The sequence below is a fragment of the Plectropomus leopardus genome, chromosome 9 (genome assembly GCF_008729295.1).
Source record: "Plectropomus leopardus isolate mb chromosome 9, YSFRI_Pleo_2.0, whole genome shotgun sequence".
In the NCBI taxonomy this organism is placed as follows: Eukaryota; Metazoa; Chordata; class Actinopteri; order Perciformes; family Serranidae; genus Plectropomus; species Plectropomus leopardus.
In genome coordinates this window covers 16,165,059-16,437,513 of record NC_056471.1, presented here as the reverse complement: position 1 = coordinate 16,437,513, position 272,455 = coordinate 16,165,059, and the positions used below count along the sequence as shown (strand labels likewise).

Below are 272,455 nucleotides of genomic sequence, written 5' to 3'. Positions count from 1 at the left end.
TAGCAAAGTATGTTGCAAAAATGGCCAAAAACACCAAAATATAGCATGTTGAAAAAGTGACCGAAAAAGCAAGGCTATAGTATGGCAAAAAAGTTAAAATATGACATGTCTCAAAAACAGCTGAAAACACCTCAGAACAGCATAAAAAAGTGCATTTAGAGACACGCTATAGCAAAGTATGTTGCAAAAAAACCATCAAAAACACCAAAATATAGCATGTTGAAAAAGTGACAGAAAAAGCAAGGCTATAGTATGGCAAAAATTGGCAAAATATGACATGTCTCAAAAACAGCTGAAAACACTTCAAAACAGCATAAAATAGCATGCCAAGACACGCCATAGCAAAGTATGTTGCAAAAACGGCCAAAAACACCAAAATAATACAACATGTTGAAAAAAATGACCGAAAAAGCAAGGCTATAGTATGGCAAAAAAGTTAAAATATGACATTTTTCAAAAATAGCTGAAAACACTTCAAAACAGCATAAAATAGCGTGCCAAGACACGCCATAGCAAAGTATGTTGCAACAACCATCAAAAAACCAAAATATAGCATGTTGAAAAAACGACCGAAAAAGCAAGGCTATAGTATGGCAAAAAAGTTGAAATATGACATTTTTCAAAAACAGCTGAAAACACCTCAAAACAGCATAAAAAGAGCATGTAGAGACACGCCATAGCAAAGTATGTTGCAAAAACATCAAAAACACCAAAATATAGCATGTTGAAAAAGTGACCGAAAAAGCAAGGCTATAGTATGGCAAAAAGGTTAAAAATATGACATGTCTCAAAAACAGCTGAAAACACTTCAAAACAGCATAAAATAGCGTGCCAAGACACGCCATAGCAAAGTATGTTGCAAAAACGGCCAAAAACACGATAATATAGCATGTTGAAAAAATGACCGAAAAAGCAAGGCTATAGTATGGCAAAAAATTTAAAATATGACATTTTTCAAAAATAGCTGAAAAGACTTCAAAACAGCATAAAATAGTGTGCCAAGACACGCCATAGCAAAGTATATTGCAAAAATGGCCAAAAACACCAAAATATATAGCATGTTGAAAAGTGACCGAAAAAGCAAGGCTATAGTATGGCAAAAAGGTTAAAATATGACATGTCTCAAAAATAGCTGAAAACACTTCAAAACAGCATAAAATAGCGTGCCAAGACACGCCATAGCAAAGTATGTTGCAAAAATGGCCAAAAACACCAAAATATAGCATGTTGAAAAAGTGACCGAAAAAGCAAGGCTATAGTATGGCAAAAAAGTTAAAAATATGACATGTCTCAAAAACAGCTGAAAACACCTCAAACAGCATAAAAAGGCATTTAGAGACACGCCATAGCAAAGTATGTTGCAAAAACCATCAAAAACACCAAAATATAGCATGTTGAAAAAGTGACCGAAAAAGCAAGGCTATAGTATGGCAAAAATTGGCAAAATATGACATGTCTCAAAAACAGCTGAAAACACTTCAAAACAGCATAAAATAGCGTGCCAAGACACGCCATAGCAAAGTATATTGCAAAAATGGCCAAAAACACCAAAATATAGCATGTTGAAAAAGTGACCGAAAAAGCAAGGCTATAGTATGGCAAAAAGGTTAAAATATGACATGTCTCAAAAATAGCTGAAAACACTTCAAAACAGCATAAAATAGTGTGCCAAGACACGCCATAGCAAAGTATGTTGCAAAAATGGCCAAAAACACCAAAATATAGCATGTTGAAAAAGTGACCGAAAAAGCAAGGCTATAGTATGGCAAAAAAGTTAAAATATGACATGTTCTCAAAAACAGCTGAAAACACCTCAAACAGCATAAAAAGGCATGCCAGAGACACGCTATAGCAAAGTATGTTGCAAAAAAAACCATCAAAAAACACCAAAATATAGCATGTTGAAAAAATGACAAAAAAGCAAGGCTATAGTATGGCAAAAATTGGCAAAATATGACATGTCTCAAAAACAGCTGAAAACACTCAAAACAGCATAAAAATGCATTTAGAGACACGCCATAGCAAAGTACGTTGCAAAAAATGGCCAAAAACACCAAAATATAGCATGTTGAAAAAGTGACCGAAAAAAAGCAAGGCTATAGTATGGCAAAAAGGTTAAAATATGACATGTCTCAAAAACAGCTGAAAACACTTCAAAACAGCATAAAATAGCGTGCCAAGACACGCCATAGCAAAGTATGTTGCAAAAATGGCCAAAAACCAAAATATAGCATGTTGAAAAAGTGACCGAAAAAGCAAGGCTATAGTATGGCAAAAAAGTTAAAATATGACATGTCTCAAAAACAGCTGAAAAACACCTCAAAACAGCATAAAAAGCATTTAGAGACACGCCATAGCAAAGTATGTTGCAAAAACCATCAAAAACACCAAAATATAGCATGTTGAAAAAGTGACAGAAAAAGCAAGGCTATAGTATGGCAAAAAAGTGGCAAAATATGACATGTCTCAAAAACAGCTGAAAACACCTCAAAACAGCATAAAATAGCGTGCCAAGACACGCCATAGCAAAGTATGTTGCAAAAAATCCAAAAACACCAAAATATAGCATGTTGAAAAAATGACCGAAAAAGCAAGGCTATAGTATGGCAAAAAAGTTAAAATATGACATTTCTCAAAAACAGCTGAAAACACTCAAAACAGCATAAAATAGCGTGCCAAGACACGCCATAGCAAAGTATGTTGCAAAAACGGCCAAAAACACCAAAATATAGCATGTTGAAAAAATGACCGAAAAAGCAAGGCTATAGTATGGCAAAAAAGTTAAAATATGACATTTCTCAAAAACAGCTGAAAACACTTCAAAACAGCATAAAATAGCGTGCCAAGACACGCCATAGCAAAGTACGTTGCAAAAACGGCCAAAAACACGAAATATAGCATGTTGAAAAAATGACTGAAAAAGCAAGGCTATAGTATGGCAAAAAAGTTAAAATATGACATTTTTCAAAAACATAGCTGAAAAGACCTTCAAAACAGCATAAAATAGTGTGCCAAGACACACCACAGCGAAGTACTTTGCAAAAATGGCCAAAAACACCAAAATATAGCATGTTGAAAAAAAACCGAAAAAGCAAGGCTATAGTATGGCAAAAAAGTTAAAATATGACATTTCTCAAAAACAGCTGAAAACACTTCAAAAACAGCATAAAATAGCGTGCCAAGACACGCCATAGCAAAGTATGTTGCAAAAACCATCCAAAAACACCAAAATATAGCATGTTGAAAAAAATGACCGAAAAAGCAAGGCTATAGTATGGCAAAAATTGGCAAAATATGACATGTCTCAAAAACAGCTGAAAACACCTCAAAACAGCATAAAAATGCATGCCAAGACACGCCATAGCAAAGTATGTTGCAAAAACGGCCAAAAACACCAAAATATAGCATGTTGAAAAAGTGACAGAAAAAGCAAGGCTATAGTATGGCAAAAAAGTTAAAATATGACATTTTTCAAAAACAGCTGAAAACACTTCAAAACAGCATAAAATAGCATGCCAGAGACACGCCATAGCAAAGTATGTTGCAAAAACCATCCAAAAACACCAAAATATAGCATGTTGAAAAAATGACAAAAAAGCAAGGCTATAGTATGGCAAAAAAAAATTCAAAATATGACATTTCTCAAAAACAGCTGAAAACACTTCAAAACAGCATAAAATAGCATGCCAAGACACGTCATAGCAAAGTATGTTGCAAAAACCGCCAAAAAAACAAAATATAGCATGTTGAAAAAGTGACCGAAAAAGCAAGGCTATAGTATGGCAAAAAAGTGGCAAAATATGACATGTCTCAAAAATAGCTGAAAACACTTCAAAACAGCATAAAATAGTGCATGCCAAGACACGCCATAGCAAAGTATGTTGCAAAAATGGCCAAAAAAACACCAAAAATATAGCATGTTGAAAAAGTGACCGAAAAAGCAAGGCTATAGTATGGCAAAAAATTGGCAAATATTACATGTCTTAAAAACAGCTGAAAACACCTCAAAACAGCTTAAAATAGAGTGCAGACCATAGCATATAAAAGTATGTTGCAAAAACGGCCCAAAAAAACCAAAATATAGCATGTTGAAAAAGTGACCGAAAAAGCAAGGCTATAGTATGGCAAAAAATTGGCAAAATATGACATGTCTCAAAAACAGCTGAAAACACCTTCAAAACAGCATAAAATACAGTGCCAAGACACGATATAACAAAGTATTTTGCAAAAATGGGCCAAAAAACCAAAAATATAGCATGTTGAAAAAATATGACTGAAAAAGCAAGGCTATAGTATGGCAAAAAAGTTAAAATATGACATGTCTCAAAAACAGCTGAAAACACTTCAAAACAGCATAAAAATGCATTTAGAGACACGCCATAGCAAAGTATGTTGCAAAAATGGCCAAAAACCGGATAATACAACATGTTGAAAAAATGAACGAAAAAGCAAGGGTTATAGTATGGCAAAAAAGTTTAAATATGACATGTCTCAAAAATAGCTCAAAACACTTCAAAACAGCATAAAATTACCTGTAGAGACACGCCATAGCAAAGTATGTTGCAAAAACCATCAAAAACACCAAAATATAGCATGTTGAAAAAGTGACCGAAAAAGCAAGGCTATAGTATGGCAAAAAAGTTTAAATATGACATGTCTTAAAAACTGCTGAAAACACCTCAAAAGAGCTTAAAATACCATGCCAAGACACGACATAACAAAGTATGTGGCAAAAACGGCCCAAAAAAACAAAATATAGCTTGTTGAAAAAACGACCGAAAAAGCAAGGCTATAGCATGGCAAAAATTGGCAAAATATGACATGTCCCATAAACAGATGAAAACAGTTGAAAACTGCATAAAATAGCGTGCAGAGACACGCCGTAGCATAGGATGTCATCCTTTATAACCATTTTTCAACATGCTATTCTGGGGCATTTTTCGGCATGCAGCACAATGATATTTATCAATAATAATAATGTAATTAATAATTTTAACCCAAATTATGAGCAAATATGATTCCAAAACATTTATTAAAAAAGGAAAGCAAAACATAACAAAACACACAATATATCCTAACTGCTAATATAAACAAGTATAACGTACAAGTGTGGATGTGTAAATGGTTGTGTGTGTGTGTGTGAGAGAGAGAGAGAGAGAGAGAGAGAGAGGGGGACAAAGATAAGGTGTGTGTTGGTGTTAACACACCAAGAGGCAGAGGTGAATTGACCTACAACAGAAGTACAAATACAATGCCAAATCCAAAATGGCCTCCATGCGGGGGAGGTCTTAGCTGTTTATGTTAGACAAAGGAACAAAGAAAAGGCGGGAACTTTAAGTTCCTTCTCTGTGTGTTTCTTTGGAGAACTAATTTGTGAGTGTATGCTTGGATCTAATATACATAAAAGGTGCCTGTTTTGTTTAGTTGAATGCAAGACCCTGTCTGAATGAGGCATGAACAAACTCAATTCCAAACTAACTGATAACCTAATTACAAACAGATCACAACAATTACTCCTTCAATTGCAATACATGATACATACGATATAATGAAAGCCAAAGTAAACTGTCTTGCTCAGCCTGTACTTATGTCTTAACGCTATGCCAACATGTAACTTGCCAAGAGATCTTTGGATTGCTGGCTGAAGAAAAGGGGGTTCTGGTTCAGTCCTTGTGCAGTTCTAAGGATCCAGGAGGACGCTGGACAGTCCTGGTGTCCTTAGAGAGACAGCAGTTCAGTGCGATCTCAGTTCTGCTCTCCTTGTTTCTTGGTAAGTTAGTTGTGTGACACGTGTCCAATGTCAAGTGTCAAAATGAACAAATCATATGTGGAGTTCCAAAGTGGACCATTTTCCGACATGCTATACTATGATCACCTTCAACATAGAAAACCCAGACTTTTTCGGACCCTTTTACGACATGCTATGCTATGTCAACGAAAACATTGATTTTTTTTTTTACAGTTTTTTTTAATATGCTATACTATGGTGTTTTTCGACATGTTTTTCAACATCGAAAATGGAAACATTTTCACACCATTTTTCAGCATGCTTTACTCTGATGTTTTTCAACATCGAAAACGTTGAGTTTTTTGGATCATTTTTGGAAATGTTAGAAATCATATTATAGTAAGTGGTCCAAAAACTCATAAAGACATAATAGTGTAGTATGTCGTCTAGCATTTTGATTAAAACTTCATAGCATAGTATGTCATCCAAAATTTAATCAAAATGTAATCATAGTATGTTGTCCAAAATGTCATAGAATAGTAAGTTGTCCAAAATTGCTCCAGTCCTTTTAACTGTCATATTCCTGATGGGAAATTTCAGCACAGGTGTGCTCAATCACCTGTGGGGGGATGTTGCACCTGTTAAGACCAGTGAAACACAAAACAGAGGTCTGAATTTAGCCACAAAATGTCTGTGTGCATGTGCATGTCTGTGCTTTACTCCCTATTAAAATATCAGCTCTTAAAATACACACTCGTTTGTGACTGCGGCGGTGCGGATGGATTACAGCATCTCTTCACTTATGTCCATTGCGTAAATATGCCTCACTAACTTAAAACACTTAAATATTACCACAAGCAAAAAATTCCTGCCATTTAAATCCATGCTCTACTTTATAACTCTGGTGGTTGTGTAAGTAACTAAATTGAATTCAAATATCTACTTAAACTGAAGTCAACAGGCATTATGAGCAGGTTTTATACAATACTGAATACTTTAATCAGTGAAGTGTAGGGCTACTATTATGTTTAACATGTAAATGTAAATAAAGTACACAGTAAGTAAGTAGTATACTGTTGAGTTGCATGTTTTGCCAACTTATTTACATCATTTCAGGGCACACTGAGTTAGAATAGCAACATAATTTAATACTTCTCTTGTCTAAACATCAAAATAAATCTCTAGCTGTGTGGGGCCAGGTGTATTGCTCAGGATTTAAGGAAGCACAGTGTCAAGTATTAAGTTTTTTGCATGAGCAGTTTTGAGAAAGCTAAAAGCAGCAATATCACAGGTCAAGCACTGCACTAGTTGTAAAAATGTCAAGTAATAATGGCTATAGAAGCATTTATGGTGACTTTTTTTATGCTTACTGTAATGTGGCAGAACAATAACACTATATATTCTGGTGTTAGATTTAGATACCACTGGCTTGATTTAAGTAAACATTTGGCAGAAAACAACAAAATATTTTTTGCCAACACTTTTTTGCATTTATATTGGTGTTTATGTGCTCAAAACAGAGGGAATGATCTGACCATCCTTGGAAAGACCACCACTGGAGCGGGGCAGGGGTCGGGTCTGAGCTGAGGGCTTCCACTGTCTGTTGTTGAAGCTGGCACTGAAACCTGTTCGACTGTGCTGAGGCGGGAAGAAGTTAGGGAAGTGAACGGGAGGCAGGACGAGCACCACAGGCTTCAGCACCTCCTGATGAGCTCTGCGGGGACGGACAACCGGGGTTAGCGGGGTGGCAGGAGGAGGAGCGGGATGTAGAGTGGTGGTGGAAATTGTGGTGTTGGACACAGGGGTGGTGCTTTTCTTGGGTGTGCTGTTTTCTGGTTTGGGGGAAGAAAAGGAGCTGGACGCAGTGTTCTTTGTGGCCTGCAGGCGTAGAGCTTTGGCTTTTCCTGAAGGACAAACACAAGGAGATGAAGGTCGGAGCGAGAGAACTGGAGTTTTGGACTAAAGCACAGAAAGCATTGGGAAAAGGGAATGAGGAATAGCATTACAAGCATCTCTTTAACCAACTGAATATACTAGATACAACTGACTTAAGATATAGGACTCAGATAGCAAAAACTAAATAAATAAACTTTGCTTGAACGTTTGCTTAAGATGTAGGACTGACATAATCATGCCCACCTTGTGACATCTGCCGTCTGTTAGTAAATTCCTGATGTCCACACAAAGTAGTGCTGTTGCTGGCCTTGGTCTCTTGGTTTTTTGCCTGAATACTGACAGAGAGGTGGGGCTGAGAGGCACGAGCATGGGTCGTTTTTGTCGCCCTGTTGGTGGGTCCATGCTGCTCTTTCCTGGTTGGTTGGTTGGAGCCGATCTTGTCCAGTATTCCTTTTGCATTTGCCCTGATAATCACTTCATGTGGTGCCTCCACTGGCTTGGGCTGTTGAGAAATAACAAAGAAATAGCTATTATTTTCTAAGACTTGACCAAATAATTTTTAGGAGGACAATGTGAATGAAACATGTTATTAAGTAAAACATACAACAAGCTCAACAGCTCGCTGCATGTCATCCCCTCTCTCTCCCTCTTTCAGGCTATCGATCTTCTGTCCTATCTAATAAAGGTAAATGCCAAAATAAATAAATAAATGATCTAAAAATCCAGGACGGGTGCTGCCATCTTGCAGTGGTGAAGTCATTCAGAGCTGAAGTCTGCACAGTAGCGATATCCGTGGTGGGGCAGATCCCGTTAAAACACCCGTCCAACCAGTTGCGAGCAGCTCTACTGAATGCTAGCGCAAGGATTGGCTGTCACAGCTGTCAATCATGGTGGAAAAATCCCCATTTTGTATAATATAATAACTCCTTTAAAACCAAACTTATCATAAAAACAAACACTTGAACAAACATCAGGGTGATGAGAACTACCTTCAGTGGCAGAAACCATCTTTGGGAAAAATGTATTTGGCATGTACTTTGAGGTTTTGGTTTGGCCTATGTCCCATTCACAAACATGGAGGGGTGGGCTTTATGACCTATACTGCAGACAGACACCAGGGGGCGATCGAGATTGAATAACCTCACTTTGGGGGAGCTATCGTGTTGTCCATCCTATATACAGTCTAGGGTCCAGAGCAATACACTTGCAATGGCATAGTTTTGTCCTCTACCAAGGTGAGATCTATGCTACTTTTGGGTACAAAAGCTCTCACAAACATTTTTTGGGTCTCAATGAAGTCAAAGCCATTTTATTTTCAAGAAAACAAAGGCATTCGTCCAAAAAGTTACATTGCTGATGCTTGAAATGTTTGAGTTTCCTACAGTGTAACATCTCCAGTCTCTCTTTCTTTATCTCTTCTTGAATGTACTATAGCGAGCCAACGAAAGTAAGCTCTAACCATTGTAATAGGTAGGCTAATAGCTACCCTGATGTCATCCATTGGTTTGTGGACTGCCATTTTGGAGGAGCGAGGGGTGGATCTAACTCACAGACTGCAGTGACCAACAGCAACAACTCGCAGACAGCCTGTCACTGAAGAGGCCCCACCATTGAATATACCTAACTGAATAAAAACAGTTCTAAAGGAATTCTTCCCCCTGTACAGTTGTCATGAATGTTGAAATTGCCAACAAAGACCAAAGCCATTTTTTGAAAAAGGCTGTCAAAATGTTTATTTCTGCTGTAAAGCTGGTGGTTTTAACATGGTGTTCTCAGGGGATTTACTCTGTTTTGGAGCCAGCTTCAAGTGGCCAATCGATTAACTGTTTTTGGCACTTCCACATTTGTTCTATTTTGACGCCTTGCAGGTGGCCGCTTATTCACGATCCCAGTTTTCCTATTGCTGAGGCGTCACGTCTTTATGCCTATATCCACTCTTGTCTTTTTAAAAGCTCAGTTTGGCAGCTTATAACAACTTAGCTCTGGTTTCTTTAACCTGTTGGTTGTGCATCCCACCATACAACAGCTTTTAGGGACTGTGTCCACAAAGCATTTTTTCCGAGTGCCGGCATCTTTTTTTCTGTTGTTCCTCCTGAAGAGAGAGCATATGCTGCCATATGCAGCCACCTAAAGAAAAAGTGCATTGTCCAGCGTCTATCTCCAAAGTGCTTTGGCTTTTTTGTGCAGCCACTCCGAGCACTTCTAGTTGAACGTCTAGTTTAACTTTTCAGACAGGCGCTGGGTTCGTCAGTGCTGCTCCTTTAGCTAATAGGCTATCTGTCCCGAGCTGTATCAAATGTCAGTCAGAAACTGTCACAGCAAAGACAGAAAAGCTCATTTGTGGGAGCAGCACACTGAATGTTGCAGGTGAGTGTTGTGCTTTTATAACCCGACCATCGTGAGCTTGTTGTTAGCTGTGTAGTACCCCACTGTTAACATAGCGTTTATTAGCTACTAAACTAACATTGATGTCAAGATATTGTTGTGGCAGACACAAACACCATGTGTGGTGCGTCATTAAAAATGCAAAACAATGTGTATTTTTCTGTTGTTTGCTAGCTGATGGAAGTGACATGGAGGCACCTTCACACAATACAAAGTCAACAGAGAACAGTGACTTTTGTTCTCCTCCAGTTTGGGCAGGATGTAATTGCGCTTCGTCTCGGTACAGACGGAGACTCCTTCCATTTTAGTTAGATACTAAAAAGACATTCAAAAATACAGAAATAATGATGTAGGTGCTCTACATCATAGTAATATTGGTAAAGGTAAAGCAGAGAGGGGAGGGAGAGCCACCATGTCCTTGCTGCTGGCTGCAGGGTCACCTGCTGTCTCAGCAGCGGCCCACACAGCAGCCTACTACTCTCCTCTACACCTGAATTATTCACAAGAACAGTGTATACTAGGGGGACAAGCAGCCTGTGTGGGTTTATGTGTGTATTTTGTTTTTAAGGGCTTGCTTGTCCATTAATGCAAATGCATATTTGTGTTTGTACAAACTGTTCATAATTCTTTGAGGCTTGTGTACACATATACTGTAAAACATACAAGTGCATGTGCATGTACTTATTTATGCTGACCCACTCTGTGAACACAGGTAAACATGACTCAAAAGCTCCGCTGTAATGCAGTCTTTGGTGGACGCGATGAACTTCATTGATGCTAACTCATACAGACAGGGGGCGCTGAATTATTCAACAGACACTCTCCCCTGCCTCCCTTTCTTCCCCCTCACCCCTGTAAATCTCACTTCCTCTCCATCTCCACTAACCAACTATGCCATACTCTGTAAATCTCTCATTTCCTTCTTGACTCTGCCAAACTCAGCTGCCACAATGTACCCCGGAGCTGAACCCATTCTGTTTCAATACTTACGTTCAAAGTCACTAAGTCCAATATATATTGGCCACTACACTTAGATTTATGAAACTCACCCTAAACATTGAAGAAAACAAGTCAAAGTAAAAACAGTCAGGTTCTGAATCCTCCATTAATATTGTCCAAGTTTATCCATCACAGGTCAGGGACTGTTAGAAGATAGTCCACCTTTGATATGCTCTGCTTTCTCGGAAAATTAGGCCAGAAACACATTACTTGACTGTCTTTATTGTCCCCAGCTGTTTCTGTATGGAGGGCTCATAAAGAATGTTACTGGGCGGCGCTACGGCAGGGGAAACAGACAGCATTCAAACACTTATATAATTGCTATTTTTATGGCGCTTTTCAGAGTGCCACAATAACTTTTGATTAGCTGAGTTTATTGGAGGTAGAGAGAAAAAAAATCCTGTTTGAGGCACCATTACAGCACTTTGATTATCTTTTCATTCCTATCTGCGGAGGTATAAAACATGATGGATGGCCAGAAAGGAACAGACACCACAGTGCAAGAGCGCTCTGTCACACCCAGTGGGAGTTAAATGGCTTAATAACCCTGCGCTGGCATCATAAGCATAAGAGCAGATTTCATAATATGAGGGAGTATGTCGTAAACGTGGCCATGTTGTGGATTATGAGGATGTGGGGAAGCCTGGCCACATAGACACGATGAGACTTGCTGATGCGCAGTTACTAATCCACTGCAACACACTGCACCATCAGCTAGTTAGACCTGGGTTTCCCTCCTGTAACAATTTCAACAGCCACCAACAAAATAATAAAGAGGTGTAGGAGGGAGGAAGGGAGGGAGGGAGAAAAAGAGAGAGAGAAAAAGACAGAGAGTGTCTGATGATTGCATTGTGAGAAGATGATGAATTTTGGCTGAAATAGGGAAACAGAAAGAGAGACTTTATGAATCTATAAAAGCCATTGACTAGACAACACAATAGAGTGAGAGACAGAGTGCTTCCCAATTATTAGATCCTTTCAGACAGCTACACTAAACACAAATCCCTTCTACAGTGTCTAATTTCCAAGTGTAACTCATAAACACCTTCATATTCACAAAAAAACTGGACTCCTACTTTTCCTCCTTACGTTTTCTTGGTTGGGTAATGAAATCCAACTTTTGTTCTAACTGCAGGCTCTCACTCCTCCCATCCTTTAATCTCATCCTGACATACCTGATTTCTGTTTCTAAAGCTTTTTTTCCCTCATTTCAGCATTCATTCACACTCATCTTGCCACCTTCTTCTCCTTCATCTCACGCTTCCCTTGTGGTTGTAGATTAGACTCAGACATGACGTCTGTGACCCGCAATTCTCATTTCTTTGAGCAACTTGACTTCTTTTCTATTTCCTGTCTTTCGGGTTTGACCAAGTACCTGCAACAGCAGCCTGTGATGCTCACTTTCACCTGATCTCAACTTAAGTGGCCTGGTACTGAGCTTAATTTCCCCTCTGTGCCCTAAAGAAACAAAAAAAATTAAAAGGGCTCTGTCTCTACACCTAAGAAAAATTTGCTTCAGTTTCCCAGTAGATGATTAGTTTTTGATACCTGGCGGGCAGCACAGCATTCCTGCTTCATCCGAATTCCTGTGCTGGTCTTAAGGCTTACCAATAAAACCTCTATCACTGTGTTGTGTCTGCATCTGTGTGTATCATAAGGGCTTTTCAGGACACAGAAAAAAACACTGAACAAACTGTCACTAAAACATAAAAAAGCTCACCAAATAAGACCATCATACTGGGAAAGGTCAGGTCCAGGGCAAGTGGCAGCCATTGGGGCTGAAATTGAAACCAACACGCAAGTGCCAAAAACTGCAGCTAGTTGAGGCTGGCTCCAGATGCGAGTCGATCCCCAAGATAAAATGCCAAACTTACAGCAGAAATAAACAATTTTACAGCCTGGTACCAAAATAATTTTGCTTTATATAGCTAATTTCAACATTCATGACAACGGTACGGGGGTGAACTTTTCTATAAATCACTCAGTTACATTTTAGTAAGGCTTAAAGTTATGTGCGGCCACTTTGAGTGACAGGCTGTCTGACGATAGTGTCCTCAGATTGTCAGTCAGATCAACCCCTTGCTCTCCCAAAGTGCTAGTCTATCACCCAAATATTAACACTTCTGGCACCAAAAAACAGATGGCAATGGCCAAAATGCCAAACTCGAGGCTTCAAAAGAAGAGGCCACAAACCATTGGGTGATATCACGCTAGTTACGTCCCTTATTTTTACAGTCTATGGTTCAGGCCAATGTTGGATTTTTTTCATTGAAGACCAGAATGCTTGCAAGGGCTGGTTGCTTAATTACCTAAATTTGGCCCTGCGTTTTTCCTTGGCTACATTACTTGAAACATAGCAGCTGTAGTGTTTGAAGGAGCCTCAATAGATTCTGTTCAAGAAGTAAAATGATCACATAGACCATTAAAACCTTGAGGGGAAAAAAGTATTGACTTTACGTTTTAAGTGATAAGTTACATCTTTTACGATCCTTACTCATTACAGGTTTTTTGGAGGCAGCACTATGAGTTCGATAAAAAAAACTGAACCTTTAAAAAATGGTAAATTTGCTTTGACATTGAGTCATGGCAGCTGGGCTGCATTCTTACATCACGCTTCCTTCCCTGTGGTCACTTCTATACTTAATAAAATATGAATATGCTACATTGACTCTTGACTTCCTGTGGTGGATTATTTCAGTGTCAAGATAAATAACACAGTGGATATCGGTGATACAGATGCCATCTACTGAATGTTAACCACTGCTTTGCCTGGTGAGGTGTCTTTGTAAGCGATGTTTACCTCTCTGCTGAGAACAGCCAGAAAGCAGCCATTGTTCTGTTCTGAAGGCTCCAACATGAAGAAGGGGTCTGTTTCCTCTGGACCCTCAGCATGGTCAGGAATGCTGAACGGGAATGGACTAAGCCTAGATGAAACACACATACACAAAAATACAGTATAAAAAACTGCAAAAGACAGTATGCACAAAATACACAGAGGCATCTGTGACAAGTCAATACAATACATAAGTAAAAACAATACATAAGTAAATGCAGTGAGTCCACTAGTTACATAAGTAAAGCCAGTTATTTATACAAATAACATTGCTTGTGTTTAATTTATGCTGGCCTGAGGCATTGCTAGCACACCAGGCCAGCCTACTGCAGGGAGGAGTCGGTCTTCGTACACCCAGATCTACAGGAAGGATAAACTTCAACAAGTCTTAAGTTCTTAAAACCACACAAATACAGACACACATACACACATACACACACACACACACACACACACACACACACAAGAAGAACTGTTCAAAAAATATAAAGAATGTCAATAAGAAGGAAATTTTTTTTTCTGTCCTTTTCACAGCATTTAGAGACATAAAATGACACCCTTGATTATATTTTCTCCTTCAGTTTCTGCCTGAGGTGTGCTGAGACTCTGACAGAAGCCTGTCTGAACAGAAACAGGCAAACAGCTCAGCAGGCTGACAGACAGCGAGGCAAACAATGACAATGACAGAGACAGAGTGCACGGGAGCACTGAGGTACAGAGACCTAAGGCTGACCTGAAGTTTGCTTGTTTCGGTTCCCCCTCCTGCTCTGAGCAGGCGTTGGCTTGCTCCAGGGCCCTGCTCACCACCTCCTCATTTTCCTCTTGGTATGATGAACAGGTAGAATACACCACTGCCAAAACCTTAGGGACTATATAAAAACAGTTTGCATTTTATCAACCTTCTGTAGGCAGATAATACTTAACTTCTGTATGTTGCAACTATACTGCACTTTAAATGTAAATAAATGTGTGACAGATAATACCAAGACATTAAAATAAAGCTGCTTTATTGACACAAGCCCACAATCATAAACAACAAACTAATTTCATGTTCAATTAAAGCAGGAAGACAGACACGCACATTCAGTCGGAAAGTTTCTCGTCTAATTTTATGACAATTAAATTTGATTATTCGAAATGAGCCATCCTCCTCATCAAGCACTCCCTTTGAAGGAACGGGTTCTTGAATATTAATTCCTTGGTACTGTTTGTGTATATACATGGCTCATTTTATTCAACTGCTGCTGGCTTGTAGATTTGTGAAGCTATCGGCCATTTGTTTCTCTTCATTTGAGCTTTGATTTCTTTCTTGCTCGCTAATTATAGCCAGACAGAAACAATTAACGCAAAGCTGATAACAAATAAAACCTGCTCAGATGTGGCAAATCAGCTCCAAACAAACGTGAAATATTGCTTCTAAAGAAGGGGAACTGAGTCAAAAAGACGAGAGGCATGAGGGAGAAGCATTTTTTTATTCAGATGTTCTGTTTTACAACACACCCACCTCACAGCTGGGACATTATGGCCTACGGAGGTGTGTTTGTAAATGTCTGTGTGAGCATCTGTCTATGCGTGTGCCTATGCAGAGTCACTGAAATGAGACCATCGATTCAAGCAAACCAGAGCACTCGATACACACCCACCATTAATTAACAGTCCTATTAGAAAGTATCTACACTGGCAAAAACGCAGCAGAGGGCTGATCGATAGCAGTGTGATTAGAGGAGCTGGTTTTCATCGCTCCTAACAGAAAGACTCAAACTGTTCGATGACCCAGACAACACTGCAAGAAGACCACTGAACAATACAAGATGGACTGAGGCTAATGAGGGACACTCCTGGACGCAGATTAACGTTCTAGATGGAATAAAATGCAACATAACAGAATACGACTGAGCAGGAAATCCCTGACTGCAGAACAGAACTGCAGCACCTGCACAGAATACAATAAACTGTAAAGTAGGTCCCTCTGTCAAATTCAGTTCCACAGAATGAATGTAATACAAAGCAGAATTACAAATCACTTGTTTAAAATACGTATGTGAGGAATGCTGCAGAAGACTGTTTCTGACCACAGCAGAGCAACATTAACATTTCTAATTAAGCCTCAGATGATCTCCCAGGGATACCACAGGCTTCAGTCTAATGGCACACGAGATTAGATAATTAGGAAGTATAAGCTTCTTTCTGTCAGAGAGGTGAGAGAGGCTCGAGTCAGAGCTCATATGCTGTGTGTGTGTGTGTGTGTGTGTGTGTGTGTGTGTGTGTCTGAGTATGTGTGTGCATGTCGACATGAGAGCAGGTGGTTTAACACTCACACTTCAAGGCGTGATCAATATCCTTCCTCTGCTGGGCTACTAGAGCTTCCAGTTTGCTCTGGGCTATGGAGCCCTGGGATAAGTCTTGCAGCAGTTCTGTGTCTGTGAGAGGGAGCAGGATCTGTGCTTTATTAGCTGATCTGTTTACAAATGTGCTGTGCATTAGTATGGGTTATATTTAAGCGACTCTTATTGAAATTACATCCCCTTAGGTATATGGAAGGGCTTGCTTTGACAGGGTTGTTAAAGATGTGCAGCCTATAAGAGTATTGTGGACAGACCATCAAAAACAAATCTCTAAAACTAAATAAAACATAGCAATAAAATGCATCGAAACTGTTATCCACTGTAATGCTCTTCATCTTTTGTATAAACACAAAAAATAGTAATCAAATAATGGGGACCTCTATGAAACAGTTGTTTAATGGGTTCTGTTTAAGATTTGTGGATGAAGTCACTGCTTTTTACCTTTAAATCTTTGTAAATCTGTTTGCTTTAAACTAACAATAACACTGTTACAGCAGAAATGTTACAAACATGTAAAAAATAGTAAAATAGAGAGCTATGCAGGTGTAGGAATTAGAAAAAAATATATTCACAGAATATGAGTAGTGTCATGCAGTATAAAATCATGAAGTTGTAAGTACACTGTTCACACAGCATCCTACGCAACAGTATGCATCTGCATAGTTTCAGTGTGAACATAACTGGGTGTAATGTAGACTCAGCTAAAACATGTATTTCTGAAATCCACACTTTATGGCTCTGCTGTTATGCATAAATTACGATGTACCTCCATTCTCTTGCAGTATAAATTCGACCAGGTTGCTGACTGCAGACACAGAACACTTGGGGGTCAACAGGATAACACGCACCCTCTGAAGTCGCTTATCGGCGCCATCCAAAGACTGGAAGACCTCTGGTATCAGCTTCACATCTGAGCAGAACGCACATAGATGAAAATGATACATACACATAGAGTTAAATAATAATCATAACCACACATTTACAGTCTATTCACAATGTCCCACTATATTTCTTGGCAGAAATGAAACCTGCCTGAAGGCGTCTTTCGCAATTATAAACTGTCAGCTTTGGTACATGGCTTAATTGTTTCCCTAATGACTATCGCAGTGGCAGCCACTGTCAGCATATCATATTTACATTACAATCTCAGCAGACATTATAAGAGCCAGAGACTGTGCTGACAACCATTTTTTCAACCTATTGTTACTCTAGTTGTTGGTTAAAAAAAACAATCCACTTTACCATAATATATATATTTTTAAAGAGCATTTTTGCTATTAAAAAAAAAAGAGCAGTTGGTTTGAATAAATAGTAGATCAGTGTGACGAGACCAAAATGTGCTAATCAAGTAATTATATGATTGATGGCTAAAAAATAAAGGGAATCATGACTGACAGCTGTGTGGGAATCCTTCGGTGTGCTCACGATCGGATGGATGTATCAGCAGGGTCTCAGAACTGTGCAGGCTGGTTGCAAATGACATCATCACCTTAAGATGACAGCGGCCATTTGCACATCATTTTGCCTTCATTGTTGTCAAGTAGGAGCAAGTGGAGATGCGTTGTCTATCTTTATATACAGTCATTGGCTTATATCTCTTTCTGTCTATCTCTTCTTTTGTCTACAAAGGCACAAACAGATACTGCACTCATGGTCACATCCATTTCATGCTTACTCTTGCAGCCCATGGCAGTGACAGCCTGCTGCAGTTCTTCCCTCTGTGTGTTTGTGTGATCACTGACACAAACGTAGACAGTGTGCTGGTGATTGCCGCTGTTGGCTTTATGTTTCTCTGCGATTAGGGAGGCAGTGTGGGAGACAGTGAGGCCAGAGAAGCAGCCTGCCATAAGAACATCTCCTCCCTCTGGTAGCAGGGCGCACACTGCGTTTGGGCCCAGGCAGCAAGATTTATCCTGCAGATGTAGTCAGTGAAAGCATTAGTTTGATAAAGAGACCAACAGACTGAATATGAGACGTCTAGATTCCAGTTTTCATCAGCAGCAGCACTGTTGAGATGCAAACTCAGATAAGAAAAAGTGGCTGGTAAAGTAGCACTGTATCATAGTGGTAAATAGAATTGAGCTGGGAACAGATGAGAGAGGAGAGCGAGTATGGAGCAGCTGTTGAAAAGCAGGTATGGAGGCAAGAGGAGGAGAGAAAGCAAAGGAGGAATACACAGAAAGAGTGGGAGTAACAGTGCAATCAGATTACAACAAAGATGTCCTTCAATCAATAGGATCCCCTCTGGAAATAGTGCTGAACGTATCCCTGTGGTACGACTGGGCTGGCTTGAGTTTCTGTATTTAATATCCAGATCGCAGGGAAAGACAATCCAGGGTGGAGAAGAACAAGGACATTTGAAAGGAGAGAAAAACAGAGGAGAAAAGTGTGATGAAGACTCGTAAAATGGAGAGAGCGAGAGGTGATTAATTAGGCAGTGGTGTTGAATATTTGATTGGATTTGGCTGCAAAATGTGATTTAATTGTGTTGTGGTGCTGTGTGCTGCTTACAGTTTGTATGGCAGCTTGACTTTAATGGAGTGGAAATTAAATGACTGAACCGCTCTTCCCCTCCCAGACTGGAAGGTTCTTTATGGCTAAAAATGAAGTATGACCCAACCAGAGGAACGGATGTGAAATATTTGTATCTGGGAAAACTAATCTTAGTTGGCATAAGGGATCTCAGTCTTATAATCAATTTGAGCAAGTCCATTACCAAAGTGAAATCATAAATATCAGAGGAGATTGATGGGGCTGAGAAGATTTTCACAGCCATATTAAACCACATTCTGCAGGGGCGAGGCTGCTCTCATCAGAAACCTCGTCTCTCTCTGAAGCTTGTACCTGGATGATGAGTTTGTGGTCGCTAAGCAGCTTGGTGGTGTAGAGCTGAGCTTTCAGCTGAGCGGGGAACACCACTACATCCCCACAGTGGGAATCCTGGCAGAAGGTCTGGCCCTCCAGCTGCCCAATCGATTTCACTTGTGAGAAGCCCACACTCTTCAGCACACTTAGGACCTCATCAAGACTAGAGGAGAGGAGAGAGGAGAGCAGATTAGTGGAAGCCCAGAATGGGGGATGAGGGGAGAAGGGAAGAGGTGGTGGAAGAAAAAAAAAACTGTCATCATAGATAATAATGATGTGTAGAACTGCTATGAGGCCTTTTAAAAGACTTTAGTAGTAAAATGTGCTGTAAAAGCCATTAACACACACACAGACACACAAGCACACACCACTAGTCCCAACAGGTGACCTTTACAGTCCTAGAGCTTGCTGAGGGTTGTTGCTGATTGAATCTGTCCACAGCAGCAGGATTTACACCTAACTGAATCAGCCTGTCGGGGCGCCTGCAAGAACACACATTAGCGCACACGCACACACACACACACTCATATAGTCCAGTGGTTTAATTGGATGTCAGCTGGGTACCTAGCCCATAAAACATTGGGCAGCACCCCAAGTTAAAGGTCTGTGTGTAGGTATAGGTGTGCACACACTCTATATATGCTTACAGTGCGTTCCTCAGTTTATGTTCAGGTGTGCAGGTGTTCGTCCTCTGCTTCTGAGTTGGTGAGTGAGTGGTGTGAGTTTTTGTGTGTGCTCAGCTTACCTGCTCCTTTGTGTGTTGACCCATGCGTAAAGTGGAAGGCTGCTTGATCTCTCCTGCTTCGTCTTCACACTCTCCGGCAAGATACACTCAATGGACAAGAGATCATGTTTGATCCTGCAGCGGGCCAGAGAGGCCGCCAGCTTGGTTTTGAACCTACGTAGAACACATACAATTTTTTTTTCTTCTGTATTCTCAATTTTTATTCCCTTTTATAAATCCACAAGGAGTTCTAGTTCTTTCTTTTTTTCCCCCCTTTGTATACTTTTTTTTCATTCCTGACCTCAGAAGGTAGTTTTCCACATCTCTAACTTCCTGCACGATCTCGTCCACCCCCTGGCGTTCCCATGGGAGGAACTTTCTGTCCTGGAAGTCATAGAGCATGACCGCGACAAGGCTCATCTGATCATCTGGCTAGAGCATGAGAACAGAAAGTACAGTTAATTGGTGACTTCTGTTTTAGTTAGAGAACAAAGAAAACTGAGGAACAAGGAAAGAGGCTGCCTGCCTAATAGACAAATTTCTAATTTTTGATAACATGCCTGAGACACAAGCTTTTAATTAGGGAATGGTTATGCTTCAAAGGTCTGCTGCATGAGGTACATATCTGAAATGTACATGTGCATAAAACCAAGACACAAAACACGACATGGGGTAAAAGTGGGCTTATGATTGCTCTATTTTGGTTATCGAATGAGGGATACAGTTCAGTGGCACTATTTATTTGAGCTCATCCAGTGTGTGTGTGTATTAAAAAACTGGATACACACACACTCTCGCTCTCACACACACACACACACACACACACACACACACACACACAGTAGCTAAAGGATGTCCTGCCATGACCCTGCTGCCACTTAATTAAACATAGGTGGAAGCCCGAGTTATACCTCTCCTCCTCTAAAATTATCTATCCATTTGGCTCTCTACTCTCTCTCTTTTTCCCCATGTCTATGTCCCCCTCTCTCACTCTCTTTCTCCACCTTTCTGTCCCTGAGGGTGGGAGGGCACCAGTCACATTAGTGGCAGATGGTGTTCCACAGCAGCAACAGCTTGCAACATCCTCACTAGTGGGCTAATGGGCCGAGAAGCTAGAACGCTGCAAGGGTTTATTCTGCAGCTAAGGAATTAGCTAGTGCTTATTATTCATTCCAGAGACTTCTAATTTCACTTTTAGAAAGGTCAGTTCCAGAGACAGGTTGTGGCACTCCACTTTCCTCTCTCCACCGACTCCTCTCTCTCCCTCAAGTTCCACTTGTCCTTTACCAAGGTTAAACCCTTGGGTGTGGGAAAATTCCCAGTCATTAAGATGCCTGGCAACAGCGTCCCATGGAGGGAAACAGGCCTTCAGTAAACATGCCTGCTGTGTTAAGTCACCTAAAATGCAGGTCTATGACATGAGAAATTGACCTCATTTCACTATATTTAGAACTAATGTTTAATTTTATCACTTGTTTTTAAAAAAAGGTCTTGAAAATAATATTTATGCTAATGCTTAGCTGCCAAATGCTAGATGTTAAATTCACTTCATTATTATGAGACAGTTGAGTTTCATAAAAAAGGCAACTGCAAAACATAACATGTTACAGCTACTTTATTACAATGTTAACAAGAAATTTCTAGATGTAACTTAGGCTTCATTTGGCCCATTTGACGTTGAGCTTGTTCAATGTGCCTGTGCTCCTAACATGCTTAACTCATATCTACAATGTCATTCATTTCTATCCTCAGAAGAATTTCTCTTTATTTTCACTCTCCACTGTGATAAAATGTGCCTGAGGCTCTTTAAATATGTAAGTCCACCTATAACATCATTTTTATTCTCTTTTTTTTCCCACCAATACTGTCATGCACTCCCCTTTTTCCAGCCCACCTATTCCCTCTCGCCCTCCTCTTTCTCCTCTCTCTATCAAGGTTGAACTTTATAGATGCCAGCAGTGTAAAAGGAGGTAGCAGTGAGCTCTAAAGACTGTCTCATTGTGTCTGGGCTTTATTGTCTCGCTAGAGGGATGCAGAGTAACGACCTGCCACTTTCACATAGGGAGACCCATTCATTTCACCCAGGGCCATATTTCACAAGGCTACAGTGTGAGTGTTTGCGTGGGGGTGGGGGGTGCTTTGCAAGCACACATTCATGTGTGTTTAATGTGTCTGTATATGTTTGTGCCGTCTCTGAAGCAGACATTAGTCGTCTAAAATCTGTACGCTCAGTGACAGCTTAGTTTTCAGTTAACACATTCACCACCTCTTGTTTTCATGCCTTTTCGTCTCTATCAGCTTCGTGCACACAGACTAGTTCTGTGCATCATCATCCAGACTGTTAGAGAAGCAGCTCGAGCAGCCCTCTTCTTTCCCAAGCTTCTTTTATGTGGAGTGTTAAAAGTAGGGCAAAAGTACATGCCAATCTCCTCCAGAGGATACCTCTTCATTTAAGTAGCAGAGCATTCATCTACTGTCTAACAGCCGCAGGTACACGGCTGTGCTGCGAATCGTTCTTTTACAACTGTGCAGCCTTAGTATCACTAATAACATTCTGCACACTGGTTCTAGGACATATGTAGGAGAGACCCTGTGGAGAAGACACCCCAACACCACATCATCCAAACACACTATCCCCTAGGTTGGTATGGCATTTTGATTTTATCACTAATTAATGGGGAGTTTTGCTTGAGAAAAGTAATAAAGGAAAAGACACAGCCAGGTACATTCTGCCTCATTTACCTTTTAGATGTGTTACTCCAAAGGGAGCAATTGTCATTGATTAGGGAAGGGAATAAGAAAGACACAAGGCGCTTTGTGAGCTGATGAAAGGAGAGTATCAGTGTAACACATCAATATTACTGGTACTGATTAGAGGTCTGGAGAACAGAACAAAGAGTGTTTGGAGAATGAACAGCAGGACATGAATACTGGAGAGTAAAGGCACTGCCAAAGGATAGTGAGCAAAAGTGTTTCAGAAAACAGTGCAAGGTAAGGTAAACAAAGCTATAAAGAAATTAATAGCCTGGTAAACCTCGAACTTTGTCCCAGCTAGTCTAAAAAAATAAGTAAAAAGATTTTCAGCAGCAAATTGAAAGTAAAAGATGCGTCTCTCTGTCACATCATTCCAGAACAAACAAGGATTAAACATCTTAAACTAATGTTGTATTAACCCTTTGAAACCTGAGCAAATCGACTTGATTTCTTTTAAAAAATATAGAAGGAAGGCAATAAGCAACTTATAAAGAAATGACCCAAAAGTTAAAATTGAATGAATTAGAAAAAAGTTACAAGAAAATTACCTAACACATTCGAAAAAAAAAGAACAACAAAAGGCAAGTAAAAAACGTAAGTAAATGAGTAATAAGGAATAAAAAATTAAAAATATTATATATTCCTTAACAATTTTTGTATTTATTATTTTAATATTCACAAACAGAATTTCCAGGATATTTTTCTAATCTCTCTCTCTCTCTCTCTCTCTCTCTCTCTCTCTCTCTTTCTCTCTTTCTCGAAGGTGTCTGAATGCAGCACAAGAATAACTGATGTCCATCTAGGTTTTAAAGGGTTAAAATACTGCTCCTATAGAGCACACTTACCATTGGCTGAGTGAGGTAAAAGCAGCTGTCAATCATAATGTCCTCCAGCAGCTCTTGATCTTTGCAGAAACATACAGATGTAAAACAAGGTTAGGCAGAAGGATGGAAACGTTCTAATGGGATTTCCATTTAGAATTATGTGTCTGAGTAGTAACGATGCATATAAGTGCCATCTTTTACATCAACGTCTAATTATCCCTCGAAACCAGTCCTGACTCTTTCATTTGAAGCATGAGATAGAGACACGAGGAATTACTCCTATCCATTAACTGGTAAGATGTATGCTATGCAGGACAAATCCATATTTAATGATGAGAAGAAGTCTCAAAAAAAAGGGGAAAGAGATTAAGATAGAGCAAAAGAGGCTCCTAGAGGCACCCCTAATGATTGTGATTTAATTTGAAAGGATAATTCAATTAGATGGTGGGTTTAATTTCCCGTGATTAAACGCTTATTTGATGCTTAATTAGAGTTAATCTGATTCTTCATCTGCCTCATTTCTTTCGTTTATTGTGTCTGTGGTGAGTGGGTGTGTGTGTAAGCGCAGGACTAATGACATTGATGACATATGATGTAATAAACAGGCTACATCTAAACATGATCTTTGAAACCAAATATGGCAGCCGCTCATGTGTTACAAACAAGACACTATGCTTTTATGACTTGTTATCTACTTTATCTTATTAAACATAAGTTATGGCGTCGTGGTGACTTTAAGGACAGATATGATTGTCCTTTTCTTACACTTTTGTATTATACACATACAGAATAGATTTTAAAACATCTGAAACGTCTTCAGGTAAGAATTTCTTCAGTGTTCATTGTTGAGGTGAGCAATATTATCTCAACTGATTTCTTCTTCTCTATAACAAATGGACTCTGTGATTTAAAGCAGTTAAAACACTGGATAAAGCAGTTTTACGTAACAAATTTGTCTTTCTCTGCATGTTGGAGACAGGTCGCTAGCCTCGCACCTGTTAATGTGTGCTCACCTTTTTTCTCTGATAACCTAACATCTAGACATTCAAGAGGTTTTTATCATGAGCTACATTAAATACTGAAGTCTTTTCTTCTCCAAAACAAGTGGATTCTGTGATTCAAACCAATCAAAGCACGTAATTAAGAAGTTTTACATTTTAAAAAAATCTGTGTTCTGACGGTCTCATCATGGAGGGGCAGCGAACTACAGTGGCTGACGCATAAACGCAAAAATATGAACGGCCATACCTAGAGACAGTGTTAGGTTTGTCTGTTCTGGTCTGCTGTAAAAACATAGCAGTGCAACATGGTGATCTCCACAGCTCATTCAAAGTATCAAAAATAACTGTTCTTGGCTTCAGGTGATTATACACTAAAAAAGACATACTTACAATTTTATATTCCATGTCTACCAGTATGTCCCTATAAATCCTACACACTGGGCCTTACGTTTTGGGACATTTTCTTTTCTTTCTAGGCTATACAGTTAACCTTTGCTTGACCTATTTTATCAAATCTGGACAGTAGTCTCAAAAAGATAACTATGAACTGTAAAGAGGGTAAGCTGCCTATCAAATATCTATGCATGTTTTTTAGAGTTTTTTTCATCTCCATGCCCTGGCTGTCATATCATAAAGGCAGCAACTGTCTCTTAAGCCTACAGAATGCTTTCTCTCTGAAATCCACATAAAAACACACAGAGACTAGCCCTCCCATCCCCATCTGTGAACAGTGGGCTCTCCTCTTCTGTAGGAGGGAGATGGAGAGGCAGCAACACTATCCAGTTTATCGTGTCAGGATTAAGTAAGAGCTGCTTCCAAAGCTGCTCTGCAGGTACAGTGTTTGCTCATTACACATTGGAAATGGGCAAAAGGATCAGTCCTCTAACGTGGACGTCTTTCTAGGCAGATCGGAAAAATCCTCTTTATGTTACTGTAGAGGGGTAAATAAAAGGTGGAAATAAGGTGCAGAATATTAGTATGCTCATGCAGTATGTCTATGCGTGGTTTCCGCCTTGGTTAATTCTTATTCTTGACATACACACCTCTAAAGCTGCAAATAGGAGGTAAGCCCAGCCCGTCCGCTGAGACACCATGGAAACCACAGACACTGCTGTTAACTTATCCCAGCATCTCAAATCATGCCAAACTGTACTCTGGGTCTCAGCCAAATGCACGCTGGGTAGATAGCATGCAGGGCAGGACAAACACACACATCTGCATGCAGATATACTGTATCCATATACACACACAAACAGCCGGGTGCACAAATATATATCTATGAGCTTATCTTTAATTGAGGAAACAAATGCATATCATCAGCAGTGGTCTAATTTATAGCAGGTATGGGTCAATGAGGTTTACAATAGCGGCCATTACTGCAGAAGGCCTTAAAGATAAGCCCTGAAGAGATAACCACTCAGTGCACACAGAGCAGCACAGACCCCAGAGGGAGCCATGATGGTTGGGTCTGTAGAGGTCATAGTCTTCTGCATGCTATAAATCACACACAGCAGGTTGAGTAAAACACAGAGAAAATCCAGCTATTAATCACTTACAGTAGACATCTTTACACAGCAGACACAGTGCCAGGGTTTCTCAAATCACAACTCCTGACTCTGGAAGTTGACATAAAAAAAATGATTAAAATCAGCCTAACGAGAAATTAATTCTACACCAGCAGGAGGCGCTAGTCATTGAATGACTCATGTTGTGGTTGTGTGTTTTGCGGCTTTGATCCAGGTATTACACAATGAGCAGTGACTGATGGTGACTGTGGTCAAACAAATCCTTAGTGAAAGAGCGACACCTGAATGCAGGCTCCTCTTCTCTTCAGTTAGGACTTTGTTTCGCAATGTTCCACATCAGTGCACCCGATTGCACATTAATCTAACAGAGGAACAGGGGGAAAAAAAGCATGTGCCATAAGTTATACAGTCACCTTTGGACATAATGGCAAATCTATCTTACATTATGAGCCTGTATAATTTCATATTTGCTGCAGCATATAGCTGTTCTGATTGTGGTCAAGGACAAAAAAAAGTCCTTCTCTCCTATGCTTTAAATCCAGCCGAACACAAAGTGGTCCAAAGAACCTTTCTAGTTGCACACAGAGAATACAGCAGCCACAGTCATCTGACAAGGGCGTCTGGCTGCCCAGCTGGACAGTATGGACAATGAGGCAGAAATACTCAGAGGAGTAGCCAGTGGAAAGAAAGAGGGAAGAGGGGGGGGGGGGGGGTCTTATGGCCAGCAACAAGGTCAACTACTTTTACCAGTAAAAATTCACACACAAAAAACTGTACACAACTTCATCTGCACATACCTTAGGCACTGAGAACACAACAAGAAATAAAACCTTGACAACATAAAATGCCTCTAGGTCAGTGATCAACCAGGCAGTCACTCATATGAAAAAAGTCTTTTTAAAGAGATGGGAGAGGTCAAAGAAATAGAAAAGCCCTGAAGGTATTAAAAAAAGAGTGAGAGAATGAAGTGAAGCAGGAGAGGTGGAGAGGGGAAGGCGAAAACTGCTCGACTGCTAATATTTGTCATTTGGCTGACTTTAGCTCGTCTTTGTCTATGAAATGTCAAATCCACACCAGGGTAAACATCAGCGCCAACTCCCACTCCATATTTTAGTATTGACTGACAATCACAGCAACAGACAAGCCCGTGTCCTGGGTCCCTGATGCGGAGCTTATTGAGCCACTTTTTTGTTTTAAGCAGATAAGAGTTATAATCACACAATCAATACCAGAGCTCATTGGCATTTTGCTCTGCGTGTTTTTTTTCTGCTGCTGAAGCATTTCTTCTTTAGGTTAACAACTGACCTCAGCTCAATTTCGGATCAGTCATTCCAAGGCAGTGCACGAATGATGTGTCTTGTGTGGATGTGTATGTGTGTGTGTGTGTCTGCCAGCATGGGTGTGTGTCACTAGCAAATCAATTTCTACACCAAAAGTCAGGCTGTTCGTGGGAGGAGGAAGAGGAGAGATTAACATTGCCTCCTAGGCTGTGTCATTTCATCTGCACCCAATTCCACCACACAGCCAGCCAGAGTGGATCTAACATGTGACCAAAATATGTATTTGACTGAGGCAAGTCGACAATCATGTCTCCATAATCAGAATAAAGTTTCATTATTGATCAACACCAAGTGGCTCTTCTTGTGCAACAATGATGCACTGCCATTCTAATGGACTAAGAAAACGGTAGCAACATTTATTTAACTTCAGAAACAGGAAAACCCTTACCTCTGTTTTCTATTATACCTTACCAAGATTGGGAATAATGTCAAAAGTACGGGAATAAATCCCATAACCCTGTAAACAAGCCAGTGAATTTGTAGCTCCTCCTTTGTTTAAGGTATTGCTATTGTAGTACCCTACAAACTGTAACTCTAAAAATGAACTAATTTTAGAAATGTCAAACATGGGAGATGGGACCTGCAGAGAATAAGTGTACTTACACAGTACTGATAAGACAGAGAATATTTGTCTTTGAAATAAGATCTGAACAAAAAGGGGATTAAATTTAACAAGAAAGGCCCCATACTGTAATTGTTCTAAGCTCAAGCAGGCTATTTTTCCCTATAAGTAGAGCTCAAGCTCTTGAGCAAATGTTTTTACATGCCTACAGTAAAAGCACATTCCTCACCCTGGCTAGTGCACACAGGAATCTTCTCACAGAGAGAAGAAAAGGGTGACAGATGAAAACAATGTCCTGGCAATAAGATCTTTAAGTTCTCCCGTGTTATTATCCCAAGCAATCTGGGCAATTTCACCTGGTAATGTAAAGTGCTATGACCTACAGCTGTAAAAATGAATATAAGTAACAGCAACGAGGCTCGGGCTTGTGATGACAAATATTTTGAGGTGATCTGCAATAACTGAGGAACTTGTAGTCCTAAGGCTTATGCAAGTTCAGGGGCCAGATAGTGAGAGGGGAAAAAAACATTCATGGCTACGAGGGTGTTCCTGATACCTGACCTCTCCATCCACTGAGAACGCATTTAATCGATTCCAGGCAGCTTCCCGCACTGACAGTCGGCTCACCTCCCCTCCCTTATCACCATGGTGATTACATACCCCTGTGACTACGGCCACCCAGACCCCACCCTAGTCCAAGATAACAGATTATGGGCCGGATTGATTTGTAGCATCAGACAGAATTCCCCCTGGTCATTCAAGCATTTTTTTTCTCTTCTACTTGCCCTTCATCAATCTATCTATATCCAATTCTCTCTGTCAATTAGCTTCCCCTGGGCTATTCATTCTCATTTCAAACAGTACTTTGTTTGCCTGGAATCAAATAGGTTTTACTCGTAATCTGATGTACCTAAAATCAATCAGAATAGTGCTTGCTGAATACCTTTTACTGATGCCCTCACTCCAAAGTCGCCCAAAACTCAATACACAAGTGTATAAAAGTGCGGATGTGTCCATACACACAAAGATGACAGAATAAGGAAAGACAGGAGGTAAAAGCAAAAACAGCAAAGGTTCTTCAACACCTTCACCTTACCTGTCACTTGCATACTCACATTTAAGCGTATTGAAGGCCAGTTCATAAGCTGTACGTTGCATCTCCTCATCTTTGACTTCAGGCAATGAGAGCCCTCTTTCTTTGCCATAATTCACCAACCGGTGGGCCACAGGTTTCTCCAGGTGGTTATTCTGGAAGATGACTGATGCCAGCAGGTAGACTCTGTCTGGAAAGCCTAGCTGATCTTGGCTGCTGGTCTGGAGCGCTGGAGCAACAGAGGGAACGTCACCTTCGGCTGGCTTATCCAGAGATGTCAGGTCCTTGTTGTTGGCAGTCTTGGAGGCAGCTGTTTTTGTCTTGCATGTGGAGGATCGATTGGGACGCCCGCCAATGTTTTTATTTTTCACCATCTTCTCAAAAATGTGTTTCTTCTTTGACACCTGAAAACACACCATGAAATCCTTGGTTACTTAAATAATGCACAAACCACTCATACACAAGATTATTACTTATTAAATGTCAAGTCATAAGTCATACTGTACTACATGTTAACCATGGTGTTTAAATTAAAACTAGTAGTATATTTGCAAGTGATTATAATTATATCATCTGTGGTAAATATTTTGACCTATAGGTTAGTTTGTTATTAAATCAAGCCTAGCTAAAATACAACAGTTTACATGTAATGTTAACTTACTAATGCACACAGTTAATGATGATAAATGAAACTCTGATTCAGCTCTGTAAAGTGTAATGTTAACTAACGATAACACCACAGTCGACTTAGTTAAAGTTATCTTGACGTTTGGTGAGCTAACCCAGCTAACCACAGCGGTGCTGTAAGCAGGCTGGGCTTACTGTCCGTTAGCAGCAATAAACGAGGAAATACTTCGGTGTAATTCACGTTACCTTATGAGAAAAATGTCCTCTTTTCTCCCCCAAAAATACTGTTTTCGTGTCCGGGACTCTTGATGTTAACAGCGCAGGATGGTAGTTTAACGGTACAACCGTTGGTCCTTCTGTTAACCTTGAGCAAACTTTTACTGCCAATAAATCCGCCTCTATAAATCTGGGTCCGTTATAAGGCGACGGGCGTCTCCGCGGATGTTGACTGTAACCCTTCTGCTCCTACACTTGAGTAGCCTATCCTTATTTATAAAAATGATTTTAAGTCTTTAGGTATACAGGGTCGGATTTGCACTTAAAAACAAACTTTATGAACGTCCGTCAACATTGTGGAGCACTTTGGATTAGCGTGCGTCCGTCACCATGGCAACAACAAAGCGAGGGTCGCGTTGTTCACGGATCAAGAATTAATCTCTTTAACGCTGGATGTCCTCTGTCCATGTCTGTGGGCTTATTAAAGTTTTACAGAGAATTAAATCAAGTGATAGTTAATGACATGGCAGCTGCTGTTTCAAAATTAGGGTCCATGAAGGAAGTTTTATCCAAACACAGGGGCAAACATATAGGTTGGCGTTAAGGGCCCTGTGCACAGGAGGGCCCCTCTGCTTGACTCTGCACAACAGTTACTCCATCTTAGCTCTTGCTTGTCTATAGGAGGGTTTCCAGTGCATTAAATCTGCGCAAAATTTAAGTGATACTTTCTTTCTGGGAGGTGATAGCCCACTATTTCATGGTGGAATTGTGGATTCAAAACTTTCTGATGATCCTCTCAACTTTGAAGCGTTATGTGATGCAAACTCTTAACACCTGCTGCATCATGCCCGAAGGAGCCAGTTCCTACCAACAAATGCATGGCCATAGCATCATGTGACCTATAAAGGCGAAAAAAGTGTTAAATTGACATATTTCCATTATAGGTATTTTATATTTGCAATTTCAATTTGCGCAATTTGAAGGTTGATGGAACACCACCTAATGTAAAACTCAAATTAACATGCATTAGGGAACGTAGCCTACTTTACTTTTCAGAATAGAGGGTTGGGTGTAGTATGACTTAGTTGTTGTTTTTTTTGTTTTGTAAAAATAATAATAATAATTTAAAGTTATAATGTGTGGGATTTAGTGGCATCTAGCAGCTGAGGTCACAGTTTGCAACCAACTAAAGTGTTTCCCATGAGCCAAGTGTCTAGTAGAACTACGAGGAGGCCCCTGCAAAAATGCAAATGGCCCTATTCGGATCCAGTGTTTGGTTTGTCCATTCTGGGCTACTGTAGAAACAACATGGTGTACTCTGTGAAAGAGGAACAAATCCATATGTTGATCTTTGTGCATCATCCATTTATACTAAATCAATATCTGTTTGTATGTTACTAAAGAAAAATGTGCGCAGTTCCCATAAAAATGGCAGGAGAAAACAAAAAAGTAACTAATTATCTGTATCAGTCAAACAACACATTTGACAAATCCACATTTCCTCTTCTAAATTCATATATTACAAGTCTAAGTGGTTCATATACTATTTATCAGTTTAAAATGCAAAAACTTAATCCACAAAAACATTGTGAGGTTAAGTATAAAATAGCAGAAAATGGGAACATTCATGACAAGTGCCTCAAAATTGTGCTTAAGAGCAGTAATTAAGTAAAAGTACTTGGTCTTTTTCCACCACTGGTTAGTCTTTGGTGAATACACTGCCTAGCCTATCATCACAGTAATTTCCCATTCTGTTTCCAAATCTAAAGGGTGTTAGATAATGCTTCTGCACATAAAATTTTGTAAAGTACTTGGTAATTTCCCCAGCAGTCTTTTCTTCAGTGCCTGAGCTGCTACGCCTGTCCAAATTACATGGTTCACACTTTTCCCGGTCTCCCATGGTGATTACTGCCTGCTGTGGCCCCTGCGGCTCACTGAGTACTAATGGAAAGCAATGCTTCCCTCGGACAGAAAATGTAAGATATTCTCGCTTACATCAAAGGCATCAAGTTTCAGCACGACAATCACTTTAGAGAGGTGGATTTTAAAAAAAAACAATGATTTCTCTGCCCATTTGATTCTGCTCAACAGAGCCCACGCTGCAGAGATTCAACACAACTATTAACAGGCGTGCTGCCTGCTGCCCCAGCATTTTTTTACTCACTAACTTATTTTCATTTATGGCTTTCAGATTTAATTATGGAATTGCTGTGAGTAAGACGTATAGTCTGTTGCCATGCAATAACATGAATGACTTCTAAAAAAATCTTTTTTTTAAATCCCCTAGTGATTGAAGTAGTGACATCTTGTGAGTAGATGATGAAAAAACAGTGAGATTAATTCTGAGGTACAGACTTTGTGCATTCATGTTGCCAAATGCAGCTCCAAAGAGTAAACTCTGGGGCATCCACCAGCTGCTATGTGGAAAATGAGCACCCTCTACTGTACGATTGAGGTATTTTGGGGGGGAAAAAAATCTGTAAAAAAATAACTGTTTACAGCAAAAATCCTGTTTTTTTCAGTATTATCCCCTATCTACTGCAGTGGGTCATTTAGCAGGTATATAAATAGAGAGGGAGGAAAATCTATAGCGATACATCATAATTAGAAATGCAACACAGGTCTTGTAAATAATAATAATAATAATAGTAATAAATTATTAAAAATTAAATTAACACATTTTCATCTCAAATCTAGTGAAGAAAAGTATAAACTTGCATAAATATCTAACATATAAAAGTACCTTAAAATACAACTAACATTAAAAAAAAGATTTATGTAGGAATACAGTTATTTACAGTGAGTTAGGTTACTCTACATTTTGTCAACAGGTAAGTGCAAGTTTAAGGTAAAAAGACAGCGTTCAGTGGTAGGTTTGAAGATTTGTAACATCAAAAATGTTGTCCTCTCTCACTCTGACAAAAACAAATTTTAAGATGGATAAATTATATCAACGATATTTTTGTAAGACCTAACAAATTCAGATTTAAGACTATTTATGACTTTTACGGAATTATATTATTAAAATTAATTTCAGACACTTTTAAGGACCTGTAGTCACCCTAAGAATGTAGTTTACTTTCTACATCTGGTATCAGCATTATCAAGTTTCCTTTCCTTCCTTATTGTTCTTTATTCTTTCCTATTCCTTTCACCTTGCACACACACATTGACTTGACTTTCAAAGTTCAAGGTATGGGGCTTTTGGAAGAGGGGGGTTAGAGTGTGCTCGTTGTGTTACATAATTGATGCTCCATATTACCTTACATCCTCACGGCCCTGGCTGTGCTACAAACAAAGCTTGCTCATTAACTATTCACCGCATGATTTTGAACAGAGAAATGATTCTGCGGATCTGGTGCGTGTGCTGCAGACGCTGTGTCTCTCAGCCCCAGGCGTCTGATTTCACAGTAGTGAATAAGACATGTTCTGTCTGCACTTGTCATATTTCAAAAGACCACCTTAAATTAATTCAGTGGTCAGATGATGAAGTGCCTGTATATCAAAACCATGATTGACGGGATAGTAATAAGATGAACATTAATAACATGCGATCAATAGAGCTGATAAGGATTGTATACTGTAGGAAGCAATGTAGCTAAATTGAATGCAGAGTGGCAGCAGCAGAAAATAAATATTTTAAAGGTCCCATATTATTCTCTTTTTTCAGGTTCATGGGTTTGGGTTTTTGCTATAACGGGTTTACATGTTTTAATGTTAAAATTTATACCTGCTTCACCCTTTGTCTAAAATACTCTGTTTAAGCCCTCGTATCTTTAAGACCCCCTCTTGAAAAATACCAGTCTGCTCTGATTAGTTCGTGTTTCCAAGTCCTCCACATCTGCACTCTCTGCATCTTGGCACTGTCACTGCAGTCTAGCCTGTTTTGTTTTTTTTAGATGAAGACCAAAAATGTAAGGATGCAATGCATAGGACACTAAATTATGTGTGTAATTAATCATAGGTTCTAACATTTTGTATATGTTCAAGGAAACATGCATGTGCTGTATGCAGGCAGCCCAAAACACTGAAGGCAAATTAAAATGTGTTTATTTTCAAATCACTGTAATCCATAATGTTCTTATTAACATGGATGGTTTAGATTTTTTTCAGGTGGGTTGTACCATAGTCATGGCATTACATACAATAGATGGCAATCAGCATATTCTTTTTTCTTTAGGTAGCTAAAGTATGTTTTTCTGCTGCACCCATACAAAGCAGCACACCGCTCCAAACTGCAATCTTAAGTACTTTGTGTTGCAGTCAAGACCACACTAACTGAGACCAAGACTTGACCGAGACCAGCATGTTCCAAGAAAGAAGATCAAGAAGAAGATCAAGCCTTTAAGGGGCCAAGACTGAGTCAAAAGCAATTGATTTCTATGAAGGCTTGAAGCCGTAATCAGTGACAAAAAAGCAAACTACAAATGAAATGTGATTGGCTGGATGTGAAGAAGAAATTTTTGGATCCAACAACAGTAATTATGTTAACAAATAAATCCATTGTGGTCTCAACCGGTCTTGATTAAAAATCCAGAGTCCGCTATGTCTGAGACCGAGACAAGACCGAGTCAAGATGCGTCCAAATCCGAGATGAGACTGTCTCCATATGAAGACCAATCTTGAGTACTACATCACTAGTAGTAATACACTGACTATGGATGAGAACCTCATTCAGCCCCACTTAAAAAAATCCAAACTATCCCTTTAATAAAGAAAAATCCACAAAGTCCGTAAATCTTAACATACATGTTTGTTTAAATAAAAACTAAAAAAAAAACTAAAAAGTCCCTTTGACTTTTTTATTTGACCAAAAAGATTTCACTGACTCAAATATAAAAAAAAAAATAGTAGTACTATCATGGCTTCTTTCCAATGATGAGGATGCTCATGAGGAAGACCATGATGAAAAAGATCCACATGAAAAATCTGTCCATCACCTTTGCGATCTTCTTCCATTCTGCTCCTTTGGCGCACGTGGCCCTCTGCTCTCGGAAACAGTTGGCGATATATTCAACATTGCGCACCAGCTTGGTGTCTACACCGGGGAAGCCACTAGCATGGCTGCAGAACACACAGGGGCCGAAGGTAACAGTGGGGCCATGAAGCAGAGGCTTTTTGTCTTCGGGGCAGCAGGGAAGCTTCTGGTCTACAGGGTAACAGGGAACTTTCTGATCTTCTTTACAGCAGTCACCTGTTGGGATTTTCCCATTCGAGCTTTCATATTTTCCAGGAGCAAAGCTGGAGAAGTGGCTCCTCTCATCCCTGGTGATGTGGTGCTGGGCTTTCACTCTCGGATGGTGCTGCGGTTTGGGGGTCTGAGGTCGGGAGTATTTGCGACCCTGCCACTCCTGCCGGCTACTGCTGCTGGCTGGTTTACCATTTGCATGAATATGGGAAGTGAGGTGCTGGTTATGGCTGTCATCCTGGGGGAAGTGAGAGGATGAGGAAGAGGAGGAGGCAGAGGCACAGTTCTCACCCACCTCATAAACAAAGAAAATCTTGGACATGTAGTCAATGATGAGGACTTTTGCCCAGTGGGGGACTGGTTTGGCCTCTGCACCACAGAAGTGGATGTTCATGATGAAGATGGTGAGAGATGTGGAGGCTGTGACCATGGTCATAGTAGCAATATAGTACTTCCCTGTGTGACAAATGGAAACAAAAAACAGACGGGAGGGGAGTTCGCTCTTAGAACCAAAATAAAAAATAGGGATGTCTTTAATATTTGTTATAATTTGAATCCATTTGTCTTTTGCTTTTTGTAGAAATTTCACTCAAATTCCTAACCAGTGAAATCATTCTAAAGATGCTATACATATTGGTTTTATATTAACAATCTCATTCTAGATCACAGTTTCTTTCTCTTTGACAGCACCTAGGGCAATAAGAAGGTGTGTTTTTGGATCTCACTTTTACTCGTTTCTGAAGTGTCATCATCTGTAGTCATTGCTCTTTTCCTTGTTTGTTTTGCCATAGCAACCATCTACTCACAAAGCAAGCAGACAACGGGGGGAAAAAACTGTAAACAACAGTAATGTAACAGTAACGGTAGTAACAGTAATTTGACTAATTTCAAAACGAGACTCCTTTGCAAGGTGTGGTCACAATAACAAACAGACCAGTGAAAGGTATGGAGAAATGTTTGATTTCGCTGTAGGGTCTCTTCCATGCGGTTATCAGACATCTACAATAACAATTTGAGCTCATCAGTCGCAAAAAAAAGCTCTGTTCATAAACGCAAAACTGACGGTGCAACAATCGCCCATAGGGACCATATTGCAGCCCTGTTTTTTATATTTTCTTTTTCATTTTTTTTTTATTTGTTTTGTTTGGTTTTTTTTACTAATTTAGGGTAATTTTCTTGTTCTCTTGACTTATTTCTTGCACTCACCTATAAGGGGCACACTCTCGGATGGAGGCATACTCTCAGCCACCATCAGCTGGAACACAGTGAGAGCCAGAAGAACGGTCACTCCGAGAGAAACCTTCTCCCCTGAGTCTGCAGGCAGGTAGAAACCAAGAGGAGCCAAGAAGGAGATGAGGAAGCAGGGGAGGAGGAGGTTGAAGATGTAAAAGGAGGAGCGGCGCTGCAGGAGCACCGTATAGGTGATGTCGGGGTACGGGTCAGAGCAACAGCCGTACATGATGACGTTCTTGGTGGCCGGCATCCCGTGGCACTCCCACTCCACATTTTCCACAAAGTCTGACAGGTCACCGCTGTCCATTCCCATAATGATGTCTACCTGAAATTAGAGTGATGGATAAGTCAGTGTAGAGGGGACACACAATCAGCTCCAACCACTGACATTTTACAAAAAAAAGACAATTTCAGCAAATGCATATAGACACTTATGTATGACCACAGAAAGAACATCTCTGAACAAAGAGACTCATAAGCAAGAGTATATGTGTGTCTGATCGCTTTCTCAAGCCGGCCGGTCTCAGTTACCACCTCGTCTCGACCTGAGTGAGTCTTGTATCATTTAACAAAGTCAACTAGCCTGTTAAATTTAGGTGATACAGATCATCAATATCCTGGTGGATTGTGAGTGCGCACTGGTCACATGTATACAGGTTTTTCTACACACCTGGTTGCCATTGTAGGTCCAGGAACCAAAAGTCAGGTTACATTCCTGGCTGTCAAAGGGGAAGTAGGAGACGTCGACCACACAGGAGCTCTTGGTGATGGCAGGAGCATCCCAGGTTATCTCTCCATTGTAGCGCAGCCTCACGTTGGTGTCCATTGGCCCTGAGAAGTCATCGTCAGCTCTGGAAGAGGAGGAAAAGCTGTTTGTGTAAAGACACCTGATTACAAGCTGTGCCAGTGAAACAAACTGGCATTCACTTCCAGTCTCCAAAGTGGGCATGGTCGTCTCTCCCCTGCATTTCTCCACCTCATTTAGAAAGTGTAGTAAATGTTGTGTGGATGGATTAAATATGATTCAAAACAAAACAACACTATATACAGTGCAAAGTTAATGTTTGTTTCTCATTTTGATGCTCATTTTTATCTGCTACCTTAATATCTGATATCAACGGATTCCTAACTGGGGGTGTGCCAGCTGCCATCTACTGCAGGTATACTCTTACTGAGGTTAAGTTCCTCCTACAACCACACTTCAGAAAATCCAATGATCCTTGTAACCTTTTACAATGAGGGTTTTACAAAAAACAGCAATGTTGTGTGTGTGTGACGTACTCGCGTACTTGTTATAGAGGACGAGGTCGGGCCTCCACACAAGGCTGCTGGGGATGTGAATCACCTCCAGTCCGTCATACTCCTCTTTATCCCACTTCAAGTAAGCATCATGCCACGTCTGCCTGATCCACAAGTAGGCAATCAGCACCTGGTTCCTCTCATCCTTTACTCACACACACACACACACACACACACACACACACACACACACAATGGTTATAATCTAACAGCAGCTTAAAGTAAGATCCTCTTGGTCTCCGTCTCATTTCTCTGTTGCTCATCAACTCTCTGAGCATTACGAGGGGCTCAGAGGATCACAACAGCTGAAATTCAGACTCGTCTGTCAATATCAGGTGGATGAGCAGTCGTTTTCTGGCGTGGGTGGGTGGGGTTGGTTAAGGTATTGATGCCAGTGCCTCATTGAAGTGAACCAATGAAAACATGACCGCTCGGGGTAACAGTACACTCACACACACACACACACACACACACACACACACTTATTCGAAGTCTACCCTCTCACTGCGTTCTTCTCAAACATGACAACGTGATGTTACATTCAAACGGAGAGCCCTCTCTCTAAGCACACACACCCAAACACACGTGCACAACACAAGTGCTTATTCACTGCGGGCTGACACAGCACTGAACCTGAACAGGAACCCGAGCCAGCTGAGTAACAGTAAGCCCAGGCTCTACAGTAGGAGGTCTGTCTGTCATTCATACACATCCAAATCTACAAACTCAACTTCTGGTGACGCTGAGTGAATGTAAATTCAACATCTTCATGTTCTAGGCCTCGGTTCACTGTGTATATGGTTTCAGTATTTATTTGATCTCTCTCTAAAACATCATCAAAGGTTATGGCTGGGTAGTTTTACTCTTAGCAGAGGGGCAGTGTAAGTAATTGATGGTACAAGAAATGTTGACTTTTTTTGTTATGGCGCTGTAATGAGGGATGAGCTCATGGTAATTACTGAAAACCATCACATACTGTATTAGGCATCTATGTCTAGAGCTTTAATAGAAACTTTTTGTGTATGACAGATTCAACTGCAGAATTTGATATTTTTCAGGCCAAAATATCAACACAGTCCTGTTGTCTGGTTTAGTTTAGTAATGTTGTACCGTAATGTACAATACACATTATTTAATGAGCACTTAAGAATTTAAATATGAGGAACATGCCGATGTGTGAATACACACCATGTCTTTGATCTGAGAGAGGGTGATCTGAAGGGTGACGTTGAGGGCTCTGTCGGTGTCCTCGACAGGCCGCAGAGCGCTGGAATAGTTCTCCATCAAATCATTCAGAAGCTTGTGGGCAAAGTGACCCTGAGCCGAGTGAGCCACTGCAGAGAGACACATGTGGTCATCAGTCATTTTCAAGATTTTGGCAAATCAACCTTAGTGCTTTTTAATGTAGTTTCTTGTAGCAGACCAATGAAGACCATGATAGACTTACTTAGCTTAAACTGAATTTTCCTAGACATTCTAGTTGTGCCTTTCAGTTCATCTAAAAAAAGTAAGCATTAAATGCTCTACAATGCCCTTTCTTCAAAAACTTCAACATCACTACTTTTTACTACTCTTATTACCCACAAAGCAAAGTGCACTTAACACCATTAAACCTCAGCATCACATTATTTAACGCTTTGAAACCTGGATCAACATCAGCTTTCTTGTGCTGGGTTCAGATGACTTTCGTAAGCAAACTTGAGTAAACTAATTTGCTTTCTTTCAAAAACACAGCAGACAAAAGGGAATCAGCAATTTGGCATGAAATATCCTGCAAAGTCATTTTCCTTGTAACTTTTTACTTATTTCTTTTTGTTTGTTGTTAAGTTGCTCGTTGCCCTCGTTCTATGTCAGAAATCGAGCCAATTTTCTCAGCTTTTAAAGGGATAACCAAAGGAAAAGCATTTATGTGCACACGTTAAAAACAGCACATCTTAAACTCATTAACAGCAGCCCAGACATCATTTTTTCCACATGCAACAGCATCTGACTCACCTTCTGGAAGCAGCATCGCCAGGCAGATTATTGGAATCATCTTGAGCATTTATTAACACCTCCAGGAAGAAATTAAAGGTAACTGCAACCAGCAATCTAACCTTTGGTTTCATCCCCTAACAGACCTACATGCTGCCCGTTCAACCCCAGTTGAACTCAGTTGCAGATAGCAGGGCGCCACTTCATCTGGCCGTCCTCACAGAGAAGCTCTTACTGCTTGGCAGGGGAGGCAGCATGTCTGCTGACTGAGACACGGAATAAAACTCGGGCTATCACATAACAGCAGCAGACTGAGAGAAACAGGATGCTCACGAATCATCGCCTCACCACACACTGGGCTATTCAGCTGTCAATCAAACGCCTGCAGCCAGGTGAGCTGCTGGCGTACTCCTACAACTCACTGCCAACACCAGGAAGGCAAGAAGGAGAAAAGACAAGGAAATCAATCACTCAGTTATACATACATTACTGTGGCTAGGTCTTTAGAGGTATACAAATATTATATACATTAAAAATAGCAATAAAACATGTCACGGTTGTTTTTAAGTAATACTTCTCGATGGCAGATTTTCAGCCAAGTTGAGGCACTTTCTGCAAGTCATATTTGCATTAAAAGTTGCAAATAAAAAAAAATTTTTTTTTTAAGTTGTACTATTTGAATCATCTTTTTTGTTGAGGATACCGATACCCCAAAGAATCATTTTAATATTAATTACTCATCCTACATTACGCTAAAGTAGGAAAGAAAAGTTTGTCCCAAAATGATTTTTGGATCCAGGAACTTGTGACTTTCTGACATTGACTCACAAGACAGGCAGATGGTTCATAATCAGTTACTGGAACTTGAAATTATTCTAATAAAAACATTTTTTTGCTCAGCCAGTATTTATAGATTTGCAAGGGCTAGGCACTTCAGAGATGTGATCAATATTTAATAAATAATAATACATATTTTTGTGGCCTTTATGCTATGTGGGCTTCTTGCAGAAAGATGGGGGTCACAGAGTCCATGGCAGGGTAGGGGTGGGTTCCGCTGTGATGAAGTCACGTCAATGAAGCCTTTAACATTTTAATAATTCAACAAGTTAATTTATTTGGCGTGCATTTTAATAGCACAGAGAGTGATTATCTCAGTGCCAGGAAGAAGTGTGTTTTTGGTTTTGTGTATTCAACCCTATGTAGTACAGTTGTCCTCTCTGCTCTGGGATGCTTGGAGGAGTTCCAGATGGCTAGAGAGATATGCCAACTTCTAGTGGAAGGACACAAAATGAGCTTTTGTCACTCGGGGCGCCTGTGAAACCTGAGGCTAGTTTGCTGAGCAGCAGGTGCAGCCCTGTACAGTCAAATCCACCGTAATATTGTCACTGAGGTGCTTTGGTGGATCTACACTACATACTACTGTTGATTAGGGGACATAAACACATCAATGTGAGCTTTTCCTCCTGTTCGGTGCCAGTATGCAGGCTAAAATGTAGCATTCAGATTACCGCCAGGGATTCTTGGAGAGGTTCAGCATGGACACAACACGCCACCAGGCAGGCCATCTGTTATTGTGCTCGTTCTCACTAGAAGCAAGGTGATCTGAACATTATGATAAGAGCCTGTGTCACATCCTTGTTGATGCTCTAAATGCACAGAAAAATGTGCTTGCTCAACCACTGTATGCAACAGCAGCGCAGGAAATACTGTACAGGTCCAAAAGCTACTGTACAAAAAAAGGCAAATCTGCATAAGCAATTCACCAGTTCTTCTGCGCGCATTTTCTTCTTCTAAATTGGCTTGCTTGCTCCATTTTCACTAGCAATGCAATTCCCTGTGGGTTTAATTTCTGTTGTTTTTTGTAGATTTAGTGTACCATCCTAGTTTTTATTCAAATGCATGCACAGCCAAATAAGCTTATTAACAAGTTAGATTCTAAACATCAACAAGCATGAACTGTTTTATTTGTCAATATAAGGATTAGGATTAAATTTATAAGAATCTTCAACTATTTTTCTGAATATGACAATTTGACATTTTACATTTTTCGATTAAGATGTGTAGGATATGTCGGTATTATTCGGGTTTAATATCATTATTTGAGCATGTATACAGTGCACTCAGAATATACTCCTGAATTGGGATTTTTACAAAAGGTTGCGATACCCAGCCTCTTGCCTGTTTACAGTTAGCTCTGTACATTTGTTGTGGATATGTTGGACACAAACCATCTCACCAACAGTTTGCAAGGCTGTATAGTAGAGATGCAGACCAGCTTTTAAACATTAAAAGCAGCAACAATAAGGAACTTAATATCAACAGGTATTTGGATATGGACAAATGAAACAATACTGTTCTTTTCACAAAAGTGGCTGAAGAAATGAAAGCGGGAGGGACGAGTTCGTACTACCAATCAAGTCAGACTCCAGTACGAAATTTTGAAAAATCCTATTTTGATGCATAGAAGCAAAACGACAAGCAGCTGCAGCTGTTTGACTTTTCCATATTTTAATGTGACAAACTACATGTTAGGGCACGTTACTGGCTGCATGTACTCTGAACTATTAGTAAAATATCCATTTTCATTAGCCATGTAAAGGCTGAGTAGGAATATTGTCTTTATTGGGAATATGGGCTTGTTGTGTTTCCGCTGAGGAAAAATGAATCCAGTTAAGTATACAGCGCACCAAAGAGACGTCACGGAAAGGTGTGGATTAATTTACACAGACTTTATTATCTTTATTTACAGATGAATCATTTTAGACATATTTATCTGTTGGCGCAGTTAAGATGATGCAATATTTTTCAAACTCGTTTTGAACTATTTCCATCCAGACTTGTGACAGGTTGTGTTACCGCTGAACTTTTTTATTTTATTTTATTTGTTTGTTTGTTCTGTTTTCTTTCAGTTTAAAAACAAGAATCCAAGTGTATTCCTGCAGGAGGCCAAAACCAAATAAAAGTTTTAAAAAATGTGGGGGAAAGGGACAGGTGAAGTAAGCCATGTTGAAAACAGTTGTGGGGGATGGAAGCTGGGTTTTGCTGCAGGAGCTTTGGATTTGTAAGACAGCTGAAGTTGGGAGAAAACGTTGCATGGAAATGAGTATGGCTACTGTGTGAACACCTCTGTGACACTTAAAGAGCTGGCCTCCAGAACAGGAAATAAGCCTTGTCGTTCTCTGGGTCTGTTTAGTGTCTGTTACCTGGTGCACCATTTTTACTGTCCCACAATTTAATTTAATGTCCAAATTTCAGGTTTCTGCACTTTATAGTGCCCACAAAAGCTCCTGGTGATGGTACAAGATATTCAAAACATTTAAAATTTTAAATTACTACTGATTTAGTAGCCTTTGTCACTTTAAAGTACCCCAAATTACTTAGTGTTTATTGTGTAAGGATCAATGAAGTGGAGGTAAGATAAGACATATTACAAATGAGATAACAATTTTAAGTGTTTTAAGGCTCAATCCCTATTTAGAGGACCAGCCCACAAGTGTGTAAAAAACAAGACCAGGTCCAAAAGAGCCTCCTTGAATGGCTTGACTCACTCCTACAAAGGTTTTCACGAATGAAGGTAAATGCACTGCATAGGCAAGGATAAGCCGCTGACAGCCGCTTCTTTGTCACAGCCAAAAAAGCTGGGAGAGTGGCGGGCGTGGGCGGGGTCTTAAGTCTGGCATTTGCTTCAAAAGGGCCGAAGATGTGGTTGAATTTCTGATTGTAGCGCTGAGTGGAATGTTGAATGAACTTAAAGAAACCAGAGATAAGAGCTCATAGAGCGACTGATTGGAGTGTGGTACAGCAGAGGTGATGAGCGGAGAGGATAGAGGATAGAGGATGAGGAGGAGGAGGAGGAGGAGAGGGGGGAGCGTGGAGGTGAGGAGTCCACTGAGAAACAGAGGGTGCAACAGGGGAAGAGATGCCTTGAGACAGCAGGAATTCAGGGGAGAGAGGGTGTGTATGTGTGAGGAGTAAGGGGGGAGGGATAGGGTTCAAGAGGAAGATGAAGAGGGTGTCAAGATTCAGTTACTGAGCAGTAGCTCTGTCGCTGTCTCCACATCCCAGGATTTCGACGACAACGCCACTATTACTGCATTCTAGGGAGAAAAACAAAGCACATTCAAAAACAGTATTTTATTCTGCAGCAGAATTCAGCAGTGCAAAGCACAGTAGGGGAGGACAAAAAGTTGAGAAATACTTACTTTTTCAAAGCCCATGGCACAGAGTTTGTCTATTTTGCGTGTGTACTCCGGACTGGAGACAGGAGCACCTGCATAGACATGAGACCAGAGCCTCGCTGTCTGTTTGAACATCTCTGGGTTCTGCTTGTACTGTGTGATGAACAAACGTGAAAAACAACAAAAGTTTGTTTGAAAGGGGTTCAGTATACCATCGTCAACAACCGTAACATGGTGCTTTTCTTCTTTGTTTCGCTCCGCAAGCACATATGGAAGAGAAGTGCACTTATGATCGAGTGTATGTGTGGCTACACAAAAGATTGTACTTTTTTTTTTTTTACTCTCTGCAAAATGTTGGTTGCTGATGAGACAGTCAGAGCCAAAGAAACAAGTACAGCTACAGTTTCTGCCCAGTGGTGCCCAGCAGTCTGTTTCTATGCTGTGTTTGCATTTCTAAAATCAAATGCAGGTGTAGCTTTTCTATCCTCATGAAATATTAGCATTTAAACTACTTTTAAATAAAAATAAGAGACTAAGACTTTTTTCGATCAGTCTGTGATCGGATCATTCAGAGCGGATCAGATCAATGGATTACAGGTGCTGTTTCCATGGGAACGTGGCCAATTTCATCATAAGTAGGCTGGAAAACAACAAACACTAAAACTATATGAATTACCGTTACATTTCACTTTCAAGGGGCCTGGTGATCTGTTGCTCTGTCTGTGCCCAGAGCACACTCTGTCATGGGAGAGAAACTCAAAATCTAAATATGGCAGCACATGCTGATAATGTGGTGGTGCACCACAAATAAATGCATGTGTGGGAAACCCCGCAATTTAGTGCAACACTGTCCAAACCTCTTGAACAGCCTCAGATTTCTACTCCATATTGGACCTCTGACAAATTGCAAACTGTGCTGAAAACAGAAGCTGGCTGGAGATGTACATAATAAAAAACATCTTACACTAAATCTTATCTAACCTCATTTCATTCCTTCATGTGTTTCACTGGGATGTGGGCTGCTAAGCAATAGATTAGTGTTACTACAGTGCATGACACAAGGATTAGTGATTGCACTGTACGTAGGTGTTGTAATGTGTTCAGTAAAAGGAGGTGAAGGGCAAACAGCTCACTGCCTACACATGATATTTCACAACAGGTTCATTTTACAAGCACTGTACTGAATATTACTGAACATGTCACAACTGTAACAACAAACGACCGGTGAGCAGCACAGAAAGAAGCATGATGCATCCATCCTTAAAAGGTAATTTGAGGTAACAATCCAGAGTCATCCGCAGGTGACCTCGAAATGAAAACCTGAACAGACCAATCTACTCGACTTTTAACATCAAAGTTGCAAGCAAGACCAACATTTCCTCTGCGGCAAGTTTTGGTGGAATCTAATAATTTATCTTATTAAAGTCAAGATCGTATGATTTCTCCAGTGACATTCTGTCAACATGAGAGAGGGGGTGCAAAACAAAATAGATTCAGCAGCTTTTCCATATTTACCTGCTACAGTATGGTGTCCCAAGGCCATCATAGTTAAGGTTTTGAAATGTGTAACATTTAGTACACAGCTGTCAAGTACACATCTGTGTGCCCGGTAGATGATGGGATTTGTTCAACAGTCGTTTGGTAAAAAATACAGTTCTCGTCCTGATTTTTTGAAATTCAGGATACATAACAGCCTAAACTTTAGCAACCTCTGTGTCTGAAAGTTAAGTTGAAAAAATAAGCAAGTGATACTCGGGTCAGCAATTTGATGTCCACCTGGTTCAAGGAAACCAGGTGGACAGTAGGATTTTGACACATCCTACTGACAGAGGCAGATGTGTGAGGTGCATGTCGTGATCAATGTCCTGGATTAGAAGCTTACCTTGCCCAAATCTTTCCCTGTCAATCCTTCCTGTATGTCTTCACTTCCTATTGTCAATTTAAGGCAAAAAATGTCATATTTGAAAGAAAAAAATTGGAGAGGATCTTTCTGTTATAAACGCCAGTCTTAACCAGCAGTGTGGGGCTACAACTAATATGAAAATACTAAAAAATCAAAATCACATTCTGCCCTTGGTGACATTATCAAGTGCCTTATTTTAACCGACTGACTACTTAAGACCCAATGTTTAATATACTGTCATATAAGACAAAAAATAGGAGTAAAATCTCACATTTGGGGATCTGGAACTATTACATTTTTCAAATGCCTTAAACACAGTAAAATTGATGCTAATTAATTTTCTGATGACAGATCTACAGCAGTCTATCAACAAGCCCCATCCACTAGTAAGTAGTATGTCTCTGCAGGTGCCACTGTAGGGCTAAATGAAACTGACACAACTATCAAATATCACTATAATTGTGACAATTTTTTTTAAAGGAATTCACTGTTCAATTTACACTGCTAGAACTCCTACAGATTAATATAGAGGTCCCTAACCATACCAGGATTATATAATGACAGGCTCTGTAAATGCTAAGGTTATGAGAGTTATTTTCACTTAAACACTGTCATAATAATGTGAGAACTCTCCGTGTAATTGAAGCTTTTCCAAGCAGAAAGCATTTGAGATACATCACAATACTACAATAATCAAATACCTGCACAATATCTGGTGTCAGATGGAGGGGAGCACAATATTATATGCATATGTTGCTCTGCCTAAAAAATTAGAAATACAATATCAGTTTCAAACAAAAGTCAAAACATAGATACACCAGCACACCCACCTGATTGGCTACCACTGCATCTTGAGGATCATCTGGTTCTGCAGCTGCCAGTAAGGCTTGTAGTGACAAAAGGACTGTCCTCAGTGTCATAGCTGCTGCCCTGAAAGAACATACAGGACACTGCTTAGTGCAACACAAAAACAATGTCAGCTTTTCTCGTGGACTTTAACAGACGTGTTTACATAAAAGTTTCTGTTCCTGCATAGGAGCACTGGGGATATATTTTCAATACTAAACTAATCTCTATAAACTGATATCTGCATTTGTATGCAGAATCTGTGGGCAACAAGACAATGTTTTGGTTTTGTAAGCAGTCTGGTCTCTGTTCATAGTCCATGTAGTATTGACCATTTTATGTCTAAGTAGGCTTTGATTGCAAGCAAATAAACAGTCTGTGTGGAGAGCAAAATAAGCAGAATGGGCCAAAATGCAATCTCTGAACCCATCAGCTTTTGTCTGATGATGATTTAGATTTTCTTTGATTTATTAGCTGGCTACTCGTGAAAAAATCAAGTCGCAGAAGTTGTCTCTCACTTCCATCTCGATTCATGCATCTCAAATTGCTAATTGAACTGTAAACAATGATGGGCGAACGGGAGAGGAAGTCCCTGCACAAATATCCGTTATCCCGATATCTGCTGGATACATCGGAGCCCCCAAAATATTGGCCTTTGCCCCCAGAGGCTAAATAGTCATCAGACCAACAACCAATGGGTTTTGAGTTTAATACTCAATGTGATAGTGGACTGGCTAGTTTAAACATCTTTGATCTAAAATGTGCCTCGACACTTATTGGGATAAATATAACAACTAATGCCTTTCATGTCATCATGTTCGACCTCTATTTAACCTTGTTGTAGCTATTTTTTATACTGTACCAATGTATAAAATGTAGGAGTATAGATCAGTGCATATTGGGGCTATTTGCACAGTTTTAAAAATGAAATTACTGCCAAAAAGATTGTCTAGTCATCAAATTGTTGACAGAGGTGGATATTAGAACAGTAACTGGAACAGCGTTGCCTTCAAAGGCTTTACGTACAATATCTCTGCAAACAAAAATAACATATACAAAGAGGGTCCTAGCCCTTAGATCGGTTTAGCATTGCCACTGCAGACAGAACTCTTACATATGGGTGGGGCTGTTGTCACTTGTCAGCAGCACTCGCTGTATTTCCGAGGTCACCGGTTATACAGAGTGAAGTCTGCGCCCTGTTTATTGTCCATAGAACGGGGCTGCGGGCTGCAGTGAGACTCTCTTAATGGAATATTTAAAAATAGCAGGTTTGTGCAGTGACTCCTCTTCAGGCAAGTGCGGGGGTTTAGTCTTTCCAAAGCACGCAGGAACAACGCTCCGACAAGTTTTTTTTCTCCAAATGAGGATTAGAATACATGCAGTTCACATAATCCAGCCGCAATTAATATACCTTTATTAAACACTTAAAGATCCATTCATTACTAAAAGTGTGTCATCCAGGAAGGACAAAAAAACAAACGGAGTGGTCTAAGTTGTCTTATTGAAATTTAAGGTGTTCTGATGCATTCACGTTGTCATGTCATGCAATGAGTAAAGGAGGTAAATGTTTCACGTTAAAAGTTGCTGGCAGTCCGCCCAATGAATTAAATCTTTTTTGTCTTAGTCTACAGCTGCTGCTAGAGGCTGCGAAACATCCTCTTATTTTATAGTTATAGTTTACTAATGTTTGAAAAACTTGTCACAGTATGAACATTGGTTAAAGCAGCTAGCTGTGTTGATGAGTGTTTCTTCTCTGCTGTCCAATGAACAGACTGCAGCGTTTCAAGATACACCTGTCAGTAGCTGATCTGTGTGCTAGGTACCCCAGACAGAGAAGCGACAAAAATGGGGACAGTTCCAAAGGTACTGAAGTTACCATCCACATATTTTCACTTTTCAAAAAATGCATACCGAGCTAAAACAAACAGAACCAACCTGCTGGTAGAAATACCCCATTAGATATGGCCATGGCTTTGGTCAGGAAGACACTGTCTTACAAGACTAGGAAAGTATTTCATGATGGATATGTGATAGATAAAGAATGACAGGAATGCTAGCACACATTCACTCACCACTGGTCTTTGAGAATGTCCAGACATATTGCACCTGTGACCGAGCTGATGTTGGGATGCCAGATCTTTGTGATAAACCGCACCTGAGATATTACATGAAAAGGGGACGGAGCAAATCATCTGCACATTAGCACACTTAATGAAACATTTCTGAGGCCAATGTCCTCAAGGAAAGGGATGGTTATCAGTACCAGTAAGAGTGATGAATCCCTACCTTGGGTGGATTGAATGGATACGTCTCTGGAATTTTAATTTCTAGTTGATATCTACCCCCTGGAAGAAATTAGACAATTATTCACAAGTCATGGCAGGGCTTTTTCAAGCAAGCACTGTTAAGGTTTAGTTTATGTTATTAAGGATTAAAAGGACTCTTGAAATAGTTAGTTGACGGATGTCAGTGACGCCCAATATCACATAATGAACTTGTGCCATCATACACACAGGTTAGCAGTGAGTTTAAATTAGCCCCTCACCTTCATATGGTGTGTCTGGTGGCCCAGCTATTTCCCCTTTAAGTTCTGTGAAGTTCTCATCCACCAGATCCACCTTTATCTGGTTTTTGCTCGTCTGAAAGAGTGAAAAGGCAAAGAGGCGATATGACTACAGCAGACAGGCAGGCTGCAAAGTGTTAAGCTAGCTCGCTGTCAAACTCAAACCTGCCTATGCAGCAGAAGTTGACACCCCCCCAGCAGCATTAGCCAAAGTTGACCTCAACTTGTTGCACACATCTGACGGATCTACATATAATACGTGTAACGTAAGTTGATAACAATCTCTGCAGATACAGGGGGGACATATGTGAAAGCAAACCTTTAGTAGTACACGCGGAGCACACCAATCTTTCTTTGCTAACACGGCTGCATGGTTACCATAGAAGGCATGGTAAGCTAGCCAGTTAGCAATATGAACTCACTTAATTGAGATAATGTTCTAATAGCCTGATAATCTGCTTGCTAACAACAGTAATACCTTTGGCTTTAACTTCACAACAGTGGCACATTAACAGCTAGCTCCATTAGCTATTTATGAAGCCGGATGCACTGCCGTGTCTGAAGCTAAAGCTAGCAGCCTGGTGATTACAAAGCTGACAGCCAGCGACGCGTCACTCACATTCAGCCTCCCAGTCAAAGAATAAACACGGAAAGCAGCAATATTCAGAGGCAAATGTGACAACCAACCTCTTCACTTTTCAGCACCTCCTTAAATTCCCGTTTTATCCTCTGAACTGCGATGTTGGCCATGGTTCCCCCGTGTTCCCGTCCGGTTGGGGCCTCGCCGCCGTCCGACCTGACTAACGGTAGCAGCTAGCTTGTTCAGCCTACAGTAGCGCTGCACTTTTTGGATACACCCTCAAAAATAACGGCTGGAACGTTGTTCGCCGCGAGCACCGTTAGTCCCGGTTACCAAGGTGATGTTATAAATGGTTAAAATGGCTCAGCATGCGTCTATCATCTCAAATGTGTAACAACACAATGGTTGGTGGTACTGAAAACATTTTAATACCAAACTGCATGCAGTCTGGAGGAGAGAGGGTCATGTGATCAGTATTGCCATCCTGAACGCCCTCTCCCATTGGTCGACACGTTAATGATGAATAGTGTATTATTATTATTATTATTATTATTATTAAAGGCTATAAAAACCACATGATGTCCAAAGGGGTGGTATAGCCTATGTATGAAAAAACAAACAAACTGGTAAACAGGGCTTCATACACTGACTTGTAGATTATATTTAGGGACTGTACTTTATATGAGATGGATGATGGATGATGGATCCGAGAAGAATACTGTGTGTTAATTGTAGTCTGACTGTTTATTTGTGTGGCTGTGTGGCCTGGGTCTCTCGGTTGTCCAAGGTAAATTTCTCCTAAGGGAGACAATAAAGGCTAATCTTAATCTTAATCTTAATTTTATTTATTAGAGTTATGGAGTGGCTGGATTGTGGCCTAGTTTTTTGTTTGTTTGTTTTTGTTTGTTTTTTATGTCATGACCCTCCTGGGAGTCACGGATATGAGCCACAAATATTTTTCTTTGAGCCTCCCTTAGTGACTGGGGGAAAATGCATGATCCCCCCCCTTCACCATAAATAACCATATTTGATGTGGGTTTGGAGATTTTTAAAGAAAACATGCATTTCAAACCTATTTTGGGATTGTGAGGGTATTAAATGCTACTACAAATCAGAAAAGGAAACTTCCTCCCCTGTGCTTTAAAGTTTTGCACCACCCCCTCCACTCTCATAAATATCGAACAGTCCCCCCCCAGATTAGGTTTAATCATTATGATGTGATTTGTTTTGTTTTTTGTTTTTCTGTTTTGGTTGTTTTTACATCATAACGTTCGCGAGAACTAAAATATTTTCCTTTAGCCTCCCAGAATGACTGGGGAAAAATGCATGACCCTTCTTCCACCATAAATAACCATAACTGATGCAATTTTGGAGATTTTAAATAAAAAATGCCTTTCAAACCCACTTGCAGGTTTCGGGGTTCTGAGGGTATTTAAAATAAATAAAAACTACAACCATTTGAAGTTGAATGTCCCTCCCCTAAGTTAAAATAAAATAAAATAAAACAACAATAACTCTCTCCCTAGTGCTTAAAAAATATCTGAAGTGCCTCTGCCGTTTTTTACCATGATTCCCCTCTCACAGTTCCTAAAGTTTGCATCACATGATGTGAATAAAAAGTCATTTGCTTTTCATCACTGCGACATTTTTTCATCTGATGATACCACTTAACTCCGTCTGTCTCACATATGCAAGTCACACAAATCAATGTTTTCAAAGAAAGATAAGGACAAATATGAGTTGAAAGAAAATCCTTCACTCTTAAGTGAGAGTAAAATCCTTAGACAGGTATGAATGAAGAACAATTAAAGACATATAGAGGATAGGCTGCTGATTAAAAGTGATGGAGATGCAATCACCCAGATGTGTTACATCCTTGGACTAATATAAGGTGAACCCCACCAACAATCATGTCAATCTGTGAAATGCAAAATCATATCAATTGTCCACAGGCATTGCAAAACACTGACATGCAAGCGTTCACTGTACAGAAGTGTTACACAGTGTTTCATCAGAGCTACAAACGAAGACACTAGGGGGAGTCATTGTCCCGTGCACATTCACACAGTGTGTTCAACAGTAAACATCTTGTCTGGTGTTTGAATTGTGAGGACCCCCAGGGTGTCATTTCTGTGCAGTTAATTCACATGTCAGTGTGATTTCTTGCAGGCCTGTGCTCTTCAGGGCAAGAGGGAACACCTAAAAGTGCTCAGGTTATTTAAGTCCATGTGCAGCTGGTAGCTCACTCGCTGGCTGAACTTCCACTCTGCTGCTTTTCCTCGTTGGTGTGGTTGTGTTTCCTCAGCTTTTTTTTATTGGTTTTGCTCTTATACACCGTGTCTCCATTTTTGCTGCAGGAAAATGCAGCAGCGAAGTGGAAGTTCAGCCAGAAAGTGAGCTACCAGCTGCACATGGGCTTAAATAACCTGAGCCCTCTCAGGCTGCCTTAACCAGCATCTGCCTGCAGAGAGAGCACACAGACAGGTGAATGAACAACACAGAGATGACACCCTAGGGGTCGTCGCAGAATTAAGTGGATACCACTTATAAACAAATTTGAAAAACTTGTTCTGAGAAAGATTTGTGCAATCTACAAGTAAATCTGTAATAATCACGTAAAATACATTAAAGATGCATTTTAGTCTGATCCACCCAACATAATCCTCACCGAAAAAGAGTTAATAACAATACTAGAATGACACATTATCTCCATAATGGAGGTCATAGGTAAAGTCAAAGCATTTCTTCTCCTTTACAGTATATAATAGAGCTGACAAAATCAATTCTCAGCTTTTGTTAATAACATGCGAGTCTTTAGCATTCAGCAAATCTGTTAATCTCACTGTCGTTTTACTGTAGGAACACAGTATTTGTTGGTGCACTGATCACACAATATCACAAGCACAGGCACAAGCATTACTGGATCAAACACAATTGTAGTTATTGCTCTGCTTTGTCAATAAAGCACACACAGTTTGTCTGCGACTCATTACAGAGTTTGTCTCTACAGTTCTATTTAACAGGTGGACACAAGCAAACAGGGACTCCTTTCCTTCTTTTCCTTCTGTTCACCCCCCTGCGCCGGCCTCTTGTTTGGTTTCTCTTGGTGATAATGACAAAGACTACAAGTGCTGTTAACATTAACGCTGTTATAAGAAGGCAACCTCCAAAGACCAGCATGACTTTGTTGTTGAACATCCATGCACATACAGAGCAATGTTCGTGCAGCTCACTAGACCTGCAGGTCTGCGTGGTGTTATCCTCAGGGAAACCGCCACGAGCGATGATTTCTCTGTAGACAGCGATGGAGGCTTTGGCTTTGGATTGATGGTGGGTGGAGGTGAAGAGGCCAAACTGGGGGGCATGCTGATCTTGTAGTTTCCACATGTAGAACCCCTGCAGGTTGACTCCATCTAACTGGCGAGCTGGAGACAAATTGGATATGAATATCCCACATATACTTTATTTTACCATCATAAAAACACCCAAATATTAAGAGTAAATGCCAAGTGCATATACAGGTGAGCTGAGGGCCATTAAGGGCAAAGTATGAACACTGAAATGATTAACACTGTACTGTTTCTCTCTTCCCTCCTCTCTCTTTTTATGGTCTTGATGGTTTCTCATTAAGTCCGTTTTTATAGTGGGAAGCAATATGGTCATAAAACATGTATTGCGTGTGGATCTGTGCCTCTTTCTCAACATCCTGAGCACAACAGAGGTCCAATTCGTTCCTACTGAAAAATGATCACGCAGAACATTCATGCAGAGGAACTTAACATGCAGTGTAGGAAGAAGTATTCAGATCCTTTTGTTAAGTGAAAGTGCTAAAACCACACTGTGAAAATACTCCACTACAGTAGGCATTTCACTGCTGTAGATGTTTAAGGTTTCAGTCATTTTTACTCCTTTATACATTCTTGGGAAGTTTAATATACAGCAAAGCATTGTATTGTAAAACATAATTTGCAGCGTCACTGTCCTGTGAGAACCACATATCTCTATAAAGTCAACTTTTCATGAGATCAGCATGAGGAGGGTTTTTAAGAGTTTATTCAGCCTGAGCAACGGAAGGATTTTCTCAATCCATGAAGGAGCCTTTGTGGCACACTTCACATGATTAACAAAATGTATTATTCACATGTATCACTGCTAGACTTTTTAAAAAAGTCTCTTGGGGCCATGCTCTAAACTCAACAGGTTGTCAGCCAACTTAATTTTTGGTGTGAAAATCTTTGCTCAGAACCTGCTTCAAACGTTTACTAACTTCTCTTAGGAGATTGATCTGACACTTCAGCCTTCATGTTATCAGAAAAAAAAATCATTTTACTTGTTGTCAGGTGACAAGAAAAGCATGAGAAACTGTAATCTGAAAAGCAACTAAAAGTGCTTCACAAATGTAGTGGAGTATAAAGTACAATATCTACCTTTGAGATGTAGTGGAGCAAAAGAATCAAACTGCATTAAAAGGGGAAACTCAAGTAAAATACATGCAAGTAACATTGTAAAATACCTCAAATTTGTACTAAAGTAGAATACTTGAGTAAATGTATTTAGTTACTTCCACAGCTGATTGCATGTTGGCACATTAATGGAGATGTAGGATATGAAATGCATGACCTACCATAGGAAAAACTCTGTCAGCATGCTAGAGCCACTTTATCACCACAGCAACCCCAGCCTAAATGGGAAATCCCTGTCATGCCACAGACTCTCCCCCTAGTCATTATTGTTAACCCCCTGAATCCTAAACAAATTGATTTGAACTCTTCCAACATGGGAAAAATGCAACAAGCAACGTGAGAAGACATGGCCTAAAAAATTACCTGAAAATAAGGGGAAAAAGTAAAAAACAAAAACAGCCACAAAAAGACTTAAAATGCTGAAAATAATAAAAAAATAATTTAAAAATACATTATTTCTATTAAAACCTGATGCCTAAACTATACAGTTTCAGCTTTATAAATCTAAATCCAGTCTCTGACCCGAAATCACATTTCTGTCAACACTACCAAAGCCAGTTTAAGCCATCATCACACCCACCTTTAAAGGCCTCCTGCAGGTAACTCCTGATAAAGTGTTGCCTGAGTTTGTCCTCCACTGGAGCCTGGTCATCAACCCCACTGGCTGTCACAATGATAGGCAGAGCCCCTCCATATCTCTGGCTGACCCAGTTCAGGATCTTCCGCAGGCCCCAGGGTACCAGAGCCTGCCCCAGACTGGAGGTAGGCCAGGTGGGATCAGAAAGGATCAGACAGCCATGATCAGGGGGTTCTTTCTGCTGAAAACTGGCCTGTGTGTGGGGATATGGAGAGACCAGGCGGGTGGTAAAATGATTCAGTGCGATAAAACTCAATGTCCCTCTCAGCTCCTCGCTCTCAGTCTCAGTAAAGCTAGGAAGAGCAGATCCAGGGAGGCCTTTTTCTTGAGCCCGCTCCTCCAGATATGTCTTCATTTCTTGTGGGTAGTCCCCCTTTTGATGCTTCTCCTCATGTCTAGTCCCAAGCAATGGGTCTAAGAAGCGCCCAAGCTCAAACAAAAGGAATCTCTGTGCTGCTGCCGTATGTGAGTCCAGGAAGGGGTTTGCAGGTTCAACCCAGTCTGCATGTAACGCAAGTGACACCCGTGCTCTCTGTTGACCCGAGTGTTCCCTCTCATACAGCCTCCAGGCTTTTGCGTGAGCCAGAATAAGGTTATGAGCTGCCTGATGCTTCTCTTTCCCAGTGGAGTAAACATCCACCAGTCTGTTTGGCTCATTGACGGTGATCCAGTATGGTACCCAGGACCCCAGCTGCTGGTAGCACAGAGCTGCATATTCCTGAAAGGCCACCACTGTGCTGTAGTTGAGCCAACCACCAGAGGCATGAAGTGGCTCAGGCAAGCCCAGCCCAGCTCTGTGTGTGGGGTAGTAGAGAATAACGACAGCCTCCAGGTCCAGCTTCTTGAGCTCAGTCAGAACGCAGCGGTAGTACCTTTGGATGGAATAACAATGTGAAACGGGATTATAGAATCACATGGAATAATTCCCACTGTTAATTTAAAATCATGTAGAAAAGGTTTTTCACACCACTTTGTCAGAGGGCCTTCATGTCTAAATATGACATCCTGGGTACCCTGCTGCCTCTGTTTTGGACATCACTGGACCGCATGTCTATTTACGCTTGTTATTTGCATTGTGTCTTTTCAAAAATATACTTCAGTTTTCACAGAAATGTTCATGTTCTGCCGTGATATGCATACAGTCTTTTCCAACGTACACTTACAGCGTAGGTAAAACACTTCATTTTACATTTATTTACTTAGGCTTCAGCTACACAAGCATGTGGTTAAGTTTGGAAACACACCTAGTTTAGCTACAAAAATTCACATTAAAAGTGAGCAGTTGGCTCCCGGGTGAAAGTGCAGGGTTTGTTGAACCCATCCACCTCTACACCCGCCTGACCTATAGGGACATACTTTGTCTTTATACTACCATAGTTACTGATGGCGTTTGCCCGAGGCGTGTCATATCACTGCGAAAGGAGCCTCCATGCGTCCATGTCTGATGCTGAAATCCTCTGACAACAGGGTGGTATTTGACGAGTAGTGTTAATGCCCGCCACCTCAACAACTGATGCACCCAGAGCGTATCGTATAATTGCAAAAGGTGCCTCTTTGTGTCATGTATTACCCTGAAATCACTGACAAAGTGGCGGTATCTGACAAGTTTCGTGTGAGAACAGGTTGTTTTCGCATATGCCTAAAAGGTGGACTTAAATGTAGAAAACCGTTCATCAACTGAAGTAAGAGAGGTCCACGTTTCACAACAGCAAAATTTCATTTCTCTTCAATTTCATTTCTTCTTAAACCATGTTAAGGAAAAATGACAATATATCTACCTTGTACCTTGTTTACAATCTGTCACACAACTCGAGCAGTTTAATGAGCAGAGCAGACATAATTCTCATCTGTGTATGAGACAGTTCAAGCAGAAGTTGCTAGTTGAGATTTTATCAAAAATACATGTTTGAAAAGTACTGAGCATATGACTGGATAAATGAGACTTGGATATATACTGCACGATTTGTCTGAGAGTTTGTAAACAGATGTTTTGATATAGTTTAGCTATTGCAAAAGAGGTTCCCTATTCATCAAGAATTTTCTCCTTTTTTTGGATTGTTTGTTCACCATGGAGGCATGCAAGAAAAAGGAAGTTTTCTTCCTTAATTCAGCGTACCATGTGCTGAGTAAATGATATACAAATGATCATTTGGCAGATGAATATGTGTATTTTAACTAAAATTAACCAAACTAGGGTGACTTTGGGAAGACTGTCCATGTTTGTGTGTTTGTGTATTTGTACCTTAGAGCCTGAGTGTTCACATTAGAGAGGTCTCCCTCAGGTAAAATCAGAGACCAGTTGAGAGCGAATCGGTAGTGAGATGCTCCAGTGGACGCAAACAGGCGAAGATGACCACGGATGGCCAAGTAGTCGGTGCACTGGGCTCCTCTGGTGCGCATCTCCACCCCTGGGACTGCACGCAATGATCCGTCTCCTGTCAGGTTCCAGCTGTACAAATGGGGGTCGGTAAACTGTGGTGAGAAAGGGTAGAAGTGGACCTACAATAACAAAAACAAAAAACATATAAGAACATCAGCATAAATATAGCCATTAATTATTTTTTTTATTTGCTTTTAAAACACCTTCTTGTCCTCCTAGGTTTTTCTTACCTGTAAAGTGGAGTCAGCAATACCCCAGTGAAATTCGCAGGGTAAACGGCCTTTGATTTCTCTAGAGGTTTCATCTCTAGGGAAACCATTGTCAGCAACAACACGTTTATAATACTGAGCAGTGGTCTTGGGGGTCCTGCTTCGGTTTGGTTGGTTGAAGTCGATGTAAAAAAGACCTCGCCTTACAGTGTAGCCATAATTCCACTCAAATCCATCCACCAGTGACCAGGCAGAGTATCCTATCACCTGCACACCATCAAACTTGATTGCTGTAAAGGAAAACACAGCGATACTAAGTGCTGATTTTATTACACTGTCTACATTTTATTTGTTTGCTCTTACCCTGCAGGACTTGGTTGATAAACCTCTTCATCAGGTAAATGGCCACTGTGTCCTCCTTTCCCACACTGGCTTCAGAAAACCAGCCGCCTTCAGTCACCAGCACCTTCGGGTCCCCATACTCCAGCTTTATCCAGCCCAGTAAGCGCCTCAGATCTGGGGTCACAGTCTGCCCATACTGGACCAGGCCCCGGCCCAGACGGAGGTTATTAGGCCCGAAGGACAGAGCAAAAAAGTCAGCTGTTTTCTGCACCCAGAGCTTCTCCTTGTGAGAGAATGTAGGCATGAGGGCCCCATGCTTGATTTTTAAAGAGACTGGGTAGTCACCATCACCGAAAATGGGGCTGGCAAACCAGCCAAGCACGGCCTCTACTGAATGCTGGCAAAGCTCGACATTAGCAGCTGTGGCTTGGCGTCTTTGAGGTTCAACCCAGTGGGATCCAAGAACAATGGATACTTTACCCCTCTGAGCTGGACGGAAGTGGGTGTTGTAGGCATGCCATGCTTTGGCGTGTGCCTGAAAATTACAGCAGACACATTGTTATATCTGTGCTGCAGATAAAAACACAATATTACAATATGTATTTTCCACAGACGACATACGTGTCACATTAGGAAAAGCACAGGTGTAAACAATCAAATGAATGATGGCTGAATTGCATTTAGTGTTAGTTTCAGGGTCCTGGTGTCGATTGCTGCAGGAATGAGTCCTAAAACATGGAAATGAGTTAGCATTTCAGCACAACCGGTGCCCTCGTCCTGAAGATAATAGGTTTTGTTTGTTTGTTGTTTTTTTGTTAGATGCCTGAAATAAGGTCTGTGATTAACACAAGCTGAAGTGTTGTTCAGCAACATAAAATACATCAGAATATACAACGGTTGTGAATTTTGAAGATTTTTTGTGCCTCAAAAAAAGCCGGTTGCTAACATGGGGCTCAGTGGGACTAGAGAACGTTATCACACCAAACACGGCTTTAAAGCTTGTCTTGGTGGTGGCGTTAAATCATGCAACTTTTTACTTTTGGTGACTGGATTTAGGCTTAAAAATTGTAAAAGTTGGGTTCATTCATGAAGATTATCTTGCTGAACAAACCATGACAAAAAAGGTTTGTCTGCAATGATTCAAAATCCAAAGGATAGGCTTTTTGACGAGGCAACCAGGGTGTAGCTACCTTCCATGTCAGCCTACAGAAAAACATCATCCCTGAAGCACTCTATTGTGCATGCTGGCTAACTGTCAGTTGAACAGAACAGAGCCATCATTCATATTACTAATGTCAGTGTTACTGTGCTTTTTCTACTTCGACGAGTCAAAACATTTGTTGTGAAATAAGTGAAACACTGCAAAACTTTAAAGCACTCACAGAGCACAAATCTCCCCCACAGCTGCACCATCATCTGAATTTGTTATTCATAACATACTGTAAATGCCCCAACTGATAATAAAACGATCACTTGTTCCTTTGTCCTAATTAAACCTATTTCTACAAAATATAAAATTTACAACTAAATAAGTTGTAAAGCATGTAATATACCTTTAACCATGTAATAACCAAGTAATATAGCAATCATAAAAGCAATCTTTCACGCATCAGAGAATCTCTATTTGCTCACACTATCTGTGTGACATTAGCTGTCTGCATAACATCTGCGCTAGGCTGCATAAACGTAAGTGAGTATTAATGAGGCATATCTCCATGACTTCCTGTCACACACTGTTTCGCTCCAGCACTGAAGTGCTGATGTGGTGGACTTTGACCTCAATGTCTCTTTAAGTGTCCTGTTTACTGATCACAAACCTGTCAAAATAAAATATTAGCAGCTGGTCATCAGTGAGATAAAATTAAAAGTGAGTGCCAAGGCTTTTCACCAGTTATATATTACAATGCCATAAATCAATCTTCACTAACTTTTTTAATTGAATTCTATTGCAACAAACTATTGGTGCAGTCTGTTCTTGCGTCACTGTCTTGAAGATGCAAACATTCACTAAACCATCATAAACTGATACAGCTGCTGCAGTTCAAAGTTTACAGACAGTCAATATCATGAGAGAAATTCTTCATGCATTACACAAACAATACTCAGCCACAGACCCATGTAAAATATACTGACCCTAACTTACCCTGATCAGGTTGTGGGCCACAATGAGCGAGCCAGCGGGACCCCCTGTTTCTCCTGGAGCATGCACACCTGTCCCATAGCCCTGTACAGCTACCAGGTATGGATTATGCATGGTGAGCCAGTACTTGACACTATTCCCAAATGTGTGGAAACAAAATGTAGCATACTCCTCAAACATTCCCACCACTGTCTCATTTCTCCAGCCTCCATAGCGATCCTGCAGGACTTGCGGCAGGTCCCAGTGATGGAGGGTGATGATGGGCTCAATTTTCTTTTTCAGAAGTTTCTCTATGAGCCGGCTATAATGCTCCACGGCAGCTGTGTTGGGCTGACCTCGGGCACTCCCATCAGGAAAGAGTCTGGGCCAGGAGAGAGAAAAGGAGTACAATTTAACACCGAGATACTCCAGGGCCTCCACATCTTCTTCCCAGTGAGTGTAGCTGTCACTAGCCACATTGGCGGTCTCTGTTGCCAAATTACCAGTGACAGTGGAGTGGGTGAAATGGTCCCAGATGGATGTGCCTTTTCCCTCCTGATCCCAGGCTCCCTCTGTCTGGAAGGCAGACGTCCCCGAGCCCCAGAGGAATCCCGAAGGGAAGATGTCATAGAGGAAAGACTGGTCGTCGATGTCTGGCTTGGGCTGCTCCCAAATCTTCACGCCATCCCCAAGAGAGCAGGCGGCCTTGTTCCAACCACACACCAGCAACAAGAGGGAGAGTAAGAGTGTGGGAGGAGAAAGATGGGTCAACATACTGATTTGTCTAGAAATCCACTTGAAGGAAGTAGCTGGTGTCTGTCAGAGCTATTGTTCTATTCAATGTCATGAATCCTCTTGAGACGGACAAGAGACCCATTATGGTGGAGGAGACAGGACAGCAATCACATCCAGGAGAGGGAGAAGCTTCGAGGTGCCTCATTTTCCATCTGACAACCTGCTTCAAGTTCCCTTTCTCTTCCCCTGTGTACTTGTGCTCCCACTCAGCCCCTCCCATCACCATAATGTCCTCACATACAAAGGTTGACTCATAGCCACACACACTTGCAATACCCTTTTGGATGTTTCAGGGGAATTATTTACCTGTAATTCTAAAAACACTTTAATTACATTACCAACTCAAAAAAAGGACAATTAACAAGAAAGGACAATACTTTAAAGGGTATTACAGAGAATGCCTGTGAGGACACACACACACACACACACACACACACACACACAGCTCTAAACATGCTGTTGATTGCTGTAAAAAGGTTCTTGCGTCAATAATTAGCTTGTACTCTGATCTTAGAGCCATAACGAAGAAGTAGTTCACATTGTGCTCTCCGTTTTCAACTAACACATACAGACTTTTAGTGCTGAAACCTAACAACCCAGAAGGCAGGAAAATTGAAAATAAGATCTCATCTTTGTCTAGCCTTTGTCTCCCAGACTTAACTGAGCTCAATTTAACATCAATGTGAGATGTGGCCATTATGGCATACATCTTAAATTCAGCTCCTGAGAAAAAGCCTTTCTCTTGTCTCAGACCAATCCTAATTCAAGATCTTAAAATGCTCTTTTTTCTCTCTCACTGCACTGATCTTTATTTGTACAAAGGGAAAAAACAAAACTTGATTGGCTTATAAATTAGCCTGCATAATTTCAGAATGTTGTCTCAGTGATCAAATTCAAGTCTCAGCTCTGTGTATTCGATCTGATCCCTGAGTTGTCGCTCGCTTCTGAGAAGCCTGTGGGCAAAGAACTACTGCTGATTTGTACTTTTGTTCCTTCTTTCACCTAAGGGGCACATATTGAGTTAGTGGATTAACACGTTTAGCACATATTGAGGGCAGTTATTGAAAAAGGGAGGGGAGGGCTGATGCAATGTAGTGCAGCCTAAAACTGAAAAACAACAAGATGCTCTCCATTGTCCTATGGTGAGAAACTGCTAAGCACATTCACAGTGATCTTCTAAGATTTGATCAAACCATGCGAGTGACACCAGTGACACCACCTCAACAGTGTAGTTGCCCAGGATACACTTGGCTTTAAGGCGTTGGTGGGATAAGTTAATTGAACTGAAATGGTCATTTATCGCCTGGACTGACCTCAGTGTGGTCGCTATGATACTGAAGAAAAGATGCCTGAAAACACGGAGGTGCATTTTCAAATGTGTCATTCCTGCAGATGTACGCATTATATGGTAAAGAGGACTGTTAGTAGTGTATAGGAAGGTATGTTTTTGACAGTCAGTTCTTTGTGTAAATAAATCAAGTCAAGTCTCCTTTATAAGATGTTGAACAGAGGAACGACATTAACTATTTATGTATGTAACTGAAATTTAGAATTTCCAAATGGCACTCTGATCTTGCATAAGCACAAATGTGAAAAACTCAAAATCTGTCAAACCGTTTGGCTGACAAGGGAGTTTTTCTTCTCATACTAGACTTAGTCTTTGGATTGGAATTTTTAAAATATATATATTTCACAATATTTTAGGAAAAAAAACAGAAGTCCTGTGTGGTCAAAAGCTAAATATAGTATGATACGAAAAAGGCTGTATCTCAGAAACTACAAAGAGAAAAATGAGTTTTGGTAACTATGATCACATAAGTTAGATATCAAAGAGATGCACACATATGGAGTATAAAAAACATTAAATAAATACAATGTTTTTAATGGTCCTATTTTTTAACTTTGATAAAAGTGGTGATTTTTGATTTTTGTGTGATCTAAAAATGTCAAAGTTGTAGCGTTAAGCCTCTTTTCCACCAAGCTGTCCAGTCATTTTTGCATTTTCATTGTTCTATGTTGTGGATGGTACCAGTAGCACCCTTTAATTGCATCCTACAGATATTCCTCTGCATCATGACTGAAAAGGAAATACAGCAAGAGCTTGGCAGAGCAGTGACGCAGCAACCATCTGCGTCACAGTAACTCTGCATACATTGAGAGTACTGTCTGCGATGGAAAAGCAAAAAAGATCTACAGTTTACGCATATGTCTGTACAGGCTACGCACAGTTCTAAGGGTACTATACCAACAGTGTTCGGTGGAAACGCGGCTTTAGATACTTGCCTGAAGTATTTCAAGAGTTTAGATCAGGAATACTCAACTTGCTTTGGCCAGGGACCACTTTTGCAAAATGACATGAGGCCAGAGGACAGTTTCTAGGTTTTGCAGACTTTCTGAGCTCAGAATTTGGCCCAGGCAGTGAGTTGAATATCATTGATTTAGACCGATTAGAATAAATTCATTTTTCCTTATCATATAAAATATAGTCTTTGGGCACACGTGGGCAACACAGTCCACTAAATAAAGCAGGAAAATAACACTAAGTTAATTAAAACTAATTTGATTTATATCAATATAACTGAAAAGACCTTAAATACTTCCACTCTCCCTTATATTTCATCATGAGGGAAGAGAAGGGGAAAAAGCTCTTTACAGTAAATAAAGGGAAGTGAAAAGAGGATGTATTTAAGAACAGATAAGTGATTGGTCTGACACTTGCTTTCATTTCCATGTCCATATCCTCTCATTATGCACTGTAAAATCAGCGGAGGTTGTGTCAGAAAAACATATGAGAAGAGCAGAAGCAGCCAACTATTGTCTTGCGATCAGAACAGTTTTTGTCTTTGTTGCTCTTTTTTCAGCATTTAGTAGTTTTGAATCTCTGTGAGATATTTTATAGACTGAACTCAGATACCTTCCACTGTTATTGAGACTGTCCACTGGAAGAGTCTTCAACTATGATAGACTGCAACAAATCAATCGATTAAAAGCTCAACAAATCAAAAACATCAGCATTGCTTCAACTGAAAAATCCATCTGATTTCAATACAGGTCAGTGCACTCTTTTGTCTGTCTATGTGCTGTGTAGTGGTCGGATTTTGAGCTAACTTCATTTAAATTTTGTTTTATTTGTTGGATCTATTTAGAATGAGATGGCACAGTAGCAGAATAGTTAGATTACACAAGCCAACACACACAGACAGAGGCAATATTGTGGAAAAGGCAAAAAACAAGGGTTGAAAATTTGCATTAAAAGTTCATGGATTTGCTCAATTTAGTATTTAAAACATGACTATTGATTTTACTAATTAATATCTGTTTACATTTCTTGCGGGGAGTCAGGGTGCAGAAGTAATTCCAACTTTATGATGTTTGAAGGAAAGTAATTGTTAAACAGAAACTTCCTGTATTGACCAAGTAGAGGAAACGGCAAGTCAGATAAAGAAAAGATTACATCCCACCCTCATGAAGGTTATAATGTTCAGTTTTGGGGTTTTCAGACCGTTTTGTCCATTCCAGTTTGTTGGATGCTATACAATTCAGCTGCACCACAAACAACATTGTTTACAAAGAGCATGAACACAGTACTGCCCCCAGAAATTTTTAATAGGGCTGGACAGATGAGGCCAGTGAAAATCTTGTGGTGGCAAACCAAAACCAAAAGACAAAACTGAATTTCAGGAATTCACTTATGCTGAAATAATATTGATATGCCTCAGTTTCTTATTTTAAGTTATTGGTACTAATTGCCTGATGTGCATAGACTAATAATGCTACAGTTAATGTTTAAGCCAATCCTGTTTTCATTTGTTATGTTTCTGTATTTCTTGCATGGTTTTGTTGAATACTTACCTCTGATTGGTCAATTACAGCATTCTGCAAGCTGTTATTTCTTAATTGAGAAAATAAAATAATTTTGAAATCAATTTAATCTATAAATATCTTGTGTCAAATTATTTAATTCTTTTAGTGGCCTTGTAAAAAGCAAGCTTAATTACTGCAAAATTAACCCTGTTTGCTTTTTAGCAGCCTGGGGTATCATTTTGTAACTGTTTTCAGTGACAATGAAGCATTTTGTTTGCTGCTTTTAAATTGCCAATCGTCTCACTTTTTGGCAGGACTGCCACACCTCAAAATAATAAAAAAAAAAATCACTTAAAAGTGGAAAATGCTCATCATCATTGACATTTTTCCAGTTGTCCAATCAGATTAATTGAGGTGGGTCATCTGTGGTTCAGATGACAACAAGTGGTAGATTTCAAGCTACAGATCTGTGAGTTAGCAAGCTGCAAATAGCACTCCTGCTCATCAGGGCGATTCATTGTTTTTCATTTTGGCACGTTATCCTTCCACTCAAAAAGACAACTACACAGAGCTTTAATTGGAAGAAGTGCACTGATTGTAAAGAACAAAACATTTACCGGGAGCAAGCCAAAGTTTCAGCCAGGTGTACCTAATGAACTAGAAACTGAACATATGTATCAACGATGACACAGTATCTTCTTACCTTTATGCAGGTTGAACAATGAGGCCTGTGACCGCTGCCCTCTTGGCAGCAGTCATACTGATGGGACTCCAGCAGTGCAGTCTACTCCCTGACAACTTTGTAGACCGCTCATCCAAAAACCTCTCCTCTGTCCCAAGTGACCTGCCAAAGACAGCCGAGTTTGTAGACCTCTCATGCAACCACATTCAGAAACTTCACAAAGGAGACTTCAAAAACACAGCTCTCCTTAAGTTTCTCAACATTTCGTGGAATCGTTTGGAGGACATCGATCCAGAGACGTTCCTTGACACGCCGCTCCTGACGGATCTGGACCTGTCCCACAACAGGCTGACGAACCTGTCGGGTCAGCGGTACCTGCTCCATGCAGAGAACCTTCTGGGGCTGAATCTGATCTGCAACAACTTTCTCACGATGACACTGGGGAGTGAGTTCAGCTCTCTGGTAAAACTGAGGAGATTAGCACTTGGAGCACAAAACATTGGTGTGGGTGATTTTAAGAATATTGCTCAACTGAAACTATATACATTGACCCTTTCCCTAGAGGATAAACTGAATTATACAGCGGGCAGCCTGAGGGATGTTCAAGCTCAAAGACTTCAGATAGCCTTCGCTGGTTATCAAACAGTGGACCATGGTCTGGTTGGTGATGCTCTGTCACTCTTTGTTGAAGTGGAGTTGATGGATCTGACAAATGGCTACAAAGATCTGAGTAAGCTGTTGAGCATGAGGGAAAAAATCCTCACAACTCATCTTTACCTCACCAACATATCAATCAAATGGAATGACTTGACTCACTATGTAAGTGTGGTCCTGCAGACAACTATCAGCCATCTGAGCACCTCCGATGTGGCCATTTCCAATTTGCCCATGATTGATACTGCTATGACGTACACAACTCAGATGAAGTCCTTCACAGCCACAAGGGCAGTGGTGACGTCTTTCTTGTTTTCACAGGAGGCTGTGTACAACTTTTTCATCAACCTGCCAGTGGAGCATTTAGCAATTGTTCAGACCTCTATCATATACATGACATGTCCAAAGTCGGAAAGTTCAATCCAACTACTGGACTTTTCTGACTGTGCTCTGTTTGACTCCATCTTCACCACAGTGACGACTCAAGAGATTTTTGAATGTAAGACTCTGGGTAACGTGAGGAAACTGATTCTGGTTGGCAACAATCTGAAGAGCCTCCAGTTTGTGAGCCAGCGTGTGCAATACATGAAGTCCCTGCAAGATCTGAACCTCAGCCTCAACTCTCTGACTTATGATGGTCTGAGAGAATGCATCTGGCCGCCAAACATCACCAATATGGATCTGTCTTCAAATGTTCTGACAGACTCCGTTTTCAGATGTTTACCAAAAGGAACAGAAAAACTGGATCTCAAGAACAATCAGATTTCTGTGATTCCATCATCCATCCTAAAACTGGGGAACCTTTCATCCCTGAATCTAAACGGCAATAGGCTGCGGGACCTGCCAGTATGTAATGGTTTCCCCATACTGAATGAGCTTCTGCTGAGGTCAAATTCCCTTCACGCCCCATCTGTGAACAAGCTGGAAAGCTGCCCCGAGTTGAAAACCCTGGATGTCAGTAACAACCCCTTCACCTGCACCTGCGCTCTGAAGAGTTTCATAAATCTTGGTGTCAAGTCTGAAACAAAGAACAGTCACACAGGAATTGAACTGTTGAGCTGGCCGTTGGACTATAACTGTAGCTACCCAGAGGCCGTTAGAAACTCCACCTTGAAAGGAACCTATATCCCAGAGATCTCCTGCAATGTCGGCCTTCTAGCTGCTGCCATCTTGTGCCCAGCAGTGCTAGTGAGTATCGCAGTTGTGACCCTTTGTCACTCTTTGGATGTTCCCTGGTATATGGGCATGATCTGGCAGTGGACCAGGGCCAAACATCGTGCCAGAATGCGACATGTTCGACCTGAAGATCTGGCAGGCGTTGAGTTTCATGCTTTTGTGTCGTACAGCCAGCATGATGAAGATTGGGTGCACAATTCCCTCCTTCCCAACCTTGAGGGAGGAGGGCTCAGAATCTGCCACCACGTGAAAAACTTTGTGCCGGGAAAGACAATTATTGAGAACATCATCGCCTGTGTGGAGAAAAGCCGACGCTCCGTGTTTGTGCTCTCTGCTCACTTCGTCAAGAGTGAATGGTGTCACTATGAGCTGTACTTCGCCAGCCACCAACGCCTTACTTGGGGCTCGGACAGCATTGTGCTCGTACTGCTCGAGCCTCTGCCTCAATACCTGATCCCTTCCAAGTACTACCAGCTGAAGTCCATGATGGGCCGCCACACATACTTGGAGTGGCCTCAGGACAGGGCCAAGCACAGGCTGTTCTGGGCTAACCTCAGAGCGGCCCTACAGACGGACCTGCCAAACGCACCGGTGACAGAACTAGAGGAGTAACTGTGACAGAAAGACTTAAAGCTACAGTTGGTAACCTTTATGAAAATAACTGTTTGGCATATTTGATGAAACTGTCACTACAACAAGTCAACACAGTATAACAAGAGACAGAAAATTCTATGAAAATGGCATTTGCTAGTTTCTACCCCGGCTGAAGGAAAACATCAATCAGAGTCAAGGAGTCTCTGATGCAGCTATCAATCATGTCCATGACAGTTCATGAACTGCAGTCAAATTGTCAAACTAGGCAGCGCTGATCAAATACAAATCAAGATTCTGTCACTGCGTTGCCAATGTCTCACTTCAAATGTTATCAGAAACATACAGTATGTCAGTGTATTGTTTAGCTGTGAAATAAGAAAGCTTTACTTCAGCCAGTGGGCGTTACTTTGCTGGAGCCTAAGCGAGCTGACCTCCACATCCACACCTGTGGCCAGTTTAGTGGGATGAAGCTGGAGAAAACCCACCCTGACACGAGCAGAACACAGAGGGCCACGGTCAGCGGATTGGATAAGGAACCCTCTCACTTGAGGCGACACAGCTAACCACAACACCAACATGCCACCCTTGGCCAAAAAGTTATTTTTATAAAGGTTACCAGCCACAGCTTTAAAGAGAAAAAGGAAGTGGGATGAAGAAGTGTGAATTGATCATAAGGGAGCAGAGGGAACGCAGTAAGAGTAATCCCATGTGGGGGCTCTGAAGTGAAAAAGTGTGTGTATTCCTTCTTAAGACATGAGCATGCTTTTTTTGTGTATCTGATTTTTTATCTTGCTCTATTAGGTAAACTGATGTTTTGTAGGTTTCTAAGATTTAAATCATACATGGCAACTTCTGTAATCCATTAAGAGGCAATTTAATGGAAACATTTATATCAACCAACACTTCAAGTTTGTAACAAAAACAATAAACTTTACCCGAGAATATCAAAAATGCACTTAATTCTTTTGTCAACTCCCACAAAATGTCACAGTATGATTAAACCACTTCAAATGTGGTTAAGCACATGTTGAGAAGAAAACTACACACATACTATGGAAACCACATAAGCACTCTGTACTCAGAAAACCAGAATCATCTCCAACTCTCTAACAAGAGAGATCCACTTTTAAGGCAAGGAGACAGATTCTTTTTTTAGTTCAGTGATAAAGGATGATAATAAAGACCAGAGAGCTAGAAATGTGCTCTGTGTCGGGGTCATAAAGTCAGTCCAGCTGCATTCAAACTGTACCTGGAATATCAACTATGAAAAGGTTCAAATGTTGCAGGCTGGTGTCAAGGAAGAGACTGGATGATGATGATTTTCTCGTTGATGCAGAAACGGTGAAGAACGCTGAACAGGTTTTCTCCACAGCGCGACACCTGCCTCTCCATCGCCAGACGGAAGTCCTCCTTCACTCCTTTGGTGATTCCACGAGTCACTGTGTGGTGTCTGAAAAAAATACAAAGATAAAAAAGTAAACACAAACATACATACTGTATGATAATGTATTATTATGAGTTGATTTGAGATCAAAGCAATACAGACAAAAATCATGAAAATGACATGTTACTTTTGTTCTTACATACAGAAATCAGCCAGTCAACACAAGTTTCAGTATCGTAAATACAAAACCACATAAAACATGTCCACAAATGAAATGAGATCAAGTGTTATGAAAAGGCAAAAAACTAAATTGACCGCACAACAAGACCAACATCATCCTCAAATAACAACGACAACGTGATGACCACAGAAAGACGAGCAATGGCTCAAATAAACAAACGCCAACAGGAAATCAAACTAACTCTTGATGTAAAATGACAGGCCCAAATCAAAACTGGGGGGATGACAAGCCTTGAAGTTGGGAATGAAGGAAGGGTGACTGGTGTGGGGAGGGATGGGACTGTGGGAGGAGGGGCCTGGGGTACCTGTCCATCGTCTGCACCCCTTGTAGCAGAAGGGTATTTAACTCCACCCCCAGGGCGGGACTAGGGTTCCTGAGGGACAGCAACATTCAACAACTCTGTCAGTGATGGTGCATTCAAGCGTCTTTACTTCTACTGCAATGAGTGAAGGAGTTTGACAGAGGCTTTATTTTAATCATAAACCCTTTCTCCTTGCTCCACTTACAGCAGTTTCAATTCAGAGTACAATATTCCCCACAGGCCATGTCTACTTAGATCATCAATATATATATATCACTGATCTCTTTAAAACAGCAACAGAACAGGGGTGCGCAGAGTCACGATGCAAACTGAGCCATTTCTAAAAGGGAGGTGCTTACTTGATCAACATTCCCTGATTGGGCAGCAGCTCCAGTTGAATCCTCCCCCCCTCTGGAGTACGCAGGTATGCAAACTCCTCCAGCATGTCGATGTCTGACAAAAATCATGAGCTTATGGAAACTAAGATACACACAATGGTAACCACAATAACCATAATTGCCAATCTATTCGTACCGGGCTCTACAGTACAAAAAGAGGTGAAAACAACTGACTAAAGATGGACGACATAACAGCTCCCCAAAAGTGAAGCCAAAACATCTGGATCGCCCCCTGGTGGCTTGTTGCAATACAGGTCATACACCTTTTCCCATGTTAGTGGGTGGGCCTATAAACTAATAACTTTTGGTACATGTCAATTCAATTTTTTCATCAAAGACTGACACACAAATCATGTGTTATTCATGTTCAAACAGGATAAAAAAAATCATATGTCTCTCACCATGAACTACCATACAGATTTTTTTTGAGACTTTGCCTCTGTTTTGTTGATGTGTGAGTAGTGACTGAAAAAGGATACTGGTGACATAGTTGAAGAAATTCTCATACTGGAAACTGCCTTGCTGACAGATCTTATCCACTGCCTTTAAAAACAGCATTTCACCCTGCGGCCAGTCATGCTGCAGAAGCACCACCACATGACCGAGGGACAGGTCGTCACGACTGTCTGTGAAGGCACGGAGCTGAATGCACAAAATGAAAAAAGTGAAAGTCAGAAATCAGAATTAAAGGAGGAAAAAAATTGATTGTACAAGGTTTAATATCTAACTAGTCTCAAAAACCACAAATAATGCTCATTTTATCAAAGTCCCAACTAAAAAAAAACATAAACTTCAACCTCTAAATGCATTTACAGAGACGTAAATATTTAAAGTACCTTGAAGCAGGACAGCATCAGCTGGAGACAGAAAGGCAACACAGCTTTGCTCGTGCAGGGAAGCAACCTCAGGTCATTACCTAGATATGAATGAGTGAATTTGGTCACTGCATAATTTAGTCACGGATGTAGATTCATGGTTACATATTTTTCTATCACATCATAAATGGAGTCCTAATGATTTCAGCATCAAGGACAAAAGCAGTTTAAACTAAATCAGTTATTTCTCATTAATATGGATAGAGCAGGAGAGAACAAGCGGTTAATCTGCCAACATACAGACCCACACGACACCACTAAGTACATTTTGTCAAAAATATGAAATAATTTTGCGCTATATATAAAAGGTATATTAGATATTTTAAAATGAGTTCGTAGCTATTCACAGGTCAGAACCAGGAAGCAGGAAGTGTTTACCTTTCCTCGTTTTGGTCTTGACTCTACCCTGATCCTCTGGGGTCTTTGTTGATTCTTGGGTCGGTGGCACCAGACCACCAACGACATCAAGCAGCTTCTCACAGGCCAGCTGAATGACACATACAGTACTATACATGCATCACAAGACTCAGGCTATTATACACGATTTCTGTACAAACAAATGCTGTACATGTACATTTTGGATATCTTATTGCTGCTTTGGGCCAAAATCTTTTCTAAAAACTGTTGGTGACCATACAAAAGTGGGATAGGTATACATGCCAAATAATGCTACATAATAAAGGTCTGCATGTTCAAAATGTTTGATAAATGAGGAAGTTTCGGGTCAAAATAATCACATGTTGGCCAGTTAGAATGGTTCAAATGATAAATATACACCTGGTGGCAAGTTGATTAGCTTCACCTGCACATTTTAAAATTAAATTCTACCACAACAAAGTTACTAATTGTTCACTTTTTGTTGACATTGTCGGGAATGTGTGAATTCAATTATGTTTATTATCGAGGTTGTAGCGTGCTGTGGTGTTGAACTGAACTACATACTGATAGGTACTTTTACGACTACATTTTTTTGTCTTTCCTATTCAGAAACATGTGCAGTGCAGAACATGTCTCTAAATATAATGCAGTCCTGTATGGCACACAGAGCATTATGTTTTTGTATAATAGCTTTAACTTTAGCTGATGTTTGAATATGTTGAAAGCAAAACACCTTCCTGTGTATGTAACAGTGAAATACATAAAGACAACAGCGTAAACTAGATTAGAGCAACTCATATCTATAGAAGTAGCATTAAATAACAGAGATGTTAAATCAATTTAAACAGGATGCAAAAGGTTCAACAATTACAAGGGCTGCAAAAAATTATTTATGTATTTTTTGTCGATTAATTTGTCATTAATAAATTAATCTGTTACTTTCTCAATTGATTGTTTAATCTCCTTTTTTGCAAATATATTTTTTGTGGCTTTTGTATTTTTAACAACAATACAATAAAACAAATAGACACAATAGATATAAAGCACCCAGAACCATTTGAAAACATTTGGAATTTGGAAAATAACCAAAAATAATTGGTTGATGTTTTGATCTTTAAAATGTCAAAAAAGTGAAAATGTTGATCAGTGTTTTACAAGCCCAAGAAAATATCCTCAAATGTCTTTTTTGGTTTACAACCCAAAAACAGTACATATGTAGAGGAATAAAGAGACAGTGAAGTATTTACATTAATAAGCTGTAATCAGAATGTTGACCTTTTTCCATAAAACATACTCAACTCAACCCAATTAATTGTAACCCAAATAAATGTAAAATTTGACAACTAATTGGTTAATCCTTGCAGATTTAACAATTACTGCTCAAGAGAACAGTTTAACATAATATATTTGAGCCAATTGTGCATTCAGAATATGGAGAAATGGAAAAGAGATGAAAGAATGAAAAGACATGCAACCTGTATTTCTATACACGTCTCCTAACACCTACCAACCTGATATATAAGAGTGTGTGTGTGTGTGTGTGTGTGTGTGTGTGTACCCTGTATTCTCCCAGCGCGTAGTGGCAGGATGCCTGCTGTATGAGGGCCCTGTGGTGCTCCAGACTGCCCTGTCCTGAGGGGCTCTGCTGCCCAGCCTGAGGCTGCTGCACTGCAGCCATCTGGTGCAGGCTGGAGAGGGCCTTACGGTACTGTCCCTGGACACAGACAGACACACGGTAACAAGCAACTCATGGACACATGGAAAATATTTATTTTGACAGATATATATCTCAAATGTCTTTTTTGGTTTACAACCCAAAAACAGTACATATGTAGAGGAATAAAGAGACAGTGAAGTATTTACATTAATAAGCTGTAATCAGAATGTTGACCTTTTTCCATAAAACATACTCAACTCAACCCAATTAATTGTAACCCAAATAAATGTAAAATTTGACAACTAATTGGTTAATCCTTGCAGATTTAACAATTACTGCTCAAGAGAACAGTTTAACATAATATATTTGAGCCAATTGTGCATTCAGAATATGGAGAAATGGAAAAGAGATGAAAGAATGAAAAGACATGCAACCTGTATTTCTATACACGTCTCCTAACACCTACCAACCTGATATATAAGAGTGTGTGTGTGTGTGTGTGTGTGTGTGTGTGTACCCTGTATTCTCCCAGCGCGTAGTGGCAGGATGCCTGCTGTATGAGGGCCCTGTGGTGCTCCAGACTGCCCTGTCCTGAGGGGCTCTGCTGCCCAGCCTGAGGCTGCTGCACTGCAGCCATCTGGTGCAGGCTGGAGAGGGCCTTACGGTACTGTCCCTGGACACAGACAGACACACGGTAACAAGCAACTCATGGACACATGGAAAATATTTATTTTGACATGGTATAAAATAATAAAAATAATTTGACAGGTATCTTATAAAAAGTAAAACCTATTTATTGTATGAATTTTATTCGATTTCCCTCAGTTTAATTCATTTGTTGTCATTAGTTGTATTATGTTAGAAAACATCTATCTGACTCATTCTTTAAATACGGGAAAAATTATGACATATGTATTCCTATATCATATTCTTTGCTGCTCCTCCAATTACTGCATACTGTACACTGATAAAATACGACAAAAATGTCATTAACTGGTTCTTGCCTGGTATATGATCATGTCAGTGAGAAATATTCTGAACCACAGCCAGCTGTCCGTCTTCCAAGAGGCGCAGATCTTCTTGAACTCTGTTAAAATGTTCACAAAAACAAATGATTAAGACTTTTTTTCCTTTATCTCTCCTCAAAGTAAGTTAATGAAAGATGAATAGAGCTTTTTAAAGCCATAAAGCAGCTGCTGTGATTGACAATTTATGACATTTGATTGGAAATACTGGACCCTGTCTGGGTGAGTAAACACATATGAAGAGAAGAGGTGTTACCAGTTTCCAGGCCGTCGTGCGAGTGCAGAAGGTCCCAGCTTTCCCTCGCTGTGCGAAAGCTCTCCAGAGTCTCTGACCAGCTGGGCATCTCACTCTTGTTCACTATAATATGTCGGCCGCGACCTTTTCCCAACCCTTCCTCATCATCTGAGCTCTACAATGACATGCACACACAAAGAGTAACAAAAAAAAGCCAATAAAACAGACACACTATAGGCACACAAAAACCTATTCAAGAACATGTACAAAACAACCATGCCAGTCCTCCATGGCTAGAAACACCTTAATGATTTCTGATCCGTCCTCACCATCGTCTTCTCTCTCCCATCTGCCAGTTTGCGTTTCTTATGTGCATGTTTCACAGCTCCTCTTTCCAACTCCACATCATTATACACTGAGCTCAGATCCTCTACGAGGATCCAAGGCCACGAAGTCAATGCGTTCACACCTGCCAAACATAAAACCATCATTCAAACTTTTAACCTTTTAATGAAACGACAACAGAAATGCACATCCAGAAGAACTAGAGTGTTATAACCAAACACAGATAGAGACTGACCCTGGAACAGTGAAGGCTGTACTGCTGAGACGTACAGAAAGGCGCTGCGGAAGAGGACGAGTGCAGCACAGATGACCACTTGACTGCAGCAGCGGGACCTTGTGTCTCCTTCTAGACCAGGCAGGTAGCGACACAGCTCCTTCACTCGCAGCAGCATGTCCACATAACTCCTAGAGCATAAAGTGCACACACACAAAAAAAAGGAAAACTACATTAAAAAAAACCCCATTTATACCCACATTCAAATGGTCAGTGCTACTCATATGTATATAACAACTGTAATAGTGGAAGAAATATAAGTGATCCAAACGATCTCTTTCCGTCTGCCTCTCAATTTTGCAGATCTCTTGACCAGTAGTTATAAGTAACTTAGTACATTTATTAAACTACTGTATTTAAATATTATAGCAGTCACAGGGGGCATAATACTACAAAACAAGTTAATTTACTTTTGGTACTTTAACTACAACATACTGACAATACTTCTTACCGTTACTAAAGTACTGCTTTGAATACAAATATTGTTTAACCCTTTAAAACCTGGAGCTTCTTCACTTTCTTTATGCTGCTTTCAGTGCACGGCACAAGTATTTAAATTCAGAAACATGGGGGAAAGGCAATTAGCAACATACTAAGAAATATTCCAAAAATTGCAAATAGAAAAGCTAAGGAAAACTATATTTAGAATTATCATAATAACATATTTAAATTTATATAACAGAATTATTATACTTTTTTAGCACTTTCTAAGATATTTTATTTGTTCAATTTTTAAACTTTCTTTTTTCCCCCTTTTTATTTCTTTCTTTTCTGATTTTCAGAATATTTTCTTGTACTTTTTACTTAATTTCTTGCTAACTTTGGGGTCATTTCTTTTGTTGTTCATAGCCTTCTTCCCATGTTTTAAAAGAAATCAAGCAAATTTGTCTAGCTTTTTAAAAGGTTAAGTACAGTTTTAAGGCACTTGTACTTCACTTGAGTTTTTAATTTTGCTGCTGCATTACACTTTTGTTCCACTACATCTCATAGGGACATATCAGAGTTTTACTCCAACACATTTTGATTTTACAACAGCATATTAAATATGATGCATATGATGAGCCAGATACATGGAAGAATCCTTAAAGTTAATATTTTGGCCTTCGTGAATGCAGCATTTATTGCATGGCTGTTTGTACTAGACTACATTAATTTAGGCATGGTGTATCTAATAAAGGATTGTATATTTCCAGTCACCTGAAACACAGTACTGGCTGACATGTTGACAAACAAACTACCTCTGTCCCTTGTCTCCCTGCCACTCGCAGCGTGCTCCAACCACAGCGAGGATATCCAACAGCCTCTCCCAAGGTTCTGCTACCACTGATGACTTTTCTGAAAGGCCGTCAATCACATAACGCTGGGAGGCACGCGACACAGTGGGTGACTTTAGAGACCCACCTTCTTGAGAGCCTGAAATAAATACCAAAAGAAAATGTCAGTGAATAGAACAAATATGGGGACAGATCCTTCAACATTTTGAGGATTAAAGCGACCAACTTGGTTAGCCCTAAGAGAAAAGGAAAGTGGAACATCTTCACAGTGCAGCTTTACCCTGTATTTGTACATCAGGAGAGGGTCCACGGGTAACATAGCTTATGTAGAACTCAGCTGCTTTCAGCATGTACTTCTGCATCAGGCTGGCCGGCAAGCGCATGTCCATGTTGTTTATGACCAATGGAAGGACATCACACACTGTAACATAACAAAGAATTACTGCTAAAGCCATAGCAAGTTGTTCTGCATAAAAAAAAGTTTTCTAGGAAGTGTTTCACTCACCAAAAAGTTTTCTGAAGCAGTTGACAGGAGTCTCGACATTCTCTGATGCCTCTGCCTCCAACAGGGTTTCTCCTAGATTGACCTAAACATACAGCAGAATATTACCAGTGACTGTTTTAGTGCCATTTACCCGAAATACAACTGTCAGCTCACAAGAGTTAGGCTATCGTTACGTACCCCGTGTTGGACCACAGACTCTGGAAAGCGCTTTAGAAGAAGAAGAAGCATCTCTGCCTTTTCCAAAGTGTTGAAACACTGCTCTGTGGCTTTCAGCAGCATCTCACACTGCACACGGCCAGGCAGCGTTTCAAAAAGCCCTGCGTGAGGCAAACCACACAAATCAAAAAAATAAAAATGTATCCACTGTTCCACCCACATGTCATACTCCTGACAGTAGGGATGCTGTAAAGCAGTGGTTCCCAACTCCTTGGTCATGGTATTTAAGTGGGTCACAGGCCCATTCTGAATGGACTGCAAGTGGATTGTGAATGTGGCGAGTTTGTAAAAAAATACAATTTATTTTGAATTCCAGTGAATTTCAGCGAGGAGCTTGTATTTTGAAATTCTGTTCCTGCTTATTCTTGCAAAATGTTTTTTCTGGTGTTTTAAGCCAATTTGTTTGCATTGTGTGAAGTAAAATTGAAAATGTGGTCCATTATCTAATGTGTGGACCTTGAACTAATGAATAAGGAGAAATATGGAGCTCGTGGATGGACTAGTTGTGAACAACTGCTATAATGTTTACTAGCGTATGCATGGAATAACAAGGCAGTAAAACGTCTCCCACCTCGTAGAAACTGTGCATGTTTGTCCTGAGAGTCACTGCGCAGGGCAGCTGTGATGACGCTGATCTCCCGCCAAACAATGGGCTGATCTGGAAAGTTAATAAACCTAAAGAATGGACAAATCATTGGCAACTGTTAGCTCAGACTCTACACTAAAATGTCTTGTGTAAGGTGTAGAAATGCTAAAATAAACAAATAAACAAATAAAAAGAAATGTCTATATTGTGCATGTAAAAACTGCACTCTGCAAGTTCTCCTTGTCAGCTGACAAAGTACTGCACAATTTGTGAGAAAATAAAAGCAATTTTAATGTTTCAGGTGAAAAGAATCTGTTTATTCAATATTTAATTACCAACAAGGGGAAGAAAGTTTTGATGTATCCTCATTTGCAAGAATGCCCAGTTGTAAATGTAAATGGAGGGCAAATGGTAACATCAGATTGAGTGAAGGACATTAAGATTAATTTATGTATGGTAGTAGTGTGTTTTATGCTTAAATATATGGCTCTTGAACTATAAAAAAAAGGTACTTAGTGAACTGTACAGTTTTAAAAAAGGAATATATTTTCTAACATTTTCTAACTTCTCTTTTCTAGCACCGCTGTATCACAGAGTTAGTGCACTGCAACTCACATGTCATACAGCAGTCGTCCTGCCGAAGTTGTCCTCTCTGCATTGCGTTCAATGATGTACATTTCATACTGTGAAAACATGTCAACCAGATTTTAATAATAGATTCAGAAGTGGATCCATACATTTCAAACACGTGACAATGCTTGACTGATACATTAAGAGTAATGTATATAACTCAGGTGGTTTGACTATAAGCAGCTGAAAAATGATTGTACATACATACCTGTATGTTGAAGTCTGCAGGGTAAAGTGTCCTGGCAGTTATGAGCCAGGCTTTAGCCGCACAGGGATCATCAGAGACCAGCTCCCGGGCTCTCTTTACCAAAAACTCGCAGTCTTTTTGAGCTGACATTGTATCTTGTTTTCAGTGCTGAAGACGATAAACTGATTCCAAACGCACTTTAGTTTGTAATTTATTACATATACGGTTGTCTTACACGTATCAGTGAATAAATTTCCAGCTCTAACAGTTACCAGCGTTAGCGTTGAGCTAACATTGAGCTAAAGAGCTCTGTACAACATATAGGAATATAGCTAACAGCACAAAGCTAGCTTGCTTTCAACCGACACCCATGACCATGCTCTATTATTCAATTATCTCGTATACAGTCAACAACCTTTAAATATCAAAAAAGGCACAACCAGTAGCCGTTTTAATATTACCAGTCAAAGCTAAACCTTTATTTACCGACACATCCTCCAACGTCACGACAGTGATGTCACATCATGGTCGTAAAGGTCGCTAACGTTAGATTCTGCTTTACGACAAACAATACATCTCTGAAGATCGTTCTTTTTTTTTACTTTTATGCAATAATGCACGCAGAAAACACAAATACTAATAAAAAGCTAACACGGCTGTTTATTACATATACCGTGCAACCGAAAGAAGCGCCTCGGAATCAGTTGTTGCCATAGAAACAGAATGTTTTTTTTTTTCCTGTTTACGGTCGTTGCCCCATCCACATACTCTGAGATCTGCAGTAGTGCGCATGCGCTAATGATGCGTCGCTGCGGTCACCTGCTGCTGCTGGGGCTGCAGACACGACCTACAGTTGTGGCCCATTTACCCTGCAGAAAAGTGCACTCCACCTGTCAGGACAGCGTCCGGCGTAAACGGCAGGTAAAGACTAATTTACGAGCCCTGCGGTTGCTCGTCCAAATAACTGTGAGACGCTTTTTGACATTCAGATGTTGTCAACGAAGTCTCTAACCAATCATCAATCAACCCTTGTCCGTTTTGACTCTGATGGTGCTAGCACTTAGCATGCTAAGCTGACATGTATTTTGGTGTAGCGTTGCAGCCATTTGCTCTCGTGTCCTTTCTTTACTCTAAACATGAACATGATTGACTGTTATTAACACAAACCGAGGAGGCCCTGTCACTGCCGAGCTAATCATAGCTAGTTTATTAGCTCGACAGTAGGGCGTCTAGCTGTGTGGCTAAGCCCGCTAGCCCACCGATGATTTGCTGATTTTTTAGCCACTTTTTAATTCTGTTACTAATGCTGCTTCGTGTGCTTGTTATAAAGGGATTTTAGGTCGTTATGTCCGCCACAGCCCACTGACAGGGTGCATGTTAGGACAAGCATGACACGACAATGGTTCACAGGAAGCTGAGGGCGTGTTCGCGGAAGATTTAGTAAGGGGAACAATATGGGATTACGTAATAGTAATAGGGTTGCTGTTCTCTCAGTCAAATCAATTGATTTAGGTCAAATCTCTATTATGAGTTTGTTTTTTAACATTATGCAAAATCTGAAAATATTTGCTTCCTCCAGCATCAAAACTATATGAACATGAATAGGTATCGTCTTGTGTTTGGGATATCATAATAGTATAAATGTTTTTGCCTGGTTTAAAGAATACATTACAATAGGTATTTTATTGCACTTTCATTTATTTTATAAGGACGACATAAATATTTATTGATTTATTTTTATTATTTTTTAATATTTTTTCTGTAAGTGTGCCAGTGTTAGCCATCAGGCTAACTGTCAACGGTAGTCTTTTGGTAAGATCTTTTAAACCCTGTAAAATAAGATAAGATAAGATTATCCTTTATTGATCCCCAGAGGGGAAATTCAAGTTTTGCAGCAGTAAAGGATAAAGGTCAAAGAGAATAACATACAATAGTTTAGAGATCAGTATAAAATGATAAAATTCACATAACAACAGCAGCATGGCACTAAAAAGACAGCAAAACTTTTTTTATAGCATCAAACAGGAACTCCCAAGACAGAACGCAAGCCATGAAAAATAACAAGAAACAGAAGAACGACAGCACTAAACAGCAGTACAGCAACAACATATAGAATTGAAGCACTAATAGTAATGCACGCATGTATGCAGACATACAGAGTCTCTCAACATGGAACAAAAGCAACGCCTCAAAAGTCCAAAAAATTGCATAACAGGCTCTCAGAGGTCAGCAGCCATGTGGTCGTGTGGCTTGTCATGTTGACCTAAAACTGGTTGTCATGATTTCTAAAATGGTATTTTGGTCGGCATACTGTGACCTGTAATGACCTCAATGCTTTGCCACCACTGTTGCCTCCTTGGTGTATATTTAGACAACTCCAAGACAACTTGCCTTGGTGTGAAGACTGTTAGTCTATATTTTAGTTTGCAGTCTTGCTTTCATCTGAGCATATTTGCTCTTGCTGCTGTAGGGTTTGCCCCTAGCTTCTCATATAAACTACATTAAACTTTTAATGACAAAGATGAATATGTAGTGCTTTAAAATGAACATTAAATGAACAGATCGAGTGTCCTCCGCTGTTCGTAGTCCTGCCCTATGACTTATCACATTGTTGAGTTGTATAATAACTGTTATCAGTGGCCAGTTGGTGCAGCCGGGCTGTACAAGTTGACGGCAGGTGGCTGAGGTTTAACAGTCCAATCTGTTTAAGGCAGCATGTAGCGGGAGCATGTACGGACTTTATAATCTGGACCCCAAACAATGTATCCCATATTATAGAGATTATATATATGTGTGTGTGTGTGTGTGTGTGTGTGTGTGTGTTGCATCAGGACTAGTGTTGTCATATACACAAAAGAAGTTGCGCCGTGTTGATGTTTTATAGACTGCAGGATTTATTTCTATATTTGATATTTAATAAGTTCTGATATTTCCTCTCTCTTTCACAGGGTATACGTAATTTACAAAAGAGTGCGCTGCTGATGTGATACTAGAGGAACACGCTGTGGAGCACTGGGTCTCCCATGGCTGTAAGCACCATGGACTCCGAGTCGGCCCGGACACCTCAGCCTCAGGCTGCCCTGGCTAAAGGAGGCCACTCCCTGCTGCCTGCTGGAGCTCTGAGTGGCAGGTTGGGCGCTCAAAGGAAGCACTATGTCTGCGGCTCCATCGCAGCCTTTACCAACATCATGGTGACTTTCCCCATCCAGAAGGTGCTGTTCCGCCAGCAGCTGCACGGCGTGCTGGCCACTGAGGCGGTGCGGCAGCTCCAGAGGGACGGGCTGAGGAATCTTTACCGGGGCCTGCTGCCCCCGCTGCTCCAGAAGAGCACCACAGTGGCCATCATGTTCGGCCTGTATGAGGACTTCTCTAGAGTTTTACTAGACCGGGCCGGTGGCATGCCGGAGCTGCTCACCCGAAGCTTTGCCGCAGCATTGGCAGGAACCACAGAAGCCATTCTGACGCCATTTGAGCGCGTGCAGACTCTCCTACAAGACCATCGGCACCACGGGCGCTTCAACAACACAGTCCACACCTTCCGGACACTTCTGACTGAGTACGGTGTCAGAGAGTGCTACCGTGGTCTGGTGCCCATACTTCTCCGTAATGGCCCTAGCAATGTGCTCTTCTTCGGGCTCCGAGGGCCCATTAAGGAGCAGCTCCCAGAAGCCAGTAGCCGTGCAGGTCATATGGTTATTGATTTTGTGTGTGGAGGTTTGTTGGGGGCAGCCCTTGGCATAATGTTCTATCCATTAAATGTGGTCAAGTCGCGGGCTCAGTCTCAGGTCGGTGGAGCCTTCCAGCCCTGTAGGAAGGTGCTGCTAACAGTGTGGAGAGAGAGGGGTGGCAGCCTGGCCATGCTCTTCAGAGGAGCCCACCTCAACTACCACCGGTCACTCCTCTCCTGGGGGATCATCAATGCCACCTACGAGCTGCTGCTGAAGCTGATGTAAGAGGGGACGGAAAGTGACAGAATAGAGATCTAGAGAGGAAGAAAAAGCCTTTAAAGGGAAAAAGCTGTATGGAGTGATGGAAGCAGTTTGTTGAGGAAAAAAAGGAAATCACAAAGTCAATGTACTCGCTGTCCAGTTGTAATTTCGGGGGAGTTTCCATAACTGAAAGACAGCAGTGAAGTTGCACTTCTGACAGGGGCCAACAGTCAGTGTGAGATAACCCACCTGCCACATGCACTGACTATTAACTGTTGTCAAAGTATTAAAAACAAGACACACGCTTTAGCCTATACAAAACACGTGCCAGGGTCCAATCGAAACGCCCTTGTTTGCTCTCTGTGCAGAAATGTTGTGGAGCAAACTGAACTCCAGCGCTTTTTTTTCCCCCACACAGTTTCAAGTGGCTGAATTCTTCGTACGTGCTGTGTGCTGTGGTGTTTTGTAGACGACATCAGTCTGTTTGTTTGACCAAGAGCATTTCCTCTGTGAGGCTGTTTTCTGCCACTTCAGTGAAACACTTTTGTACTTTTGACCATTAAAATTTCCCAACATTTATTGTCAAGGAGAGTGTAATGAATTGAGTGTTTTATTGCTCTTTATGCTCCGTCTCTAGCTATTCGGCCTGTATGTGTATGAGATCAGGAGGCCAATACTTGACAAATTGTTGAAATGACATCTGTGATATATCTTTTCCTGGAAATACACACACAGGCAATTTTAAACAGTTTGTCCTCTCACACATAACTTGTTCTTTGGGAACTAAAATGTTTTGTCAAACACTGTCTTGGTTTGTTTTATGAAGTGCTACTGGCATGTGTTATTTGAGTTTTGAGAAGTGCCCATTGATGTCAGTAAAATACGCAGTTGCACCCAGATCTTGACTTGTTTTTTTATAATTCATTGGAAAGGAGAGTAATGTTTAATTTGTTGCAACAAATAATCCCACGGGAATTTTTTTTGCCCCTTTCTTTACAATATCTGTTTTTAACAAAATACTTTTGCAGTTTCAGAAAAAATGACATTTGATATTTATTTGACTATGCATTATTGTGTATTTTTTTTGGGCTACTGTTTGACTATAAAAAGTGCTCCTCAGTGGTTGTTTTCTTTTTGTGAACTGATGTTGTTTTATAAATGTATTTCCGTCCCTCGACTCACTGTTTTTATATTTTCTCTCACGCCTGCTCTCCTCTCTGTCTGTAACATCTGTTGACATAATGGGCTCAGATTTCGAGCTTGAGTAGACACTCAACATGCAGCAGCTCTGGCTGGGTACGACAGCCCGAAGAGGAAAGGCATGCTGCTTGGACCCAGAGAGAGAGACTGAGCAGTAATGGTGCTGAGAGAAGACAGGGGCAGAGGGTAATGTTCAGTGGCACAAAAAGCTCAAGCTGCCATGTAAATGGATCACTTGGCCTATTTCTCCAGTTCTTTTTCATTTTGACTGTCCACAGTGTGCTGTTTCCTGAGTATCTTTTTAGATTTTTTTTTGTCACGTTTCCCTCCCCAAAACAAAGACTTTGATTTGATACAGTTTTTTAAACTGACCCTCGCTTATATTAAAAATGCTGTTTATAATCGCCACTTTTCCTGAAGCACAAGTCACCAAATCATTATGGAAAAATGTCAAATTAATATTTGCAATCAAATGCTTAAAATCAATTCATTAAAAATGTCGACAGTTGATTAAGTCTGTTATGTGGGTGTTGATGGGGATAAATTTCATGTTTTATAATGACAAGTCTTTTACTTTTGTAATAGCAGCACCAACATATTATGACACTGAGTTGCTTCTTTGTGTCCTATGGCCACAGTGCTTGTCGTCCCTGTGACTAATAATGCAGCGTAATCCTTCCGTATCATCAATCACACAAATGGCGTCATCGTTACAATGATGTATTGTTGTCAAACTGACTGTCGTAACACTGGATCATGATGAAGAATGGAGCAAACACTCAAGTTTACATCTCCGTTTGTTATTTCTGCTACATATTTGATTGTAGAAATAGCTCTACACTCTGTTTTTTTATTTTTTATTTAACGTGTGCGACTTTCTAGATTACAGTGTCAAGAAGTCAGACAGCAGATAATGATCAGATTAAGGGCAATCTGACATGGGGACTTTGGATCAGGGCGGGTTGAGCTAGCGTAGTTACAAAGCCTTTCCGCTCTCTTGCTGTTTCCTTTCACCCACAACAAATGTCTGAATGACTATCATCTTGGATAAAATCCTGAATTCATACATTCAAAATTCATTATTTAAGAACGTATTTTAATAACAGGAGTGGAAATGCTGCTCTTTAAGTCAGCTGGCTCTCTGTGAATAATTTAGAGACATTCCCAGTACCAAAAGCGAGAGGAGGCCCCGGTGCTGCATGCATAGATAAACAGCGCATTCGTGGAAGTAAAACTCAATGTTGGGAAGGAAATCCCACAGTAATCCTCATTAACAGTATTAGTAGTACAGGGATGGTACAAATAGGCTATTTATACTGCCGTTCATTCTCTCGCTGAAATATTCAGCATAGGGTTCAGTGTTAGGTCTTCTGACCTGATTTGTAGACTTAATATTTAAAGAAGGGGCTTATATCAGGGTTCCCACGCATTTTAATGGGAAAAAAAGTCAAAATCTTTCCATGACTTCTTAAAGACCCACAATACAATTTCCATGACCACTCACAATGTATAAAACAAACATCGCTCCATCTCAGAAATGCTGTTTAATTTTGAAGTATTAGTAGGGCATAGCACAGGTATTGAAACTTTGGGATTCATGACTGGACACGTTATATTTCACTGTAATAACATATTTTCTCTCTTGTTTCAACACAGCAGATTCAAACTCTATTCAGACATAATTCGTGCTAGCTGGCATACATGAAGGGACAGACAAAACGTAGAGGGGGAATGAAGAAATGTACACGATGGTCACAAAATGTTTTGGCACTTATTAGAGCTATGTTGCATCAAAAACTGACCACTTTTTAGCAAACATCTTGCCAAAGGACTACAGCTGAAAATGATCCAGCTGGTGAACACTGGCACGTTTACAGAAATGTTGTTTGTGTGTTGTCCTTATAAAAAAAACGAGAAAGTAAATGAAAACTAGTCACCAAAAAAATCAATTGCGATAGTAATACTCAAAATAGTATTACTGTAGCAACTAATTTTGTTACACACAACAATCCAAAACTTTAATGGATTTTACTAATTCCATGACTGTCCAGGGCCTGAAAAACAAGGGAAAATTCCATGACTTTTCCAGGTTTTCCATGACTGTGGGAACCCTGTTGTATGAACTGGGAGCTGTTACATGAAATTAGTCGATAACCGTTCTACAGACAAAACCCAGACGTTCGACATTGTTAAGGTCAATGTGTAATTTATTCCCAAACAATATTTCTTGGTACATCGACTTCATTGTACGTGGATACGGAAAAGTGACTGCTCGTGTAGAAACACAATGTCCTCTTTGAAAATGAAATGATGCGGTTTTACCATACAGAAACAAAACAAGTGGGTGACAGGCACTCTTCACGCTTTGGGCCTGCTTGATGAACAACTAGAGATGCTCCTGAGACGTACAGGATGTCTTGATGTTGTGAATGTACACTGCTACTGGACATTACCTCCATGGCAAATGGAAGCACAAAAGACCTGCCTTCTTATTTTTTTCAAGCATAGCCACCTCGACAAAATGTCAGTCATCTATTTGGAAGATTTTATGCCTATCTCCTCACCAGCTGTCTTTAACACAATTACGCGGTCTTTATTTCGGCTAATCCTTATCATATTTGTATACCCTCACGTTGTCATATGTGGCTCAAGTAAATTCTCCAGATCGGATGGCTCATCAAATGAGTTGACATCATGTGTTATGGACGAGCTATTTAGTGAACACTGTACATCAGCAAACTGATCGAGCAATGTAATCGTTTAACTGACAATTCACAGACATCAGTATAGACAGGAGTCTTTATATTGACAAATGCCATGCAACTTTGCACAATGTTGCAATCCACAATGCAGTAAGTTTTTCCCCCGAAACAAGACAAAAAGCCAACATTCCAAACAAAGAAAAGCACCCATTATATTCAGACAAACATAATGCAGCTGCTTTTGTTTTCAATGTTAGCACAAAAAAACAAGGATACAGTTTGTGGGGCGGGTGAGGAGTTTATGTTTGCATAGGCATAAACTAAGGTAGAGACAGAACAGGACACAAAGATATAAATGTATATCTACAGTTCTGACCCCAGCATACAGCAGTCAGTCCATCTGTCAGTCAGTATGTTATTGATAAGGTGGTGCGCCCAAACAGGAAACCGTAGTGGGGAACAGTTGTGGCTCAGTGTTTTAAGACTTTGGATCTTTGCTACATCTGGACATAGTTTAACAGTCACTCTTGTGCCTGGTCAAAAACTTTTTTTTCTACTACATAAATAAGGTCCCCCTGTTTTGCTTCTGGGCCTCATCCACACATTCCCGGAAAATATATATGTAACGTCCTTTGGATGAAAACTAGATTAATGTTATAATACTGCATACGGTTGGGTAATGGGAGTATTTCCAAGAGGCATTCACTCAGAGTCAGTCAGGACCAGGGAAAGTGTAGAAAAAACCTTTTACACAAGGGTATGTGTCTCATAAAAAGGTGCAATCTGTAACAGTCAAAAGTGCTCTCCCTGCTTTGTAATGGTACCGTTTTATAATCGCATTTATATGTGACTGTAATTTTGAAAAACTAAATCCTTATAAAGGTGCACATATAAAACAAATCAGTTAATAACTGTATTTTTGCAAGTGTGATAAAGTCTGTATTTTATCAGTAAAACGTACCGTTATACTAAACTTGAAAAATGACAATTTACAGATTACACCTTGTGGAGTGGAGAAACCTTTAAAGCAGCAATAGATAACATAATACTGTCTCAAAGAGAAGGAAAAATAAAAATTCCAGTGACATCCATAGTTTTTTTTTTTTCCACCAGAGACCTGCACATCACAGACCATGGTGCAAATATTGTAAAAATAAATACATAAATACATACATGGGTAATCCATCCTTACATACATACACATATTGTATCATAAAATAAGAGAATTATAAGATAATTATAAAATTCATATGTACAAATGCATAGTCCATATGCGTCCAAGGAGAGGCCAAGCACTGAAGTGTCCTCTCTTCGTTTCGGGTTTTGTTTATGTGTTTTCCATGTGGGTACATGTGATGTGGGTCAGAGTTTGTGTGCTGTGGTGTGCATGGCACTTACTGTACAAGAACACAGGGGTTACACACCAGATCGCTCTGTGCCGTTTCCTCGAGAATCAGCAGGTTGTTAGTAGGTAGAAGTTCACAGGTCAAAATTTGAGAGGTACACGGCCAGGCGTGTCCGCGGCGTCTGATGTGTGTGTCCTGAAGAGTTGTGTGAGTGCGAATACGGACGAGATGAGGACAGTGCATCGTTTGGCAAGTAGCCTCACCCCATCGCTCTCCCCCTGACCCTGTCCGGACACGCTCTTACCCCCCACCCCGCCGCCAGTTCCAGCTGTCTCAACAGCTACAACAAACTCTCGGTACAGACCCACGATCTCCTTTAGCTTGTCCATGGCCTCCTGGTCTTCATCGTCCTCATCCCCGTGGACCAGACTTGCGTTATGGCAGATGTCACAACCGGGGCAGGGGTTTGTTCGCAGGCAGGCGGCTGACAACTGAACCAGGGCACTGAAGCTGTTAGATAATGAGCGTAGAGCTTCATCAGGAGCCCAGCCGACACGTGTGGCCCGCTGACACCCAGATGCCAATCGTCGAGCCTCTGCCTGGAGAAGACTCCTCTCTGCCTCTGTCATGGCGACGGTGCTTGTCCCAATACAATTTGTGTTTGGTGCCGGGGTCGTACTGACTCCATTTCCGTTGTGGTTTAGGTCAGGCCCTACTTTTAGGCCTGTGATATCCTGCTTTAAGTCTTGACATGATGTTTGTTGTGACTGCTCAAGCGCCCCCCTCTCTAATACCAGCAGGAGTTGGTCTATATCTTGACGTAGAGAGGTAAAACCTCCCTTCAGCCCACCATAATTCTTGTTGGTGAGTGAACGAAGAGGACCACCAAAGGAGTTTGTGGGAGAAACCGGACGTGAGACTAGCGGACTGAGCTCAGAGGAGGCAGTGGAGAAAGTAGAGAGCGGGCGAGGGTTGTCTCTCAGCAGTGACAGAATATTAGGCTTTGGAGAAGGTGTTGTAGGAGAAGACACAGGTGCGGGTCGGGCAGGTTTGGGGCGTGTGCGGCGGGAGAACTCGTAAATGGTGAGCTCCTCGTCAAAGCTTATACCATCCTCAGTGTCTCCGCTGAAACAGTTGGCGTAAACAGTGCGGCAGCCACAAGCCTCCCGGTGCTGCTGTGGAGGAGTGGTGTCAGCGAGTGACGAGGTGGGTGAGTCACCTCCGATTTGCATGTTAGAGACGCCTCCCAACCCCACGGCTGAATGTGGTCGTGACTGAGGCTGCTCTGATGAGACGCTGCCACTGTGAGCACTGTTCTCTTTAAAAGTCAGATTAGGGTGGGAGCCGTTTGTTCCATTGGCCTTTTTCATGTGTGATGTCACTTCCTGTGCCTCTTTGATGGTGGCTATGACAACCTCCGCTCCATCCTCTAAAATGTCCCCTTTCCTGTCGGATTTTGAGGTCACAGTCTCTTTCTCCTTGACCGGGGTCTTATTCAAGTCTGATAAACCACTGGCGACAGACAAGCCAGAGCCAAATCCAGATGTGTCTCCATTGATGGAGTTAGTAGAGGGGTAATCAAGAGTTCCCAAAATCTCCTGAGAACGGGTCATGTACCAAGGCAGAGCCTGGATCTTTCCTCTCAGGGCCGAAGCTGGCAGTCTGCCTCCCAGGCTGGAGGAGCTGGTCCTCAAGTCTGATCCAGATCCAGACCTTCCAGGCTCTCTGTTTTCAAGGCCCACAACGCCTTTGGAGGTGGTTGAAGTGAGGGAGGTTGTAAGGGTGAGAGGGGCGTCTGTGTTTTTGGGTGACAGGCTTTCATGACTCAGAGAGACCCTCCTGACGCTGCCATTGCGACTGCTCCAAGGATGGATTCCATTTGGCGGAGTGACGCCATCCTTGAAGATCCCTTTGCTCGGATCAGTTGGGGAGACAGGAGAGCTAGCAGGTAGGGACAAGGGGTGGAAGTTGCTGGGAGAAGTGGGTTTGGGGGGCACTGGAGGGGGAATGGCTAGCTTTGAACCTGAATTAGAGCGAGGTATAGCAGGAAGGTTTGGTGGCTTTTTCGAGGGTGGGACAGTCTCATTGCTTTTCCCCTCAACTTTAGGAGCTTCCTTTTCATCAGGAAGGCGTGCTTTATCATTGGAAACGACATTTGCAAGATTCTCATGCGTAAGATCTTTCTTCTTTTTCGGGCTGTTTTCTTGCCTTTTAGTCTTTTCCTCTTTTTGTGGCGTTGTAACAGGGAGTGGTTGCTTGCTGTAACGTACGGCTGTGATCAGGGGGGACGACAGAGGCAGTCCACCTGACCCAGATGTGACAGATTTGAACTCCATGGTGTCCGGCTCCATTTCCAGGAGTTCAGAGGACAGACGTCCAGAGGCGTCCCCATTGCAGTGGGCGTATGACCTCCCATGCTGGGGGGATTTGGGAGGAATGATCTGAGGTTTGGGAGGCAGCTGGGGCTTAGGTGCCAATGGCGGTTTGACCTTAACTTCAGGTTTCTGAGAAGGCTTTGGTGGACTGGGCTGCTTGTTGGGAGGTTGAGCTGTGGGGCCTTTAAGTGTCTCCACTTCCCTCTTGATGTTAGAGGATTTGGCTTTATTGGCAAGGGGGGATGATGGCTCTTTCCCCGAGACGGCTGGAGGACCGTTCCAGCTTCCACTCAGCCGATTAGCATTCCGCCGGTCAGCCAGCTCAGCGTCTGTAAGAGAGACAAATCAAAAGGAACAGGCAGAAAAAAAAAGATGTCAGTGGATTTATACACAAGTCTTTTCCCCATCTCTTTTAACCCTTTAAAACCTGGTTTGACATAACTTTTCTTGTGCTGCATTCAGACACCTCACACAAGCAATATAACCAGTTGAAACTTCAGCACATTGGTTTGATTTCTTTCAAAACCACATGTAAAAGTTGACAATGAAAATGACCTGAAAATGGGGGAGAATTATTTGAAATGTATCAAAAACTAGGGAAAATTTGTAATCATTATAATTGTATATGTAACCCTTTGAAACCTGACCAAATTGGTTTGATTTCTTTCAAAAACATGGGGAAAAGGCAATGACCAAGTTGGCAGGAAATGCTCTATAACTTGCAAGAAATTAGTAAAAGTTGACAATGAAAATTACCTGAAACTTTGTTTTCAAAAGGGAAGGTGAGAATTATTGGAAAATTATCAAAAACTAACTAAACATTCTTTTTAATCATTATGATTGTAATGTAAAATCATGTAACTAAAAATTATACATATATATATATATTTTTAATTTCTGCTATTTTTCTCTGGTCATTTCCTTGCTTGTTTTTGTTTTTTTACTTTTTTGTTGCTTTTTTTTAGTTGATTTTCTCGTAACTTTTCATTAATTGCTCATTGCTCATTGCCATCTCACCATGATTTTTGAAAGAAATCAAACCAATTTGCTTAGGTTTAAAAGGGTTAATCATATTAATATTTCAGTGTTGTCTCATGTTGCCATCACATAAAAAACAAAAACATAACACCGAACAAAGGACCCTCGCAAAAATGTGACAAATTGTCTTTTTACTATGCAAAGTCACAACAGACATGCTGTAACAAACCTGAAAGGTCGGGAACGGGAGGAGTAAATCTCTCCTGAGCATCAAAAAACTCATCTTCAGACTCTGAGGCAGTTTCTTTGACCAAAAGAGCTGGTTTCGGATTGGGTGAAGGTGTCAGGAACAGACTCTCTTCCTCCTTGGAAAGGCGCTGTTCAGCCTTTCTGGCTTTGTCGGCAGGAATTGAACTCGTCCTTACTGGGACTTTGGGAGGGATTTTTTTCTTTTTTTTAATGGGAGATCTTTGAAAGGGTATGCTGTCAATCATTCTCAAATCTCTTGAACTCGGGATCTTAGAAATGCGTCTGAGTCCCTCCATTTCGCGCTCTTCCTCCTCGTCATCATCATTGTCATCATCACTAGTAGCCTCAGGCGGGCTGGGCAGGAAATCAGCCTTGGAGAGTTCAGCAAAGCAGAGGCAAGAGTTATCATTGCCACGGTAATTGAGGTTGGTGGGTCGCAGGGGCCCTTGATGGCGTTTTGGCTCCAGGAGGTAGGGGTGGTGAACGTCCAGGCTTGGTAGATCCTCGCTTGTGCTTGGTCCATGGAGTGCATTCAGACGAGATGGGGCTTTGGCGGCGGCACAGCTCTCCTCCAGGGCAGCACTCAAGGAGCCACTGGACAAACTGGAGAAGCTGCTGGTGACCCGCGGGTCAGTGTGGTACCAGGTGGTCTCCAGGTTCATTTCTTCATCCATGACACTAAATTTACGCAGACCACTTCCTGTTGCTCCTCGTTCTTCATCACCCTCATTTTCCGTACCTTCTGTTGTCACTATTATCTTAACTTCCTGTTTGCCTTTGTGCTCCTCTCTCTCCTTCCTTTCCTCCTCTCTCCTCTTCTCTTCCTCCTCTCTTCTCCTTTCCTCCCAGTCCTGACTTGCTGGGTCTGGCCGTTTGTAATTCTGAGAATCCATTGGGTCATCCTCATCTGTTGAGTCATCTGAGTCACTACAGCAGCGAGACACATAACCTAGAAACACGACAAACAACAAACAAGCAAACCAATATGTAAGTAAACTAGTAGAGCAGGATATGCTTTAGAATATGATATTATTTGACTTGCTTTTTAACCGTACCCGTACTGGATGGTGACATATGTGAAATATCTATCAAATGGCCAAAGCCAGAAAGCTATAATTTTAAGTGAAACAGTTTTTGCTCACTTGATAGGGATTCATAGCACACGCCCTCTATTACGGCGAACTTCCCACACACACCTTCTTCAGCAGGTATCCGGTGCACCCTCACTTTTGGGCGCCCCAGACGGAAGACATTGACACTGGGATCCACAAGGAGTTTGCAGTAGCCTCCCAACAGACACCCTAAGTCTTTGGCTGCCAGAGAGTCCATCAGTAAGGCAAATGGCTGCAAGGGGGAGGGCATTGCAGACGATAAGGTAAAGTGATTAAAGCCAAAGGGTAAGGGAGAAAAGGCGATGGAGAGGGAGAAAGAGGGACAGAGAGTCACCTTTGAGTCCAGAGAATTAGCTTTATTTAGCTACCACACACCCCCTCAGGCTGCATACTGTTTGTGTACTGGAGGAGAAATGCTTGACCTACATTCACTCTAGCGTGAGCTTTGGCGTGAATATGGTGTGGTGAGTGAATATCCATTTTTTTTGTATCTGTGTCAGTTAACGAGTGCCTAGATGTTTATGAATAATAGAGTCGAGAACCTCGATGTCTTCCCTACCTTCATGTCGTGCAGTGAGATGCGCAGTAGGCTGACTTTGTCCGACTCAGAGAGCAGCTCCACTCGGCTGATGCTGCTGAACTCCACTAGTGTAGAGATCACATTGAGCTTGTGGTTGATGACCTGACTCATCCCATACTTCGCTCCCACGAGCAGGCTGACCGGCACCTCCCTGTCCTGAAGCTGAGTGTGGATGAGAGCGAGTAAAGGTTGAAAAATGAAAGAAAATGAGCAGAAGAGAGGAGGAAGAAGACGTGCAAATGTGCTTTGAGATGACAGATACATCCCAGGCTTCAAAATAAAATTCTGACATTGTACATTTCTTTAAATCACAGGCACGTTATGTTTTTACATGTTATACACATGATGAAGTTCAGACTACGTGTACAGTATATGAGCCGAGTTTCTCATAAAGAAAAAGACGGGATGGTGAATGACATGACACCTCGGTAAGACAGCTGCCAAGCAGCTGTTCACTGTTCAAGACCAACAAAAGTGGGTCTTTTTTAACAAGAGTCAGGCCGTATTCAATTTATCCTTATCCAACAGTTAGTATGATATCTAACACATTGCCCCACAAATGGCGCTGCCATGTTGCGTACTTAACACAAAGTTAGGTAGGTTTGGTTTAGGCAAGTTATGTAGATTGGTTTAAGTAGGAGGAAAAATGAAGACTAAGTACCTTTAAATAACTCAAAATTAACTTGGTTTCAAATGGGACACAAACACCGGTCTCACGAGGTAAAGTCCTGTGTTTGTTTGACCCATCCACCACACCAACCGCCTCCTTTTGCAGAGTTTCGCTGTTTATACTAATTCCTTTTCTCATCCCGTCAGTGCAATCATGTGATTGCAGCCTTCCTGAAAATGTGGGTTACATACAAATTATTGCCTCATGATTACAAGGGTTATGTAAGAATTCTGGTGCATTGCTTTTCATATGTATGTGTATGAGCAGTGCATGGATATAGCCTACAGTGTTTTTATCCATCCAAACCAGGCATTTTGAGCCAAAACATGATGTTTTTCTAACCCCGACCAAGTAGTTTTTGTGTCTAAACCTAACCAGAGTGTTGTCAGGACTTAAAATTAAAAATTGAAGCATGAAGTTTCAACACATTGCTACATATGTAACATACAAATGTTACATATCCCTGGAGTTGGCAAGATAACATCTAGGTTCCCTTCAGCTAGATTTGTTGAACCATTTTGAATGAAAACGTGTAATACAGACCCTGAATTCTAATCAAGTTATTACGTGTTATATCCATTCATAAACAGACCCACCGGGTAAATTCGGGCTCCTAACCCTTACCATCATTGTAGCTGTGTAGGACCGTCCCCCATATGAAATGAGCTCTCCCAGTTGTGTGAGGTAGGCCAACCGAGCCTGAGTTGCAGCGATGACCTAAAACACAACAGCAGTCCAAGAAGAAGAGAGAGGAAAAACAATGAGGCAGACAGCGAGGAGACAGAGTGAAAGAAAACCAGGGTGTATCTGATGACTGGCTCACTGACCAAAACAATTCTCTCCACAGAAAAATATGTTCCACTTATTTTCCTAGAAACATAACCTAAGCAGACCACCTCTTCTTTTTGTTTAATTATCCTCCCACCCACCATCTAGCTTCCTCTCAACCTGTCACGTTACCACCACTTTAAACCTCCAGTGGATTACAGCAGCAAGTCACTGCAAGTGTCAGCTAAAAAGTGGCCTAAAGCCTCTACTATACTGCCACTATCATCTCTTTACGTCTCTCAATGCCTCCGTCCACTCATCCATCAGTCTGTATCTACCTTCTGGCGTGGCTCTAGCAGGGACTGGATCTTTTTGAGGTGGTAGCTGATGGCTTTCCTCAGGTCCTTCTCCCTCATGTTGCTCAGCAGTGTGGGAGAGATGAAGCTGTCCATGCCAAATTCCCTCCTGCCATCACCACACACACACACACACACACACACACACACACACACACACACACACACACACAGGAATGAAATTGGAAATTGGAAGTGAAATTGAACTACAGTACCAGGTTTATTAAAGTTTAGTTTATTAAGTTTATTAAAGTGGTTTAGGGTTGGGTTAGTTTATTTCTTAAATATTAAACATCTCAATCTTAAACATTTCAACTTGAAATGGGTCAAATTTGACCCCAACACAGTCGTGAGGTTAGTGTGTGCATGTAAACAGTATACTGAACTTGGGAACTGAAGACCACGGGAACATAGCTGCCCTCCTGTCAAATTTGGTAACATAATGCCATGCATATAAATCGTCATAAACATTAAATCCCAGATGTTATGTCTGAGATCAGTAAACCTACCTTACACTTAGCTTGACTTTTTTTTTTACATTATAACCAAAAACAGACTTCACTAATGAAAAAATTCCAAAAAGCACATTTAGAATTGTGGAATAGGAATATCTGCTGATGATGTTTCTTTCACTTTCCCCAAAGCTGCCACTAGATGTTACTAAACAGTAATATTTTAACTGGAATGCAACTATGACTAAATCATCAATTTAATCTGAGGTGGAAAAAACCCTGCGTCTGCAATACAGAGTATTTACGACTGCAATGACGTATCTAATCATATTAATCTATGACCAGTGCGTCAGTAAGGTGGTCTTTTGGGAGAGGGATTTGTGTTCAAGTTTGTTTTTTGCATTTAGATCAGCGAAAGACAGAAAGAGGGCAATAAGAGACCTTTGCTTCACACACAGGAATTAGAACAAAACCACACCCTTGTACACACACACACACACACAAATACAAAAACATGTTCCAATCACATTAATAGATTAGGTGTTTAGCATGCACCCTTATCCCACACAAATCACAATGATTACAGCAGTAGAGCAAGCTCAAGCTCTTAGATCGCCATAATTGCACCAAACTTATAATGAGGAGTACTGGAGTCAAGGCTATAGTGTCCCACCAGCGTGACACTAAAATGGCATGCACACACAAAGTCACACAAACAGATATGACTCACATAATATTCTTGATAGAGGCCCTGGTTTGTCCACAACTATCTAGTCTCTCGTGCATGTGCAGGGCAGCCAGGCGGAGGGCAGTGTTACACTTCATCTCTACTGCAAAACGCTCCTGCAGCACGTCCCCAACACTCTGGAAACACACACAGACACAACATAATGCACATAATGCAGACAGGCATTACAAATACCCATGAACATTACAGTTAACATACTGTTGTGCAACTGAAAAGCATCACATTTTTTATATTTGCTTGTTTAATACACCAGCATACACTTCAAGTGAGACATTGCAAAACACAACACTTGTGAGCGTCTTCTTAAGAAAAACCAACACTGGGACACCCAAAGTGCCACTCATACAGCAAAAACAAACGCAGCAGGAGCCAAAGACTCCTCTAAGAACAATAAATCAACATGACATAAGTGGCACTCCCAATGCTGTACTGTGCAACACAAATATGCAAAGACAAACTGTGGCTTTGAGGCTTTTCATCCGTGTTGAAATATGATTAAGTACGTATCCAACTGTATGCAGGAGTTCTTTGTTAACTCAACAAAATGTTTACAAGGTGATACAAGGCCACAGTAATGCATCTTATTATAAGAGATTAGAAAAGTTCTGAACTAATGTAGGAAAGAGCCACTGTGGCTTAATGCTAAACATCTTCTTAATTTTGATTTTTTAATTAATTTTGTAGGGTTTTTTTGAGCAGGTTAAAGAACACAGCTTCATTTGGCACCACTAACCCTTTTTTAACTGTATGAACATTTATACTTTGTTTCCATGTGTAAGTAATGAGAGAGAGGTCTCCTGATTGAAGTTGAATGCCATAAATTTTCTCGTCTCGTGTAGCCAGACCTATCTCCACAGCGTTGTGTTAGCGCCATAGAAAATTCTGGAGGATAACATTATCATTCTGCTATATGGGGAAAATTCTCTGGCTTGTTTGCATTTCTTTAAATTAATCACAGTTGTCTTGGGTAGTGCTAAGTCCAGGATGCAGTGATAGTGCCCTGGGAAAATCGTTTCGTGGGGTAGCTTGTTTTGGTGGAACAGCTGCAACGAGAGGAGGCGAGTACTGTTATTAAAATGGATCCTCAAGAGAAGATTCAACTTTCACTGATAAAAAAGACAAAAATAATTTGATAGAGGTGCCTTAAAGGCCAAGACACACTAAACTAACATCACAGAGCTAGTAGCAATGAAGGCTGCCCATTGCATTGCCTCAAGTTGCCTGTGCCTCCACCAAAAATTTGCACATGAACACACCACAAAGACTTCAGCAAGTCAACAAGTAAACTCCGACTGGCCGTATCAGAAAATAGATCAACATCAGACACAAAGGTCCAGTGAGGTGGAGTCTGGGCTTTTCTGAGGTGAGTTTACATGTTGTTTTATTCATTGTAGATCTTTAAAACATTTTACTGAAAGAACGAAGAAGGCATGCCTTATTGCACGAGCCAAATCTTTGTCAAAACTTGATACTTTCAGTGTTTAGGCTGTTAGCTCTGAGGTTATTGTCTTTTCCCGTAGAGAAGGGGATTTGGAAACTGTGATATGCCGACAGCAGAAGGGAGGGAGATGCCGGCCTTAATCAGACAGCTAGTGGCAGGTTTATAGCCACAGTCTTCATCGGTGAGTCAGACTTCAAAGCCTCTAACACACAGAGAGAGAGGGAGATGGAGAGGGAGACAGACAGAAAATCGTTTTGTAGATAAGAGAATCAGCTTCTCTGACCTGTAGAAAGAGGTACTCAAAGGTAGAGGGGTCATCCTGCAGCAGGTCCATGGGGTCTCTGGGGATGAAACACACCCTGAACAGACACCTGTAGTCATGGGAGTCTTTCTTCTGCACCACCTGGTGGAAAAAATATAAAGGTAAAAATATGAACATAAGCTCGAAAAAATAAAATGCACTGCATACATTCTTAGCTAGGTACTACCCTTTTGTCTGTAGCTCTTCTGTTATGCTTGAAAGTTACATCAAAGTGAATTACACCTAATATGAATCATCATCCCCAAGTACAATATGTTTGCTTGTGGATTTGTGTATGCCCGGTTTCCTTCACCTTCTGTATGAGCTCGTCTTCGTGCAGCAGCAGCAGTTTGGTGATGCTGTACTGTTGCTCTAGCACCAGGGCAAAGTACTCGATGGCCCGGATGGACAGTTTATCCTTCAGAGTCAGCACAATGTCCTGGAATGGTGAAAAACCAACAGTTCAGACCCCCTTAGACAAACATGTTTCATCCCTGTCTGCTGATGGCAGATGGTCAAATCTGATCTTCTCCCTCTCAGTTTCTCTTTGGCTGGGAATATAAACTGTAACAATAATGTGCTCATGAAGACGACAACAAACATGGACTTACTGCGGGTGAGTTACTGACCCAGTTATCTACCTTCTGTCTTGTTATGATGATTGCACACAGGACACCTCTCAATGTGCAAGTGCCTGAACTTAAGATATCTACTCTCCAGTTCTCCTCTCCTCACAAACAAGTGCTCTGTGGCCATGAATCACAGCGCACTCTTCTCTTCACCTTTAAAAGTTTCATAACTTCCTCCTCCAGAAGCAATATAATTAATTATTTCTATATTACTCCACCATTAGCAACAGCCACAGAAGCTACAGCCTACCCACACTCTAACACGCTTGAGGCAATCACAGCATAACTTGTGGTGTGCTTAATTACAAAATACACCCACTTGTTCCTAGGAAACCTTTTACAAGTAGATCCACTGTTTGGTCTCATAGTGCTATGAGAAACTGAGGGGCAAACGATTGAATCTTTTGAGGACAATATTGTAGGCAGCACATAAAACAATTTATCTATCCATCTTATATATATTTCTACCCTTTTTCTCATCTTAAAATTACTTTTTGCTACTGTTACAGTAAGATAGGTATATTCTGCTTTTTACCTATGCCAAGCAGGTTATGTTTTCAGCTTGGTTTGTTTGTCTGTTTGTAAACAGGATTAGGGAAAGTAAGAAAGTAAGAACGCATTCAATTTTAAAGCAGATCCAAATCACAGGGCGGATACATAAACTATTTTCACTTTCGTTAACATTGTGAGATATGGTGGCTTCAATCTTTAATGGATATAACATATATGGAAAAGTCAGTGGCAAGAATGCATAACGCCAAACAGTTATTATTGTTAAAATTATATTATTCATTATAATGATGATGATGGTTATTATTATTAGTCATGTTTCCGTATTTTTGTTTATATTGTGTTACAGTGTTGACTTTGGGTTTTCTGTTATGTTTTTCCTTTTTTTTTATGTATTCAATCATGTTTCTCTGCCCTGTTTTATTTTGTAGATTCACTCCTCGTCTCATGTCTGGTTTTACTTCCTGTCTTTGTGCATTTTCGTTCTGTCATGAATAATTTAGGATGAGGACCCAAATGCAAGACAAAAAAGCATATAGGTGGTACAAACAAAAAGCAAGCTTTTAATGCTGATAAACCACCAAAAAACTAGCAGGTAACCAAAACTCATAGAACAAAAGAAACGCGAATCAAAAACTAAACTGAAACCAATCAGGAGCACATGAGGAGCAAAAGGAAGAACTCAGAGTTGACAATCACAGAAGAACTGACAAAAGGACAAGGGGAGAGACACAGGACAGGCATATATACACTGGGAAGTAATCAGAGGAACGAGGCACAGGTGGAGTAGGCGGGGGCACCGGCAAAAGGCGAGAAACACGAGGATTTTTTAACAACAAAGGTGTTGCAGGGAACACGAGGCTGGAGAACACAAGACTAAAACTGAACAGGTGTGCAGGGAAGACTCCGTGATTAGGGAAGGACAATCAAGACAGGTGTGACAGAACACAGAGGGGAAACAGACAAAGGCAGCAGGAAATAAGGACACAGAAAAAAACACAAGGGAAAGTGAGAATAGTTGAGTGGACTGTAAAAGTAGTGAGGGAGAGGTGAAACCAATCAGGAAAACAAAACAAAAAGTAAAACCAGACATGACACATGCAAAGTGAATCTACAAAATATAACTGGAGACAAAAACACAAATGAACCAGGAAAAACAATAAAAAAAGACGAAGAAGAACACACTATAACAGAATATAAACAAAAACCCAGGATCATGACAATTATTATTATTATGATTATTCTTTTTTATGAAGATTTATTATTCTTATTATTATTTTTATCATCATCTAGTATATTTTTTCTTCTTTTTTTTATTACCCTCATAAATGTTTTATTTTCTTCTCAAGTTTGATCTACATAGGCCAATTGTAACGTGGATTGGGTTGCTGCCAGGGGTGGGCAGAAACTGTTGTGTATTTGTGTGTGTACAGTATGTTGTTGTTTATTACCTATATTAAACAATAAAAAAGTTGCTAACAAAGAGAACCAATGCAAGGTAGGGCATTTGGCCTTGGTGGAGGTATGCGCTCTCCGAGTGCTCTTTTAGTTCAACTTTGTTTCTGTTTTGTCACATAAACAAACATTTAGAAAGTTTCCTCTCATTGGCTTTCACAGAGTGCACTGCTATTGACAAATATGTCAGCTGCCTAAGAATGATGCTGCCACCTCTTGGGGCGACCAGTAATGAGATGCATCATCCAATTACCCATTTGACATTAGAGATTCATCAAATGCGACCCAGTAGTGTGGCAGTTATGGCCTTTTAAGGTTTTTGAACTTCCATTTTCAGTTTCCACCTAGTGCAAACATCCTTAACTGTTGGTAAAATGACCTCTTTCGTCTTAGTTTTAATATCGTTATCGTAAATATCTTTTTAGTCCACACCTTGACAGTGGTGCTGTTGTCAAACTTGAAGGCCTTGGTCTGCCCATTCTCTAGGTAGACTTTTAGGACATTGGGCAGGAAGAGAAGAGAGTTTCCCTGGTGGAGAGAAGAGAAAGATATCACTGTGATAAGACAGGAATCGATATCAAATGAGGGAAGATAAAATAGAGAAGGGGAGCTCGACAGAAAATAAGTCCAAAAACGTTGATGATGAGATGAGGGCCATTCATCACAACAGCCTTCCTCCTGTGTTTCCCTACCTGAGTGTGCCCGTTGACCACCACCTCCTCTGCAAAGCGCACTTTAACTGGATTACTCCTCAGACGAGCTCTCTTCTCTGCCGACATGATGGATGACTTGGGATTCTGCAACGCAAAGACATGCACCCTCACTATTATGCAAGGGCTGAACCAAAAGAATCACACAGTTGTCGAGCTCAAACAAGTGCAAGGACAATTACTTCTGAAACAAATGTTGAGACACTAAGCCATGATTAAGTGGTCGACATGCACAAATTTATATTTGTAAATCACGATCTAAAAGAAATGTGTCAGGAGACAAGGGTTCACAGTCACATGCTTGGAAACACACAGAGATTATGTTTTAATGACGGATGGTGTGGTGACTCTTCGTGAATGTGTTAACAGGAGGTCATCAATTCCTTCTTTGTACTCACTGTCATGTGCCGCAGGATAGTCACATTGATACAATCCTCCAAGTCCCTGGGTGGAGAAATAATAAACACACACACACACACACACACACACACACACACACACACACACAAATACACACATGGACACACGCACATGCACACAAGAGAGATCATTATCTTCTGTCCAGCTGTCAAGCAAGCACTTTCTCCTCTGACCTTTGCCCTTAACTTGTTAAGCCTTTCTCACACACACATGCGCACACACGCACGCATGCACGCACACACACAAACACACACACACAAAAACACACACACACTCATGCATTTATCATCAACACAAACTCTCAGGAATGCATTCCAGCAAACAACTATGACAATGCATTTAGTCACTGGATGGACCAGACACACTGGTAGCATGATACTGGTCACAGTAACTGAACTGGCTTCTCATCATCCAGAAAAATAGAATAGAATAGAATAGAATAGAATAGAATAGAATAGAATAGAATAGAATAGAATAGAATAGGGATGCATGATAATATCGGAATGTCATCTGTATCGGACGATATTGGCTTTAAGTCTCCATCTGCTGGTGGGCCATCATGATGATAGTATGCATAATATGATGTTAATGCCACTACGGAAGAGACTTGATGATCACTAAAATTAGGCAAGGAATTAAGAGAATAGTGGCAAAAAATCCAATATTGTGCATGGATAGACAGACAGACAGATAGATAGATAGATAGATAGATAGATAGATAGATAGATAGATAGACAGATAGACAGATAGATAGATAGATAGATAGATAGATAGATAGATAGATAGATAGATAGATAGATATCTCTGCAGTTACTCTCTCACCTTAAGACGTTTTCCACCTGCTCTGCGCTCAAATCCTCTAGCACTGTATCATTAATCTGCAGCACCTGGTCCCCTGGGTACAGTATACCATCTGCAGGACTCCCTACACACACCCACACACACCCACAGACACACACCCACAGACACACACACACACACACACACACAATGAAAAGAGTGAGTGCTTGCATAAATCAGCTGCACACGTGGGCTTGCACTTTCAGTTCAGATAAAGGGAGTTATACACACCAACTTAGGCACACACACACACTCACTCACAAAATGACACATATGGTTATTCAACATGGCTGACTCAACAGTGTTCAGCTGAGCTCGCCAGGATGTGAGGGGTTACAGTTATTCTGGGTTTCATCCAGCCCGGCTCTGCTCTGCTTTCTCTGGTTATTTATACTCGTTTGTCTTCAGGCAAGAGAGCACGACTAAAGCACAGCAGTTTCAGCTTACTCTAACACAAACACAGACACATACACACACACACACACACATAAACATACTAAGTGTATGTCTGCATAAACACATACGCCCATGCACACATACTTTCGCACAACCCAACTGACTGGCAAAGCCCCGTCTGTCCCTGATTTTTGACCCACTGACGGCCTCCCACACTGCTTTGCAAGCTCACGCACACACACACAGGCTGCACTTGCACACATACCCTCTCTCTTGCCAGCCAACCCCACACCCAACCCCCACCACTACCCTGTCAAGCTTTCATGTCAGCTCTGCCAATATCCTGATCTGTGCGGTTTTTCAAGTCCCCTCCCTTCCTCCTCTTTCTCTCCTTCTTCCTCATCCACCACTTCCCCCTCACATTCACCCCCTCATCGCCATGACCTCGCGGACTCCTCCCACACCCAAAGGCGTCACCCGTCCTCCCTTCCTGCACTCTGCACACTATCATGCTCATTATTTTGCTCTGTTTTGCCATATTTGCACTTTGCTTGTTGTCTTGTCTCGTCTTCATACTGGCATCTTTGCTGTCTATTAAAATCTTGTCTTCTGTTATCACTTCTCTTTTTTTGGCAGCACAGAGCAATTACAGAACTGGTGGCAAGCTGGGACACTTTATCAGCTTATTTTACAGGATAGACATCAAAGTAATGGATCAGTGTCTCTCTCTCTCTCTCTCTCTCTTTCTCTCTCTCTCTCTCTCTCTCTCTCTCTCTCTCTCTCTCCTATCAAAGTTGCCTAAATGAAAAGTGATTGAATTTAGAAAGGATGAGCAGGTGGCTCTGTTGTGTTGTTTCTGTGGCTTGTCTGGCACTGTGCCGTGCAGTTTGAATTCCAGGGGAGAGTCTATGTGTGTATGTGTGTGTGTGTGTGTGTGTGTGTGTGTGTGTTTGTTTGTGTGAGAATGAGAGAGAGAGAGAGAGAGAGAGAGAGTATAAATCTATCTTGCTGCAGGCAGTGCACGATTGTATAAAGCAGGTGGCCATTTGCAGAGAACGCAGAAAAACAAATTGCAGTTATCCACCTAGACAAACACGTTGCACACTAACACACACACTCACACACACCATGTACCTGGGGCGACGTCCCTGACCAGCAGGGGTGCGTTTGTGGTGAGGATGAAGCCATGTCCAGTGCTGCTGTCCAGGACCGGGTCCCTGGTGATCTGCAGCGTCAGCTTGGCCTGGAAGTTCTGATTGGACAGACTGTTGGAGCGCTGTGACCTCCCATCACCTAGCAACCGCTCTCTGAGGAGGTCAAACAGGGTAACAGGTTACCTGTCTGGAGACTACAACACTGCAGTCATCAAAAGACAACTTCCATCACTTTGTACAGAAATTTTTTTTTTTCATTCTTATACAAATAATTTTCCCCTCTGTTAGGCATTGTCTGCTGTTAGAAAGTATTCAAAGTTGGCCATTTATTTTCTCAATTAATCAACTTCATTATGGTCATTTGTTTTTAAAATTAGAAAATTGTGGGACACAATCACAATTGGCCCAAAGTAACATATTCAGACAGCTCATTTTATCCAAACAACAGTACAAAACGTTAAGAGATTTGGTTCACAATGATACAAAACAGAACAAAAGGAGGAAATACACAAATGTCAGGCTGGAATCTGTGGGATTTTTGTTAAAAGTAGACTCAAATGATTTATTGATTACCCATCAAAGTTGCCAGTAAATTTCCTGTCTGTGAACTAATTGATTAATCAACTAATCTTATCAGGTCTACGACACCATAAAACAACCAGAACAAGAGTCTACAGCTGTGCTAGCTGCTCTTTGATGCTATACAGGCACAGCAGTGCTTTGAGCTACATACTCAAGTCAGCATGCTAACATGCTCACAATGAAAATGTGTTAACATGCTCATGTTTACAAGATATCATTTTAACCATATTAACCAAAATGTATATGCTAACACTTGCTAATTAGCAGATGACTGAAGTCACATGGCTTGACTCAAGTCAGTCTCAAACCTACCCACTTCTTGCCAAACACTGATTAAAAAGACACAACTTTAGGGCGCCGAGTAGCTCAGTTGGTAGAGCTTTGACTTTGTAGGCTATTAATGACTTGAGACTTGACTTAGACTTGAGACTAACAATGAAAGAGGACCTGACATTTTTAATATCTGCATTTTTATAGATGTGAAAAACAGTTTTGTTTTTGAAACAATTGGTTGATTTCTAGTGCAGTGTCCACCAACATGGCAGCCTTCTACGGATCGGCAGACCAGCAGAGGCTAATGCATGAGGCAGCAATCATGCAGGGACAGGGCTGGTCAAGAAATAGAAAACTAGAAAACTTAAGTTTGACCAGATCATCTAAATTTCATATGTGACTTGCTTGACCTGAACAATTACTTGGCTTATAGGGACTCCACTTGACTTGCTAGATGCAAACCACAGTAACTTCCTTGAGACTTGAAGGTTAAGGGTATGGTCACACATGAGCGACATTAACGTTATTTAATTTTCGTCCCCCATTCACTTCCGAGCACAGGGGTGAAATTATTTACTTCCAGTGAAAAAGCTAATTTGTGTCTTCGCATCACTTGGAGTTCAATTTTGGTGAACAAAGTACCAGCCTCAACCATTAGCAAAGAAGTATGTTTGGAGGAGTCGTTGATTGTTGCTGTGTCTTATCAGCTGATTTTGTATCATATTGGCCATGGAAAATGCTAATTAAAGATTACATAAGAAAAAAAATGCACCAATAACACCATATTTTGCAGTACTTATCAGCAAAATTGCTTTCCATGTGTGATGGTTACTCACCAAAATTGACTCATGTGTGACGATATTCTCAGAAAAGGTTAACATTTGAGACTTGCTTGTTACTTGCACACTTGTGACCTCTGCTAATTAGCACTTAACAGAAAGTAAATCTAAGGCAGATGGGAACAGGGATGGGGATCATTAATTTTCATTGTTATTGATACCATTATTGAGACCCCTTAACAATTCAAGTTTTTATCGATGCCAATACTTTTCTATTATTTGGTAGGAAAACAGGATGACAGTACATTTTTAACAGACCTGCTTTTGCTTCTATTGCTTAACAAGTGACTGTTTCTTTAACATTGCGGAGAGAACAAATTTCTCACCCAAACAGCTGTATTATTCAAGCTTCTCACCAAAAAATAAATGTTCTTTTCTTGATGTTACATTTGAACACATCACAATGAAACCTTATTTTGCTAACCAGCTGATGTCCTGCCAATTTCAACTTGTATTCAACATTGGATTACTATTTTTAACTGGCGGGACTTGCCACAAGGTTTGGGTGTGCTTACCACTGCTGCTTTGAGTGGATGATGATGATGAAGAGTGTGCGGGCTGTGCCTCAGCAGCAGCTGACTGGGTTGAAGACAGTCGAAGGTACTGCATTTAGGTTTGATTTGATGCACCGTTGATGTATGCAGACCAGTAACTGCATTTAAATGACGTGACTCGTCTCCAGATGTAATGTTACATCATAGGACCCACGGGACTCAATAGCAGTATTGATAAGCCCAAACGTTATCTATTTTCGGGTTTTGAAAAAAGCAGAAACAGGTCCTCAATAGAACCAGGTTTCAATCCCCATCCCTAGAGATGGGAATGACGTTAGTTGTTCAGGTATTTGAACATAAATCAAAGTATAGTAAACATTTTAATTTTGACCTGACGATTGTGTTTTCTCAGAAGTTTCAGATCAATAAAGTTATTGCAATACATCATCGGGACCTTCAGTATGTGGCCATGTAGCTGGGAACCAGGAAACAGAGAACAGAGGTCACATTCATATAAACTGGTATACATCATAAGCTGAAATGCATCCTGGGAATACACTGCGAATGTTGTGTTTAAATCAGTGACATCCTCTCTGAGGCCTACTGTCCTGGTCAGCTGGTTGTGACATGGTGAGACTTTTTTTCCCAGAGAATGACAAACAGGGAGTTTACTGGGCTTCCTCTGTACCGCCTGCTCTGAGAAAACACTCAGTGAACAACAAGGGAATGAAGGGCTTTTGAGAGCATATTTGTGGTCAGCTGTGGCGTGTGTTTGTGTGTAAGAGAGGTACAGTCAGTTTTTGAATATGTACTCGACTATATGTTATACGTCTGAATGCGTGGGTGCGGGGAGGGGATCTGTTGTGTGTGTTCATGGCAGGTTCAGAAACCAACTTTTTACTTTTTTTTTCTTTACATTTCCTCCTGATCTTGAGGCATTTTTTTCTCTTTTTAAAAAGAGATTTCTATCATACCACTTTTTCTCAGTTAAAAACGCCACTTGTACAGCTGTATATATTTTTTTATCTTAAATGATATATACCACACCTCCCACCTTTTGTCTCTATTACAGAATCTGGCAGCAGGCCTAGAAGTGGATGGTGCTGTTTTCTCCACTCTCTCCCCCAAACTGGATTGTTTTTTTTTTACTATATAAGTTGTTGTTGCCGCAGTGGTTTATGTAGGGTCTGCATTTCTGCTACTATTGGCTGTGTGGTGCCAAAGTTTTCTACTGCATACTCAGTTGTTTTCCCATCAAAATCTACTCCATTTTCAAACACAGATCCAAAATATTGGAGCAACATCAGAGGGGAATTTTTCAGTCCCACTTCCTCCTGTAACATACATTTCCTAAACTCTGAAGAGGATCTTTGCCCCAAGCTATGGCCCCTTCTGTACCTGCTAAGCGACTCTCGGGTACGTCGTATTATTGTTCCCACCACTTGCTGTACCCGACTGGCCCTCCGAGCCGGAGACCTGCTCCTACATCGCTCCTTCTCCTCCATTTATCTAAAGAGACAAAGAGAGAGACGGATATGAGCTACATAATCCCAACAAGCAAATACAGAGAAAAGGAGGACGTGGGAAGAAGATGAAAGGATTTGATGAGAGAAAATAAGTTAGAAAGTGTTCAGGATTTAGCTCAGTCTTGTTGGACTGTGCTTCAGCTACATTTGCATCTCGCCGGCTCTGTTTTTATATTCCGAGCATGTAGGCTGCCTTGAATACGATGAATAATCAGATATGTGAACAGAGAGCAGGGAAGGCTGAGAGACAAAAAGAGAGGGGTGGAGTGTACTCAGCATGAACAACAACACATGTCACACGCATTTGCCTAAACGACCTGATTCCCAACAACAACTGTACCATCACACAATAACAAGATTTACAAAGAGTTCAACGTAAATATGGCACAATCTGCATGTTCACTGCAAATCTGCAGCTGTGCACTTTCTGCTTGGTCTGCCCTTTAAACTGGGCGACATAATGAAGAGTGGAGGACTCAGTTAAACCCCAGGGAGGCAAAGCTGGTCAGCATTGAATCCTTACCAAATCTCAAGATTTACGACTCCCCTCAACTGTGTTTTGTTTCTGTCAGCTAATCAATACGCTGGCATTGAGCTTGTAAAGCTGCGGATGATTCTTTAACAGGGTTTATCTTTTCCTGAAAATCTACTTTATAAAACGTGCTGCATTATTTATGTTCATGTCTCCTCTGTGTTTGATCGAACAGCAAAAGAGATTTTAGAGGGCAGGGGTGTCTTGTGGAGTTAAATATCAATGTGTTTTTGATTATTTGAAGTATCTGTTTAATTTGTTTGCAGCATTACAGTGATAATATACTGTTTTGATAAGATATTGTTTTACTGCTGACTTGTGATATACTTCATCTGCTGCTCACAGCTATGAATTAGACTATGTGGCTGAGAAAAGGGAGGGAAACTTTGTCAGGGACGCGAAAGAGTAGCGACCCAGACCTGATCAATACAGTTAACGATGATGAATGTGCTCCTGAAATCTAATGATCTGTATCTTGGCCTCAGCAGCCAGCTGCGGAGAGCTTAGTTTGATCAGCTCCCTGAAATATGAAGGAAAACCTCTGCAAGCCAAGATTTTTGTGAAGACCTTAAAAGAAAGACAACAGTTTTATGGCCTTCTGCTACACATGTATGAGCATTTAAAAAAAGCCTAAATCATTAGTGCAATCACCCTATTGTACTTGAAGTTCTGACTTATGGGGAAACAATAAACACTGCATTGCAATCAATAGAGGGTGTCAAGCAGTACTGCTGTAAGTGAGGTTGTATTCATGAGATAGAAAACAAACTTAATTTGTCTTTTTCTTTAAAGGAGCTCTGAGTCTGAGCGACATTGTCTGCACACAGTTCTCAACATGGAGAGAGCTGAGCCAGCTAGCAGCTAATGGTGCTAACGGCACAAACAACAGCAACTGTGCTGACAGAGTTGATGCTGTTAACAGAGGTGGATCTGAGGATGGACGCTAAGCTTCCACAATGATGCTTTGCCAATATACGATAGATTAGACAGACATATATAGACAGATGAACAGACAGATAGATGGATAGATGGATGATAGATAGTCGGGTGCCACTGCAAAAGAGAGTGCAACGAGTTGTAATTGAAGAGTGTCAGTCAAACCGCAAATAAATGAAAACAATAGATGTATAACAACAGAAAGTCCAGTGGACAATGAAAATAGAGAGTTATTACAACTCTGTGCTGTTGGAAAATTGGAAAAAATCTGGTTAAAAGTCCTATGTGCAAACATAAGCTGTTAAAAGCCTCCAGAGACGAAGAAGAGAGTGTGCAGTGGCCTATGCAATGTGGGTACAGCTTGTCCTTAGCTCATTTATTTGCTGAGTCTGTTTCAGCCGCAGTCCCCCAAAGTGTAAATACATTTTTTGCTGCATTTCAAGATTTTTCCACATTTTGGGCGTTTCCACTTGTTTCCTTTTATGTGCAAATTATAGTTGTTTGTTGGTATATTTATGCTCTGAGTATTGTATAAAGCACGTTTAAACAATCATCATCTAAAACAGATTTCAGCTCAGCTCTGTTAAAGTGGTCGCTGGTTGCAGGCCAGTGATGACTAGCATCTCTCAGTAGTAGTAAACCCTGCAGTGTAGGTCTGTCCTTTAAGAGGATTAAAGGCCCTCGTTCAGCACGGGCCCACACTGGTCAGGGTGTCATTTTAGCACCTCCCGCTGATCCGGATTGAGGCAGATTGACGTGGATGAGGAGGGATGAGTGAGACTAGGTAGCTGACAGCTGCACAGTGTGATTATTGACACACCCACAACGTTCGATCAGTGAAAGAAACTTCATATAGATCATGTGTGTAGCCATTTCTTTGCATTGTGTGGAATGTGCAGCAGATATACGGGTGTGCATGTGTGTGCTGTAGTGCTGCAGTCAATGCTGAGTCAGGTGACAGTTTTTTGCTGTCATTCTCCTTCTTTCTCACTTCTGTCTTTTATCTTCTCTTCTCTCTCTCTCTCTCTCACCCTCACTGTCCTTGCCGAGTCAGGTAGTCGTCTCCGATGACAGTCTCTCTGGGCAGCAGCAGGCAGCCAGTCATTTTTTATATAGATGCACATCCTATTGATCCAAGGGTTTACAATCCTGACTCTTTACAATAACAGTCCATCGTTATAACTCAACAAAAGCAGACAGTTTGTATAAATAAATTAAATATAATATCTGAAGATAAGATATTTCATTATCAAATTTCATATTGATTAAAGCTTCTGTAAAATGCAGAGAAAGATTTGACATTCTGTCCTCAAGACACCAGCACTTTCAGAAGCTCCAATATCGGCCACATATTTCAAGAAAGCAGCACAATGTTCCACATTTAAACTAAAGACTGTGAGAGTGTGACTCACCGTGATGTGGCCTGTCTCTTCAGGACTCCAGAACACAAATACCCTCTCGCCCTCTGAGACATCAGCTCCGCAACCCCTCCAGGATTGGCTGAAAAGAGGTGGAGGGGGGTCCTTGTGATCATCAGGGCCAATCCCGATCAGGTGCGGCCACCTGTGCAGAGCAGAGCCATGCTATCAGGGAGACCTGGTTGTCAAAACCCATAAACAAGATGCATACCCATGCGGCGAGTTTAAAATTAGAATGAAGCGTGAAGAGAGCAGTTATCAAGTCGGATCAGCTGTATCTGCCTTGGATTTTTAACCAAGGCTTCTTCTTATAAGCAGAAGAACAGAAGTGTATTCCGGTTGTTGATGTTTTCTGAGTGAACACAAAAGTATGTCAAGCAAAGCAGATGTGAGTCCAGACCAGCTATGTGGTTGTGGTTTTCCAAGAGGCCCCTCCTCTGGTCCCCAAGGCTCTCTCTCTCTCTCACTCTCTCTCTCTCTCACTCTCTCTCTCTCTCTCTCTCTACTCCTCCACAGCCTCAAAAGCACATGGCGATGTAGAGACGAGGCACTCCATCTCCGTCTGGTTGTCTAAATTAAAATTTCATACCACCCAGTTCAGTTAACAGTTCTTACTGGGCGCTCTCTAAAAGCAAAAAGGACAGACTGTGAATCCCGATGTGGTGGAGCGAGAAACGCTGCCAGGCAGACAGAGATCTCAGCCAATAATAAAATAGGACAAGTTTTTCATATGAACATCAGGGCAGATACGGCTGAAACCCTAGCTGGCCTCTGGTTTGGGGGAGAAAAACACACTTGGAGAACGCTTTGTTGTGAGAAACCCGGCTGTTGAATTAGTAGAGACACTGAATAAACATTCTTGTTCTCGTCTAAGGAAACCACCTCATTTTGCACTTGAATGTTGATCTGTGAAGTAAACGCTCACCCCCCAGGGCTTTCATCTACAAGAGAGCAGAAATCAAGGAATTGATAGTCCCATCTGTGCAGCTCCTCCATCAGGCCCTGTGTCCCGCACACAGAGCTCTTTCACGAGGCCTATGTGCCCCAGTGAAAAGCCAGCAGAAGACCCAGACCCACACAGACTGCAGGGCACATGAATAATGCATGGTGCTAATGCAGCTAGCCTCCGACCGCCTCCTTCTGCCACTTTGCCAACACAGGCAACAAGAAGAGCGAAGCACAGAAGAAGAGAGAGAGACACACAGAAAAGACGTATGGGGGTTGCAGAGGTGAGGAGGAGGAGGGAAGGGAGGGGAGGGGGCTCTGAGGGGCTGAGAAAAGGGGAAGGAATACAGAAAGGAGAATTGGTTGAGGCAAAGAAAAGAGAGAAAGGACAGGATATTGCATGGGGGGAGGAAAGAGGGAGAATTTTAAAGAGGGTGAAGAGGGCAGCAGCAAAAAAACAGGAGAGTAAAGCCGCAGAAGAAAAGAAAGAACAAAAGTATCTACAATAAGACATACAAGAGTCTGTCCAAAAGGAAAAATGGGGGAAAAAAGCAAATCAATGCAGCATTTCTCCACCAAATGAGAGAACACAAAGCCAGGCAGCTGACAGTGATGTATGGTTAAATAAATAACTAAATAAAACAGCAGACCTGTGGGCTTGTTACATTTCTCATGCTACTTTTCCGCTTCTGTATGGCTTCTTAAATGAAGAGATTGTTCCTCTTTCTTATGATGTGACAGCGTTTTCAAATCTAACGTCCTTTTCACATTGCCTGAATATGACAGGAGTGTCGCGTCATTATTCCACCTCACTCTGCACTAAAGGTGTGATTGCAGAATGGGGGTACAGAGTTGTCTCACCTTCAAGCTGGGAGGAGAGTTGGTGACAGTGCCGACTCAACATCTGTGTAAAGGCCCAGACACATCAAACCTTACAGTCGCCATGTCACAATCAAAAAGTTGCACCTGAACACACCGCAAAGACTAGAACCAACAGCCAACCAGCATGTGCGTTCTGCACTTGTGTAAGAGGAAATTACGATCCATAGTAGCAAGCAGGGGTAGTCTGTATTCATCAGCTGTCTCCAATGGCAATTCAACATGCTGAATCAGCCAAAACAAGCAGATATGGACTGACAAGAGCCAACAATGCCGCAAAAAGAAAACAATGAGGTGCAGGAGCTCCCTAACCTCCGAGCAGAGGGCGAGATAAACCACCATGCAACAGGAATGGTCATTTTTATTTAGGTTTTTTTTCCATGTTTTTGTCCATAAAGCGCTGCCCGACATGTCTGTTATGTCACACTAGATGCCAACGCCGTTGTGTTATACATCACTCCCATCATGCCTCTTTTGCTTCCAAAAGCTGGCGTGTTGTTTAAAATCACACGCTGGGGCGGCATGATGCCTGCGTTGTTTGGTTCTAGCCCATTTTCATCAGGATCATGGAATAGGAGGACAGAGCTGTCTTCTTTAAACTGAACCGTCAGCAGGACGGGATGGTTTGACGTTGACACCTTATGTGTGTGACCCACCTCCAAAAGATTTTAAAAAAACAGCTAAAACTGCCTTGAACTGAAAACCAGGACTAAAATACAAACTAAACTGAGGATGGGATGAAGTGCAGGTGGAGAAAGGGGCAGAGAAGCTCAGGTGAGGGGAATAAGGTGATGCGGCAGAAGAACATGCAGGGAGCTGATTGGCTATAAAAACTGAGGAGCAGGTAGGGACTAACGAGGCTGATGCAGGACAGGTGTGTAGGTGGGTAAATAAGGGACAGGCAGCACAGAATCACAGGAGGGAAAAACAGGGAACTAAAACCCCAAAACCAAGAAAACACAATCTTCTTAATAATAAGCCGACTCAGTGAAAACAAGAGACTGATGAAGGCTTAAAATTTAAATGAGTCTTAAACAGACAATTAGTCCAGTTTTCCCACACGTCTGAAAGAATCAGGACACTGTGACAGAGAGACAATGAGGTCCAAGATCTCCATACCCTCAAAGCCGAGGATGAGATCAACCGCAGGGACGGAAAAAGCTTGCTATTGCCATGTTACATCATTGTTACTGTTTAGAGAGCGCTGCTGAGGTGTGTGTCTGATATGTCACACCAGAGGCAGATGCTGTTGTGCTGCACATCATGCCCGTCACACTTCTTTTGCTTTCAGAAAGCTGGCTTGCTAATCTGCAATCACACACTGGGGCAGAATTATGCCGACTTTGTTAGGTCCTGTATAAAAAAGCAAAGCCGGTTTAATGAAGAGTCTTCGTTTCCTGCCTATCGCGGTATCTTTGTGTAAAAAGGGCTCAAGACAGACGAGCTTGTGTGTGTCTGTGAGCTGGAGATGAGTCTGCACCTAATCTGGTTCTGAATCAATAGTAATTGTGAATCTTGTCCTGCACTGTCCTTAAGTCCCCAAGCTGCCCTGGTCAGCAGCACTTAGATCAGTCCGAGCTTTCACTCTTTCTCCATTATTTCCTCTTTTACTCACCCCTCCACCGGCCATCATTGTACATGGAGAATGTTTGTATCAAGTTTGGTAACAAAGGCTGTTTATATCTCTCTGTCTCATTTATCTGAGACAATGTCCACCCCTCACTGCTCATTTGCCCACACAATATGTCTCTGTCTTGGACAAAACAGTCAGTTATTCACTCCTGTCGTCTGGTATGAGCACACATGCAGTTCATAGACGCACTTCACCCTCCTCAGGGATTGAAAGGTGGCACTGAGCAGCTTCTGCGCAGCCAGCTGGACAGAAAACAGCCCAATTAGCACTGCTGGGCGAGACCGGGCCATTGCAGGTCAGACCAACCTGGACAGGGTCTGACGAAGTTGCATTGGCACAGGAAGTGGGAGGAAAAAAATAATACCAGCAGATACAGCGGCTGTTCTGCTAAATAACATAATCCCAGTTAATGGATATGACGATCTGACTGACAGGATGAATTTCTCAGTAACAAACTTAAATTCTTGTCAATCAGCCCTCAGCAATAATAAATGAAGACTGGACTCAGCACTGGGGCACTCTGTTAATGCAGTTACAAACACTCAAACTCACACCACACGCACACACACACAGACACACACACGCACAACTTACAGGGCTTAATATGATAAGCAAGTGGTTACTGATTGTGTAACCACAATCAGTAACCAGACTCCAGCAGAAGCCCTTGATGACTGACTGAACAACAGCTTTTATTTAGAAAGGACCAGTTGGCTGATATTGACATCTTGCTCACAATCTGTCCCATGCACTCACACACACACACACCCTACAGCCGAATAAGACGCACCGGATACAGCTGCACCACATGAGGCGCAGGGTAGCAGCAGCAGGGGTTGGTTCAGCAACTCGACAATTCATTTTGGCTCACAGTCGCTGCCAACAAAGTTGGACACAGAGCTCAGCGAACATTCAGTCCAACAGCAGCAGCACACTTGGCACAAAATATTGTGTGTGTGAATATCTGGTTGACTTGAGGTAAGAGTTATTTTGATTTATGTGAAGCAGCTGGATTGCTTCAGATTTCATAAATTGCAAAGTAGTAAATGTGAGGAACAACAAGAGGAGCAGACAATAATATTCCAAAGATTCAAGCATTTTGCAAGACTGCGGACAAATCAAATACAGAGGATATGCTGTGCTTTTAATGACTCGTCTCAAGATAAATTTACTTAAAGGTATACAGCCAGTGTAGTAAACAGGCTTCAGGGTAAAATATCTTTATGATGATCCCCATCAAAAATATCTGAGACACATGAAATGTTGAGGAATGTTACAAAAGCCAAACTGTATAATCTGTAAGTCCTTTTCGGTTTGCCTTTAAATGTGCTTTTTAAATAAATTTGCCTTGTCTTTGCCTAAATACATTCCTAACCGTTAGAGACTATTCTATGCTACAAACAGTGGTATGAATTTATTGATCTTATCACATTTATGTCATTGTGCAGCTTCATTGTCACAAGCAGCTTCTACAATAGTCAATTTGAATTTTAAACAGGAAGCCAATAAGATATCACCACTACTATCATGTTCTCAAAAAATTAAAGATATTCAGCTTTGCTAATATTAGACTTATCCTTAATGTTTAAATGATCAGACCTCTCAGGTGCTCAGCTAATGCGGTAACTCAGGGTGTGTCATTAGGGAACTGTAATGCATCCTTTCACACCATATTTCTATTGGAAGAATCAATATGTGGAAATCCTTATTCACATATCTAAAAATGCATTATGGCTGAAATAATATTTAACTAAGTTACATTGAAATATCTGGGCTATTGAATAGATTGCCATCAAATTAGTTACATAGTTGTGTTTATCATACTTCTGGAAATGTATTTTGTGTCTTTGACAACTGTCAGACAAATGCAACAAAAGACAACAAAGTTAAAGTCACAAATCAGACAGCGTACACCAACAACTGCCAAAAAATTAAGTTCAACAAAATACAAGTGACGAAACTCATGTTACAAGGATTTGTTCAACAGAACGATCCTGGAAGTGGTGAAGGATATTTAAGCACAGTTAGTCTGCAAGCTTATCAGTCTCAACATCCTCACCATTCATGCTCCCTACAGGATATAGTCTAATAACTTTAGTGATCCCCCGACTTTTCCTCTTGTGCCACCAGAGAGTAAAATCTTTAACTTGCAGTAAATATCGCAACATCTGTGTCTCTTTTCCCTCAACGTGCTAGCTTGTTTTGACTCGGTTTGCAACTGTTGTTACAATTTCGCTTGGCATCTGTCTTCAAAAATAGAGTTAGGATGACAAAATTAATCGAGAAGAGAAAGAGGAAACATCCCTGATGATGATGAAGACCATCAATATCACCGCAACCTGCTTTAAGGAGGTCAGGTGAGCTTTGATCAGACCCCAGAGACGGTCCAACTAGAGTTAGTTAGAGTAAGTTAGAGCATTAAAATTGGTAATAGAAATGCACATTTTGGTGAAGACATTCATGATTCCCAGATAAATTTCGATTAGTTTACGTCTGGGAACCCAATTCACCAAAAAACTTTCTTAATATGTAATTTAGAGTCTTACATGCATAATAAAACGCATACAAAATTATCAAACATTATCCTCAATCCAAATTTGAAATATTGTCGTTTTAGTTTTTTCACAGTTTCCTGACACTGGGTTAATTTGAGGCGTGGTTATCCCAGATCCATATCACGCAATATGGACGAAAACAATCAAAAAATCAAAGTCAGGTGTCAGTTGATACTAATTTAACAAGCCAAATCCCAGCCCCTCAATTCTCATTTTAATAGGATGCTTTATGAAGCAGTCATTCTGAGTGCTGAGGCGCACTGTGGCACAAACTGGACTGTTCGTAAATTCGGAAAGCTGTAGAAATGAAGCGTCCAGTTATCAAGAGCACTGCACTGTGGGACTGTCAGAGCGCACACTGGGCACTGTGCCTCAGGAGAAGGAGCAGCAAAGCACCGAACAAAGTGAATGTGTAATCAACTTAACCGTCTGTCAGTTCATGGAGAAATAGAACGCTCTGTGGCTTCAAACAACAGCTCTCTCATTTTAGTGTAGAGCCAGATTGGATTTAAGGATGCAGCCAGAGTCAGAGGGCTGTGCCACACCAACTCTGCTTTGTTCCATGGCTGTCATGAAGACGAGAGACATCTGACAAAGGTGGGATCCGAGGAGGTGTCGATCAAAACGTGATCTGCCGCACCCACACAGTCTTGAGAAATGCTATTATCCTCAAAATGAGCTGTTTTGAACATGGTTTTCTAATATATGGGGACATTAATTTTCACTCAGATTCTTGTAGGTACTTAATTCTGATATAATATGTGCATTTTACTATTTCAAGCCACGTGTCCAGAGGCTTTAAATTTGGCCAGACTTTCATGTCTACCTTAGGATAAATCTACATACCCTGAGAGAAAAATATTCCATATTTCCATTGGCCTTTGCTGTACTTTGTGTTTACTGTGACTTAGCAAACATTAGCATGCAAACACACTGCAGTGTTAAAACAGGTAAATCTTACCAGCTTAGCATGTTAGCCTTGTCACTGTAGTCATGTTAGCATGCTGATTTCAGCATTAAGCCCATTTATCTGCCTTTCACCAGACTCACAGAGCAGCTAGCATAGCTGACAGTTGTTAATGTAGCTGTTTGTATTGTCCTTTTTTTGTGGTGTGGTTTGTATCCTATGCAAGGAGCCATATAGGCTTTAGGCCTATACGCTGTTATGTATCATTGGTCCATGCTATGCAGTCTATTATTCCCTGTGAAAACATTCAATTAAGCTTCACTGAAGTCCACCAAAGAAATGACAGATAAAAACACGCTTACAGTCGACTGTCAAACAGCATCTTCGTGGCTTGTTTAAGTCTGATTGCCGACATTGCTTATTATGTTTAGCCGGTTATTTCTGTGTAACTTGTCCTCCAGTCCAGACATAATCACATCTCCTGTTCTTCATTCAGCCTGTCAGCTCATTCCATTAGCATTATGAAGACAGGACTCACCGTGCGCCGCTCATTTCATTTCCCCTTTCATCAGCGACCTGGTGAGGCTCGGGTTCCCCAGTGCACTATTAAATAATGGGTCTTTTGAAGATTAATAGTGCTCTACATTGTGTTACAGATCTCTATCGATGGTTCTGATGGTGCAGAAGTGAGACAGACAGCAAGACAGAAAGAGGAAGATCTTTGGATGTTAGAGGGATGATAGATGTTGCAAGTCTGGAAAACTGTCTGCCTTACTGAGTCTGAGCCAATCTCTTTCAACTAAGTGATCCTTCAAAAACAGCACAATAGCAGCCTTATCTAAGTAATATGAGGCCAGCCAATGAGCCAGCAGCTACAACAGCCCTCTGGTCTCGGGAATAAACATTTACATATAGCTACAGTCTGGCTTTAATTTTTTATATAACAGCGAAGAATAAAGGAGGATAAACCTGGTTATACAAAGCTGATGATTTGCTTAGGCTTTGCATACTCTTTGTGTTTCACTATATGTTCATAAATAGAGTTGGCCTACATTATGGCGCCACTGCCAGTCAAGTGTGCCATCACCATGGAGCTGTCAAATCAATGAGGTCACGTCTGCTTTTCCTCTGCAGGAGTAACACTGGTACAGTTTGAAGGAAAAATACACATTTACAGTATATCCATCTGTACCAAGGCAGTAATAATAAATATTAAGGGGAACACAATCCCCCAATACTCGAATATGCTAAAAATGCCTGCCCCCTTAATTTCCATCATTATTTGTCCGTTTTTGGCAAATTTTGGGTGCTTGAGGTAATCAAGCAACCATCACTTTTGTCAGCTATCAGAGCTCATATATACAGTTAATTAACCACACATCCACCCTGTGACCAGCAATGCACACAGGATTTCCAATGGCCTTGAACATTTGTACCTCAAATAAATATCACACCTATCCTTGCTGCCCCTTGCTGGTTACCTGTGAGTTTTGAATTTGATTTTAAGATTTAATGCTTGTTTTTAAAGCCTTTACTGGTAAAGGCTCCTGCCTATATCTGTGACTTTTTAACTCCCTGTGAGCCTGATCGCTGTCTGAGATCCTGAGCTTTTAATATCCGGGCCCCTAAGCTGTGGGACCCCCTGCCTCAGTGAAAATCGCTTCTTAAAACTCACTTTTATCATTGGGGCTTTTCTTAACTGATGGTATTTATTGTTACTTTTGTATTATTTTACCTAGTTTTATATCTTGCAAATCTTTTTTTTAGCTTTGTTATTGTTTCTATTATAAAGCACTGTGACTTTGTTTTAAAAAATATTCCACTAACATTCATGCCCTTATTGCATTCAGTATGCGAGACAGCCCTTGTTAAGTCTGAGTAAATAATCAGTCATTTATTTTGCCCCTCATCCGTAGCCCCTAAATAGTCCCAGACCTAAATATACAGGTTAGTTAGTTTATATGTCAAAAAATAATAAGAAAGCGCTTGATAATAATAAAAAACCCTGGATATAATATGTCATTCTGTTAGTATTTCTACTTAAATAAATGTACTTATTAACATTTCACCAGTTAACATAAATATATACATTTAGACATTTTTCCAACTCTAGTCAATACATTTTTAATGATAGCATTTGTTAAGTATTCTGTTTCTACTCACTACTAATTACTAACAACTACTACGTTCGATTCCAACCTTGGCCCTTTGCTGCATGCTCTCCCCCTTCACGCTAAAGCTGTCCTATTGAATAAAGGTAAAATGCCCAAAAAATAATCTTTGAAAAAAAAAAACACATCAAAATAGAGTTTGTTCATCAAAAAAGAAAGAAAGAAAAAAAATCCCAGGTAAGGCTGAGCCCCCAATGTCCTCAAATCTGAAAAACACCCCTGCTTACGATAAATATTAAATAGAAAATCAGTTTTTAAATTTTGGGTGCCACCCACAGACTCCCCGTACAGCCCCAATGTTGACTTTATGGCTAAAGCCTCAATCTGTACTGTCCATCCATTCATTCATTCATTCATCCATCCATCCATCCATCCATCCATCCATCCATCCACTACCCTTATCATACACCAATGTAACCCCTGACCCATGAATTAATTAAATTCCTTTACTAAGAAAGAGTATTTATTGACCAACAGCTTCCAGTATAGCCAGTGGCTGCAACAATATGAATCACATTCCTAAACAGCTTCAATTATCGATTGATCTAATGATCAATTGGTCAAGGCATTGGGCTGCAGTAGCAAACACCAGCCCAGCAACACACTGTGCCCTGGAGACATGAAGCTAAGACCAAAGAGGAGGAGAGGGGGAGAGGATGGCTGGCTGCAGTAAGTGGGACAGAGGAGCAGTCAGCGGGGCAGATCGAGGCTAATGCAGCCAGGCATCAAGTCTTTCCTGATGTGCAAGTTCTGCCCATCGTGTCTCTCCTCAGGCATACTGACCTCAGAGCAGCAGCAACTCCCGTCACATGTTTGTGGCATACATCCCTGAGTCATAGCACAATGCCTGCAGCAGCAGCAAACACTCTCAGTGCACACGAGAGTGAAAACAAAACACTGAGAATCCACAGCAACTTCACACAGGCTGCACATCACAGAGGCAAAATGGCTTTCATTCATGAAATGTGTCTGTGTGTTCAGCTGTGGCCCATGCACAGCTGCATATGATGCTGTTAAGAAACATTCAGTGATTAACCCTTTGAAACCTCAAATTTTTTTGCTGCTTTTAGACGCCCATCACAAGTATTTAAACCTTTCGCCCTGAACAAACTGGTGTGATTTTATTAAACAGTATGGGAAAAGGGCAATTAGCATTCCTACATTTTGATTTTTTTTAAAGCTATGGAAAATTGTCCTGGGAAAAAACTGTATTTATTATTATCATAATTATATATATGAAATTATTATAGTGTCAAGCACTTTTCCAAATCTTGGTTGCCTTTTTATCTTTGTTTGTTTACTATTTCTTAAGAGGGGTGGGTGTTGTTACTAATTTACTTTTTACGAATTTCTTGCTCATTTTGGGGTCATTTCTAGTTTCATTGCTCGCTGCCCTTTTCCCATGTTTCTGAAAGAAATCAAACCAGTTTGGTTTCAAATGATTAACTGATGTCTCAATGCACAGTTAAGGCTGCGGTGTAACACGTGTCTAAACGGAGCCGCAATTAGCGGTCATATTAAATCATGTCATGCATTAAATGAAGGCCCCAGAACAGCAAAACGCATTGTTCCGGTCTAGTTGTGTTGCGCTTGTCATGCCTGGCACGGCACGGAAGAGCGCAGGGAAGAGGCTGCTTCTGGCCAAAAGGATATGAGCTAAGAAAAAAAAGCAGAGGCGACGGTCCCAGGGTGGCTGCACATCGCCTACGCCCATTCATAATGTGCGTGTTTTACTACCCAGACTCCTGGCATCCCCCCGATCCGTCAGGATTTAGTCCGCTCACTTCCAATCTGTAGCCAGTGACGGTGATTTCACTGCGCATACGGTAGCGTGGATCTCCACTATCACTGCATAACACATGTGTTTGCCAATATGTATATGTGAATGCCGTTCAATGTGGTCCAAAAATGGCCAACAGTTTGAGCGTAATTCTGAATAGTGGCGATTTATATTCCCAATAACCTCAATTTCGGTTGTGAGAATGAACTCTCGACCATGTCTGTCGCTGATAAATGCTTTATAAATGCCCCTAAAATAATCAATATTCACGATAGCACTGATCAAAGCCTAACTTTGATCAGTGGCCGCAGCCACGCCGGACAAACCAGGAGGCTAAACAAAGAAAAAAAAAAGGTCAGTCTTTTGTTACCTTTATAATCTTAATCGGATTTAAATCTCTCCGCCGCCTCCCTCAAACAGGGACACGGGTGTAGCCTGCAGGCGTTGTGAAAACCACCATCATTTCAATTATTCATTTCGATATGATAAATATCAGTCCAAAAGGCAGGAATGGATGCAAGGTGCAGGCGCCTCCGTGAGCAGCCGGGCGCTCCTTCATCAGACAATAACACCGGGAAATACCGACAAAACTCACCTAGTGGTCTGAGCAGGAGACAGACGGACCGGGAGTCTGGGAGGGCTGTCCCCCCCAAAAAAATGAGCAGCGATGCGGAGAATATGAGTAGAAACGATGTTTAATTCTTAAAAATATCCGCCGCGTCCTCCCGGGCCGGATGGTGATGGTGATGTGGTGTGTGGGGGGGTTGGCTGTATGCTGGATGCTGTCATCGTACTGGGACTGCTCTCTGCCTAATCCTCGGCCCTGAGCTCAGAAATAACCCACCCCCTCCCTCTGTTCGTCTCTCTCTCCTCCCAGCCTCCTCCACTGTCTGCCGGGCAGACAGTGGAGGAGGCTGGGAGGAGAGGGAGACGAACAGAGGGAGGGGGTGGGTTATTTCTGAGCTCAGGGCCGAGAATAATAATAGGAAATGGTGATAATAATAATAACAATAAATAACTAATAATAATAACCATAATAATAATAATAATAACAATAAACGACTAATAATAATAACCATAATAATAATAATAGCAACATCATCACTCAGTCTACTTATTAAAATTGTGTTAATCATAATGAATGCACGTCTTAATAAACGTTGTTTTGACTGTAAATTGAAGCCTACTTTTTTCTCTCTCTCTTCATTTTTTTATTTTTTAAAGTTATGCATCTATTTAATTGTTTCTTACTCATTAACAACTGTTAAATTCTGAATTACTCTCGCCATGGTGTGGTGGTGGGTGGCTGTGGAAGGTAGGGCTTCAGTGGACAGAGAAAAGTGGGCATTGTATAATGAACTTTTCATTTGTCATTTTGAATCGCCAAAAATGGAAGGGTTTTACACTTTATCTATCTTTATATATATATGTGTGTGTGTACGTGTGTGTGTTTGATGTGATGCAGTATTATATGATACTTTAAGTACTCTGAGTACGTCTTCCACTACTGGCAATAGCGTCATAACCAAAATTTGAGTTTCTATCAGATGATGATTTGTCAGAGTGCTGCTCACCTCCTTCAGTTGGCAGCGGGGCAGGTTCATTAGTGGGGGCTGTTTTGAAGAGACACGGCTGCTGAGGATGAAGCTGCATCTGTATTTGGCCTGATACCAAACAGGGACAATGACAACAGATTTAGTATGAATAGCATGCTAAGAGTTTGGCTATATTGAGTAACTGAGTGTAAAAAAAGGAGCAAAATGCAAACAGAAGGAAGATATTAACCACTGGCTAATAGTAGGGGAGCAAAGTAGCCTAGCTTATTTCACTAACGGGTTAATTACTACTCACAGTGACTCACCTTTCTTTGTGAAGAGCTGTGTGGCAATTGGATGTTGCCCTTTCTTTTCTGTCTACTTCTGGTTTTTTTTTTTTTTTGTTGTTTTGGGGTTTTGGGGTTGTTTTTTTTTGGTAAGGACACTTTTCTTCTGGAAGTTCACAGCCTTAATAGCCGCTGCTAACTCTGCTCTGTTAGCAGGTAGGCTAACGTTATGACCGTTAGCGCCAGGTTTAGGGACAGGACCGAACCATTTCAAGAAATACAGGGGGGATTTAGAAGCTTGCTGAATGTTTTTGTTTTTTTTCTTGCCAAAAACAATAACGCTAAATGAAACTTTGACAAGCAGTTAGCACATTCTAAACATATATATTAAATCTCAATGTCCTTATATTTTAGGGACCCTGTCAGTCATGGGCCCGGTGCCCCTGTTTCTGTCCTCCAACAGAACAGAGGTGTACACATCCATATTTACAGCACAGGACACTTGTTCACATCATAAATCACACAGGGGATACAACCGAGAACAAAACTATACATTTGTGCTGTATTTTTTTATTTTTGTGGTTTTTGTTTTTTTTAAAGAGTGTCGTAAACATTTATTATATCGTTACTTACTGCTGCACTTAGGGGGCACATTTAATTTTTGCCTTCTGATGTCTCCGTGCAGTTTGTCCCTCCGTGTGCGCCGTTTTTAATCGTAACTTCCGTCGTGGCGTATTTCCGGGGTGGATTATTTCGTCCATGCTCGTGAAGCTGTGAATTGTCTACACGAAAAGCAGACTGAGGAAAAAGATCGTGAAAAAAACACAGCAATAATGTTCAAACTGGAAGGACTCGGTCCTAAAATGGACCCAGAGGAGATGAAGAAGAAAATGCGACAAGATGTCATCTCATCTTTACGAAACTTTCTTATTTACGTCGCCCTTCTCAGAGCCAGTGAGTACAGACAGAGGACATCGAGCTAAATACACACACACTGTATATATATATATATATATATATATATATATATATATATATATAGATATTTATATATATATATAATATATATATAAGAAGAAGGAGGCATGTCATATACTTTTTAAACATTGGGGAGTGGGAACATGTGTTTTGTTTTTAATTTGGCTCAGGGAAAGTGCATAGCAGCTTAAATGTTTTTGTTTATCTTAACACCACTTCTTAAAGTAAACGTGCTTTTCAAACCCGCATGCAGAAACTATAAAAACAAATTATTGTTGGATTTTCAGTTTTCTGAGGATACTTTAACCTATCATGTCTGACATCAGGAAAAACACAAAACCAAATCTGAGTTTTAAATTGATATATTTAATGAGTGTTACGTCTCCATTTGAGATTTGAGTGAAACACTCAGGTCATTCTCAACTCCAAGATTTCATCTGTAACTTTTAACTTAAAATATTATAGGGTAAGTTTTGGGTTTAAAAAAAAAAATCTAATAACTATATTTTAAATCATTTGTGGTGGTAGGAGGGTCCTGCATTTTCCACCAGTCACCCAGGGAGGCTAAAGGAAAAATGTTTGTAGCTTCTGGGGGTCAAATAGAAAAATAAAACAAAGTCAAACTCCAGCCACCCCCTTCCTCTCACAAATAGCAAACCGTCCCTTAGTGTGATTAAAAACATCCTAAAAACTAGATAAATTGTCCTAACCCAAGAAAAAATAAAAACGTAATCAAACTCACCATATTCACAGTCTTAACAGTAAATAATCGTTTGTGTTTTTCTGCGTTTGCAGCCCCATATGTGTTAAAGAAGCTGGACAGCATATGAGCGGATCAGAAGGTCTCGTCTTCCACCATCCACTGAGAGTTTACTCCATCAGAGACAGCATGGACCATCATCAGCAGACAACTGGGGCCATCACAGCAAATCCTGCTGAAGACGAACACTGTCTGTCCATCACTGCACCTGAGGAATGCCGTCTTCTCATTTCTCATGTCTTGTTCTTATTGTAAACTTTAGCCTGCCGTTTCACATGTGATCATTGTAAAATGCAAAGTTTGATAGTGTAGTGTGTGTGTGTGTGAACACTCATTAAATGGAAATTGTGTTTATTTTGTGGGTTTGTTTTTATAAAGCAGATCTGCTCAGTGCTGCACACATTGAATGGAAACTGTCAAACTGCATTAGAGATTTTTACACCAATCATGTTTGAGCATTTTCATCATAGAGTTTAAAATCGTAATGTTATCTCAAAATCACTGAAAATAAAAAGTCTAAGAAAGGATTGGGAAGTGTGTCATCGTCTGTTTTTAAACTTAAAACAGACATCTGCAGCAGCAACACAAGTGCTCAAAGACACAGTAGGTTTTTAATGTTTAAATGCCAGTTTCTCAGAGGAATAATAGTTTATCAATTTTCTTCTAACATTTACTCCAATGATGCATACTGACAGATTTGGGGTTTCTACTAATCACCCAAATGTTTGTATTTAAGAAGCCACCAACTGGCAAACTATCAGCTTAGAAGGAGACTCTTTCTTAGTTTAAGCACAGCTTTTTAGGTAAAGTCTAAAATGTTGTCCACTACAAGGACCTAAATTTGAACAATAAAGCCCAAAACCAAATTCTTGATCTGGAGGTTAAAGCAAAGTATACACTCCCATCTCTCCTTTCTATGATCCTTGAGAAAGTCGTCCCTAAGGTCCGCTGTGAGGGTTACAGGACTGAGGGATGTTGTAAGCTGTAATGCCCTCCACAGCAAATTGTGATAATGGGCTAAAAAATAATGGGCTTTATAAATAAAATGGATTTGACATAATTTAATAAGAGCAAAATAATATTTTGGTTAGTTTTTATGCCCAAAAGTCTATTTTTTTATTTTAGTAAACTAAAATTTTTTTTCACAGTTTTAGTTTAGTTTTACATAATTGTAATAACCTTCCCCTTATCAATGAAAAAGATATCACAAACATTTTGAAATCATCAATTATTTTTCATATAATATGAACATATATTGCTTCATTCAAAAATTAAGCTGGCTGATATTTACCTTGACCATAAAATAAATTAAAACACATCTAACTTGAAGTTTGCAGTACCCCCTACAGGATTATTTCTCAAGCCATAACTAAGCGATTTGTTTTTCGTTTTTTTGCTTTAAATTAAACCATCCAATACAAAACATATATAATACAAATTAATCACAATAAAACAAGCAAACAGAAATGCCAAGGTACTCTATCTATACAACCTCAGAGGACAGCGTTCATTCACACTATACAGTCTATGATTCCTATAAATGAGGAGGTGCAATAATTCATTGTCTTAATAGCCGACTAATTTTTGTAGGGGAAAATTTGTTTTAATGTATATTTTGGCTACACTTTCAAAAGTTATAAATTGGGGTTTAGAGTTATTAAATTTGGATTTGTGGATATGATATTTTACCAAAAGAATGATAAGGTGAACAGAGTATGATAAAAGGTGTACCAAAATCAAACGTAGGTGCACTTCCGATGAATGACCACGTGGGCGCGCTGTTTTATTCTGAAGGTTGATGAGACTACAACAGATGGAGGAGGCGTCGACAGCGGAGGCTAAAACCAGCCGGGCTGATAGTGTGAGCGCTGTGACTAATACTGATCATTAAAAAAAAAAAAAAAAAAAAGCTACAATTGTCGGGTGATATATTTAAGTTTGTAGGACAATAACAGCCGTGCAGATTTCCGGCTGTTCTTGGAGACAAAGCTCGCGACCGCGCGCATCCTCCGGTGTCATTGTTGGAGCAGGCCCGCCCAGACTCCAGAGCATCTGCAGGAAACCTGGCTGCAGCCAGGCTGCAACCGACAATACCGCACACATCAAACCGGAGGTAGGCTTCTGTGAAATGTGAGTCTGCCTCATGAGATGTGGACGCCGAGAAGCCTTTGACAGCCTCACAATGACTTTCTTTGTGTTAATGTGTTGCCAGTAGCGCCACGGATGCTACACAACAACACCTTTAATATTAAATAACGGACTACATTATGGACTTCCCAGGTCATTTCCAGCATATTTTCAAGCAGCTCAACCAGCAGCGCCTCCATGCTCAGCTGTGTGACTGTGTGGTGGTGGTTGGAGGCCAGAGCTTCCAGGCTCACCGCTCCATCCTAGCAGCATGCAGCTCCCATTTCAGGGCTCTTCTCAGCTCCGGAGACAGCAAGGATGAGGTTGGAGGAGGAGGTGACATAAACAGGGGTGGGGGCCCAAGTGTGATGGAGCTGGATCCAGAAGTGGTGACCCCAGAGGCTTTCTCCACCTTGCTAGACATGATTTACACCTCCACACTTTCTCCAGGGGCCTCCAATGTGATGGATGTGCTGCTGGCGGCATCGCACCTGCACCTCAACACTGTGGTGAAGGCGTGCAAGCTCCACCTGTCCAAGAAAAACTTTCCTGCCTCACCCCCGAAAGGTTGGAGGTCAGTGCAACAGCAGCAGCCGTCGTTACAGGTGGAGCGGTCAGGCTTGCTCCAACAGGTCACTTCTGTGATGGAGGATGAGGAGGACGTAGGAGTGGAGGTTAGTCAGTCTGCTGGGGTTGAAGACAAGGGGGTGAGGAGTGATGAGCAGAGTGCTGCACCATTCTTGAGGCACAAGAGGAAGTCCAACGAGGATGGGCTCAGCGACAGAAAGAGGTCCTGCAGGCTGCCTGAGGGAAAATATAAAGAGTGCTCGCCGACTGTAACCAGGAGCACCATCAGCACAGAGGAGGGTGGAGAGGACCTGCTCTCCCCGGACTGCCTGAGGACAACAGATGGACTCTGGGAAACCAGAGGCAAGGAGGAGGATATGGAGGAAAAATATGAAGCGTCAGAGGAGATCCAGCTTCCGAGCCAATCGGACAGCAGCACAGGAGGCGTAGCTGCCTGGGAGAGAGGCGGAGAAACTGATGGAGACACTGTGGTCAAAGTGAAGGTGGGAGAGGAAGGAGAGGAAGAGGAACCGAAGATGGCGATGATTGAGGTGAAAAAGGAAAATTTGACCTCATGCTCCCCAGACTTCCCAAATAATCCTACTCTATCTCCACCACAAGACTGCACAGATGACTTGGATGTGCATCTAAATGAGGAGAAAATGACCACGGTGTGCCCCACAGAGAGTGACGTTAGCTCTCTACAGTCTCAGCTGTGCAAAGATCTTCACACTGATGCACAGAGGGAGGCTGGAGATTTGGGTGAGGAGTCAGTAGATGGCGAAGGCCTAGAAAGCCTGTCAGAACTCGCCTTTTCCTGCTTCCTCAATCCCAGTAGTGAGAGTGTGATGGGAGCGCTGGAAGAGGACGACAGTCTAGCCAGCCTCACTGCTGCTGCTACAGCTGCTGCTGCTGCCAGTGACGCTCCTGCTGAGCTGTGTCAAAACTCAGGAGAAGCCTCTTCTGCTCAGGACTCCTCGCTTGTTTTTCCAGTAACGCCTGTCCCCTTGCAGCAGCTTCTCCCAACTCAGAGCGCTGCTTTCAGTGACACGCTCATCCTCCAGCCCACCCAGAACTCCATAACAGGTTTCCTGAGCGGCATCAGACCAGGCCTCGGTTTGGACAGCTCGCTCATGCAACCCTCCAGGGTTGGGAAAAGCTCCGGTGCAACTACTTTCCGTCGCATCGCCCCCAAAGTGCCACCTGGATCAGAAGCAGATGGGTCCTCTTCTGCATTGGCGGGGGACGCTGCTGAGCGGCCATCTCTTACCAGAGCTTCAGAGGACGTTCTGTCCAAGTGCAAGAAAGCAGCCGCCGAAGACCACGTGCTGTTGGTGGAAGGGGAGAAGAAATACGCCTGCAAAATCTGCTGTAAGACCTTCATGAACTTGACTGACTGTAAGAAGCATATCCGCGTCCACACGGGAGAAAAGCCCTATCCCTGTCCAAAGTGTGGCAAACGATTCAGCCAGTCGTCCCATCTGTATAAACACTCCAAAAACACCTGCCTGAACTGGAAAGATGATCAGTCTTTCCCAGATTCTCTGCTGTGACCTGCACTTACGTGAGAGACACTTGTTCATTTCCTACAACACGACTCAATTTATTTGAAGGGAGAAAAAAAAAGCACTCTATAAACTTAATTTGTTACTCCCTACATTTCCCAGATCAAATTTTAATTTAATGTTACATGAATTAAAAGTGAATAAACTATTGTAATTCTGTTTTTTTCTGTTGTCAATCATGTTGTGATATTTATAAATGATTCCATGAAATGAAACAAATTAAATGTAGCCAAACCGATGTGAACGCACTGAAAATATTCTCAAAGAATAACTTGTTTTGTTTATTGCTGTGTTAAAAGTGATGACAATAAATATTGCATTTAGTAATTAAGTATTTTTTTTTATTGATCTGTCATCTATTTTGAGCACAAGACATTTCTAAAAAAAAAAAAAAAAAGAAAAGCATCGCATTTAAACTGAGACGTAAATTTTGTTCTTCAGAGAAATCTCATTTTACACAAAACTGGAGTGTTGAACTGTCGCTATGGAACGCATGGATCATTAAAGGAATACTTCCCCCAAAAAATGACCATTTGTGAATTAATTAGTCAAGCTGTGCTACCTTAAATTATTGAGGAAAACTTTGTTTTACTGGCATGCCTTCATGGAAAACCGCGAACATATTGATTTTTTGATTGCCTGGCAAACACGTCTAACAACAGCAAAACTATATCAAAACATCCATTTAGAAACACTCACACAACTTATGCAGAGAAATCCAAGTCTCATTTATCCAGCTGCATGCTTGGTACTTCCAAAAGTATGCATTTTCACTGAAACACTTCTATTTAAAACTGAACTGAAAGTGAAACTCATCTGTGCTCTCCTCGAAAACAGACTCCAATAATAAGATTTTTATTAAAAATGCATGTTTTGTACTGAACTGAGTGTACGCCCGGATAAATATGTCTTGGATTATATTGCACGAGTTGTGTGAGAATTGGTAAATGGATGTTTTGATATAGTTTTGCTGTTGTTAAACAAGGACCCCAATCAATTAAAAAAATCAATATCTTCACTGTTTTTTGTGGCAGCATGTAAGAAAAAGTTTTCTTCACAAATTCAAGGTGACATGGCATGACTAACTGATATACAACATTTTATTTTGTTGTTGAAGTATTCCTTGAACATCTCAATAAAGTGCAGACCAAGAAGTAAAATGTTGATCTTTATGGCAAGCATTATATTTAGTGAGAGAGGGCGAACCAGCCACCAATACTTTTTCCAAGGAGTCATTGTAAATACAAATGAAAAAAAGCTTTTTGTAATTCAACTAAATTCTCCCCACAATGCTAAACATGTGTAGTGTTTTTCTAAGGACTAATGTTAAGCGCTTCCAGTTTGTGTGTTATACTCTTTTTCAAGAGTTTAAATACATTTCTGAAATGTCAAAACCTTGCACCAAGTATTTCCTTCCTCAAAAATGCACACTGTATATTAAAAGTGCAACTCATTAGTAGTTGTGACACAATCAAATGCACTGACACGATGTAAACAGTTATCTAAACTTGTCTGAACTACATTAGTATTCTCCTTTTTTCACCCCTTCTCCACTTTGATCTCACACAGGAGACTATTACCAAAGCAGCACGTTACCGTTATCTGTTATACAAGCAGCACCAGAGGAGGCACAGCGGCTCAGTTCCAGGCGTTAGAGGATGAGTTCACTGGGCATGTCTGTGCCCTGTAAACCTCCCAGCAGGTTTTGAGCCGACAAAGCTCCCATGATGCCTCTTGTGGAATAGGTGGCACTGCCAATGTGTGGCAACACCACTGTGCAAGATAAGAAAGGACAGAAAATACAAAATTGCATATGAACATTTGTAAAATCAGAAAAGTAGGAAAAGGGGCCACAAACAAAAGTCCTATGTACTCACCACAGTTTTTAAGTGTCAGAAGAGGGTGGTTTGTAGGGAGTGGCTCAGGTGTTGTGACATCAAGTCCGGCTGCAGCTATCTGTCCACTGCTCAAAGCCTCGTACAGATCCTCCTGGTTCACCACAGCTCCCCTAAAACCAATAATTCACCACATCTTAATGCTTACGTATATTAACCACAAAAATGCTGTTGTCAGGAAGATATGAGTCAATCAATACAGAGAAAGTCTCCAAACAATGCTTTTCACCTAATGCACACCCACGTTCAAGCTGCTTTGGAAGTCTACCTGCTTGTGTTGACGAAGACCGCTGTGTTTTTCATCTTGCTGAAGAAGGCCTTGTTACACAGACCCTGGGTTTCAGGAGTCAGAGAGCAGGAAACAACTATGAAGTCGCTCTCAGACACAAGTGTGTCCAGGGGAACTGTTACACAAAGAGGAGAGAAGGAGGACAAGAGGACAAATAATCAAATATAATATTAATAATAATAATCTTCATTTTAATAGCACCTTTCATACAAAAAATGCAGCCCAGCATGCACCAAGTGCTTCACATTAAAAGACATTGAAGACATAATAAAACCTGCATGTAAAAATAAGATCAGAACAGAATACATAAAATGCATATTCACATGGATGAAACCCACTTGATAATACCAGTAAGATTAAGGATAAAAACAGAATGCACAGAATGCATAACATAAGAAAATAAAACACTGCAATAATATTAACAAAAATAAATATGTAGACCCTACTATCCAAAATCCATTATTTTCATAGATATAGTTAGAAAGTTTCATTATTTTATTAGATTTTCACTTCTTCGGGTTCCTTTCAATGTTCAAGTTTCTTACCAAACTCTCCATTCACCTCAGCAGCGCTGGCCTTGGCTGTTCTCCCAGAGTACAGCAGCCTCTTGACTCCGAAGGGCATGAGTCTCCGAGCAATGGCCATCCCTAAACACAAACACAACCAGTTATTCAACAACAGGTCTCAAACTTGATTAGGAAAATAATACCACAAAAAGCTTGTCGGGTATGACAACAAAGGATATGGATACAGGAACTAGTCATTTCATATTATATCCCACCAAAGTAAATAAAGCATCATCAGCAAGCCTTACCGATTCGTCCCAGTCCAATGACTCCGACTGTGCTGCCAGAGAGACCATAACCACACAGCCAGAGAGGCTTCCACGAGCTCCAGCCTCCGCTGACACAGAAAAATGAGAATGCATGATTATTACCTCATTCAATCAAAGTAGACAGTGATTAGTGTAAATGCGGAATATGGTGAGACTGACTTTTTGACCTCCTCCACTCCCTCTGGTAACCTGCGAGCTGTGGCCAGCAGCAGAGCGACGGTCAGCTCTGCTGTGGCGTCTGTCAGGACATCTGGAGTGTATCCAACACGTATACCGCTGGAAATAACAGACAGTAATATGATGAGAAAGCCATGCAACACTTTATTCAACTAGCAGATGGCTGGTTTTACAAGACAGAGTTTTCTGATGTAACTTACCGTTTTTTAATTTCATCAATAGCCAAGTGGTCAAATCCAACTGACAAGGTGCTGATTACTTTCAAGTTTGGCCCTGGGATCAGAGACAGACCAGCTGAAACACTGAAATCTGGACTCTTAATCAACACACTATAACAACTGTTTAATGTGTTTTAATTGGAGCTGAAACAATTAATGGATTAGTTCATTGACAGACCATTAATCTGCACCTATGTCAATAATCATTTTATAAAGTACATTAAGCAATAATCCAAAAAAAAAAAAAAGATTTTGTTGCTTTTTTCTGTTTCATGTGATCATAAATTACAGTGCCTATAAACAGTGTGCACCAACCTTGGATGTTTTCATTTTTTTATTCTCTCACAACACTGAATCAAAGAAGGGGTGGCCCTCAAGATTTGTTACAGAATCATAATCACCTTTGTGCAACCTGTGCATACACATGCAAGGAATTTGATTCTTTTTTTTTTTTGCATTGCTGTCACTTACACAGAAATAGACAGCTAGGAACAAGGAGAACAAAGCTGGATAAATATAGGTAAAAAAAATATACAGCACTATTATGTTAACATGTATGTGGGAAAATGGGTTTTTATATGAATATATATGCAAAAACACATATGTGTCCTCTGCATCCCATCTTAAAGTTTACACACAGAGATGATGATGATAATGAGTACCTGCAGCATCCAGAACCTCAGCATCGATCTTGTCTGACAGCATGCACAGGAGACCATGGGCCCCCTGCACACCTTTGAGAAGGTCTGTCCTCTGCACAGGTTCATCTGAGTCCCACAGAGACACCTCACAGCTGTTTGCATGGAGACACAAAGAGAATAAATGCATGAAATAGCGTGTCTTTCACGCATACAGGCTGATTTAAACATACAGGTTAAAGAACTTAACTACTGTGATATATGTATGTGACCCCCGACGAGGTCACAGTTAATTTTTAGATCTCAAATGTCCTATTGGCTACAGAAGTGCGTAACATGAATCCAAGCAAAACTAATGTCAGCCGTGCCATGCGGTAGAAATGCGGGGTTAACTGTGTCAAACTGAAAGGAAAACACAGTCATGGTACACTTTGAAGGACACCGTCATAGTCTTCACATAGTTGTTCGTAATTTTTGCCCTGATAATTATGAAGTAACATGTAAGCTGTCGGTTAAAATAGTGCATACACTCCAGCCGCGGACAGGATCTTCATCCCCTCCTGCGGGATGCGCCTCGTCACGAACACCTTCATGAGTTTACCAGCTGTCTGCATCCCACTTTAATGCTCCAAATGAACTCAAGTCCTCCTCATGCAGACCGTATACACTTTGTGGGGAGGCCCAGGCAGATTTTCACCTTGAACGCCTGCTCCACTGTGAGAAAACTACACTTCAAAGACTACACTCCTCCAAAGATCAGGAAGTATTTCACTTGTTAGTATTGCGCATGCGTGGAGTTGCAGCAGCCAGCACGCAGCGGGTTGGTCCAGTGACCTCGTCTCTGATGGGCGGCTTTTCTTGGCATTTCTATATAAATTTAACAGATATATTTTTATGTCAGAAATATAAATAAAAACGTCACTTGTCTGTTGTCGTGTTGGCCAGCATGTCAGTTGTAAAAATTAGCTGTAAAAGGCTGTAATAAAGTAAAAATATCATCAGTATATTACTATTTGACTCTGTGTCGTTCTCTAGGTTTTTGTTTGTAATTAATTATTTAAGAGTAAATAGTCATTCACACCAAAGCATCTCATCCTTGTAGGGACCGGTAAGGACATGGTTACATTTGTGATTATTCTTCCTGGGACAGTGTGTAGGGGGAATAAAAAAAGGACTGGACAATAACGCAAGAACTACAAGTACTGGAGCCTGTAGGGCTCATTCTGATGTTCACAACTTTCTTTTTAGTGGTAGAAGAAGTATTCTTGTTTTATACCACAGCACAGTGTAGGAATACAACAAATAAGTGTCTGCAACACTGAATGGGTGTTGCAGACACCAATTACACCATTATAATTGTTTTTTAAAATGTCCAGACACATCATGTGCAACAAAGTCTTCTGACAGAAAAACCTGATCTTAAAATTATATTATTTCACCAAAATCATTTTGTTCTACGTGTCTTATTTAGAATTTGACAGAAAGTAAACAGTTACCACAAACTAACCAGCATGCATGATATGCATGAAAGTTTTTTATTTTTAATTATTTCAGAATTAAAATGTGGCAGAGGGATGGTTATGCACTTCCCCAAGTCTTTCAGAGACGCTCAAGAAAAAAATATATTTGTAGCTTCTAAGTAAAGAACAGTCCCTCGTGCAGGAGTATTTTAACATTATAGTACTGCTACTTTTGGCCTACTTTACTGTATAAATAATCTAAATAGCCTACTTCCTGCTGTCAGTCACCCTGAAATATGAAACAAGAATTTTCTTGTTATGAAGTTGTATATTTATAATTGATAAACAATATATAATTTCAACATATAATTTAAAATGACTCAATTTGCAGTTTGTCTATTTGCCACCCCAGGGCTGTATTTTAAATCATCAGCAAATTAGTCATTTTGTTTTTTCGGTCAACGTGATTAATAATTTGCCTGCGCGTGACGTCATCGTCCTGTCCCTCATCCTCCTGTCCTCGTGCTCGCCTGCCGCAGCTGTAAATGGTGAAGTCTTCACCCTCGAGAGCGACAGAGGGCGGAATAAGGAGCACCCAGTACTTAAAAACAAGAAGCCTTCAGAGCAGGAAATTAGAGAGGGAGCAAAGTCTGGGAGAGGTAAGCAAATCCATTGTCGTCTTTAGTTTTTTTAATATATAATAATGTCAGTATCGATGAACGTTACCGTCAGTGCAGGTTGGACTGGTTGTGCCAGGCTGCGCAGCTTGTTGTTTGTGGTTTGTTGCAGCAACGAAGCGCGGTCCATTTATAGCTCGTTAGTCAGGTTCAAAACACTTCTTCATGATTACTCACTTGTTAACAATGCAATGATATTAATATGTCTATTATCTGCATGCAACGAGCGGAAGCCGTATCACAGATCTGCTGTAATATAATGCAGGCGTTACCGCACTGTTAATGCCATAGCGATGGTCATCAGTCCAAAGACTCCATAAATCCTTTATGGGATGAAATGTACAATATAGCCTACTTTGAATATAACATTACTTCAGATTTGTATGTGCATAGTAATCTGATACACATCCTTATCTGCCAGACTGTTGCTACTTTATACAAATTATTACAGACTATGCAATAAACACTAGAAAAAACTCTACGTATAATTTTGTTCCATCTTATTGAATTTGTATGTTTTTTTAAATCGTCTTTCTGTCTTTTCTATCTCTTTATTTTTTCATTTTAAACACAATAAAATGGCGTGGCATGTGAGGAATGCAGTTGCATTCCAGGATCATTTCTATCTTAAATAGGAGATGTGGATAAAATCATCCATCATAGTTTGTGGAATTTCATACTTTCGTGCTGATATGTATCAGGAAAATATTACTATGACATTTATTAAGTGTTAATTAAATAACCCTTTTATAGATTAAATAAACTGGTAAAATGTCTGACTTCTGCTACTCTGGGGAGGTGAATTATTAAAATATCAATGCACTTCATAACATGGATGCAAAAATCCTGTAAATCTGTTAACATTATTAAGAAATGATGGCCTAATACAACCAGAGATGAGACAAAGTCTTCAGCAACATCCACACCCTGTGCTGTAGGCCAGTGATTCCCAACCGTTTTCCTGATGACCCCCGACACATATTATGGATACTTTATATTATATTCAATGCATAACAATGACAGAACAGATCAGCTGATAAACTGTAAAGTCGACCCAAATAGTGAATGCAATAACTACAGGAAGTTTGTGTAAAATGAGCAATTTGGATCTATTTAGATGAGGTTATTCCCTGTGAATATTGCATTACAGAAGAGTTTTTCTGGTATTTTAGTGAATTTTTATGTGATTCTGTCTGTATTATGCTTTTTATTCATAGTTTTAAACAATGCTACATATGTACAAGCCTTTTTTTTTAATTGTTTTCTTCTGGCTGGCACTTGGCCATTGCTTCATTAGCCCTTTGGCTATTTTAACTGTGTATTTTTCTAATTCAGGACGAGTCTGTTTAGTGGAGTGAAAGCTCTGTGAATTTAGATCTAGCTTCTGTTCAGGTGTTCTCTGTGCCCTTAGCCAGTGAGATGATATCTTGAGTAATAATAATCTTAAGATAAAAAATAACATTCTCTTAGTTATTTCATAGAAATGAATGAAAATGCTGAGGCCTTCTTTGAATACTTTAAAGTTATGTAACACACCTTAAGGGTAGGGACACGCTGGCTGAGAACCAGTGCTAATAGCTACATCCTTACATTCTCCAACCCTATCTCTACTGGATTAAACAACCGTGAAACAGTCTGAAAACTGCTCCTTCCCTTTCACAGGACACCCCAAAGCTGACAATTAACATCCTCTGACTCTTCTTTAGGAATCTCTGGTATTGGCTGTAATCAAACCAAAATATCTATGTCTGATTTCAGATACCATTCTCCCCGCCCACAACACGCTTTTGGCTGAGGAAACCTGCAGAGCCTGTCTGAGCCTGCCAGCAACAGCAGGTTTAGTGGAGACAGAGCTGCACTCGACCTGCGATGGCTCTACTGACCGTGCAAAGACTCCCCTCCATCTCCACCGCTCCAGTGAGTTCACTCATCACTGCACTTCTTTGCTGTGCACAAACAAGTAGGGCACTTTTGAAATCACGCCCTATGAAATAATTCACCTTTAGTTTTACAGAAAGTGATTCCAAACTATGAGAGAGATGGTCATGTTGGACTCTACGAGTTCTGCATGAATCAAACCCGGACGTGTACATTTGCCCGAGAGATAATGAGGTTGTCTGGTTTTTCAGTGGCTTGCAGAGATGAGATTGCATTGATGGGCTTACAGGGCCGAGATGTCTCAGATCAGAGTGATTTAGCTCCCATTCGCATTCATTACAGTGATGTGATTGGATCACCTTCTGTCTGTCTAAATGCTCACTGCCACTGTAGTTGTTTAATGCATATAAACATATCAACACTGTATCATCAGCCTCTGTCTTTAACTTGATCTCCGCTCATTCTGTCACTATCACGAAGATGATTTACATCCAAAGCCTGGCTTTTCTTCTGCTCTTCATCATTGCCAGCTAAATGACCTGACTGTGGGTCCAAATTTCATTTTTTTGCATATTTTGTCACAGTATCTAATCACTTTGCTATCTTAACTGTGTTCTCTCCTTTTTTTTTCCTTCTACAAACCCTCATCGTTCCTCTCCTGGCTCCTGCCCATTTCTCCTCTTTAATTTCTTTTTTTTTTCTTGACTCTGTCTGGACTTGTCAGTTGCGTAACAGGTAACGTTACTGTCTCATGTTTCTTTTTCTACACCCTTGTTACTACTGCTATTTCTCTCTCTTCCTTGTTTCCTTCTCCTTCCCCTCTATCGCATTGTGTTTCTCCTTAATTTTTTTTCCTTCTACGATTTCACTCCCAATATTGTTGTTTTTACCCCCTCACCCCCGCTCTCCGTGTCCTCCTCCCTGTGCTTACATGTCACTCTTTGTGTTTGTCTCCTCACTTCAGCCTTCCACTGCACTTTATCTGTGTCGCACCATATTTCACCAGAGAAATTACTGACATTTTTTCCAGCCTTTTGTGTCTGCAACCTCAACAGGAAAGACATCACACACACTGTCTCCAATGTTCCCGGAAAACTTGTTACAGTGTTTCAGCACTTTTCTTCAAGTTAGAAGCGGACCATTTTTAGAGCATTAAAGCACCATTTACTCATCTTCATTAGTTTTTTTTTCAAGTCTAGCATCTAATTAGAACTTTCTTTGATGTGGGCATGCGTCAGATATTTTTAAGGATTCAAAATTACTTAAAGTTGTTTTGGACATAAAGGCTGCCACATAAAAATACATACATAGTGCAAAAACAAAAGTAAAGTGCATAGCACAGACAAGTGAAGACATAAAGTGCTTTCAAATACATAAAACACTTCCTCCTTATTTCCTGAGTTTAGGAAATTCAATGATAGTAGGATGAAAGAGTTTTTATATTTATTTAGGTATCTCCTGTTGTGTATTTTGGATTACAAACAGCTTGCAGAACAGACACATTACTGTCTGCTGGAATTTATAGAACAGGCCTTTAAAAAGAAAACTTTAGAAAACTGTATCTCACACAAACACAATAGAGGCTGATGACTGCTATTGTCTAGTCTTCTTCATGAGGTGTCTTGCATTCTTTTTAAAGGATGAAAGCCTCCAAAGAAGAGGGAGACTTCAGAAAAGGTAAATGTGCACCAGTTTTCATCTAATCTCAGTCCTAACAAAACGATTCCCAGTTATAGCGGCATTATATTAACTGGTCTCTGTACCATCCGTAGGGAGAGCTTTGCCCTCGTGAAGGGCGCTGTCCTCCTGCTGGAAGAGGGCGAGAGGGTGGGCGTTGATGTAGAGAATTCTACCGCTCCAACTTCTCCTGTGAAGGAAGGAAGTAAAGCGCAAGACATGCGACACAGACACCTTCACGCCATGGTTGAACAGCTCCGACCAGAAGATACCATCAAGCTGGTGAGGCCTCATGTGTTCATCGATATTAAAAAAACATCATAAAAACAACATGCAGTTGGAATTTTGCTTGGTTAGCTAAGTAAGCTTGTACCATTGACATGTATAATCATATCTGAAGTAAAGGTCATTGGTATGTTAGATTAATAATTTTGCTCCTCTAACACAAACACACGTGGGAGCAGTTCTGACTATTGGACTAATTCACTTCTTGTGTGTTAAAACTAGTCTGTAAAAGAAAGTAAAGTATGATGTATTTGTCCAGCGCTTTTCACATAGATCATAAAGTGCTTTACAAGGGCATTTAAAACACACAAGACAGAAATCACAGAAGATCAAATGACCACCTGAGCCACAAATGTACAAGTGCAAAACTAAGAGCACACTGCATAATGAAAAAACACAATACATGACAAGAATACACACTATAATTTGAAGATACAGACTTAGTGAATACAGGTTACCCATACACTTGTCTAAACTGGTGTAGCTGGCTTTTAAAAGAAACCACAAGGTCAGCATGGTGAGCGTGGGCAAAGCATCCCATAATTTGGTTGCTATGGCCTCAAAACTTAGCTCACCACAGGTCTTAAGGGGTGTAGGGGTAATGTGCGATTGTTTATTTATTACTATCATTTGACTGAGAGGAGGAAAGAAGCCAATACTTTGCATGAGGGGAGCAACCATTTCTGGAGCAACAACCAGAAACTCTGTCTTATCAGCACTGGGCTGATTGATGCATCAGAGCAGGCCCTCTGAATTCAAAACCTCACACACTTATTGTGAAAAAGACCTGTAAATTGAAGGTAGCAGCTCCATGATAGTCTACTATGACACCACAGCTGCAGAGGATTGCAGTAGTTTTTACTTACTTATTGTAACTATGTGCCTTAAACTCTCAATGCTCATTTTGTGATTACAGAACCACAGTTTAAAAAATGTAGTCTGATCAAGCTGCCTATTGTCGATAAGTGCCCTTTGCAGTGCTGTGCATTCAACGTAAGTCATTGAAGTTGAGTGAAGAGTGCTAAGCTCCTGTCTAGGGCTGGGCAATATGGGCTGAGAATTATATTGCAATGTTTTTATGCTATATCTCAGTACAAGAAGTATATCTCAATATTTCTAAATCTCCAAAAAGCACTAAATGAATGCTATAACAGGGAGACAGAATTGAACATGACTTTTTTAAAAAGCCAAAATATTTCCATTTTTGATCAATAATCATTAGTAATGTGGATATAATGACTAAGCGGGTAAAGGCAAATATTAAAACATAAACTGATAAGTTGAGTATTTCACTTTACTTTAATGCAGGAAAAAACACCATTTATTCCATATAACAATATCTAAGACAATGTATAGTCTCATATCTCGATACGATATATATTTTTTAATTGCCCAGCCCGTCTTCTGTCAAAAGCATTCTGACTGATGCACGAGGGAAAATGTCTTTCCTAAAAATCAGCTTTTACAGTCCAACAACCTTCCTCCAATTTAGTCATATTCTGTTCGTTGCCAAGGACAACATCAATGCAGGTCAATGTTTATAATAAACACTTCAGCTGAATTTCACGCTGACGGACTATACTGGTTGCTTTGCATGTTCCAGTCCATTACTGCAAAACAACATCTTGCTGGTGCTTTCCAAAGCATTCCACTGATTTTTGAGAACGACCACTACATTTTGCAAGCAGGTCCAGGATTCTTTAATGCTCTAAAATAATGCTCTCCAGGGATCTGAATCATTCTTGTTGTGGATAAACTATCACGCTGAGCATTTTAGTTCAAATTATTTTTTTTGCTTCAGTTGTGCTATTACTGCATGGTAATACAGCTGAAATACAAACATGTATATCATGAAAAGCTTACAGAAAATAATTTATTGTTCAGTAGTCAGCTCCTAAAGTCATGGGTTTAAGAGCTTCTCATAAGGACACAATAAACACTTTCAGCTCTATTACCATGCAATTGTGGAACTTAGTCAAAGAAAAAAACAGCTGACTAAGTGTGATGGATTACCCAGAGATATATATTTAAATCAGAAGCCCTGTACATGGCAGGAAAACAACGAATGGGTCGAATACATGATGTTTGCTGTAGAAAAGAATACTGTGAAATATACTACTGTATCTGGGAGTAATGGGCTACAACTTGAAAAGAAAGTGTGGTCTTTTAAGTGGACTATAGCCAATATCTGTGTTTCTCTGCAAACACAACATTCATGTCCCTGATTTAATTTTTCCAGGAAAGCCCAAGAAAATACACTGCACAGGATATTTTGTGCTGTGTGTAACCAGACAGGATTATTTGGTTAAATGGGTAACTATGGTTGCCTACAAAGTCTATTACTTGTACTTGTCCACCTTTTTGTCTCCCTTCTGTCTCACACATCCTTTATCTCCCTTCTGCTCTCCGCACTGTTATCATTCAGGCAGTGCAGTTAGAGTCCGGCAGCTTGGTCAGAATCAGGTATCTGATCGTTGTCTCCACCCTCAGCAGCAAAGAAGAAAGCATCCTGCTTGGCATGGATTTCCCCAGCTCGGACAGGTGTGTGTAACTAAGGTGCTGGTGTCGTGTGTCAGAGAGATAAGATTTCCACTCAGTTAATAATTTCTGATTTGGCTTTGACATGTTAAACTTCCTTCTTTGTCTATTTGTCCATCTGTGTCCTCCCTTCCTGTCTGCAGCGATCACTGCACCATTGGCCTGGTTCTGCCTGTATGGAGCGACACACAGGTGTACCTGGACGGAGACGGGTAAGAAACATTTAACAAAGGGTATGCAAGTGTACAGAGGAGTTTGTGGGGCGCAGCACAGATGGTGCAGCCTGATGCCTGGGATTCTGGCCAGAGATAATGTGAATGAGTAATGGTCTCTATTTATGGAGCTGAATCATTCTTCATGAATTACAACTGCTCCTATCACTCACTCAGGCCCTTACATAAGCATCGAAATTATGCGTTTTTACCATGAAATGAAAGTAAAGTTCTGTAGCCTGTTGGTATGAAAAAAGTGAGAGTCTAGCAGCTGAAAACAAACCCCAAAACATCTACTCCAACACAGTTTTAGTTAAAATTTTAGCATAACATGTTTTGATTAAAATAGTTGAAGCTGTTTTTGGCTTGTGGCCATGCATCAGCGTGCTTTTGGGCTTAAGGACACCGTGAAACTGAGAGTTTCTGATTTGAGTTTTAACTAGAGTGCTCTCGCATGCTGAGTGTTAAAAAATGAAGCTCTGATTAGCTGCCATGTCACACCAGCATGTTCACCCTCATCAGGCTGGTTCACACCAACTGTTACCCCCCCCCCCCCCTCACATTTTCATTCCCCGCTTTCTTCTCAAGAACCGTCACTAATTTACACTGAATAATCTTTCTGTCTTCTTCTAATAACGCTTCTTATCAGTGTTACTTCCTCAGTTCTTTCTTCCCGTTACTGCAGCTCATACTACTGTCTTTTGTTCTTTTCTTGTTTTGTCCTCAGTGGTTTTAGCGTGACGACAGCTGAAGAGACCAGAATTTTTAAGCCTATTTCCATGCAGACCATGTGGTGAGTGACTGCTGACACTCACATATTAATCCCACATATTAATCCAGTTTGGCTTCTTTCAAAGGGTTTGAAGTGTCCTAATATACACCGTCTTCTGTCCTTCATATTGTGTAAGGTCAGTGCTGCAGGTGTTGCATGGCTGCTGTGAACGGGCGGTCAAGGCAGCGTTGATCCCAGGCAATGGCCTGGAGTGGGCTCAGCACTACCAGCAGCACACCGAGTCAGACCGCCTCTGCCTCAACGAATGGGAGGCCATGCACGACCTGGAGTCGGTCCGCAGGGACAGCAATGGACAAAGGTAAGAAAAGTACTAGTGCCTCAAAACTTCAGATCCCTTAAAGTCTTAAAAGGCATTTAATTAATCAATCTGAAAATAAGGCCTGAAGTGGTATTAAAATCAATCTTTCAAAAGTCTTAAAAATGCTAAGACATGGGAAATATGACTTTTTTTAACTGTTTTTTGTCCAACATTGCATTGTAAAATCTTAAAATAATTGGTAACTTTCTTTAAATCAGTGGCTGATCAATGGTGTGTGGAATTAACGTCACCAAAAAGTCACATTTTATGGCACAATAAATATTAGGGCAACATTATCTCTAAATAAATAACTGATGCTGGTTTTTGAAATTTTAGTTTTCTGCAAATCTACTCTTATCTTTCATTACATTTCACATTAACAAATCTTTAAAAGTATTAAATCCCACTTAGTTTTAGCTGTAGGAACCCTGGTGCTTTAAAGCTACTTAAAAACACAGATTCACAATAGCCCTCTAACTATGTAATTCGCTGTCTTGTACATAATAGTAAGCATATAAAAAGTAAGAGAAATTAGTTTAAATCCAAATACTAAATATTGCCATTTTAAGTTTGTGTAAACTCCTGATATCGGGTGTTAATTGAAAATTTCAGATTTAACTCTGTGAACCAATTTTTAAAAATCTGCATCAGTTGTCCTACCCAAACATTTGCAATCAGCCTGTTAATGCTGTACCAGGAAACATAACCACCACTATCAGTGTGTCATTCTTTTATTTTTCAACTGTGGTGGCCCACACTTTTAATGTGCTGTGGTGTAATTGTCCACTAAAACTCTTGTATATGCTCAAGAAAATGGTCTGTTTTCTAATAGTTGTGAGCATTTATTTTCATTTAGATTTTTGTGGATGCTTACAAAGACACTCAACTTTGATATTATTTATGCATTTTACCTTTACAAGACAAATTTCCAGTGGCTTTAAATGTGAAAAAAATGAAAGATGTCATCGGCTCTTTTTGCAAGTGTTAGCTGTACTAATGTTTCACTTTTTCTTGAACTGGAAGCACATCAGAACGAATGTCCAATGAGGCGCTGATCAAAGAGCACCTGAGAGACATCATGAGGACTGAAGACCTGGACCACCTCACGTCTAAAATGGTAAGACATACAGGCAGATGTAACACTTCTGCTCTCTATATACTAAACGTGGGTAGGGCCCCGAGTTCTTTTAGATTAAATCACTAAGATGTTATAGCAACTAAGCCTACACTTAAAGCCCCTGGTTCGCCAGCCTTCAGTTCATCTGGTGAAAACTACGACCCCTTTCTCGTCGTCTTTGATGCAGTTTATTTCTCACCATTGTGGTCTTCAATGAAACACGCAAGAACTCACCATCTGTGTCCATAAACATCATATAAATAACTTCTCACAACTACCATCAGCATGATATAACACGGCATGACTGTCAAAAAACTGTTTGCGCGCCTCCATCTAGCAGCACACCTTCCTGCATGATGGTTCCTACCTATATTGACACACATCTAATACCAGGACAATGACCCCCTCAGGTCAGGTAGCATCCTGCATGCATTTTATGCATTTTACTAATAATGAATCACAGTCAGTGACCTTAGCTTTCGTTTAGTGTGACTCAGCTCATTTTATCAGGAGAAACCAGTCCCCTTTAAGTCAAAGTATCAAATAGCATAAAATGCTTCTCAATCAAATAATCAAACACCAAACAGGGACAGGGTTAAAAAAAAAAAAAAAAAAGTCTATTATTATTTAGAAATGTAAAATAAAAAATGTGATTTTTTTAAATTATTGTGTAATGTACCCTTTATCTCAAATGTACACTTTCTTCTTAAAATGCACCACACATAAGACACTTGGGCCCACACTTAACATACAAGGCAATCAAAAACATGAAAAAAAAACGCCTAAATGGTCGTTTCACTCAATTAAGAGCTGTAAAATAAACAAAAGTACATGGTTCATGTCTACCTGTCTGTGGGTGTCCCCACATGGCGAAGGGACCAGCAGGACAAAGACGATCCTTCTGTGTCTTCTCCAACGGCTTTTTGGCTCGTCCACACGTCGAAAACGTCGCATTAATGTCCTCAATTAGCTGTCTGCCAATTAATGGCCTAATGTCCCTTCACTGTGCTAATGAATGTCCCGTTTAGCATACTACGCTAGCTAGCCGTACACACTGTGTGAAACAGCCGAACCAAAGTCCACCTCTGAGGCTTCTGCTGCTCACATGAACCGGCAAATATAATACCGTCGCGTTGACAATGGAGGAATTGGTCCACAAATTGGTATGAAGGTCCGATAAAATGTTGCTTTTGCTAACAAAGCCAACAAGCGTCTCCCTCCGACGTCTCCACAGTACGCCGGCGCTCCCTCACAGTCTCGCTCCCTGATCGCGCGCGCCCATCTCACGCGCACAGGCGTCAACCAATAGGAATACAGTGTTAAGAGTCCAGCTCAGTTAGCACAGTTTTACGTGTCAGGCTTCACCAAAGCAAAAAAACCCTTCAAAAACACATATTGTAACATGTTAGCAAACAGTTGTCTATTTACATACAGGAGACAGAGTGCGACATGTGTGCTTCTGAACTCTGCTCTGCTTTCAGTACTGTTTTTGGGTGTTTTTGCTGAATAAAATAAATAACGACCAGCTGTAGCTATAACAACAACGTTTTGGGCCCAAAAACCAAAACAACAAGCATAAAGAGATTGACTAGGTATTGTCCTTTTTAAACTTATTCCACAATGCATGCCAAAGATTTTAGACATGAAATACATCAAGATATTTTTTTACCTTGTTTGTGTACATGAAATGACTTTTCATCTGTTGTAATTACTAAGAACTCTTCTTATTTAGACACTTGTTAATTTTTTTTTGCTGGGTTACACAGACATAAAGAGGAAGTTGGCCTCATAAGTCAGATGACTCAGAAGAGAAAATAATAGGTAAAAAAAATATAAGAGAATGAAAGTATGCTTGTATGATCTGATTTTTCTCTCACTACTGTAGGTGCACTCTGCCCTGAAGACCAGAATAGGCTTCGACATGAGACCCTATAAGGAATACATTGACAATGAGATCCTGGTCACCATGGCTCAGATGGACAAACCCTCCAAAATATTTGACTATCTGTACCTGGTGAGTGATCGCTGGAGTTTAAAGTTAGTAAAAGCATTATTTTATCATGGCAAGAAGTAATTCTCATTCTTTAATCAGTAAACTGACAGAAGTGTGCTTTCACCAGGATGTTGTCATGTGACTGTAACTTCCCCTTTGTGGAAGGTCTGTGTTAACAGCGATAGGGAAGACATCTCTGTAGGCCCTTTCCTTTTTACCCTTGACTGAAACTTCTCTTTCTTTATCTGGTTTCAGGGCTCTGAGTGGAACGCAGCTAACTTTGAGGAGCTGCAGAAAAACAAGTCAGTGTTTCCACCTGCAGCATTTTTATGCAGCTCTGTGTATTGTTGCTGTCCATCTCTATTCCCCACTGTCTCATGACATGGGTGATACTGAATTGTGCATTGTGTTTTGCTGAGTCACCAACGTGACTCTTACGTAAGTTTGTGTGTTTTTCAGTGTGGGCTACATTCTGAATGTGACGCGGGAGATCGACAACTTTTTCCCAGAGTCCTTAACTTATATGAACATCAGAGTGTACGATGTGGAAGCCACCGACCTGCTCTCTCACTGGACCGACACATTTAACTTCATCAACACTGCGAGGTAGCCCAGAAACCCCAAACACATTAGATAACACTTAAAATCCAAATTTTTATAAAGCCATTAAGCAGTCTCTTCCAGCTTACAGTTGTAGACAAACACATTTCATATATTTCATTCATATTTAGATTTGTCCAATTACTACAGTAGACGTTGAAGGGAAAATTCACCACATCCTCTGTGGATATGCAATCAGTGCTGGATGTTTTAATCGTTCAAAGCAAAAGTTTAACAGAGTCACAGAGGATTGATACCACACTCACATCTGTCTGCCAAATATTAAGCTTGGCCTGGTCAGCTTAGCACAAAGACTGGACGCAGGGGAAACAGGAAGCCTAGCTTTGTCCATTGGTAACAAAATCTGCCCACCAGCACTTCAAATCTCATTATTTCTGGACGATTTCTTGGCTCTTAGCAGTTGCCTGGCAACCAGCTAGAGACCTCAGGAAGTTACTGTGCCTGGCCAAAAACTAGTCCCAAATATAGCCCACATACAATGGTGTTTTTACATTATATAAAGATTAAACAAACAAGATTTACTGTATTAATTAGTGAGTTTTAGAGGTGCTGGTAGACAGAGTGAGGCTAGCTGTTTAGTCCCATTTCCAGTCTTTAAGCTAAACTGCCAGCTGTAGCTAAATACTGAAAGTGCACCCATGAAAGTGGTGTCTAACTTTCTGCCAAAAAGTAAATGAGTGCATTTTTCAAAATACTGAACTACTCCTTTATATCATCTAGTCTGAGTTGTCACACAGCAACTTTCCATGCAGTTGGTTAGGCTATGTTTCCTCTATTTGTCAGCTTAATCTTTAAACCACTGAGTGAGTTTCTCCGGATCTCTGTGTTTTGCAGGAAGAGCGGACAAGCCGTGTTGGTGCACTGTAAGATGGGTATTTCTCGCTCTGCGTCCACAGTGATCGCCTACGCCATGAAGCAGCAGCGCTGGTCTCTGGATGTGGCGTTGACCTACGTTAGGGATTGCCGGGCCATAGTCAAGCCCAATGAAGGCTTCATGAAGCAGCTGCAGACCTACAACGGCATCCTCAACGCGAGGTCAGGCATGGTGTTTGTCCTAATGCTGTGTGAAGATCTGTTTTCCAGACTGAGCAATGACAAAAACTCTGCAGAGATGAAAATATAAAAGTTTTTTGAGTTTGCTGCTGTCTATGGCTTGTAAGGGATTTATATGTGGGCTCTTGTAGATTGTGTTTTATGTTTCTTCATGATTCCAGCCAGCAGCGTCACAGCGCACTCTGGAGGCGAAAGTCAAGAGACCAAAGACAAAAGTCAATACGCAAGGAGGAGGAAGGGAAGGAAGAAAGCCCAAAAGACGAGGAAGAAGAAGATGAGGAGGATTATGAGCTGGGTGATGAGGATGATGCAGAGAGTCTAGATGAAAAAGATTCAGGTAGCTCAGATGAAAGAGATGAGCCAGAGGGAAACGCAGAGGTAATCTGTTACATCTATGATATCAGTATTTTGATATTAGTAGATTTTTTTTACCTTTTTTTTTTTTTAAATCTTCAATCCTTTTATCTTCCTAATCTCACTCAGGTGTTTGAAGAGCCCGCCCCCCCGTCTGAGACCAAGGAGGGGCCCGGGCAGACAGGGCCAGACAGCACTGGTCCTGTTATCACAGTCAGTGAACCAGAAAAGGTGAACACAATGTACTCACACAAACACGATGCATCTGAAGCTGTTTATCTCCGCGTGTCTCTTTTGTGGCGCTCCTTTACTAGATCTTTTAATGTTCTTTTTCTTTCTCATCTCAAGGTCATTCCGAGCGTTAATCGCAGCGGCAGGATGAACCTCTTCTCCCTCATGCAGTCCATTAGTGATGAGGATAAAAGTTGTGAAAAGGTAAATTAAGTCAATTAAGTGCTTAGCTTATGTGCAGGTATTCCAGCCTGCTTCTTATGACTGGAGGCATGCTGACTGACATCTGTTGTTTGTAATACACTGACAGTGGATGAGCATCTCCTACAATCCCTCTTCAAAAAATGAAAACTATCCCTTTAAGATTGATAAACTGTCAAAGTGGAATTCATTTTTAGCCGCTTCATAAGCTGCTCTTCTCCTTCTTTGTTGCTCTCAAAGCTAATTGGGAGTCCGAGGCGGATGCGTAGCCAAGGGCGACGGAGTCTTACTCACCAGAAAGCATGTGTGGATGTTTCACCTGAGCCACGGAGTCAGCCGGACGCCAGCCAAAGCAAACCCTAAAGTGATCAATGAGAAGAGCAGGGAGTTACATGAGGGAGGCGAGGAAAAAAAATCCTGAAAACACCTGAAGGAAAGTGTGCACTGGTAACATGCCAAGGTTTTTCTACACTGATACGCTCTGGCTTTATATTTTACATTATCAAAAGTTTTAATTTATGTATCACTGCATATCTCTGCTCATTATTATAATGGCTAATGGTTCACTGCTGATAAAAGGATTTTGCTGTAATATTAATACACCTGTGAAATCCAGGGTATCTGAAGTCGTTATCAGTGTACATTGCTGTTATTATGGTTTTTTCAGTGTTTTTAGACCACATGCAGACGTAGCAGTCTCTCTCTACATGTAGTGCACCTCCCTCGTCCCTTCTTCAGCTCTCACATCACCACCTCAGAGACAATATCTATGCAATTACTGTCCTCCTTTCTTTCCCTCTGTATATATAAGGCTGTATGCTGCCAATACAAGATAGACAGTTTTAAATGTCTCTCATATTCTCACTCATCATAAGTCTTTTTCACAAGACGTTCACTGTATCTAAGCTGTGCATCATGGACCAAGTCAGAGCCAGTTTTATGGCAGAAGCCTGTTTGCCAAACAATATATTCCTTTGTGCCAATTAATTACTATATTTCACTGAATATCTTTATCACATCAGAAAAAAACAATGTCACCCATTTTACTTTGATTCATTCTTGTTTAAACACCAGGGCTGCACGAGTGCCTTCAACCTGAGAATGATATACGACTCTATGCCTGGTGTTTTTTAATGTTTTTACTACGAGGTGATTGCTGCATATTGTATGAATCTTGTAGTGTTTCTCTGATTGCAGTATAAATATGACTTCCCAAAGTTTTGCATGTATGCATAATTATATATGTATCGTCACAGAAATGCTGATGAGCTTGGGTGCATGTTATGTGTTTTTATACCAACACGTGAGAGCAAAGTGTTCAGGGTTTTCTCATGTATTTAATGGATTGAGGTAAATTATTCATAATACTGTCCTCAGACTCACTGGATGCTGATGTGGAATTTTTTTATTTCACGCTGGTGTTACTTTTGATCCGGTGAACCCAAGTTTAAAGCTTACTTAATTTAACCTGCATGCTCCCTGTTAAAGAAAACATGCACTTTATAATCCCACAACACACACAGAGTCCCCACTGCCTGAGCCAACATCACACTGTACTATGAATAAAATGTTCGATTATTATATTTTAAAAAATCTTGTCCACATCTTGTGTTAAGCTCTCCACTGTCTGCACCTCACTCTTGTTTACAACAGGCACTATGAGTGGAAAAATAAACGATTATACACAAAGCAAACGTGTTGTTTCTTGATTTAAAAAATACACCACAGCTGCTTCCGTTCAGAAACAGTTTAATATCAACAAGAGACAAAGCGCAGTGACAAGCAACTTTACTTTCAGAGCTCATTTTGTTTCTCTTCAAATTGTCATTTCCTGTATTGCTTGTCATCCTTGTACAGGACAGCCAATTCACAAAATAGCAGAGAGCAAGGGATACAGAGGACATTTTTACGAAACAACAGATGAAATTAATTCAGGTATCGATGTATTTCCTTCTGGGTTCAGTGAGCGTGACTCCTCCCTCTTTCAGTGCTTTCCTGAACGACTGAACCTGCGACAGAGAAAAGTCAGGGAGACGAACATGAGGCAGGTGATGACTTTAAAAAGTATTTCACTGCTGTAGAGGCAGTCTTTACATAAAACAGGGATGTCTGTGCAGTAGAAAGACACAAATACTCTTGAAATTGGTGCAGAAAAAAAACAGAAAAGGGACTGGCATTTGCTTTTCCGTAAGAAGTAGAAAACCTACAGCTACCAGAATGCACTGCGGCACACCGGACAAATGAATGCTCCCGCTCATAGGTGACATAATGCAGGCTTGGCCTATTTCATAGGAGCTAATATAACAGCCAGCTGATAATCAAATTACAGTTCAACACTGCACTAAAATATGTTTCTGAAAACATTTTAGGTGAGAAATAGGCAACGCATGAACAGAATCTTGGTTTATATTTGATCAGCAATTTGATCTGAGTTGAGTGGCAGGCATACGAAAATGTGGAAGTACAATTTGTAGTTTGAGCAATAGCCTGAGAATGAGAAGTTTGCCACAGTTGATTTCACGTACTACCCACACTGCTACGATACAAAGCTGGTCGAAAATCAGCAAAGTATCCCTTTAAGGGATAAAAAGAAGACATACAAATGCATTTTCTAACAGCAGATCGAACTGCGTGCACTCACAGAGTCAGAGCGGAACGTCCAGGGAATCTCCTTGTACACCATCCTGGTGATCCCAGCTCGCTTGCATCGCTCTGCCAGCACCTCGCCGATAGCCTGACACGCTGCCACGCAGGTTGTGGAGGCCAGCTCCCTCTTAATCCCCCACTCTTTGGTTGAACAGGTGATCACAGGGACAGAAGAGCTCCTGGAGTACACACGTGCTAACACATGGCCCTGAGAGCGAGTAAACTCCAACCTTAAAAGACGAGACGGACAAACATGTTACACAGAAGTGAGAACAGGAGGAGGAATACAGCGAATTGGACCTGTAATCAGCAACACAACACAGACTAGAATTATCCCATACCCAATTATCCCACAGATGTAGCGACTGGATAGGGGTTTCTCTGAATGTATGATGTACAGAAGTGTATGTCAGGGCTGCATATGGTCGCTTATTGTATAGTCTTTCTGTTTATTGTTGAGAGCTTGAGGATGCAAGACAAATTTCTGTGAAAACGGACAATAAAGGATCATCTTATCTTATCAGACCTGTAGAATTAAATGCCTGGTAAATATGAATTTATGTAGTTATGACTTCTCTTTGAGTACTCTGAGCTCCCTTGAAATTACAATCTCAGTCTCATTGGGACTAAACTTATCAAATTAAGGTTGTATATAAAGAATGTATGCCACAGTCACAGTCACTATAAATATAAACACACTGTAAATACGGCCAAATCCAACTCCTCCATCTCATGTATATAAAGCAACCTGTTACAGGAATAATTCCATGTTTATTTCAGCACCCTTTGCACTCTGCATGACAATACTTTTATCTTACTGTCTACACATTTTATTGTATTTATGTTGTTGTTGTTGTTGTTGTTGTTGTTATAATAAATATATATAAACACTCTTTCATATGATTATATCCGTGCGTAGTGGTCAAATGTTGCACTTGTCCAGCTTTGCTGTCCTGGTTGTTAGCTATTGTGTCCATTTCTTTCTGTGCAAGTTCACTGAGTTGTGCAGCAAAAACCGAAGTAAAACTCCTTGTGAATGCACACACTTATTTTGCAGGTAAAGCTGATTCTGATTCTGCTCAGCCACAGTTTAATAGAGACTCGAGGGAGTGAGAGAAAATTAGTTTTAAAAAAAAGAGAGGGAGAGGTACTCAATGCTGCTTTCCACCTTAAACTAAGAGTATTCAGTCCTCTTCAAAAAGTCAACTTATTTATTTGAGACAAAAGTTAAAACAAAAAGGTATGTAAGTCAAAACTCCAGTTCAAGGTCTTCTGGGTAACACACCTAAAAACTCTGTTCTTCTCTGTCTGTCTCAATCATTCCCCTCCTCTTCAGGTCCCTCACCAGGGCAATCAGCACCCTGGCAGCCCGCCTTCTGGCTGATTGTGGGTCTTGTAGTCTTTGACTGGATGCCATGATGGTTATAACCCTTGCTGCAACCACCAGGAGGGACTGTATCTCCCTTCAATGGCTCTACCTTTCATGACATCACAATACATAAATATATCTAATTTTGTTTTGGAGGGTTTTTTTCTAAATATAATTTTGTGCTAGATTTCTCATAACTTTCTTGTACATCATAACTTCTTCCCGTGTTTTTGAAATAAATCAAGCCAATTTGCTTCAATTTCAAAGGGGACCTTTATCATTTTGATTAAATAAATAAATAAAAGATGGATTAATTAAGTTATATAAAATGCTTATGGCAATTAAGACTTAAAACTTCAAATTTACGGCTATTTGATTACCTTTAACGCCTTCTATGTATAAAATAGATTTTTTTAAAGACTTTTTAAGGACATGCAGACACCCCGTGTGCATATTTATCTTCCTTGAATATGAAACTGACAGTTGACGTTGTTTGACAGCTTGATTAACATCAACATTTATGTGAAACACTTCATTTCACATAACAGCTATGGTGTACGATTATCCAAAACAAAAGAATGTTTGTGTCACTTTCTGTCAGCACACAGACCTGTGGTAAAACTCCCGGGGAGGCCAGGAGGTCTTCCAGCCCCGCTCCTTCACAGCCAGGGCCAGCTGCTCCAGGTTCCGCGGGTTTCTGTTCACAAAGGTCGGGTTCACGGCCTCGTTTTGGTCCGCGCTGGGCTCCGGCTGAGCGGCTGTTTGACTCAGACACCGAGCTGGACGACACAAAAACAGGTTGGACAAAGCATACAGATGAACACTACGCCAGTATGTGACGGTAAGCTGCTATAAACTGAGCTGCTGATGAAAAACTCTCCTCTGACCTGTCTGGTTTGTGGCCACGGCGGGACGACACCGCTGCATCTGAGCCAACAAAAGACGAACACTGCGGCTAATTTCTCCCAAAGCCATCCCCTCCTCCTTTATGTGTTCACCTCATACACTTAAATGAAGTCTTGTCAACGAGCGCAATGGACGCTATGTCCTTAAAAACATTAAAACATGCTGACTTTAGCTATTTAGCGAGAATTCAACCTGACATGTGGAGCGCCATCTTTGACATTCACACAACATCCGGTTCACTTGGTGCTGCGTTTAAAGCAGCAACTAGAAACAAGCGCCGACACTTCCGAACGTTCCGCTCGCACGGGCCTAAAAAAAAATCCATATATGCGCCTCTAAAAAATAGTGGAAAACAGATTGAACTAGTGCCGTGCAGTTTGAAGGTGCTTGTACTTTCTATTTTATAATTACATCTCACTACATTTCAGAGGTACTTCATACCCCTCGACATTAATCGGACAGTAAATTCATAGATTTAACATACAGCATGTGAAAAATCGAAAATATGATGCATTATTCGTGATTATTTTGCTAACAGTATAATGGGTGGTTAAAAGTAAAGCCGTTTGTCACTAGTTTATCAATAAAATGTCAGAAAATAGTGAAGCATTTCCTGTGTAATTCCCCAGAGCCCAAGGACAAGCAACAAATTCTCTCACATTCAAGAACCAGGAAACCTGCAAATGTGTTTGTTTTTCCTCAAAATTACTAAATTACTGAAATTACGAAAAGTATTAGGCTATGGAATTATGAAAATAGTTGCCAATTAATTTTCTGTGTTTTGACTAAATGTTGTAGCTCTAGTTAACTGAGATCCACCCAGGTCAGCTACACTAAAATACTGTTTACTGTTAACAAATCAGTAATTTCATCTACTTAACAGGCACTTTTTGAATTTTAATTTCTTACCTGTTGCAGCCTGGTTTTACAGTGTGGTATTACTCTCAAACAATGATTTGAATACTTCATCCATAACTGATAAATTAAAAAAATAATATATAATGCATATACATGACAGTATAATTGGTGTAATGAAGCAGTTCAATGAATGACTCTCCACACAGATTAAACAAGAAAATCGTATTTAATTTCAGTTCAGAGTTGATCCATTTTACAGTGCAAACCGGCAGAGAGAAAAAAGCGCGAGAAACGTCTGGACAGAGCTTTGTTCAAAAGAGTGGCATGATGATGGAGGTTATGATCTGTCAAAAAGAATGAGTGGATAAACAAGCACTCAATCCAAGTAAGGCACATGAAAAAAACAATAAATACCTGTTGTGTTTTGTGCTCGGAAGACAGGACGATGAGGAAAAAAAGGATCTTTGGCTCATGAAAATCATTCAGATAATTCCCTGCTATCATTTGGAGAATCCTAAAGTTCTGGCTTATCAAAGCACAACACACCAAATTAACAATCATACATTCCCTTAAACTGCAGAACAAATTCACTAACTGGTGAGCTTTCCCTTTTCATAACTGATGTCTATAACACATGTTCATACAGTGAAAAGTAAATGATTACTATTTTTTTTGAGTAAGTGTAATTAGTAAGCAGTACATAACACTAATAGTGAAAAAAATTAGCAAGGGGATACAAAATTATATTTGTCATTTCATAATGTAATTCATTATTTTAGGACTCATTCTACTGATGCAAAAATAACAGTCTTTATCATCATAATCATTGTGCAGGTCAATTAAACCTCTTCATAGCCCACAGGCAATAGAATACCATTGTTAAGACGGAGAAACAGAGTCATTGTGATGTGTGTAGCCGCAAACCAAGTACCTAATGGTATACATAAGTTAATGTAAGCGTTTGGCTGATCACATGGCAGCTGATGCATTGATTAGAGATGAGAATGAGAAAGGGCTCAGCTTGTAGCCTGATCCGCTGTAGAACTTGTTCTGAAACTCCACCCTGTAAGAGAGACAAGCAACATGCTTCAATATAAACCATAACGCAAAATACATATTTCTACAGCAACCCTGTATCTCTCTTTTCACCACAATCTTGTCCACTTTATTCTACAGTGGACAAAAAGCTCAATATTGAAAAAATATGGATTTAGTGCTGCTTTGACCTTTTTTTATGGTAGGAGGAAAAAAAACATTGACCAACATATTAATGCATGAGTGGATTTATAGATATATATGTAAAACATAAATGTGGATATTCATGGTCCTTAAATTTATGGCTTGGTGACCTCTGAATCTTTTCACTTGCACCATCATCAGGCAAAAACAGGCCTAACAGCAAAAAGGCCCGGGCTGGAATTGAACCTGAGCCGCTGCTGTAATGACTGAACCTTAATGACACACGCTGTACCAGGTAAGGGGTGTTGTCATATTTATCTGTTTAAAAAGAAAATAAAGAATAAAATTTTTTTTAAAAAAATTCATACCCTTAATGCAAATCTTTCCCTGTACTTTTTTTAGTATAATGTCATTCATTTCTTATGATTTCTAGTGGTGGGATAATAATCCAAACTGGAGTTGTGTTTTAGGAGTGAAAATGTTTTTTGTGGCAGCCTGGGGATAAGAGACGACGTTCTTTGTTAGAAATTTAATACTGTATGTAAGTTATGCACTTGGCTGGTCATTGTTTCTGTTATTTGTGTCTTAGAGGTCCATAAATAACATAAGTGACTCACTAACCCCCTTAAACATGGACTTAATAAAAAGCCATTGCAGACTTTTCTCAGTGCATATATTCAGCCTACTTGTTAGTTTTTTTAAACACATACATTTTTCCATCGCCGTCTCCTCTCTTTCATCCTTACCAGTGCAGACGCAGTGCGTGCAGGAAAGCTGAGAGTCCCTCCATAACCAGCAGGATGGAGACAGTCAACATCGCAAAGAAGGCAAAAATCACAAAGAGGACTACAGATCCCACATAGCCCTCCCACCTCAGGGCTATACGCATCACCATCACCCACAACACCTCTGAAAGCTCTGTGGAGACACAAATAACTCACCGTCAGACAGTCATCAGTGCTTGTGGGAAAAAAATCATCATGAGTATGAATAACTGACTGAAACAGAGCAGTATGAGTGTGTTTGGTTTTAGAGAGGAAGTCTGTCTGTGTTTGTGCATCATGTGAGTGTGAAGATGTGTACTGTGCGTGTGCCACTAACGTGCATGTGCCAAACTGAGAGCCCAGAGTCGGAGGTAAGAGGCCGTGTTGGAGATGCAGCCCAAGCAGTACTCTATGGTGTGGATGGCCTGATGCATGAAGACGTCTGCTGCGTCAAACTCCTGCAGACAGCAAGGATTAAACACTTGCACGAGAATCACAAAAGCACATCTCTGACTCTTAACTTGAATCTGTTTAGTGAATTCTTCTCTCTTACCTCCTCCTCAGCAGCTCCTCCCTCCACCTCCCCCTGACGAGTGTTGATGGAGCCGTCATCGGCCACCAGCAGACGTCTGTCTTCCTCCTGATGTTGCAGAGCACCACAAATTCTTCAGAAATTACATCCAACTCAAGATGAAAAAGGTTTTCCCTGAACGTCTTCTAGCTGCATGCAGCTAATGCAGGTACCTCTCTGCTCAATCAAGGACAGAGAACATCCAAAGAAAGGACTGGAGCGCACTAGATTCCCACTGCCTCACAGCTTTTAGTTCATTCATATTCATCTTTAAAGCATGTTAAGTATGGGATCATTGGTCCATTGTAATACCAGAAAATCACTAACACTTTCACCTGGCTGCTTATCGACCTATAGGTTTTTGCCTCATTGTGCATAATATTTTAACTCTTCTGACACCAACTGGTAGAACATACACCTTAGATCCATGTCGTCTACATGTCTTAATGTCCCCATGGCAGGTTTATGTGGTCTGCTTTATGTGAGCTTTAAAGATTCACATATCTGAACACAAAACTGCAATATGCGCAAAAAAATCGTGGACTTTGCTATTGTTTGGCACTATGCACAAGCTGACCATGGCTCTGCAGCCTCAATAAAGGTCTTGGGAAAAGAAAAAAAACAAGGGTAATGGATTCATATTCTTAACACAACTGAACCCTTTGGCTTAAATGAAGAACTAACTTTGTTATGTTTTCTTTAATCTGTTACACATGATGGATGCATGCAGTACTTATAAAAGGACATAATACAAAAGTATTATATTTGTAACTTCAAGAGATATCTATGTTTTTCTTTTATTCCTGATGTGATTGTGATTGGACATCAAAAAAGAAAACTCCCACATGTGGATCCACCATCCAAAAGGTTTGAAATCCTGTTCAAGCAATTATCCAATGAGACTCGCTCACCTATGGTAAGCTGCCCCTATATGCCTTTGCCTTTTTATCTTTGTTCTCTTTGACCATAATTAATTTGCAGCCTTTGGTTGTGCAAACAGATGTTTCAACACCAATTTGTTTTTATGAGTGTGCTGCAGTCCTTTTTTTTCCCTTGGAAGGAAATGCAACTCTACAATAAGGGTTAAAGTTTAGTCAAACACATCTCACCAACTGATGTCGTCTGTTATTGAATGTGATGTATTCATACACAGGTTTCCCAAGCAGGAGGATCGGGACAGAACACAGGGCCAGCACCACCAGGACCTTCTGCACCACAATCTGCACATGAAGAGTTACAGGAGCAACTGTCACACTTTATTCACGCAATATATTGACGCAACACGGGTGTTTCTGCAAATTGTTGCAAATTTACTACAGAATGCATGTACTTTAACTTCTGCAAACCAAAGTAAGGCATTTTTTTTGGGTGGGGTTGGGTGGGGGTGGGGGTGGTGTTAAGTGTTTTTTATTTCTACCTCACAGATGTTCAGTGGTTTCAGTTCATCTTAGTACACTATGAAAATGAGCTTGCAGAGACTTGAGACTAGCTCAAGACTGATGCTTCATCTGATGCTTCAGAGCCTGGAGCTTTTCATTGTACTCACTCTCTGAAAAAAACCCTAAGAAATATATTAAGTTTATGCATATATACAGTTGCTGACTAGTTATTGCATCTCTCACGTTTACTTATCGATTTTGGAAGTTTACAAAATAAAAAATGAACAGCATTTCACCTCCAGAACCCTGGAACAATTACATAACCTTGACATGAGATAATGCAGACTTGGTGTTTGTTGTGATGGGCTCCATGTCTCAAGCAGGTTTCAGGTGTCTTTAACATGATTTTCATACTTCACTAACAAAGTAAAATAAAATGTTGGAACTATTTTTTTTTCGACCTAACCACATCCACCAAGCGTATCACGGCACAGAAGGAAGTGTGCATCTACTCACGATGGAGAGGCTCATGCTTGTGACAACGTTAGCTCGCTCAGTGGTGCTAGGTGAGCTAGCAATAGATGCACACTTCCTTCTGTGCCGTGATATGGTAAGACAGTACTACATCAAAACGCTTACAGCAAGGTCACTGGTGTATCCTGAGCTATGATTTTTGGAAAGAGAAATTGCTGTTGAGTTTTTTCAAAAGTATTTTTTGGCATTTTGTGCCTCAAAATATATTTTTGTTTTTGAGCTGCAGTGTACTTAAAAACATGACTTAAAACACAGATATGCTCTTTTTAGTGAAGTGAACAAACCACACACACCTGTCCATGATAGAGCTTTGGGTTGTCAGGGTTGTCTGAGAAGAGGAACATGTCTATGAAGTGGATAAGTATACTGGGTGCGATATTGGAATCGAAGGGAGTGTAGACGATCCACTTGAAGATCACCATAAATATCAGGTAGCCAAAAAGACCCAGCATGAAGAACAGCTCAGGGATCAGCACAAGGAACACGCTGCTTATCTGGCCAAAGTGCCTGGAGAAAAACACAAACGAGGACAAGAGAACGCAGGGAAACAAGGATGTGTGAGGGCAGTAAGAATAAATGTGAAAAGAAACGCACCAAAAAAGTAAAACACGCTTTATTACCAGTAGTTGAAGAATGATAAGCAGACTCCGAAAGTCATATGAATGACACCGATGATGACTGACATCTTCATCTTATATGAATTAAGGAAAGTTAGTTTGTTGTAAGCAAGTCCCCAGACCTAAAAACAGCACAAAACCAGAATGAATGATGTAGTTAAAAACAACATGACAGCATTAAAGAAAATGGAGTTGCGCTGATGAGTGTGACCGCCATACCGGGTCAATGCCAAATGGATAGGGGCTGGTGAAGACACCGGTCACATTAGGATCCATGGTCAAGTACTGACTCCCTGCCAGGACTGATGAACTGAAAGAAAGACAGCAAAAGTGGGTAAGATGGACATGGAAAAAATTGCATAGACATTGGAGAAAACAAAGAGGTAGGGAATATCCTCACTTCCAAATATTGTTCTCGAACATCGGGCCAACGTGCCACCCTGAGTTGAAGGGACTGAGGCCTCTGCTGAAGCACTCGTTGTAAATGGCCCCCGTATAGATCGAGAACAGCCCCATCAGCAAAATCAGATACCTTCCTCCAAACATCATCCTCCAGATCTAAAACATGGCAGGACAGATGACAAGTTATCTCAGTATTTAATGTGCACGGTTCAAAACGAGTTTTTGTTTTACAATTTTACATGTTTTTTTACTCAAAAATATATTGACACAGTAAAAACGTTTGTGGCCTTATTAGCATTACTTAAATAGAGTGCTGCAATTTAACTAAGTACATTTACTCAAGCACCACACTTAGGTGAAATTTTGAGGTACTTGGACTTTACTTGCATATTTGCATTTTATTTTACTTTATATTTCTGCTCCACTACACTTCAGAGGGAAATATAATACTTTTTACATCACTATTTATTCAACACATTGTTAGTTTTTACACAAAAGAAAAACCTAGTGGTGTACAAAGTATGTAAAACTGGCTGCATGTTGACAAACTAGTAATTGGTGATAAAAACATAAACATTACTGTTGGGATTTTAAAACATATTTTTTGGCACTTTTAGCACCACAAGCTGAGTGCCATCTAGTTCCATTATATTCAAGAGAAGGCTTTATGGCGGATATCTCCAACACTTGACATCTCAAACCAAAATGATCTGGACTGATGAATAACACTAAGGGTTAAGGGGAAAAATTGCTCTTTGAGTTGTAATTTTGCTATTTGAATTTGTTGACTTTCAGAAACTAAGTAAGTAGAGATTAGCTAAAGGATTTGAATTGGTCACGCAAGTGTGTGTGTGTGTATGGCACTGTGAGTGAATGTCCTGTGAATTACCTCATTGGTGCTGTTCTTGAGTTTGGGGTCCTTCTCCTCAAGGACCATCCAGAGGGCAGCCATAGTCATCAGAATACCGTGACCCACATCCCCAAACATTACAGCAAACAGGAAGGGGAATGTAATTATGGTGTACACCGCTGCAGAGGCAAGGACAGAAAAGATCTGAGTAAACCTATAGAAAAAATACACATCTGGCAACATCTGACATGTAATTTTTCTTTCAAGGCATGACTGAGGAAACTTTTTTAGATGTGACGTACCTGGATTGACTTCACGGTAGCTGGCCACACCGTAAGCATCAACAATGTTCTGAAAACCAGCTGTGAAGGAGTTGAGGGGAAACAGGGTAGGTGGAGGCGTGGTGGAAGGCAGGCGGTTGTAGAAAGAGTCAACGCCACTGCCACTCTTCCTCTGAGGATGGAGAAAAGGAGTGAAAAAGATGAGAGAGTGAGAAATTATATTTATTCATGTCTTCTTATTACCTACAGCTCTGTGTTGGTCTTACCCCCCCCTCTCTCAGAGCGCTCTGCAGTTCAGGCAGCTTGGCGATGGGACACCAGGCCTCAGCGATCAGACATTTGTCTGTGACGGAGGGGCTGCAGAGATTCAGCACCATCTGGACTGCCTTACACTTCTGCACGCGCACTTTCCACTGGGGCAACACGGCCACTGCCCGCATCAGCAGCTGCTGCAGGAAGGCCTCTGTCTGCGACAACACCTGAAGTAGAGGGAAGTGAAAGCGTTTTAGGAGAATTGAGAAAACCCGCATCACTGCCTGTCAGTTTCTGTCTGACTTTAAACTTTTACGGCTTGTGTTATTTTAAGCGCTTTATTGTCTTGCACTGACATATACATCATGTCTTAAATGCTTACAGTGTATCAACCAGTGCGGCCCTCAGGTCCTATGACACAAGTCTGTTAGCTGTTCCAGAGTGCAGGACTGAGACCTTTGAGGCAGCTTTAGCTGTTTCAACCATCTGCCTGAGGATCTGAGGACTTCTGCAAGTGTTAAGATCTTTAAATATAACTTAAAACCTACATATTCTGACAGACTCCTGATTAAAATGGTTTATAGACATTATTTTATTCACTTACTTTATTGCATACATGTTATACTTTTTTATTATATCTTTTATTCCTCACCCATTTTTTGTCTGTCTTTGTCTTTTTAATCCATTTTATCTAGATTTTAATCTGGCTTTTTATCTGTTTTTTATTGCATTTTGTCACCCTTTTATTCCCTTTTTTTTAACTGTCTACACTTGTTCTGTCACATGATCAGCTTGTCAGTCGAGCACTTTGAACTGCAGTAAACTGTATAAAAGGTGCCTTACAAATAAAGTTTGACTGATTGATTTTTGTGCTTTCAAGTATTTTCAAGTGTGATACACAATTGTTACAAAAGAGAGGGCAAATAATTCTGCTGGTGATTGCATCCGTTTTCAACAAACAGAGCTCTGTGCTTTTATCAACCTTCACTACACTTACTGATTTGATATCTTCAATTCTGCCTTGAAGTCCCTGGAGAATCTCCTCTCTCTCCGCAGTGCTCTCCGGGTACGCAAATGTCTGTGTACGGAAGCTGTGAGGACAGGAATTCAAAACATATTCATCAAGTTCAACAGATATTGTAGAGTCGAAATTTACAAAGAAAAATTTAAAAAAAAACAGGTTAACACACCAGTCACATATCTTCTTCACTTTCTGTCCAATTTGATCTCCCCAATACGAGATGAGGAACACTGTCCACTGCACCATTTCCCCCTGCAAACCAAGACGCAGCAAAACACCCATAAGAAACTCATTAGATGTGAAAATGACTCTCTGTCTCTCAACCATGATCCCCTCCCTCTGTATGCCAGTCCCCACCGTCTCCTGGTGCTCAAGCCGATCCTCCATCTCTCTGAAATCCACGATGATATACCCACGACAGGCTCGCCACAACAACCGTTCAAATGAGGGAACTTTCCACGGATGGACCACTCCCGCCACGAAACTAAAAGGGAAAAGATGGTAAACATGTAAAATGCAGATAAAAACACACAGTGGACATTTTGGAAAATGAGATCTACCTAAGGTGGACATCTTGGCGGTTATCGAACAGGCCTTGACTTTCCAGAACAGGTGGTGGCGCCTGTGAGAAGGAGCCAAAAGTGCAATAATGTTATTTTTGTAGTATTTGTTTGCTCACACATGCACAATATAATAAAAAAAATATAATAAAACACATGAACTAGCATTAGATATTTTAGGGTGAGACAAAGGCCATAAAAAAAAATATAGGTCTTGAGGTGTTTTTTTAAAGGTTTCTATGGCGACTGCACACTGTATACCTAATGGAAGAAAGTTCAATATTGATGGAGCCACAACTTTACAGACACAATCATTGTTTGTTTTCAGTCTAAAATGCAGCGCAGCTAGTAGGCCCTGCTCAGAAGACCTGAGACGCCTCCTTGTGATATAGTGATGGAGAAGGTCACAGATGGACTCAGGTGCCTGACCATAAAAGGCTCTAAACGTCAGGAGGAATACCTTAAAATGAATCCCACACTTGATGGGAAGCCAGTGTAAAGAGACTAAAATGGACATGATGTGTGTTGTCCTGCTGGATCTGGTTAACAGTCTAGCAGCAGCGTTCTGACTTACTGGGTAGACGTTTCAGAGTTGATTTGCCAAGACAAGTAAAAAGTGAATTGCAGTAGTACAGCCACATCATCTCTAGCTTAGGATGAGACACAACAGACCCATATTTCTCAGCTGTAAAAACAAGTAGGTTTTAATATGGTCATCAAAAATGCATGGCCTGATCAAAAACAATACTCTGGACAACCTTGGAAGCTATATTATCTGGAGCAGTGGTGTCCAAACTTTTTGAATGAGGGACAGCTGTGTCTTGCATTAAACGGGTTATTATAAAAAAAAAAAAGGTGAAAATGTGTTAAACTTTCCACCGCTCCTGTAAGCAGTGGTCCTCACTGTCAACCTAATGCCTCTTTGCTGTGGCCATGTCTGCTGTCTAACAGGAAATGTCTGTTCATGAAAACACATTAGTTCCACCTCTATAGTTCCTACTTGATGTAAGTCTGCAAACTATGATAGTCCTGCCATCATGGGGTGAAGGGAGAACATGTGAGCGTTCTTGCTTAATTAACCAATATTGTATGAGGGCCACATATAGTATATTTTGATCTTAGCTAGGGGCGCTTTAAATTGGTCAATAGGCCATGATTGGGCCCCGGGGTGGACTTTGGACGTGCCTGATCTAGAGCAGTTATCAGAACCTACATCTTGTCTCAGATTAGCCGTTAGAAGTTGTTAGTCATCCAATTCTTAACGGCAATCAAACAGCTGTGCAAAACGAGAGTTTTTTGGTGTTATTGGGCTTACAGGAGACAAAAGTTGAATGTCTACGTAACATTACGATGATGATGCAAGAATTGTTGCAGATGTAGTTTTTCCCACCTGTGAGGCTGTGAGAGAGTGCGTCCTGGTCAGGACTCCTCTGTACTGACAGAGCTGGGTCAGCTGAGCCCGCAGGCTGTCTCTGTTCCTGGACACCTAGTGAGACACACAGTGCAAATTAAAAAAAAAAAAAGCAACGCCAACATGTTCAACCTCTTTTGATAGCATACTTATGAGACAACGGGGCTTTGTCTTTAATTTTTTATCACAGCGTTGCTTTCACCTCTTTGAGTTCTCTGGCCAGCCGCTCGCACTCCTCCTCTATGGTGATGAGTTCTCGGGGCTGAGGAGCCGATGGTGTCGGGCACGGAGGAGGGAGGGGACACTGCAGGGGTGGAGACAGGGAGCGTTTGATCTCCTGCTCCAGGAAGGCTGAAGGGCACATTAAGAAGCTCAGAGAGGAGAATCTAAACAAAACTAATAATAAAGAGCATGGATGAAAACATATGTGGGGAACAATGAGTCAGTACTTACTAAAAGTTTTCTCAAGTTCCTCACATCGCCTGACCTCGCCGACAAACTTCCTCTGAAAGGCGTTCACATTCGGGTTTAACTAAAGCATCAGAGCAGAGGGCAGAGGAAGAGGGTTAATCATGTTCATCTGATCGCAATAATTTGCTGTGTGTGACAGTGACTCAAAGCAACCATCAGTTCACCATCTAAACTCAAATGCTGCAAATTCCAAAGTGACTTCATAAGATAATCACATCAGTTTTAAATAGATCATTCACTGTGCTCCGCGCTGTTGTGAGAATGAGAGTAACGAATGAGAAGACTACCTTAGGAGCCTAATGGACGTCTACTTGTTTTGAACTCTGAGATTTTCACCACAAGATCATGAAGCTTAAGGTTGAAGTGACTCACGTCTCTGAACTCCACCAGGCCCAGTTCTCCCAGCTCACTGACGCAGTTGTAGGCCGAACCGGACTGAAGGAAGAGCTGCACTAGGCACACCTCCTCGCTGCGAAACATGGAGCCCATAACTGCCTGCAAGGAAACAAGTCCAAAAGAACATTTTCCCTGTAGATGTTACAACTTCGCCAAAGTGCTGCCGTTGAGGGATATTATTGACAAACTGAAGAAAATAGAGGCAGTGAACTGTCTGAAAAAAAAATCACAGAGGGCCTTTATTTTAAATATAGAGACTGTTCGTTCATTCTGAGAAGAGAGAGGGTGGTGCAGCACAGGGGAGGAACTTCAAATATTTTTTAAGCACTGTGGAGGGTGTTATTTTTTTTTCTATTTGGCGTAAGGAGGACATTCACCTCTAAATGGTCATATTTTGTATTTATTTGCAAAATATCACTATTTATCATAGTTATTTATGGTGGAGGGAGGGTCGTGTATTTTACCCCAGCCACTCAGAGAGGTTTTAGGAAAGAAATCTGTAGCTCAGGGGAGGGTCATGTACTCTGATAAATAAAGTACAGTCTCATAGGACCATAAAAGCCTCTCAGTGACAATAGAGAAGTGTATGAATGGAAACTTCAGAAAGGGAAGCATGAAGTCCTCCTGACTGTCATGGTCAGGTGGGTTTTCCATTCTTGCACAGACGTGTTTCTATCACTGTTACAAGTGCACCGTTTCCCTTAAAATTTTGAGTTAAATCCTTCTTCAGCACACACAAAAAACATGACTATAAATAAATCATACCTTTGTGGAGGTTATAATGTGTTCATTGTTAATAATGTGTAATATTAAAGTAAAGTTTGTGGTCATTTTGGAGGCTGTAGTGTATGTTTAGACCAACCTCTTTGATATAAATGAGGTGGGAAAAAAAACCACAGCAGCACCAAAAACTACAGCTTCCAAAATGACCATAAATAAACACTTCTCAGGGAGTTTCACTGAAATCTAAACATTATAACCGTCATGTTTTTGCAGGGTAGTTGTGTCAGACTGCTTTAGCTTTAACTAGATTAACCCATAAACTGAACATTTATATTAAGTTATAATGATGAAGAATGTGGGAGAACTATATAACCACCTACCAGAAAATATTCAAAAATTGTTCAATGATCAAGAACGTGGTTACAATTCAAGGGAGAAATTTAATTTCAAATCGCACAGTGTTCGTACCTCACGAAAACATTTTTGTTTATCAGTCTATGAAGTTAAACTATAACAGTTTTAATGTGGAGCTAAAGCAATGTCCAGACATAAACCCGTTTAAAATAATGTTTAAAAACAAGGTACAGGGATGAAGAGGGGGTTTGACAATCACCAGGTGTTTACAGGGCTTCTTATATATTTATTTGGTTATTTAATATTTATTTTTTCCCACGTTTATCTGCCTTTTTTTCTCTAAATAATAACAAAACACATATATATATATATGTGTGTGTGTGTGTGTGTGTGTGTGTGTGTGTTTAAATGAATAAGGAAGCTGGTTAATTAAAATTCAATGACTTACAGAGAAAGGGTGGGATTTTACTTCTCAGTTCTTTTTAAAACGAAGTCATCGTGTGTTTAACAATTTCTTTTTCTTTATGTTTTAACTGTCTGCAAATATGACTTTTTTCTTGTCTTTCTGCTTTTGAAAAATATTTTCTCCATTTCTTTTTCTAGGCTACATGTTCGAAATATATAAATCAAATCAAGTATTCAAAGAAAAACATATTTCTACAGGGGGCTTTTGGCATGAACATGTTTTTAATTGTTTAAAAAAAATTAACAAAAAATACTGGAGACTAATATTACTGTGTAGTAATGGACATGGAAAGGTCCCGTTTTGAGCTTCAGAGTAAAATGTTTAAAGGGGTCACAGAGGCTTAAACGAAAGCTGTTTCACCTTTATAAAGTCTGTCTCTGTCTACACTTTTCCTGCTTTAATCATCAGAAATAAGCAATGAGTTTCTGAGTGTCACGGCACGTCAATAAAACGAGGCTGAAAGAAAGGCACCTCAACAAAAGACGTATTGTTAACGGTGAAGGAAATACAGTCCTAATTGTTTGGGGAAACTCCGCAAAGAAAAAGAAAAGCAGCATTTTGTTTGCACTGATTCATGAGAGGACAGCGGCGGAAAGCAGCTACATGTGAGCACAAAAATACTAAATACTAAATACTAAATACGAATTACTCACCTTTCTGCCTCCTAAAACCCGCTGGACTCCGACCTGCTGTGTTTCAGGCTGTCCAGCTCCGTGCCGACAGAGAGGCCGGTGACTGCTGACCGGGAGAAACCAGATGTGTTTGTGAGGAGCTCTGAGTTTAGTCTCGCACTTCCCGTTTGTGAGGGTCACGTTACTGCGGCCTCACGTGACGGTTGACGTTCGTCTCTCATTTGGCCACGAGGGGTCGAGATTTTCCGTTATTAAATGGCGGTAAAAAAAAAAAAAAACATGAACGCTGGTCAGATTTAGATGAACCGACGGAGTCTAATGTCTCATGTTTGCTAACTGTTAAATTAAAACATTAATTCATGCATTGTTATGAATGAGGAGTAGCTGGTTTGCTGAGCGGGTGTTGCTAAGCGACACCATAATGACATCACAGATATAAGCAGCATCATTCTCATTAAACCAAGGCTGTGCCCAAAAACAAACTAACAAAAATGATTTTATATTCATATCACATCAGGGCGTTTCTCTAAATACGTCCCTCGTTATGGTCCAAAAGTAGTTATTTTTTTGTTCATTTTGTTATTTGTAAGGGCAACAGAGGAAAGCTCTGAGTCGAAATCAATGCAGAAAAGATAGAAAGAGGGGTGTGAACCTATAAATATTTTTTTCCAAACTTTGGGGTCCTGACCGCACTAGGGATCGCCAAAGCTCCACAGGCGGTCACAAGACCCTCTTGATTTTAAGGGGGTTTACAGTGTGACTTTATCTTTGTATTTCAGTCATTTTATTAAGATGGAAATTCAATAAAATAGTCAATTTTAAAGTGAGGATTGTTATTCAAGAAAGAAACTTAAAATCTGATTAAGAACACAAGTTGTCCTGCACTATTAATGTCATATATTCATGTCACTTAGTCAGGGGGCTTCAGCTTGCTCAAGAGTAATAGAAATAAAAATAGAAAATGTGTCCCTGTATTAGAATAATAAAATAGTCCAATTGGAATTATTTGTGTCTGACATAGTTTTTCTTTTACAAGTTGAATTACCTTCATGAAATTACATTGACTTCTTCCCCTGCACTGAAAATTTAATACATATAAAAACGCAAATATTTTTCATTTGAAAAGTACTACTGGATGAACATTTTAAACAGCTGAATATCTGTTTATTTAGAATTGCTTTGAAATGCCATTTTTTCCTTTAGTAATTCTCTTATTTTTACTATTCCTGCTAATCTGTTCTTTTACTTTCACTATTTGTATTTTATGGTCAACTATCTTTTTATCTAGATATAATGTATTATAATGTTTAATGATTACAGCCTTGGTACAATGTCTGAAATGAAGGTGAAGTTAAATTACTTTAATTCCTGCAGCGGATCTCTTGGTCTTGATCTGACGAAGAGATGGATGGCAATACAAAAGATATTTTATTTTATTGTAAAAGGGCAGAGTTGCAACAGGTAAAATAGCAAGTAATGAGAAATATACAATTGGAAAAAGACTAAAGTTTAAATGGAGAGAATGAAATCAGAAAAGAAACTGAAGGGAGGACAAACAAGACTAAATTTTTCACAATCATGAATCTCATACACCTGTTCATTTTCGGCTTTGTTGTACTGTACATCACTACAGATGTATTTACTCTAAAGATACTGTAATGAAGAAGCTCAACATTGAGAAGCAAAGCAGATTTGTTATCACACCAATTATAGCCCCCCAACAGTGAACACTTCAGAGTTGTATTACAAGCGACTTTAGACCCCCACACACACATACAAAAAGAAAGAAAATACTACAGTCAAATCATAATTGCTGGCAAGGAGCATTTCACTGGCTTCTGCATCTCATTTCACATCATTTACATTTCAGACTTACAATGCCAACAAACTTGTTATCTAACCATGCTGCTGTGGTTTCATATAGCAGACAGTTTCATGGGGTCTCGTCCTTGGACACGAGGACTAACACACTAATGAAGCAAAGTTAGCAGTGATTTTTTTCTTCTTTTTCTAGAAATTACACAGCTGTCCAGGAAAGTCACTGCTCAGACACAGAGATATTTTCATCCTCCTCCCTTCATCCTAAATGTATCCTTTTCTACAAACTGTAAAATTTGAGACTTCTATCCATTCCTGCAGAGGTCAGGAACTGAGCGTTTTCTCCAAAGGCCACTCCAGTCACCAGTCCTGTATGGTCTGCGATTAGAAAGACAAAACCAAGGTCACAAATCTGCTTTTTCCTCAAAGCACGCATCATATGACAAACATTTCAAAAGAAAATTTCACCCTTCTGACCTGTGAAGTTGAGGACCTCAGACCACTGTTTACAGATGTAGACACGGATGTCAGACCCTCCAACAGCCAGGTAGGTACCGCTCTGGTCAAACACGAGGGATTTCACCTGAAACAGAAAAAAAAGAAGGAATAAGATTCATAACACAGACAGAGAAGAGTCTGGAGACCAGAGGAATGAAATCAAGATAAGATAAAAGATCAAACCGTGTAAAAATAATCCACGATTATTCTTTACATGCTCAGTGATGCAGCTAAATCAACTAAAAGGATACACATGAATCAACTTAACACGCTTGCTAAACTCATAAATCCAATTAACATTCTGTTAGCATCACTTACCAGACTCTTACTGAGCTCTCATCTCACAAGCAATGCATTTATACTCAGAGAGTTAGATGTGAGCCAACACCATTTTCATATTTGTATTTGTTTTTTAAGACTAAAAGTCTTAGAAACGGTTAACCTGGTTGTCTTAAAGTGTCAAGTATCCACTTCTCTTTTTAACTGGCACATTTATGTTATCTGTTTAATTCATACACAAACAATAAAAGCACCAAGCTGAGGTTTAAGAGGAAGTTACATGATAGGATGGAAGTCAGTATTCACTCAACATTTATTGCTTTGTATAAGGAAAGCATATATTTAATAAATATTAAAGTAAATCAACCTTGGTCTATATTAAAAGTTTACATTTTTGGGACAGGATGCAGTGGTGTAACTGCAGTCTGTGAATATCTGCACAAATCCACACAGCATAAAAATGTCAGATCTGCACAGCCTCAAATAATGTTCACTCAATATAACGTTACAGGCATAATGGTTGTTTTTTTTTTGCAAGTACTCAATCATTTATTGAGAATATTCGAGTATGGAAATAACTTTAAATGCCAATTTCGAATCACGATTTCTCTGAAGTCTCCCGGACGTCACTCCATCCAGCCAAAAATCAGCTTCCAGTCTTTACGTTAAGTTAACTGCCTGCTGGATCTAGCTTCATATTTAGTGTATGGACACGAGCACAGTGTCAATGCTTTCATTAAACTCTAGGCAATGAAATAATTTCACAAAATATTAAACGATTCCTTTCATAGGAGAAACACACACAATTTCTTACCTCATAGTTGTTATCCAGAGTGATGGTCTTGAAGTTCTTCAGTTTCCTCAGATCCCACAGTTTCAGAGAGCTATCCTGGGCACCTGGAGCACAGAACCGGACAAGGACGTTAGCGTATGCAAAACAAAAAATTAAATACACAATTCCAGGTCGCTTTAGTGCAAAAACAAGGGTGATGCTTGAATGATTTTAAGATATTGTAAATCAGTGTAAAGTTTATGTAATGTACACGCATTTTTTTGATATTCCTAAATGTTCCTGTAAATGTTGCAACCCAACACAGAAGAGATGCACGTCAAAGATGAGCAGCAACACTGTGAAGAAAGGCTGTTCGTAGTTCTCACCTGTGGCCAGATAGTATCCATTCTCAGAGAAAGCAATGGAGGTGACAGGGCCAGAGTGGCCGGGGAAGTTGGCCACATTGGTGCGCTCCTTCAGATCCCAGATCTTGATTTGCGAATCAGCCGTCCCAGTGCCAAAAATGAGACCATCAGGGTGGAACTGAGCACAGGTGAGAGCTGTAGGGGGCAGAAAAATATATAGCACCTGAAAAAAAAGGGCTCTTAATTTAACTGCCACACACAAGCAAGTTAACATGAAGACACTTACCACAGCCGGCACTTTCATCAGTAACTTTGGTGAGGACCCGACCAGTTTGGATATCAGAGAAGGCCCAGTACTGCAGAACAGGGACAGAAAAGTTAGTGTGGTTAACCAGCACAGCGATCACTTGTACTTCAGTGTTAAATAAAGCTCGAGGTCTGTCAGCACACACACCTGATCCTCAGAGGAGCTGAGCAGGTAGTCCCCGGTAGCGTGCAGGGACAGTCCAGTGACACCTGCCTCGTGGGCACGCACCACCTGGACACAGTTGCCCCCAGTGACGGACCACACGCGGATGGTGTTATCTGGAGATGCAGAGAAGACCACGGACTAGAGGGAGAGACACAGCAAAGGTGTGAGGGATGAAAAAAAGGGGAAATAATAAGAATGACAGAGCAAGTTCCTGAATAATTCATACACTGTTCTTTTTCTGAGGATTGCAGCCACAGGATTGTCTTATTGGAGAAAGATCTGAAGGGTTGATGTTTAAAAAAAAAAAAAAAGTTACCTGTGATGGATGGTAAATGACAGAGGTGACCTTCTTGGTGTGACCCTTGAATGTTGCCACAATCTGTTCCTCATTCTTGTCAAACACCACCACGTTCTTATCTGCTCCTCCTGAAGCACAAAAGAGGGTCCATATCAAACAAAAAGTCTTAAAATGATCGTCAAGTGTAAACAAATCACAATACGCTTTAGAGCTGGAAGATGCAGCTGGGAACTGGATAAAGTCAATGTACCGGTGAGGACTTTGTTGGTGTCGGAGGGACACAGATCCAGAGCCAGAATACCAGGGACACTGGCACTGTGGAGACCCTAAAGCATCAAAGAGATCGCACATTATAAACATGTAAATAAAGTCAATAAAACACAGTTTTGACTGTCTGATGAAAAGAAAAAACTGTAATTTATACTCAAAATCTACTCACAGCATGTGAGGCCACTTGGCGATATTTGCTAAGATCCTCAGCTCTAACCAGCTCCTCTGGGACAGTTTTTCCTCTCTGGAGAAACACAGTTAAGTGGTTAAAACAGTGTGGGTGTACGTTACATAGCACCACAACTTTTTACGCAGCAGAAATGGGCAAAAAGTAGAGCAATACAATACCTTCTTTCTTTCTGTGGTGAGGATAGTTGCTTTGTCTTGGAGCTACAAACAGAAAAAAAATATTGACATAAATCTTAGACCTGCTTAAGAAAACAGAAAGCTTAAAGCCAAATAGTGAACTACGTGGATAAAAGAAAAACACTCTTACCTTCTGGATAATCTCTGGGGTCATTCCCACCTGTTCACTAATCTCCATGGGCTCTCCACCAGCACCCTGACAGAGAGGGCAGGAAAAGAGATTGTTAGGAGGAAATGTGGCAAGAGCTTATGATAGTGTATTTCTGTTTAGTATCTTATCAACTGGAATTGAAATCCAATCACTCACTGCTGCAGCTGGCTGAGAGGCAGGGACTGCCTGAGGGGCAACCAATCCAGCCTGGGGTTTGAGTGTGGCAAGAGCTGTAAAAAGGAAAGAGACCCTATTAGAAAAACATGCTCTTACAGTACTATCTATGAGCTCGTGTTGATATAGAGCAGATTCTGCATAGACTTTATGATCATATTAAAGCTATACTACGTGTTTTTCAAGTGGAACTGTGTCTTAAAATCAAGGATACACAAATGCTGTCAGCCCACCTTCTCTCGCAGCAGTGACCTCTTTGGTGAGTCGAGCGATGACTCTGCAGGCGGCATCATGTTGGTAGAGGGCGTGTGACAGTTCTTGGCGAGTAGTCTGCAGCTGCTGACGCAAGGTGAAGCTGTGAAGCATAACAGCATCCTAAAACAGAGAGGAGAAAACGAAAATTGATATTTTAAGAGGGAAAAAGCAGGGAAAATCAGCTCTGAGCTACTGTGATGTTAAAGGCTATTATGTAATTATTAACTTGCCTCATAATTCTAAAATGTACTAAAACAACTGTCATAAAAAAGATACGATCTGTTCCACCAAAGCTTTATTATCATAAGAGCATAGCTAATAATGGTCCAGACAGAAAAATCAATCTGTTTATTCAAAACAAAAACTTTTGCAGTATGTAGACATCTTTACAGTCTGATGTTTTGCTGTGGATTTTTCCTTTCTCAAGGCGAATAACACTCACCCACTCATCTTGAAGGGACTTGAGGATGGCAGGAATACTTGTTGCTGACGGAGCTTTTGGTCTGATCGGATGGGACACTGAAAAAGAGAAGAGTTGCTCATGTTCAGAACAAGCAGTCTATGTATCGTCAGTGATCAAGTTAGCCTTGTTCATCTGCTGTGGGTTTTGAAATTTGAAGAACAACTGCTGCAGGACATGAGGGCGAGTCAGGACTCTATTATTGGTAAATTATTTTTGAAGCAAGTGCAATATTTGATATTTGCCCAAACATATTTTTTTGTAGGAATTTGCTGCTTTTTTTGTCTTACGTTACAGTAATATGAGTATCTAGGGGGGTGGAATGATGGTTAAACAAGGTTCCCACACAGTTTTACCATTTCAATTTCATAACTTTCCATAATATTTTGTGCAATTTCCCTGACTTTATTTAAGGAGTTTTGAAAAAGAGGTAAGCCTGCATAGTGATACCGCCATAAATAACTAAGAGGCCCTTCCCGGGCATTTGAGGATCAGCAAACTGCTAGCGATTGCTGACTTTTACTAATTTATTAGATCATGAGATCCTACGGTTGTCAGTGCAATTTTCCATGTGTTCGAGTTACAATTTTGACAATTTTGTATGTATTCATTTAGTGTGAAAATTGTAACTCAAACACATGTAAAAGAAAAAAAATGATTGTCTTAATAGACATGTTTGACAACTGTTTGGGTGTGCAGCAGCAATACAAGGAATGTACAAACACCCACATGTTTTGTGGGTTTTTAAAGAATATATTGTACACAGTAGCCAAAATCATATATGTTAAAAAAACGTTTCCAAAGCATTATAATAATTCCAAACCATTTCCAGGCCTGGAAAATAGTTTTTTAATTTTATTTGATAACTTTTCCAGTAATTTCATGACCCTGGGAACCCTGGATGGTTCTTTTTTTCTGAAGTTTTAAAAACTAAAGACTTGATGAGAAAACAACCTTAAAGAATGATCAGTGATGAAAGTAATCGTTAGTTGCAGCACTCCACCTAAAAATCCCAATAATGACTAAAATGGTGAAAATTATATCAGATTACGACTGAATTACTTTTTAAAGCCTTGTCTCAGTTGCCACTTTATCGGGTCCACCTTGCTATAACTAATGCAGTATGAGACAAGCCTGAAATTGATCCCACCTTCATGAAGTTTATATGTCCGGCTTTGTTGAGGTGTTCATTCATTGGATGTGCTAACATGCGCTGAAGTTGTATCGCTCTCTGTTAAACTGCATTACTTTTAGCTACATGTAACATTACCTAATAAAATGGTAACAGAGTGTAGGTGTCCAGCTGCTCCCGGGTTTTTTTTTTTTTTTTTTACCTTTGATATCTACGAGCTGCTCCTCAGACAGCGGCTGTCCGTTCATCGGGTCGGTCCCATTCTCTGCGATGTACTTCTCGATTAGCCTGCGCTCAAACACCTGGTTGGACACCGGAGAGACGCACGCATGCTCCGGCACCTCGTTGGAAACTAGATGAAAGGCAGTAACAGCTTAAAGACCACACGATACGTACAATAAAATAACCACAAATAAGACCGATGAACTATCTTATGTAGGAGGCGGCAGTGCATGGCCGCTAGCGTTAGCTAAATTAGCTAGTAGCATTAGCATTAGCATTAGCGCCTTGCTAACCTCCACTGCCTCCGTCATATCAATGAATTTACTTACTCGCACAAACCAAAGACATCTTCCCCACGCAGTCCTACGAGTCTCTCCTACTATTTGAATAATGCTCGTCCCCTGCTTTGGAAGTTTTTGAGCGCAAACACGAACACTTTATTTATGTTTTGCTGTAATTGGAAGTAGCACGCTGTCCTTTCATTGCCGCTACACGGGCTTCCTCTTCTTCTTCTACGCCTTCTTCCAGTCTCTGAGCGCCAGAGGCTCACAGGTCCTCCACTGCCCCCCACCGCCGGAAAAACACCACTGCTCTGATAATAGATTAAAAAAAATAAAAAATGAAATCAATTAATAAAAAAGAAATGAAATAATAAAAATAAAATCTTAATAGTAATAACAATAATAATATTTAAATACAGTCTATGGCTCTGATCAATGTACCAAGAACTAGTGAGGAAATGATTGAGGGGTTAACTTATATCACTTTAGACAAGTGGTTAATCATTTAAAGGACCCATATTGTAGAAAGTCAGATTTCTACAATTCTACAATTCTACAATTTCATTTAGCAGACGCTTTTATCCAAAGCGACGTACAACACAAGCAAGAATTTTTTTATTTTTTTATTTTGGAAACCAAAGTAATAACCAGTAGCGATCTCAGCATCTGAGATTCAACAATCTCAGTATCACTACTTACGATGACAATCAACATACAACATCACACAACTTTGTCATTTCCATGTCTTAATTAATATAAAGCAGGTGTAGATGCTATATAAATACAGTGAAAATATCAATAGGCTCACCTCAGAGAAATGCACACAGCTCGTATTCAGAAACTGCCTAAAAAGAGCTGCCATGATTTCCATAACGAACAGTGCTTTCGGGTTCACGATTTTAACATGCCACCTCCATCTTTGGGAATTGATGATAAGTGTCACTTCCTCACAGTAGATACGATTCTTTTTCTTTTAAATCCACAGATAATAAATCCTGAAAATAATTGTTAGTTCCAGCCAACCATACAGTGCATTAGAGAAAAACAACATCTAAAATGGATGTGTTAAATATATATTTTATTGTTTAAGAGATGCCATTTTGATAGTCCAAAAATATCACAAGCAGCAGTCCAGCCTCTTTTGTCACTAGAAAGATTTGGTGGTAAGATATTATCCTGTACACAAAGTTCACATATTAATAGGCTATTGCAATATTTGGTGGAACATGTTACATTTCAAACAGCTATAACTACAGTAACCTGGAGGAGTAAATACACTATATCATTGCAAAAATCACTGAATTGCAGAGCAGACATTTAACATGATTATTACTTGTTGTTGCAGTTAGGAATGGTTAACATAGTGGATGGAGAAACTAACTCTCTATTACTGTACAGTACTTAAGAATTCCCTTTTGCAAACGTTTGTATCACATCTCTAATTTCTACATAGCCCTAGAAATCACATCACAAACATACTTGTACCAACACTCAGCAAATACAGTGTGGATCATACTGGTCCTGAGGGTCTGGAGGTAGGTTAACAGCAGGAGATTTCAGGAGCACCATCAACAGTGTCAAGAAAGATGTTGCATGAGACTGTGAGGCTCAACTCATGCTTCAGAAAATTACATAGAAAATGTACATGCAATATTGATACCAAACAAGTAAGACTAGGCTAAGATGCAAAAGGCACAGGTGAGATCTTTCTTTTTCCCAAACAGATTTCTCCACCTGAGAATCCAATACTGTAGTTTCTCCTTCCTACGTTTCTTCTTCTTGTTTCATCTCTGATTATTTGTTTTATAAGAAGTTCAGTTTCTCCGAAGTGTAAACACTGCAGGATTCAGTGGTGTCCTTGTCTAGTGGCAGTGTGGAAAAGAATTCTTGTGTTTCATTGCCGCTGTTGTTATCTCCGTCTTTCTTGATCTGGAATTGAACACAGTCCTCTGAGGAGTGGAGGCAGTCTGAAGCCCCCGGCATTGAAAAGGAAATCCTTCTCGCCTCCTCATTATTGAGTGATGTGTCCTACCAGGAAGGAAAGAAAACATGTTTAAACTAGTATAAAAACACCTTGCAGTTGTACGCTTCCATCACCAAATCCTCAAGTTGAAGTTTACTCAAATAATATATTAAGTGAAGATTTGAAGGAATTAAATGAGAAGTATTGAGTGAATTTTCTTACGAAATGTGGATCCAGCAGCACAGTCAGCAAGGTGGGCACCCAAAATTAGTGTTACAAATTCAGTATCTGACCAAATGTCTGTGTTTCCACGTTAAATAATAATCAGAAAAGTGTTCTTGCAGAACATTATGATGTCACCGTAAAATTGACCTTTGACCTTTTGGATATAAAATGTCACCACTTTGTCATTTTTATCTTTTGACATTTGTGTGAAAGTTTGTCATAAAAAGCATAGAAGTACAAGAGTTATGGCCAAAAACATAATTTTTCACAGTGACTTTTGACCAAAAAAATCTAAACAGGTAAAATCCAAGTGGTTGTTTGTGCCAAATTTGAAGAAATAGCCTCAAGGCGTTCCTGCGATAGCGCCTTCACAAGAATGAGACAGACGGACAACCTGAAAACATATTTCCTCCAGCCATGGCTGTTGCCAGTGAGGAGGCACGAAAACATTTAGTGTGCGACACACAAATACTCACAACTTGAGTGTAGTATTACCTCAGTATTTGGATTATGACATGGTGAGCTCCGAGCCACCAATCTTTGTGCTCCCTGGTTCTCAGCTCTCGGAACTCCAACCATATCTGGACTGTAACTCTGGAAATACAAAGCACACTATCACATATTGTACACACACACACACACGTACGCATGCACACACACGCACATTGCTATCTAGCAATTTTGAGCAAAGAAACAAAACCTGGTGACTTATTTGGAGGAACAGTGTGTTACATTAAGGGAGATTTAGAGGCATCTAGCAGTGAGGATTGCAGATATCAATTCCTTCAGTGTTCATTGTTCAGGTTTTTACCGGGAACTGAAAAATCTGCAGAAATCTTGTTTTTTACAAAACACAAATGCCAGGTGATGCAAAACCAGAAAAACACTGATTAAAGCAGTTTTCTGTTAAAATTCAGTGTTTCTCCAACACTGTTTGGCATGTCACAGACAGTATGGGTTTTTACAGAATTATCCACAGAGGTATCTTCTTTTCCAAAAAACATAAAACCTGACCCAGTGATTTAAACTAGTAAAAAAACTGAATAAAGTAATTTCAGATCTAAAAATGGATCTAGAGCCAGTGTTTGTCCATTCTGGGCTACTGTAGAAACACGGCAGTGGAACATGGCTTTCTCAGTGGACGAGGACCTGCTCTCTATGTAGATATAAACAGCTCATTCTAAGGCAACGAAAACTCAACAGTTGTTATTTTTCAGGAGATTATACACAAAAGAAAACCTAATGACTGTATTATATTCTATTTCTGTCAATATATCTCCCTAAATCCTACATACTGGACCTTTAATTCAGTTAATTAGCCTTACAGTATGAGTAGGACTGGCTCTTGGAGTCCACTTTCTTGGTGTTCCAGGCTGCTGCGAGTGACTGTAGAAGCCTGAGGGCTGTGGGCCCGACTGGCTGTAATCCTGCAAAGACAAACACACACAGACATATAAAACTCAGCACAGCCACTCAGTTTGATGACTCAGTTGCAGAGAATAGCTCACAACTGATTTGATAAATTGTTATAGTGAAACAAACTCACATTCTTAGTTTGCAAGGATTCTCTGCTGGTTTTGATATCTTAACCTTGCAATCATATCCCACAGAGTGGTGACAAATTAAATCTTATTAATTACTCACCCAATGTTACATGAATTTATGAAGAAAACTTTCTAGCATCCCTCCAGTGAGTGCTAAATTCAAAAACTGAGAAAAAATCTAGATGAACTGAAGTCATAGGAGTTTAACAACAGTAAAACTTTAATCAAACATCCTTTTATGAACTGTCACACAACCTGTGAAGCATAATCCGAGTCATTTAATACAAGTCTTGGATTACGATCCCAAGTAAACAGCTCTTTGTCTGTGTGTTCACACCTGACATAAGAATACGTTTCAGCATGCTTCTCCAGTGACCACTTGTGATCTGATCTCACTTCCTTGCTCTGTATGCAAATAAACACATACATTATTTCTGTTTGCAAAGGCTAAACTTGTTGATGTTTTTAACTGAAGGGTTTTTAGTGCTATAAGCACACTTAAAGCTTTTACTATCTAAAGTGAGTAAAATCTTGTAGGGCTGCATCCAGCATACTGATTTGCACTCCTTCCTTGCCCCACTTTCTCTCTCTCTCTCTCTCCGTTTATCATAAGACAAACGCCACCAAGAGACTGCGGCTGCAGGAGTGTGAGCTCCCTGCTGAGAGTCCACCCAGCTGTCACCCGCAGTGACCGGGCTAACTGTTAGCATCACACAGCTAATATTACCTAACAGTTACCGATGGGTTTAACAACAGAGCTGAGTTGTCATTGTGTCGATGTGAATCCGGGGACTTCTTAACAGTCACCGCTGCTATGTTAGCTCGTGCTAACAGGCAGACGTTAACTAACCGTTCACTGGAAGGAGAGTGGCTCGAAGTGGCCCTTCTTCAGCTTTGTGTCTGTGTAAGTGCACCAGTAGAACGTATTTTTAATCCAGTGTGGTTTCAGATAAATAAAGACGTCAGCTGAGTAGGCGGTCCTTCAGTGTGGCTCAGGACACATTAGCGTACACACTGCTGAAAGAATGCAGGCATATGCGGCCCAGACCACCTCGATGTGGTCTGAGAGACTGGATCTCAATGTACTGGAGGACACATTTGGAGCATTCACAACTGCACCCAGAGCTGTCCACTTGTGATCCGATTGTCCAGGGCGCATGATAACTATATCAGGTGTAAATAGGGCCATCTATGAATTCTCCTGCTTGCACGGCTATCGCAGCCAGCAGAGCCACTAACCACTAATTTCCTGATTTCCTCACCTGGATGTTAACCCTCGGAGGGTTGGCTGGTGGCGTGCGGTTTGTTCTGAGGCCGGAGATGATTTGCGACAGGCTGCAGTTCGGGTATCGCTTCATGAACAGGATGAAACCAGCCAGAGACACAAACATGCCAGAAGGGACAGTGATTGACTTGAAAAGTGCTCGCCATCTGCCTCCTTTTTCTGGAGAGTGAGAAGATGGGACGGAGATCAGAACAAACGCAAGCAAGCAGAGATGCAAAAAAGGACATTTTAAACGCATGTCGTCACTCACCGATCACCTGCAACAACGTTGAGGAGACCAGGTTGCCATCCCCATCTCTGATCTCATACACCCCATCATGCCTTGAGGTCAGCCTCATTATGATGACCTCGTTGATGGTGCCATTCCTGCCCAGAGAAATGAGGCCCCTGTAGCGCATGTCGTGGTCCATTATGTGGCCCTCGCGGATCAGCTGGACAGGGCCACGGGGGGGCTTGGGGTCGAACGGGCCCAGGGAGGATTCGTCGGGGTATCGGGTGGGGGTAAAAATGAGTTGGGTATGAGGGACAGGAAGAAAGAGGGGCAGGTTTAGAGACTCCTTGGTGAAGCGGGTGACATTGAAGGAGTGCCCTGCACCCACATGCAGTGTTATGAACACAAAGAGAGGAGTGCAGAATGAAGGTAATGCAAAGGTATGACAGGGTGTCAGGTGGAAAAGAAAAGATAAAATAACAAAAACACATGTTATAGTTGACAGGAATCCTAAATTTAAAGAAATTCAGCTTCCTAAAAGTCATCTTGTCATCTTCTATCTCTGCTCACCGCGGACAGTCAGTGTGCTGCGGGAGAGGACCTTCCCCCTGTTGTCTCTCACAGTGTAGTTGCCTTGGTCTGCTTGTGTCACTCTCTCAGCTACCCAGACCTTCCCGCCTCGCAGCAGCCGCCCCCGGCCCGCATCACTGGTCTCAGGGTTCGTGCGGTTCCACAGCACAACTGGCATGGCCTCAGATGGAGCACCCCGGGGTGAAAACTCCAGTAGCGTGCCATTTTCAGGGATGCTGTGCTCAAATTTCTCCCCATAGTTTCTGTGGTGAGACTTAATGCATTCTGAGGGATGAGAGAGAGGAAGAGGAAATGATCATCAGTGGAGGAAAGCAACTCAGTACACTAACTTTAGCAATGTTATTAAGCACAATGATACATGAGTGTATGATACTGTATAGTTTACAGAGGCAAATATTGTTCTTTTCATTGCACCACAATGGCATTTGTAGTTGCTAGATACTTCTCAGATTACAGTTTTGCATAAAAAGCATATGATACACTTAAAATACACAATGCTTGGTTAAAATTTAAAGCAGAGGTTCCCAACATTTTTGGACTTGCGATGCCGTACTCTAAAAAGCAGTATCTATTTGGTGCCCTTTAATAGATTTTAGATGCCTGTGAGCTATCAGCAGTTTAACCACAGAGACATTTTGTCCCTAAACTTATCTTATAGTATTATTTCAATAATTATTCAAGGTCTAAAGAGGTCATATAATCCAATATTTAATAAAAAATGAAGTATAAAAGAAATGTCTAAAAATGAATACACATCTGTGTAACAGAAGTTTCATCTTTCAACATCATCTCTCGACCCTTCAAATGTATCTTGTAACCTGAAGATCAGCCAGCCAATAACTTACGAAACACTAGACTAAACTTCAGCATTGTATATAAAGGAGTTAAAACTAGTTCCACCTCCCCCAGCTACAGCAGTAAAACTGTGCTTCGGTAACTCAGTTACAGTTTAATCTAAAAATGCAAAATATAATAAAATATCAGTTACTTTCACTTTTGATACTTTAAAGATATACTATGCAGGATTTTCCTAAAAAACAAACAATGTATAGCTTTATTTTAGCAGTAATCCCTCTTAAGATTAAGATTTAAATAAGTACATGTAATGTTGTCATTTTAAATACATTTTAAGACAATCAGAGAGGCAGGTTATGCATCGTGAAAGAAAAAAACAGGAATGGATTTCAGAAAGATGGGAAACTGCTGTACCTGAAACAGTCAAACGAACAGTCTCATAGGTGAATCCAGAGAAAAGTTTGATGGCATAAAGTCCCTGATCAGCATGAGTCACTTCTTTCAGGACTAGCATCTTATCTCTTGTCCACTCGAAACGTGGGTCCATCACCTGCAGTCATATAGTAAATCTGTTTTGGAAATCTGTACACAATTCGAACAAACAACAACACAAGCATAGACACACTTCCACTCACGGTGGTTTTGTCCAGCAGGACGCGTCTTGGCCCCTCGGGGTGTGGTGTAAAAGCCACTGTTCTGGATGTCGAGTACACCGGCAGACGAAATTCTTTTCCAGCACACAACACCTGTGCTTCTTCTCTTTCACCTGTAGAAGTGGAAAATAGAGTCAGCAACATCCTCAGAGGATATGTTTTGTAGGCGAAGGATGTATAATGAAATGTAGCATTAGACTCACCCAGTACGACCCAACCTGTGGGGAGGGCAGAATTTAACATATTATTAAACTTCTCCAGCACAGTGCTTTGACCTCACATACACTGGAATATCACTGAAGTAATTATGGTACTACTTCATAATAGAGCTTACAATTACATGTGTAAAGGTGTTTATTGTAGTGTTTTATTTTCAGTACACATACTTCCTCTTGATCAGGTTATACAGAACCAGGATTTTCATCATTATGCAGATGATTTTATGTTCCAATAACATTAACAGCAAAGCTAATCTACTTGCTGGCCTCACTGGTATTGAACATAAGAAGTCCCAAAACCTCCTAAAATAAGTAATGATAAATCGGTATGGAGCCAAAAATGTATTTAATGACAAGGTAGGCTGCCTGCCAAAAATATTAAGCCTGCAGCTCCTAATCTACTCCTATTTTTTTTGTACAAGATCTTTGTCTTGATGAGGAAGTAATACAGCCCACTGAGATCAGACAGACCACATTAAGGATACTCTTGCTTTGCCTGGGGGACACTTTTGCAACATGATATTAACTTGATATTAACTTTTTAATCTTCTGTGTTTGATGACAACATTGTTTGCCTTTTTATTCACTGTTAGCTTATTCTCTTTAAAGCACTTTATAACTTCAAGAAAAGTGCTATACAAATTAAGTCTCATTATCATTATTACTACTAGTGGTTTATTAAGAACAACTTTTGGTTTTCCATGTTGTGATTTATATACTCCTCTAGTATGACACTTTATTTGTCTTTTTAGCGCTTTCAATCAAACAAAACTTTGTCCTAAAAAGAAACAGAAATGTATTTCTCCAAAACAAAGTAAAAAAGAAATCCCAGAATGTGTTAATCATTTGTTTTATGAAAAATCAACAGGCTGACAAACCTGGAGCACTTCTTTCCCCCCTTGATTTTGTTTTAGGGAAATACAGACACTCAAATGGACTAACTGACCTCTGACTTTCTGGAAAAGAGCTGCAGATTATCTGGAACATAATCCACTTATTAAAAGAAAATTAACATTTACAACTGTGGATTTGGGAGATTATGTTAAGAACCTTATTTCAATGACTGGCAACTTTCTAATAAGTGAGAAATCTGTAAAACTTTTTGACATTTGTATGTGAAAACTGTGTATTATTGAGAAATAAATGCAGTTGATGATTTATCAACATTAATGACTACATTATTAAAACATTAACAAAACAAAACAAAACAGTCAAAGGAATTTTCATAACCTGGCAACCCGTTTTTTTCTTGCTGAGTGTCTCATAACTGATATATAAAGGAATAATAAATGACCAGTTATTTAGCCACTAGATACAACGTCCACATAACCAAAGGGCGTCCTTAAACCAAAATTATCTTAAATAACTTACCCACAGCAAGAGGAAGGGCAAAAAGGGCAGTGAGCAGGACACAGGAGGACATTTCACCTGCAAACACAGACCAGGTTATTTCATCTACAAACACAGGGGACAGGTTGGCATTCATCCCCTCCGAAAACAAGCCGCGGGACATGCGATCATCAATCAACAAGCTACACAAGGGGGAGCCCAAGATAACTGTGGGGGTGCTCCTGCAGAGCCACACAAACGACGAACATCCTAAAAACACGAGTGTTGTCTCAGTGATCCATGACGCCTGTCCGCTGTCATGTCCAGTCAGATGTCCAACATGTTTCCAAGCCGATGAACAACATTAACAGTGATGCTGCGGACCGCCAGGCCGCCAATTATTGATATTATACGAATGATCAAACGCTCTCTGACGCATCTAGTATCAACCCACCTGCAGGATGCGTGAAGAAGAAAGCAACCGCTGGATATTTGGGAATGTTTATGCGAATGAAGATAAGCGGATAACGCCGTCCTCTGCAGCGCGCGCATGAGCATTGGTCCCCTGCTTTTATTTATGGCGATGGTAGGTTGTATTCTCGGCTGCTCCTACGCAAGATGCGTCACATGTTTGTGTCCATTCCTGTTTGTAAATACGCTGTTAGCCCAACAGAGTGCTCAGTTACAACGTAGGATCCTCCTGAGGGGCTGTGTGCCAACATAAACCCTGAAATGAAGAAAAGATCAAATGAAATGTAGAAAAACACGAGGACAGATGGCCACTTATGAAAAATGAGAAATGTACGACTCAGAAGGAGTCAGAGTTACTCACTATAATCAGAATTACTTGTACTTTACTGAAGTATTTCCATTAACTGCAATAACACAAGGCTATTATTATTGTTGTTATTATTACTATTATTATTATTGTTGTTGTTGTTGTTGTTGTTGTAGTTATCATTATTGTTATTTTTGTTATTATTATTATTATTATTAGTAGTAGTAGTAATGCAAAAGAGACATTTTCAATGCAGGACAGCCCTTAAAAAACTCTATTAAAGGGCTGCCCTCATAAACAACAGAACTTTAAAAAATATATAAACTACATAGGCTAAGTATTAGCATCAACATGTGCTGAAGTAGGCTACCAGAATTAAAAGTGGCCTACTCATAATGCAAAATAGTGTACTTATTACTAGAATAAAATGTGACCGTGAAAATATCATACTGTCGCAACCCTACTTTAATTTAACCCTTTGAAACCTTAGAAAATTGCCTTGAATTTTTTCAAAAACATGGGAAGAAGGCAATGAGCAACGAAAAAAGAATGACTCAAAAATCAGCAAGAAAGTAGTAGTACAAACCAAAAACAACTACAGCAAAAAACTAACTAACTAATTAACTAACTAACTAAAAATGTGAAAATAAAGGGGGGTGGGACGACCCACCGTCTGATATGCGCAGTTGTGACGCAAACAGATGGAAGGAGGCCTCACCCTGTCCAGAGTTTTGTTCAGAAATAAAACACAACTCCACCAAAACAAAAATTAAAAGTTACTTTGCTGTAAGTACAAAACCTATTGCCGGTCAGCTTTTGAATCTTGTATCCAATGTTCACTTTTGTGTTCATTGTGTTTGGACAAATGTAATGGTATTAGAAGTTAAAATAGCACTGTAGGTTTTAAAAAGAATCATCTCTCTGCAGGATATGCTCTTTTTATTCGGGACTGTTTTCTGCCTTTTGTTTGATGAGTATAAATCATAGAGCCTCACAGAAGAAATGCTACGACGCAGGTGAACCCATGTCATAGTTTACCTCCATTTTTTTCCTTTTAAATACGAAGTTTCGGCTCCACACAGCCTATATGCGGACAATGTACTGATACAAAAATGACAGTTATGTTAACTGTGTCAGTTGAGCCTTCTCTAAATCCCGCCCACAGACTGGCCAATCAGTGTGCAGTATGCCAGCTGCATCCAGGGTCCAACCTTATATAGGCTATAAATAAATATATATTTATATATAGTATATGGGTCTGACAGCTACCCTAACACAACTGTTTCAGATGGTTTCATGGTTAAAAGTTGTGCATTTGGCACATATAACATGAGTGTCTTTACAGGAAGAGGTTGGAAAAACACATTTCTTCATAGTTTCAAAACCCCAAATCAAGCTTTAAAAAGTGTAGGGTAGATGGGTTATGGTAGTTGATGGGGTGGATGTATTACTAATAAGACCCTAACCCTGGGCGTTGCTTTTTTGTATTACTATTTGCCCTTTGCTGTTTGTTACTGTTTTACATTGTATTTTATGGCCTGCAAATTAAATTTAATTAAAATGAAACAGCAAAAACAAAAATCCTAAATAGATGGGTGGGCAAAGATGAGTATTAGTGGGTTGGTTGGACTTGCTAAAAAAGTGACAGTAATTTTCATCCAATAAAAGTCACTACATTACTTCGAGCCACCAGGAAATGTGCCAGTGTCCAAAGCAAATTTAACATAGTGGCCAAAATGTAATTACACGTGATGCTCACGGGCCCAGAAAGACTTCCCACTGACTTAAATTTGGAAAAAGACCTCTGTAAATCAGTTGATATTTTTTTGTGAGCGTCAAAGCTGGAAATTTGGGGTGAGAAAATTGCACTGTACTGTATTTAGAGACTGTTTTTCATCAGAAAACTTTATAACGTATTTTTTTATGAAGTGTGCAATAAGTCTACCCTGTTTTTTTCCTGTGTTTTTTTTGTGTGTGTGTGTTTTCAGATTGTATGAACAAACTGCAAATTGCTTGTGATTCTGACATAATTCTCTCATAACCCCCGTCAACCTTCTTCTACTCTCACAGAAACAGATTCTTACTTCATTTTTTTACTCTCCTGCACTTGGTTATACTGTTATTGTTGTCAGGATCATCTCAGTGGTGATTGTATGCAGCTGCTGTGTGAGAAAGCACTGTTGGAAAAACAGCTCAAAAAGGGACGAGACTGCAGCTACATCTACACGCAATGTGTATTACCATGTAAGTTCTTCCTCAAATAGAGTTTAACTCTTTACCATCTGTTAATAATATGTGTTTCTATTTTTACTTAAATACACTCTGTCCAATTGCAAGACTTGAATCAACCTGGAGCCTCTGCATTCAGCATTGTACCTCATGACTAGCTGGGACGCAGCACTTTTTAGTCCATGATTGTATTCTGTGATTTTGAGGTCGCAGTGATAGGTGCACAGGATAAGGGCCGTGTATAGTGTAAGAAACATGCACATCATTCATACTGTTGACGCATGACCAGACTTATTGTGGGTTAAAATGCAGGATATTTTCTGTATTTTAAAATAAACACAGATGCAGTACGACCAAAAAAGTTCTAGGCCAGTATCATATACTGATAACATAATCAGCCAGGCGCAATTCATGTGTGCAGTGTGGGCACATGTGCATGGTGATAAGCATTTGATAAAGCTGTTTATTGGAGTTTATATTTGCAAGTGAAGGATTTAATTTGTGTCATATACCGTCAGTAGGGTTGTTTGAGATGAGCCAGACCTGTACAGAACCACCAGCGACCGCCACGCAGTTAATGCAGGTTAGATTTGAGACTGACTTGATCTCAACTTCCATTGCACTGACGTCATACACACTCAGGCAACGATAACCTCACAAGACTGTGACAGCCACAAGAACCAGGGCATGATGGGAAACGCTTAGCTGTCCCTTGATCAAAGCCATTGGCTCTTAGTTTTTTCCACAAAAGCCACAATTTTAGAAAATCTTAATTTTCTGTGTAATTATCTTATTTAACCCTAGATTTTAGGCTATTAGTCTGTTGTTTAATGATTTAATCCAAAGAACTCGTATTGTTAAATATAGCAATAATAATGGTCTGTAATTACTTGTGGCCTACAATTGGACTTCATTGTATTAAATGTAAATGATCTAAATATGCCTGCAACTTGCTGTATATCCCACTGATCAATAGACTTAAGTAATCTTTAAATATATTAAAAATACATATAAACTTTTAATAATGATAATTTTTAAAGTACTACATACCCCTGCTTTAACATTATAAGTGACTATTTTTGGTCATATACACATATACTTTGTACTATTTCATCTAGGCTAAGACTAGACATCTACTAAACTGTCACTTTTCATCCTTGAATGACCGAAATCTAAACTAGACACATAAAAACAAACAGAGATACAATAGAGATTTATTAAGTTGAAGGATGAGTTGATTAAAATCAGCAGCTACTATGAAAATTCCATCCGGTTCTTCGGGCATGTTGCTGCCTGTGGCATCATGTAATTCCTGCAGGAAAGAAAGGCTGCTGGAAACTGTCCGACTTTATTGCAGTTTTTTTTTTCTCACCACCCTTATTGCTGATGCCTTTTTCGTGATGTTCTAAAATAGTCAGTTTAGCTGTAAAGTTTGCCAAATTTGACCACATTTTCAGTTTGTGATTAAAGCCCTGTCCCACAGATATAGAACTGTTTTAATTATATTGACTAAAACCTGCAGGCTGACTGTATCTGCAGTGGTTATACAACAAACCAGAAGTTCCTGACCTGTCTGACAGGTAACTCATTTAAATGAAGTCATGTCTGTTATTTTTTTTGGCATAATTATGAGCAACCCAACTGAAGAGTGATTTTGCCTATTTGAAGTGTTACAGTTTGTTTGTTTGTTTGGAGGATTTGTAGTCGCCTGGAGGGGTTAGAGCAGCTAGAGTTCATGATAATAATAATAACAATAAATTCCATGTAATGTATTTTAATCATATAGTGATGTTTTTGTTGGGAACCAACGCCTGATAGGTACATTTTGCGCACGCATGGCGTAGTTCTGACGGCGCAAACTGAGTGTGCACGAAGCCTCGCCCAGTCCAGGCTTTTCTCTACAAAACACAACACAACTCGACTGTAACACGGGACGAACTTAACGTTACTTTGCAGTAAGTAGACAACGTATTGCCTATTAACTTTTTTAAAACCTTGTGCTTGGCTTTCAGTTTTGTGCTCTGCGTGATCGTATTAAAAGTTAACACAGCATTGTAGGTTAAAAAAAAGAAAGTCTCCTCTCTCTGCAGGACATGATATTGTTGTACGCAACTGTTCTCTGCGTCTTGTTTGGTGAGTATAAATCATGCAGTCTCATAGAAGCAATGCTACGATGCAGATTTAACCATTTTGACACTTAACCAACAGTTTTTTTCTTTCTTTCATAAGTGAAGTCTCGGCTCCACTCCACACAGTCTAAATGTGGGCACTGTACTGAAAGAAGTATGCCAATCATGTTAACTGAGCCAACTGAGTTTGAGGAAACCGCACTGCACAATATGCTCTGTGAATATAGCCTGTGTGGTTTTATAACAGTACAAAGTTGTATAGCTGGATCCAACAGGTATATCAGATCCAACAGGAAAAATCCAGCCATCCCAACTTCTGTTTTAGTTCTAAATAGAGTAACATTGTTATACACGAAGTACTTTTAATGTACTTGTTTTGCTTTCCATATACAAAAGTACATAATACTCAGTTGAATGAAAAATGAAAAAAACTTAATAGTTTATTTCATCTTATTAATAGTTGTCAGTGTTGAGAAGGTAACTTTTGAAATGTAATTGATAACAGATTACTAGTTACCCTGTTAAAAATGTAGTAAGTTACATAACTAATTGCATTGGCAGAGTAATGTTACTTGTTACATTTAATTACTTTCTGATTACTTTTCTAACAAACGATTTCTAACGTAAAGTTTTTATTGAAAATGTCTTTTTTCATATGAAATCCTTTTGAAATTGCCAACATTTTGATTAGTAATGTAATTACATATTCACATACATAATTACTCATTTAATGGCATATTTTGTCTCAGTAACTGTAACTGATTACATTTACTTTTATGTAAAATATTTGAAATTTAATTACAGTTAGCTACTCCCAAATATTGATAGTTGTATCATATGAGGATTTGCTGTGGCTGGTGGGTGGTGTTACATTTTGGCCCAACTGTTTCCAACATGGGGGTTGTGTCACAAACATTCTCATGTTACAGCTAAACAGTACACTAAAACTTGGTAATGACAACATTTGAGTAGAGAAATAGGCAATGCAGTAACCGAATCTTGATTAATATTTCATCAGTACTGCCGAGTCCACAAGCAGTGATTGAGATAATTGACAGCTGCATTAGAGATGCCTTGACTCTCATTTTTTTCAACGATGGGGTCATATGTGTAAATAAACTGTGGTAAACCTTCCTCCATCTTGCCAGCACCAACATCTCCCCTCTCATCTTTGAGCTCAAATGATTGTCGCCGCCTCTAACACTGCATGGATGTGTAAAGTGAACAGGATTCAGCATTGGAGGCAGAGCCCCCTTCATTCTTATGAAAGTTGCTAAGTGCGGCACAAATCAAAAAAAGTTCATCTGCCACATAGAAAAGTACAGATGATTGCATAGATATCCCAGTTTTATAACAAGACCATCCTTCCAGAAATGTAACACCTCATTAATATGCCCTCCCACCTATCTGTTCTTCACTTGTATCTCTCTCATCGAAGGTTCATCGTCTGGTGTTCAAGATGAACAGGTGTGCTATGGCAGTAATGTAAGAATACCATCTGATTATACACCACCTCTTTTCTATGGTCAGTTGTACCTCACACCGAGTAATGGGGAACCCAGAAGGCTATTGATGGATAAGGGGGAGGTAAGCAGCTTTTGGCACTATCATTTATATCAGTGGTTCCCAGCCTTTTTCCTCAAGGGTTTTCCTGATATTTAAACAAATATATATAATACTGTGTCTTTCAATCATTCATACTTAATAGACTTATTTTTTTTTGACCAATTCAGTGTTTTTTCCTCTCTGGTACTTGGCCAATGTTCCATCAGCTCTACTCGTTTTGACTGCCTACTTTTTAAATGCAGGACAAGGCTGTTAAGCAGAGGGTGAAAGCTCTGTGAATATACTGTAGCTTGTGTTCAGGTCTTCAGTGGCATGCCCTTATGCCCTTATGTTATGAAGTTTATATATATATATATATTCAGTCAATCTTAACTTTAAAAGTTAGGACCCCCAGGTTGGGAACCACTGATATATACTATCACTAATATCACAATGACATCCATGCATTGCAGCATCTGGAATATGACAAAAAAACAGGTTTTAAATGAACTCAGTCAACTGTCCTGAATAAATGTATTTGTGTTGTCCTCCAATTCAGGCAAAAGACCCACGCCTGAAAGTTTCATATTCCTCAACTGATTTAAGAGACTTGACAACAAAAGATGATGGATTTATTTCCATTTCATATAATGATGGTAGACTGTACAACATCATCAGACTGAAAATTTTGGGTGAGAATATTACAGTATACTGTATATTGAAATGATCTTTTCCATCAAAAAACATTTGTGAAAATAGATATTTCCATATGTGCAATAAGTCTACCCTGTTTTTATTTTGTTTTTTCCCAGATTGTTCTAAATTGAAAACAAAGTATTACGGGGATACATTCTACCTTAATATTCCTAGCGAGGCTGAATTCCTGGAGTTCACTCACACTGACAGTGTGGACCAGCCAAATGTCCTGTGGAATCGCAGCGACCCTCAGATCAGTGATGGAGTCAGAGGGCGGGGGAAGCGCTGGGAGATTGCAAAAGTCAATCAGGGAGACGGGGGCTACTACAACTTCAGAAGAAAAGACAACACTTTGCTGTCCAGGATACAGCTCGTAGTAAAAGGTGATGTCAGGCACTTCATAAAAGCTGCATGTGAGATTTTCAACTGCTCCATATCTAAATACATATTCAATATTCTCCATGTCCACACAGAGGACCATACAACCATTAGTCGAAAGTTGAACGAGCGACTCTTCATTCAAAATCCTTCAGTCGATGTCCAGTGGACTGTGACTTTTCAACCTGAGGGGAAAGATTTACCCAAAACAGTGATGAAAGCAGGCCGTGTGGTAGGGGAAGATTTTAAAAGGAGGATTCGAGTGTTGGGTGGTGGCATTGAGATTGATTCTGTGGAAAGCACAGACGCTGGCACCTTTCACTTCAGAGACCCGCAAGGTCACCTGGCCATGACTGTGGATGTGCTGATAGCAAATGGTGAGCAGCAGCGCATTATTTTTGGAAAAATGTGAGAGCAAACAGTGACAGATCATGATTCTAATTAACCTAACCCCCTTCCTCTTCTTCTGCTCCCACAGGCCCCATTCCTATTTATGTTTATATTGCTATCGCTGTTGGGATAATATTTGCGCTGCTTGTCTGCTGTTGTTGTGTGGGAAAGTGCTGTTGTAAAAATGGCTCCTCTAAAAGGGACCAGTCTGCAGTGCTGCAGAATGCTGTGTATTACCACGTAAGCACTTCAAAAAATGGACATTCAACTATTTAATATGTGTTGCTATTTTTATTTAAATATTCTCGTTAAATTTGCAGGATTTTGATCAACCTGCACGCTCAAATCAGTCTCCTGCACCTGCTCCAGATTACTCTTATCACCCATTGAATTCTCTTGCTTCAAGAGATCCTCCAGCTGCCTCTCTTGAGCCATCGGTAAGTGTTATGCAAAGGTTTTCAAATGAGCAAGAAATACTAACCATTAATCAGTTATTCATGGAGAATATTAATTTTGCTGATCTACAGTTTCTCTGTTTGACTTTTTGAAGATATTATCTCCATCATTGTGTCCATTGAAAATTAATGATCATCCAGTGGCAGTTGTTTGTACATCAATGGGTACATTGCAAACAGGAACTGGTAATAGCTAATTCTACATACTTTTTGTGGTTTCAATTTACCAATATGCCAAAATGTATGCAAATATAGGCCAAAAAAAACAAGGTTCAAGTTGTAGCCCACAACATAACACACTGAATCCATGCTGGCATACATTCCCCAAAGCATTATAAAATCCCCAATGACTTTTTCTCACTTACAACCCAGTGAATATCCATGTGACATCCCCTCACACACAAACATACAGAATTCCCATTAATGCATTTAACATCATTTTGAGCATGTTTAAGATTTTATGATTAATAGGTTATTTACAGTTAATGGGTTTTGGGCCAACAAAATTAAAAAAATTAACCGAAATTGATATCCACACTTTTCTGTTCTGTGTCAGTCCATCTCAGAGGAGCTCAGGCGCAGGGAAAAGGTGGTGTCTCTGGATGTTGTTGATTTATGGTTTTCACTTTGCACAGTAGAGTCTGAACTTACATTTGTAGATGCAGCAACAAACTGTTTACAGATAATAGTTTTCCAAAGATGCAGTGCTGCCCGAGGGGTCAGAGGCCAGAAATGTATTCATTTGGTTTTCAGCCTTGCCCCTTTTGTGCAGAGTTTTCTCCAGATTCTCTGAATCATCTCATGATATTATGTATTGTAGATGATGAAAATAAATTGTTTGCAATTGTGCATTGAGAAACATTGTTCTCAAACTGTTGGACTATTTACAGTTTTTTTTATAAAGCAGTGAACACTGCACCATCCTAGTTTGGAAAAAACTGAGCTGTTGCACCTTTCACACTGATACTATCACGTTACCAGTTAACCTGTTCAGCTGTAAAATGTTCCAGACAGGTGATTTTTGAGCTTTCCACTGTTTTCCCAGTATTTTGTTGCCCCTGTCCTAACTTTTTTAAAAACATGTTGCATACATGAAATTCTAAATAAGTGTATATCTACAAATACAACCTACAAATATATCAGTTTGAACATCAAATATCTTGTCTTTGCACTGCATTCCGTTGAATATAGGTCAAAACGGATTTGTAAATCACTGCATTTTGTTTTCATGACCGTTTACACAGCATTTGATGGTGCCAATTTGCCAAAACGTGTAAAAATAGACCCTAAAAAATTGAGTCCATGGCACTGAATCCATGCTGACATTCTACTTTCTGTTTCTATTCCCCAAAGCATTATAAAATTGATGTAATATGTTCTCCTTTTTTTTTGACTTGCATGCTTTTGTTTTAAATTTCAGATGCACAACCCACTGAATATCCATGTGCGCTCCCCTCAGCCTGAGGTACACACACAAACATACAGAATTCCCCCTAAATGCAGTAAATGTTGCTTTTTAATCTTAACAAACAACAAGCGGGTCCTCATTCTAGGACTGATGTTTGACTCTTCAAAGGCAGGTTCTTTTCTTACATCGAACTTACTGACGCTGTTTCATTAACACACACATTTGCTTTATTCACTTTTCTCTCCAGGTAGCTCCTCTAGGAGGGCAGGGGGCCGATCCTGCTCCTTCATTCGGCTCCAGTTTTCTCTCCTTAGACCATGAGCCAAAGTTTGATCTGAAAATGTCCTCTGTTTCCCCCCTCAGTTCAGACTTAACTCTCTGTGATGTTTACACCTCAGATAAGCTCAACTTTCTGTAAGGAGCACACAGAAAACTCAGGCAATTCGTACTTGCATTGTACTTCTTGAGTAGTGGGAACACAGCCATTAAAGCCCTTGATTGTATTGTGTGATATGCACACATGGAAAATTAAGATTCTGCAAAACTGCAATGTGGTGGTGATTGATGCACAAGATAAGGACCATGTAGAGAAACAGGAAGTTATTCACACTATCTTGACAGGTGACCGGACTTATCGCAGGTTAAAATGTGGGATGTCGTCTTTCTTTTAAATACAAACGCAAAGAATGTAGTCAACTCAAAGAAGTTTGAGACTGGTGCTCTGGTAAGTCTGGATAACTAACTCGGTATGTATAATGTACATTTTGCCTTTTTCCTGCTGCCGAGGATATCATAGGTTGGAGAGATTATACCACAGTGAGGTCCGAAATTGATTATCTGCAGCACATTTTAGAAATCGAGGAGTCAAACTGAGCTCATCACTCATGGAGATCAATGAACTTCACTCAGCAATTTAAGCCACTTTTATCAGCTTTACTTCTATAGTATTTTTATATGGTTTATGGTGTATGATGTTTTTCAAACAGTTATATGCCTTTAGCCTCATATATCAGAGTATCTGTGTGGTTTTATTGTTACATGATGAGAAATTATATATGATATTTTTATTTGTTTTATGCTTTGTAAAAATGAGAGTAAAATAAAAATGATATCAGAGTAAAACTAAAAAGACCGTTCATGGCTCTCTCTCATGCCTCTGCCAACCAGTCAAGTTAGAGTTTACGTCCATGTCTGTCCACTCATATGTAGCCGTGACAGTGGAAAATGGCTCAAATACGAATGTTGCTGCAAAGAAGCTACACATTTGGAAACATGGATGCTATTATTATACTGTAATACAGTGTAATGATAATAATAATAAAACTTTATTTGTAGAGCACTTTTCAAGCGAAAGCACAAAGTGCTGTCCAAAAGAGAAACACAAAATCTGTGATTATGAACATATGCATAAATGTACACACATATACATGTACACACAAAGACATATACATAAGTAGGCAACAATTCAATAAGAGGAAACATTAATAATAATAAATGAAAGACAACAGTAAGATTATAAAAGTCCACACCATACTATGAAAGCGAGCTATGTTCTGAGATGGTGTCTTACCCTGAAAATCTCTGACTGACACAGCCCTACTTTCATTTAAATATCACTGCAGGCTGACTGTAGCTGAAGTGGTCATACACACTATAGACCAGATGTCCCTGACCTCTTTGATATGTGACCCCTGTTATTTTGTCATAATTATTTGTCATAAGATTTTGTTATTTTGTCATAAGATGTCCAACTAAAGAGTGCGTTTACCTTTAATTACCTTTAATTTGAGGGATTTGAGGTAAAAGAAGCCAGATTTCACAAGAAAGAAGAAATAAAAAAAGAGAAATCATTCAATGCATGTAGTCACATTGTGACCTTTGTTAAGGACCACCGCCTGGTATGCGCAGTTTGCGCATATATGGCGCAGTTATGACGCAGACAGAGTGTGAGGGAAGCCTCGCCCAAGTCCACATTTCCTGCTGGACGAGAAACCTGCAAGTAACAACAAGCTTGTGACACGGGGGGAATTAAACGTTACTTTGCAGTAAGTTATTACATGCCAGCTTTTCAAATTTTCCGAGTATAGTGCTCGCTGTTTTTAGAGAAACGACATTGTTCTATTACCAATTAAAATTTTATTAATTCATGAAAAAAAAACATCTCTCTCTGCAGGACATGCTGTTGTTATTCGGGACTGTTTTCTGCGCTTGGTTTGGTGAGAATAAATCATACAGCATCACAGAGGAAATACGATGCAGTTTTAACCCATTTGACATTTAACTAACAACTTTTTTCTTTATTCAAAAAAGTCTCGGCTCCACACAGTGTATAAGAGGCCTCTATACTGATACAATTATGCCAATTAGGTTATTTAAACTGTTGCAACTAAAGCAACTGCAGTGTAAAATATGTTTTGGGTTTGTTCTGTGAATATGTGACTGCTGAAATCAAATTCAACAGGTAAAAAAGCCTCTACCGCCCCCCTTTTTATTTTACTTGGTGAAACTTTGTTATTTTGTCTTAATTTTCAGTGCATTTATTTTTGCTCTCAGTTTGGAAATATGCATAGTACGTACTCCAACACAAACCTACACAACACTAAGCTATTTCCCCTCTGATTATGCAAACTTTTTAATTAATTATCAGAAAAAGTTTTGGACAATCATTTGATTAAATTGAATAAATTCTTTTGAATTAAACAAAAACAAACATTTACAAAATGATTACGCTTTAATAGATTTAAATCAATTTCTTCTCCTTACATCTAACCTTATTGATTTACTTCTTTATGTACTACTTTAATTTTGGATGTCCTTAGGTGATTTAAGGGTGAACAGATTTTTGTTCAAAGTATTTAAAAACTGGGACAACCCAGCGTGGATATTGAGGGTGTATCTTTGTTTCATTACTTTTTAATTGTGGCTTGATTTGTTCTGATTTTCTAAAGCTCCAGAATGATTCTTGTGACATAACAGTAGATACTGATTGACTGACTGAAAAGTGTCCTCAAAAAATGATGGCTTACATCTGTTATTTTTTAAATGGCCCCAAAACGTGGGTTATGTGGTGACATTTGATGGGAAACGTGAAGTGTGTAAGGGTGCCATGTTGCCACTGTGGAGTAGGTTAATCAACATGCCTGATAAAGACTTACCAAACACCTTTTCTATTATGATTTTTCAAATGATTATTCTTGGGTATGGTGCATGACACTTACAAAAATAGATTACCTGTTACCGTATATTCACACATCTACAACATGTAATTTAAATTTCTCACTTTGTGTTTTTCACATGTCATCAGATAATTTGTTACAGATTTATCTTAATATTCGCTCCCAGCAATCTCTTTTTCACTTGTGTCTTTCTCAATAAAGGTTCATGTGCTGGTTTTCAAACTAAACAGGTGTGCTATGGCAAAGATTTTAAACTTCCAATGTCCTATGCACCACCTCTTTTCGATGGTCCGCTGTATTTCACACCGAATGGGAAATCCACGAGGTTAATGATGGATAAGGGGGAGGTAAGTTGCTTTGGCGCTGTCATTTAAATGATCGTCAATACCACTCTGACAGTCATACGTTGCAACATCAACAATATGACAGAAGAACAAACCACGTGTTAATTGAACAGAATTGACTCTCTTGTGAGTAAATGTATTTATGTTGTCCTCCAATTCAGGCAAAAGACCCACGCTTCAGAGTTTCTGTTATCTCTGCTGTGTTCAAAGATTTGACAGAAAGGGATAATGGATTTTTTTCCGTTTCACATGACGACGATACACTTCATGATGTCATCAAACTGGTAATTTTAGGTGAGAGCATTGTTGCATTTAATGACTATTCCATCAGAAAACTTTTATTGGAAATATTTTTTCTTTAGAAAACGTGCAGTAAGTCTACCCTGTTTATTTCTGGTATGTGTTTTTTTTTCAGATTGTTCTGAAGAGGTGCTATGGAATTACGGGGATAGGTTCGTGTGCAGTATTTCTAGAGAGGCTGAATTTTTGGAGTTCATACCCTTACACAGTAGCAACCAGCCAACTGTGCTGTGGAATCGCACCAACCCTCAGATCAGTGAGGAAGGCAGAGGGCGGTTTAAGCGTAATCGCTGGGAGATCCTAAATGTCAATCAGGGAGACATAGGCCACTACAACGTCAGAAGAAAAGACAACACTTTGCTGTTTAGGATATATCTCACAGTACAAGGTAATGTCAGGCACTTTATAAAAGCTGCATGTGAGTTTTGAGACTGTTACGTATTTAATAACATGTTGTTACAGAGTGTTCTCTTTATGTCACACAGAGCACTTTAAGCAGCTTGTTGCAACCGTGAACGAGCAGGTCTTTTTAAATCATCCTTCAGTCAATGCCCCGTGGAAGATAACTTTTCATCCTGAAACACAACTGTTTCAGAAAACAGAATTTGTAGAAAGGGGTCATCTGAAAGAATATCATTGGGGCTCACCACCTTGGATTTATGAAAGGAGGATTACGGTTATAGCTGACGGCATAGAGATTTATCCTGTGACAAGAGCAGATGCTGGCCGTTATGAGTTCACAGATATGCAAGGTCACCTAGCCATGGTTGTGGAATTGACGGTAGATGGTAAGCAACAGCACATTATTTTATGGAAAAAATGAATGAACAAACTTTGACTGATCATGATTATAATTAACATAACCCCATTGTCTTCTTCTCTTGTAGAGCCAGATCATACTTTGGTTTATGTTGGTATTGGTGTGGGGACAATATTTGCAGTGATTGTCTGCTGTTGCTGTGTGAGAAAGTGCTGTTGTAAAAACAGCTCCTCTAAAAGGGACCAGTCTGCTCCTCAGACTGCAGCCGCACCTGCACCTGCACCTACACCTGCTGTGTACTACCATGTAAGTACTTCTTCACTAGCAAGGACCACACCTCAATCGGAATTAATTTTAACAATTTATTGACGTGAATGTAGATTTGGTATAAACATTGATGTTGAATTATTGGAATGGATGGTTGAGTGCGGTGTGGGAATCCGCTGTGGCTCCCGGACACGACAGACCCCCTAGGACCCTACGGGGAGAAGGAGGAACAGGAAAGACATCGAGGGAGGGGGGGGGGGGTGCAGAATAACGAGAACGAAAGGGGGAGATCGGGTTAGGAGGATATTTAAGCCGGAAGAGGCGTGGTTGAGGTGCGGTAGAGGTGTGGTCCTGCTCCTGAAACTCTGCTATATAGCTTCACCTAAAATGGACATTCAACTGTTTATAAAATGTTGCTATTTTAACTTCATTTTCTTCCTTCCAATTGCAGGATGTGAATCAACCTGGAGCTCCAAGTTATTCTGCAGTACCTGCTGGGGATTACTCTAACCAGCCAGCGAATTCTTGTGTTCCTACAGAACCTACAGCCACCTCTCTTGAGCTATCGGTAAGCGTTATAAAATGGGTTTTCAGACACAGTAGCAACAGTCTTCATTCAAGGATTGATTTTTGGTCCTTCAAAAGCGGCTGTTTTCTGTCTTTGATGTCTCAAGCAGTGTTTCATTAACACTCATTTATTCATCTTTTTCACTTTTCTCTCCAGGTTGCCCCTCTAGGAGGGCAGGGAGCGGATCCTGCTCCTTCATTCTGCTCCGATTTTCTCTCCTCAGACCCTGTGCCAAGATTTGATCTGAAATTGCCCTCTGCTCCCCCACTCAGTTCAGACTCCATCAGTGATGTTTACAACTCGGATAAACTCAACTTTTTGTAAGGAAAATTCAAATGATGCAGAATTGCATTCACCATTGTACCTCATGACGAGCGGGAACACAGCTATTTTAGACCTTGATTGAAATGTTTGATATACACACGTGAAGTTAAGTTACAGCCAAACTGCAAAGTGGCGGTGATAGGTATATGGGATAAAGACCATGTAGAGGAACAAGATATTATTCACACAGTTTTACACGACCAGACTTAACTTTATGCAGATATTATGCACATTTGATTTTTTTTTCCTTTATCAAATTTTCAGTGTGATCTTAGATCTTAATACTTGACATTGTCAATCTCAATGATTACCTCAGTCCTTGTTTTTACCATGAATCTTAATTTTTTCTATGGGATGTCCTCTTTGAGGCCAGCACTCTCGTGACCCTTGAAAACTCACAGCAGTACAGGGAAGAAGTATTAACAAGACATAAATCATTGAGGTTCATTAACTACGAATGGTGAAGGCATTTTTTTAGCAGGTAATGAATAACAAAGCCATGTAATTAAGAACAAACATACATGTATGTGCTTTAAATTCAGGTAGTACTGATGCATAATGTACTCTTTGCCTTTTCTTGCTGCCAATGATATCATCAGTAGGAGAGGTGATATCACAATGAGGTCTGAAAGTGACTATTTGCAGCAAATGTTTAGAGATTTAGGACGCAAACTGACCTTTAACACTTAGGGAGATCAACGAATTACACTCAGCAATTTAAGCCACTGTTGCCAGCTTTACTTATGTTTTTATATGTTTGTTTCAAACAATTTTAACGTGGCTTATGCCTTATATAGCAGAGTTTCTCTGTGTTTTTTATCATTACATTGTGAAAAATCTGGATAATTTTACATTTTTGCTGTGAAATGAAAGTACTCTACCTCGAATAACGTTTATAGCGTTTTGTGTTTTATCAGATTTTGTCATTATGTTGCACAAGATAATAATTTGTGCGCGCAAGTTATTATATCCACTTTTTGGATCTTGCATATGAACACACCGCAGACTAAGTTTAGCTAAAACATGCATCTAATTCTTGATATGTAGTTTTACACAGGTAGAATTTTGAGTGTATGGACATTTACTTAAAAGTATTTTTGCATTGTGGCACTGCTACATTTACTTGAGTAAAATAATATGAATCATTATAAGCATTTGTAGTAGTGCAAACATATATTGAGTATATATGATATTGTGGTGATATGCTGTATATTTCTAGGTTTATTAGGCCTACTTCCTCACAAAGGCTGACATTTATAGGGAGATTTAGATAAAAACACAAAATAATCAAATGATCCTAAAATGAAGATGCATGTTCAAATTAGAAAAATAATTGTAATAATTGTAACTGTTACGCTCACACTTTTTTTCTTGTGTGTATGTACAAATTTTGTTTAAGTGGGAGCTTCTTTTCCATAAGCTCTTCCTGTGGCTTTGAGAAATTTCCCGATCAGCAGGTCATGAAATCTGTGTGAAAATCTTTTCGATGATACAAATATTTGTCTCAATTGTAAGTGAAGATGTGTGACTGTACTTTGACTTCTCCTGGTTTTTGAAAGCCAAATAAATTGTCTCACTTGACTGTTACATCTCAGAGGAAAACTGTATTTAGCTACTTTTGTATGTAGTGTATTAGATTTAATCTGAACCACAACATTTTGCATCAGCAGACCACAGCAACCACAATATTTTTCTTAGTATGACAATAGAAACATAAATAAAGGCAAAAAAGTATTGACACTAGAAAAAAGTGGTGATGCAAAAACAACCTGTATTAATAAAATAATCATGGAAATATACTTATATCTCAAGGCACCGAGTAAATTTTGTGACTTCATTCTCATTAGATGTACTGTAGGTGTATAGATGTCACAAACACATTTAAGGAGGCTACTTCCCCAAAGAAAAGACACCAAAAAGGATGGGTAAAGGATGAGTAAATCATGCTAGCATGTTTTCACTCAGCAAGGATCACATGAAATGAGAAAAGAAGATCTACAGAAGAATAAATATTGGAAAGCAATACAGAATGCCTGAGAGCGTTACTGTATTTTATTCTATTATGTTTTAATATTTCTAATGTTCAGCTGATGCCTGACTTTTTTGTTTTCGTTCACATTTAGACATTTCAACCAAGAATTTGGTGAATATCACCAGAAGACAAAAGGAATGTTTGATGCTCAAATTTTCAGAGGGGAGGACCCCTCATTTCCAATGTTTTAGTCTTGTCTGTCTCTCATTGTGCTGTGTTCGATATTGTTATTTCTTGAAACTTCATTCATTCACTAAATTTAGGTGTGTATGTGTGTTTGTGAAGAGCTTTATAACAGTGGGTTTTAAAAAGTGCCCTATAAATACAGCTTTCCTTACTTTCTTACTTTACGTAATGTAAACTAAAACACAAAATTTAGGCATCGGATGACAATTCAAAAATATTAAAATATAATGAATATGATGCAGTAAGGTATTTATTCTTCTGTAGATCAACTTTTCTCATTTCAGGCAGAGTGAAAACATGCTGCCTTTAATTTTCTTTGTGTCTTTTCTTTGGGGAATGAGCCAAAATGTGTTTGTGGCACCTATACATATTGATGATTAAGGTGTTTTTTTTAATAGGTCATTGTGCAATGACTTTAGTGGTCCAGCCCCTAAATTAAAATGAGTTTGACCCCACTGACCTACACCCCTGCTGTAGCATATGACTGTAGCCTACTGCAGCAGTAACGTAAGATGGTTATCCATCTGTAGTGTCACCAGCATCATTCAATGATTTACCACACTGACAGTGAGTACTGTGCATACCTTATGTGCCGAAAATCTATGTACACAAAACAGTTTTCCTGCATTTTCTGTTATTCTTTTTCCCATTATGTAACAAAATGATACGCTTGACAGAATGGCTTCACGTGCGAATCAGACACTGGAAATATTTTGATTTAAACGTCAATATCCCAATTCCTCACTCAAAAAATCCAACAATCTCCGTTTGCTTCACATATTTGAGACTCTTGAACTCTCAGAGATAGTATTTAACTTTTTTTCAGTAATTAAAGAGCCTTTATAAGCACGTCCGCTGGGCTCACGGGCTAAATGTCTATAGCCATGCTAATACGCGAGGGGCGAGTTCATGGACTGTCAGGTTGTGTTATTTCCGACGGTACTTAAACGCCTCATGCCTCCATCCATAGCAACGCCCTTTTGGGTTGGACTTCCTGGAAACACATCCATGGTTGGGCCTGACGACACTGCGGAATATGTACACTTGACAATTGCTTTAGTATTGTGAATATATTGCAATGTTTTTCATTATTTGACCTTGATTAAGTTCAAACTGGTCGGCGGCGGTTGAACCTGGACTCTGGTTTGCGGGTTTTAAAGTGCGGCAGACGATGTTAGCGTTATTGTTGCTGGGTGTCTTTGTTTGTATCGGTGAGTGTAAAAATTACCGTTAACGTTTATCCCGCTTTAGCGAAACTGTTTGCCACGTTGCCCTTCTGAGTATTAAAACTAAGTAATTAACATCATGTATGTGGTACTCAATAAGTGGTGGGAAGTAACTAAATAGGCTACATTCACTCGAGTACTGCACGTGCAATTAAATCAGAATCAGGATCAGAATCAGAAAAAGATTTATTGCCAGGTATAGTTAACACAATACGAGGAATTTGTTCTGGTGGGTTGGTGCAACATAAATATTGAAAAAGAAAACAGATAAAATAGAAGATACAAATATAAAATATAAAAAGTACGAGTCTTACAGTGCAAAACAAAACAAGTAACACAAGTAACAGTGTAACAGTGCAAGAAACAGAACCATGGAGTTAAAGTTATATACAAGAATGTTTGGAGTGCAAGATATATATTGATATTTACATTGAAATTGGTTAAGCTGTTTATACTCGAGTATTTCCAATTAATGCTACTTCACACTGCTCGACTACATTTCAGAGGACATTATTGTACTTTTTACTTCAATATAATTATTTAACAGCTATGATCACTAGTTGCTTTGATTTTAAATACACAACTGCATTGTTGTAGGTTAAATGTGCTCAAAAAAGCATGTACAGTTGTAATTTGTCTTGCAGCACTAGGTGAGACCTTATCATATTTTGTGTCTTGTATTATTTTCTAATTGTGTTTTTGTCTCATTAGATTTTTTTATCTCGTATATTGTAATATATTTGCACTCAAGTTATAATATCCACTCCTGGGATCTTGGAAGGCCCATAACTGAACACTTAAGTTTAGCTAAAACATTTGTCGAAAAGCACCTATTTGTGCTTTTACTCAAGCAGAATTTTGATTGCATGGACTTTAACTTTAAATGAGTATTTATTCATTTATTGCATTGAGGTATTGCAAAGTTTTTTTCGATTGAAAAATCAGAATAGGAATTATGATAAACATTTGTACTTCCTAAAATCCATAGCTTGTACATAGTAGCCTAATATTAGGTTGATATTCTGTGTATGTCCAGGTTTATTAGGCCTACTTCCCAGGGAGAGGTCCCAGGACACCATATAATCACATAGGTTACAATACAATATTGCGATTTTAAATGTGTTACGATTTGCTGACTACTGCAATATATTGCAATTTATTACCTTTTTTCAACTAATAATGATGTTCTCAACAGAAAACTAAGATAAGATAGAGTTTTCAGTCTGTTCAACTGATTCTGTCATTTTTATTGCAGCAAAATGTATTACATTTTTTAAAAAAGAATTGATTTGATATTATTCTAGTAATTTACATATTTAAAAAATATATATATATTTAGTGTCCCTGTAAGATGAGATATTGCTGCACAAAATGTTTGAATAAAAACATGGTGGGACTATGGTACATTTCTAACATCTCTGTTGGCCTTTCTCTCACTAGGCTTCTCACATGGCAATTATCAGCTATATGGGCGCACCCACAGACTTGTGCTGCCCATACCAACTCGCTCCATCGAGTTTACCCCGATGGACGGCTCAGGTGTGACGGTCGTGTGGAAATGGGGTGACTCCCTATTCAGTAAAGACAAGAGGCGTGAAATGGGTGGTATCTTCTATGAAATACATAATGTAACTCAGAGAGACAGTGGTCGCTACGTCATGAGAGACAGAGACCTAAACGAACTTTCCACCCAAACCCTTGAGGTAAAAGGTGAAGATTCTTCTTGGTACTCAGTTTATTTTATTTACTATTCTGACACATATTTTTGTCACAACACCATGGCTGTTACACTCTAGTCTTGGTTATTTGGTTTTAGGCATTTAAGTGGAATTTTACTGTAGGTTAGTATGATATCATGGTTCCATGGCCAATCGGGCCAAGGTAATACTGGGTTTATCAAAATCATCAGTCGAAAATGCATGATGGTCAAGCTAGAAAGAACATAGCCTTAAAGTATTAATACTCAGTATTGTAATGACTCATTGTCAAAAAGCTAAATACAAGTGTTATTTTTTTTTTAACAAGGTATTAATTCAGTAACACAGTCACTCACAGTTGGAGGACATTATTTCAAGGAAATACATTGTAACATGAACATAACATAACGTAAACATAACTTACATCATGAACATAATGTAAATGTTTCCTCATTGAAATCCACTCTAACTGACATGAATTTAAAGGAACTGCTCTACATTTTGGGAAATTTGATTATTGGCTTTCTTGCTGAGGGTAGGGTTGAAAGATTGATAACACTCTCATGTCTATACAGTAAACATTAAGATATAGGAGTTGGTTTAGCTTAGCACAAAAACTGGAAACAGCAGGAGAAGCTGGCCTGATAACAGAATTGGACTACCGACAAGTTGAATTTAAAGGGTAGATTATGTGCCAAACACGCAAAACTGACATCGAAGAACCAGCAACAACAAAAGCTGACTGATGAGTTGCCTCCTGTCACCCGTGTCTCAGCTAAAAAGTTGCATATGAACACACCGCAAACACTACAGCTGCCAGCCAATACAAGAGCGACCTGCACCTCCGTAAGAGGAAATAACTTTCCTTACCATGGCTGAAAAAAAGCAGACAAGGGCCAGCTTGTGCCAACAGTTTAGGACAAACTGCATAAACTAGGATATGAGACACTCACCATCGGCCTCTCATAGACGAGGAGGAATGTGTAAGACACAGCCAAGCTTTTTCCCCTTGTTTCCAGATTTTATGCTAAGCTAAGGTTACAATCTGCTTGCAGTAGCTACATATTCATCATACACACATGAGAGTAGTATCAATCCTAACCAAAATATGGGATTTATACCATTGAGCAGTTCACAGCTGCGATGCTATGTGAAAGACTAACTAGAAACTTCCACCAAAAACCAAGACTATACTGGAACATAGTTTGATAATCTTTAACATGTTACTGTAATATCCTCTGTCTTGTGCGTCCTGTCTCAGCAAACACAAGGACCTATGAACGCACACCAGGTGAACGCCTCAGGATCACTTTTGACCTGGAACCGAGATCCTGCAACATATACTTCTTCCCAAAAAGTGACCATCAAGAGTCAACTATTGACATTGTCCGCGAAGGCCAGTTGCAGAGGGGTTTGGATGAATATAATTGCAGAGGGTTTGATCTGTTAAAGCCATGTGGGATTTCAAACGAGGACCTCCAAATGTCATGCAGCGGACGCTTTGAGGTCAGAGATGGGAATAGCGACACGGCCTTAGAGGTGTCACTGGAAATGAGGTGTAAGTAATCTGTGTTTTTTTTTTAATAAGTGTCAGATAACTGTGTTATTGAATTATCACCTTGTCTTAAAAGCCTTATATTTAGCTTTATGTGTATAAATGTCAGTGTTCAAGGTTAAGTCTCAACAATCTCTTGTTTTATAAAGTGAATACTTCAGAATCGACTTGTTAACTCAAATATCTTTCCCGCTTAAGTGTTTGAAGTTTGATCTTTCGCAGAATACTGTGGCTGTGGTCAGCTTGGATTCCCCTTGTTACTGTCAAAAAGCATCAGAGAGCCATTAGAAACCGCTTCTGCTGCATAATCTGCTTTTTTGCATTTTACACTAATGCTCACTCATTGACCAGTCTGACAAAACAGCCTTCACTTTGGCTTACAGTCTGAATTTTTTGTAGTTTACTAATTGGATCCCAGGTGCATCAATCTAACAGGATTTCTTCAGTAAGGGACAATTAGAGGAAGTTGATGTATTGAAACCAATGCTACCAAGATAGAAGGAGTGTATGTAGCCATATTTTAGAGGAAATATTTTGGAACACACGAGCAATTAATTGTAACTGACACTGATATAAAGGTCCAGTGTTTAGGATCTGTCGGCATTTAGCAGTGAGGTTGCAGATTGCAACCCACTGAACGCCACTCTGCTCAGCCCTCCCTCTTTAAGGGTGTAAGAGAACAGGTGTGGGGGGCTGTTAATGTAAAATACGTAAATAGCCCCCTTTAGAGTCACTGTTTGGGTTTCCTATTCTGGGCCACCGTAGTAACACGATAGGCTCCCTGGAAGAGGGCCACTTTCCTGTGTAGATTTGACAAGTTCATTCTAAGGTAACAAAAACACATTAATTTTCAATTAATTTTCATTTTAAGTGATTGCACACTAATGTTGATAACATTGTTACAAATATTAGATTCAGTTTCTGCCAATAGACTCCCCTAAATCCTATACAACGGATCTTTAAAGGAACAGTTCCATGCATAAGGGTGATTTGATTTTTTGCTTTCTTGCTGAGGCTTAATTAAAAAGATTAATAACTCCCTGATTTTATACAATAAACACAAGGCACAGGAGACACTGGAAGAAAGGAAATGGGCCAGAAGCTAGCTTGTCTAAAAGTAACAAAAGCTGCCTCAAGACAAGTGGCAAGGAAAAGGATAGCCATTTCCCATTGTTTTCAGATTTTGTAGCATAAAAGGAAAAAGGGTACACTTGGTCAATAAACTAGGTGTTGTTGCTCTTCAAGGACAGGGCAAATAGTTGAATAAAAATAAAAACAACTGTCCAGCTTACTTAATGTAGAAGTCCATGGTATAGATTGGTAGTCTGAAAAAGCATCTTAAATACTCTGATTGAAAGTAAAAGTCCTTTTTTAATTAATGGATGAGCAACATGTTTTGACTTAAGCAGTCTACATCAGGGTATATCAACGGTGATATTTCCTCTTAGCTGTCTGAAGGAAAACGAGTTACAGAATTTCCTAAAATGTAAAACTGCTACTTTAAGCTGATCACAGCTGCTATGCTTTGCAAAAGATCAAACCAGAAACTTGCACCAAGAACTAACACTGTACAGGAAAAGTGTTTGGTACTCTGGTCTTGTGTATCCTGTCTTCCAGCTACCATAAGGACCTATGAACGAAAATCTGGTGAAAGCATCAACTTAACTTTTGATTTGGAGGAGAAGGCCTGCAACATTTACTTCGTCCCAGAAAGCGACAGTGAACCAAGAGAGTCAGAGGTCGTTGTGATCGTTCGTTCTGGCAGGATGCAGTGGTTGCTTAATGATTTCATTTGTAAAGGGTTTAAGCCGTTAAAGCCATGTGGGATCTCAAACGAGGACCTCCAAACGTCATGCAATGGACGCTTTGTTGTCAGAGATCTCAATGGCGACAAAGCCTTTGAGGTGGCACTAGAAATGGAGTGTAAGTAACCTCTTTGTTTTTTAATAAGTGTCAGATGACTGTGTTATTGAATAACCTATTTGCAATTATTCAGCTTTGTGATGACATCTTTATTTTTGATGTCTGAGAAGGATTTACGGTAATACAAATTAAAGAAAAGTAGGATTTCCTCAAAATTGAGGAAATTGAGAGACTGGAATCAAATTGCCTCATTAATAAGTTATCAAGATTGTTGGCGATGCATTTTCTTCCTGTCAACTAATGAAGATATTGTTTCAGCACCAGCTTTTGAGCCATCTAAACTTAGTATTGGCATTGGTATCTTCCTCGCCACACTTTTCTGCTGCTGCGTGAAGCGCTGCTGCTGTGGTGGGAGCTCCGACAAAGAGGACGGAGCTGCCACCATAGAGACTGCTGCTGTTGAATCTGATGGGCATGACCAACAGGTACACACGTTCTGTGTTAACGCTGCTTTATCTGTGTGTGCAGTACTGCATAGTTAAAGGACCTGCCGTCATGCTTACCCATTGCGTTTCTGTTTGACTCAAACTTCAGAATGACAGGGGGCCTTTTAGAGCGAGGCCAGACCTACTCAACAAGCACTTGGGGACACCATCTCCCGTCCTCTCAAGTTGTCAGGCGACTCGCCCTCTGGTTAGTGTGTGTTGCATTTCATAGAGAGAACTGCTTTTGTAGGCTCAACACCTTAAGTAGTTTTGTTTAACATCTTGCCACCATCACTAATATGTTTTGTTGCTTCACTCTGCAGATACACAACGATCCTACTTTGGATATGCCGCCAGCTTACTCTGCGGTAAAGAAATACTTGATATATAAAAGTAGAGTTGTATTTTTCAATGTCTATTTGAAGATCACATTATAATACACATAAATGCATTTCCCAAAATGTTTGCTGGATAGAATGAAGACTATATTTTGCATCTGACGAAATCAAAATACAAAACCTTTGCGCACCTGATAGTTGGATGAACGCTGTTCTTGTTCACACATTTCTTATTATTGCATTGTAGCAGACAGTGTGCAGGAGTTCTTTGTTCTATCAATCTAAATGAGTCCCATTTTAATTTCATAGAGTTTCTTTACCATGAATGGTTTACTGGTGCTAATGATCAAGTGATGCTAGAACTTGATGCTATGTAGATAATCAATAGGATGCATCATAAGCTAAATGTATTATTAGAAAATCAGTATTTCCCCTTTTAAACAAAATTTTGGTTGACAGATGGTAAATGGATTGCATTTGTACAGCCTTTCTAGTCTTCTTACAACGCAAGGCGCTTTTCTGGTTAGTGTGTTGCATTTCATAGAGAGAACTGCTTTTGTAGGCTCAACACCTTAAGTAGTTTTGTTTAAGATCTTCCCACCATCACTAATATGTTTGTTGCTTCACTTTGCAGATACCCATGGATCCTACTTTGGATGTGCCGCCAGCTTACTCTGCGGTAAAAAAAAATACTTGATATATAAAAGTAGAGTTGTATTTTTCAGCGTCTATTTAAAGATCACATTGGGTTTTTTTTTGTAGCTGTGTAGTTGCAGCTATTGCAAAATTTTCACTTGTTTAGTAGCTTTCTAGCGTGTTGTTTGTGCTTCTCATTGTGTCATTAAGGCTTACAAACACATTGGGTGCATATCCATCCTCAAAACACATAGATGGATTTCTCCATGTTTACTGGCTTGTAGTCTTCCCTGCTTTTGCTGGTGCAGTTCTATTTCTCTTGATGCTTGACCATCACCGATCAACTGGATAATAGTAAACTATTGGCATCAGTGTGTATTGTGTCAAGTATGTGCACACAAGCACTTGTGCTTCCCTGTGTGTGTGCACAAGGACAAATATTATTTATTAGATTTCTGATGTTATTTGGCCCAGCTGTACATGTTGCAAAATATGATTTAAAAATGCTAAACATCAAGTTACCTATTGATACAATAAATACATTAATTAGCTTTTGTTGAGCTCTTGGGGTTTTCATATTTATCATGGAATTAGTTTTTTCTGAACACCTTAAGGACTTCTCAGCCATGTTGGCTGAAGATATAATTTTTTTCAACTACTTTTACATTCTACAATAACACTTTATAAAAAAATACTATAATAGGGTTGTAAACCACCCATAAACATTTTGATGGCCATTGTAAAGTTGCAAGTGATGATTAGAATACCTTGTTAAGATTGAGTTTTTTCAAGGTTTACAAATCATTTGGTAGTCATTAATATAGGAAACATGCTGATATGATATGTGCAACAATTAATTGTTAAGATAACAATTAATAATTTTTAAAACTAGTTTGATTATCTGTAAATTTAAAATTGCCATATATATATATATATATATATATATATATGGTTTGTGCTAATGTAACAACATATCTGCCTCATAATTTGACATGAGTATTCTTCATGTGGCACAGGTGAAACAACAGATTGTGATATCTGTATTTTATAATTAGTTCAGACAGTTTTGCATCACTTTGAGCCTGCTTGTGAAACTTTGAAATGCTTTGAAACGTTTGTGACACACTGACATGTCTGTCTTTTTCTCACCAGATCTCAACTCCAAGAGCTCCAAGATCTCCGGTGGCTCTGGCGGCCCCGGAAGCCCCGGTGGCTCCGATAGCTCCGGAGGCTCCGATGGCTCCGATGGCTCCGGTGGCTCCGATAGCTCCGGAGGCTCCGATGGCTCCGATGGCTCCGGAGGCTCCGGTGGCTCTGATGGCTCCGGTGGCTCCAGCTTCTTTCTCAACTGTCCTGGTCCCCTCTGACCCTGCGCCACAGTTTGAAGCGATGGGGATGACCTTCCCCTCTGCTCTCAGTTCAGACTCACCTTACAGTGGTGTTTATAGCTCAGACAAACTAAACTTCTGAAAGCCTTTATGTTAAAGATACACTAAAATGCATTTCTTGTAAATGCATTCATTTGTGTGACTTGAAAGGGATTAGCTTGACATTTTGGGAAATGCATTTATTCACCAGTTACTGCTGGTTTTCTGGCAACTGATCCCAAACCAAGAAACAATCCAGCTCTTGACCCTTTGGTAAATGATCAATTTTACACTTTTTAAAAATGGATTAAACAAACAAAATATAATTTGTTAATTTAGAGGTACTGAAAGTTGAATTTAGTTTTTTCTGTACAGAGCCAGGCCACCTGTTTCACCCAGTTTCTAGTGTTTATACAAAGCAAAGCTAAACTGCTGCTGGCAGTAGCTTCATATTTACCATGCAGACATGAGAGTGTTGTCAATTCCTCTCATTTAAGTGTCAGCAGAAAATGAATAAATGCATTTCCCAAAATGTTTGCTGGATAGAATGAAGACTATATTTTGCATCTGACGAAATCAAAATGCAAAACCTTTGCGCACCTGATAGTTGGATGAACACTGTTCTTGTTCACACATTTCTTATTATTGCATTGTAGCAGACAGTGTGCAGGAGTTCTTTGTTCTATCAATCTAAATGAGTCCCATTTTAATTTCATAGAGCTGAGCAAGAGACTTTGTACCCAAAGATCACAAGTTCAAAACCACAGGTGAAAAGGAGCTTTTAACCCATTCAGAATCCAGTTACGTTCCAAATAGAGAAAAAGATATTGTATGGTGGACTTCCTCTCTAAAAGCCCTTCAAAAACAGTTACCAAAAAAAAAAGACAAAAACACAGAAACCACTTCAACGTAACACTGACGAATGTTCTTCTCAGGCATTTTCAACAAAAACATGAGTTTATTTACCATGAATGGTTTACTGGTGCTAATGATTAAGTGATGCTAGAACTTGATGCTGTGTAGATAATCAATAGGATGCATCATAAGCTTAGTGTAATATTAGAAAATCAGTATTTCCCCTTTTAAACAAAATTTTGGTTGACAGATGGTAAATGGATTGCATTTGTACAGCCTTTCTAGTCTTCTTACAACGCAAGGCGCTTTTACACTAAATGTCACATTTACCCATTCACACACACACATGCAGAAGCTACCATGCATGGTGCCACCTGCCACTCAGTAACCAATCTCTCTCTCTCTCAATCACACACACACACACACACACACACACACACACACACACACACACACACACACACACACACACACAGAGAGAGAGAAGGCGCAGCACCTGTTGACTAGAAGAGCAGGGAATTGACCAGCTGATCTTCTGATAAGTTGGATGATTGGATGACCCGCTCTAGGTAGAGCAGGTCAGCTGTAAATCTTTTATATGATTTTTGACATGTATAAGTAATATAATATCATATGTTTACACTAAACACAGTTTAAGCTGATGTATTTTAAAATCTGATTTATAGACTGAAACATGGCATCAGCTTCCTCCTTTCCTCACGGTCAAACATGCTTGATAAGGGGGTGTGGCTTTGCTGCAGTCCATCATAGATGATGTGGAATACTGATTGGCTCATAGATATCCCATCAAATAAGTCTGTACATTTGGATGGACTCAGATGACGAGTAGTCTGAACAGGTTACATAAAAAAGCATATTCTCCAAATTGAGGGTTCCTGCATTATTTACATTTAACTCCTACCTCATTGAGCTTACTCTAAGAGCTCATTAGTTTCTTATAGTACTGAGTAAATATTTCCTGCAGTCCTGTCAGAGACACATCTTATTCATAGCAGACCGGCTAGACTGTGGTCATTTTCAGGAAAGACAAAAACATCAAATGGCCTAATCACTGCAAAGCTCTTTGTATTTAAAGGTGGTAACAAGTTGTACCGTGTTGTACTTGGGTTATTTGCACATTTTCTTGGCATTATGCATTGATTTCAGCTTGTAGCTTTGGTGCATTTAACCCTGCAATATCTGATACTTGCATGATACAGTTAAGTGTGGATTCTGAATTAGAACTAACTTCAAATATATATTAGATGTTTACAAATATTGCTACTAGTACTACTACTACTGATACTAGCTGATGTATTTCTTTTGCTCAGGTGAGTCTCTGTTTCATTCTCTATCTCTCTTTCTCTCTGTCACACACTCACACACACACACACACACACACACACACACACACACACACACACACATCTGTTGGTGTTGAAGTTATAGTGCCTGTTGGATACATGTAACTAACAAAAGTAGCCTTTTCACAAGCACCACTTGCCTTTTCCTCATACTTTCAGTGACATACTAACACTTCTATGCTGCATTTATGTCAACATTGTACCATACTTGCATTATTTAAAAAGACTAACTTAACATAAATCAGTACATGTGGGATTTTTACACACATATGCGATTAACTTGGACTACAGCTGCAAAATGCTTCTTTCTGCAGGTCTCTGTTTTACCAGTCTCATTCTCAAATGTGCACTTAACACAACTCAGGAGCCATATTTCAGAGCTTTAATAATTATTGATCTTATATTGTTGTCCTTTTTATTTTTTTTTATTGTGAATTTTTGAACATTTGTAATGTACATCATAGTTTGTAGTTCAAATATGTACATTTGTGTAAATATGGTTTTACTAACTGGAGCCTTCTTATGAACATATGTTGTCAAATATCTATGTATGTCTAAAAAAGTAAGTGTTTGTAGTGTTGTGTATTTAGACTTTGTGTCAGGGGCATTAAATCTAATACTCACCCAACTATGTTTTTTCTTCCTCTGTCTCCATGTCTTCACATACAACTTGATTTATTGTAGTTGTCTGACAACACCTCACTACTACAAGCACCACCCACCCAGCATGTCACCACAAAGCTAAAAGCTCATCCAAGCATATGAATTCTTTCCCACAGCACCAACTGGTTCACAGAGTGAACTCAACAGAGCAGAAGTTAGAACATGACAGAGCCTTTTGTGTGTCGCACAGAGCCATAAATCTGTTTGTTGTACGAGACACTAACAAGTTATTTGTAGACACATTTGTTACCCTCAGTGATCCTGAAAATCTTACCACATCGTATTGTCATAAGAAGGACTGCAGTGGATTTATTCCTCAATACTAGCCTGCAACACACATAAAGATAGCTTTGTATAGATGTATAACAATAACTGAAGAAAAGATGAAGAAAAAGTTTTTAATTTACTACTCCTCTATACTGGTCTTTTTCACAATGAAATGAATAATGGGAAAACGAGTTGCCTGATAATCCCATCAGAATATCAACTGTAAATCAATCAAATGAATTAAAGTCTTATAACAGATGATTTTGATCACAGAATTAGCTAATATTAACAGATTAAATTAAAGGTAAATTTGAGACCTAACGTTACAGAATACCTCTTAAGCTGTAATATGTGTGCCAGTTGAAGCAAACCTGGACTTTACGTTAAAAAAAATTAATTGCTCAAATTTGAGCATCAGACCTGTGATTTCAACTTAAGGAGTCAGAGCAGTCACACATTTTTAATGTAAAATTAACATGATTTGAATATATTTTTTGGGTATGTTGTATGTTTTATTTAGTTACAATGTGATTTTTTTTCACGGGAAACTTTTCAAATGCAGAATTTAATGGTTGTTGTTTTTTAAGCCACTAGGGGGCAGTGGACACTTTGTGATCAGAACACTGATATGCATTGTTGTCATGTTTTAAATGTTGTGTATGCAGCATTCAGATCGTATCTATGACTCAGAGTCTGTGCAGGGATTGTCTGCACACAGCTCTCAATATGGAGGTGGCAGTTAGCAGCTATCAGTGTGAACAGAGCTAACAATGGCATCAGGGCTGACAGAGGTAACTGTGATAACGCTGCCGCTGTTCTGCCACCGTGGGTCGAGACAGCATTTCTGCCTTTGTTACTCAAAGCAGTTTCATGCAGTATACAGTCACGGCATTTGGGATGTGTAATGCCCCAGCCACCTTTCACCGCCCAATGTGGAAGGTACTGTCTGGAGTGGCTAACTGCAAAGCATATCTTGATGATGTGGTAGTCTATTCACTGATTGGGAATCTAAATGTGAGTTTGCCAAGGCCACCATCACCATAGCTAGGCAAACAGGTAGGTCAGGGTCAATTATGGCCTGCAGATGCTAAGCTAGTAGCCATTGCTGGGCTCCCTGTTCCCACAACTGACAGAGAGTTTCATCGATATCTTGGCCTAGCTGGCTACTACTGAGGTTTCACTTCTGTTGTATTGTTCTGTTGTGTCCTCTTTGACAGACCTCCTTAATCCCCCCAAGATTGTGGTCTTTGACGAGAAGTGTGAGCAGGCTTTTTAGGCCGTTAAAGGTCATCTCTGTAGCTCTCAGTGCTGTTGGCTCCAGACTTTGCAGTGTTGGAGGTAGACGCAAGTGATACTAAGCTAGTGCTGTACTCCTACACAAAGATACCATTGGCATTGACCACCTTGTCTGTTACTTCTCTGAGAAGTTTTCTGCAACACAGTGTACGTACAGCACAATTAAGAAAGAAGCCTTGACAATGATCTGGGCCCTCCAACATTTTGAGGCTTATGTCTGTTCAACTCCACAGTCAGTGGTAGTCTTTACAGACCACAAACCTTGGATGTTCCTAATTCATATGTACAACAGCAAGCAACAGCTGATGCATTGGGCACTTATGGCCTAAAATTTCAGTATTGAAATCTGTTATAAAAAGGGGCATGACAATGTTGTGACTGATGCCCTCTCATGTTTAAGATAAGATAATCCTTTATTAGTCCCACAGTGGGAAAATTTGCATTGTTACAGCAGCTAGATGTACAGGATAAGCAGCAAAAGAACAATACAATAGTAAAACACAATTACAAATATAAAAAATATTGAATAATAAAAAAACAAGGTGCCAAGTATAATAAGAAAACAAGGTGCAAAAACAGTAACATTAAGTTACAAGGTGCCAACAATTCAACAGTCTAGAAAAAATATTTATATAAAAATATCGAAGGATGACACCAATACATGTCATTATGTGTTTTACATTTCCTGTCATGATTCACCTGTGTGTGTATGTGTGGCTGCTCTCTTTGTTCTAGGTGCAGCTTGTTAGTGAGCAGTGACTGATTGAGGGCTGATTGAGAGCAGCCGTGGAGCTGTGGGCTGAGGCTATATCAGTGGCTGCATGCTCTGCTCACACTCTCTCTGACTCACTGCACAAAGATGCAGCTTTTTGTTTAGTACCATTTACTTTGTCCTTTTTGCAAATAAATGTTCTCTTTTTGCATCCTACCTGGTGTTGCTTCCTCCTCTGTGTTGTGGCATCTGAGCTAGTAGTAATTTGCTCCATTGCTATTATAAAAGTGTTAATCATGGCAACTTTAAAGTCAAAGGCTACATTTCTGGAAAAATAATCTGTGTGATCTTCTCATATCAGACTTTTTTTTTTTTTTTTTTTACAATCAGACTATAATCAATCATTTCACAAATCAATTTCAGTCTATAATTAGGTCATTTTTACTCTCCATCTTTGTCTCAGTCATGATGCAGGGAGGTGGTGACACACTGTGGATTCATAACTGGCCTACTTGGCACCACACCACAGCAAAGCGTAGGAGGGAAGTGAGTTTTCCTGCTGCAGAGTGAGCTAGCAGGAATGATCATTCTGGCACAGAGGTCAGGTTGTTCCACTCAGCTGGAATGGCAGTCGGGGTGAAGACCGTTGGTACGAACTAGGAGAATCAAAAAAGCTTCCAGCTGACTGAGCAGCAGGGAACCAACCAGGCACCGGGGACTTAAGAGGCTGTAAACAGGCCGCAGGTCAGCCTGGGTTGAAGATACTAAGTGGGTTGTAGTGAGATAAAACTGAGACATCAAACGCTGACTGCTGTATACTGGATTATTCTGGTTTCTTGATAAAAATGATTTAAAATACCCTCCACCCACAGATCTGTTGGTCGGTTGATCACTTTGATCCACAATAAACCATCTTAATCACTAATGGATGGATTGCCATGACACAGACACAGATAAATGATGCTCAACATTGTGGACTTTGTTTTGGGGTATTGTTATCTCTGTTTTCATGTTACTCCTGTTCTGTTTCCTATTTTATTTTGTAGTATATATCCTCATGTGTCGTGTGATTTTACATCCCGTCTGTTTCCCTGATTTATTTCACCTGTCTTTCATCAGTCTGTTCTGTCCTTCTGTTAGTCTTCCCTGCACACCTGTTCTGTTTTAGTCTCGTTTGTTCCACCCTTGTGTTCCCATCAACACCTTAGCCAGTCTGTTTCCCTCCTGTTCACTGCGTCCACCAACCTCAGCTGTGTGTCGTTGTCGTGATGAGTTCCCAGTGTATATAAGTGTTTCTCTCCGACCCTTCTCAGTTTGTCTGTTACTCTTGCCGCAATCCTGCTGTTTGTCCTGAGACTCTACCGTGTTCTCCTTCATGTTGCTGCTGACACTTTTATCTGAGTTCTTTGTTGTTTTAGCTTTCTGTTATTTGTGTTTCCTTTGTTTTTTTTATGGACATCAGCATTAAAAGTTCGCTTTTCATTTGCACACCTGCCTGCTTTGTTTGTGTTCTGCATTTTGGGTCCTCATGTGAACTCAGTCCATACAGCAGCCAAGGTTCAATTCCAACCTGTGGCCAGCTGTACTTAAATAATGGCAAAAAGCCCCCCAACAATTCTTACAAAATGCATTGATTTTTATTTGTATGCAATTGGGGAAAATACAATACAGTAAGAGGGCAATTTATGATCTGACTTTACAAATCCCCTGCACACTGGTCTTACTATTGCAGCCTTTCATTGTTGTTATGTGTCAGTGATTACTGTTTGTCAAAGAGAAAATATTCTATGTGGTTTCATTATTTTGGCATTTTCTCAAGGCAAACAAAGAGCATTTCTGATTAAAAATCCCAGAGATTACTTTATTTTTAATAACAGTATGACACACACACACACACACACACAGAAACCATCAGCGTTGTCCATCTTTAACTCCTCCTCCACCCATCTCCGGTCACTACTCCCCTTTCCTCTTCTCTACTGCCTTCACCCGGCCCTCCAGGGAGCTCAGCCGGGAATCCACCGAACATGCATTCTCAGAGTGAGAAGTGAGCAGAGTCAACAGGACGCATCCCAGCACCAGGCCGCCCAGTCGAACCGCTGTGACGTCCGCACTGGCATGCTTATCAGTCACAATCAGTCCGAAAAGCCAGAGTGCCAAGACGGTTTTCACCACCCAGAACACCCGCCTCACCACACTGATCAATAGACGGAGAACGATGGTCAGCACCCAGTAGCCAATGAGGGCCACCAGACCCCACTGGGCGATGGCGGTCACTCCCTCTGGAGTGAAGCGGGGCAATGCATGTGCAACTGTGGAAGTAAGAAAATCCAGTTTAGGCATATTTTAAATCACAAATAAGGCTTGAAACTACTTGTGAGGAAGCAACATAAAAAAGGGAGTGGCAGACAAATTGCCCGAGGGAGAGGCACGTCTGCATAGTTTTAGATCCTCTCTCTCATTAGCAGGCAATTTACAGCGAGCTACACATACAGGGTTAAAGTGGAGCATGCAGCACACTCAGTGGCTCTGTCACACACACATGAACGCGGGCCATCCTGCTACCCACCATCGAATCCTGTGACCCTGAGGATCTCTGTGACGTAAACAGCGATGACGTTCAGTCCGCTGGCAGCTCCTTCAGCGAGGAATCGGATCACCATCTCAAAAAACTGTGTGGGGGAGGGTGGAAACAAGTCTTGCTTTGTTATTATATAAAGGTAACAATGAAGAAAGGCAGCATTCTTATTAGATGAATACTCATGCAGAGATACAGATCTGTTTACAGAAACACTAATAGCAACTAGATGTATTCCCATGGATCCAAAACACAGGCAGGTGCATTTAAATTCATTATTCTGCTACAACACATTAATAGTAAACTTTTAGAGACTCTAAGTGCTGCCGAGTTTCACCTTAAGACAGAAAAAGTGTTGTATTGTTGACTTGGACAAACAGCTGTGCATGCGAGTGACAGCTGGACAGTGTCCGCTCTCTATTCCTGTACAGTCTCTGCCCACCAACCCCCCAAAATCACACAACATGCACAGTGTAGCCTCGTCAGGCAAGGTCAAGGGTAGCCCAGTAAGTTGGACAAGAATCTTATCTGCACCTGTTGCACATACATGAGGACTGTCCAGCATGTCCGAACGAGAGTCAAGCATCTGTCACTCCATGTCAGCATGTGTTTATCATTTGGAAACACACCACTAATCATTTACTGCACTGTTTGGTATTATGGCTCAATTTCCCAACCAATGACAGCCTTAATTATTTTAGTGAGGACTTATTAAAGCCTGACTTTAATGCTAAAGACAGGCTGGTGTTAACACACGTCTTTTTAAGAAGGTGTGAGGCAGCCTATCAAAAGCAATTTTCAGCTCTTTTATCTTAAACAAAACAGATGAAATGCAAAACGGCAGTATGTTTTTCTGTGGGCATCCAAATATGGTTGCAGCAGTATAAGGGTTTGAAGGTATATGTGTACATTTGCTTATCTACGGTATTGAAAAAAAACCCCCAAATGGTCAGGAAATCTCACCTTTATCTTAGTTATTTTGAAAAGGGAGAATTTTTACATTAACTTGCATTTTAAAATTGTTTAAAGTTACAATTACAGTAATAAAATATTTGTTCAACTTCAAAAACCTTCTGTTTTTAGGGTCACAGTAACTCATAATAATAATAATAATAATAATTTTGTAATACTGTGACACAGTAGTATTTTTTGATATGGTTATCATACTGTGAAAGTCTCACAATGTTGCAACCCTACATCCAAACATATAATTCTGTACTGTACTGTATTTCATTTTACTTACTGCATCCTCAATAAGCTTTTAAAGGTGAATAACTTTTGAAGACACACAGTGCACGGCATGAACATGCAAAAACTTTAACAGCCGCACGAAAAATCAACAACATCTGCACACTGTGCGAGCAACTCCCAGTAAATTTATCTAAGCAACGTTATCAAGACATGACCTTGAGGAAATGTTGCTCTGTTGCATTATTGGGAGCTGCCTGTACAGTGTGCAGGTCTTATTTCCAACTTTTACCTTCATTTTTTTTTTTATCCACCTGTTAAAGTTTTTGCATGCTCATGTTCTTTACTGTGTGTCCTGAAAAGTGAGTGAGGTTTAAAAGCATTAATTGAGGATGCATTAAGTTAAACAAAAAATAAGTACAATATCATTAGGGTTGAAACAGTACGAGATTTTCAAGGTATGATAACTGCGTCAAAAAATGTTGCACTGTGCAAATCTTTGTCTAACTTTTGCCTTGAGCACTACATGTGATCACTAAATGACATTATTTCCTTTCTTTTAAACTGTGTTTCTCACTGTAATAGAATAGAGTAGAAATACTTTATCAACCCCGTGAGGGAAATTGTTTTGTTGCAGCAGCAAATAAGAGAACAGCAACTGAATTAAATAACTGTTAAAATGTTCAAAACATGCAAATATATATAAACAAACATCAAATTCAGATGGAACAACGTTCTTTTTAAGTTCTAGATTAGATTAAAAATCTATTTCTCGTCAAAGGCTCATGTACACCCCATAATTTGCATTTAGAGCTACCAAATGAGTCTGCCAACTTTACTAGCTTGCCAGCAATTATCACTAAGAGGTCATAAACAGGACTGTGCTGTGGTCTTTCATGAATACAGCCTCACATAAAGCCACAGCTCACTACAGCCATGCTCACTAACTCTCTGCACTAACTAAACAAAGCCACACGAGAGCACTCTGTCAGAGAAACCATGTCAGGGGAAGACTAGACAGAGACACCGGGAGGTTTCTTACCATGGCCACTGTATAGACGTTCTCCTGACCAAGCATTGACTCAAGAAACAACACTGCACTCTGGGGAAAAGGAAGCCACAGCCGGGTGGGAGCAGAAAAGTGTGTGAGGTGGGGGATGCATGGATATAAGAAGATGTGAAATGAGGGCAGGGAAGATGAGGGGATCAGGGGAGAGATTAACAAGTTGAGGGGCATGGGGAGAGGAATGTGTGTGAAGGGTGAGCAGATGGATGGAGAGAGATGACAGGGATGGAAATTAGTGATTAGTTATTGATCAAGAATAGTGACAGAGAAGTTAGACCCAGTAAGATATAAGAAAATGCTAAGAAAAAAGGAGAAGTGTAAAGCCACTTTCTGGTGGAAAACAAACAGCAGGGATATCAACCAGTGGTGCACCGCCTCTCTGTACCTCAGCAGCTGACCGGATCACACCGCTTCCCACCACTGACTCCGCGTACCGCTGGATCTCCGCGCAGGTTCCGGTGATCAGGGTGCGGAGAGTGACCGCCGATGTGCTCTCTCCGGTCGGCTTGGCCTGCTCAGCTTCGGCTCCTGCCCAACCCAGCGCCAACGCCAACAAAAAGCTGGAGAGGAAAAACCGAACCATGGCGCATCCGCCGCGCCCAGAGCCAGACGCACAGAAAGTCATCGTTCGGAATTGGCGATCACTAGAGAAAAAAACGCGAAACAAATGTATGTGCACAGGTTAAAAGCTGCCGCCCAAATGGGACTATGAGCAGCTCGCGTTCAGTGAGTGTAAATCAAAGAAAAATGGCTTCTGTTGGGAGCAGTCATCGGCGACGGAGCGTTTTTAAGTGCTGCAGCTCACAATAAAATTATGTTCAGAGCCGCGCAGCTTCAATAACAAATAGGCTGATTCAAATCGGTCCAATTTACGAATAAGACAAAATGTGTTAGTGAAAAAAATAAACACCGTAAGGACTCAATATAATCTGAGAATTTAATTATAAACTTTGGCAGCGCCGCAAATATCCAATTTAGGACCGCTCAGCTCCGTCAAGGACACTCCAGCATTAACAGTGGCTATATTTGGTAATAAACTGTTAAAGGCTTAACATCCTACAGCGATCGAAATACTTCACCGTCTATCAAGATACAAAAGAAAGCAATTAAAAAAAAGATACAGCGCAGGAATACCTCCTAAAGTTTTTCTCTGGTCGCTTTGCGCGTAAAAGAAAACGGCGGTGACGTTGAGCTGACCACGAGTCCCCTAAAGCCTCTTATTTCAGCTCTGAGCTCCACAACCGCTCAAGTTTGGTGTTCCTTTGTCTCGGAGCTTGTACCAAATGCACTATCGCGATGGATTATGTTGCACAACCTTTTTTTTTAAAAAAAAGCTCCCTTGTCGCCGTCCCCGCATGGCGCTCCCTTCCTTCCAGCGTTTCTAACGACAGTCTCCAGCCCGCAAACACAAATGTTCAGGGAGGAGGAAGGGGAGGGGGAGGAGGAGGAGGAGGAGGGGTGGAGGTGGAGGAAGGCGCTCTGCACACGGATAAACAGAGATTTGCACACTGGGACTTGTGGTTTAATGCTTCAGGTCAAATGTTAAGATTATTCACAGGGAAAAATAATGAAAGAGAAGCCCGACAGTTCAGATGTCAGTTTAATAACCAATAGAAGAGCAATTACACAGCATCAAGTCAGATTTGAGAAATTTCAGGACAATACGTTTTCAAATAAAAATAAAAAAAAAATGACACTATGTACACACACATACATCCACAACATGTTGTTTTCTCATTGTCCTGTTATTTTTCTGCGTTTACTGGTTTGTGTAATTGTCTGCTCTCACACACCAACATCACAAAAGTCAGTATGTAATGCAAACTTGCAGAATGTCTCTACATTCCTCCTGCACCAGTATCTCACATACAGCAGAGTGGTGGACGCTGGATGGGACAAGCTGAATTCAGTCATCGTTAAAAACATGAAAGCGTTCATTTCATAGCATCGCTGTGTCCTTTTGAAGCTGGAATCACGCTGATCCTGTACGTACAGGAGCAGGGGAGGAACAGTGTGTGAGCTCAGTGGAGAGTTTCGCCGCAGGTACTGTCTGTACTTATGCAGTTTTGTTTGCGTATCTTGTTGAACCTTTTCCAAACAAGTAACTGCAGCTTTAGCCGATGTATATGCGGTGGAAGTCGTTTGCTCCGAAGGCGGCGTTGCACTTGGGGCACTTCCTCTGGCGTGTGTCGTAGCGAGTCTTGACGCACTCGAAGCAGAAGACGTGAAAGCACTTTGTCAGGACCGCATCCTTCACCCGAGAGTTGCAGCACGGACACGTTAAGCGTGCCTGAGGGAGAGAGAGAGTGAATGGGTTTGAACAATAAACTGAGGAGCCACTTTTGTCCCGAGCTGAGTGGTTTTTAAAGAGTGACCATAAATATCTTCAAGCTCTGAAGCAGGAACGCTGATGTCAGGAACATCACATGATATGAAGGCTGATTACTAATCCGATGTGGCCATGACCGATGCTGGAGACCATGAAGAGTACAGAGAACAGTTGACCCACAAATCTTGCGACATGGCAGGACACATCATGACATAAAACCACTTACAAGTTTATAAACTCATCTTGCAAATTACGTAAGTTAAAAATAGCTTGTGTTTTATCCCCAGTGATTCGGATCCACTCCTAAATTTAATGGCTTCTTCCTTGACCCACGCCACACCCTTCTACCTTGTTTCATGAAAACTGGGCCTGTAATTTTTCTGTATTCCTGCTGACAGACAGACAAACCTCTTTTCTTGCTGGGGCCAATAAATCCTCCAATTGTTCATTTAAATAAAAGTAGAAAAATATATAAAATGCTTCATAGTTTTCCTAAACCTGCACTAACTGGAGTTTTTTGGACACTTAAAAGAAGTGCAAACAAGCTGTGAACACATTACTGTCCTGATATCACATTATCACGAGCTCATTAACAAATAATTGCACTTTAAAAAATCTGAGCATCATCTATTTAAACTCAAAATATAAACATGGACTACACAAACATCCATGTGCAGCATTTGATGTGTGATGTTGAGCCTTTGCACAGTTGGTCAGAATTTTAAGTGTCCTTGTGTGTTCTCGTTGTGTGATCACACAGACAGCTGGTCTCATTTAGTGGAAAACCAAAGTACTAAAAATTACTCTGGATCATTCAGTTAAACTGCCTACTTACAAGAGACACAGAGCCTTGTTTGTTCTCTTGCAAAGAGAGTCAGCCGAGAAGATTGATAACACGCTTGTAAATGGGTTTATATAAATAAAGTTTCAGCCAGCCACTGGTTTTTTTGTAGCACAGAAACCTACCTTATAGTCATTGATTTCTTCATTTAGGATATCGTCTCCATTGCTGATTTTCTCAGCTGGTTTCTTGGCCTTCTCGATCTTTCCCCTTAGTTTGGAGATGTCCTCCTGAGACAAAGTCAGAGTTAACAGCCATAAGTTAAAGGAGTCAGATTTTACAACAGACGACATAAATGCCGGTACATTTTAGCAGTCGACTTTGAGGCGTCCCACCATCATTCAAAAGCACAATATGAATCTAGAAAGGATTAGTCGCACGGTGAAAATGTTTATGATGTTGAAATTTTTCACTATATCAGTAGAGGAAAACAAAATTAAAACTTGCAATCAGTATTTAACCTAAGAGACACGGTAAGAAGTAAACGCAGGGTTTTAATCTACAAATCTAACTTTTCAGTAGAGAACAAAGAGTGTACTTTGGGAGAGAGTCATCCCACAAGTCTTATGACAGTCAAACAAAAAAAACTTGCTCTTCCTGTGTTGACTAAAACTTGCATCAGGCCTGACAGTGATATCAGACTTCCAATAACAGTCTTCAAAAATAGCCTCATTGGGTGTCATTTTGTGTTTGGACCATGTCTCAGTTTTAAACTTGACAGCTTGAGTGTATTAGTGGATGTTGTTACCTGTGCTCGTCGGGCGTTAAAGGACTCTTTCTCCCTGGAGATGCTGTTCTCTATGACCTCCTCTCTGACCAGATTGAGCCTCTGCTGAACCTGCTCCAGCTGAGTCCGCACCTCCTCTGACAGCAAAGCGGACTCCTGAGCCTGAGAGACAGAGGGAGGTTATACGACCTCAGATTTCTATCAAACTGTACAATCCTTAAGTACACATAATATCTGAGTGTCTTTAGGAGAAAATAATCTCAATGCCATTACAGTTTAATTTCCTAATGTGGCTCATGATTACTGCGGCTGTGTTACCTTGCGTTTGTTCATGTCCAGAGCTTGTGTTCTAAGTGCCAGCTCTCTCTCTGCAGTGCTGATGGTGCCCTGGAGGAGACGCTCCTTTTCCTCCAGCTTCCTCACCACCTGCAGCTGGGCATCCACCTAACAAATGGGCACGATCCCAAAAATATGACAGTGAACAAGGATTTAAAATTAAAAATGTGAATTTTTGAAGTAGAAAAAGACAAACATAAACAGTATAAGTGATGAGCGAAGTATGCACTGTAGAGGCTAAAAACTTTTATTTACTGGCAAGATGTTTTACTGAGGAATGAAAAGAGTTGCATATTTGGTTAAATATCATCTGTGGTTGGTCATTGCTGCAATTTAACTGTGTGCTTGTCAATAAACCAGTGTGCACAAACCCTTATTATTAGGCAGATTGCTCCTTATGATGTAGTGGCTCACCTGAGTTTTTAAAGTGAGCAGTTGGTCGGCCAGCTCCTCCTTCTCCTCTTTTAGCAGCTTGTGGATCTGGTTGGACTTGATCCGCTCGCTCATCAGCTTGAAGTTGGCGTCGTCTTTTTCTCTGAGCTGCTGCATCAGACGAATGTTCTGTTCCTGCATGTCCTCGAAGGCCTGGCCCGTCACGTCCATCTCGCTCAGCAGCGCGTCCTCCTCCTGCAGAGGGAGCAGTGAGGCGATACGAACGTTAGAGAGCGAATGAGGTTTACTTTGTGCATGAAAAGACAACTGACGGGCTCACACACCTGTTTTGCTATAGAGAGTTTCTTGTTGAGGATATCGATCTGCTCCTCCACCGAGCGAATCTTCCTCAGAGCCTCTTCGTCGGCCATTTTTTTGCCCTCCCTCCTCTCCCGCTCCTCCAGCTCCCTCAGCCTCTGCCGCAGCTCCTCTCCCTGGAATCAGCATGGTTATCACGAGATGGCCACAAAACAACATTTTAATGATTAATATCATTGCACAAATATCCCTAAATCATGTTAGAGATGGTAACGAATGGAACCAGGAGCAAATCTTCTACATATCAGCAGAAACTTGTACAGTGTGCAGCGTCCATCACCTCTGACTTGGACTTTTTCTCTGCAGCCATCAGCTGGACTTTGTCCCTCTGCTCCTTTGGTGCTGAGCGGTACATGTCCAGCAGTAGTTTCATCTCCCTCTGTGACTCCTGAGCTTTCCTGCACAGTCAAAACAAGAGTATTTATCAAAACTATCAATATTAACCCAAATCATTAAAAAAAACCACCATTCAAAGTCAAAAATCAGTCATGGCTCTGCATGTTGTTTCTGAGAATACACTGAAATGACAGCCAGGCAGGAAATCATCGTCTTTTTCAACCATTCCTCTGTGATTTATCGTTAACCTGCCATATACTGAGACAAAAGTCTACTATTCCATGTGAGCCCCTGCTGGTGATTCACACTATCATTTGACTGCTGATGTCTTTCCCATGTTTCATTGTTAGTTAGAAGAATGGTACATATTTTACTGGACATCACAGCCTGACGCTGACCTGCAGGAACAAAAGCATTGATAAAAACAGCACAAGAAAAATGAAGATTATTTTAACCACCCTCTTCTGCAACTGGGGAGAGTGGAATATATCGCAATTTCTTTACAAACATCAACATGGCACATATTTTGTCTGCCTATAGGAGCAGCATTTTTTAAAATTGAAATCAAGTCTCAAGAGATAAAGAAAAAACCCTTATCACTATCTATTTGTGGGTGACAGACACATGATCTCCCTGATATTCTGACAGTATATGCGACAATATTTTTGACTTCTATAATTTCTTTTCGAGTGTGCGTTTTTAGTTTATGCAGTTTGATTTCTATATGTATTAACAGAGGTTTTTGTGACCATCCATGCAGATTATTCAGTGATCCAGAATGACTGCATGCTTGCTGACACATGGACAATGGTATCAGTAACTACCAGGCCGCTTCTATTGTTTTTCCACACATGATGAATGCGGGCTGCCAGAAGCCAAGGCCCACCGATTGGCTTCCAGCGTACTACTATGAGCAAGCAAGCAGTAAGTCGGGTGCTGCTGGCTTAAAAAAGCATCCAATAGCTGCACAACCTGCAAAACAGCACAGCTTGAGTTCATCAATGGTTTGTCCCCCTCTCATCCCTCTCAGCAGAGGCAAGACATTGATTTCCGATGCCCCGCTACCTCCTTTATGTATCTGTGTGTCTTGTTTACATGTTTATGCATCCCCTCACTGGCTAAATTTGAGTTGCTACAGCCATTACCTAACCATATGACTATTTTAAAAGCTACTGTAGCTGTCATACTTGCAAAGACCACCTTCAGTTGCCCGAGCAACTCGAATTCAGCAAAAATCCCAAACACCGAGCATCTAACCCCCACCGGCTCCATTCTGGATCAACAAACGTTCAGGCCTTGTAGTCTCCTTGTTTTAGGAAGTGAGATGGAGAGACACCCGCGGTGCGCTAGCCAGCTAATTCTTGTCTAATTTTGGGACACGTGTGAGCCCATCAAGGCTTTCGTCATGCAGAAATTAGTGTCATTAAAGTGGGCTGGAAAAACAATGGATGCCATCAGGCCACGCAGTACTTCCTCATGTATTTGGTAAATTCGTGTAAAATAACCACCGACTCCCATACTTACTTGAGCTCCGCTCTGACAATCTTCAGCTGCTCCATCTCCTTCCTCTTTGACCCTCCAACCATAGACAGGCGCTCCCCAGCTGACTCCTCAGGTTGGCCGCTGCTGCCCGGCTTCTCTTTCTCTTCCTTCATCATACTGCTGCTCCCACTGCTGCGGGTCGGCCTCTCTCTCTCCTTTTCCTTCTCCTTCTCCCGCTCTCGGTCTTTCTCCTCTTTCTTTATAATGTCCTTTTCTTTCTTTTCCTCCTTCTCTTTCTTCTCCTCTTTCTCCTCCTCTTTTACAGTTGCCTCAGGTTCTATTCCAGGCTCTGTTTTCACTGAGGCTCCTACAGAAGAGAATAACACAAAGTTAAGGAGAAACTTTGCACTGGTTTTAATATGCATCATAAGAACACAGGGAAATCAGTCATTTACATTCATTAGGAATCAGCTGGGTGTTAGTTACCAGTGCTGCTGGGTGTGGAGGAGCCGTTGTCTGGCTCGGTCTTGACCACAGGTTCCCCAGAGACGGCTGGGGTCGAGGGAGAGGTTGTCTCGTCCTTTACGTCCATCTCTGTGCTGGACTGGGACTGGAGGATGGCGTTGCCCTTTGAAGCACGGACCTAAAGAGGCAACGGATTAATGTATGCTGTTGATTTCTGTTTCATACTCAGATCTGATACCTTCAAAGGAAACTTTATTGCCTTCGCTGGTGAGGGGTGACTGCACGAGTTTCTCTTCGTGACCTACCTGGTTGAGCTCAGCTTGTGTCTCTCTCAGTCGGATCTTATATTTCACCACCTCTCCCTTCATCTGCTGGTTGTGGGTTTGCAGCGTACTAATCAGGTGACGCATCTCCCTGTTGATAGGACCTGAAAGAGAGAGGGAAAAAGAAAGCAAGAGATGTATGGTGGGGGAAAAAAAACAAGTACATATTAAGACTTTGTTAGTTTGTTTGAGTTCTGCTGCATTTTTAGCACAATTCATTCACTTAATTCACCTTTTAACCCAATTCTGTTACCTGCTTGCTCGTTGGCAGCAAGAGTCTGTTCAAATTCGATGCGCAACATCTCGTACTCCTTCCTGACCTGAGCCAGTGTGTCCTCCAGCTGAAACACCTCTGTACGAACCTTCCTCTGCAGAGCCACCTCATCATTCTGCACACAGAGGGAATGAGAATAAGAGCAGGACCAAAGAACACGTGGATGGATACTCACACACACACACGCACACACACGCACACACACGCACACACGCACACACACATGCACTCACACTTACCTCCATGTGTTCCAGCTGTCGAAGTCTCGCCGTCCTGGTTGTGTTGAGGCGAGCGCGTGTCTCATCTAACTGAGCCTTGAGGATCAGAGACTCGTTGTAGAGCACAGAAAACTGCGACTGCAGACAGCGATACTCAGAAGTCTCTTTCACCATGCCTTCTGCTCGACTCAGCAGCTCCGTCTGAAAAGATATTTTATTCAATGAATGACTTCTAATGGTGTATGATTCACCAAGAAGATACACTGATGCAAAAAGAAAAGCTGTAGCAGTAAATTAGGTTCCAGGAGTGCGGAGACCACACATGCTGAGGAAGTCCTTTGGTTTAAAGCAGCTTGAATACATTTGAGGGGGATTTATGATCATGATTCTTCAAAAACTTTTCAGCCATGGTTCATTTTCAGATTAAAGTCAAAAGAATGACGTGTGAGAAACAGGAGTCCACCTTCATGTTGTTGTTCTCCTGGTGCACGCTCTGCAGGTCCTGCTGGAGCTTCTGGAGCTCAATGAGACGGTTTTCTGCCAGCTCCCTGTTCTCCTCCATATCACTGTTCATTTCTTCAAACTTGACAGGAGAAGAAGGACGGTGTCACCAAGTGTGAAAATTACGCCGTTGAGAGAAATGGTCAACTTGTGAAATGCAATTCTCACCTTTCTTTTGTTAATAGTGATGGTCCCACAAACGCTGCTGGCCTCCCCGCACACCTTATAGCCTTTGCTGTTCACCTGGGATGCATTACAGAAAGTGTTAATACGTCATCACAGATATAAGAACATTTACACAACACTGTCACGGTCACACAAACTGAGAGAGCGCATCCTCACCCTCTCGAGTATCTCGCTCAGGTGCGCATTCAGTCTGTTCTCTCGGCGGCGGATCTTCTCCATGTCCCACTGGAGCTCCTCGATAAGAACCTGCAGCTCGCTGACACGCTGGTCTGCTTTGTTAGCTGCGCGACCCAGAGGACGGGACTGGACAAGACAGGAGAACAGAGACTTGAGACCACAAACAAAAGAGCTAGCAGAATCCTTCCTATGATCGGGGCTCTAGATTTACTTTTTTATTCCTACCACAGTCCCAAACAATCCTGAAATACAATTGAAACCATCCCAAAGTAAATGCTGGCTGTAAACCAGTGCACATTTTACAAACAACAAATTTCACTTTTTCATTCATTTACTCATATCACGTTTTCAATTCACCTGATTTACTTTGTGTTACCTTTTTTTTCCACTTGTGAACACTGAGGGTGTGCACAGTGCACACATGAGAACACCATGTACTGCACTATTGTATACTACTACTGTAGGTTATACACCAACTGTGGATAAGCAGCTCATACAAACCCACTTAAAAATTCAGAACTATCCCTTCAATGTCGGGTCAACCTGAGGCTGAACATACTGAGACAGCGAACAGGGAAGGACATTGATTTGTACCTCGCTCGTCATGTGACTGTGCTTCTGCTTGAGGTCCTCAGTCAGCTGTTGCAGCCGCTCGTTTTCTTTGGTCAGTAGGGAGTTCAGTTTGGAGGCTGCCTGCCACAGACTGCCCTCTGAAACAAAAAGCATGGCTGTAAACATGTAAAATAACTCATGAATCCCCTCTAAATAAACTTCATCCTCAGTCATACTCCATTACTGCAATTTTATCAAATCCTCCTCCACCCACACCCTCCCGTCTTTTATCTCACCTGCTCCAGAGTCCAGTTCAGCCTTCAGTTGGTCCACAGTTCTCCTCATACACTCATAGATCTCCACCACATGACTGGCCTGCTTCTGGCTGGACTCCAACCTCTCCTGAAGCTCAGCCTCCATCTCCTCGCTGCTGCTGCTCGCCAGCGTGGCCAGAAAGGAGTTGGAGGTCTCTCCCTGGTGGCCTGAGTGACAACAGCAGGAAAGAGGATTTTAGCTTTGGTGTTTGTTTTGTTACCAAATATCGACATGTTGATGCTTGCAAAGTCATGATCCCGTTTCAGCTCAGCTCCATCTATACCTCTGTCCTTGGCCCGCTCCTGGTTGGAGTCTCCATCAGGTTCTGGTGTTTCTGGCTTCAGGCTCCGTGCTTCGCCTGCCTGGGATTTCTCAGGTTCGCTGCTTGCTTGGTCATAACGCCTGATGATCAGTTTAATGTTTTCATCTAACTGTTGGAGAGAGAGAGGCGTCACATTTTCACTCTCTGATATTTACAGAGAAAAAGAGTTATTAGTTTTTTTTTCTTGTCTGAACTTAGTTACCTGGTTCCAGTATCTATTGAGGATCAGCAAACTGGCGTCATCAGTGGCCTGGCGGGTCTCCAGTCGCTCAATTCGCTCTCGCAGTTCATCCTCAATCACCTGCAAACCAATAAGCCAAACAAGAGAGTGCATAGGTACAGCTTCCCGTGGGTGTGTGTGTGTGTGTGTGTGTGTGTGTGTGTTAAGACTTATAAACATGTATTGTAGAATTAGTTTACCTGTCTTTGATCAAGAGATTCTCCCAACTTTCGGTTCTTAGCCTGGAGAGCTTTGATGTCTTGTTCTTCCTGAAAAATAATTTATTTAAACATGAGTGCAAATAGTGCAAAAAGAAAGGCAACAAAACCTTGTGAACTTTAGGAACACATGCACCAATCAGCCAAAAAATTAAAATCACTGGCTGGTAAAGTCAATGACGTTAAAAAGTGCATTACAATGCCATGTTCCGGTGGTAAACTTTTGGTCCTGGCAATGTGTATTAATTAATGTGGATGCCATCTACGCACCCCACCCATCCAAACACTACACAGACCAAGTATACCGCCCTACATGGCAACAGCTCTAATGACAGTTGTCCCCTAGCAGAACAATGCACTACACCACAAAATAAACACTGATCAAGAATGACCTAAGGCCTCCACATTTCTCAGATCCCAGTATAATCAAGTGTCTGTGGGACTTGCCAGTAACTCAGAGGTACACCCAATCCACAGTGGGGCCCTCTAGGATCAGACTTGGCTCTGATCAGTTAAGGCATGAGCATAGGAACTCTGGGTGGTATCTTGTGGTGTTTGACACCAGGGTGTTGGTGGCTGATCCTTTGAGTCCTGTGGATTGTGGGATGGGGTACCAGCATGTTCCACATACGCTAGATCAGATTTGGATCTGGAGAGTCTGGAAGCCAGGTAGACACCTTTAGCTCTTCGTCACGATCCTATGGCCATTCCTGTGTGATGTTTATGATGTGCATTGTGCTGCTGATGGTACTTGGTCTGCAAGGGTGTTTGGGTGTTTGGAGTGTGTCAGGTGACATCCACATGAATACCAGATCCCAGGGTTTCCAAGCACAACATTGCATCGTAAAAAGATGATCAGTGTTATTCACTTCACCAGCTGGCGGTTTTAGTGTTTTAGCTAATCGGTGTATAATAGCAGTGGTGGATAATAAGAGGGGCCTCACTGAGTTGGATACTCCGCCCAGTTTGATGACTGTCTCCACCGCGGTGCTCCCCGCGGCGGCAGCGCTGACGCCGGGACCTCCGTCCTCTCCTTCCCGTTCCCTCCGCTTCTCCGGCGGCGCACCGGAGGACGAGGGACCGCTGAGGTCAGCAGGACGCTTCTGTCCCGACATCTTCTGATTCCTGTAATAAACGGAGAGGAGCAGAAAGTGACCGATCAGAGATAAGGACTGTTGGATTCAGATGCTTTAGCTGAACGAAAGCTATGTTGTACATGTAGCTAGCTAACTTTAAAGTGAGCAAATATGGCTGCCATAATGTTTACTCTGACATCTTATTGATCGAAATGGTCATCAGTCGACAGAAATGGACACAAAAATGATTGATCACGTTTTAAAACCAGAACAAGCTGACAAAAAAAACCCAATGTAACGTTATGCTAACGTTAGCTGCTTGCTAACGTTTGCGTTAAAAGCTGTTTTTGCTCAGTGGAAACCGACAGATCAGTCCATTTACTTTGTGATATTGTCAGTGTTAATCACACCTGCCCGAAATCTTACCGATGCTGATGTTAGGAGTTTTATATTATTAACTAAATCTGTATGTGGCTGTTGATGTTGCTGCCTCCTGCCTCTCGGAACCGGAAGTGTGAACGATCTGAGTGGGACAGTTTCCAGCGCTCACAGCGCCCCCTGCGGTCAGGGAGGAGACCAGCCCGTTCAACATGGAGCAGGCCTATCAGTATGTTAAAAGTAATAAAAGTTATCATCAACAACGACAATAATTTGTGGGCTTCCACTGGCAGAAAAAAAAAAACATTATGTCGGGCCCTTGTTCAGTCCATGTGTTCAAAGTGTTTAAATCTCCGAACCCAGAGGAATTTGGTTTGATTTCTTTTGAAAACATGCGGAAAAAGGCACAGGGCAACTTTGCAAAAAAAAAAAAAAAGTCCTGCAAATTGTAAGAAATTAGTACATTTAGACAATTATTTTAATTTTAAAAAACGAGAGGAAAATGTACATGCAACTACATATAAAATTATTACAATTACTATTTTTATTACTTTTTTCATGTCATTTCCTTGGCTTTTCTTTACGTTCCTTTAATTTTCAATATATTTTTAGTCAATTTTCCTTTTTTTAAAAAACCTTTCTTTCAGGGGATAATTTTCAGGGAATTTTCTAGTGGCCGACCTATTTTTTGGGGGGGTTGTTTCCTCTCAAGAAGCTAATTGTCTTCATTCTACTTCTTTGAAAGAATTCATTTTAATTTGCTCAGGTTTCAAATGGTCAGAAAGCATACCTATCATAGATGGCAGATAAACCTACCAGTACATCCATAACGCAATGCATTGGCCCAGTATTACTGCTTACTCACTTTGTAGCGATTTGATGAGACACAATAATAAGCAAAACACACCATGTGAGCAAAATATAAACTACAATAATTAAGTTTCTTTGACTATGTTCTCATATACTGTACTTAAGTGGAAATGTGATGTACTTTTACTTTCTCTGAGTATTTTAATCTCATGCCAATTTCAACTTTACCCCATAAACATTTCAGAGGGTAATATTGTATTTTGTGCTTCCATATAATTATTTAGTTAGTAATTAGTGTTTACTTTACTGGTTAAGACTTTTGCACACAAACATATGGAAATATACAAGTGCAGCAGGTTGATTAGAAAATGAAATGAATTGTTAAGTATAAATTACTTCTTCATGGAAAAATATTTCACAGCCTTTCAAATATGAAGACTTGCTGGTTTTCCTCATAATTATTTTAATTTATGAAGCTATTTTTTTCTGCATCAATTACTTTTACTTTTAGTATTTTAACACAATTTCTTTAATATTGATTGTGCTTTACTTAAGTAACATTTTCAAAACAGGACTTTTACTAGTAACAGAGAATTTTATAGTGTCGTTTAATACTTTTACGCAAGTAAAGTGTCTGAATATTTCCTCCACCACTGCCTCTGGGTAGTCGCCCTGGCTTGTCTTGTTGGTATCCAGCCCTATCTGAAGTAGAGTATGGTTTAATAAAGTGAATTTACCAGATCCCAAACATTATGCAATAACCTCTGCAAAGCCTGCAGCTAAATTAAGACACCATTTGTAATGCACGTGTGCATGCATGCATGATTTCCCTTTATTGGAATTACTAAGACAAATCCGATGTGACCAAATTTTCCCAGAAGATATATTTACTGTTTCTGCAGCATTTTATTGCAGCACCCACAGATCCATAAATGTATGACAGCTGCAATGCTTGAGGATATTATTGCAATTACTGCGCAACTAAAACAATGACACCAAAGTTCCTCTGGGGCTATATTTTTTGTCTTTAGTTCACATACTTGTAGGTTTAAACAAACTTGTCTGAACAACAATTTGCTCTCTTCCAGCTCTCCTTTTCTAAGTCAGTCCTTACATAAAAAGGGACTCATGGACAGAGACTGAACTCTGATCAGCACTATTAAAGAGTACATTGCACAGGGTGCAGAGTCCAAGTTGTGTAAAAGTCAATTGTGAGTTACAAATCTATCCCAGCCTGTCAGTTTAAATACCCCTATCTGCTGAGGTCATTCATGGACTAATGAGAGCATTACAAACAACCCAACAGGTTTTTTGGGCCATTTTCAGCAATCAATAGGGAAACAGTTTATGCATCATGCTTTTGACGAGCAATGTGACGCATGAGGAAGATACACAATGAAAAAGCAGGTTTTTCTGTTGCAACTCCATGGGCATAACTAGGCAAAAGAGCTGTCTTATACTAGTGTGATTATACACCAAATCTGAAAGTGAATGAATAAAAAAATAGTATAAAGTAACAGTTGATAAGTGTTTCTCCCATTGGGCATGATGCAGATGGGTCTGATGCATTTCTTGCATTAGTACTGAGGGTATTTTTTTATTTATGCAGGTAAAAAGCTAAGAATTGACCTAGAAATAACTTATGTCCATGTGCAGGGAAAGGAAGAGGTAAGCCCTATACCTCTACATAAATGATATAAAAAGAAATTTACACTGTTGAAAATGTATATCATGATAGATTCAATATGTACTCTGCAGGACTTTGGAAGATGTGACTGTAAAGAAATGAGGTAAAAGTTTTACATAAGACACTGTACTTTATTTATATCATGTACGTTCATGTATTAACCAAAGTGTGACGGGGGAAAATGCATGACACACCCTCTACCATAAAGAACCATGTTTTACAGTTGTTTTTGTGTGTTCATAGTTTCATGTTATTTTCTTGTAACTTTCCACAAATTTCTCTCTAGGTTTTCCTTTTTTGTATCTTAACATTGAAGTACAGAACTGTACCACTGACTTCATATATTATTAATGTAATTAAACCCACCCAACATCTTGGGAGTGGAAATTAAGCTGTCCCCTGAATGACCCCAAATTAAACTAACAGACAGTATCACATGCTATTTACCAGGACAAAAGCAACAAAGAAACCTGAACTGCAACATAGCAGCAGGCCTGTCACATTACATTTCATTTCCATTGCAGTGTAGTGTACATTAAAAAAACGTGTGTGAAGCGTGCACACTTGCAGACTTCGACTTTATAACTTCTTACAGTCGACACATAGTGTTCCCTTCTTGTTTTCAACTCATCCTCTGATATGAGCATAAAGTCCACAATCGAGCATTGATGCCACATCATGCAGACACCGCCCCTGTCTGTCTGAACCGGACCAATTGCCTCTCAGGGGTGTCTCACGCCCCGCCACATCACGAGCACCTCCTCCACAGCGCCAAACAGCCCATAAATACAGCTTTGTGTCCAAATTTCGGCCTTCTCAATCAGTGAAATTGCTGCTGGGAGGCTGTACAGGCCGTCTGCCACTACTGTTGCCGTCGCTGTGTGACAAAACTCTGTTAAAGTAAGACCCGTTTTCTAGTTTTTAGCTTTTGCATTCTCTCTCTGTCACTGCTTTTCAGTTGTTTTCATGCAAAGTGAACAGGACCATGCCGTATTGTTTGTGCAAGATTAGTTTGCATGCGTGGGTTTCCTCGTGTTTTTAAGTGTGCATCAATGGACATAATGCTGCATTTCTGGATTTAAGATGTATCTTTCAGCCGGCCTAGTCTGGTAAAACCAGATAAGCAGGTTGTCAACTGTTATGCTCGAGTTACATTGAGAAATTACATAAGAAAACGTAATTTTTGTAATACAGAATGGTGGTGATTGTACTTTGAGAAGTTTGTAGCCTGTAGTAAATGTCGACGTGTGCTGAGGGTTCCCAGTATGCCTCAGGCTGTGTGCGAATACCTGTAAGGAAACACATCCGCGTCTAACGTGCTGTTTGCTGTCACTTATGGAATGCATGCAAATAATGCTCTTGGTTTTAATGCTTAGCCTTCATATTATGCTGTTTGCTTAAGTTAAGAATAAAGTAACTTTGAGTGAACTATGAACTGATGTTGCACGCCTGAAGGCAGAACATATCTGCATGGAGGCCGAAGTTCAACCATGCAAGCCAAATATTTACAGAGGTGGTGCAACAGAGGCAGGAAGTCAGAGGTCCATTGTTTGATTGGAAAATTAGATAAAATCTTCCTCATACTTCAGAGTTTTTGTGAAATAACTGGTTTCTCTCCTCCAGGATGACTCATCAGTTCCCATCCCTGTCTCCGGAGCAGAAGAAGGAGCTCTCTGACATTGCTCAGAGGATTGTGGCTCCAGGAAAGGGAATCCTGGCTGCAGATGAATCCACAGGTGAGTCACAGTGTCTGATTATTTTTTCTGTGTGGACTTGACTACAGAGTGTGCACCTGCAATGACTCCCTCTGCCTCTTTTTAAGGAACCATGGGAAAGCGTCTCCAGAAAATCAACGTGGAGAACAACGAGGAGAACCGTCGCTGCTTCCGTGACCTCCTCTTCTCCACTGATGCCTCCATCTCCAACTGCGTGGGCGGGGTCATCTTCTTCCATGAGACACTCTACCAGAAATCAGACAGCGGCAAGCTCTTCCCCCAAGTCGTCAAGGATAAGGGCATTGTTGTCGGCATCAAAGTGAGTGCTGTTTCAGACAAATTGAATATGCACATCTTCAGGTCTTTCACATGTCCTAATTTAATGGATCTGTGTTTTTTTTTTAATGCTTCAGGTGGACAAAGGCACAGCCGGTCTGAATGGAACAGATGGAGAGACCACCACACAAGGTGAAAACAGATGTTATTTATTTTCTAATTCAAAGTCTAAAGGGGAAGTCTTTTTATTGCTGTTTATTTATTTGCACATTTTACCAACGTAACGCAGGCTGAGGACAAACACCACAGCATACCAATATTTTGTGGCTTTTTTTTCCTACAGGTCTTGATGGACTTTCAGAGCGTTGCGCCCAGTACAAGAAAGATGGTTGTGACTTTGCCAAGTGGAGGTGTGTGCTCAAGATCTCAGACGGCTGCCCATCAGCTCTCGCCATTGCAGAGAACGCCAATGTCCTCGCCAGATATGCCAGTATCTGCCAACAGGTGAATGCGGCCATAGTCTCTCAAGAAGTGAATTTGTTGTGACCCAAAATACTGGCTGCAAGTTCTTTATTTTACATTTATGTCCTCCAACAGAATGGCCTGGTGCCTATTGTGGAGCCAGAGATCCTGCCCGACGGAGACCACGACCTGCAGCGCTGCCAGTACGTCACAGAAAAGGTTGGTCTATCATCTTTGTCTTAATTGGCCAAACCACCAATAGTAAAGAAGGATATTGTATATCAAAGCATGTTTAGTGATAAATCTGCCTCATGTTAAGGTCCTGGCTGCTGTGTACAAGGCTCTGTCTGACCACCACGTCTACCTGGAGGGCACTCTGCTGAAGCCCAACATGGTCACTGCTGGACACTCCTGCACCAGGAAGTACACCCCTCAGGAGGTTGCCATGGCCACAGTGACCGCTCTGAGGCGCACTGTCCCCGCCGCTGTGCCTGGTGAGTGTCTGAGGCTAGCTTAGGTTAAACCAATTTAACCTTTGAGAACCTGGGTCAACATTTTTTTTCCTTTTTTTTTGCTACATTTTTCTCAAGCATTTACACCTATTGATCCTGAGAAAATTGGTTTGATTTCTTGTGAAAACATAGGAAACAAGGTTATGAGCAACTTGGCAAGAAATGTCTGTAAACTGCAAAAAAAAAAATTAAAAAAATAAAATAAAAAGTGACAAAAATTGCTTGAAAATGACCAGTGTGGAGAATAGTAGATATTATCAAAAAAAAAAAAGAAAACTGTATTCAAAGGCTCAAGAGCATCCTGCAGTTTCTCAGTGGCATGCTGCTTTCTGCGTATTTCCAGGCATCTGCTTCCTGTCTGGAGGCCAGAGCGAGGAGGAGGCCTCCCGCAACCTGAACGCCATCAACCAGGTGCCCCTCCATCGCCCCTGGAAGCTGACCTTCTCTTACGGCCGTGCACTTCAGGCCTCTGCTCTTGCAGCCTGGCAGGGCAAAGCTGCCAACAAGGCAGCTGCACAGGAAGCTTTCTGCACTCGTGCTAAGGTTAGTCTCAGAGGGCATAAATGGCTATCACGAACACTAATCAGACACTAATAAATGAGTCCCACTTATCAATGTGTAGTTGTTGACTGTGCACAAAACTGGCTATTGTATCACTACTCTTGTATTACTCAACTTTATACTGACTGGTAAATGATTGATTCTAAAAAGCTTTTTGTCTGTTTAGTTTGCACTAATGTAGTCCAGGCTGATCATTAACACCCAGGTTTGACTTTGCCCTAACTTCCCCCCTCTGTTGCTCTCTTCAGATCAACGGCCTGGCTGCCAAAGGAGAGTACAAGCCCACTGGCTCAGCTGACCAGGCCTCCATGCAGTCTCTGTACACAGCCAGCTACGTCTATTAAATACTGTGAACATTTAAAAAATATGCAAATGGACCAAATATGACGACAACAAATGCCTCTGCTGGATTTCCCTCTTCCCTGGACTTACCAACACCAGGGGAGGACTTCCATCGTAATGTTGAACTACTGTTTGTCTCCTTAGTGAAATGACAGGAAATAAATTAAGCGACCAAAATGTTGCTGGTGTCATTGCAGTTTTTGTGGTTTGTGATCTTTTGAGAATGTCACATTTTAATCATCGTCAGCGATAAAGCTGTCAGATTTTTACTAACCTCTGTGAATGGAAGGTGGAAAGATAACTGATTACAACATCATTGCACTTGTGGGCTTCATCCACCACTGACTTAGTCTTGCACGTACAGTAGAGGGTATAATGGTTGACAACAAACACATTAGTCAAATCATCATGGTGAGTGTGAAGTGTAATGCATGTGTTGTTAACCCTAACCCATGTGGAAAGAACTGATCTGCCCATCACTATCACGTGCCAAATTCAACATGGGATTAGAACACGAGTATTTCTTTGAAATTTTCACTTCTTTTTCAAACACCAACACATTGTCTGATGCTAATCAGTTTGGTAATGCTGAAATGTTAACTTTTCATCTGTAGGTCAAAGTATTAAATTAGACATTTTATAATAACTTAAAAATTCTATTTCATTGGATTTAAGGTTGGTCCTTTTAACTTGGTATCTTGGACACTGACAAACGTAAACCGAACACCCTGATCAGTTATTTGCTGGACATCTAACATGGAGTTCTAAGTACTCTCGGTACAAACTTTCTGACAGACTTTCCGAACTTCATAATCTCTCCCACTGCAGATTAATGATCATGTGTTTACATGATCATTAATCTCCAGTGCACTGTATTTGTGTGTTTTTACTTGTGCAGACATTATGTCTCTGTGCTGTCCATACATATAGATACATGCATGTGTAGTATCAGTCATCTGAGCGCCACTTTATTTCATTGTTCATTTAACACAGACAAAATACATTACATGAATTGCAACACATTAAACTAAAAGCTAAATCTGTGTTTTTCATACATTCAAAGGTTCAGTCATGTTGATGCTGAACTATATAAACATTACAGTGATTCACAATAATTATCAACAGCTGTACAGAGTTTAAATGACAGTTTAAACCATGACCAACAGCTGGACATACCGTAATAATGATTCACATAATGCAGATAATGATCATAACAAAGGGGTTAAAAGTTATCTGTAAGTTTCCACATTATACAATCATCATAAAATTTCTTTGATTAAACTGTGATGGTTTGATTTCACACATTGTTATTCTTTGTACATAAACATTAAAATTAGGAGAATGCAGTAACTGATAGTTATCAGTATTGATACAGAACGCCTGTTAACTTCAAAGTTAAGTACCATAGCTAAGTGTTTATTACTGTATGACTCGTACAGTGATAAGCCATAAGAGACTAGTGGTTACTATGCTCCATTAACAAGTGCATGTTAAATTTTTCTCACGAGACAACAAGAATCACTTTGATTGTAACGCAAACTTTACAAAAAGCAAATCAATGTGGTTCAATGATACATTCCTCACTGTTACACATACTGTAGCGTGAAGCTTAGTGCAGATGTGGGTAATTAAACTACCTCTAGGTGGTGTAACATTCACATGTGCTGATCTGTGCAGAATGATGACCTATATCTTTCACAGTGTTGGAAAATCAGTGTTAGTAAATGTAGAATAATACTTCAAAAGACTGAGACTAGTTTGTGGTCATGTCAGTCTGCGGTGGCAGGACTTGCTGGAAAACAACCTGTTGAAGAAAAGAGGAAGGACAGGTCAGGGATGAGGACAGCGAGAAGGCAATAACATAATGATGGATAGACAGGCAGTAAATAATAATAATCATCAGATCGTATTGTTCTGGTTGTTGTGGTCTCATTTTGGTTGTTTCTAGGACAAAATCTTTGATATTATTGCATTAGGGAATTTATTTACTGTGATTTTACAATTGTATTTCTGTTTAATTCTGACTTTGTGACATACTTTGTGTGATCTGTATTATGTTGTTTGACTCAATGTTAATGCTGCTGAATTCCAAAGAGGCTTTTCTAGTTAAATAAAGTTTAAAGGGGCACTGAGTAGGATTTAGTGGCATCTAATGGTGAGGTAGCATATATCAACCAACTGTGTATCCCTCTGCTCCCCCTCCCTCTCCAAGTAGTAGCAGGAGAACTCCTGCCTGGGCCGCACTGCCTGCCTTGAGCAGTGCGACGGCTAACTTGCTGAACTGCTGTGCCTTGCATGTGTGTGGTGTTCACATAGACAACGCTGCCTGCTGCTGTCACTATATGTCCACAAACAAAAACTCCACTCATTTATGAAACAGTACAAGCCACTGCATTCTCACCAACATGGCCCTGCAAATATTTCACAATAAAAAGCCTTGTGAATGAAGCAAGCAGATATGTTGCCAGTTGGCTTTTATCTTGAAAGGAAACAGTTAAGGTTGAGTTATAAAGATATGTTTATATTTTTCATGTATGTGACAGTTAAAGCAATTGAAATTGTCAAAAGACAGCTGAGTTCAGCAGCTGAGCTGAATTATCAGGAAATCAGTGGATACATTTGTCACAACATCTGTATAATTGTGTAACCCCGGAAGTCTGACTTTTTGGCTTCGTGTGCCACTGGACAACTTAAAATAATGGGGCCCCACCTTAAATGGTGCATCTATTTCTCTATATACAACCACGAACAGGAGCTACTTCCTATGTAGATATAAACAGCTCATTTTAACAAAAACACAACATTTCTTATTTTCAGGGGACTATACACAATTGAAAACATAATTAAATATTATATCAACTAAAATAAATACCTCTAAATCCTATACAAGGCACCTTTAAATAAAAAAACATTACAATAAAAATTGTGTTCAGTGAGGGGAGGCTATAAGACTTCGTAAAAGAGCAGGAAAAATATGTATTAATAATACAGTTTCTACACATAACTTTAATGTAGAATACTTCTGCTTGCTTGTTCAATACTGGATAGTCCTTGCTAAATAAAACAAAACAAAAAAATCTGTCTTGTCCTGGTCATCACAGACAGAAATATGCAGCTAGTGATGATTGGTAACAAATAGACATTGCTTAAAGCCAAACTGTTTGAAACTCTGGTCCAGATGACTTTGGACTCTGCTGGTCAAAAATATTTCCCTCCAGAGAGTTAAATTTGAATAATGAATCTCTAATCTCAGTGGGAAAAGCCTGTTTTAGAAGAAGTGATGATGACAAAAGTTTTACCTGAGTGCGTGAGGATTTCAGAGCTATACGTGCAACGCTGCTCAAGAAGATGAGAAGCACCAACACACACAAAGAGGAGGTAAACAATATGCATTCAAGAGAGAAAAGCTGAAACAAAAGAAAGTGAAAGTTAATCATACACGGTGAAAATGTGTCCATTGAGCTTAACACATACACTATAGTACTGTAACTCACCAAGTTTGTTCTCGTAGGCATATAGCGTCTGTAGGGGTAAGCGAGAGAAACTACCAACATGACATATATCCTGTAGCCGAAAGAAACCAAGATTCCTAAAAGTGTAACCACATACATGGCCAGAGATGCGGTCACCTGGGAAAGATAAATTCAACTAGATTACTGAGAGTGAAAGTTAAACACTAAAACTACATCATAAAACCAAAATATACCCACCGTCCTCTTGGATGGATGTATCTCAGTGTAGATAGACAGGTTCCCACAGACGAAAAACTTCAAAAAACAAACAAAATAATTATATAATTTGTTCTTTTAATGTAATGTAATTTACCAGCAGAATATTTAATGACTGTTGGTGACTTTTAAAGCCTTGTTCACATGTTGTATTTATTATTGTGGCAGTTAGAGAGGTAACCAAAGCTGGACTAAAGTCGAAAATTTAAACTGATTTTTATTTGGATCAGCATATTAATTTAATAAAGATTATAGTGCAGAACAAAATAAAATCCACAGTCTACCTATTAGCTTGCTCTTCTAACTTATAAAGCATATTTTTAATAAAAACAAGTTTGTAAAAAATAACTAGCTCAACTTCCTTTGAAGGAATAGTTTGACATTTTTTGGCACTTATTGGCTTATTTGCCAGGTAAACGACATAATCGATACCACTGTCACGTTTGTTCTGCAATAATCAAGCAGCAACCTCCAGGACTGAAAATTGAAGCCAACATGTAAGTACAAAAAAACCCCTGCAGTACTTCAGACGGCCACATGAAGCTGGCTCCCCCACACATTGAAATGCATAACTTTACAGCAGAATTAAACATGCTTACAGCCCACTATAAAAGACAGTTTAGGTCTATGTAGCTAATTTTTAACTTTCATACAACTTTTGGCAAGAAAGAGAACAAGCAAAAATGTAATTTCAGAAGCAAAAATTCCAAGCATTTATAAAGCCATACTAATACTGCAACACTCATATGTTGAAGACAAGTGCATGTCTCCAAATATTATGTACCAGAACTCCCTGCCAGAGGGGAATGTAGATATGCCAAGAAGTCATGATACTTAGTCTGGACATGGTAAATCCCATCATGAGCTCTGCACAGCCAAAGATCAGAATAACAATCTGGGAAGAAGAGGAGGGATGTGTCAAAAACACCTATGTAATAACATCATGTATCATTATAGCTGTGATTTATGTGGCACTGGATTATATGATGCGTTACCCCAAGAATTTTGGGCTGTCTTTGGACAAAGCGATGCAAAGGCTTGCCAGACAACAGCTCCATGTTGACTGCTGCCTTATTCCCATCGTTTCCTGTTGCTCTCTGCGTAGTTGTTGACTCAGTTCCCTCCATTGCCAGTAAACCACACGCTAGGGAGAAAGAATGAACTCAACCAGAAATAAACTTTCCCACAGTGATGGCCAGTGATGGTCTTCGCAGCAGATTTAAAGATGCAGGAGTTAGAACAAATTACTGTTAGAAGCAAGAACAGACAGCAGTCTAACAAAATACAAGGATTAAGACAAAAACATGAAGAGATTTACCTTGTTTTAGTATTTCATGCAGAGACGCAGTGTGAATGACAGGAAGGGAGTGTTGAGGAGGAAAAGGGGAAGTGAAGAAATTTGAGACTTCTGCTTTTTTTAGGGAGGAGCTGAACACGTTGTCTGCAGGATACAAGATGAGATTGTTTCTCAGCACCAACGTAGAGGAAGTGCTCAGAATTTTTACTCAATTAAAAGCAATAGGCTACCACAGTGTAGAAGTACTGTGTTACAAGCGTTTCAGTAAAAATACAAAAGTATAAGCATCAAAATAAACTTTATTGCGAGCTATAGAATAATATACATTATGTTACTGGATTATAAATATTGGTGCTTTAATGTCTTCATCACTTTAATGTTGCAGCTGGTAAAGGTGGATTTTATTTTAATTACTTTATATCCTTTTGGGTAGTTTGATTTATAATATCCTACAAAAATGTATTATTACTAGTATGTTTTTTGTATTATTAATCCAAATCTGCAAAGTAACTCAAATTATCAAATAAAGGTAGTAAAGTTAAAAGTAATATACCACATTTCCCCTCTGAGATATAGTGGAATATAAAGTATTCCAAAGTATCAGAGAAGGTAAATTATTAAGTAGAGTACAAGTACCTCAAAAACAGCTCATGAGGAAATCTACTTTTTTCACAACACTGCTCAGCAAAACACTCACTCGGTCACCGAGTCAAAGAAAATCCCACCAAGATCTGAAAAGAAATCCAGGAACAAGAGGGCAATAATGTCAAATGTTAATATGAACAGTTTGTCATCTGTGAGTGATTTTTTTTGTTAGATTATAAGATTACAAGACAGAGGTGAGGACTCGAGTCACATGACTTGGACTCAACACAGATTTCAGTCACAAAGTTGATGACTTTAGACTTGACTTGACTTGACCAAAAAATTAAATAAAATTGCAACCTGACTTGGACTTTATCACCAGAGACTCTTGATGTCACTTTGACTAGAGCCTTTTGACTTAAAATACTTGATATCTTCCCGCAAACCCAAAGATCAAAAAGTATGTTATTTAAAACATGTGCCAAGAATAAATTCATTTTCCTTTATTCCTAATTCAATTAGCAATAATGCGGTTCATTCACGGCATGACAGCATCAACTAAAGTTGAAGGAGAGAACCATGAAGAACTAACGTTACGTTACTGACTATTTAAAAAAAAAATTACATCCATGCAATAGGAATAATAATTATTTAAAAAAATGTTACCAGTTATTTTGAAATTGTACAATGCAACCTCAGAAAAAAAAGATAAAATCCTATTTGCCATGTCTTTGCATATTTAAGACTTTTGAAAAGTTTATTTGAGACATTTTAATAGGTCTGGGTTCTTGTTTAGATAAATTAATTTAATGTCTTTTAGACCTTTGAACCTTAAGAGAATTAATTTGATTTCTTTCCAAAACATAAAGCATTAAATGTCCAGCAAAATGCAAGATTTTTTTAAGCTAAGGAAATTGTCAAGAGAACTATGTTTTTAATTATTGTAATTGAATATTTCAATTTTTTTTACAGAGTTTTCAAGCATCTTTTTTTCAGGCCCTTTCCTTGTTTTTTTTTTTTTTAAATGTTTTTTTTTTTTAAAATAATTTTCCGTCATTTTTTTTCTTGTTTTTTTTTATTTCACTGATTTTTATCATAATTATATATTTAAAATTCAGTTACATAATTAAAATATTTTCAACCTTTTTTCAGGTAATTTCTTTGATTGTTTTTTGTTTTTGCATTTTTTATGCTAATTTCTTGTTAATTTCTGGGTCATTTCTCCTTGAGTTGCTCATTGCCTTCTTCCCATTAAAACAAATCATGACAATTTGGTTTCAGGTTTCAAAGGGTTAATTTAGGTGGCGGTCCCCTGTAACTGCAGTACCTGTATCTACCGTGTGTGACCGCTAAACGGCGCTGCAGCCGCCGGCTGAGGTCCATCAGCAGACACCGAAGAAGAGCTTCAATTTCTGTTTTGGTTGTTTTGGCTACAAATAACCAGCAGCGTCCATCATGATTTGAAGTTTAACTCACGTTTAACTGTTTACCTGAAAATAACCATAATGTGGAGGTTAAATAAGGTTCGCCATAAAGTTGGTCGACAAGGCGACAGCTTGGAGGAGTTCAGGTTAAAGAGGCGGGAGCAGGAGAAAGGTGAGTGTTAAAATATGTTGATAAATTGAAGTTATCCTGTGATGTATCCACAGTGTTAGCTGTTAACCAGTCAGCACAGCGTTAACGTAATGCGAATAAAATACTTCAAAACCATGATATTTTAAATACAATGAAAAAAAAAAAGGCTTAAACGGTGACTAAAAAAAATAACGACCGGCAAACATAACGTTTTTTGTTTCCCCAAAACGTTAAACTTGTGTTATTTCAGGACATTAAACGGCAACTGTTTATCTAGGTAACAAAGATGATCCCTAACGTTACATGAAAAGTCTCTTTTTTTGTGAAAGCAGTTTCAGCGTGCAGTTAGCTTCTGATTTGGCAGTTCAAGTGGGGAGTTAAGGGTTAAGTAATTCAGCGACCATTGCTCGGCTTTTTGCACCTTTAAGTGGTGTAAAAGCAGGTTAAACATTTAAGGTAAAGCCCGGAAGCTTTCTGAAACCCACGTTCACATTTGTGAAACCTTTATTCTGTTTGTGAAAGCGCAAAAAGGGAGATTTTCACATTTTGACCACATTAGACTAGGTCCAGTTAATAAGAAACACTGCACCTAGACAGGTCAAATCTGGACTAGATTATCCCAGAGAGGCTAAATATGATTTAAAACACAGTTTCAGATGTGAAACATTTGTTCTATTTGTGAACATATATATATATATATATATATATATATATATATATGTGAACATCTATATATATATATATATATATATATTTTTATATATATATATATACACATATATATATACATATATGTATTGATGCAAACACTTTTGAGATGGACAGATTTGACTGCAGGACTTTTTCTTTTAGCAGAGTATTTCTGCACGGTAGTATTGTCACTTTTACATAAGTAAAAGGTCTGAGTACTGACCACCACTGACCACGTGTCATGAAACACTAATATTCTGAGTAATGTTAAGACTCAGTGATGACTTTTCTTGCATATCATTTTTTAAATAAAGGGTATCATGGTTGCTAAGAAATTAAATAATTAGTAATTCAGATATACAGTAACTACTGGGAAACCAGCATAACGTTATTTAATATTAATTTCACAGCTTGCATCATCATCATCAGCATCATCCACAGGGCGGCCATGTCTCTAAAGTTGACACTTCAATGACTTGTAGGATATATTGTCACTAAACAGCTAAGTGTGAAAGGCTACTCAGATGTGATGTGATATTTGTCTCTGTGAAATGCTGTAGCACTGAGACAAGCCCGCAGAGACAGACAGCTTGTGAGTAAGAGACTTGTGGTGAATGAAGATGAGGAGCAGCCAGAGGTCACCATGGACACTAACTCAGGAGAACAGGTGAGACAGATGTTGTGATAGAAAACATCTTGGTAGGTTAACTTCCCATCTGAATTTGCTTCTCGTTTCCCCAGGACGTGGTCAGTTTGTACCACAGACTTCAACACAGCGGGCTGGAGAGGGAGGCCCACCTGAAGGCCCTGAGTAAAGCTCTCCGTGACCCATCGGCACAGCTCGCCTTCATCAAGTATGGTGGTAACTTTTGTCATCTTGTTGACATTTGTGTGTCTGTTTCTTATGTTTCATGTCTGTGTACACCTGTCTTTCTTCTAGGCAGGAGAATAGTATGCATCTGTTGGTTGGTCTCCTCACTGGCTCTGATGCTACGTGCCGTCTGCACGCTGTTCGGTGCCTGCACGAGCTGTCTCACTCTCCCCATGCCAATGTGGCGCCAGCCTGTCTGCCCGCCACTCCTTACCTGCTCACCTACCTGTCTGGCCAGAGCACCAAGTTCACTGTGAGTACCCACTTGTACCAGGTGTTGTGTTCAAAATGCAGCTGCAAGACTATTGATTAGTACGAGCTGCCGGTCCCACATAACACCCGTTCTTGCATCCTTCATTTGGCTTCCTGTAAAATTCAGAATATGATTACATACAAGGCACTGCATCACCTCGCCTCCAGTTAAATATCTGATCTCCTTGTTCCGTGTTCTACTTCTTGACCTCTCCGATCTTCAAATCTTGACCTTTTATCTATCCCCTGCTCCAACTGCAGAAAAAAAGCTGTGCATTTGCTGTTTTAGCCCCTAGCTTGAACTATCTTACCTGGTCCACCAGATTTGCTGAGTCTCTCGACTGTTTTAAGCATCGCACGCAAATTGCTTTTTTTTAAAATTAGAAAAAACATGGTGTTTGTGTGTTCAGTGGAGATAGGAGGTTAAGTTACAAGCTTTTATAAATGCATTTATCGGTTGAGAAATGGTTGAACCCACATAGACGTAGAGGGGGACCTATAGAATTTATTTACGAAAAAAAAAAAGAAAATAGCGAAATGTGGAGATACACGGTTTGTGCCCGACAATGAAGATATGTTTTTGTTTGTGTTTAGTCTCTAATTGTGCTGTGTTCTGTAGTGTAATTTATTGTAACTTGATTAACTCACTTATTTATTTTAGGTGTGTGTATGTACAGTATGTGTGAAGCGCTTTGTAACTGTGTGTTTAAAAAGTGTATATAAATAAAGCCTCTCTGACTTACTTACTAATATCATCCCTTAATTATGCAGGAGATTTTTTTTAACTTTCACTGCGTGTATGTTCATTGTTCATGTGTACACAGGAGTTGTGTCTCTACACGCTTGGCAATTTATGCCCAGACAGCGATGCTGTAAAAGAGAAGCTCTTGGCACAAGGACTCGTACCAGCGCTGGGCCACTGCATGGAGGTAAACTAACCAGATTTATTAGTCTTCAGCATTTTAACAGCACCTCAGTCACACCAGTACATTAAAGGTTCAGCTTGAGTGATTTAAGGGGATTTACTGGCAGAAATGAAATATATAATAACAAGTATGTTTTCATGAGTATAATCACGTGAAAGTAAGAATTTGTGTTTTTGGTACCTTGAAATTGCTGAGGAAAATCCCTGCACACATAAATGTGTGACAGGTGTGTCGGAGTAGAGAGCAATCTCTGAACTAAGAGAGAAACTCCCGCACATTGTCCCGCTTACTGCTGACATATTTATTGAATGAAAAAAAAAAAGACATTTCGGTTTAGCAGATCTTCATTAGGATCACACCTGATGAGGGTCTGCTAGACCAAAACATAGTATATTGGATGGAACTGTCTCAATTACGAGTAGAGATATCAAGCATTAGCAGTTTTCCTATTCACAAATGCCTTGGAAAATGCATGTTTTTAGGACTAACCCCTTTAAACTACTGAAATAAAGTCATGGTGATGGGGACAATATTATGGAAAAGTTTTGAAAAGTTGTTGGTAAAAATGTGTAGGAATCCCGTATCTCCTAACTGATGCCACACAAGGTTTATGTAGTCATAGTAGTAACTCTTAGTGTGTGTGTGTGTGTGTGTGTGTGTGTGTGTGTTCAGAACCAGAGACATAACCTTGCCGTGGTGGAAGCTGTGGGGTTCACCCTCTCTCAGCTCCTTCAGGCCAAAGATGCAGCGGAGACAATAATCCCGTAATGACACATTTTTTGTCTTTGCTAAAGCAAATTTAGGACGAGGTAAAGAAAACGAATTATTTAAAGAACCCTTCAGATATAATCAGACAGAATGAGGGACCTCATAGCCACATACGCACACTTTACCTCTTAAAAAAAGATAGCTATTATTGTTGTTTTTGATATTGATAGTGAAGATGAGGACGGTAACTTTGTTTTGCACTTTATTCTTTGTTTATTAAAGTAATTTTCGATGGTTGCTTACCTCTATTAATAAAGCTATAACTTACACAAAAAGAATAGAAATGTGCAATGGACTTGAAGTAATGATTTTTTACAAAATATATGTAAGATGTTTAAAAGAGACATTGTAATAAAGTGTAAAAAAAAAAAACAAAACATTGTGTGCTGTATGATAGTCTTACTCTGTGTCTGCAGGATGGTGCTGGCCTCAAGTTTACCTCCACACCTGTTATCAGTCCTGACTCCAGACCCAAACTTCGGCCTGGCACCTGCCATTGAGTGCGCATGGTGTCTGCACTACCTCACATGCAGGTGAGAGAGAAAGTGTCAACAATATATTTACTCAGATGTCCTTATATGTAATTGCTCCACAATAAGTGTAATTTTACTCAGCAAAGCAATGATGATCCGTCTCTTGTGGTTTTTACTGACTCCAAAGCTATGGGGACAACACGGTGCTGTTGGCTCATGGGGCCCTGTCACAGTGCAGTTCCTTATTAGTGTCACTAGGAGGTGCTGTGGCCGCAGGAAACAAAGAAGAAGGAATGGAGCTGGTAAGGAAGTGATTGGATTAAATACATTTTTATATGTTTGTTGCTTTTTAAGGTTTGCTTTTTGTTTCGTGTTAATTATTTGTTTTTTCTGTTCTGTTTTTACATCCTTCAAACAAATCATATGCATGAGTTCCTCTTATTACTTACTCTTTATCACCTTCAAAGATAATACGCGCGTGCGCACACACACACACACACCCACACGACCAAGATGATGAGTACATTTTCATTCTGATTAATTATCTAAAAGAATCATTATATTTTTTATTATATTTTTAAGCTAGAAAATCAAAAACTAACCAACCTTAAGATAAACCACATTAAGGAAAATCAGCCACAATACAAAGTTTACACCATCAGTAATGTTAAGGCTGAAATATCCAACATTTTAACTAACATTAAGATTTTCTATGCGTTCTTCCTCTTCAGTTAATCTGTCCTCTGCTGAGGTGCGTGGGAAACCTCCTGTCCTCCTGTCCATTGGAAGACTTGGGTACTCAAGTGGGTGACATGCGTCTTGTGGTTGCTCTGTGTGCACTTCTTCAGGCGTACCTGCAAAGCCAGCCGGCGTTGGCTAGAGAGAGTGCCTGGGTCCTCAATAATCTCACAGGTTTGGTATAATCAAGCTTTTTGCTGAATCTCAAACACATATTTCTGCAATGATTTTGGACTTAAATTAGTGTAAATTTGGATTTCTTAAATGTGCTCTCTGGGTTTTTTGGCTCAGGGACAGACTGGGTTTAGGGACAGCTCATAAAAAAATGAGGTACGGTTACTTTATTTGTACCTTCTGGTAGATTTGGTTTGCAGCATAAGGTGAGGCATCCCATTGACACACATTTTACAAAACACATAAGACAATAGACAAGCATGATAATACTGAAGTCAGGCTTCAGTAATTACTAACAAATAAATCGTAATTAAAAGCGCTTCCTCAGCATGTGTACGATGGTTTTAAAAAGTCATAAAAAGGCACTGAATCATTTCATCTCAAAATAAGGCCTTAATTGGTATTAAATTAATCTTTTAAAAGACTTAAAAATTCTCAGACATGGGTAAGAGGATTTTATTAATGTTATTTTTCTGACTTTTCTGTTTTAAAAATATGTATATTTTACTGAATGTCTTTTGCATTAACATAACAAAAAACACGTTTAAAACCTGCATTTGCTCAGTAAATATTAGGTTAAACGTCTCCTGGACCTATGTAACTGGTGTTAGTTCATATGTTTTTTTTCTTCAATTTTGGCTATTGGAAGATTGGTCCTAAATTTTATGTCGAGTGGCACTGAAAAAGTCTTAAATCCCACTTGCCCTAACTTACAGGAACCCAGTTTTACAGTGCAGACTGCTGGGACAAAGCTGTTTTTGTACTGCCTTGTTCTACAGCTTGGGACTGTAAATCTTTGTCTTGAAGGAGGAAGCTGAAACTCAGCAGACATTATTAAACACATAAGCACAAAAAGTAATACAGTATTGAGTTGTAGTAATGCACCTCATTCAAATCTCTAAAGTTTATGTGGTTGGTTTTTAGTGGAATTTGACTGACAGACTTCTGTGTCACACACTGGGGGAGAAAAGAATATGTATTCATGTAATTAAAAAGTGCAAGTTTCCCATCTCAGTGTAATTTTTTTTATCAGTAGTTGACACATAATGAATCATAATTAAAATGTTGCATGCACATATTTAATAATAATGGCACTAGGGGTATGAAGACCTAACTGGTTTGTAATAAAAGTGGAGTTTGTAAAAGGTCTTCCTTGAAATTTTCTCCCTTCATCTCTTTATGAAATATATCTGGTTCCAGAATATGTCCATTTGACTGCTTATTAAAGCTGCGGATCTGTCCTGGGCATATGAAACTATGGAGGTGTCGGGCGCTGTTTCCTCTGTACTATGATTTAAGAATTTGCAGTGGAGGAGGATTGGTGTTTTTGTGAGAGGAGTTAGTGTGTAATAAAGTTTATTTAAATGCATTTTTTCATCTCGCTGTTACAGCTCACTCCGGTGCTTTCTGCTCTGCTCTGCTGACTCTCAACTTGGTCCCTGGACTGATCCAGCTCCTCCCTTACTCTCAAGGCATCAATACCATGGTCTGCAGGCTGGGGCCAAACCTTTATCATATTGCTGTCGTGAAATTTTTATTTCACCATTGTAGCTCTTGATGATGAACAATGAGCGTTACACTAACCCCACTGCTCCGTGGCTTCTTGTTATGCTCAGATCCTGAGGGTTCTAGCAAATGTTGCCCACAAGAGAAAGGAGTTCTGTGTCGAGCTGGCCCATCGAGGATTGCTGTCCGCTCTCTGTGCCACGCTTAAAATGGCGAACCAAGAGATGGTGACCCTGAGTATGGATATTCTGCTCATGCTGGTAGTTAGTGGTCAACAGGTAAATTAGTGACACATGTCATACAGATGCTGCTCAGTGGGAATTACCAAACGAGCCTATGATCAGCTTTTACAATGCTGATGTATTTGTAACACTTCCTTGCTCTTCCCTTTAGGTGGCAGAGGAGTTTGTGCGGCACGGCGGACTCTCACTGTTAGAAGCTATTCAGTACAACAGTGAAGGAGCGATTAGACGCAGAGCAACACATCTACTGGAGCACCACCTGCCGTCCTACTCATCCTACTGCTCGGTAAAGACTGTTGTGCCATTTGTCTTTATGGTTTAGTTAATAAAAACATTTTAAACTAACTGATATTGTTTGTTGCACTGAAGGCGGACAACATCCCTCCTGAACCAACCAGAAGACACCAAAGTCCCACCTAAAGGGTACAGTAAGTCACTGATACCACAAGGACACACCTGAGGGCACAGGACAACTCGTTTACTTCTTGCCACTTGTATTTTTTGACACCGTCCCACTCCTCCTTCCTGTTTTGAGATTAACTTGCTTTCTCAAACAATCAGGCTGAAGTTAATAGTATAACGTAATCGCTCACCACGGCAACCAGATTGCCATTCCAGCATAAGTGTCAAGGTCAACATCATTAGCAGGGATACAAATAGCAGTCACTCTAACATAAGTTATGGGATGGGGGATTTTTCTCTACCTCTTTAACCTAAAAATGACGACCCCAGTGAGAGGAAGTCATCAGACGATGTACATCAAAATTAATGGTTCGCAGTTTGGGGGACACTGCCGGTGCCCTAACAGCTTCTCAACCTGAACAGTGCAGCTGGCGATGTGTGCACCACTTGCACACATTTCCAGCTGGGAGTTCGCCGACTGACGAGTTCACTACGCCCACAAACTCTCTTAGCTATTTTGTTAACGTGATTAAATCCATGTATTTATTTAGATGAACATTTCTGTGACATCCAACTGTATAAACAAAAGAAAAACCGCCTTCACAAAGTACATTTTGCACTTTAAGTTGGAATCTCTTCTAATTTCGTTCTTTACCTTTATTCTGCAAAAGACATTACTCCTATTCTGCTGTTTACATGGCTAATAAAAATGAATATTCCCCTTTTTCATCATCACATCAAAATATGGCAAAGTGTAATAGCCTCCCTCTTTAATTCCTTCAAACACATTCTTGAAAAGGTCTTTGTTTTGATTTTTGCACCTCTCCCAAAACCTGTTAATATCCAAGTCTTTCATGATTGTTTAAAGTAGTAGAGTTTCTCCTTGAGACCAAAAATATTGGTTTTCTTTTGGGCATGCATCTCTTCCACATCTTTGCAAACTGTTGGCGAGTTGGTTTGTCTACAGCGTATCGATGACAACAAAAAGAGCTGACCTTAAACAGACAAGAGGCTGTGTGCTGCAAACTGTAGCAAAACCACCAGTTGAGATACATATTCTGGATATTCTAGAGACATGCAATTGTTCAGTGAACTAACCCTGTAGTACAAAGCAAGTCCACCGAGCTGAATGCTAATTGATTCCACTGAAATTGCAAAAGGTATTTTTCTGGAGGCTATTTTGCTTGTATGTAAGAGTGCATGTAAAAGTGGCAAATGTGGATCAGTTTGCTAATCAGATGGCGGGGTGTGATGGTGCACCTTTGCAAGCTTGAAGGATGACATACGTATGACCTGCAGCTTCTACTATATTCATATGCCATCTTACAATTTTAACCTTTTTTGAGCTATTTGTCAAAACACAGTTTTACAAACAGTGTGGCTTTACAACATAGTGAGGAAATAAGATAAATATGAAATATCATTAGAATGCCAAAATACACTGGATTGGAAAGTCAAATTTTCAATACCTTTTGAGTATGGTCTACTGGTATTTTGAGGTTTACCATCTTCAGTGTTATTATCAAAGATTTTTTAATGCATGTAAAGATTAAATATTTTTTTAACGCCTGAGGCTCAGTACCTGTAGTCTTTCTGTCGGATGCATCGTGTGCATCTCATCAGGAGACTGAGGTATTTTTGCTCATCAGAGTTTCTCCTCTGAAACTGGAGCACCTGCTGTCTGTACAGAGAAGGGGTCATATGACTGACTGCATACATCATTCACCTTTCACTTTTGTGTTGATGCCAGAGTTTAGAAGTACCATGTGTTTTTGAACCAATAATGCATTGTCAGTGACTGCACAATTATGAAATATATTAAAAATAAATAATACAGATGAACTGATAATGAGAATAATCTTTAGTTGCTGCTCTTCTGTCCACACCAACCTGCAAAAGTATTGATTCTTGTCATCACCAGTGCTAAAGAAGCTTTGATCTGAGGACGGCAGAGTTTAGGCAGTCACAATTCAAATCTACTTATCAAGTTTTTTTTTTTATATACAGTAAATACACGTTTAATTTAGCCAGTGGTGGGAGAAATACTTGTCCAGGTTGTAATTTGAAGCACAAAGGTGTAAATATTTTACCAGGGTTCCTGTGGATCCTCAAAGTCTAAATACTTGTGAAAGGCGTGATTGTAGCACAGGTTAAGTGTTGTCAATCCAGGTTTCAAAGGGTCAATGAACATGAGTTACGCTGTCAAAGCCAAACACCAGAGAAGTCAGTCATCACGTAAAAAGTCTGGAGCTGCTCCACAGACAATGAATGGGAGCCTGATTTTGTGGATCCACAGTTTTTTCTTTTCTTTTTATACCCAACTGATCTTTATTTTGTTGAAATTTTCTGTTTTTTGGATTTGGGAGAGTTGCTCATACTTACTTTTTTTTTTTTTTTTTAGACTTTCTTAAAATATAGGAATAACATGTCTGAATTTTACAAATGGGTGTAGCTCCCCTGCAATATTCTTTCCGCTGTCCACAAATAACAGACTTAAAAACTTCAGGCAGAAAAGAGCATTTGCAAAAAAATATAAAAGCATCATGTACAATGCATATATGACAGCTTTATCAAACATTTAAACCTTTTTCAAAAACCCAACATGCTTTTCATAAACATAGATAGGCGACTTAACCCAGTGCCAGAAATAGGCTGTTAAAACAGGTTTCTGAATAAATAGAAAACTGATAAAAACATGGTGTAAAGTTTTGTTTTCTAACAATAAGAGCAGTTTTTGTAGGCGTCCACAGGGAACAAATGAAGATTTACGACTATTGTGTGATACCATCCTGAGACTGAAAATTTGTTTGAAGGTGGAGTCAGTGATTCTTGAGAAAAAAACTTGTTGATATATGAAGTCAACATGCAGTCGGTGCTCCTCCAGAAGTTTCCCCGGCCCTCTTGCTCCTGCTGCCTTTGTGTACATCCACAGCTGATCCTCTCCGTGCACAGCGTGATAGTGCTGTTCCACGTGTTTGTTCCCCTTTTAATGAACACTGGACAGTTGGGCCGACTGTGAGGAAAGATTTGCTGAATTTGAGTGGATTAGAATCGCAGGCTGCACCTTTAAGAGAGACGCTTTACCGTTCAGTCGACTGAATTCCACTTGGAAAAGAAACATCCATTTCATGAAACAATTACAAATTCCTTTTACATATTCTTGTCATTAAAATAGCAGTATCAGTACAAAAATAACAGCTGTGGTATAGTCTGCCACACTCTGCCAGTGAACATAAAATAATGAAAAAGAGATTTTTTTAAAAAAATGTACCAAAATAGAAAAGTCATTTTCTCTTTACAGGTTAAAGTGATTTTCTAACCATTAAAATATGATTAGAAATAAGATGGACAGGATGTGTTGCCTTCATCCTGTGGTTCTGCAGGGATCTTCACGGTTCTGTGCTCTTGGACGATTTCTTTTTCTGTGAGGAAAACCAAAAAAATCAAAAATGTTAAAAAAGTAGAATTAGAAGAATTACTATCTGCCACTAAAACAAATATGATACTCTGTTTTGACCAGAGATGGTGAAGATTGCAGGACTGTGAAACCTTTTTGTGGGGCGTGTCACTTAATGGTGTCTCGAGGGTTTGTGTCTCTGCGGCGTCCTGAGCAGAAACGTCAGGTGTTTCTTGGACGTCACTTGATTTCAACTTTTTCTTCTCTGACAGAATGAAAAATGAAAAGTCAACATTAACTTGGAGAGAAAAAACAAAACAAACTGCATTTTGTTAGAATTGGCGTGCAACTTATTTACTCACTTTTCTTCTTCTCTGATGGAGGACTGGATGTGTCAGGGACAGGTGGAGGTAGTGGCTCTGCGTTATCATTTTTCAGTGACGAGTCCTTTTTCTTTTTCTTCTTCACTTCAGTAATCTGCTCTGGCTCACTGCTCTCTGCTGTCTTTGTCGCATTTTCTTCAACGATCGACTCTGACATCTCGTCGTTATGATCAGATTTGTGCTTTTTTCTCTTTGTCTTTTCTTCAACCATCTGCTCTGAATGTTCTTCATCGGGTTTCTCCTTTTTCTTCTTCTTTGATTTCTTGTCTTTAACTTTCTGCTCTGAATTTTCCTCACTGTTGGCCCTCTCCTCTCCCATCTTTGCTTTGTTTTCTTCATCTATCTGCTCTGGATTTTCTTTCTCTAATACGCTTTGCTCAGAATTTTCCTCACTGTGAGTTTTCTCCTTTTTCTTCTTCTTGTGTTTCTTTTCTTGCACTATTAGCTCTGAGGTTTCCCCATTATCAACATTCCCATTTTTGTTCCTCTCGATTGTTTCTCCTTCAGTCTTGTTAACTTTGCCGTCCCTGATTGCATTTTTATCCTCCTCCACAGGTTTATCACCAAACTCTTGCTCTGTGACTTTAGTCTTCTTTTTCTTTTCTTCTTTACTGTCTTTGTCTTTTCCATCTCCACCCGTCTCATTTGTGTTCTCTACCACTTTGTCTTCAGTCTCTTTTTTCTTTTTCTTCTTCTTTTTGGGCTCAGTTGTTGTTTCGTCGATTTTTTCTTCACTGGGAGTCTCATCTTTCCTTTTCTCCTTCTTTGGTGTCTGTTTAGATGGGGAGATTGTGGACGTTGTTGGTGTGTCCTCTACAGAGTTGATGTTCTGCTCTTGGCTCGGGGTGGCAGAGGACGTCACAGGTGCACTCTTTTTCGGCCTGCTCCTCTTGGAGGTAGCATTCTTTGTTGGGGTTACTGTCACGGCTTTCTCCTCCACCTTTTCATTCTTTCCAGCCGTCCCGTTATTCTGTTGAACAGGAGTGTCGGTTTTTGCAGGAGGCTTAGCGCGGGGTTTCCTCACTCTCTTTTTTATGGCTGGTGGTGCAGATGAGTCCAGAGCATTGATGGTGTCCATCTTGGCTAAGTCCGACTCTGTGGACAGAGTAAACACGGTGGAGACTTTGAACAAACATGACTATGTGTCACAAATGTTCAAAAGAAAAATACATCAATGGCAGCCACACAGCTCTGTTTATATGAAATCACTGTTTCCCATGGTGACGCTGTTCGTGGGAGGTGCTGTCCTGTCTGGCGGTTGTCTTTCTCCCTTTAAGTGAAAAGACCCAGCTCTCCCTGTCTTCTTCCACCATGTCCTGCATTTTCCAATCCTGTCTCCACCCACCTCTACACCTGTAAATTTGCCCTTTTCTGATGTGAAAACCTCCCCGAAACCACAAACACTTACTCTTACCTGGAGTGTATTTTGGAAGACATAAAAAGACTTAACTATCAATAGATAAATGTAGGAATAAATACAGGTATGAATGAATAAATAAATAAATACTGGAACAAAGGAATAATTACATATATTAATACATATGCACTAATATATACAGGAATAAATATATACTAAAATAAACACAAATGTATAAACAAATATATGTGTAAATAAATAAAATTGTACAAAATTGTAGAAAAAAAGTAAGCTATGAATTTATTTCCTGTTAAATTATCAATTTTAATTCATCTATTTGTGTATTTATCTGGATTTTTCCCAATAATTATTTAGATATTTATCCTTTATTTATTACGCATTATTAACTTTTCTGTTATTTCAGCATTTATTTTTGCATTTATTGATATCTATGTCTTATTTGGCCCCCATATAGCCATCTAAATTGTTTCAATGCTTGGTTTAAGCAGTAACACACACACACACACACACACACACACACACACACACACACACAGAGCTACCTGTCATCTGCAGCACCAGTTTCTTCCATTTATCTACATCCAGACTGCTGTCAGAGTCTGAATCGTCTCCTCCAGCAGCCACACTCTTGTCTTCTGTTTGGGTCTTAGACTTTTTCGCCTTGATGTCATTTTCTGCCGATTTACCATCACTGTTTTTCCTTTTCGCTGGCACAGACTAAAAGTGAAGAAAAAACAGTCTAATAAGTGAAGTTAGTGAAGATGAATCAGGCCACTTCTCAAATCATTGGCTTAAATGTTGCATTAAAAAATGAAAACAGAATAAATACCCACCTTCTTTTTTTGTGTCTCTGCTTTGTTTGCAGGTTTGTCTTTCTTTTTCCTTGACGTGGCTGGACATAAAAAGTGTGTCGAATTACAAGGTTTATATATATTTTCATTTGCACAACCAGACTAACTTCTGAATTGTGTAACTGCAGTACACCTCATACCAGAATCATTTAATTTAACTCACTTTAAAAGTCCAGTGTGCAGGATTTAGTGGAATCTAATGATGAGGTTGTAGAACAAAAAGGCCTCCTGTGTATGTGTGTAGAAGTACAGAGGCTGACGCAAAACTTGCAGCTTAAACATGAATGGCATTATCCAGAGTCAGTTTGGTGGACATGATGAGATGATGTGCTTCGTATGTAGAACTGCTCATTCTAAGGTAACAAAAACACAGTTCTTATTTTCAGGTGAATATAAAAAAATGATGCATTATTATTTCTATTATGTAAAATTTCTGCAAAGAGATGCCCTTAAATCCTACAAACTGGACCTTTTCAAACTTCACTTGAGTCCTCAAACTTCAATACAAGTTTGAAGAGCAATACTTCAACACCAGTACATCTGAGAACGTTTTTAGATTAAAGAAAAAAAAATGAAGTCATCCTATAACAAGCTGGAGGCAATGAAACTGAGACAAGTCTGCTGAGTCAGAGAACTGGTCTGGATCTGGTCTACATCAAGCCAGCCTGGCTCCAGGTATCTGAACAGCCACACACATCTCCAGTTTTGACTGATTAAAAAGTAATTGAATCTAGTTACAAAGATCAAAAAGTTGGACCCTTTTCATGCTGTGTCTGTATAGTTTTAAGAAAAAAGAAAAAGTCATACCCTTAACTGGGGTCTGTTTGGCTGAGTCTGGACGCTTTTTCTTTTTTGAGTTCCTGATGGAGCAAAAAGACCACTTAGCACACATCAACAAAGCCCAATCAAGATGTTTGATTCCTGCTGAGGAACTCACTTTAACCAGGAACTGTAGATGTCCAACAATGATGCAGATGTATTTGTCTCACCCTGTAAAAAACAAAACAAACAAAATTTAGCCTTACTAGAAACAAAGAATTTTTACATGGTTCCCACGTGAATCTGATTCACAGATTTCTTTTAGAGCAGACATGTTGACATGTTTCACTTAAGCTTCACTTTCAGTTGGGTTTTAAATAGTAAGAATGAAGAAGAGTGCTAGAGTCGGCGCTGACAGAGAGTAGCTAATCACACTGTAAACACTAATTCCAGCAACGTGGATCATGATCCGTAACTTCTGTATGAAGATTATGTGACGAAAGTTTAGCACAGAATAGCGCTGTGTGTTAGCAAACACTGGGGCTGTTTCTTTTTTCAAATCTGAAACACTGTTGCAAACTCCAGCAGTTACAGTGAGTTACACTAACAGTCCCTCTCTCTCTCTCTCTCTGTGTGTGTGTGTGTGTGTGTGTGTGTGTGTGTGTGGGTGGGTTGACCTGTGGGCTATGCCTCTGTAGCTCATCTGCAGCTGAGTGGAAACCATGCTCCTTCAGGTGACGGTAGATCAGGTGGGTCAGCTCGTGCTTTGATGCGCTCGCTGACATGTTCGGACACACGAAGATAAGTAAGCACGCGACACACACGACTAACTTAAAAGTATATTCATATTAAAACTGTCCACGCGCCTAACAGAGCCACACCACTCACTGAAACATGCACGTTAGCAGGCTGAACTCTGAACCCAGGATGTAGTTACATTTACGGCTGCAATGCACCATGGGAGATGTAGTTCTTCCGCTAAACAGCCTCTGTTCAGCCATGGCACAGACCATCTTGGTCCATGCAAAATATTTGTAATTAAAATAAAGCCTTATCTAATAAGCTAACGGAAAATAAAACACAGTGATAACATAGATATCATGTAGGATATATATATATATATGTGTGTGTGTGTGTGTGTGTGTGTGTATATATATATATTTAAGCATTAGGCTATATCACACAGGTTCCACTATTATACTGAGCAATTCAGACTTGTTTTTATTTCCACATTTTTCCTATGATTTTGGTCCATTTTAGCTCAATTTCAGCTCAGTTGCATATCCTGTCCCAGGAAGGAAGCCTGACTATGAACAGACAAGCCACTCCCTTAAACAAGTTAAGGCCTGCACCATTTGGATCTTTTTAATCTTACAAGTGATTTTCCCAAGGGCCAATCTGATTTTACTGGAAGAGATCATAATAGTGATCTGATCTGCATTTTTGGCAGTACGTGCCTTCCTGAATACTCAAGGATGTCTCCTCAACACTTTCTGCAGAGTCTTTCATACTTTCTGTTGGTTCTACATCATTGAGACAGTCGCCACCCTCTGGACGGAAACTCAGGGACAGCAACGTCAAGCAGTAACTGATCTGATGGTGTGGGAAAAAAGCAAGTTTAAAGATTCAGCTTGTGGAATTTAGAGAGATATATTGGCAGAAAATTGAATAAAATATAATAAGTATGCTTTCTCTGGGGTATAATACCTTAAAATGTTGTTGTTTTCGTAACTTTAGAAGGAGTCCCTTATATCTACATAGAGAGCGAGCATTTGTTTATGGAGATCACCATGTTGCACCTCCATGTTTCTACAGTAGCTGAGAAAGGACAAACCAAACACTGGCTCTACGTAGGGCCATTTGCATTTCTGCGTTAATGCACCATCCACCATAGTTGGAAGCCCATCTGCAAAGAGCAGCATTGGGAAACCACTGATTTGTGATATGAATCTGCTTTTTTCAATGTTTTTTACAGGTTGAAATCACATGATTTCAAGTTTTTTTGGAGAGGAGTTGACTTCTGCGGATATTTCAGCTCACAGTGAAAACCTCCTGACCCCAAGGATCTAAAGTTATAAGAGAAAAAAGGTGAGCACACATTAACATGTAGTGAGTGAGCAGTAGCACTGACTTGTGAGGTAAAACTGCTTCATTCAGTGATTTAACTGGTGTGAATCACTTGTGTTGAATCCTCTGCAGATAATTTGGTTCCTGGTAAAACACCGCAGAGCAATACAAGCTGAAGGAATTCTAACAGGGAGAAGTTTCAACTGGTTGCAATCTGTAATTGGAATCACTAGATGCCGCTAAATCCCACTTAATCTTAAACTGAATCTTAAAGAGTGCTTATCTCTGTGATTCTTATTCTCTTAATATTTTGTTTTTTATTTAGGGTATCTATTTAACTTTTATAATTCTTTCAGTCATTGAAGCAAAATATTCTAAATGTCAGAAACATTATTCCCACTTATTCTTGGAACCTTTAAAATGCAAACTGTCTATTCAAGAATAAAATTCACTCGTGTCCTGAATAACAAAGATCCCCCAAAATCATGGAGTGCATTTACATGAACATGAATGACCTGTTTATGATCAGGTTTTTGGAGTATCCTGTTTATGTGTTTGAGCATTTAAACACTGTATAATGTAACTGTAACTGTATATGCAAATATGTCTGCTGGAGTACTGTGTTGAAAAAACTATGGTGTATAAGTGGAATTAGATAGTCCAATTTCTCTGTGCTCATGTAAAGACCATATCCCAAATATGATCATAACTAGAATACACCTCATAAATGGATTATTCATGTCCATGCACCACTGCACTATATAACAAAAACTGAAGGGGGCCAGTGTTAGAGGAAGAATTTAAATCCTTTTCTTTAAGTAAAAGTTACAATACAACATAGAAATACTCCATTACAAGTTACAAGTCCCGCATTTAATCGTGAACCTAAAAGTCTTGTGTGTAGGGTTTTGTGTCATCTAGTAGCTACGGTTGCAGATTGCAACCAAATGAAACTGAGTGGGTAGGATAACTACTGTGGCTGATGGGAGAAGGCTTTTCCATGAATGGCCATATTTACAGCCAGTACTTGTTGAGTTCTGGGACTCTGTTGAAGGGGACCCACTCCTTATGTAGTTATAAACAGTTCTTCCTTTCAGGTTATTATAAACTAATGAAAACATACTCTGAAATATTATTTTGCATTTCTGCCAATATCACCCTAAATTCTAACCCCAAATCACTGGACTTGCAAAATTGCAACTTTGAAGATTTCAGTCCTGGTTGATTTGGCGACATCTGTAGTTACTGGTTTTAACAGCAAATATGGTATATCAACAGGTCAAAGAGTTCTGGAGGAAGTAAAACAGACTGTTGTTATTTCAATAAAGATGTTAGGCAATCATTGGCTTTTTTGCATTATTCTGTGGGCAACCCTGATCTGATTTCATGCTGCACGGAGTGTGTGTCTGCAGACAGCAGGGCGCAGTGAAAGAAGTTGATTACCTTATAAAGTTGAAGTTGTGCAGCTCTTCATCTCACCTCAGCTCACTGTGGTTGCTCCTTTTTGTTCCCCCGCTCTCTGCAATAACTCAAACCGAAAATGACCATTGTCTTTTTTTCTAATTTCATTTCACACTAAAAGTGAGAAATGAAAGCAGAGGGCCAACAGAACTCACTGGCTCCTACTTAAGGAAATAACACCAACATTATCCTGTAAGTCTTCAAATAAACCGTCTCGTCCATTCTGCCTGCCCTTTCCGTTGTTACTCTTATGGCTCTAGGTTTCTTGACTCAGCTCTGCTCTTAAATCTATCCATGCTGGAAAAACATCCTTCAACCACAGAGCCAGGCGATCCATGAGCTATCAAATCAAACTGACAACTCATACTAACTTTTTTAAAGCTGTCAGGAAGGTCACTTTACCGTCGATCAGGTGTATTTTGGATAAAAGTGTGACTTTAATTTCAGCTAGTTGGTTTGGGAACTGAGGGTGTCTGGGCAGTGGATCTGAGAGAGCTGGTAGGGAGACCTTGGGTCAAACTGGAGGAGAGTATTGGGTAAGCGGAGGGTCAGCAGGAGCAAACGGGTGAAAGAGTCCCATTCATAGAGCAAAACCAGGAAAGGAAAGCAGTATGTATTCCAAACTCAACGTCAGTGCTCAGTGGGTCACACCAAGCTTGATTTCAGCAACTCACACACACACACACACACACACACAGAGCACAGGTTTGGCAAAACACGCTTTCTACGAGGCTGACTCAGCTCCTACTAGTGTTGATGGCACAGACCACCAAGGTTTTATGGTAGAATAGCAATTTATAAAATTGGAAATGTAATATTTCCTCAGCCCACTCTCCCTCTAAATATCACCACATGTTCAACTGATACGTTAAATAGCATTTTACAGAGTTTGGAGATGCAGAGGAGGCTGGGCACAACAAAAAAAGAAGCAGGACATTTCCCTCGGCTTTGATGACATGTAGTAAAAATGACTGGGATGTTTGTACAGGTTACACTTGTAAATGGCACTCTGTTTCACAGGAAATAAATCTACTTTACATTCCACACGTTTAGCAGCTCACGTCTGTGCTCACTCTGCAGGTAATTACCTACAACTACACCCAGTGAGATTTGTTATTTTTGGGGACCTTTAATGGGTTACAACCTGCCTTTTTGTTCAGTAGCAAAACTATTTTAAGTACAGTTTAAGATGTATGTTAATATCTCATTCTAAAATAATACGACTGATGGGTTCATGAATTAAAAAGCAAAAGAAAATTTAACATACACAAACACACAAAGTCCAATAGTCCAATAGTCCAATTATTAATTCCCTTTCAGATGTTCATCCAGGTGGCTTTGCCGGAGGGTCATAATGAAGTGTTGTGTCTGGCATTCCTTACCAGGTGCTGCTGCGGATGCTCAAGAGCCAAATCAAACACACCTTTAGTCTTGGGCTGAGGCCAGCGCTGGAGCCCTGGACTCACCTGTGAGGTCCCGCCTAGTATGGTATGTTGTGATTACTTTAAAACGGCTGCAGAGAAAGGAGATGTTAACTGAATGCAACTGGGCTGTTTATACTGATTGAAACACATCATGTTTTTTTACTAACATATTCAAACGGTTCTTTTCTTGCTCTGCAGATACTGAAAGTGGAGCTTGTGGCTGTTGAAACTGTAAACCACATCCACTGCTAGAGCAGGGCTTACCCACACCCAAATCTCATAAACCGAGAAGAACTGAGAGTAGTTATAATGCTGTTATCATATCATCTTCATAAAGTTAAAGCTTGTACCTGCATATTTAATCAAAGTTGGATTAAGATTTGTGAGAAACATTTTTTTAAATTAGCACTAACTGCAAAACAAAACAAAGCCAGTGAATGACAGTAACTGTCACTGATCTGTTTGCACTCAGTCACTGCTCTTCATCAATCTAGACAAAGATTGCAAGTGAAGGCCAGCTGTTGGTGAGATCTCCACAGTGAACCATAGCTATGCTAGAACTAAATTTACTCACTTGTTTTTTATTTTTATTTGTTTTACTGTATTGCATCCAAAGGCCTGTGTTTCCCTGCTCAATATCCTCTCAATATGACAAAGTAAAGAATCAGTACACCCCAGAATCAGAATTATATATTTTTCTTCTTACCTGTAGTAATATTTATCAATCTATATTGTTTATTACTGAGTTGCTGAGTACTGGCGATATGTGCTGTAGAGATGTACACCTTCTCTCCAGTGTAACTGATGGCATTTGGTTGATGGTGCTCAAAGAAAGAACATACATTTCCAAAACTCTGCAGCAATTACTCCTTCTTGCAACAACCTGGTTACTCAAGATAATCCACCGACCTTGTGGTGAGAAGGTTCATGTAGGAACGCTTGTGCAACTATGTTGTGCTGCTCTTTAACTTCTGTTGAGCAACACTTGTGTCAAACACTCTGTCACAAATCAGGCTTCACAGTGGCCAACACGAAAACACAGACGGCCCTTCTTTATTTAAAGCCAGTATTTTGTTTGTCCCTTCTGGACTACTGTAGTTATGTATGTCTGTTATATGTAGATATAAACAGGTCATTCTAAGGTTACAAAATTGCAACAATTCTTAGTTTCGGGTGTTTCTAAACTAATGACAACATTGTGAATATTATATTCTATTTCTGCTGATATGTCCTCCTAAATTCGACACAGTAGACCTTTAATTCCTTTCGCATGTTTTGAAAATTAGCAGAGATGGACTGTATCTGCACTCATTCATGTTTAGTTATCCCATTTATGTGGGTTCTATTGAAATTATTTGGGGGGGGGTGTGTTAAAATAATCACCCTTAAGAGGCATAACATAAGGCATTACAAAGAGTCTACCTGTTTCAGGGTGTGCAAGACTAAAAAACAACAACTTTGATTTTTTTCTCTCAACTTCTGTGCTTTTGTAGGTACTGTGGTTTGCCTTTGTAGGGCAATAGTCAGTGACCCTGTTGCCCTAAAATTACCCCTGATTTGATGAACCGATGTTGAAAAAATGATGACAGACAAAAAAAGGTGGTGTTAAGCAAACTCTAGAGACAAAGGTGTTTTTGTATGTTGTGGAGGGGCGACAAGCTGAACACTCTTCTATTGAAGTGAAGGTTTTGGCTCTGGGCTTGGTGCACAGGAAGAAAGAAAACCTCCATCCAGTCTTACTCAGATTAGAAAATTGGGCAGAGAGGGGGAGTAATGTGCAGGTTTACTGGCAGTGCTGCGTTGATTAGAAAGAGCGTAGTGTTCATGGTGAAGGGGAGCAGCCGTATTCAGTAACAGCACCTCTTCCTTTAGCCAAAGCCAACATCTGGTGCCGACCAACACAGAGCAGCAGCAGCGGCAGCACCCCCAGCCTCTGCTTCCCTTTCAACTCATTATTATATTTCTTGGTTCCCCAGTAAAAGACTTAGAAGTTGGTTGGAGCGTGACATACAAGTGAGAAGTAGTTGTATGTATGTCTGTGTTTCTGTGTGTTTGAAGATTATGAGTTGGTTAATGAACCTAAAACACATATGAGTTTATACAGCTTTTTCATTTTCTTTGTTGTGCTTACTCTTGATCTCACTGTAAGAAAATATAACCACAGAAACAGAAAAAAAAAAACAGGCCCGTTGAGAGAAGAAACATCAGCATTGTATGTTTTTGCAAACCACAGTAGATATGTTAGTATGTTTCATATATATCATATCAATGTTTCATAGTTCTAATTACATGCAGATGAGCTGATTTTGTAATCAGGGGGTTGTGAAAGGCGTGGCACTTAAACAAGACACAGCAGACCAATGTTCAAGACCAACAAATATTGTTTCCGGTGGTGTTTGTGCCACCGTACGAGGGTGTTTTTAAGCAAGACATGCTGCTTTCCTATGACATTTTAGACACCAAATGTTGATGGTTTTTAGCGAGCTGTGTGTGGCACGTACGTGCCACAGAACATGGGTGTTTTTTAGTGTTTGTGCCACTGACTGTCACTGTGTTTCTAGTGGTCATCATGCAACTTAATGTGTGTTCTTTTGTGTTTGTGCCACCAAATTGTAGTGTTTTTTAATGGATTGTCTCTGTGTTTCCAGTTTCAAATGAGACGGTGCACATGGGTGTTTTTCGCAGGCTGTCACTGTGTTGCCCGCACTGTTTTTTTTATTGTTTGTGCCACCAAATGTGGGTGTTTTTTTTAGCAGACTGTCACTGCGTTTCCAGTGGCATTTATGCCACAGAGCTTAGGTGTCTTAAGCCAAAACATTATCTTTTTTTTAACCATAACTTGTGCCAAAACCAAAAGAAGATCACAGCGGTGTTGTAACATAAGGAAAAGTAAGGCATCTTTATTTGTATAGCACATTTTACACAACAGGGCAGTTCAAAGTGTTTTACAGAGTTATAGAATACAAAACATTATAAATACATAAAGAAATGTTAAGTTTAAAAACATCTTCAGAGGCTAATATTATGCAAATGTAACGTACAGTATTGTATGGTTTGCAGAAATGTACAACGCCAACATTTATTCTGAGAACAGGTTTGGAAGAAAAGTTGAATTGTTAACACAAGCTACTAGTGAAAAGCTCTCATGCATTGTTCATGAGCCCCTCTCATTACATGTAATGAGATTCTTCTAAATGAAACCATGCTTTGATTGCCTTTTATATATCCCCTTTAGCTCATGTAGTACAGAGAAAAGGAAGCTTGTTAAATTTACGATGTTCCACGACGCTCTGTTCACGTCCTCTTTGATAAGTTATAATGCACGACAAACATGCCACAATGTTCACAGGCCTATTAAGTGCAACTTTGTGCGTTTCTGAGGTAGCCTGATTGCAATGTCACATCTTTAAATCTTTATTTAGTAAAGATACATTTTCCCCTTAAAACATCTCTCTAGAAAGGCCTTATTTGATATTTATGAGCGCAGGAGAGAGTGATTAAAAAGATGAAAAGGATGAAATAAGAGTCTGAGAATGTGATCTACAGACTAAAACTGAAATTTCCACTGAGTCACAAACGGGTCAGCAACGCCAACTCAGCATGAATGGTTCATAAGACTGACCTTCTTCTACTTCTTCTTCTTCTACCTGCCACGACTGCTTGGTGTGTTTAAATCGTGGTTTTTACTGGAATCAGACAGCAGAGATTTACAAGAATGCTAATGAATTAAGATATTTTTTTTTTTTTATAAATTCTTAGCTCATTTTAAGCAGCAGGGCAAGAAAAGTTATGACAAACAAATAACTGAAAATAATCCCCAGAAACCAAAAATGGTGTTTGTTCAACATTTAAGGGTCGACGAAAGCCCTACTCGTGGTGTATTGTGAGGTAACTGTTTCCATAAATACTGTCATCAAACCATTTCTTGGCTAATTCTTTATATTGGCAATATGACAAGTTCAAAAAGGGATGAGCTAAGCTGTGATATATCTGCGGTATCATCCCGTCAACATCTTTGCACGCTTTTAAGTGTGTGATGAGTATGTGGGCACATGCTTGTGTTAATATTTATGTGTGTATGTGTGTGTGTTTCACTTGGTTTGTGTCAGTTTATGTGTGCTGTTGGTTGTGAGTGGAGTTGTTGTTGACCCGGTTAGCTGCCGCAGTTACACCTCTGACCAACAGAAAACAGATGAGTCACATCTCATAGGTGAGGCTGCCCAAAAGACCTGGACACTCTTACTTTCCTGGCAGCACGCATGCACACACGCACACACACACACACACACACACACACACACACACACACACACGCACACGCATGTTCAGTATTATCAAGCCCTTCAGTATGATTTCACAACATCTCTGGTTTTTGGTGGCATTTTTGTGAAGACCTACAGCTGTCCATGCCGCTCCCTCTAGGAAAGCTACATAAATAAACAACAGGGTGTAAAACTTCAGGTGCACCTCAATCATTTTTTTCTTCTCTCTCTTTCCGGACTTGACCTGCCTTAAACTCAGAAGCTCCGTTCCAAAGATGCCTTTGCTGCTGCTGCCGCTGCTGCTGGGCAAACATCCCCGGCCGCAGCTTCATGCCCTTTATGGGAGGCTCATACTTCCTTTGGCTACCCTGCGACCTCCATGCCCACATGTCTCTCCGTAACCAATATCAACATTTGCAAGGTGTGATGTTTTACCTTCCAGCGTGTGTTTTTATGTGCAGGTCATGTTTCACCTCAGTGACCTTGAGTTATTTAACAGAATTAGGTGTTAAAATGACAATGATATTCTGACATATACAAAAATGAATGTACAGAAGGTGGAAATATTTGAGCCTCTTCTTCAATCAGTACAATATTTTGGGATTAAACAACAGTTCCATTAAGTGTATTATGGTGTAACACAACTGACTGTGCTCGTAGCATACTTCATCAATCAATCAGTCAGACTTTTTTGTGTAACACTGTTCATACAGGCAAAACTGTAACACAAAGTGCTTCATACAATAAACCCCCCAACCCCCACCCCCACTCTCTCTCTCTCACACACACACACACACACACACACACACACACACACACACACACACACACACACACACACAAACACACACACGCACACACACACACACACCACACACACACAAACGCACGCACACACACACACACACACACACACACACACACACACACACACACACACACACACACACAGTAGTACCTAGCTCATGGATAAAAAACTGAAGAAACATTACCATAAAAACACCAGAGGCGGGATGAAACCTTTAGACAAAAAGGTAAAAATAAATAAATATAATCATAATAAATAAATAAATAAAATACTCTAAAAGGTAGATAATTGGTTAATGAGGGGATAACTGCATAAAGTATAATAATAGATAAAAATGTTTAGAATAATAAATGGATATACCATCTTGTAAAACAGACTAAAATGTATAAATTGTCAATAAATAAATAGGAAACGCTGAACATGTTCAGAGTGTAGGCTAACATGTCTTTCTTATCTGAGGCACATTAGGACCGTCTAATCTCACATCATGGACAATTTGAAAGACATGTATGTTGTGTCACCTCCTACACTCAATTATTAGCTATGTTGCTTAATAATACTCCTCTCCTGATCTATTCTCCTTAAAAACTAAATGTTCTGAATGTTTTTTGGGCATTGGTTGTTTTACATTTCACATCTCTCCACAGAATTTCCTTGACTCTTGGTCAAAGTTAACCTGCAGCATGATGAGGGTCTTCAGAGAACATGTTGTGGGCAGTACATTCACGGAGGAGCTGTGGCTGAGGCTCTGCAGTCCTGCTGCTCTCTGTTGACCTGCTGGGTGATTTGTAAAGTGGCTCTTTGAGGCCTGGTTGGAGATGTTATCAGAGTCTGGGAAGCCTGCTCTGTCTCTCTCCTCAGCTCTGCAGCACTCGAAAAACAGCAGGAATAGTAAGAGAGTGTTTGGGAGTGCAGTGGAGTGGAGTGGCGAACAGTGTCAGTGATTGTGTCTGTAGGGCCCCGCAGCTGCCCTCAAACTCAGATCTCCCCCACACACCGTGTTTTTCTGAGCGAGGGTCTTTCTGTGGAGTCTCTGTCATCTGCTGCTAAACCAGGTCAGATGGGAATGATTTTTTTTCTTGCTTTCTAGTAATTTGTAAACTTGGGAATGTGGTTCATTGAAATGAAATTACCATGAAACAGCATGACTGAAGAGGAAGGCGGTGTGATTGTATATTTATACAGGATTCATTATTGATGAGTCTGCCTCTATTAAACCTCACATTTAACAACTTGTGAAGCAGCTGAAGCTGATATCTCTCTCTCTATATCTATCTATCTATCTATCTATCTATCTATCTAGCTATCTATCTATCTATCTATGTATCTATGTATCTATGTATCTATAAGACCCAAAGCAAATTCCAAGCTGCAGGATCAACATGCCAAAAAGCCTTTCTTTTCCCATTACAACACAAACTTTACAGACAAATAAGAGTAGGTCTTGCAAATGCGTGATATCTGACAGAGGTCAGATGGTAGCCTCTAGCATGTGTCAGATGGATATTGTTACATAGTTAAAGGAGGAAGCAAGTTAAGAAATGCCTTATAAATAAGGACATGCCAGTGATTAGTTCTATGCATGGACAGTGCAAGATAGCCAACCCTTGCATACAGGGAGCAATGGTGAGTAAAGGCCTTGAGATTTGTGATGAACCTTAACGCTCAGTGGCAGTGATTAAGGAGAGAAAAGCCTGAAATGAAAGCTTTGGTTTTGTTTGCAATTAAAAATATTGTATTTCTAAGTAATAATTACCATAACTACATAAAAATTAGCTGAATAAATTAATTGAAAGACTGAACTTTGCATTAAATAGATAGATAGATAAATTACAGGTTATCTACAACTTTAATAAAAGGTGCTGCTGCCTGATTCTCAGAGGATTATCCAATTTCAGCAAAAAATAAAGCACCTGGGTGCAGTAGAAATGTCTTTTCTGTCAGTGCTTTTGGGTGGCAGGGGGCTGATGTTATTTCAGTGAGGCATCAGTGAGGCGGAGTTAGTGGGACCACTGGGGAGAGTGAAATGTTTTCTAAGGAGGCTGAAACATTTTGGAGAGTCCGCCAGGATGGAGGCGTAGCTTTTCTTTGAGTGGCACATGGGTTTCTGTTTGCCGGACTGCTGTTGAGGGCTCAAAGGGTCAATTGCGACATCAGATGAGATTTAAGACTTTTCACCCTCAGCCTCTCTGCACAATGATCTGCTGACTGAAACTTTGACTTTGTGTCACAGGAAGCATGGCCACCACAGCTCTGACCGGGTTCTCTATGATGAGCCTGCTCAGCCTCGGGTACCTGACCTGGGACATGATGAGTCCCAATCAGGTGGAAAACGAGCCGGAACACGCTTTTGTTGACACCTCACCTGTCCCGCAGCCTCCGCACATCATTTTCATCATGACGGACGATCAGGGATTCAACGACATCGGCTACCACAGCTCTGACATCAGGACCCCGGCGCTGGATAAACTGGCCGCGGACGGAGTGAAGCTGGAAAGTTATTACATCCAGCCCATCTGCACCCCGTCCCGCAGCCAGCTCATCACCGGCAGGTAAATGCTCCTTTTCTTTGGATTAAAGACTGGCTAAATGATGATAACCTGTCTGTCTGCAGATTTATTTTTTACTGTTGATAGTGATAGAAAACAAATGTAGCCTTTGGCCCAACTGCTGAGTTTTTGCAGGATTTGTTTAAAAAAAAAAAAAAAAAACCGCTCGATGTAATCAAATTATTTGCATTAGTGGTCGACCGATACTGG

The 272,455-nt window shown here is 40.2% G+C and overlaps 24 protein-coding genes and 1 long non-coding RNA gene across 36 annotated transcripts in view; 10 read left to right on the top strand and 15 right to left on the bottom strand.

Moving 5' to 3' along the window:
* Positions 1-6,361: 6,361 nt before the first annotated feature.
* Positions 6,362-29,893, bottom strand: LOC121948315 (putative methyltransferase NSUN7). Its single transcript, XM_042493682.1, has 13 exons — positions 29,749-29,893; positions 28,898-29,279; positions 23,375-23,433; positions 20,077-20,207; positions 19,797-19,949; positions 19,031-19,214; positions 17,862-18,099; positions 16,953-17,096; positions 16,160-16,261; positions 14,575-14,710; positions 13,809-13,932; positions 7,868-8,126; positions 6,362-7,632 (listed from the first exon to the last, which is right to left on the bottom strand). Exons 2-13 carry the CDS (start codon positions 29,247-29,249, stop codon positions 7,232-7,234), a joined length of 2,283 nt encoding a protein of 760 aa, XP_042349616.1. The 5' UTR covers positions 29,250-29,279; positions 29,749-29,893; the 3' UTR covers positions 6,362-7,231.
* Positions 29,894-33,751: 3,858 nt separating this feature from the next.
* LOC121948022 (neuronal acetylcholine receptor subunit alpha-9-II) lies at positions 33,752-39,511 on the bottom strand. The gene is made up of 6 exons (XM_042493257.1): positions 39,434-39,511; positions 38,627-38,772; positions 37,429-37,583; positions 36,810-36,990; positions 36,113-36,464; positions 33,752-35,362 (listed from the first exon to the last, which is right to left on the bottom strand). Exons 1-6 carry the CDS (start codon positions 39,480-39,482, stop codon positions 34,578-34,580), a joined length of 1,668 nt encoding a protein of 555 aa, XP_042349191.1. The 5' UTR covers positions 39,483-39,511; the 3' UTR covers positions 33,752-34,577.
* A 2,611-nt stretch (positions 39,512-42,122) lies between these two features.
* On the bottom strand, positions 42,123-49,929 carry ube2ka (ubiquitin-conjugating enzyme E2Ka (UBC1 homolog, yeast)). Of its 3 annotated transcripts, XM_042493465.1 has the most exons (8): positions 49,590-49,929; positions 48,885-48,978; positions 48,626-48,684; positions 48,412-48,494; positions 46,324-46,423; positions 46,195-46,255; positions 43,615-43,743; positions 42,123-43,509 (listed from the first exon to the last, which is right to left on the bottom strand). In XM_042493465.1, the coding sequence occupies exons 1-7, from the start codon at positions 49,650-49,652 to the stop codon at positions 43,619-43,621; spliced, it is 585 nt and encodes a 194-aa protein (XP_042349399.1). In that variant the 5' UTR covers positions 49,653-49,929; the 3' UTR covers positions 42,123-43,509; positions 43,615-43,618. The 3 variants fall into 3 exon arrangements, with proteins under 3 accessions (XP_042349399.1, XP_042349398.1, XP_042349400.1); XM_042493464.1 differs by lacking the exon at positions 46,195-46,255; XM_042493466.1 differs by lacking the exons at positions 42,123-43,509; positions 43,615-43,743 and adding an exon at positions 45,147-45,519.
* Positions 49,930-52,401: 2,472 nt separating this feature from the next.
* klb (klotho beta) lies at positions 52,402-60,469 on the bottom strand. Its single transcript, XM_042493752.1, has 6 exons — positions 59,657-60,469; positions 57,535-58,048; positions 57,193-57,461; positions 56,825-57,081; positions 54,526-55,454; positions 52,402-52,907 (listed from the first exon to the last, which is right to left on the bottom strand). Exons 1-6 carry the CDS (start codon positions 60,404-60,406, stop codon positions 52,495-52,497), a joined length of 3,132 nt encoding a protein of 1,043 aa, XP_042349686.1. The 5' UTR covers positions 60,407-60,469; the 3' UTR covers positions 52,402-52,494.
* A 2,753-nt stretch (positions 60,470-63,222) lies between these two features.
* Positions 63,223-68,288, top strand: tlr1 (toll-like receptor 1). Its single transcript, XM_042492924.1, has 2 exons — positions 63,223-63,478; positions 64,945-68,288. Exon 2 carries the CDS (start codon positions 64,953-64,955, stop codon positions 67,353-67,355), a length of 2,403 nt encoding a protein of 800 aa, XP_042348858.1. The 5' UTR covers positions 63,223-63,478; positions 64,945-64,952; the 3' UTR covers positions 67,356-68,288.
* Positions 68,289-68,486: 198 nt separating this feature from the next.
* Positions 68,487-78,360, bottom strand: ints10 (integrator complex subunit 10). Its single transcript, XM_042492925.1, has 17 exons — positions 77,870-78,360; positions 77,647-77,714; positions 77,017-77,120; positions 76,407-76,546; positions 76,230-76,311; positions 76,005-76,145; positions 75,689-75,863; positions 74,412-74,581; positions 74,161-74,300; positions 73,853-74,006; positions 73,576-73,658; positions 73,089-73,244; positions 70,915-71,023; positions 70,498-70,577; positions 70,141-70,303; positions 69,623-69,716; positions 68,487-68,787 (listed from the first exon to the last, which is right to left on the bottom strand). The coding sequence occupies exons 1-17, from the start codon at positions 77,996-77,998 to the stop codon at positions 68,631-68,633; spliced, it is 2,145 nt and encodes a 714-aa protein (XP_042348859.1). The 5' UTR covers positions 77,999-78,360; the 3' UTR covers positions 68,487-68,630.
* Positions 78,361-78,663: 303 nt separating this feature from the next.
* slc25a51b (solute carrier family 25 member 51b) lies at positions 78,664-82,676 on the top strand. Its single transcript, XM_042493112.1, has 2 exons — positions 78,664-78,769; positions 80,797-82,676. Exon 2 carries the CDS (start codon positions 80,872-80,874, stop codon positions 81,799-81,801), a length of 930 nt encoding a protein of 309 aa, XP_042349046.1. The 5' UTR covers positions 78,664-78,769; positions 80,797-80,871; the 3' UTR covers positions 81,802-82,676.
* Positions 82,677-85,166: 2,490 nt separating this feature from the next.
* frmpd1b (FERM and PDZ domain containing 1b) lies at positions 85,167-123,288 on the bottom strand. 3 transcript variants are annotated; one of them, XM_042493059.1, is made up of 18 exons: positions 123,095-123,288; positions 122,214-122,303; positions 109,764-109,914; positions 106,756-106,866; positions 103,150-103,322; positions 101,602-101,704; positions 100,758-100,803; positions 100,342-100,446; positions 100,082-100,177; positions 97,369-97,494; positions 97,038-97,157; positions 95,296-95,429; positions 94,096-94,222; positions 93,614-93,706; positions 92,299-92,481; positions 91,770-91,971; positions 90,608-91,576; positions 85,167-89,729 (listed from the first exon to the last, which is right to left on the bottom strand). In XM_042493059.1, exons 4-18 carry the CDS (start codon positions 106,860-106,862, stop codon positions 87,166-87,168), a joined length of 5,148 nt encoding a protein of 1,715 aa, XP_042348993.1. In that variant the 5' UTR covers positions 106,863-106,866; positions 109,764-109,914; positions 122,214-122,303; positions 123,095-123,288; the 3' UTR covers positions 85,167-87,165. The 3 variants fall into 3 exon arrangements, with proteins under 3 accessions (XP_042348993.1, XP_042348992.1, XP_042348994.1); XM_042493058.1 differs by lacking the exons at positions 122,214-122,303; positions 123,095-123,288 and adding an exon at positions 121,235-121,437; XM_042493060.1 differs by lacking the exons at positions 122,214-122,303; positions 123,095-123,288 and adding an exon at positions 121,235-121,437 and having other exon boundaries at positions 91,824-91,971.
* Positions 123,289-125,399: 2,111 nt separating this feature from the next.
* LOC121948407 (zinc finger and BTB domain-containing protein 5-like) lies at positions 125,400-128,554 on the top strand. The gene has a single exon (XM_042493801.1). The coding sequence runs from the start codon at positions 126,467-126,469 to the stop codon at positions 128,444-128,446; it is 1,980 nt and encodes a 659-aa protein (XP_042349735.1). The 5' UTR covers positions 125,400-126,466; the 3' UTR covers positions 128,447-128,554.
* Positions 128,555-129,198: 644 nt separating this feature from the next.
* Positions 129,199-133,259, bottom strand: grhpra (glyoxylate reductase/hydroxypyruvate reductase a). Its single transcript, XM_042493802.1, has 9 exons — positions 133,039-133,259; positions 132,535-132,665; positions 131,855-131,927; positions 131,637-131,753; positions 131,457-131,545; positions 131,188-131,289; positions 130,622-130,757; positions 130,336-130,466; positions 129,199-130,231 (listed from the first exon to the last, which is right to left on the bottom strand). Exons 1-9 carry the CDS (start codon positions 133,122-133,124, stop codon positions 130,110-130,112), a joined length of 987 nt encoding a protein of 328 aa, XP_042349736.1. The 5' UTR covers positions 133,125-133,259; the 3' UTR covers positions 129,199-130,109.
* Positions 133,260-134,505: 1,246 nt separating this feature from the next.
* si:ch211-203d1.3 (protein phosphatase Slingshot homolog 3) lies at positions 134,506-149,587 on the top strand. Its single transcript, XM_042493294.1, has 17 exons — positions 134,506-134,629; positions 136,406-136,564; positions 138,165-138,202; positions 138,298-138,484; positions 140,913-141,028; positions 141,169-141,237; positions 141,965-142,030; positions 142,146-142,328; positions 143,352-143,445; positions 145,331-145,459; positions 145,694-145,740; positions 145,898-146,044; positions 146,894-147,094; positions 147,274-147,490; positions 147,596-147,697; positions 147,815-147,901; positions 148,139-149,587. Exons 2-17 carry the CDS (start codon positions 136,517-136,519, stop codon positions 148,259-148,261), a joined length of 1,854 nt encoding a protein of 617 aa, XP_042349228.1. The 5' UTR covers positions 134,506-134,629; positions 136,406-136,516; the 3' UTR covers positions 148,262-149,587.
* A 43-nt stretch (positions 149,588-149,630) lies between these two features.
* On the bottom strand, positions 149,631-153,069 carry mrpl18 (mitochondrial ribosomal protein L18). Its single transcript, XM_042493295.1, has 4 exons — positions 152,801-153,069; positions 152,524-152,692; positions 150,540-150,774; positions 149,631-149,907 (listed from the first exon to the last, which is right to left on the bottom strand). Exons 1-4 carry the CDS (start codon positions 152,886-152,888, stop codon positions 149,830-149,832), a joined length of 570 nt encoding a protein of 189 aa, XP_042349229.1. The 5' UTR covers positions 152,889-153,069; the 3' UTR covers positions 149,631-149,829.
* An 815-nt stretch (positions 153,070-153,884) lies between these two features.
* On the bottom strand, positions 153,885-166,678 carry tcirg1b (T cell immune regulator 1, ATPase H+ transporting V0 subunit a3b). The gene is made up of 21 exons (XM_042493293.1): positions 166,562-166,678; positions 164,342-164,464; positions 163,952-164,030; positions 163,701-163,849; positions 163,478-163,573; positions 162,088-162,149; positions 161,885-162,011; positions 161,697-161,779; positions 161,504-161,597; positions 160,521-160,733; positions 160,276-160,426; positions 160,013-160,152; positions 159,122-159,279; positions 158,941-159,031; positions 158,725-158,843; positions 158,398-158,611; positions 157,301-157,411; positions 156,174-156,260; positions 155,958-156,078; positions 155,603-155,774; positions 153,885-154,740 (listed from the first exon to the last, which is right to left on the bottom strand). The coding sequence occupies exons 2-21, from the start codon at positions 164,456-164,458 to the stop codon at positions 154,647-154,649; spliced, it is 2,478 nt and encodes an 825-aa protein (XP_042349227.1). The 5' UTR covers positions 164,459-164,464; positions 166,562-166,678; the 3' UTR covers positions 153,885-154,646.
* A 1,271-nt stretch (positions 166,679-167,949) lies between these two features.
* On the bottom strand, positions 167,950-174,591 carry prpf19 (pre-mRNA processing factor 19). The gene is made up of 16 exons (XM_042493179.1): positions 174,402-174,591; positions 174,053-174,202; positions 172,701-172,777; positions 172,237-172,378; positions 171,986-172,059; positions 171,809-171,874; positions 171,661-171,702; positions 171,482-171,556; positions 171,293-171,368; positions 171,061-171,170; positions 170,727-170,882; positions 170,559-170,628; positions 170,294-170,467; positions 169,950-170,032; positions 168,836-168,941; positions 167,950-168,736 (listed from the first exon to the last, which is right to left on the bottom strand). The coding sequence occupies exons 1-16, from the start codon at positions 174,418-174,420 to the stop codon at positions 168,639-168,641; spliced, it is 1,518 nt and encodes a 505-aa protein (XP_042349113.1). The 5' UTR covers positions 174,421-174,591; the 3' UTR covers positions 167,950-168,638.
* A 1,565-nt stretch (positions 174,592-176,156) lies between these two features.
* LOC121948478 lies at positions 176,157-181,481 on the bottom strand. The gene is made up of 7 exons (XM_042493878.1): positions 181,382-181,481; positions 180,152-180,436; positions 179,621-179,959; positions 179,348-179,529; positions 177,867-177,968; positions 177,037-177,135; positions 176,157-176,381 (listed from the first exon to the last, which is right to left on the bottom strand). The coding sequence occupies exons 1-7, from the start codon at positions 181,479-181,481 to the stop codon at positions 176,157-176,159; spliced, it is 1,332 nt and encodes a 443-aa protein (XP_042349812.1).
* A 136-nt stretch (positions 181,482-181,617) lies between these two features.
* LOC121947798 lies at positions 181,618-183,690 on the bottom strand. The gene is made up of 4 exons (XR_006106111.1): positions 183,622-183,690; positions 183,210-183,266; positions 181,824-181,838; positions 181,618-181,733 (listed from the first exon to the last, which is right to left on the bottom strand). It is a non-coding gene; the product is annotated as an uncharacterized LOC121947798 (long non-coding RNA).
* A 4,293-nt stretch (positions 183,691-187,983) lies between these two features.
* Positions 187,984-194,263, top strand: LOC121948178. 2 transcript variants are annotated; one of them, XM_042493481.1, is made up of 10 exons: positions 187,984-188,129; positions 188,265-188,307; positions 189,742-189,890; positions 190,408-190,540; positions 190,661-190,927; positions 191,018-191,299; positions 191,401-191,552; positions 191,633-191,749; positions 193,188-193,232; positions 193,423-194,263. In XM_042493481.1, exons 2-10 carry the CDS (start codon positions 188,268-188,270, stop codon positions 193,591-193,593), a joined length of 1,356 nt encoding a protein of 451 aa, XP_042349415.1. In that variant the 5' UTR covers positions 187,984-188,129; positions 188,265-188,267; the 3' UTR covers positions 193,594-194,263. The 2 variants fall into 2 exon arrangements, with proteins under 2 accessions (XP_042349415.1, XP_042349416.1); XM_042493482.1 differs by lacking the exon at positions 188,265-188,307 and having other exon boundaries at positions 187,985-188,129; positions 193,423-194,262.
* Positions 194,264-195,102: 839 nt separating this feature from the next.
* On the top strand, positions 195,103-200,718 carry LOC121948018. The gene is made up of 9 exons (XM_042493248.1): positions 195,103-195,220; positions 195,349-195,391; positions 196,553-196,698; positions 196,857-196,989; positions 197,111-197,383; positions 197,481-197,783; positions 197,883-198,061; positions 198,474-198,590; positions 198,747-200,718. The coding sequence occupies exons 2-9, from the start codon at positions 195,352-195,354 to the stop codon at positions 198,912-198,914; spliced, it is 1,359 nt and encodes a 452-aa protein (XP_042349182.1). The 5' UTR covers positions 195,103-195,220; positions 195,349-195,351; the 3' UTR covers positions 198,915-200,718.
* Positions 200,719-202,139: 1,421 nt separating this feature from the next.
* Positions 202,140-210,479, top strand: LOC121948078. Of its 2 annotated transcripts, XM_042493340.1 has the most exons (9): positions 202,140-202,343; positions 203,799-204,068; positions 205,317-205,613; positions 207,228-207,533; positions 207,792-207,958; positions 208,068-208,166; positions 208,282-208,326; positions 208,931-208,975; positions 210,085-210,479. In XM_042493340.1, exons 1-9 carry the CDS (start codon positions 202,304-202,306, stop codon positions 210,400-210,402), a joined length of 1,587 nt encoding a protein of 528 aa, XP_042349274.1. In that variant the 5' UTR covers positions 202,140-202,303; the 3' UTR covers positions 210,403-210,479. The 2 variants fall into 2 exon arrangements, with proteins under 2 accessions (XP_042349274.1, XP_042349275.1); XM_042493341.1 differs by lacking the exon at positions 208,931-208,975.
* Positions 210,480-217,074: 6,595 nt separating this feature from the next.
* Positions 217,075-221,686, bottom strand: LOC121948319 (transmembrane protein 109-like). Of its 3 annotated transcripts, none has more exons than XM_042493687.1 (5): positions 221,423-221,686; positions 220,674-220,932; positions 220,265-220,324; positions 218,026-218,128; positions 217,075-217,768 (listed from the first exon to the last, which is right to left on the bottom strand). In XM_042493687.1, the coding sequence occupies exons 2-5, from the start codon at positions 220,911-220,913 to the stop codon at positions 217,413-217,415; spliced, it is 759 nt and encodes a 252-aa protein (XP_042349621.1). In that variant the 5' UTR covers positions 220,914-220,932; positions 221,423-221,686; the 3' UTR covers positions 217,075-217,412. The 3 variants fall into 3 exon arrangements, with proteins under 3 accessions (XP_042349621.1, XP_042349622.1, XP_042349623.1); XM_042493688.1 differs by having other exon boundaries at positions 220,674-220,934; positions 221,608-221,659; XM_042493689.1 differs by lacking the exon at positions 220,265-220,324 and having other exon boundaries at positions 220,674-221,683.
* Positions 221,687-221,870: 184 nt separating this feature from the next.
* Positions 221,871-232,464, bottom strand: rnf20 (ring finger protein 20, E3 ubiquitin protein ligase). The gene is made up of 22 exons (XM_042493916.1): positions 232,363-232,464; positions 231,805-231,985; positions 230,843-230,911; positions 230,625-230,723; positions 230,384-230,531; positions 230,082-230,267; positions 229,828-229,943; positions 229,213-229,359; positions 229,039-229,113; positions 228,833-228,952; positions 228,391-228,570; positions 228,131-228,266; positions 227,860-227,981; positions 227,576-227,732; positions 227,132-227,456; positions 225,552-225,669; positions 225,238-225,387; positions 224,936-225,148; positions 224,504-224,629; positions 224,207-224,347; positions 223,584-223,688; positions 221,871-222,578 (listed from the first exon to the last, which is right to left on the bottom strand). Exons 2-22 carry the CDS (start codon positions 231,973-231,975, stop codon positions 222,402-222,404), a joined length of 3,081 nt encoding a protein of 1,026 aa, XP_042349850.1. The 5' UTR covers positions 231,976-231,985; positions 232,363-232,464; the 3' UTR covers positions 221,871-222,401.
* Positions 232,465-235,607: 3,143 nt separating this feature from the next.
* aldob (aldolase b, fructose-bisphosphate) lies at positions 235,608-238,875 on the top strand. Its single transcript, XM_042493917.1, has 9 exons — positions 235,608-235,711; positions 236,435-236,547; positions 236,634-236,845; positions 236,940-236,994; positions 237,146-237,306; positions 237,400-237,483; positions 237,584-237,758; positions 238,120-238,319; positions 238,586-238,875. Exons 2-9 carry the CDS (start codon positions 236,436-236,438, stop codon positions 238,679-238,681), a joined length of 1,095 nt encoding a protein of 364 aa, XP_042349851.1. The 5' UTR covers positions 235,608-235,711; position 236,435; the 3' UTR covers positions 238,682-238,875.
* Positions 238,876-245,728: 6,853 nt separating this feature from the next.
* Positions 245,729-254,789, top strand: tmco6 (transmembrane and coiled-coil domains 6). Its single transcript, XM_042493111.1, has 13 exons — positions 245,729-245,885; positions 247,115-247,221; positions 247,296-247,408; positions 247,495-247,678; positions 248,502-248,606; positions 249,276-249,367; positions 249,788-249,904; positions 250,032-250,146; positions 250,576-250,756; positions 252,148-252,242; positions 252,373-252,540; positions 252,656-252,790; positions 252,874-254,789. Exons 1-13 carry the CDS (start codon positions 245,795-245,797, stop codon positions 252,922-252,924), a joined length of 1,554 nt encoding a protein of 517 aa, XP_042349045.1. The 5' UTR covers positions 245,729-245,794; the 3' UTR covers positions 252,925-254,789.
* A 636-nt stretch (positions 254,790-255,425) lies between these two features.
* Positions 255,426-258,918, bottom strand: LOC121948445 (DNA ligase 1-like). Its single transcript, XM_042493841.1, has 5 exons — positions 258,898-258,918; positions 258,607-258,781; positions 256,666-257,781; positions 256,456-256,568; positions 255,426-256,328 (listed from the first exon to the last, which is right to left on the bottom strand). Exons 2-5 carry the CDS (start codon positions 258,611-258,613, stop codon positions 256,296-256,298), a joined length of 1,269 nt encoding a protein of 422 aa, XP_042349775.1. The 5' UTR covers positions 258,614-258,781; positions 258,898-258,918; the 3' UTR covers positions 255,426-256,295.
* A 1,923-nt stretch (positions 258,919-260,841) lies between these two features.
* The window catches only part of arsia (arylsulfatase family, member Ia), a 14,882-nt gene continuing 3,268 nt past the window's right edge, over positions 260,842-272,455 (top strand). Inside the window, exons 1-4 of one of the 4 annotated variants that reach the window (XM_042493767.1) lie at positions 260,842-261,762; positions 264,588-264,690; positions 269,151-269,309; positions 272,073-272,248. In XM_042493767.1, the coding sequence (XP_042349701.1) occupies positions 264,688-264,690; positions 269,151-269,309; positions 272,073-272,248 (338 nt within the window). In that variant the 5' untranslated portion in view covers positions 260,842-261,762; positions 264,588-264,687. Of the gene's footprint in view, positions 261,763-264,587; positions 264,691-268,957; positions 269,310-270,343; positions 270,752-271,929; positions 272,249-272,455 lie in introns of those variants that run through there. The other 3 variants (XM_042493766.1, XM_042493765.1, XM_042493768.1) reach the window with 3 other exon arrangements.

What these genes read in the sequence shown, in the direction of transcription:
- LOC121948315 (XM_042493682.1), bottom strand. Translation starts at nt 29,249, where the DNA reads ATGGTGAAAAATAAAAACATTGGCGGGCGTCCCAATCGATCCTCCACA. An exon ending in CACTGCCATGGGCTGCAAGA is followed by an intron (nt 17,097 to 17,861) that starts GTAAGCATGAAA and finishes CGTTCTGCTCAG; the next exon opens with ATGTGAAGCTGATACCAGAG. An exon ending in TATACTGCAAGAGAATGGAG is followed by an intron (nt 16,262 to 16,952) that starts GTACATCGTAAT and finishes TCCCTCTCACAG; the next exon opens with ACACAGAACTGCTGCAAGAC.
- LOC121948022 (XM_042493257.1), bottom strand. Translation starts at nt 39,482, where the DNA reads ATGCTCAAGATGATTCCAATAATCTGCCTGGCGATGCTGCTTCCAGAA. An exon ending in GACCTCGTCCTCTATAACAA is followed by an intron (nt 36,991 to 37,428) that starts GTACGCGAGTAC and finishes CTCCTCTTCCAG; the next exon opens with AGCTGACGATGACTTCTCAG. An exon ending in GGACCTACAATGGCAACCAG is followed by an intron (nt 36,465 to 36,809) that starts GTGTGTAGAAAA and finishes CTCTAATTTCAG; the next exon opens with GTAGACATCATTATGGGAAT.
- ube2ka (XM_042493464.1), bottom strand. Translation starts at nt 49,652, where the DNA reads ATGGCCAACATCGCAGTTCAGAGGATAAAACGGGAATTTAAGGAGGTG. An exon ending in ATCCATTCAATCCACCCAAG is followed by an intron (nt 48,495 to 48,625) that starts GTAGGGATTCAT and finishes GTAATATCTCAG; the next exon opens with GTGCGGTTTATCACAAAGAT. An exon ending in ATGCAGTGGTAGCCAATCAG is followed by an intron (nt 43,744 to 46,323) that starts GTGGGTGTGCTG and finishes TTCATCACACAG; the next exon opens with TACAAGCAGAACCCAGAGAT.
- klb (XM_042493752.1), bottom strand. Translation starts at nt 60,406, where the DNA reads ATGTTGACCCATCTTTCTCCTCCCACACTCTTACTCTCCCTCTTGTTG. An exon ending in TATCAACCAAGTCCTGCAGG is followed by an intron (nt 57,462 to 57,534) that starts GTAAGAGCAAAC and finishes TTTCCTTTACAG; the next exon opens with CAATCAAGTTTGATGGTGTG. An exon ending in TTGCTGACTCCACTTTACAG is followed by an intron (nt 57,082 to 57,192) that starts GTAAGAAAAACC and finishes TTGTTATTGTAG; the next exon opens with GTCCACTTCTACCCTTTCTC.
- tlr1 (XM_042492924.1), top strand. Translation starts at nt 64,953, where the DNA reads ATGAGGCCTGTGACCGCTGCCCTCTTGGCAGCAGTCATACTGATGGGA.
- ints10 (XM_042492925.1), bottom strand. Translation starts at nt 77,998, where the DNA reads ATGTCAGCTCAAAAAGACTGCGAGTTTTTGGTAAAGAGAGCCCGGGAG. An exon ending in ACATGCACAGTTTCTACGAG is followed by an intron (nt 76,547 to 77,016) that starts GTGGGAGACGTT and finishes TGCCTCACGCAG; the next exon opens with GGCTTTTTGAAACGCTGCCT. An exon ending in ATGGGAGAGAGAAGACGATG is followed by an intron (nt 74,007 to 74,160) that starts GTGAGGACGGAT and finishes ATGTCATTGTAG; the next exon opens with AGCTCAGATGATGAGGAAGG.
- slc25a51b (XM_042493112.1), top strand. Translation starts at nt 80,872, where the DNA reads ATGGCTGTAAGCACCATGGACTCCGAGTCGGCCCGGACACCTCAGCCT.
- frmpd1b (XM_042493059.1), bottom strand. Translation starts at nt 106,862, where the DNA reads ATGGAGGAGAAGGAGCGATGTAGGAGCAGGTCTCCGGCTCGGAGGGCC. An exon ending in GCCTCTATCAAGAATATTAT is followed by an intron (nt 94,223 to 95,295) that starts GTGAGTCATATC and finishes TGGTGATGGCAG; the next exon opens with GAGGGAATTTGGCATGGACA. An exon ending in TGCTAGAGCCACGCCAGAAG is followed by an intron (nt 93,707 to 94,095) that starts GTAGATACAGAC and finishes GTTGTGTTTTAG; the next exon opens with GTCATCGCTGCAACTCAGGC.
- LOC121948407 (XM_042493801.1), top strand. Translation starts at nt 126,467, where the DNA reads ATGGACTTCCCAGGTCATTTCCAGCATATTTTCAAGCAGCTCAACCAG.
- grhpra (XM_042493802.1), bottom strand. Translation starts at nt 133,124, where the DNA reads ATGCAGACAGCTGGTAAACTCATGAAGGTGTTCGTGACGAGGCGCATC. An exon ending in CATTGGACTGGGACGAATCG is followed by an intron (nt 131,290 to 131,456) that starts GTAAGGCTTGCT and finishes GTTTGTGTTTAG; the next exon opens with GGATGGCCATTGCTCGGAGA. An exon ending in TCTGACACTTAAAAACTGTG is followed by an intron (nt 130,232 to 130,335) that starts GTGAGTACATAG and finishes TATCTTGCACAG; the next exon opens with TGGTGTTGCCACACATTGGC.
- si:ch211-203d1.3 (XM_042493294.1), top strand. Translation starts at nt 136,517, where the DNA reads ATGGCTCTACTGACCGTGCAAAGACTCCCCTCCATCTCCACCGCTCCA. An exon ending in AACTTCATCAACACTGCGAG is followed by an intron (nt 146,045 to 146,893) that starts GTAGCCCAGAAA and finishes TGTGTTTTGCAG; the next exon opens with GAAGAGCGGACAAGCCGTGT. An exon ending in AACGGCATCCTCAACGCGAG is followed by an intron (nt 147,095 to 147,273) that starts GTCAGGCATGGT and finishes TCATGATTCCAG; the next exon opens with CCAGCAGCGTCACAGCGCAC.
- mrpl18 (XM_042493295.1), bottom strand. Translation starts at nt 152,888, where the DNA reads ATGGCTTTGGGAGAAATTAGCCGCAGTGTTCGTCTTTTGTTGGCTCAG. An exon ending in CGTGGCCACAAACCAGACAG is followed by an intron (nt 152,693 to 152,800) that starts GTCAGAGGAGAG and finishes TGTGTCGTCCAG; the next exon opens with CTCGGTGTCTGAGTCAAACA. An exon ending in GGACGTTCCGCTCTGACTCT is followed by an intron (nt 149,908 to 150,539) that starts GTGAGTGCACGC and finishes TCTCTGTCGCAG; the next exon opens with GTTCAGTCGTTCAGGAAAGC.
- tcirg1b (XM_042493293.1), bottom strand. Translation starts at nt 164,458, where the DNA reads ATGGGCTCCATGTTTCGCAGCGAGGAGGTGTGCCTAGTGCAGCTCTTC. An exon ending in GAATTGAAGATATCAAATCA is followed by an intron (nt 160,734 to 161,503) that starts GTAAGTGTAGTG and finishes CCTCTACTTCAG; the next exon opens with GTGTTGTCGCAGACAGAGGC. An exon ending in CAAAGCTCTATCATGGACAG is followed by an intron (nt 157,412 to 158,397) that starts GTGTGTGTGGTT and finishes CTTCATGTGCAG; the next exon opens with ATTGTGGTGCAGAAGGTCCT.
- prpf19 (XM_042493179.1), bottom strand. An exon ending in CCCCAGAGATTATCCAGAAG is followed by an intron (nt 171,703 to 171,808) that starts GTAAGAGTGTTT and finishes TTCTGTTTGTAG; the next exon opens with CTCCAAGACAAAGCAACTAT. An exon ending in TCACCACAGAAAGAAAGAAG is followed by an intron (nt 171,557 to 171,660) that starts GTATTGTATTGC and finishes GTGTTTCTCCAG; the next exon opens with AGAGGAAAAACTGTCCCAGA.
- LOC121948478 (XM_042493878.1), bottom strand. Translation starts at nt 181,481, where the DNA reads ATGCTAGTCCTGAAAGAAGTGACTCATGCTGATCAGGGACTTTATGCC. An exon ending in CAGCACACTGACTGTCCGCG is followed by an intron (nt 179,960 to 180,151) that starts GTGAGCAGAGAT and finishes ATGTGGGTGCAG; the next exon opens with GGCACTCCTTCAATGTCACC. An exon ending in CTCCGAGGGTTAACATCCAG is followed by an intron (nt 177,969 to 179,347) that starts GTGAGGAAATCA and finishes TTGTCTTTGCAG; the next exon opens with GATTACAGCCAGTCGGGCCC.
- LOC121948178 (XM_042493481.1), top strand. Translation starts at nt 188,268, where the DNA reads ATGATATTGTTGTACGCAACTGTTCTCTGCGTCTTGTTTG. An exon ending in AGAATGCTGTGTATTACCAC is followed by an intron (nt 191,553 to 191,632) that starts GTAAGCACTTCA and finishes TTAAATTTGCAG; the next exon opens with GATTTTGATCAACCTGCACG. An exon ending in TGCGCTCCCCTCAGCCTGAG is followed by an intron (nt 193,233 to 193,422) that starts GTACACACACAA and finishes TTTTCTCTCCAG; the next exon opens with GTAGCTCCTCTAGGAGGGCA.
- LOC121948018 (XM_042493248.1), top strand. Translation starts at nt 195,352, where the DNA reads ATGCTGTTGTTATTCGGGACTGTTTTCTGCGCTTGGTTTG. An exon ending in TAATGATGGATAAGGGGGAG is followed by an intron (nt 196,699 to 196,856) that starts GTAAGTTGCTTT and finishes CCTCCAATTCAG; the next exon opens with GCAAAAGACCCACGCTTCAG. An exon ending in GATATATCTCACAGTACAAG is followed by an intron (nt 197,384 to 197,480) that starts GTAATGTCAGGC and finishes TATGTCACACAG; the next exon opens with AGCACTTTAAGCAGCTTGTT.
- LOC121948078 (XM_042493340.1), top strand. Translation starts at nt 202,304, where the DNA reads ATGTTAGCGTTATTGTTGCTGGGTGTCTTTGTTTGTATCG. An exon ending in GGTGTCACTGGAAATGAGGT is followed by an intron (nt 205,614 to 207,227) that starts GTAAGTAATCTG and finishes CCTGTCTTCCAG; the next exon opens with CTACCATAAGGACCTATGAA. An exon ending in TGCCGCCAGCTTACTCTGCG is followed by an intron (nt 208,976 to 210,084) that starts GTAAAAAAAAAT and finishes TTTTCTCACCAG; the next exon opens with ATCTCAACTCCAAGAGCTCC.
- LOC121948319 (XM_042493687.1), bottom strand. Translation starts at nt 220,913, where the DNA reads ATGACTTTCTGTGCGTCTGGCTCTGGGCGCGGCGGATGCGCCATGGTT. An exon ending in ACGTCTATACAGTGGCCATG is followed by an intron (nt 218,129 to 220,264) that starts GTAAGAAACCTC and finishes TCCCCCACACAG; the next exon opens with TTTTTTGAGATGGTGATCCG. An exon ending in CAGGGTCACAGGATTCGATG is followed by an intron (nt 217,769 to 218,025) that starts GTGGGTAGCAGG and finishes TTACTTCCACAG; the next exon opens with TTGCACATGCATTGCCCCGC.
- rnf20 (XM_042493916.1), bottom strand. Translation starts at nt 231,975, where the DNA reads ATGTCGGGACAGAAGCGTCCTGCTGACCTCAGCGGTCCCTCGTCCTCC. An exon ending in AATCTCTTGATCAAAGACAG is followed by an intron (nt 230,724 to 230,842) that starts GTAAACTAATTC and finishes ATTGGTTTGCAG; the next exon opens with GTGATTGAGGATGAACTGCG. An exon ending in CTCCACACCCAGCAGCACTG is followed by an intron (nt 227,457 to 227,575) that starts GTAACTAACACC and finishes TCTCTTCTGTAG; the next exon opens with GAGCCTCAGTGAAAACAGAG.
- aldob (XM_042493917.1), top strand. Translation starts at nt 236,436, where the DNA reads ATGACTCATCAGTTCCCATCCCTGTCTCCGGAGCAGAAGAAGGAGCTC. An exon ending in TGGAGAGACCACCACACAAG is followed by an intron (nt 236,995 to 237,145) that starts GTGAAAACAGAT and finishes TTTTTCCTACAG; the next exon opens with GTCTTGATGGACTTTCAGAG. An exon ending in ATGCCAGTATCTGCCAACAG is followed by an intron (nt 237,307 to 237,399) that starts GTGAATGCGGCC and finishes GTCCTCCAACAG; the next exon opens with AATGGCCTGGTGCCTATTGT.
- tmco6 (XM_042493111.1), top strand. Translation starts at nt 245,795, where the DNA reads ATGTGGAGGTTAAATAAGGTTCGCCATAAAGTTGGTCGACAAGGCGAC. An exon ending in GCCAGAGCACCAAGTTCACT is followed by an intron (nt 247,679 to 248,501) that starts GTGAGTACCCAC and finishes ATGTGTACACAG; the next exon opens with GAGTTGTGTCTCTACACGCT. An exon ending in TGGTAGTTAGTGGTCAACAG is followed by an intron (nt 252,541 to 252,655) that starts GTAAATTAGTGA and finishes TCTTCCCTTTAG; the next exon opens with GTGGCAGAGGAGTTTGTGCG.
- LOC121948445 (XM_042493841.1), bottom strand. An exon ending in TCCATCAGAGAAGAAGAAAA is followed by an intron (nt 256,569 to 256,665) that starts GTGAGTAAATAA and finishes TCATTCTGTCAG; the next exon opens with AGAAGAAAAAGTTGAAATCA. An exon ending in GTGACACGCCCCACAAAAAG is followed by an intron (nt 256,329 to 256,455) that starts GTTTCACAGTCC and finishes TTTTCCTCACAG; the next exon opens with AAAAAGAAATCGTCCAAGAG.